Source organism: Saccostrea cucullata, unplaced genomic scaffold (genome assembly GCF_032062105.1).
Source record: "Saccostrea cucullata isolate Sc308-1 unplaced genomic scaffold, CSIRO_AGI_Scuc_v1 ctg76, whole genome shotgun sequence".
Classification (NCBI taxonomy): Eukaryota; Metazoa; Mollusca; class Bivalvia; order Ostreida; family Ostreidae; genus Saccostrea; species Saccostrea cuccullata.
The window spans coordinates 137,700-406,194 of record NW_026930419.1 but is presented as its reverse complement, the minus strand read 5'-3'; the positions used below and the strand labels follow the sequence as shown (position 1 = coordinate 406,194).

The 268,495-nt window shown below is 33.2% G+C and overlaps 7 protein-coding genes across 12 annotated transcripts; 5 read left to right on the top strand and 2 right to left on the bottom strand.

Moving 5' to 3' along the window:
- The first annotated feature begins 27,063 nt into the window (after window positions 1-27,063).
- On the top strand, window positions 27,064-54,039 carry LOC134228508 (kelch-like protein 5). 6 transcript variants are annotated; one of them, XM_062710164.1, is made up of 11 exons: window positions 27,064-27,285; window positions 33,545-33,680; window positions 36,981-37,046; window positions 41,897-41,968; window positions 45,452-45,523; window positions 45,805-46,615; window positions 47,033-47,135; window positions 49,211-49,361; window positions 49,779-49,824; window positions 51,584-51,596; window positions 53,754-53,847. In XM_062710164.1, exons 1-11 carry the CDS (start codon window positions 27,193-27,195, stop codon window positions 53,772-53,774), a joined length of 1,584 nt encoding a protein of 527 aa, XP_062566148.1. In that variant the 5' UTR covers window positions 27,064-27,192; the 3' UTR covers window positions 53,775-53,847. The 6 variants fall into 6 exon arrangements, with proteins under 6 accessions (XP_062566148.1, XP_062566147.1, XP_062566145.1 ...); XM_062710163.1 differs by having other exon boundaries at window positions 49,755-49,824; XM_062710161.1 differs by lacking the exon at window positions 51,584-51,596 and having other exon boundaries at window positions 45,452-45,517; window positions 49,755-49,824; window positions 53,754-54,039.
- An 8,168-nt stretch (window positions 54,040-62,207) lies between these two features.
- Window positions 62,208-121,092, top strand: LOC134228506 (inositol 1,4,5-triphosphate receptor associated 2-like). The gene is made up of 38 exons (XM_062710158.1): window positions 62,208-62,383; window positions 62,703-62,871; window positions 63,588-63,721; window positions 65,728-65,804; window positions 67,447-67,498; window positions 68,266-68,454; window positions 69,513-69,609; window positions 69,841-69,918; window positions 70,512-70,568; window positions 72,474-72,533; window positions 77,381-77,445; window positions 78,274-78,382; window positions 78,876-79,049; window positions 79,348-79,532; window positions 80,351-80,388; window positions 81,194-81,336; window positions 81,942-82,036; window positions 85,468-85,508; window positions 86,187-86,290; window positions 90,836-90,917; window positions 91,980-92,814; window positions 93,391-93,415; window positions 94,012-94,060; window positions 94,197-94,555; window positions 95,034-95,114; window positions 103,031-103,218; window positions 108,302-108,332; window positions 108,765-108,905; window positions 109,104-109,235; window positions 112,402-112,499; window positions 112,920-112,966; window positions 113,317-113,381; window positions 114,550-114,615; window positions 114,923-114,988; window positions 115,754-115,911; window positions 118,442-118,501; window positions 118,862-118,996; window positions 119,328-121,092. The coding sequence occupies exons 2-38, from the start codon at window positions 62,704-62,706 to the stop codon at window positions 119,527-119,529; spliced, it is 4,686 nt and encodes a 1,561-aa protein (XP_062566142.1). The 5' UTR covers window positions 62,208-62,383; window position 62,703; the 3' UTR covers window positions 119,530-121,092.
- Window positions 121,093-125,713: 4,621 nt separating this feature from the next.
- LOC134228502 (myophilin-like) lies at window positions 125,714-132,234 on the bottom strand. The gene is made up of 4 exons (XM_062710153.1): window positions 132,073-132,234; window positions 126,856-126,971; window positions 126,472-126,676; window positions 125,714-126,136 (listed from the first exon to the last, which is right to left on the bottom strand). The coding sequence occupies exons 1-4, from the start codon at window positions 132,082-132,084 to the stop codon at window positions 125,951-125,953; spliced, it is 519 nt and encodes a 172-aa protein (XP_062566137.1). The 5' UTR covers window positions 132,085-132,234; the 3' UTR covers window positions 125,714-125,950.
- Window positions 132,235-133,406: 1,172 nt separating this feature from the next.
- On the bottom strand, window positions 133,407-139,585 carry LOC134228507 (myophilin-like). The gene is made up of 4 exons (XM_062710159.1): window positions 139,427-139,585; window positions 134,997-135,133; window positions 134,604-134,817; window positions 133,407-133,947 (listed from the first exon to the last, which is right to left on the bottom strand). Exons 1-4 carry the CDS (start codon window positions 139,475-139,477, stop codon window positions 133,786-133,788), a joined length of 564 nt encoding a protein of 187 aa, XP_062566143.1. The 5' UTR covers window positions 139,478-139,585; the 3' UTR covers window positions 133,407-133,785.
- A 4,943-nt stretch (window positions 139,586-144,528) lies between these two features.
- Window positions 144,529-149,921, top strand: LOC134228501 (uncharacterized). The gene is made up of 3 exons (XM_062710152.1): window positions 144,529-145,216; window positions 148,973-149,071; window positions 149,329-149,921. Exons 1-3 carry the CDS (start codon window positions 144,682-144,684, stop codon window positions 149,730-149,732), a joined length of 1,038 nt encoding a protein of 345 aa, XP_062566136.1. The 5' UTR covers window positions 144,529-144,681; the 3' UTR covers window positions 149,733-149,921.
- A 14,116-nt stretch (window positions 149,922-164,037) lies between these two features.
- LOC134228505 (uncharacterized) lies at window positions 164,038-178,357 on the top strand. The gene is made up of 5 exons (XM_062710157.1): window positions 164,038-164,256; window positions 169,589-169,663; window positions 170,693-170,927; window positions 175,710-175,826; window positions 178,281-178,357. Exons 2-5 carry the CDS (start codon window positions 169,613-169,615, stop codon window positions 178,355-178,357), a joined length of 480 nt encoding a protein of 159 aa, XP_062566141.1. The 5' UTR covers window positions 164,038-164,256; window positions 169,589-169,612.
- Window positions 178,358-219,274: 40,917 nt separating this feature from the next.
- On the top strand, window positions 219,275-236,427 carry LOC134228504 (ankyrin-3-like). Its single transcript, XM_062710155.1, has 5 exons — window positions 219,275-219,296; window positions 219,429-219,482; window positions 219,782-219,901; window positions 231,923-232,216; window positions 232,730-236,427. Exons 1-5 carry the CDS (start codon window positions 219,275-219,277, stop codon window positions 235,717-235,719), a joined length of 3,480 nt encoding a protein of 1,159 aa, XP_062566139.1. The 3' UTR covers window positions 235,720-236,427.
- Window positions 236,428-268,495: the final 32,068 nt, after the last annotated feature.

Below are 268,495 nucleotides of genomic sequence, written 5' to 3'. Positions count from 1 at the left end.
TAACTCATATTTAATTAAAATTACAGTCATTTGTGCGACAGTACACCTTTGCCAAATATTTTGATTTAAATAGAAAATGAACATACAGGTCTGAAAAGGTGATTTTATGACAATAATTAGGGAAAACGCTTAAATGGCTCTAACGACCTCAACATTTTCCGATATTGTTAGCAATGCATGACGCTGAAGAAATGACGCGTGATTCGCTTGTATGATAATTCAAGACGTCTATGGATATTATACTAAAAACTGATGACAGAACATCCAACGAAACATACTAGCAATCAAAACATTGCTATTTTTTTGACGGAAATATTTCATCTGCACTGACATGTATCTAAACTGCCATATGGCAATTTTAGATGTTTTTTGCTTCGAAAAAATAACTTAGTAATTAATTCCTCGACCAATCTAGATGGTCCATTTTTCACAATTTGGTGACATTTTATTATAACTTTCATCTATTTGAATGAAAAAGAAATCTCAAGGTCAGAAATACAAAAAATATGGGAAAAATGTGATAATTTGGTGCTTTTCACAGAAATTCCCATAGGGTCCAATATTAAAACTTTTGAGATGGCCCCCTTCGAAATTGGGACGGTAAACGTTCAATTTTTATGCGCCCGGATCGATAGATCCAAGGCGTATATTGTTTTTGTCCGGTCTGTCTGTCTGTCTGTTTGTTTGTTTGTTTGTTTGTTTGTTTGTTTGTCACGAACTTTAACCTTCGCCATAACTTTTGAACCATGAAAGGCAGAAACTTCATGTTTGGTATGCATACTTCACTAATGAGGTGCTTTCAATTGACACTAATATTAATGACCTTGTGACCTTGAATGTGACCTATATGCTAAAAATAGCTTTTTTGTCTGCAAACTTTAACCTTTGCCATAACTTTTGAACCATAAAAGATAGAGACTTCATATTTAGTATACATACTACACTATTAAAGTTCTTTCAAATGACACCAAAGTCAATGACCTGGTGACCCTGATTGTGACCTATGTGCTAAAAATAGCTTTTTTGTAACTTTCACCATAACTTTTGAACCATAAAAGATGGAGACATCATATTTGGTGTGCATACACCACTAATCAAGTTCTTTCCAATGACTTCAAGGTCAATGACTTGGTGACCTTGACTGTATACTATGCAAGTATGCTAAAAATAGCTTTTTAGATTTTTGTTGCCGCCGGGCGCATTGTGTTTCACAAACACATCTTGTTTAATCTTAAAACAATAAATATAACAGTAAAAATTAATTATCAAAAAAATTATCAAAATGCTTAAGGTAGACATAATTAGACTTGAATTTTGAATAAAACGGATTTGTTTCAATGAAAATAGTTTGAATATTTTGAAAATATCATCCTATTTGTGAACAAGAAAGAAATTTTCCTGTGGAAAATGTTCACATTTTGGAAAAAAACAAGTTTTAGTTATTTAATTTATAAGCAATTGTATAACTAAAGTACTTGTAAACTAAAAACTGCAGAATGTGAATAGAAATCCTATTTACAAGGTAGCATTCCTTCTTGAAGACTGCCAATTACATGTGCAGGGTAAACCATAGTTTTTTTTTTAATTTGATATTATCACTTGACATCGTGAAATTAATAAAAAACGAAATTATACAACATGTAAGTTTTGAATAAAATGGATTTGTTTCAATGAAAATAGTTTGAATATTTTGAAAATATTATCCTTTTTGTAAATAAGAAAAAAAAATTTCCTGTGGAAAATGTTCACATTTTAGAAAGCAATTTTTAGTTCTTTAATTTATAAACAATTGTATATTAACTTAAGTACTTGTAAACAAAAAAACTGCAAGAATTAGATTAAGATCCTATTTACAAGGTAGCATTCCTTCTTGAAGACTGCCAAATACATGTGCAGGGTAAACCATAGTTTTTTTTTTTAATTTGATATCACCATTTAAATATATATTGTTCATTTTTATCCATTAACTTGCTTTTTCTCGAGACATTTGGATGAGGTATGTATATGTTCTTTTACAATATCACATTGAACTACATGTTTGCATAATTATAATGAAATTTCTAAAAAAAAATTTTTCACACACAGGCTTTTCAGTTATAATAACATGATTTTGTATGTTTGTTTCATCTGTTATGACTATTGTGTAAGAAAAATGCCAAGTTAATGAAAAGTTTTGTTTTTTTTTTAAATTTTTAACATATTAGCACTGCAATAAAGCAGCCCTCATTTTTAAGGGGGGGGGGGGGGTATAAAATTAAAAAAATCAGGGAGGGCTAAATTATTGCATATGTTAAATGATTTTTTATACCATAACTTCAACAATTCACAATTTGACATACTACAGATTCCTTTTTCATTCCAGTATGTGTTCTTTAACACAATTGATACTTTGATCTTTGGAGAGGGCGTTCATAGGCTTGTCGTTCAATTTATCCATATCATTAATATAAGTAACATATATTTTTAAACTTAAATTACATGTAAATTATATTTTAATTGTAGACCTATGAATTCACATTTTTCACTTCATTAATTTCAGCTCTATATAATATCACATATTAAAAATTAGATCAATTTATTGTAATTCTTGGAGGGTTCTGATAACAAAATAATCAATCCCGCCTTTATATTAAGGAATCTACAGTTGTACTTGGGTGTTTTTTTTATTTAATATTACTTACTTCATATTATCCTGTTCTTAAATAAAATGTTAAGATAATTGACAAATTTCTAGGGCCATGGCCTACTTAATTTGCTAGGCATGGTAATTATCTTATCGCGTTAAGGTGGGGGTGTGGATCAGGATCATAAATCACTTGCATGCATTAATTAAATTCAAGTGCTGTTTTTTAGATATAATTTTGTGCATCACTTGCTTATATCAATTTTTTTAACGTAACTATTTAATTATAATATTGTGTTTAAATCACAGCCAACATATTTATAATATCAACATTTAATCAATTTCTGAATCCAAGTAACAAATATATAATATATTGTCATGAAGCGGTCAAATGAATTAGTAAGGTTACTGTATTTTGTCTTATTTATGTTGTCTTTTCAACCCTCTAAATGTAGGTCTCCTATTCTGTTTGCAGGTCACCCAAAAAAAAGGGTAGAAAAATCCCTGAGAACTCTCCCATTTGGCAGCTGCAGTCCATGCGATTCTAAAGGCTGTTCTGATCTTAATGTACCGCACACCATGTTTTTTTCTTAATGTTTGAATGTTTTTTTTTAATCTTTGATATTTTTATGTTTTTTCTAAAATTCTCTTTGGTGTTTTAATGTTTTTTTTCTTCGGTGTTTATTTTTTTTAAATCCAAATTCAATGTTTTCTGTAAACGGTTAAATGCTTTTATTGTAAGTAAGTATAAATGAATGTGTGGTATTATTAAATTTATTGCAAGGAAAATGTGTTTTGGGTTTGTTTGTTTTTTTAATTAATTGTGATAAGTAAATTTGTGTCTTTTAATGTAGGAGGAGGTCAGTGGACCAAAACGCTCTGAGCCCCCCCCCCCCCCTTTCCATTTGTCATTGGATTTATAAAACTAGAAAAATGCCCATACGGTATAAATGATCAGTTCAGGGTTCATTAGTAATGCAACATGAAAGAGGTAGATTCACGTACTCCATAAAATGGCCCTGTCAATATACTAATTAACCGACCAAGTCCTTACGTCCTATTTTGCTCATCAACATAACGTAGAGACTTAGTGCTTTCATTTCCTATAAAAAATTTTCCTCTGAGAATCCAAGTTTGATGAAATTCATGACGTCATAATACATAGACAAGAGAAAAAATTACGTCATTTTTAATTGATATGAAGTCACCAAGGGTCCAAGTGAAATATAACATATTTTCAACTAAAACTGAGTCTTTATTATTTTTCAGAAATTCACAGGGCCAAGAATGGACTAATGTGAACTTTCTTCTTTGATGAAAATAAATATATGTACATGTACCTTGATAAGTTTTTTAACCAAGTTTAAGAAAGCTCTAAACACTAACAAAAAGTGGGGTTTTTTTAAAACTTGGATTGTATCCAGGTTTGCATATTAAAACCATTTAGTTAACATGCAGGATAATTAATGTTAACAAATATGTATTTATGTCAACCTTCGACTTATTTAGCTAAACATGCAACATCATTATATATTTACATTTGTAAATGTTTTCCTTTATATAACACTACTGAAAGGAATGCGTATCTATAACTGTATAAATACAGGTATGGGGTCAAGAGGTCATAGATGTGCGTTTGGATAATCGTTTGACGTAATTTCTCAGTGACGTCATAAAGGGTCGACGCGCGTTCAGTGAATTACATACATGCTGTTGGGTTTGAAAAATAATGCATTTCACACGTTAAAAGTCACAATTATGCAAATATAAAGTATGAATTAGTCACAAATGTAAATATAAGTAATAAGGTATCATTTTAAAACATCTATCGGGCTATAAATACGGGTCGGTACGAGATTAAATTCATCATAAAGCCCTTCGGGCTTTATGGAATTTAATCTCGTGACCGACCCGTATTTATATCCCGATAGATGTTTAAAAATGATACCATATTTCTTAAATAAACATGTTATTGCATGTTAATAAGTTGCATGTTAACATGTAACAATCTTGCATTTTGCATGCCAATATAGTTATGCTCCTTGTTAATATAATTACGCTTGTATCTTGCATTTATGATGTCAGAAACAAGCGTTTATAATGGGATATTTCTACCCCATACCTGAATGATAAATCAAGTCAACCTGCATGAAAACTGTGTCAGCATGCAAGATTTGCAAGAAAATTATTTCAACATGCAAGTTAGCTGCAGAACTGTAGCTCTCCGAAAAAAATTATATTGATAGAACGGAGAGCTACAGTGCCACCCATTGAAAAAACTGTATATTTATTACGCACAAAAAAGAGCGACAGTTTCCGCAGCTACATGCAAGTGCAAGATATTTACTACCAGTATGTCAGCATGCACATTTACAAAGTATATCTTTTAAGAGTATCTATGGTGGCATATATTTCTGTCCCTTACATGCAAGATAAATAATGTTAACATGTCACATGATTATGTAGAAATGCAACATATTTATGTCAACAAGCAAGTTAATTATGTTGACATGCAAGTTACCAATCATATAAGAAAATACAATTTAAATAAGGGTAAATTTACTTAAAGCCATATATGGCATATGTACAATGAAAATTACTAGACTAAAATTATAAGAATTTATTATTTGTATCATTACTTTATATAAAGGTTGAAGTTTTCTGTAAATTACAAAATCTAAGTCAATTGCGTTATAAAGATATCACAATTTAATTTAGATTCTCGGAATTTTCTCCGACTCGGAAGAAAATACAAAAGATTTAAATAACACATTACAGAGAAGATAAAATCGTATTTTTAGATGAAATGAGGTGTTCTCCGTGTTCAGAATTGCATGAAAAGCTTTAATTTAAATGTATTAACTATTTTTCTTAACTTAATTTTGTATTTTTCAAAAACATATTTTTTTGATCAGTTACGCCATATATGGCTTTTATAACGCCTGTATCTGACATTTTAGATGCAATATGTAATATAATTATGTAGACATGTGACTTTTGTATGTCAACATGCAAGATAATAATGCCAACATGCGACATTTTTATGTCAACGTGCAAGATAATTATGTCAACATGTGACTTATTTATGTCAACATGCAAGATAATTATATCAACATGCAAGATAATTATTTCAACATGCAACTTATTAATATCAACAAGGAAGATAATTATGTCAAAATGAAACTTATTATTATGTTAACATGCGAGATAATTATGTCAACATGCAACTTATCTATATCAAGAGGGACATGGAGACAGTGAACATCACTCAGTCTCAAAGTCCATTAAACAATATACAAAATCAGAGCAGAGCAAACACGGACCTCCGAAACAGAGGTGGGATCAGGTGCCATGGAGAAGTGAGCATACCCTGCCGACCGGTCACACCCGCCGTGTGCTCGTTGTCATGATCAGAAAATAACAGAAAAAATCCGTCGTCAATTCAGTGTATAAATAATGGACTAACAATTGGTATGAAAAACGTCATTAAACTTATGACTCAATGATAAATTGTATTTGCTGACAAAGTCATTGTATCGACAATAGAACTTGCGAAATGATGACTTTAAACGAGACTGCTGATATTCTTGTTTCATCAACTTGCTTGTCAATAATTTACGTCATTTAAGAAAATGTTCATACGTAGAGCATGCTCTTGCGTATCGAATCAACTGAGAGATACTTGCTGGTGGTAATGTATCATGTGCTCAAAAACATGTATAAAACTAATTATCAAAACTTGCCTATTAGTACTGTAAACGTATTACATTTGGCGGTGTATTCTTTTTAGCGCTTTTGGCAGAAAGATACCGTACTTCCTCTACTTCAAGTACATCACTAAATTCTTAAATATTGATGCATGAACAAGAACATCAAGAAATGCACAAATCAAATCTACGCTAACTTGTTTAAAAATCATTTTCCGCTAAATATCGTACATGCCAAATATAATACATTTACAGTGTTCAAAAGAAATATTAAAAGTATAATATTAAACTCTCTTATATTTACATAGTTACTTAGTTCAAATATCAGTTATAATTGCTGATCTTTATGAGGGTCACTTAAATAATGTGTACATTCTTTATAATTTCACTCGGATGCCAAAATGCTGGCTACTTTCTCAGACAGATTTGCATCCAACCCAAATTCTGATACAAGATATTCAGAGTTTGTAATAAAATGTGCTTCATTAACTATTTTCTCCAATATAATTATAACAGACTTGTTGATTCAACCAGAAAAAGGACATACTAAAATCATCTAAACTTTCCAAGATTGTTGAATTAGAAATAATGCATTAACATTATTAGTTCTTTATTGTTTGCTTCAACTCTGCTGTTTTAATAGAATTATGCCTTTTTAATTTTCTGTAAATTCTGCTTTATTTTCTCATTTTTATTTGTCAATGTATGATAAGAACAATGCTCCCAGGAATTGAACCTGGATCTCCTCATCCCTTTTTACAGTTTGGATAAGGTGTGTTACCATTACACCAAAACAAAGTTATTTTTCATGCATTGAAAAAAAAAATGATTAGATTTCCTAATTTCCTTACTTACTATGTTGTATCTAAATATTATTTCTAAGGGATATTTTTTACTTTTATATCATGTACTGCAAGCTACAGTGTTACCTAGCATTCTTCATATATTGATAAAGTAAGATCTCCTAGTATACTAGAACAAGAGGCCCATGGGCCACATCGCTCTCCTGAGAATCTTTGACCATTCTGTTTTTTACCAGATTTCCCCCTTGTAAAACATCTTGTGACCCCACCCTACCCCAATGATCATAATTTAAATATTTGAAATCTACACTACGTACCTCATGATGCTTCCACATTAGTTTTAGCTTTTCTGGCCCAGTGGTTCTTGAGATGAAGATTTTCAAAGATTTTTCCTTTATATTTCTATATAAAAATTTGATTCCCTATTGTGACCCCGCCTTACCCCTGGGGGTCATGATTTGAACAATTTACAATCTACACTACCCCTTGATGCTTCCACATAAGTTTAAGCTTTTCTTGCCCTGTGGTTCATGAGAAAAAGATTTTCAAAAGATTTTTCCTATATATTTCTATGTAAAACATTGATTCCCCATTGTGACCCCACCCTATACCTGGGTGTCATGATTTGAACAATTTAGAATCTACACTACCACAGGGTGCTTCCATATGAGTTTTAGCTTTTCTGGCCCACTGGTTCATAAGAAGAAGATTTTCAAAGATTTTTCCTTTATATTTCTTTGTAAAACATTTGATTCCCAATTGTGGCCCCGCCCTACCCCTGGGGGTCATGATTTGAACAATTTAGAATCTACACTACCCCAGGATGCTTCCATATAAGTTTCAGCTTTTCTGGCCCACTGGTTCATATGAGAAGAAGATTTTCAAAGATTTTTCCTTTACATTTCTATGTAAAATTTTGATTCCCCATTGTGGCCCCGCCCAATCCCCAGGGGTCATGGTTTGAACAATTTAGAATCTACACTACCCCAGGATGCTTCCACATAAGTTTCAGCTTTTTTGGCCCAGTGGTTCTTGAGAAGAAGATTTTCAAAGATTTTTCCTATATACTTCTATGTAAAACTTTGATTCCCCATTCCCTGCCCAATCCTCAGGGGTCATGCAGGGGATGACAAATCCCATTGCCCGACGCCCGTGGCTAGTGAATTTTAGGTGTGGGCAAGTGAAATATTATCAACCATTTGCCTGTGGGCAAGTGACTTTTCGAAAATAAAATCAATATGTAACCCACAGATTTAAACCTGGGCATAGAGGCTTTCATGATCTACTCAGTATTTGTCTTCCTCTTGTTTTGAAATAAATATAAATACAGTATTAGTTTATGTCAGGGCAAGCAAAAGTTCAGGTAGGGCAAGTGAATTTTGACTGTGTACTTGCCCTTGGACAAGTGCCTTAAAAATCTATTTGTCAGCCCCTGGGTCATGATTTGAAGAATTTAGAATCTACACTATCCAAGGATGCTTCCACATAAGTTTCAGCTTTATAGTCCTATTGCTCTCTCCGACGTCACGTGTCAAAAAGGTCAATCGGGGATAGATTTTACATCCGGGTGTTTGAGCTATAGTAAACATTGAGTTGTACGGAAAAAACGTGGCAATAAACACTGAAATATAGAGTGAAACTATGATTTTCGGTAAGTTTTGAGTAAACCGATTACGATCAGAACGAAATTTGGTAAAGTTCAATTCCGTTTCATCATGATTATCGAGTAAATTGTTTAAATTTATCGTGTACAAATACCATTGTGTATCTGTATGCATGGTATGACACCGTTTGTTTACACAATAAAGTTATTGGTTTTTAAATTAAAATTCTTTATATTTTCATAGGGAAAACTAAACAAGGCACACTTAATCAGCTGTTAATTGGTTCAAGTAACTCATGCTCAGTAATGTTGTGATGCGAGTGATCAGCTGAAGCCAGTGAACAGCTGGTGAAGGCTGCAGATTTAGACATATGCCTATGGATGTTTACAATGTTTATACTAACCATAGAGCAGTAACAAAGTAAAGGATATTTTTCTTCCAATTTATATATTAAGCTGTTAAGGACTCAATACACAATCATACATATATACATGTAACAGTTACACAAAAATGTCATTTAAGAGTTGCAATGTATAGGTAAATTGATCTGTCATTAGTTCTAATAGAATGAGAACACTATAGTTAAATTTAATATATTTTACTAATTAAAATTTTTAAATACAGTGATTTAGGCACTTCATTTTGTTAGAACACTATTCTTGGGATAGCTATTACAAAAATCTGACGTTTTCTTTGCTTTTTTACGATTTTGATATTTTACATGTAAATGTCAGATTTTTCGGACTACTCTTGGGATAGCTGCAGAACTGTATAGCTCTTTGAAAAAAAAATATATTGTCAGACTGGTCTTTCCGAGAGCTACAGTTCTGCAGCTATTCTTGGGAGTACCTAATCGGATTCAGTGTTAGATAAGCAAAGCATCACTATACAGCAAAATGTTAAATCAGCATCATCCCATCAGGATATGATAACTTTTAATTATTTCAGAGTGCTGGTGTACAGGGGAGAACCAGTGGAGAATACATTACTTTATATCGTAGAGCTTTTTCATGGATAATGGTCAATATAGGTTTTGTTAATTTTTTAACAAAATTTTACCTTTTCTTTGTGCCACTTTTGTGACCCCTCCTGGTTGGCATGGGTTAGTCAGATGTATGCTGATGATGTCAGAATAACTGACTATTTAATTTTGTTGAACAATTAGAAAAAAGGGGAGTATTTTTCTATGTTTGTAATTTTAAATTCTATATTTCTAAAGTATATTACATGTATATGTTATTTACATTACGAAAACATGTAGATTAACTAATATACACAAATTTAAAACATCATTGGCACATTTCATTATGATAAATTAGTTCTATAAAATGTCTACATTGATGTTATATTTACAGTGTATTAAGCTTCCAGTGATCATGACTAATCTTAATCACAGCTAGTTGTACATTAAATTTGTAATTTTTTCCCCTTGAAATTCTCTCTTTGTATGTTAATAGTTATTATGATTATGAAATGAGTGAAAGTTTTGGTATACCTTCAAGCTTTACCATGCTTTGATATTTTAAACTCCATTTGTGAAGGTTGGGTTTTTTTTCTCTGTCAGCATGGTCAGTAAAACCAACATACACATTCCAGAGCTTGAGGCACATGTGACATGATGTTTTTCCCAGTCTGTTTGCAGATTCAACATGAAAAGGCAAACCTGCTCCATGAATACAAGATTGTCCAAGGCTGCAATAGACAATTCAGATCACATAAACCATTGCTACTTAATATTATTTACAGCACCTAGACATGTGTAAATAAAGTGTAAAATATAATATAGATTGTGACATGATTACCTGTTGAATAATATGGATCTCTAAATCTACAGTGTAATGTGCTATGTAGAATTTGATGTTTAATAACAGTCTTTTACAAAGTTAGGGATAATCCAGTCATATTAGTATTTTTTTTTATAATTTCTGGGAGGGGTAGAAATTATTTTCTTGATTATGTTTGCATAAAATTTAATATTAGTCATTTAACTCAAAGTGATTACACCTTTTATAAAATAAATAATCAGCATATGCTGAAATTGTTCTTTTGGTCACTTACCCTGAGTAACAGGAGCAGTACTGGGAACTTGTAACAGTTCCACTTGTTTTCTCAAAACAGACCCAAACGCTGTCAGCTGCGTTTCAAAGTTACATCACCAACTCTGGGCAAACGTTTGTTATTTTACAAGCCTTAATTTCCCAAAGAGAAGAATATTCTAATGCACAACTTTGATCTCCGGGATACATTATGTTTATACTAACACGTATAAAATATACAAGTTATGAAATATGAATCAAAATAAACCGCTGTTTACAACTTCATGAGTTACACAGGCATCCATTGCTGTTTACGATCCCCGATTGACCTTTGACATGCATATATAATTAGCAAAATCAAAATGGCGAACCCGAACGTGCAATAGGACTATTGGCCCAGTGGTTCTTGAGAAGAAGATTTTTCAATGACCCCACCCTATTTTTATCTTTTTTTGATTATCTCCACTTGTGAGGGGACTTGGCCCTTCATTTTGACAATTTAAATTTCCCTTCACCAAAAGATGCTTTGTACCAAGTTTGGTCAAAATTGGCCTAGTGGTTCTTGAGAAGAAGTTGAAAATATGAAAAGTTTACAGACGGACAGACAGACAGACAGCTAGACGGACGGATGGACAAAATGTGATCAGAAAAGCTCACTTGAGCCTTCGGCTCAGGTGAGCTAAAAATCAGAAGCTCAAATAAAAGATGTCACCTATTTAAGGACACTATGATTTAGGACACTCCTCTACACAGATAAATCAGTGCAATTAAATTTCATGCAGATTCAGTCTATTTTTAACTGTAAATAATCAAATAACATATTATGTTCAAAAATCATAATGCATTTTACTTATAAAAGAGGGCCCAAACTATAGAGCTGAAGCTAATCGATGTAAACAAGTAAATAGGTAGGTAGGTGATTTGTGGCCATAATATAATATCATTGAACCAAATTCTAGTCAAATAAATGAAAAAAATCGACATGACGCAGTAATAAATGTTGAATTTGGGTGTATTTTGATACAGATCTATACCAGTCTGATTAAAACTAGCCCCCTTCTCCTTTCACCCGATTGGTCAGTTGTAGAGGTCGTGTGAAGATGACCTCCTATCGATGCCTGTCAGACCCTGACGAGTTAAAGGAGAAGGGGCTGGTTTTAATCAGACTGGATCTATGCCATTTACATGTAAACAGCTGATTGGTGTACATAGGTGGGTTGGCAGGTCAAATCAGGTGATTCATGGCCAATAGGCAGTTTCAATAATATCATTGAACTAAGTTCTAGTCAAATAAATGAAGACAAGAGGCCCACGGGCCTTATCAGTCACCTGAGTATCATGTAACAATTTTCCAGCGATTGTATTTGGTTCGTGTTTTAAGCCAAAAGCCATGAAATTCACAAATTTTGAAAGAGGCACCATTGTTTATCAAAGGGCAGATTTCAAAGCATTAATTTATTTTATTAGTCAAAGTACCCCCCTGGTACCCCTGACCCAGCAGTCCTGAAATTATCTATTTTGAAAGAGGCCCCTTTCTTCATTATAAGGCCAGCATTTTGTTGTACATTCTTTTTTATGCTATCCTAATAGGCTCCTTACCACTGGACACATAATGCTTACAAATAGGAAAGTAGAACATTTAATTGCTTATTTCATCATCTGTCAGTTTGGGCCAGCTATATAAATTTTGTGATGTTGATCAAAATATAATATTTTTAAAAATCAATTCTTTATAAGTCTTTCAATATATCTTCATTTTTTGAATATGTGTTAGGTGAATGTGTAGACATTGTTCTAAAATGTACTTGATGCCTAAAATTATAATTCCTATCATAAAACAGACAGGGATTTTTAAAGATTGCATTAATTTTAGTGGTTTTGGCCCCACCCCTTAGGCCCCAGGGGAGCAGGGATAATGAAATTCACAATTTTTGTTCCCCTTCACCCATAGATACTCTGTGCCAAATTTGGTTGAAATTGGTTCAGTGGTTGCAGAGAAAAAGCTGAAAATGTTCAAATGTTAACGCACGACGAACGAGGCACGACAAACGACGCACGACGGCGGACAAAAACAGATAGCAATAGGTCACCTGAGTTTACTCAGGTGACCTAAAAATGGACATGATGCAGTTAAAAATGCTATTGATCGGGCAAGAATCATTTACTATACAAACTTACAGCATCAGCCACCATCTTGGATGTTACGTAGGATGCTGACATTGCAAAGTGCATGCCAGGCCTTCTGTGCGTGCACATCGGAAGGCCGCGGGAACCAGGCTAACATACATCATGTGACGTCTGGGAAAAGAGTACCAATTCACTTCCCATAGAACTCAATACAAATCTTAGGCCCTCTCAGTACTTACCTATTATAATTTCAGACAAATCCTTGGTATCATTGGAAACTTTGTTCTTTGCACTTACAAAATATACTGAAAGAAATATAGGGTCCCATGGCGTTTATAGGTCAAAACTGCCCTTTTCCGCAACTTATAGAGATCGGCAGTAAATAACATGCTTTGTTATACCTTTAAAAATTTGTTCCTATATAAATCTATACGAAAAAGGTCTAACATTTTTAATGTTTTGCTGATCGGGCATGAAAAAATCGATGCTGGACCGCTGAGTAAGATATTGGACCGCTCGGGAAGATATTGGACCGCTGACGTCACAGAATGGGCGGAGCTTATTTCATTTTCATTGGTCGGTATTAAACAGTGACAGACCTGATGCCACATCATGGAATACAGTACAAAATACATGTATTTCAAAAAATAAAATAAATTGAAAGGTATAACAAAACATTTATTGACAGAGTTCTCGGACAAAATGCGTTATGTCGGACCCTCGAACCAAACTGTCTGCCTTCGGCCTAACGGCCTCAGGCAGACAGTTTGGTTCTTGGGTCCGACAAAACGCATGTTGCCCTCGAACTCAGTCAATAAATGTATAATGTCAAAAATCAACCCCCACTCCTAAAAACTTCCCCTGGCTTTTCTCTACTTTCTTTAATATTTCCTCATTCCATCATTTATTTCAAACATTAATATTTTTACTTTAAAATTAAGATAATTACTTACCTGAATTTATCCAATCAGATAACGCCTACCTATTTAATCCTTGAATCTACATTGTGCCACCAATAAAGCCATGTGCATATCAGGGGCTTTGATACTCTCATTCCTATACTCATATTGCAATTGTTACCTACCTTGGAATTAGTCAATTTAGTAATTTTTAAAGACTTTACATTTACCCGAGTACATGTATGAAATCTGAGTCCTGCAACCTCAGTGTCTTGGATACTGTGACATTCTGAAATGATGACACCCAACTGCGGCCAACCGTGATAGAGTGAGTGAATGACTTTCAGACTTGTGATCATATTTGGATTTATGGATGACTGTAATGAATAAAATGTTGATAAATTGCCATGATTCTGTTGTTTATTGAAATTAAAATGAGACAAGAGATGTTTGTAAAACACTTATGCCCCCCTCCCCCTAAATTGGAATTTTTCCAAGTCCAAAAGGGCATAACTCTGTCAAAAATGGTGCGATTATACCCTAAACAGATCTTGACCTACATATTAATGTGATATATCTGTATACCAAATTTCATTTCGGTATGTGCAACAGTTGCAAAGAAAATAAACCGAAACTGCAAATAATTGAAATTTTTCTAAGTTCAAAGGGCATAACTCTGTCAAAAATGGTCCGATCGTACCCGAAACAGAACTTGACCAACATATTCATTTGATATATCTGTACACAAAATATCATTTCAGTATGTACAACAGTTGCAAAGAAAATGAACAGAAACTGCAAATAATTGAAACTTCTCTAAGATCAAGGGGCATAACTCTGTCAAAAATAGTGCGATCAGATCCAAGACAGAACTTGACCTAGATATTCATGTGATATATTTGTATACCAAATTTCATTTCAGTATGTGCAACGGTTGCGAAGAAAATGAGCTGAAACTAAGTGGACCGACAGACCGACCGACCGACAGGCAGCAGCAAAGCAATATGCCCTCCCTTCTTCGAAGGGGGGCATAAAAATAGCACATATGAGTCATTTTTTTCATAAGGGTGGATTCCACCCAGAATTTGAAAATAGCTGCAGAATTTAATGCAAATCTAGCAAAAAAGGCAAAATTTCACGATTTCAAATAGACTAATTAGCAAACTTTTTGATGATAATGAAGAGTTATTCATTAATGTTTCTAGTATACTACATGATCCTTATCTGGTCCTTCCGGCTGATTAAGTATGTGTGAAAAGTTTTATCCCCCCCTCTCTAATGGAAATTGGAGATACAGTCCCTGAAACGTTCTACTTTCCCATTTTTCCGTTCGCTCACCGTTCGTTCACTGTTCGTTTAGCGTTCGTTCACCGTTCGTTCAGCGTGCGTTCACCGTTCACCGTTCGCTCTCCGTTCACTGTTTTGCATTCACCGTTTACCGTGCGCTCGCGTTCACCGTTCACAAAACGTTCACCGTTCACTTTTCGTTCCGTTTACTCTGCGTTCACCTTGCGTTCACCGTTCACTTAACGTTCAGTCTTTATTGTCATTCGGAACTCCGAAGTGAAAGGACTTATCTTTTTTTATGGTAAGGATTTACACGGTTTTTAATTAAATAACTAAGATATCGTGTTTGAAGAATAATTATTTCAATGCAAAAAGTATCTACGATATTTATATTTCTATTATTTTAACTTAGCTGTTACTTTATTCAAAAAACTTCCCTGGAAAATACATGTAATATATTAAGAACCTACATGTAAGTAGAATAGAACAGAATATTAAATTTAAATAAGGGCAATGTACAAATACTTCAAGCGCGGCATTTGAAATCATTAATGGATGGATAATATTCCAAGTCTTTTACAAGACAAGAATATACAAAAAAATATTTCTAACACGTATTCAAAGAAAAAATGCACGAAAACATGCTAGAACTACATATAGGTCTGAGAATTATGGATAATACTGCAGATATTCAGTAAATTAAATATTTGTAGAGCGAATTAAATTGATAGTGTGATTTTAAATTAAAGAAAAGACCAACTGTTTAAAATGGTATACATGTGAATTTTTGTTCTACTTCACGTATATAAAGTGTATAATTAGAAAGGAAAAAAAACTTCCTTCACCGTAACGAAATAATATGTTTGCCAATCAGTATGATTAAGAGCCCCCCCCCCCCCCCCCCCCCCCCCCCCGTGCCCTTTCTCCCAAAATCAAATTCTTACTTAGTATTTTCAGTATATATTAATTAATATTCAATGTGTATTGTAACACAAAAAAATCATTCTTAAAACAAACATCAAAACAATCATTATATACGTACATGTGCCGACAGTGGTATTTTGATTTGGCAGGGATTATGCTTCAAATTCAATTTCAAACTTAATTCTTCCCGATATATACATTTATTACCATTATTTATTTATTTTTTCCGTAGAAAAGCGAAAATCAAGCGTAGAAATGATGTCAAAAATGTTAAAACGTCTTTGAAATACTAAATGACTCTTTGACTTCGGCATGTTCGGTGAAGCGAGGATTCAACACCTCCATTGTGTCGATTTATTTTGATTGACAGGACAAGCACGTGCACTTCGAGTGAACCTTGTGAACTTAATGAAGGAAAATAAAAGTCGACGCTTAAAGCTTACTGTCAAATGGATTTGTTAATCTTAAAAAGAAATTGGACTATTTTGACTGTCTGGAATATTAGAAAAAAATGACATGATTTTTTTTCGATGCAACAGATATCTGAGAATCGAGAGGTCTTACATCTCTCTATCTCTCTCTCTCTCTCTCTCTCTCTTGCTCTTACATTTGTCCTGTTAAATAAAATCTAAACAAATATATTATTTATTTAGTTCTGAAAATCTAATCTATTAAAAATAATTTGAATGCCTGTCTCCATTATCTTTTCCGAGTATAATCACGGTCTGGAAATGTCTTCAGATATACATATACATGTAAATCTTTGCTAAAAATGATAATAATAAAAAATAAAAATAAAAATACATATATAATTTTATTGCATTAAAATTTTAAATACGGGTGTATTTATGCAATATGTCAACAGATCTTTGTAAATTAATAAGAAATCGTTATTTTACACGGAATCGCCGTGGCATCGAAATATAAAGTATACAGTTTTACAACTGTGATACAATCATACAATGTAATAAATTCATTCTATAAGTAGTAGTTTTCTCTTCTGAAGACCACATTATTTTATTAGTTAAAAGAATTTATTTTTATTTTATTAGTAAATTAATTTTATCTTTTATACTACACGTGTTCGGTAACAATTGCACATGTTTTACGGCAATAAAAATCGTGTTATTAAAATATTGAATTAAAACATCATACGTATGTGCAGAAAAAAATGTTTTAATTATTTATTCACATTATTTATTTATTGTTTATTTATATTTTAGCATCTAACAATAGAATACAACAGAATAGTTTAAATGCAAGGGAAAAATCTGAGGCATTCCGAATAAATCGTTCATCTTGCGTTCACCGTTCACCGTTTGCGCTCCGTTCGCGTTCTGCGTTCACTCACCGTTCTCCGTTCACACATCGTTCACCAAGTTGCGTTCAGCGTTCACACATCGTTCACTCACCGTTCGCTCTGCGTTCGTTCACCGTTCGTTCAGCGTTCGCTTACCGTTCAGGTGGGAAAGTAGAACGTTTCAGGGACTGTATAAGAGGGGCCCCCCATCTTCTTTGTTTATAATTAACATAGGTTAGTCTTAGAGAAAACCCCAATTTTTGATAACATATTACAGTTCAGTCTCTGAAGCCTTAAACAGCACTGACCATTTATAATTTTTGGGGGAATTTGAAGTTTAAACAAGGAGAATTAAAACCATGCCAAAGTTCAAAAAGGGTCATAACTATGGTTTCAAACCTCAAAATGTGCCCCATAATAAGGGAAAGAAAATTAATGATGTGAAAATTTTACCTGCACGGTACAACAGACTGTCCCAACAATTGCATCAGATGGTTTCAGAAACTCCTATAGCTGCAGAGGGGCAGGAAATGCTCGTGTGGCCCATGCGCCACTATCTCCTCAGGCCGAGGAGACTGAAAGTTGAAAGCCCTCCAAAGTGCCTAAATACAAATGAATCAGAACAGTAAGTCAAATTTTGTATAAGACATTTATAATTGAGCAATAGTTCATAAAAATTCTAACAAATCAAGTCTTACTTACCTTTTATATGACTAAATATGGGAAAAATGGTCCTTACTAGGCTGGGATACATATTACATACTATTACATGTAAATACATGTGAATACATGCAAAGTAAAATGTAATACATGCAGTTGAAAGTCATATAGGTACATAAGAAAAGAAATCGGAAGCATTCATTTCAAAGAATTAAAGTAATATGATGTTAAAATTTCCTGTCTTGTTAGATAGTCTAAGGGAAGTAACTCTAATATTTGCTCTCATGCACTGTATACTGTCATTTGTCTCCAGCAAATGTAAAATGGTATATTTACCTAGACTGGCCAATCAAAATTCCCATTGACTGCTACACCTTGGGAAACCAGCCGAGATGTGGAATGAGGTGATCTCTCTCCACCAGCAAGGGAATCTGGGGTGTGATGGACAGCTTGAGTGTGATCTTGCATCAGAAGAGAGGCGTGGTCTGGGAAGCCGGATGGGCCTTTGATGTACTAAGTGTCTATATGTATCAAGGCGGTACTACAATCTGTATAAGGAGGTAGAGACCAAATCCTCGGCTAGGAAAGCTGCCACTGTTAACTATGGACTTCAAGTTGGCCTCAGTCAAACCCCTATAGGCAATGATGGGATGAGGAAAATTCTTCTTTCTACCAATACTCCCCCTCCTACGCGAAAGTCTCTAAAAAAGACATCAAATAAAATTATGCCAATTATTGAAAAAACCTTAATGAGGCAGACATGAGTAACCAGTGTCGCCAGCTGGTGGATGTCAACACTCTAAGGGGAAGCGACTCCCCACATGCCATCCCCGTACAGTGCGATGGCATGTACAATAACCCCCTGTACTCGGGGGTGGGTGAGACACCCTTCCAGCCGGCGACACAGACTGTGTACTCATTCACTGAAAATGTTACATCAAAACATCAGATAATTAAAATGGTTACTAAAATTAAAATTTGTTCAAAGCATGGACACTTACTAAATAAGGGCACTGCTAACCACCACTGCAGTCCTGGGGTGTGTGGGGCAAATCTACGAATGCACCATACCATTGGGGATGAGTTTTGGGCTCGGGAGGGGATGGCGGAACTCCTCTGCAAAGATGGCCTCGAGGTAAGGGAGGTAACCACTGACCCAGACAGCTCTGCCGGTCGAGCTGCAGATTCCCTCTATAAGGACGGTCTGCTGCAAAATATCCCAGTTCACTATATTGACACTCGACACTTGTCCGAGTCAATCAGAAAGGCAATTAAAAAAGATCAGAAAATTTTAGAGGTCATGCCAAAGAGAACTAAAGCAGAAAAAAACAAACTTTTGCATAATCTTGCCCTAGATGCTGTTGACAGATGTACAGCTGAGATTAATCAAGCTCATGCAGTATATGCTGGAGATGCAGATAAATTAAAAAACAAGCTCTCATATGCCAAACATGCAATACTGAAATGTTACATGGGAGATCATGCATCATGCAGAAAACACTCTCTGGTGTGCAAAGGGAAAGTAAAAATTAACTGGGTTAGCAAGAGTTCTTATTTAGGTCAAGGTTTTACAATACCGTCTTCTGCGGAAAATGAGGCAAGGCTCCATGCCTGCATCTCTAAGAGGTTGTTTCCAGCTGTACTGGACAGGACAATCAAAAACACCAACTCGCAAAAGGTCGAAAGCTTCAACAGAACTCTGCAGCGATCCCTGCCTCGAAATGTTACTTTCACAAGAAACTTTGCTGGTCAAATCACGGTCCGGGCAGCTCGCTCCGAAGCCTCTTTGCAGGGGTTGGTGCCCCCATCCCCACTGGTGGCCAAGTGGACCAGACTCTGAATAAAATACAAAATAAGCATGAATTAAATAAATTGTATCAGAAAACTCAATCGTATAAAACAAAAAGGGTAATTAAACGTAAGAAATTATATAAACTTTACGAAAAACATCAGCCTGAGGAAGAAGTAAAATACACGAAAAGCATGATGTTAGCTGAATCTCGAGCCCGAGGTAATAAACGAAAGTCCCCTGAACACAATTATTTGAAAACAGGAAATTAACAAGTTAATATTAAAAAAAATATATATTTTAAATTACTTGAAAAAATGCATTTAGGGTGGTGAGCCCCACAACAAAACCCCTGGTCCTTGCAGTGGATCCTCTCCTGGCTAGTGGCATGCGGCTCCAGAGTAAGGTGCATCAGGTCGATGCATAACTTCTTATGGCAGAGATGACTGACCTCCAGGCCTGCAACTGCAAACTGCGACCTAGTCTGTCTCTTCCCTACCATAAGAGCTACCCGATGCACCCTCTCGACTGTACTGCCCTCCTCCTGCCAATTTACCCTCATCTTCCCATACCCATTTCTATCCCTCCCCCCTGTCCAAAGACTGCAACCCCCCACATTTTCACTTTTTGAGGCTAATTTCTCCCCCAGGGTCTCAGATATATCTGGCATTATTCTTAGCTTACTAAAACTCTTTGACTACAATAGCTAAAGTAACAATTTCCGTCTTTAAAGTCACATGACATTTTAAAACAGGGTTCTCTATCATGTCTATAGGGAAAAGAGTACCAATTCATTTCCCATAGAACTCAATACAAATCTTAGGCCCTCTCAGTACTTACCTGTTGTAATTTCAGACAAATCCTTGGTATCATTGGAAACTTTGTTCTTTGCACTTAGCAGTTATGATAAGGCTGTCCCAATGCTTAAAATGCCCTGAAAATATACATTTTTTCTAGCTATATTTAATTTTAATATGTAACCCTTGTTTGAAATTGCAGTCAACTTGAGATAATAGTTCAATCAGGTTTTATTTTAAAGCATTTTTGTGATGTCATATTACTGCGTTGATCACGTGACGGATATTTTTAATATTCCTAATTATTGCACAAAAATCGCTTCGGCGCAAGTGCAAAACAAAATTATTGTGCAAAGTTAATTTTACATACATTAATTCATCGTGATCTATGGTATATATACAAAGTGCTGGGGGGAGGTTTAATTTTTTAGTCGTTTACAAAATATTTTACTAAAAATTCCACTTACCAACATAAGAAGGGGCATTTTCCAATCTTTATCATGATTTATATACAACAAGAGGCCCATGGGCCACATCGCTCACCTAAGTAACTTGGGTGATGCAGATCTTTACCAGATTCCCCCTCTTGCTATACCTATCATGCCCAACAACTCCCTTCCCTCTTTTATTTTAAAATTTTAGAATCTATACTAACCAAGGATGCTTCCACATAAGTTTCAGCTTTCCTGGCCAAGTGGTTCTTGAGAAGAAGATTTTTAAAAATTTGTTCTATATATTTCTATGTAAAACTTGGATTCCCTATTATGGCCCCGCCCTAACCCCGGGGGTCATGATTTTAACAATTTAATATCTACACTACCCAAGGATGCTCCCACATAAGTTTCAGCTTTCCTGGCCAAGTGGTTCTTGAGAAGAAGATTTTTAAAGATTTGTTCTATATATTTCTATGTAAAACTTGGATTCCCTTTTGTGGCCCCATCCTACCACCGGAGGTCATGATTTCAACAATTTAATATTTACACTACCCAAGGATGCTCCCACATAAGTTTCAGCTTTCCTGACCCAGTGGTTCTTGAGGAGAAGATTTTTAAAGATTTGTTCTATATATTTCTATGTAAAACTTGGATTCCATATTGTGGCCCCGCCCTACCCCAAGGGTCATGATTTTAACAATTTAATATCTACACTACCCAAGGATGCTTCCACATATGTTTCAGCTTTTTTGGCCCAGTGGTTCTTGAGAAGAAGATTTTTAACGATATGTTCTACATATTTCTATGTAAAACTTGGATTCCATATTGTGGCCCCGCCCTACCCCCAGGGGTCATGATTTTAACAATTTAATATCTACACTACCCAAGGATGCTCCCACATAAGTTTCAGCTTTCCTGGCCCAGTGGTTCTTGAAAAGAAGATTTTTAACGATATGTTCTACATATTTCTATGTAAAACTTGGATTCCATATTGTGGCCCCGCCCTACCCCCAGGGGTCATGATTTTAACAATTTAATATCTACACTATCCAAGGATGCTCCCACATAAGTTTCAGCTTTCCTGGCCAAGTGGTTCTTGAGAAGATTTTTAACGATATGTTCTACATATTTCTATGTAAAACTTGGATTCCATATTGTGGCCCCGTCCTACCCCCAGGGGTCATGATTTTAACAATTTAATATCTACGCTACCCAAAGATGCTTCCACATAAGTTTCAGCTTTTCTGGCCCAGTGGTTCTTGAGAAGAAAATTTTTTAGTGACCCCACCCTATTTTTGTCTTTTCTTGATTATCTCCCCTTGTAACAGGACTTGGCCCTTCATTTTAGCAATTGAGACTCCCCTTCACCAAAGGATGCTTTGTACCAATTTTGGTTAAAATTGGCCCATTGGTTCTTGAGAAGAAGTCGAAAATGTGAAAAGTTTACAGACGGACGGACGGACAGACGGACGGACAAAATGTGATCAGAAAAGCTCACTTGAGCCTTCGGCTCAGGTGAGCTAAAAATGGATAAACTACAAACAATCCCCCAGCAAAATTCTGTTAGATGACATTCTTCTCTTGTAGATTAACACAGAATATCTTCAACATGTTCAATATGTCCTTGTTTGTCACTTGTGCCAGTCCAGTATAAACACGATTCATAAATTCTAACTCTGTCTATGGAAGTATAAGGGGAGCGTTTCACACATAATATTTTGCTATTGTTTGAATATGTGCATATCGGACACGCGATAGGAATAAAGATATTTATATTTCAAATGTTTAAACATCACAACAGCACACTCAAGCTTAAGGTAGTTCTATACTCGGCACTAAATGGGCTCAATCTTTAAAAATCTGCTTTTATAAGATAGACATACATCCCAGCAATGGATAGACACAAGAAAAATTATATGTCAACATGTTCACTTTTCCGCTATAGCCTATCGGAGTATATACCCCGAAATGTAAAATACTGAAATTTTACCTATCCTAGATTTTGTTGTATATAAATTAATTTAAGTCTAAATATTCAACTTTAATACCCAAAATAGAGTAGAAACATGTTATTAAACAATAAAATATCATTGTTTTGCATGAATTATTTTAAATAGATGCACTTTGTTAGGCTATTGTATCAAAATTTAATGGGAGAAAATATGCTTCCCAGGACAATCTCGGTCATTTAATCAAAAATTATGGACTCAATCTTCGTAAATTTGCATTATTTTTACTAAATTATATTTAAGAAAAATAATAAGCTTAAAACTAGAAATATGTCCATAGGACATGAATGCCCCGCCGAGGATATATCAGTAAAGCAACATGAAAATTTGTATGTGTATAAAATTTGATCAGAATATCCAGAATAGTGATGCAGCTGAATTGCTTGTTTGGAAAATATAGGTCAGATCCAGCATCCGAAGCAGGTCTGGTAGTGTCCATCCCTAGATGCATCATCCATGAAAGTTTGGTTCAGGTAGGGCTTATAGTTACTTGGGAATGAAAATATAGGTCAGATCCAGCATCCGAAGCAAGTCTGGTAGTGTCTATCCAAAGATGCATCATTCATGTAAGTTTGGTTCAGGTAGGGCTTATAGTTACTTGGGAATGAAAATATAGGTCAGATCCAGCATCCGAAGCAAGTCTGGTAGTGTCCATCCCTAGATGCATCATTCATGTAAGTTTGGTTCAGGTAGGGCTTATAGTTACTTGGGAATAAAAATATAGGTCAGATCCAGCATCCAAAGCAAGTCTGGTAGTGTCCATCCCTAAATGCATCATCCATGCAAGTTTGGATCAGGTAGGACTTATAGTTTCTAAGGAATGAAAATATAGGTCAGATCCAGTATCCGAAGCAAGTCAGGTAGTGTCCATCCCTAGATGCATCATCCATGCAAGTTTGGTTGAGGTAGGACTTATAGTTACTAAGGAATGAAAATATAGGTCAGATCCAGCATACAAAGCAGGTCTAGTAGTGTCCATCCCTAGATGCATCATCCATGTAAGCTTGGTTCAGGTAGGGCTTATAGTTACTTTGAAATGAAAATATAGGTCAGATCCAGCATCCGAAGCAAGTCTGGTAGTGTCCATCCCTAGATGCATCATTCATGTAAGTTTGGTTCAGGTAGGGCTTATAGTTACTTGGGAATGAAAATATAGGTCAGATCCAGCATCCAAAGCAAGTCTGGTAGTGTCCATCCCTAGATGAATCATCCATGCAAGTTTGGTTCAGGTAGGGCTTATAGATACTTGGGAATGAAAATATAGGTCAGATCCAGCATCCGAAGCAAGTCAGGTAGTGTCCATCCCTAGATGCATCATCCATGCAAGTTTGGTTCAGGTAGGACTTATAGTTACTTGGGAACGAAAATATAGGTCAGATTCAGCATCCGAAGCAAGTTTGGTGGTGTCCATCCCTAGTTGCATTATTCATGTAAGTTTGGTTCAGGTAGGGCTTATAGTTACTTGGGAATAAAAATATAGGTCAGATCCAGCATCCGAAGCAAGTCTGGTAGTGTCCATCCCTATAGATGCATCATCCATGTAAGCTTGGTTCAGGTAGGGCTTATAGTTACTTGGAAATGAAAATATAGGTCAGATCCAGCATCCGAAGCAAGTCTGGTAGTGTCCATCCAAAGATGCATCATCCATATAAGTTTGGTTCAGGTAGGGCTTATAGTTACTTAGGAAGGAAAATGTAGGTCAGATTCAGCATCCGAAGCAAGTTTGGTGGTGTCCATCCATAGATGCATCATCCATGCAATTTTGGTTTAGGTAGGGCTTATAGTTACTTGGGAATGAAAATATAGGTCAGATCCAGCATCCGAAGCAAGTCTGGTAGTGTCCATCCCTAGATGCATCATTCATGCAAGTTTGGTTCAGGTAGGGCTTATAGTTACTTGGGAATAAAAATATAGGTCAGATCCAGCATCCGAAGCAAGTCAGGTAGTGTCAATCCCTAGATGCATCATCCATGCAAGTTTGGTTCAGGTAGGGCTTATAGTTACTTGGAAATGAAAATATAGGTCAGATCCAGCATCCGAAGCAAGTCTGGTAGTGTCCATCCAAAGATGCATCTTCAATGTCAGTTTGGTTCAGGTAGGGCTTATAGTTACTTGGGAATGAAAATATAGGTCAGATCCAGTATCCGAAGCAAGTCAGGTTGTGTCCATCCCTAGATGCATCATCCATGCAAGATTGGTTCAGGTAGGGCTTATAGTTACTTGGAAATGAAAATATAGGTCAGATCCAGCATCCGAAGCAAGTCTGGTAGTGTCCATCCCTAGATGCATCATCCATGCAAGTTTAGTCCAAGTAGGGCTTATAGTTCCTTAGGAATGGACCTGCTTTAAAAACTTTAACCTGGTAACTCATCTGGAAAATGTAGGTCAGATCCAGCATCCGAAGCAAGTCTGGTAGTGTCCATCCCTAGATGCATCATCCATGCAAGTTTGGTCAAAGTAGGGCTTATAGTTCCTTAGGAATGGACCTGTTCCTAAAACTTTTACCTGGTCACTCGTCTTGAAAATGTCAGTCAGATCCAGCATCCGAAGCAAGTCTGGTAGTGTTCATCCCTAGAAGAACCATAGCTCTCATCAATATCTATCAGCATATGAAGTTTGATGAAAATATCTTGGATAGTTTCTTTGAAACTTAGCTTTGAACAGAGCTAAACGCAAAGTGTGACGGAAGGACGGAAGGACGGAAGGACAGAAGGACAGAAGGACGGAAGGACGGAAGGACGGAAGACGGACATGACAAACACTATATGCCCCGGCCATATTCATGGCGGGGCATAAAAATTATATGTTGACGCATTACTTTAAGTGGTATGAGCTCTACACTAAAGGGACCCCCCCTATTTTCTTTCTTCCAGAAGTAATATATTGCCATATATTTCTGTAATACATTGTACTGTTAATGTTTGAGTGTATACTTGTATTAACAAGGTTGTACATTATTTAAAACAATAATTATACACACCCAAAACCTATTGTCCCTAATATTTTAGTTTTAAAATTTGATCAATTTCTATATCTTTATATGGAGCTCTCCTTTTAAAGGAGATTGAAATAGTCTAAAAATGGCTGCCACCCCCGAGCCTCGTTAAACTGTAGAATATGTGTTTGTTGACGCGACCGACTTCGAGCAAAATCGTTACCGGATATTTAAAACACTAAGTAAAAGTCAAACCAATATAGTTAAAAACTCTCATCTCGGAAAAAGGAAGCGCGGTTCCGGTTTTACTATTCGTAAATGACGTAGTGCGAGTATAGACCTACTTTAATCTACATGCCATGTTATAATTATGACACTTTCCCGGCGTCATGTCAGCTCAAGTATGCAGTGACTTGACGTCATATTCTATTATGACGTCATATCTAGGTAGTTCAGAGAAGTTACTTACTACAGATTGAACAGTTTGATATTTTACGGGCAGCCTTATCCTAGCTGCGTTACAAAATATACTGAAAGAAATATAGGGTCCAATGGCGTTTATAGGTCAAAATTGCCCTTTTCCACAACTTATAGAGATCGGCAGTAAATAACATGCTATGTCAAAAATCAACCCCCACTCCTAAAACTTCCCCTGGCTTTTCTATACTTTCTATATTTCCTCATTCCATCATAACATCATTTATTTCAAACATTAATATTTTTACTTTAAAATTAAGATAATTACTTACCTGAATTTAGCCAATCAGATAACGCCTACCTATATTTAAGCCTTGAATCTACATTGTGCTAATGTGAATTGCAGGACACATTGAACATCGACATCTTGAACGCACATGGCGGCCTCGGGTAACTCCCGAGGCCACGTCTGTCTGAGGGTCGGTGAAGTGCCACAAATAAAGCCATGTGCACATCCGGGGATTTGGTATTCTCATTCTTCTCCGAGTCTAGACGCACCAAATGTCACGTGCGGTTTGACGAGCCCGATCTAAATTAAAACAATAGAAGAGTTTGTGCTCGCTCTAAAGGTCGCACCGTCAATATAGGATATTAAAATCAATTTAAATATTTATTATATTCTAAGTAACATTGACATGTTTGTATATTTTATGAATGTTTTGGAGTTTTAAAAATCTCTCTCTTACTTCCGGAAACAAAGTGTTCTGAGCGGGAATTTTCAGATTTTACAGGGTCATTTCCTAGTTACAGCCGTTGCTAGGCTCATTCTTTATTCTTAAAAATGGATGAGTGTTTTGAGAGAGGACCGTTAAGTTTCCTCTGTTGGGAGGATGCCTTCCCCCAGCAAGCGTGGGAACGGAGAAGAAAAATGAATGTAAGATTTTTTCTTCCATTTCATAGCGACAATTTTACATATTAGATTCGTGCATTTTCATGATTCTAGGAAAATTAAGGAAGGGTATATATAAGTAATCGTGATGTTTGTCTGTCTGTACGTCCATCTGTTAAGCTTTGGGGTACCTATCCTTTGTGTGAGAGAAGAATAAATTCTCTCATACTGTACCACTGAATGAAATTTGATGAAACTTACACAGAATCTTTATTACACCTTGCCATTTTGCACCTCCTAGTCCTATTTAACTTTCTGATCCAATACATATTTTTGGTTTTTTCCTTTGCAAAACATGGACACTGCCATTATTTTTATGATATGGGAGGAGGGGGTATAATTTAGTGAGCCTCATTGCTCACAGTACCTTTAGTTTCTTATGGTAGTGACTGGCAATTTACCAGTAAAGATTATAATGCACATACACTTATATGTTAGACGGTGTGACCGTTAGTGAGGGCGGAGTCGTGAAGAGAAAATTGCTACATTTTATTGTTTAATGATAAATCAGTTGATCAGTTAAATTCTGAAATTGTCAATGCATAGACTTAAAGCAAAGGGTTTGCTTCATGCAGGTCTATGGTCAGTGTCAGAAAATCATAACAAAGAACTCGGTTCTCTTGAAAAAACTAAAAAAAAAAAAGCCATCTCTTACATGTACTTCATTACTTTTCATTCAAATAATGCAAGATATTTCATCATGAGATGAATGTTTGTCTAGCCAGAGCATGCACTTAAAGTCAAAGAACGTCGTGGGAAAAAAGAGGGGCATGCATTGGACTAGTAATGGATTCAACATACCGGGCCCAAGAAATGTGAGACGCCTCCGTCCAATGACACCTCAAACTTTAATAGTTATACACGTAACAGTAAACTTGTTCCAAAATACTAGTATATCCAACAAATAATAGTAATATAAAAAAATAATCAATTCATTGACTTTTTCTGAGCACCAATTCTTTTTCTTTCACTACTTGATTTATATGCTTATCTAACAACTGTAAACTTATCTAGAAACCTCAAGTCATTTCTCAACTGTTATTACTCCCATTACATGGTAATGTTGTCATCTAAAGTAAGAACAATATTATTATCAAGACCAGATCAGAAGGCGAACTTGGGACCCAAACTACAGACAGATGATCTACTTCCTGGATGAATCTAATCATCAGACCAACATTTGACTGTGTTACTATCACAAGAGTTGAAAATTTAACAGCATCACAACTTTTATTAGAAAAAAATGCAAACTAAAGGATGCATGATCAGGGACATTTAATACTATGTCCCTGTTGTGACATATCTTTTTTCTTTTTATTTATTTCTTTTTATTTTACATTATTGACAACCCATTAATTATAATTATTGTTTTCTTTACTTTAATGAAAAATGTATATTTCACCTTTCATTTTTTTAAAAAAAAAACAAATTTGATTTAAATAGTCTTCAGATTTTCTAACATAATTGTATCGAAAACAGTTATATATCTGGGGAAAAAACTTTAAAATTAAATTTTTTTCTGGTACTCTTGTCATTAATAGTTAATTATATAATTTCAAAACCAACACTTGTGAATAATATAATAATAGGGTACACTTTTGAGAAGTTATGAACGTATAACTTTGTGGATATTTTCATGCATTTACTGAAAGATGTATGTAGACTGAACAATATAACTTTGTGGATATTTTCATGCGTTTACTGAAAGATGTATGTAGACTGAACAATATAACTTTGTGGATATTTTCATGCATTTACCACTGTCGGGTATCCGCGCCGGTTGTGACATGTTTGGATGCAGGGAAAATGGCGGAGTCAATCAACCGCTTCGACTCATCGAAAGGATTTAGTCTTTTTAAATGGAATCTGTAGTATGTAATTTTGCAACTGAGAGACAGCCTCTGTTTAAAAGTAATTATTTATCCTGTAGCTCTGCCATTAATCCATGGATTTAATGCAAAGAAACTGTTCTGATTGTGACATGCTATAGAACAACGTAACATGTTTGGATGCCAGTGTTTACAAAACTGTGTACGGTTTTGATGAAGTTCTGATACGGATTGGATGAGATTCTTTGATATAAATCATACTTAACATTATAGTATATGTCAATTTTAACACTTTTAAAGGAAGGGGAGGGGTTTCGAGATAAATTGTTTGAAAACTTACCTAGAAACGAAATAAATGGTAACAAATCAGGACTTCATAAATCATACTTAGAAAAAAGGGGGGGTCACAAACAAATACTATGAAAGGATAACTTGACAGTACTGCAACCCCGCAAAAAGAGAGTAGGTTTACAGGCCTTTCAATGAACAAGTTCCACAGCAAGAGGCTAATTATGATTAATATTTTGGGGGAAATGGTGTAAGAAGCCGACCCCCCCCCTTTTTTTTAGCCCTTAAAGTCAAAATACTGATTCCTTTTAGGTTTATTTCATTTCATTCTCTTATTATGTCATCAGACATATTCGGTTTATATGTACAATACATACTATTTTCTGAAAATATTGATTCATGAAATAATTATTTACAATAAAATTAATCAATATTATAGTTATATAATACAATGCAAAATAAAAGTTTATAACGAGTACCTGGCATATTGGCGTCGGAAGCAAAATTTGGGGAGGTGGGGGGGGGGGGGGGCTAATTGATGGACCAAAAAAAGAATTGAAATTTTCCAATCCCGAAAATCCTATTTCATGTGTGTGTGTGGGGGGGTGTTAATTACTTCCTCTGCCATTTTTTCAAACACTCTATATAATGCTTACCTTTTTTTGATTATATGCCTGTTGAAAAGGGGGGGGGGGGGGGGGTAACCAACGCCCCAATGTTCAATGCATGCCTATTTAATGATACCCCCACCTCGGATTCAATGCGTATGTAATATAGAGTTCTTTTCTTATTATTCGCATACTTAGAAAATAAATTCATAGTGAGGGAGAATATAACGTATGCAATCAATGTAGTAAAAATCTCTGCAAAGTGGGGTCTGGCATTATACGATCAGTCGCTCAATACAGCTGTGAGCATCATCTACATGCACGTACTGCGACAGGGGACCTCGCCTTATAAGGATCGTTCTCTCCCACAGTTTAATTCGAACCTGCGACGTGAGGATTGACTACTTACTTCGCAACTCGAAAGCAGACGCTCTAACCAGTGCGCCTCGCGGGCGTTGCAAAAGCATCAACGAAAGTTGGAAACGTGGGATGATCTGCCTTACAAATGGGGCAGGACTGTTGACGGAATATGCATTATACGATTTATTTTTTTTTCTTCATTTAATTTAACATTTTTTACATTTATTTTATGTAGTATTTTAAAGAAAAAAGGGGATGTGATCGAAAACTTTCCTTTAAATCGTTTGGAGAAAAAGGGATTCAACATTTTTATATGAAAACAACTGTATGAAGAAGGGAAAGGTGACTTCTTATGTGCCTGTGAAAATTTAATTTTTTATGAATTGATATTAATATATATGTTATCATAAACGCCAATTCCTCCATGTAAGGGTTATTAAACAAGCAAACTGGTTCGCATAGCTCTACAGGATTCAGAAATTTGAAACTATAGACCGTCCAAACCGTAACATGTAGATGCTGAATTTGCATCCAAACCAGAACACTCCCATCATCCAAACCGTACTATATTTGTTATGGGTACATAAAATAAAAAGGTTTTAAAATACATTTCTTGTATGGGACATAAATTACACGTTTAATATCTTAAATGTAAAATGATTTTTCTCTTTCCTTTGGCTGCTTCAGATTTTAAATATAGTTGATATTATTTTAACAATCACGAATTAAAACTTTCTAAAGGGGTATGAATGTCAAGTGTATCGATAAAAAAGTGCATCAACGAGTTATTTAATGAACTCTATAAACAGAATTGAAACACGTCATTCAGATTAACCAGATACCTATAAAATTTCAATAAGAAATTGAGAAAAAAATTAATATTTACCAAAATATAGACTTGGAAAAGGTACACAGTATTCCCCGTTTGTACATTTTACGCCATTTTCACCGCATCCAAACATGTCACAACCGGCGCGGATACCCGACAGTGTGTATGTAGACTGAACAACTACCTCTCCAGACTGTACATTATACATTGTTTAACTTATTTTTTTCCTGCTCTAATTTAGACTTTATATGTAATTCCAATTGTCAAAAAAAATCTTTTTGAATTTTTTAAATGCATACATCGTATTAGATTTTTTCTTTTGATAGTGATCTTTATAAGAAACTGAAATTTTGTCATGTGAAAAACTTTATAAATAAAATAAAATATTAAATTTCAAAAAATCACAACAAAAATGAGATTCAGACTTCCATAGACCTGTTAAATATTTATGTATCCATGTACAAGTAGATATTCATAAATAATTTGGATACCTTAAAAAAAGGGAAAAGAAAAAAAGAAATCCACACACTCTTATTGAGTCTCCTGACAAAAATTATACTGTCAAAAAAAAATCCTATATTTCTAGCTTGGTATGTATTGACAAGTATAATCCTGAAGACATTTATTATTGGCAAATTTTATTTAACAAATAAATAAGAATATTCTTGTGAAAGGGGCCACAGATAGATCCGCTCCTCCATAGTGCAGACGACAGCGCCGCCTTCAGGGAAATTCTGACCAATCAAATGCTGTTTTACTTGTTAGCGCGAACTATAAATAAATCTAAACGTCTAAAACGAAAGTAGGAAGGGTCTGATTACTAATGGATTTGATTTTGAGTAAAAAAGAATAACTACACATTATCCTTGGATTGAATGTTTTTACTTTGATGAAAGTCTCATCAACAACGAGAATCTCAGTTCCATAGGTATTGTAAATGACAAATAGTTTTCAATAGATTTCTTTTATTTTTCATATACATACGTGTTACCTATAGGAAGACGGGCCCGTGAGAGGGCTCCGCCCTCTATTAAAGCATACATCGAAGATTTTTTTCTGAAGGGAAGGGTCTTACCCCTCTCCTACCCCCCCTACTGCCATTATTTTCATGATATGGGAGGTGGGGGTATCATTTAGTGAGCCTCATTGCTCACAGTACCTCTAGTTTCTTATGGTGGTGACAGGCAATTTACCAGTAAATATTATAATGCAATGCACTTATTAAAGCATACATCTAAGAATTTTTTTTTTCTGAAGGGAAGGGTCTTACCCCCACCCCCCCCCCCCCACCCCCACCCCCCAAAAAAAAATTATATTAAAAAATAAAACTCAGTTAATTACGTAAAAGAAACCCAATGAACAAACACTCAAACAGTCTGAAACAGACAAAAGATTACTCCTGACCTACATGAGAAAAACCTATTGAGTGGAAGGGGGGGTGGCTTAGATCTTAAATCTGTCTTGTAAGCACAGATAAGTTTTTTTTTTTTAACTCTACTGGTCAGAGACAAGAGGAGCCTATGCGATAGTAATGCGTCCGTCGTCCGTCCGTCTGTCTGACTGTCTGTCTGTAAACAATTTTTCAAAATGCTTCTCCTCCTACAGCTTTGGTCTGGTATTTTGACTTGGATGTGTTGCCGTGGTTACTAAAAATAGAAACTTCTGGGAAATACTTTGAAAATGCTACTCCAAATACAGTTTAAGTCTGATTGTTATATAATTTGGCATGCATGTAGACTATATTGAGATACATAATTATCGGCTTTGTGATTTTGATTTTGATGATTGATGTTGCCATCGTAACTAAAATTGAAAATTCTGAAAAGTTTAATTAAAAGCTACTCCTACAGTTGTAGTCTTATTGCAATCTTGCCACAGAAAGAGACTTAATCAAGGATCATTATTCTGTTTATTGACTTTATAAAGTTTTTAAGTCCAAACTGCTTCTTTTCTCCTCCTTTAATATAAGTACAAACCAGTAGAGCTACTGTCTCGACAGAGACTTCTAGTTTAAAATATAAATTACATTAGAATTAATCCAGTGCAAATACCCATCATGTTAAAAGCATTGAAGATTCAGATTGATATCAAAATCTCCATCAACTTATGTTATAAACTGAGTGTTTTAAATCTTATTAATAGCCATAAAAGGGATTTCTATATATGCAGAGTGAATAATTTCTAATAATTTTGAAAAAAAAAATTTTTGCTGTAAGAATTGTTTGTGCATTAAACTTTTCCATTGAAAATACTTTGAACATTTGTTCTCATGCTTTATTGTACTTTTCTTAATCAAAGATGATATTTATTATTCAACTTTATTTCAAAAGCTCCAGAAAACAGCTGAATCCAAACCAGCAACCCTGCCTCCTCCGTCTGAGCCGGTGACTAGCAACATCAGGCGAGCAAGCAACCTGGTTGCACAACAATCCCCCCAATTGCCGGAGTTTGGACAAGGTTGCAGTGGTACGTATTATGTGTGTAGTTCAAATTCTTGTACGACAGTATAAGAATTGGAATCCTGTATTTTTGTCAATAACCATCTTGCATGCAATTTAAGACCCTTTTCTTGAATGTTTAAATTTTTTTAACAAAATTGATTTGGGTCAAAATTAAACTAATTTTGTGTAGATGGTGCTCATTATCTTTTCACAAATTTTACATGTTTTTTTTTTTTTCATTACATTAAATAATATGCTGTCTTTTATGAAGAATTTCATTTGTGTTTTATAGAGGAATATTTATAAACTCACTATTTTCAAACCAACTGTAACAATGTTTTTTTTTATGCCTCCTTAAACGAAAATTCGGGGGTATATAGTTTTTGTTGTGTCCGCCTGTCTATCTGCCTGTCTCTCTGTCTGTCTCTCTGTTAGTCTGTTTGTCCGCAAAAACTTTAACCTTGCCCATAACTTTTGATTTAGTGGTGCTATGACATTCATATTTCACCTATGTATTCCATGTGACAAGACCTTTTTTGGGGTACCACCAAATTTGACCTTTTGACCTTGACCTTGGAGTTTGACCCACTTTTACACAAAAAATTGAACTTTTACTTTGACCATATTTTTTGAACAGTATATACCAGGACATTAATAATTAACATATTTATTTTTTGTGGAAAGACCTTTTATTTGATACCAACAACCTTGATCTTTTGACCTTGACCTTGGAGATTTTTGTACTTATTTAAAAAACTTTAACCTTGACTATAACTTTTGAACAGGAAGTGCTATGGCATAAATTCTTCACATATATAATTCTTGTGAAAAGACGCTTCATAAGATTTCAAGAACCTTGATCCTTTGACCTTGACCTTTAAGTTTGAACTACTTTAAAAAAACAACCTTGACCATAATTTATTAAGGGTTAAGACCAGGGCTTTCATCCTTCACATATGTATTCCATGTGACAAGACCTTTTTTGGGTTACCACCAAAGAACTGCGAACGATAGTATTGTTCTCCCGCCTACCTCCAAGTCAATTTTCAAAAGTTAACATATTCGATGAATTTCTTATATTTTTTATAGATAATTATATGGATTTTCATAAAACATTACTTATTTGGGAAAACAACGAGAGATAACTCTAAAATTTTGGTAAAACTTGTGTTTTTCACTATAGAAATCAATGGAAAACGGAAAATATTTTTAAAACATCTTTTCCCCCCGTGTCACAAAAATTCCTTTTTTACAGGTAATATGGAATGGTATTTCACAAATTCATACCAAAGCTTTTTGTGTGACACTGGGGGGAACATATTTTTATTTATTAAAAACGATAAAAATGCTTATTTTCCTCCAATTTCAAAGCGATATACAACTGAAACATTATATTTTATTGAAATATTTATGTCTTATTTATTTGCCTAAAACACAAGAAAAGATATAAGGAACATTTAATCATATCTAAGACTATTTCAAAATACGGTGATGCTTGAAACTCCGATTTCAATGGAAAATATCGTCTACCCCCCTTTTTTCAAGAGCTGGAATTATGGATAATTTACTGTTTAGTGCCGGTATTAGGACATTTTATCAATTACCATTGAACTGTTCTTTGTATTAAACAAAGATTTTCTGGCCAAATTGCTATTCATATTGAATTAAATGGTTCCAAAATGTAGGCGGGAATCGAGAGTTAGCATGCGTGTTTCTTTGACCTTTTGACCTTGACCTTGGAGTTTTACCCACTTTTACAAAAACATTTTGAAGATTTACTTTGGCCATATCTTTTAAACAGTATACACCAGAACATTAATACTTAATATATATATTGTTTGTGGAAAAACCTTTAATTTGATACCAACAAGCTTGATCTTTTGACCTTGACCTTGGAGATTTTTGTACTTATGAAAAAACTTCAACTTTAGCTATAACTTTTAAACCGAAAATGCTAGGGCTTACATACTTAATCCTTGTGAAAATACGCTTCATAGGATACCAAGGACCTTGACCCTTTGACCTTGGCCTTGGAGTTTGACCTACTCTAAAAATACAACCTTGACCATAATTTTTGAAGGGTTAGGACTAGGGCTTTCATACTTCACATATGTATTCCATGTGACAAGACCTTTCATTTTATATCAAGAACCTTGACCTTTTGACCTTGACTTTCAATTTTTACCCACTTTTACACAAGAAATCCAAAATTTTACCCTAATTTTAAAATGGTAGATAACTGACTAGGAATTTCATATTTAAAATATCAATTCTAAATGGCAAGACCTTTCATTTGAAATCAACAATTTTGACCTTTTGACCTTGACCTTGGAGATTTTTGTACTTACGAAAAACTTTAACCTTGGTCATAACTTTTGAATGGTAATGGCTAGGGCTTTAATATTTCAAATGCGTAATACATTTGACAAGATTTCAAGAACCTTTGACCTTGGAGTTTGACCTTCTTTTTACAAACTTTAACCTAGCTTGGTCATAACTTTTGAACGGTGAGGGCCAGCACGTTTATACTTCCCATATGTAATCTGTGAGACAAGGCCTTTCTTTAGAAAGCAACAGCCTTGACCCTTTGACCTTGACCTCAGAGTCTGTCCTACTTTAAAAATGTTAACCATGGTCATAACCCTTGAATAGGTGATGATAGTGTTTTATATTTCACATTTGTATTTCTTGTGAAAAAGGCCTTACTTTAGGTACCAACATATTTGATCTGCATTTGAGAAAGCTTAACCTTCACTATGTTGCCATACAGGGGCATCAGTGTTTCACAAACACATCTTGTTTTCTCCTAGTTTTAAATGCACTATCACTGTAAATAAGAGTCTAAAACATTAATTATGATCAATATATAATATCATTTAATTTATTCTTATCTTCAATATAGACTTTAAATTAGGTGAAAAAAATAATTATGATCAATATTATAGAATATCGTTTAATTTATACTCATCTGCAACATAGACTTTAATTGAAAAAATAAGAAATTAATAATCTTATCAATATATAATATTGTTTAATTTATATTTATCTTCAACAAAGACTTTAAATGAAAAAATAAGAAATCAATAATCAATATATAATATTGTTTAATTTATATTTATCTTCAACAAAGACTTTAGGACATATTCTTCGTGATATTAGGGTCACACTATAATTGTTTAATAATTTCTTGAACTGCATTAAGCATATGATCATCACACATACGTACAAGTGAGATACATGCAATACTCAGCATTGTGAGTATTGGCTCAAAGATTTTCTTTTTAAATTTACAATACACAAAAATTAAACATTTCTATTTATACAGCTTTCAAAAGATACAGCCCCTCGCTTAGTACTGTCAGCAGTGAGGGTAGCTACTCAAATATCAGTGGTAAGTAATTATACCCCAGTCTGAAGGCAAGGGGGGGTATACTGTTTTACCATTGTGTGTCTGTCCGTACCGTACATAACACATTACTCATTGCAATTGCTGGAAATTTTGCTGAGGTTTGCCATATGATGGGATTTTTTTTTATTGATTGGTTGCAATTGATTGAGGAAATGTTGTTAAATGTCCCTCTTGACTCTCGAGAACTTTTCATTCATATGGAGACGCCACCACTTGCGGGTGGAGAGCTACAAATTTTGTCCCATACTCAGCACTCAGGGCCATTAAGGTATCCGATCCATATTAGCCCCAGTTTCAATGGAATTGAATGCATAATAAATATGTATGGGCTGAATACTTAGTGCAGTTAGAATAATTTTTCATCTTTTAGTATAAGAATGTAAGAGTGGGACATGTCCTAATTTATGACCTTTTCCTGTTCTTGAAGAGTTATCTCCCTTTGATTTTATTCAATAAAATTATTTTTTTAAAACATTTGTCTGGTAAAAAAATTATTTCTAATTTTTTTTCCATTCCGAATGATAAACTACATCTTTTCACCACAGCATTTTTTGATATTTGAAGTACTTATTTTTTTAGTTTAAAAAACTTACTTCTTTCCATAGACTTCAATGCAATCTTCAATAATAAATTTCTGCTTAGGCAATAAAATTTTTTAAAATTTCTCTTGGTAAATAACTTTCTACCTTAAAATGCTTTAATATGATATAAGAATATTTTACAAACAATTGATATTTAAGGTTAGAAATTTTGGCCCTTATATGGGTCGTATACCTTAAGCAGGGAGGGGTCCTTTTTCGTGCCAGCACCTACAGCGATACGGGACCTTGGTTTGTCATTTCATCCAATGGACAGATCTCAATACCTAACAGTGGGATTCGAACCCGGGGCATAAGGATCAACTCCTTACTCATTACTTCGCAACTCTATCCACTGCGCCACGCATGCAACAATTTAATTTGGTATTAATCTGATGTCAGTATCTTTTTTTATAACTAGTGAGCTTTAATTGTCTCACAGACTTCTAATGTTTACTTTTATCTAACAAATTATTTGTATTACAGCTATTGAAAAGAATTCTTCCTAAAGATATTTATCTAATGGATATGATTTTAGATTAATAACAGTTTTTGGTTTGTCTTTTTAAAAACCTATGACATCACAGGAGGATAGAAATACCTTAAATGTTCTTTATGACCATCTTGCATTCATTTTAATCTATGAGTATTTCTTTTAATTCTGATATGTATTGTTTCATCATTTTGAATGTACATGTACATTGTTTTTCATGGCCTATATCTTTCTATGCTCTTTATTTTCTTTTTATATCAATTTTTTGTTTTCAATTTTGTTTTAAAAATGACATAAAGGCCCGACAGGCCGAGTGTAATGTAATTTTACTGTAAAAGTATTATATTTGGCGTGTACGATATTTTGCGGAAATTGAATTTTCAACAAGTTAGCGTAGATTTGATTTAGGGCAATCTAAATGTGCTGGATATACCTGTATGATATACAAGGCATTCTCGGCTTACCACCAAAATCGCTAATTAGAATACACCACTAAATGTAATATGTTTACAGTGAGTTAATTTCAAATTTTTCTTGGTATTTTCAGTAATTTAGAATTATATGAAGTTGCCTTGGTTTTTTTTTTATTTTTTAAAATAATTTCTAAGTTATTATGTCATCTTTGAAATCACTGGTAAGTAATTGTATATTTCTTTTTATCACTTATCAGTTATCAGTGGCGTCGGTAGCCTAGTGGTTAAGGTGCCGGACTCCAAACCGAAAGGTTGTGAGTTCGAATCCTGGCCACGGTAAGTCGACGTTGTGTCCTTGGGAAAAGCACTTTACACGAATTTCCTCACTCCACCCAAGTGTAAAAGAGGTACCTGGCTATAGACAGTGAAAGATATTGTCAGAATGTTAGTGTTCTAGCGCTGATTACGGCAGCTTGCACTGAGAAAGATTCTGGATTGTTAAGGTCTGCTGGGGTAATAATGATTGTAAAGCGCTTTGAGTAGCATTTATGCTAGAAAAGCACTATATAAATCCAATCATTAAGGTCTTCCGTCTCCAACGGAAGACCTTTTTGTTTTCGTTCGGTTTCTTTTTCCCTTTTATTATTCCAACCGATTTTGTGCACGCAAGTTCTTAGAACGACTCGTCCAAATTTCACGAAACTTTCAGATCTGGTAGGTATTGATCTGAACCTTATTGGAAATTTTTTTGATTGATGACGTCACTTCTTATCTCGAGATATTTAGGATTTTCTGATTTTCAGAGGGTCGGCTTGTCCAGGAAACTCCTCCGAAACGACTTAAGATATCGACTTAAGATTTTCAGTGAAAATAAAGGAAGGTTTGGTGAGTTGTAATTGGGTCTCCAAATCTTTTTAGCGCGAAAGGCGCCGGAGCTCGGTAGGTCCCGAAAAAATGTCTCAGAAATATCTCACAAAATTTGACACATTTTGGTTCATATCTTCATACCTGTTCATAATTTGTTAAAGCATATTGAAGAAAAAAAGTGCAAAATCACAAGGCCTTCCATTTGATGTCAAAAAATTGGGACTGACCCCTCTTATTAGGGGCTCAGAGGGGCAAGAAGTCTTTTATCTATAACTCTCTAATGATCAATATTTTGTTATACATTACAGAAGCAAAAATGTTCATATTACCGATTTGCAACAATAGATGATAAAATTTTGATCATATGTTACGTAAAAAGGGGTCACAAGGGGCCAGAATGTCAAATCTTTGACGCTTCATATCTCGAAAAGAGTGAATATTTTGATAAGCAATATTGAACAAAAGATGGATAGATTAATGTTCTAAACAATATGTATACTTTGAATTTTTGTAAAACGGCCCCATTAAGGACTTTTCGGGGTGGCCCCTAAATATTTATACTGTATAAAGCACATTTCCTAAACGAAAAGAAATCTCTGAACAGTTTTAAAACAAAAAGTCTTTGAAATCACCAGACCTTTCGTTTGACATCAAGGAAAAGGGGCTGACCCCTCAAATTAGGGGCTCAAAGGGGCCAAAGGTCTTTTATCTATAACTCTCTAATGATCAATATTTTGTTATACATTACAGAAGCGAAGATGTTTATATTAACAATTTGCAATAATATATGAAAAAATTTTGATCACATGTTACGTAATTAGGGGTCACAAGGGGCCAGAATGTCTATTCTATGACGCTTAATATTTCAAAAAGGCGGAATAGTTTGATAAGCAACATTGAACAAAAGATGGACAGAATAATGTTCTAAACAATATGTAGACTTTGAATTTTTGTAAAACGGCCCCATTAAGGACTTGTAGGAGTGGCCCCTAAATATTCATATAAAGCATATCTCCTAAATGAAAAAAAATCTCTGAATAGATGTAGAACAAAAAGTCTTTGAAATCACAAGACCTTTCGTTGATATCAAGAAAAAGGGGCTGAACCCCTCAAATTAAAGGCTCAGAGGGGCCAGAAGTCTTTTATCTATAACTCTCTAATGATCAATATTTTGTTATACATAACAGAAGCAAAGATGTTCATATTACCAATTTGCAACAATATATGATAAAAATTTAATCATATGTTACGTAATTAGGGATCACAAGGGGCCAGAATGTCAAATCTTTAATGCTTCATATCTCAAAAAGGGTGTATATTTTGATAAGCAATATTGAAGAAAAGATGGATAGATTAATGTGTTAAACAATATGCATAGTTTGAATTTTTGTAAAACGGCCCCATTAAGGACTTGTAGGAGTGGCCCCTAAATATTTACATCAAGCATATCTCCTAAACGAAAAGAAATCTCTGTATAGGTGTAGAACAAAATGTCTTTGAAATCACAAGACCTTTCGTTTGATGTCAAGAAAAAGGGTCCGACTCCTCAAATTAGGGGCTCAGAGGGGCCATAAGTCTTTCATCTTTAAATCTTTAATGATCAAAATTTTGTACTAAGTATACATTTTGAGAAGCAAAGATATTAATTTTCACGATATGCAACAATATGTTATAAAATTTTGATCTAATGTTACGTAATAGGGGATCACCAGGGGCCAAAATGCTATATTAATTATGCTTTACGTCTCGAAAAGAGGGAGTATTTTTATAAGCAATATTGAACAAAACATGTTCAGAATATTGGATAAAAAACCAGAAACTTTAGAATTAATGAAGATAAACTTAATGTCATTCTCTTTTAACAAATATCTCAGTCAAAATAACATCTCATCTTATCTAGAAATTCAAAGGAAGACCTACTCGTTGCTCGCAACGAGATCTCATCTAGTTATTATTATTATTATTATTATATAATCCTTGTCATAGCTAGACAGTTTTTATATATTCCTTGTTTTAACTGGTAAGTTATTATATAAATCCATTCATATACTAGTTAATTATTACAATCACTGGTAACATATTTCAAAATTCTTGTATACACAGGTAAGCTATTTCATAATCCCTATTTTTACTGGTATATTTTTACCCTATTTTTACTGGTATATTTTTATAATCCTTGTTAACTGATACATTATTCATTGCTAAATTATCCTTGTAATCATAGGCAAATACTGATAATTGTGATCACTGTTTATATGTTATTATACATAATCCTTGTAATCACTGTTAAGTTATTTTTCAATCTTTGTAAGTACCCTTAAGTAATTATATAATAATCACTGGTATAATTCATGAAATAATTCTAGTAATCACTGGTTATTTATTATATAACCATTGTAATCACTGGTGAGAGTTTACTGATTATCGCCTCATTCCTGCATATTATAAATTTAAACTACATAGACATTTTCCCATTGAAAGGATCCAACACCCTAAGACGGTCACCAAGAAGTGTGACAGGGAAGTCCAGTGAAGGCTCCTTAAATGGCAGTGGTGAGTTATATAATCCTTAATAATTATAAACTCCTTGTAATCACTGTTAAGTTATCATGTAACCCTTTTAATCACTGATAGTTCTTATAACCTCTTGTAATCACTGTTAAGTTATTATATAATCCTTGTGACCACTGTTAAGTTACTATATAATCCTTGTGACCACTGTTAAGTTATTATATAATCCTTGTTACCACTGTTAAGTTACTATATAATCCTTGTTACCACTGTTAAGTTATTATATAATCCTTGTTACCACAGCTAAGTTACTATAAAATCCTTGTTACCACTGTTTAATTACTATATAATCCTTGTTACCACTGTTAAATTACTATATAATCCTTGTTACCACTGTTACGTTTTTATGTAATAATTGGGATCACTGTTAAGTTATTATATAATATTTGTAATTACCCTTAGGTTATTATATAATTCTTGTAATTACTGGTCATTTATCATATAATCCTTGTGATCACTGTTAGGTTTTATATAATCCATGTTATCACTCTAAAGTTATTATATAATATTTGTAATAACCCTTAAGTTTTAATATAATTTTTGTAATCACAGGTACTAAATTATTTAGTTATTTATTATAAAATTCTTGTAATCACTGGTTTTTATATTATATAATTCTTGTAATCAATGATAGTTAATAAATAATCCTTGTAATCAGGATTTCAGGATTTAGTTTGTTGCTTTTTTAAGAATCTATTTTGAATAGAGAATTAATTGATATATATAGCCTCATTCCTGCATATTATAAATTTGAACTACATAGACATTTTCACATTGATAGGATCCAACACCCCTAGATCGTCACCAAGAAGTGTGACAGGGAAGTCCAGCAATGTCTCCCCATAAATGGCACTGGTAAGTTATATAATCCTTGTTATTAAGATGCCTTTATTATATAATCCGTGTAATCACTGGTTATTTATAATATATTATTCTTTTAATTACTGGTTTATTTCACACTGCACATTTTGTTTTACAATTGTATATTAAAAAATATAACTTGAAATATTTTCAATCAGAAATGTTTTTATATACATGTACATGTATGTAATAATTAGAATAGAAAATTAATGCTAAATGGCATTTCTAAGAAAGGTAACTCTTCTTGTTTCTAAAAGATGGGAAATTCAATTCATCGTCAAATTCGTTATACCGTCATGATTTCTAAATAAGAAAAGGTGGCGGTTTAAATATGAGAATTAACTGTTTATTTGAGTCTCAAGTTTATTAGTTTTATGTAGATAATTAATACAATAATTATTTTGTAAGCCATTCTAAATTTACACCTGACTGAAAACTTGGCCAATTACTGATAAGTTTTTATATAATCCTTGTAATCAATGTGAAATTATAACATGTATGTAATCATTTTAATCACTGTTAAGTTATTATATAATCATTGAAATCACTGTGAAATTATTATTATTTTATCTCTCTAATCACTGGTAATTTGTTATAATATATAAGCCTTTTAATCACTAGTAAGTCATTATTTAGTTCGTTATCACGTGTTAAGTAATACATAATTTTGTTATATATTAATTAAAATGGAATCTTTGTCCAAGGGTCCTCAAGGATCAAATTTATTTGCAAATCATAAAGGATAACAAAATTTTTACCTCAGAATTAATTTTTTTAGGTTCTTAAGTACAACAATCAGAAAAGCTGCCTATATATGGATATATTGGGGGCTCAATCAAATATTGACTGGGGAATCAATTTTTCATCATATTTATTCAAAGAATTAAGGCCTTCCTAAATCAGTATATAATTTTGCATGAATTGGCCATATAGTGTTTTTCATGTCATTCTTCCGTGTTCCTTAAGTATATACATAACACTTTGTGTTATATATGTAATTTCAAAGAAATATTCAAGAATTTTTATCAAACTTCATCATGCTATAGATATTATGATTCTTTGCAATGCATCAACATCCAGTTGACCTTGACAAATTTTATTTGACCTTGATTTCATTTTTCTTTAGATCAAAAAGGTTTTTCAGTTTTAAACATACCATTTAAGATTGTTATCAAAATTCAAATATTGGTAATATATTTTTATGGATGAATGCATCTGGGATGGAATATATACATGACTACAAGAATTTTCTAATTTGATTGTATCCTAAATTTTCATTCCCAAAGAATATAAGCCCTTCCTAATTGCAGTGATATTAGGGATGGACATTAAAATGGCTTCGGATTGCTGGATAATGAGTTATTTTTATTCCCAAGTAACTATTGCTTTTATCTTAACCAAAATTGTGTTTATGCATCTGCTTGCCATGAATATAACTAAAACATTTTCAAAGATCTTTTCTCAGATATCTTTCAGTCAAAGTGTCATATTGCTGATAGATTTGTGTTATAGCTTGTTCAAATCATGGCTATGTTTCAACTGCATAAACTATTAGATATTTTCATTTTGAAATGTTGACCTATGATAAAAACTGATTTTATTGATGAGCAAACCATGCTATGCAACTGCATCAACATTTGTTGACCTTGACCTTGCACGGATTGACCTTCCTCACTTTTCAAAATTAGTGTTTAGCTCAGTTTTAAACATACCATTCAAGATGGTGTTATCAAACTTTTACATTTTCCAGAATGGATACCAGACTTGTTAAAGATCTTTGACCTACATTTTCATTCCCAAGTAACTAAAAGCCCTGCCTGAACCAAACTTGCATGGATGATGCATCTAGGGATGGACACTACTAGACTTGCTTCGGATGCTGGATCTGACCTTTTTTTTCAAACAAGCAATTCAGCTGCATCACTATTCAAGATATTCTGATCAAATTTTATACACATACAAATTTTCATGTTGCTTTACTAATATATCCTTGGCGGGGCATTCATGTCCTATGGACATATTTCTAGTTTTTTATACATTCTTTGTTCCTTTTATATAAAGACAAGGGAGAATAAAGATATATAAAGTGTAAATTTTTGTGCAAGAAATTAGAATTTGTAATTAAATTTTATTAATGACCTTCTTCCTTTTTCATTTTAATCCATGAGGGTTTTTTATATTCTGATATGAACTTATTTAAGATCAGAATTGAACTTTTTGGTACTCAATATCCAGTAAAAAATATTTGTAGACTTAACATCAATAAAGCAAATATATTTTTATGCAGAATGACAACTGTTTTGTGAAAGGAATATATACTAGTAAATATATTTTCTAATTTGTAGCAATGTATTTCTATTCAGCTGTAGAGCAACTAAAACAGATTTAATGAGACATTCTTCAGAATAGGGTTATATTATAATTGTATTATACTTATTAAAATGCAAATTTTGTTCATTGGTCAGGTAAAGATAATGTGTGTTTTAATTTCAGGATTTATGCTGTTGCTTCTATAACACTAACCTAAATAGATAATCAAGTGGTGTATTATCGCAATTCTGCTTACTATAAATTTGAACTACACAAACATTTTCACATTTACAGCATCGAGAATCTACAGCCAGTCTCCAAGGAGCAGCATTAGTGAAGGTAGCTCTTGCTCCATAAATGGTACTCGTAAGTTATTCTATAATCCTCAATTTCAATCCGAGTATTTAATATACATAATAAGACTACAGTAAAACTTTAAATTTCTAAATTAGATGTTATGTATTTTGAAATGTTGCCTAATATGATAAAAACTAACAATCCCTTTCATTTTTTTTTCAATGGTTTAAAATGTTTTAATTTGTTTAAAAAATGTTGTTAAATCCAGAATGTTGTGCCCTTTCTAGGAATCAGCGGAGTCAGGATATAAGAAGTGTTTTGTCTATCATCTTATGATTTTGCCATTTCAGATGAGGATCTTAATGAAAATACGAAACGAGAGATCAGTGATCCTGCTATAGAGCAGAGCCTAAATGAAGTCTCCCACTACACACATGTAGGAGAGTATGTTTTTCAGAAATACGAAAAACAACAAATGTGTGACATTTCATTCAAGTTGGGAAATAAATTATATCCAGCGCATAAATTAGTATTGGCTTCACAGAGCCCACTATTCGCTGAAGTTTTCGAAAGGGAGCATTTTTCAAAGGAACAAGTGGCCCCCAAAGTTATAAATATCAGGGGGGTGTCAGAAGAGGCCCTGGTTTCCTTTTTAGCCTACATTTATACTGGAAGGCTTGATTTCAACATGGGCTGTTGGAGGGATGTCATGAAACTTTCTCTCGTTTTTAAAGTCGAGCAAATCAGGAAATTATATTTGAGGAAAATAGAACAGATGAAATGTGAGGACCAGCTTCAACTGTTGCCAAATATGGCACAATTACAAGCAGTGGAAATTAGTGACAAGATTATCAGGAATATATCGACAAACTTTTTGAAAATCAAAGAGTGTCCGGCATTTTTCGACCTGGACGTCGAAACTCTTTGTTTAATTTTGTCTGATGAGAATATTATGGTCAGGTCGGAATTCGAAATATTCTCGGCAGCCATTTCATGGTTCCATCACCATGATTATGAAAAAAGAGTCCAGCACTTAGAGACCATCATGAGATGTGTGAGATTCCCCCTTATGACCAACAAAGAGCTGTTTCTCTGTTTCAAAAAATTTCCAATACTTAGGCAGAACCAGAGTTGCGTCAACATGATAACCATGGCCAATTGGTAATTTTCTTATTGATTTATTTATAACAGAACAATTTTAAATCAGTATTGAAAATGTTCCATAACACAAATGAGTTACGCTCTGTATAAGAAGTTAATTCAACATCCTTTTATAAGAGTTTCTAAATCCTTTTAATTTCACTTAACTTCTTACCTTTAATTATTTCTACGGGATCTCATTTACAAATTATTTAGAATACATGTTTATTCATTGAAATTCAGTACACAACATAACTGTTCCTTACATTAAGGGATAATGGTTTTTTGTTGCTTTTCGTGTTGTAAATCTCCATTAAATTTCCTCACCCCCAATAACATGTAGGATAGGAGCCCCGACCCCCATTATACTTTTTTAATGCCCCCTACTATTACTGAGAATGTTTATGTTGACACAAATATTTTGTTTTACCTAATAAGGGCGAGGACCTCACTGGAGCTCAATGAGGAGGATCCATTAGACGTCCCTGTAAACAAAAGAGACGGGGTCTATAGTCCACAAAGTGTCAGCGATTACTTAAAAGTAGGTCATCTATATTTTACAAAAAATCTTTATATCGTTTTTGTTTAATTCTGTAACTTTACCATAAATTTTAATGGTTTTTAAAGATAATTATTGTCATGAAATGCGGCTTTCTGTCTCATTATTTATAAATATATACTGTATGAAATGTTTAACATGTTAATTTATGTTTGCATAATATTTCCTTCTCTTTTAATGGACTCCGATCCTCAGCCAGGAAGGACAACTCTTTATTTTATAATTTAATTCAAAAAGTCTCAAAATGAAGCTTGAAAATTAAATCTTTTCATGCAATAATTTTAATTATATGCCTCTTAAAGTGCTTCAAGGTTCTTTGAAGTTATCAGAAAGGTCTAATTAAAAGTTGAAATTTTTACCCCGTAAAAGCATTTTAAAAATACATATGTGAAGAAATTGATGTTCATTTTAATCTAACCATAAATACCAATGTTTATTAACATGATGTGAAATTCGAAGTGAGTCATAGAGCTTTGCAATGACAGGAGAATCTTTATACACGTTGCATTGTAAAATGATTGAATTAATTATAAAAGAAAGAAATATACATTATATGGATAAACATAATGGAATTTCTTCAAAAGCCTGGATACCTATGATTTTCATTTCAAAAATGTCTTAATTGATCAAATTTAAATTGGAAAATGCATAACAGGTGTTTTTATTCGCAATTCCTGAAAATATATTTGAGTTTTACTTATTTTCTCTATATAATATTATTAACATGAAATATGAAGTCTGAAGAATTATTATGGGTAAAAAAGCGTTACTTTGAAAATTTAGAGACATTTTTGTGAGCATTTTCAATTAGTCAATGTTTGATTTTAAGAACCTGAGGATCGGATTACCTTAAATCGTTTCGCTATAGTGCACCTTCTGTCTTTATATGAATATTCCTGTGAAAATTTTTTGCATATCAATAACAGTCACAAGATTTTTTGTCCCCCCCCTCCTTTTGCGAAAGCGAGAGGACATTAAATCTCATCCGTCTGTCGGTCAGTCTGTCCGTCTGTGAGTCCATCACAAAAACTTTAACCTTGCCCATAACGTTTGATTACGTGGAGTTATGACTTTTATATTTCACATGTGTATTTCTTGTGACAAGACCTTTCTTTGGGTACCACCAAATTTGACCTTTTGACCTTGACCTTGGAGTTTTGACCCACTTTTACACAAAAATTCTTAATTTTACTTTGGCCATAACTTTTGAATGGTACGTACAAGGACTTTCATATTCACATATATATTCTTTGTAGCAAGGCCTTCATTGGATACCAACAACTTTGACCTTTTGACCTAGACCTTGAAAATTTCCGTACTTATGAAAAAACTTAAACCTTGACCATAACTTTTGAATGGTAAGGGCTAGGGCTTTTGTACTTCACAAATGTAATCCATGTGAAAAGACCTTTCATTGGATACCAAAAATTTTGACCCTTTGACCTTGGAGTTTTAACTACTTTTCAAAAAAATTTTAACCTTGGTCACAACTTTTTAAACGGTAGATACTAGGACTTTCATATTTCACATATGAATTCTTTGTGGCAAGACCTTTCATTGGATACCAACGACTTTGACCTTTTGACCTTGGAGAATTTCATACTTATGTAAAAACTTTAACCTTGGCCATCATTTTTTAACGGTAAGGGCTAGGGCTTTCCTACTTCACATATGTAATCTTTGTCAAAAGACCTTTCATTGGATACAAAGAACTTTAACCCTTTGGGGTCATCAGTGTTTCACAAACACATCTTGTTCTTTATATTGAGAAGAGATAGGGCTTTCATATTTGACATGTGCATTACCTGTGACAAGATAATTCCGAGCATGCTATGATTTTTTACTCCTTGACCTTCACGATTGACTTTATTTTTTAAAAAAAATGAACTTCAATGATAATTTCTAATGACATATGAAAGGGTGTTCATATTAGACACAATATGTCATAAAAAATAACATCTCACCCATAAAGACACAGAAAGCGCGGGTACTACAATTCTTTGAATTTGCTTGTTTTCTTTTCATTCCAATCATTTTCGTCCATTCTATCAAAACAGGCCAAATCCTCCAATAGCATTGAAGACGAGGTGGAAGTAGAAGTCACTCCTATGTCCCAGGAGTTGGCGCAAGACTTCAATTGTCACGCGGGCTCTCCGTGCATGCTGCTGGAGCAGAGTCCTAAGGTTGAGCAGTATAGAACTTCCAAATGTAAGCCTAGTTTATATTTATTGGGAAAGTTAGACGTTGAATCTTAATTTGAAATTAGCATAAAAAAAGTATGATTGATACTCACCAAGAATAGAAAACTCCCCATCCCTAAAATTAACATTTTAAACTTCTCTAGAAATACAGGGCAACTTTTATATTAAATTCCTATCACTTTAAGCATCCTTTTGTGGTCAGTTTTAAGAATATAAAAATTAATTTGGAAACAGCTTTCAGTATTAGAGGAGGCCATCTGGACCAGAAAACATTAATTTGGAGGAAGGTTAATTTTAAAAATAGGAAAATTAAATTGAACAAAGCTCTGATTTAAAAGGCTGTCCAAGGGTCATTTTAAAAAAGTATTACCTCTGAACAAGAGAACATTTATATTTACAGCTATTCTTATCTGTAAATTTGTAGGTGAAGCAACAGAACAGAGGAAGGATTCCAGAAGTGGAAACAAAAGGTATGCTAACTCTTGGGAAGGGGGGATTAAATTTTTCCATTTTTTTTTCCTGTTAAGTGCATGAAACCTTTATCAGAAGGTTGAGGTAGAGGGGAACATTTAACGGACTGTAACAGGAGAAATATATACACAATGAATCAGACAAAGATTCGAAGCCGTGCCCCCTGAATGTCCAGTCATGTCTACTGACTGAGCTTTCTGGCTTCATGGGTCACATCCATCTGCCTGCCAAAGCCCTTCCCCATTCAGGTTTTCAGACCTCATAGACATCAAACCTGGGGTCTTTCCTGACTATTCCAAGGTCTGCTCACAGTACCAAATATAATGGGAGGGGAAGAAAATGAACCAGACTGTGAATTTAAGGCAGTCTTAATTTCCAGTCATTTGCTTTAACCTCTCAGCAATGTGGTTTCTGGCAAACGAACCTGTCTCATTGCCACAAGTTGAAATTTCAGTAACTCATATTTAATTACTCTTAAAATTTAAAATTACATAAAAAAAGGGCACTGTTTTAAACGGCCAGTTTAATTTTTTGTATGTTTTCTATCATTGCACATTATTTGACTCAAACTATACTGAAATAAGCAAGCTAAAACTGCTTTATGTTCCTGAGGTTTCAGAAGAGTATGAAACAAATTGACGAGACCGAGTCTAATTCGAGTATGCATGACTTTGTGCAGCTTTTTAATTTCAAGCAGTCATTTGTGCGACTGTACGCCTTTGCCAAATATTTTGATTTAATACAAAATGAACATACAGGTCTGAAAAGGTGATTTTATGACAATAATTAGAGAAAACGCTAAAATGGCTCTAACGACCTCAATAATTTCCGATATTGTTAGCAATGCATGACGCTGAAGAATGACGCGTGATTCGCTTGTGTGTTCAAGACGTCTATGGATATTATGCTAAAAACTGATGACAGAACATCCAAAGAAACATACTAGCAATCAAAACATAGCTATTTTTTTTTACCGAAAAAATCATATGCGCCGATATTTCATCTGCACTGACATATATCTATACCGCCATATGGCAATTTTAGAGGTATTGTAGTAATTAATTCCTCGACCAATCTAGATGGTCCATTTTTTCACAATTTGGTGACTTTTTTATTATAACTTTCATCTATTTGAATGAAAAAGAAATCTCAAGGTCAGAGATACAAAAAATATGGAGAAAAAAAATGTGATAATTTGGTGCTTTTCCAAGAAATTCCCATAGGGTCCAATATTAAAACTTTTGAGATGGCCCCCTTCGAAATCGGGACAGTAAAAGTTCGATTTTTTAATCTTAAATCAATAAATATAACAGTAAAAATTAATTATGAAAAAAATTATCAAAATGCTTATGGCAGACATACTAGTAATTAGACCTGACCTCGTTAAATTAATAAAAAACGAAATTATACAACATATAAGTTTTGAATAAAACGGATTTGTTTCAATGAAAATAGTTTGAATATTTTGAAAATATTATCCTATTTGTGAACAAGAAAGAAATTTTCCTGTGGAAAATGTTCACATTTTGGAAAAAAAACAAGTTTTAGTTATTTAATTTAATATAAACAATTGTATAACTAAAGTACTTGTAAAGAAAAAACTGCAAGAATGTGATTAAAAATCCTAACAAGGTAGCATTCCTACTTGAAGAATGCAAAATACATGTGCAGGGTAAACTATAGCTCTTTTTTTTAATTTGATATCATCATTTAAATACATATTGTTCATTTTTATCCATAAAATTGCTTTTTCTCGAGACATTGGGATGAGGTATGTATATGTTCTTTTACAATATCACATTGAACTACATGTTTGCATAAAATGAATTTTTCTATTTTTTTTTTCAAACAGAGGCTTTTCAGTTATAATAATGATTTTGTATGTTTGTTTCATCTGTTATGACTATTATGTAAGAAAAATGCCAAGTTAATGAAAAGTTTTTTTTTTTATTTTCAACATATTAGCACCGCTATTGCTGCAATAACGCACAGCCCTCATTTTTAGTTAGTTTAAAATATATTTTATTCATATAAAGAAATGGATTGAACAGCAGGCATAAATGCCTATGATCGTTCTCTCCATAGGTCAAGGTACAATTACAAGTACATGTAAACATTGGAAAATGTATGAAGAGTAGATTATAAATTGGTACATATTTGGAATTTATTCACAGAGAGAGAGAAAGAGAAATGATAAGAAAAAAATATAATTTTAAATATCATTTTATTGGGGGGGGGGGTGTATAAGATAAAAAAAAAATCAGGGAGGGCTAAATTATTGCATATGTTAAATGATTTTTTATACCATAACTTCAACAATTCACAATTTGACATACTATAGATTCCTCTTTCATTCCAGTATGTGTTCTTAAAGTCATGTCACAAAATGGCCTGCATTTAGTACGTTGATCTTTGGAGGGGGCGTTCATAGGCTTGCCGTTCAATTTATCCATATCATTAATATGAATAACATATATTTTAAAATTACATGTAAATTAACTGTAGACCCATGAATTCACATTGTTCACTTCATTAATTTCAGCTTTATATAATATCACATATTAAAAATTTGATCAATTTATTGTAATTCTTGGAGGGTTCTAATAACAAAATAATCAATACTGCCCTTATATTAAGGAATATTTCCATTTCTAATTTTTTTTTCTGTGATAACTCTTTGAAAGTTAGCGGAGTTAATTTCTTGATAATTCTACTGGAATGTAAATTAGGCATAATAGGCACACAAGGAGGCTAATATGCATGCAAATCTCGTGCGCATCTGTCTCTGAGTCTGATGCTAAGGAGGCCAAATATGCATTAAAATCTCGTGCGACTGCCGTTGTGTTTGACGTCAGAGGGCGAGGACTATTGAAATTGGGATGGGAATCTTCATGTAATTTAAATCTATGTCTGCATTTTTAAAGTCTAAATCTACAATTTTATTTTACAATGAAATGGAAATATAAGGAATGTGTATGCCAAATGCAACAAGTTAATGAAAAGTTTTGTTTTCACCCGTTATGCAAATTTTTATGTTTCCCACTATTATGCCCTGCAATAAATACAGCTAGACAGTGATTCCTTTAATAATTCTGCCGGAATGGCTAAGGAGGCCTAATATGCATGCAAATCCTTTTTCGCGCGCAGTATGTCTCTGTTCTGATGCTAACACAATTGCGGCTGCCTATGTGTTTGACGAGAGGGCGAGGACATTGAAATTGGCATGGAAGTCCTCCATGTAATTAATATATATATATATTTTTAAAGTTAAATTACATTAAATTATATTGAAATTGTAATATAATTCAATTTTTCACTGTTAATTTCAGTTTTATATAATATCACATATAATAATTAAACATTAAATCAATTTATTGTAATTCTTGGGCTTCTGATAACAAAATAATCAATGTTTCCCCTTTATATTGATGCCCTGGAATATACTAACTAGACAGTGATTCCTTAAATCTACAGTTGTAGATAGGTATTTTTATTTAATATTACTTACTTCATATTATCCTGTTCTTAAATAAAATGTTAAGATAATTGACAAATTTCTAGGGCCATGGCCTACTTAATTTGCTAGGCATGGCAACATATCTAATCGTGTTAAGGTGGGGGTGTTGATCAGTCCGATAATCACTTGCATGCATTAATTAAATTCAAGTGCTATTTTTTAGATATAATTTTGTGCATCACTTGCTTATATCAATTTCTTTAACGTAACTATTTAATTATTATATTGTGTTTAAATCACAGCCAACATATTTATAATATCAACATTTAATCAATTTCTGAATCCAATTAAGTAACAAAGATATAATATATTGTCATAAAGCCGTCAAATGAATTAATAAGACTACTGTATTTGTCTTATTTATGTTGTCTTTTCAACCCTCTAAATGTAGGTCTCCTATTTTGTTTGCAGGTCACCCAAGAAGAAGGGTAGAAAAATCCCTGAGAACTCCCCCATTTGGCAGCTGCAGTCCATGAGATTCTAAAGGCCGCAGTTTTTTTTAATGTTTGAATGTTTTTTTTTTTAAATCTTTGATATTTTTATGTTTTTTCTAAAATTCTCTTTGGTGTTTTAATGTTTTTTTTCTTCGGTGTTTATTTTTTTTTATCCAAATTCAATGTTTTCTGTAAACGGTTAAATACTTTTATTGTACATTGTTGATAAGTATAAATGAATGTGTGGTATTATTAAAATCATTGCAAGGAAAATGTGTGTTTGGTTTGTTTTTTTTTGATTAATTGTGATTGATAAATTTTTGTCTTTCAATGTAGGAGGAGGTCAGTGGACTAAAACACTCTGAGTCCCCCCCCCCTTTCCTCTTTCCGTTTGTCATTGGATTTATAAAACTAGAAAAATGCCCATACGATATAAATGATCAGTCCAGGGTTCATTAGTAATGCAACATGAAATTTGATGAAAGTAAATATATGTACATGGAAAAGGTTTTTAAACTGAGTTTAAGAAAGCTCTAAACACTAACAAAAAGTGGGGTTTTTTTTAACTTGGATTGTATCGAGGTTTGCATGTACACTAACAAAAAGTGGGGTTTTTTTTAACTTGGATTGTATCGAGGTTTGCATAAAAAACCATTTAGTTAACATGCAGGATAATTAATGTTAACATGCAACAAACATGTATTTATGTAAACCTGCGACTTATTTATCTGAACGTGCAACATCATTATATAAACATGTTATTTCTGTCAAAATGCACGATACATGTAAGAAAGTTAGCACGCAAGATGATTATGTCAGCATATAAGATGTGGACAGGCAACTTATTCTCTTGCATGTTGACAAAAATAAGTCACATATTGACATAACTAACCTGAATTTGAACATAATTATCGAGTATGTTGACATTAATAAATTGCATTGTTACAACGCGAAATGTAATAACAACGCGAAATGTAATAAACCTGAATTATAACATTTTGCGTGATTACATTTTGCGTCGAGATCAACGCAAAATGTAATAACCGTAAACGCAAAATGTAATAGCACGATTTTTAGATTATTACATTTTGCGTTATTACATTTTGCGCCGAGATCAACGCAAAATGTAATAACGTCCTTTTTCGTTGTTTCATTTTGCATTATTTTATTTTTGCACTGAAGACAACGCAAAATGTAATAAACAATATGTAATAAAACAAAACATAATTAATTTTTTTGACTGCGTTTAACAAAAAAGATCATAGAATTGATCCCAATATATACATGTAACCAACATGGGAAACAGGCTGTTAAAATATTTAGAACTAAAACAATGAGACCAACGTTAGAGCTTTTACGGACATAAATACATCTAAATGTATCGTTTTCTGACTCTGATTTTAGCATATTGAATACACTGTACTTAATCATGCTGAATTAATTTTACTTTAACATATTTTTGATAGTCTTAATAAATTTCTAACCAAGAACACAGACTTACATGTAGATACCGAAGATTGACCATAGGTTCATTAAAAGCCATTTTATTATAGGATGGAAAGAAAGAAAGAGATAAAATTTTGTGTTTGCTTGTCTGCAATGCTGGAGATTTGCATGGAACAGTATGGTATCATTATTGTCAATAAACCCCTTCCCACTATACATTTACACCTGCCAGTACAAATGAATAGTTTTTTTTAGATTCATTGCATTTGTCTAAAAAGAAAAAGCAAAAGCACACTTGTCAAGACCACACTTGTCAATACCCCCCAACAACCCTGCCCACAGATGAACATTTCTAATTTGCAACACCTATAATTTTAATACATTTATTAAACTGATTTAAATACAAGTAGCTAATTAAATCAATATATCATAAAATTTATTAATTGTAAGAAATTGCGTATATCTATTTTTTCCCCTTTGTTTTATTTTCTTTTCATCGGCCACTAAACTATTGAAAATTGTACTCAATTTGGCTGACGAAAAAAAAATGTGTTATTACATTTTGTGTTTCTGCGTTTTGCTTAATCTCGACGTAAAATGTAACAACGCAAAATGTAATAATTCAAAAATCGTGTTATTGCATTTTGCGTTATTACATTTTGCGTTGATCTCGACGCAAAATGTAATAACGCGAAATGTATTAATCCTCAAAAGTGTGTTGTTACTTTTTGCGTTATTTCATTCTGCGTTGATTTCAACGCAAAATGTAATAACGCAAAATTTTTTTCAGTTGTCTGCATTCAAATTTAGTCCAGGTTTATTACATTTCCTGCGTTGTTATTACATTTCGCGTTGTTATTACATTTCGCGTTGTAACATTGCATGTTAATAAGTTGCATGTTAACATGTAACAATCATGCATTTTGCATGCCAACATAGTACGTTATGCTCCTTGTTATGGTATAATTACGCTGTATCTTAAAATTTGCATTTATGATGTCAGAAACAAGCGTTTATAATGGGATATTTCTACCCCATACCTGAATGATAAATTACGTCAACCTGCAAGAAAATTGTGTCAGCATGCAAGATTTGCAAGAAAATTGTCAACATGCAAGCTTAAGGTAGGACACAAGAGATAGGCCAAATTTTTTTCTTAAATTCAATTTTCCTGAAACTTTAATATTTTGTTCTAGGATACAAAATCTCTATGTATGATATGAAAGAAATTTAATCACACATCATTGTTTTGCCCACATAGTCTGAAATACGGCCTATCAGACCCCTCTAAGAAGACTGAAATTAGACATTAGGCTTGAGAATGAGCCTTATTTTAGAATGATCAATTGATCTTTTGCAAATTTGTGTAATACTTTTAATAAAGATAACCCGTTTGTTGCTTTAAGTTAGTAAGTCAACTTGATATTGGAAAATTTGAGTAAAATATTAAGTAAAAATAGGACATACGTAGCGTCGGAATTGAAAATTTACATGTAAATATCCGACAGTTTAAGTTTTCTTAAGAGAAAATGTTTAATTCAATTTTTACAAAAAATCAGCAGAATGAATCAAATGGGTCCTAGAATAAAATGTGTAAAAAAATAAAGAAAATTGAACCGGTGGTTTCAGATATTTTTGCAATCAAAAAAATTTCAACGGCAAAAAATGAAAGATTCAGGAGATGACGTCACAATATTTGACCTTTGACCTCTTGATATGACCTTGACCTTAGTAGTACATAGAGAATGGAGATTCCTTATATATATGTGTCCAAATATCATTCCTCTACTATGTATGGAACAAAAATTATAGCTTTGCATAGCGAACACATAAGTAGAGGGCATTTTTTAAAATAAAAAATGTAAAATACCAATGACTACTCCACGTTAGTTATTTGTGCTTGGTAAAGCTTTCTCACACTTAATATATTATATAATAAGGATGCCATGCCAGAAAAAAAAATAACAAAATTCGCGACTACAGGTATGAAAATACTAAAAGAGGAAGTTAAAAAAAGGAAATTAATTGAAATATCACGCATACATGTAGCTATAAATTGTATTAAGCAAAGAGGAAAACCGGTTGTAATCTCATGGCTGTAGGAGGAGCACAGGAGGGGAGGGGGTAATAATAATTTTACCGATGTATTGAATACTGTAGAAAACAAAACTGCGTTATGCTTGTGTCCCCTCAATAATAACGTCCTAAAGGAGATTAGATGCAACCATTCTTGGGAGAAACATCTACTGATATATATCTGGAGCTTGGTTGGAGGTTCTTCAAGAATCACGTACTTCTCGAAAGTAAAAAAATGTTTCCATTAATCTAAAATTTCATTTTTCAAATTCTAATTTAATATCGATTTAATAACTAGTAATAGATATATAAAAAATTTCATTCAGTTGTATGAGAGGAGTTGCGGATAAGAGATGGGTACCCCAAAGTGTAACAGACGGACGGACGTACCGATTACTATACCCTTCCGCTTGAAATACCCACCCGCTTTTCAAGCGGGAGTATTATAAACATATACCTGTAGATATTAACATAATGTATGCATGCTTGTATAATAATGGGTCAAGTCATATGCATGCGCTTTTTTTTTTGTTTGTTTACAAAGGCTTGCTCTTCAAATGATGGGGAATTATTCCAGCATGTATGCCATTTAATTCGCCAGCTCCAGTGCTCCCAAAATGAACGGACATTTTTATATACATTGGACGAATTTTGACACATAAAAAAATTATTATTGAAACCCCAGTAATTCCATGGAAAGTAAAGCAGTTTTAACCTAGAGAGAATATACAATCATTCATATACCAGTAGCCCATTAGATTAAATTTTCTCTCCCAAAACACATTCTCTCTCTCCATAAGAAACCTAAGATATGCAGCCACAATATTTAGTTTCTTCCTAAGCCATCGATTTACCTGTCCTTAGCTAGTTACGACAAAACTTAGGAATATCCAAAGATAAGACGAAGTAAAGTGAAACGGATAAGTAATGAACTAAGAAAAAATTTCTTTCCTAAGATTTAACTTAGTCCTAAGCATAGGCTTTGTGAAACGGGCCCCTGTTCTATAAACAGAGACGCAGATAAGGTAAACGCCATCAATGTGTAATTAAACGTACATGATGTATAGGAATGAAGTGCCTTTGCATAGTGACAAAAAATTAACTTTTGTTTTCCTTAAGTAATACCCATGCTTTCTGAAAAAAAAATTGTAAGCAATAGCATTCTAATCGCTCCTAGTGGGAAATTCTCAAAATGAAGTTGAAAGAGTGTTCGTATGGAAAGATGCCTTCTATAAAGGCTCTACATGTACAAACGTCTTACTGGCTCTGTGGAATGGAAGACCAAGGGTTGGTATGTTACCCCAGGATCGAAAATTCCTGGTACAAAGTCGAGATTCTAAATTGATCACATCACTTTATTAAGACAGTCTAAACTTATTTCGTAGATCTTGACAATAACACTATTACTTCTTAGTTAGCTGTAAAATAAAGTTAATGTCATACCGTTACTAAGGACCTTTTAACTGTGACCAGAATAATCCATTTAGATTCCAAAAAATAATGTATCTTTTTTGCACAATACTTTCCAGCGTATACAAACATTTGTTTTGAGGGTACGTTTGCATTGCAGGCTCCTGCAAAGTACATGACTGTATAATTGGTTGTATTTACGGACTTGCTCTGAAACGTAATGACAAGAACATTGTTAACAATCAATATTTAAAACATCATAGTTTATGAAAAAAATCTGAATTAAACTCTCTCTCTCTCTCTCTCTCTCTCTCTCTCTCTCTCTCTCTCTCTCTCTCAGACAATATATGGCGGACTGATAAAGAATTTAAAAACTCTGTGATTTAACTTTTTACTGTGATTTTTACTTTTGCTGATTATATCGAAATTCTAAACAAGAAAAAATGACCTTAAGTTTTCTGCTATAGAACGTTATTACAGAACGTAAAAAAATATTGTTAATGGTTTCATTATTACATGTACAAGTTAATCCATTTTATTTTAATTTTATAATTGGAGTGCAATGATGACTGACGTTTTCCATACTAATTGTTAGTCCATACATTGAATTAACGACAGATTTTTTTCCCGTTATTTCCCGATCAAGACAAGCTAGGAGCACACGGCGGGTGGAACCAGTCGTCAGGGAATGCTCACTCCTCCATAGCACCTGATCCCACCTCTGATGTTTCGGAGGTCCGTGTTTGCTCTGCCCTTGTTTAGTATTGTTTTATGAACTTTTGATCTTGATTATTGTTCCTTACCTCCAAATGTTTCATAACAAAATATTCTTATTTGTATCTAGCAAATATATTTGACCTTATTTTGAACTTTGAATACGAGTGAGTTTCTTTAAAAGTTTTTGCAAGTGTGAAAATCAAGTAAAAAATTTCCATAATTAGTTCACAAAAAGGAAGTGATAACTGATGATATATGTATACTCTCTGTTGTAAAAAAAAAATGTTTAGGTCGGGTCAATTTAACTTGTTTTCATTTCGTGTGTTAATCATTCTCAATTTCTCAGTCACTGTATCATTACATATTCAATTTTGTATGCATACATGTATTGTAATAAACAAAACAAAAATCTATTCATTGATTTTTTTTTTAATTTTTCGTTACAATGCATTTTGGCACGTAGCACTGCCAATCCTCCCAGATTCTTATTTCTAGAATATTGTCCTATCTTTAACAGGTGTTTAATACGAACTGAGACACGTGTGTTTATTTCAGAGATGGTGTTTATTTGATCTTTATAAAAAGAGGAGTATGTAGAGCGATCTTCATTACTTTGAAGCTTAAAAGAAAAATGTTATTCTGTTTAAAATAATGCTGATCAATATATAAAGATTTTCCCTGTTGCTTGATATAAAACTTGCTATTTATAGAGTTATAACGTTAATGAAAATTACTCTGTTTGCAATCAAAACAATTTAAACCCATTGTAGTATTTCAATTTGAGATCCACTGACTCACTTAAGATTCATAAACCCTCTGCTAACTGATATAAAATGTTTCTTGAACCTACATCATTGTCCAAAAGAAATGTTTTTTGAAAGTAATTAAAATCAGACAATTATAGCATATGATAGGTTGCGGGGCAAAAGTAGGCAAAAAAAAGACGCTTCCGCTCGGAAAATCTATAAAGGATTAATATAGAAATTTATGGCATTAGGAGTTATCTCTCTTATCAGAGTATCAATGAACCTTAATTGATTTCCGTAATTTACCATGTTTATACTAACAAAAGACAAATGCGTTCTTGGAAGCGGTGAGTATGATTGAATACTCTGAGGTCCACCAGTATTTTTCCTATCATAAAAAATGTTTGATTAATTAAAAAAGTGCATTAATTTATCCATCAATATTTGTGAAGCAAGTACATGCAGGGGTACTTCATGTTTTTCATTGTCCTGGTGCATGCGGTGCAAATGATTGTATTTACAAGTGCCATGGCATCTGTATTTTATTGAAAGTTTGAGGACGGGATTGGAAAATAAGTGACCGCCTCTCCAGCTAAAAAAGGAGAATAAACTCTAATCCCGACTTCCACTTAAAGGGGGGGGGGGCATTTTCGAATTATTTTTTTTAGTTCATAAACATGGGAGGATTTATGTGTATTGCAGCATAAAAAAAGAAGGGGGCTATTGGTCTTACAATGAGCATTTGTTGAGAAAAAAGTGCCCCCCCCACCTCACAGAGAGAGTACCTAATATAACAGTGATGTAGGCGCTATGGATCGATCATCGTCATAAAATTCGATTATATTTTCATAAACAATTAAGTTTATAAAAGCACTTGCATGCAAGTGGTATACACGTGTATGGAACCATTTTGCCATTTCCCTATACCTTTTCTTTTGCGGTGACACGCACGATAAGGGCGAGTGAATGCGGTTTTTTCTTACCAGTGTTTGTACTTCATCGGAAAGAACGTGGGGGGGGGGGTATACATGTTTGAAGATGTTAATTACAGTTCTGTATCTAGAATATGTATACATACTCGTATATCATATCAACATTATAAACTCTTATAGACAGTATAAGCTTTATAACATTACAACACAATTGATCTCTTCATATTAAATACATGTTATACAGAAATCCAGTCTTTTTTTTAAATCTCAGAATCAATAAATATATTCATTGGGAAACTTAAAAAAAACACACTTCAGGTAACGATCTCAATGTACTGAGTATTATCGTCCGTAAATCGAAAAGCTATCGATCAGGACTTGTTTCTATCTCTCTCGTCAAAACTCATATCACAATAGCTGACACTTAAATCAAATACATTTAAAATGATGTCCAGGGAATGAAGATTATTGTTACATCAATGATTTGTTAGATGTACAAGAAGAACAATTAACAGATCAGAAGAACGGAGCAGATGCTATAAATGAATGATAATGGTAAGTCTCTCTCTCTCTCTCTTCAATATAGAGTGAAATAAATTTCAATAAATTTCGTTTCTATTTTCGAGAATTCCTATAATAAAAATATAAATTATTGTACTCAATTACTAGCCATAGAAAAAGAAGGGTTGATGTTGAGTACCAATGAATCTTCAAAAATTTCAATGAGAATTCTAATGTGTATCACATTAAAAAAAATAATTCTATACGACTTAATTTTTAAAGATTGGGGTAGGTTTCTGGCAAAACACCATTTTCTGATTGGTGGGGAATAGTTGAACTTTTAAAAAGAACAAATATACAAATGTTAAGTACAAAAAAATCTTTTAAAAACTAAATCACAATCAAATTAAAAAAATAAATGTGATTTAATTTTTAAAGATTTTTGTTAGGGGGGGGGGGGGTATCGGGTTTATGGCAAAACATCATTTTCAGGTTGGAGGGGGGTACTTGAACTTTTTAAAAGGAACCATATGCAAGTATTTTTCTTTTAAAATCCTCAATAATGGAAAAAATTGAATCGGGATCGGCCTTCATGAGGTCGCTGACACGGAGCGCGAAATACGAGGTCGTCTGCGTTGAACATCAAAGTTGATTCCTTTTTTCATTGAATTTAATGTTTAAAGCAGCACTCATATTCATTCCTAGTATGGAGGTTTAGCAACTTAAGTATAATTCAAAGAGAATGTAGATGTTTCAGTATTCTACCCATCAACCCGAAGGTAAAGTACACAAATCTGTAAAGATGTAAACACGATCTCAGTCCTCTGTACTGATCTATCGTAAAACTCAAATTCATTCTCTAATTTGAAGGCATTTGCACATAAGGAAAATTATTCAATTATTCTAAAGAAAGGTATGTGTTTTTATCATTCCTATTGCAGCTTTATTTGCTTTATAGAAAAAAACCCTGGAAATCTAAAAAATTAAATAAAAACAAAAAACATGTTATAAACTCATCATAAGCCTTATAAAAATTTGATCAATGTAAACTTAATCTATAGATTGTAAATTTTGATATAAGCTGTTGCTATTCCTTAGAATGGATGTAGATGATGAGCTATTTTCGTCGGATGAATCAGGATTTACGGAGCAGGACATTAGAGACCACGTGGATATTCTGTTCCGGACCAGTGACGTGGAGGAGTCCGGATTAGTCCCAGTGTCAAGCATCATCGAGTATCTGAGAATCCATACCAGCTTTGGTGAAGTAGGTTGAAAAATATTTAAGGAAAGCAGGTGCGGATCCAGGATTTGGAGTTGGGGGGGGGGCAGCAAGTAAACATATTTGATTTACGCTAACTTTGACAATTTTAGGGGGGCGCGCGCCAGGTGCGCCCCCCTTAAATCCGCCACTGGAAAGATAGCAATTTCTTTAGATAGAGTACTAGTTACTTCTTTGACATTTGTAAAACAGTGTGCATAAAAAAAATTTTCTTTCAGCGCTTTTTGTAATGTCTCTGAAAAATGTTGATTGCAGGACGAATTAAACTGCATTTTCTATTAGAGTACTACTTCCTTGGCATATATAAAACAGTGTGTGCCCCCCCCCCCCAAAAAAAAACAAAAAAACACACATACAGAAAAAAACTAGCTTCTACAAGTTTATGTGTCTCCTGTCAACAACTTTTAAGTTAGGAGGCAAAAGGTTTCTTTATTTGTAAATGTTAATTTTTATTTTATTTTTTGTAGCACTGCATAATTCCAGCTTACATTAAAATCCCCCTGGATTAAGCATGCAAGAGGGATGCATTTTATTTACATATAGAATCCTTTGTTTGAATAAATTACATTAGCCAAGGGTCAAAGAACAACAACCTGTTCACTACACTTAAAAAAAGAAAGTTTATCAGACCCCTTCGTAGTTTGAATTTACACAATCATAAAAATTTCACAAGGCAGTTTAATTTTTGCTCTTGTTGATAGAATGAAGAAGATTTATCAATCCTCGTGAGGCTGGCGGACCCAGGGGGAAATAACCCCCGCCTGACCCTGGAGCAGTACAGACAGATCATGTGGCAGTGGATCAGACAGCTACAGAACGGATCACGGGAGTCAAGGTCAAACAGGGTTGAGGTCTCTCTCTCTTTCTCTCTCTCTCTCTCTCATTCTGATCAAGTTGCTATTGCAACTGTATGTTTTAAAATATTTCTGATGAAATTTATGCTACAGCCAAACTTCTAAAACTAAAAAGTAATCATATGAATGTTTGACCGAAAATGCGAAGTGCTCAGGGAATATGATTTTTCCTGGCTGAATAAGTCTTTATATTTCCCTCACTATTATGCTATAAATGTATAATATATACTGGCCTTTTGTAATATTACAAGACAACTATTAACACCTTTACATTACACTTCTTGTGAAAGCCTGCATTTTGACAACTTTGGACAACTTAACTGGATGTTTAAGTCTTAGAAAAAAGAATTGGGTTAATGAAAATTTGGCATTTTAAGGAAAATATAGCAGATCAACTTGATCCATGTTAGATTTGGAAAGTTTTTTTATTTTTTAAAAATTATGCAGTTAACATCCCAATTAGTTGTCTGTACCTTGGATTTGGCATTTCAGGACTATTTTGCACATTTAATAATTGAAGACTAGCTGGCATTGCACAAGATCTCAAGTCCTCTTTAAAACTAAAAGCCTCCTTATATGTATGCTATCAAATTTTTATATTCATGAGATAAAGTTAATTTTACAGTGACATAAAAATATTTGATTATTGTAATCTTTAATATGAAGAGAGAGAGAGTAAAAGATGTTTTCCATTAAAAAATACAGGTGTACAAGTTAACCTAAGAATTGATAACTGTAAGGTCTGAAAACTGAGCAAGATAAACAACGACAGGTTGTAAGTTTTGATCTAGTCTTCTAGTTAAGCTAATAAACACACACATTTTATTGATGAAATTGATAGTGTGTATTAATTATTCAAGCCACTTGTCTAAGCTTCCGTTTATAACAGGTCTACATCAATGTGCATGTTTCAGTAGTCATAGAAATATGGAATGTACAAACATTGACATTATTAAAAGGAGATGGAGTTGTGTGCAATTTAACAATAACACTTATTTTTGTGAAAAAAGAACTGTGAAACTCTGAAACCGTAACCAATAATTGTGTATAATGCCTACCTTTAGAGCATCATAATCAAGGAAAATTAATTTGGAAAATTTAATAATTTGTTGGTAGACATATATATATATATATATATATAAGCAGAGTGTGTGAGATTCATTAACACTTTCTGAATAACTGTGATGAAAATGTGACCTTTTTAAAGTAATATAAATTATCACATGCCATAGTATTTATTTTGAAAGTGTGATGATGATTCAATTTTTTGCTTGTATACTTTAAAAACAAAATCGAAGAGACATGTCTCAAGATTTTATTATTTACCAGTGCCTTTAAGATGTTCATAGATCTATAATTACTGTGGCTGAACACTTAACAGTGGAGTGAATAAAAAGGTTATTTTGCGTTTGAAATTGGTGAAATCTCTACCCCGGAATATCTGTATTACTTTTTCAACGTTGAATTTGAATGTGATAATTCTGTGCATCGATTCAATTAACAATGGATGCTAATCAGAGAAGACAGAAATTTCGTTTGTTTTCACTACAGAGTCGTAAGAAGAGTCAGTTTCAATCCAGTCTGACTGACTCGTTTGTAGTACGACTACCGTCAATGATGAGTAGCACTAGTACTGTTAGTACCACTAGTACTACCACTACGTCCAGTAAATCCAGCAAGTCGATCAGGTGATCCGTCCTTAAATCTTTGTTTTTGTGGGTGGGATTTTCTTAGAAGTCCATCTTTCAGGCACCCTAGGCTTGTATTAAAGATTGAGGTTATGTGATATAGTTAGGATAATGTAGTAGTCTGTTGCAATACCTTGTGTGATTCTTGATTTGTTCTCACCAAAACTTGTTTTCTTCCATTAAAGGACAGACAGACGGCTTATTGCTTTATAAAAATTATAAACATTTGCAGAACCAGGTTTACAGAATGTATTATGTAGATCTATTGATAGTTAATTGTAAATGTACATTTATTGTAGTGATGGAGGCTCTGAGTATGAAGATTTCCTCTCAGACTCATCTAATCGAGTGTCCTCACAATCAAGCTCAGTCAAAGGTGAGTATTATCACTGTCTTCCCTATCCAAGAAGTACAGTACCGTATATACTCGCCTATAAGTCGGTCCGTCTATAAGTCGGTTTATTTTATAAGCTTATATAACATTCATTTCATAGCTCGCCTATAAGTCGAACATAGAGATTTGGACCAGAAATTAACTCCCAAAAATCCGACTTATGGGCGAGTATATACGGTAATTCATTTCTAAATAAGCAGGATCAAACAACTGATTGGCTACTTAGTTTATCAGTCAAAAAGTATTCAGTAATCATATTTATTATATACCTAACATGTATCTGACACTCAATTTTACTGTTGTTTTTACGCTATCACTTGAAGTCATAATCCGACTTTCCTGATAACCATACTGTGGTTTTCTGAATCAATATCGCCACCGTCTTTAAAACTGTGACGTAGTATGCAGAAACATGACGTTATTAGCTCTACTGGTCAGAGACCAGAAGAGCTTATGCGATAGTAATGCGTCCGTCGTCCGTCCATCTGTCTGTCTGTCTGTCCGTCTGTCTGTCTGTAAACAATTTTTCAAAATGCTACTCCTCCTACAGTTTTGGTCTGATTTCAATATAACTTGACACACAAGGAGACTACACTAAGATACACAATTCTGTGTATCAGTTTTTGATTTCGATGAACGGTGTTGCCGTGATTACTAAAAATAGAAATTTCTATGAATTCTTTCAAAATGCTATTCTTCCTACAGTTTTGGTCTGATTTCAATATAACTTGGCAAACAAGTAGTCTACACTAAGATACATAATTCTGTGTATCGGTTTTTGATTTTGATGAATGGTGTTGCCGTGGTTACTAAAAATAGAAATTTCTGTGAAATTCTTCAAAATGCTACTCCTTCTACAGTTTTGGTCTGATTTCAATATAACTTGGCACACAAGTAGACTACAATAAGATACATAATTCTGTGTATCGTTTTTTGATTTCGATGAACGGTGTTGCCATGGTTACTAAAAATAGAAATTTCTGTGAAATTCTTTCAAAATGCTACTCCAAAGACAATTTTAGACTGATTATAATATAAATGTGGCATGCAAGTAGACTGCACTAAGAACATAAAGAGACTTAATTAAGGATCATTATTCTATTTATTGCTGTTGAAAAGTTTCTACTTTTCTCTTCCTTTGCTATAAGTACAAACCAGTAGAGCTTCAGTCTCGACAGAGACTTCTGGTTTTTCTTGGGGATTAAAACGTCCCTTGTTATTATGCTTTGTTTTATGGATATATATACAATTGATCTCTTAAGTTTTATTTTGCTAGTTATAAGGGGGTATATAATAAATTTATCATTATAACGGTAACTTGATCCAAAGAGCCGCATCACGACTCGTTGACAGGCTAGGATCATCAGATCAAACTCAACGCTTCGTGTCTCGTTAGATCTGATGATATGTGCCTGTCAACTCGACGTGATACGACCCTTCGGATCAAGTTACTGTTATAATAATATATATTTCTCAAAGGCTTGTATGGGGATCTTTAATGTCCTACTCATACCAAGTTTAGTGCCATCATCTTTGTTTTTTTTTTTCCACATGTAGTCATTAGTCAAGTTATGAATCTGTACATGCACTGTGTAAGATAAACATTTGAATTCTCTTTTGGCAGATCCAGCAGGAAGTTCAGACCTAGGATCATATTCCAGACAGGATGAGAAATTGTGAGCTTCTAACTTAGGCCACCCTTAAAATAATGTTTGTTTGGAATTGCAGCCCGAAGGGTGTCAGACATAGGAGGGAGGGAAATTATTATTTTTTTATAATTGAAGATAAATATTATATTTTATGATAAAAATCTCAGTAAACAGTAAATATATTTTCTGACATTCAAAAAAAGTATCTACAATCAACAAAAGAAAACTAATTTTACATAGATCTGACACTATATTTCAGTGTTTTGTATGGTGCATGTGATACATGTAATCAGCAAATAAATTCATTAAATAAAAAAAATTCTTCCTACTTTTGGTCAATAAAATTTTTTCAGGAGGAGGCATTTCAATGAGGCTGGAGGCAAGTCCAAACAAACTATAATTTTTTTTTGGCCTTAAATTTAAGTCTTTGATTGGTTTTGATTTCATTGTTGTTTGAAAAAGGATAGTTATTATGTTGAATAAGTACATGTACATTTATTTGACTGTATTAATTGACAAACACGCTTTCTCACGGAGAACTTGGATGTCATTTGGCAGGAGAAAGCTCTAAGAGTATCAGGAGTCTTTATTGTATGCTTTTTCTCTTGAATGTATTCAAAAGATTGATCACAAGTTGAAACTGTAATCTTCTTCACTTTTGTTTTAACTGTACAGTGTATACTTAACTGTGTTTACTGTACCATATTAACTGTACTGTGATTACTGTACTGTTTTTAGTTTGTTTACTTTGTTAACTTCATTTGAACTGTACTGTCTTTACTGTACTGTTGTAGTGGAGTTCACCAGATGAGTGCCCCTCCTGAGGAGGTACAACAATACCTGGACAAGATCCACGAGCTTCAGTTCCAGAACAGTAAATTAACAGAGGAGAACACCACACTTCAGCAACAGATCTACAGTCAGGAGGAAAACCTGACCCAGAGTAACGCCACTAATGACAGCCTGGTCAGGAAAGTCAATTTGTAATTAACCCCCCCCCCCCACACACACACACCTCAACCTACCCCCCCCCCCCCCCCCAACACCACACTACAGCAGCAGATCTACAGTCTGTCAGTAATGACAGCCTAGTCAGGAAGGTAAAGTAGTAAGTAACCTTCCCCCCACACACACACCTCACCCCCCACCCCCCTCCCAAACACCACACTACAGCAGCAGATCTACAGTCAAGAGGAGACTTAACAGAGAGTAATGACAGCCTGGTCAAGAAAGTCAAGTAGTAAACAGGGATATTTTCTTGCTCTGTCTCTCATTTCCTGTTCCTACTTCTATTTTCTTCCTCCAAAGTTCCTAATTCCATTCTTCCCTTTCTTTATCATCCATGCCCCCCCCCCCCCCCCCCTCCCCCAAACAGACACATAGACCCACACATCGTTTTTCACCAATATTGAATCGCCACCACTTGGGGGTAGAAGGCGTTGAGAAAACAGTGTTTTTCATGCTGGTATACCTACTGCGATATGGGACCTTGGTTTAAATGGTTTCATCCTAAATATCAATTCTGTTTTGAACAAAATGAATTACAATTGAATTGTTCTAAATGGTCAGCCATTCAATAATTTTATTAAAGAATCAGAATTGGTTTAAAATCAGTTTTAAAATCCGGCCTTTACAATCATTTGATTAGCCTGAAGGATGAATGGTATTAAATCTTTTTCGCCACATATTTACACAATATAGTATTAAATGAATTTAATTATCACTCTTTTACTAATATTTACACAGTGTTTAGAACTCTTTCTTTCCAATCATCAACTGATACATGAACAATGTAAAATGTGCTTTAGTTAAGAAAAATATCAATCGATTTTCTTTTCATTATTTTACAAAGTCTTTTCATTTTTTTTTACAAAGTCTGTCATTACTGGTCATTGTATAGGATAATAATGTGTTATTTGTAAAATATACATTTATCTCTGTAATGATTTCAAGATACAGGTAAACTAATAGGTAAAAACAAATACTTAATAAGCAGATTTTATAAACAATGCCTTGTCACTGATGAATTCTCTGTCTGTAGTTTACAGGAAGCCATACAGTTGAAACAACAGCAGGACAACGAAAACGAGGAGCTTATTTTGAGACTTCAGGACCAAAAACAGGAACTTCACTTCCAGGTCAGTTGAGAATTAATGTACATGTATGAGATTTGTATAAATTAATATTAGCACTCGTGAAACATAATCTGTTTCTTGTCTTAAACTGGAAAAACAAATATGACCAAATAAAAAGATATTTCAAGCTTACTTTTAAACAGAATGGTAAAAAATCAGAACATTGGAATAAGTTTTTTTTGTTTAGTTGTGTGTGTGGATTTAGATCTCTGAATATTATTTTTTTTTAAACAGATAGCTGGTCTTACAGGTGATTTAGATCGTTTAAAGACGAGCAACAAAGAGCAGGAGGCAAATATCATTGAATATGAGGTATAAGGCTAAATAAGTAAAATTATGGTTCTCTGGCTGGCACACATCCATTTAAAGGTAGCCTGAAATCCACATTTTATAGTATTTTAAAAAAAAAAATAAAATGTTGGTAATGTGGAGACCAATCCTGAAAAAAAATTCACCCTCATTTTCTCTTCAGTGGTCAATCATATTTATATGTAGTGAAGTTTCAGGCGAAGCCTTTGGGGAATATGATTTTTCTTGGCTGCCTAACTCTACATATTTCCCTAATTATCATGCAATGAATGTATATAATAATTGTATATTAGGAATAAGTGTAAAACACATAAGGGGAAAAGTCTGCCAAGGGAAAACATCTGCCTTGGCAAAATGACTCAGGTGAGAATTGTGGCCCATTGGTCTCTCTTTTCAGTAGGAAAAACCAACAATTTAATGGGTATTAAGTAAGCATGTGTTGGCAGAATTTCAGCAATCGACTGAAATGTCACACAAATAAATTTAAATTAAAGATGGTAATATTAATTTTGTTTACAGCTGAAATTGTCTGGGGTAGATGTTATATAATATGATGAATGAAAATATAATTATTAATGTTTTTTTTTAATGTTTAGCACAAGATAGAGCAGATGACAGAGGTAAAAAGAGCACAAGAAATTCAACTCTCTGAGGTAATGTATAAAAAAATGTAAAATTGTAAAATTATGAAGAACTGTTTAATGTAATGAGTTGTATGCTACAACTGTAATGTTTAGTCTTTATGGTGAAATTGACAAACCAGAGTGTAATAGCACTGACAAGAGCAGGCAAGTCAATTGAGCTGCTTTCTGATTGTGACTGAAGTGCATAAAAATATTTTGTTCATAAATCCTTGACCATCATATTTTGTTTGCTTGGAGCAACATATATATATATATTATTATAACAGTAACTTGATCCGAAGGGTCGTATCACGTCAAGTTGACAGGCGTGGATCATCAGATCTAACGAGACGCGAAGCGTCGAGTTTGATCTGATGATCCGCACCTGTCAACTGTAAAATTACTGTTATAATGATAAATTTATTATATACCCCCTCATGTCACAAAATATAGCAAAAGAAAACTATATATAACATTTATTCATAAAACAAAGCATAATTACAAGGGACTTTTTAACGCGCAAGAAAATAACGTCATATTTCTGCGTACTACGTCATCAGTTTCAGAATGTGGTGATATGGATTAAAAAAAAACAACATGTTGATGATCCGGAAAGTCGGATCACGACGTCACGTGATAGTGTAAATTCAACTGTAAAATTGGGTGATACACATTAGGTATATAATAAATTTAAGGAATAACTGTCTAGTCAAGTATTATAAGTATGCTAGGGCATCAACGATACTGGGAAATGTGGGATAATTTGCATAATGGGCAAGCCCTTAATGCATAAATTATCCCGTGTTTCCCACTGCCGTTGATGTCCCTAGCATGCTATACTAACTAGACAGTGATTACTTATATTTCCATTTCATTTTGAAAATTGTAGATTTAGATTTTAAAAATGTAGAGTAATAGATTTTAATTACATGGGAACATACACCTATGCCAATTTCAATAGTCCCCACCCACTGACATCAAACACAAAGATGGCTGCTCGAGATTTTCATGCATATTTGGCTTCCTTAGCCCCTATCGATTTGCTTAATTTACATTCTGGTAGAAATATCAAGAAACAATCTCCACTAATTTTTAAGGAGTTATCACAGAGAAAAAAAATTAGAAATGGAAATACTCATTAATGAATTTAATTTTGTTAATTTTACACATGTATGAGTTCTGAATAGTGTTTTGTTTTGCTTCTAAGGGTGACTAAGGTTTTTGGGCCTTTTAAGTTAATTATAGAGTTAACCTTCTTTCACTGTATGCATGCTTTCTGAAGAAAAACTTGGAAACTCAGTAGATTTATTTTGAAGTATATTGTAGTTATATAGTCATACACAGTTATTGAGTTAACGATTATAAGAGGTACACATATGTATTCATTACTTGATAATAATTAATGATTAAAGAAGTTTTCTTCCCCAACCAAGGAAGTCAACTTTGTTATCTTGTACCGTATATAGAAACATTATTACTCTACATTGGAAAACTTGACTAAAAAATTTAATTATTGCTTTGATTTTAATTAAATTGTTAATATAGTTTTATTATATGTTGAATTTCTTCTATTTTACTTTGAAAGAGAATTACAGTCACCAGCTTTTGTGATCTTGCTGAGACAAAGATGATACATTATAGGCAATAACTCTTCCCTTAAAAAAAATGATATACTGTATGCTACATAATTTAGCGGTTTCAAAATGTAGCACGGTCAGTGGATTTGGAGTTGTTGGCATAATCATAAATTAGCGCCAGACAAGTTTGTGCCATATTTTCTACTTATAATTTATCTCTTGGCGGTATTCATGAATTAGATGTCTGCAGTGCATTGATGTCTGCGTTAAAGGTGCTAAAATATGAAGCCCGCTATTTTAAATACACATACAGTATTATGTTTAAAAATATGAAATCACTGTTTTTTAATTTTTTTAGAGGTTTGAGGAGCTGAAGAATCAACAGAACCAGCTGCTGTATTTGTCAAACACTGTTCAGGTAATTGGGATTTTATCTTATTTGGGGTTAATAAAAAGTATATTCTGACAAAAAGTGGTCGATGCTAATATAATGAAATACAAGTGGAAATAAAATATACTGTATACAGGGAATTTTTCGCCTCCATTTTATTTTTGCCCCTTTCGCCCTACTCTCATTTGGGCGAATTTAAAATGGGGCGAATTCAAAGAATACGGTATAATTTCTAAAACAAAACTATGACTGGGCGAATTTAAAACAGGGCAAAATTGTTTGCAAGTGTGAAAGGGCGAAAATAAGACGGGGTGAAAATAACCCTGTATACAGTATTTAATTTGGAATTGATAGTTTTGATTTTTTCATTTTTAAAAGGGAATAAAGACTTCAAAATATAGGTAATGCTTACTTTTATGAAAAGCAAACATATTTTCAGCTCACCTGAGCCGAAGGCTCAAGTGAGCTTTTCTAAACAAAATTTGTCCGTTGTCTGTCGTTGTTGTCGTAGTCGTTGTCGTAAACTTTTTAGCTCACCTGAGCTGAAAGCTCAAGTGAGCTTTTCTGATCACATTTTGTCCGTCGTCTGTCTGTGTAGCTGTCTGTCTGTCCGTCTGTAAACTTTTCACATTTTCGACTTCTTCTCAAGAACCGCTGGGCCAATTTTAACCAAACTTGCCTCAAAGCATCCTTGGGTGAAGGGGATTCAAGTTTGTTCAAATGAAGGGCCACACACTCATTCAAGGGGAGATAATTGGGAATTAATAAAAATTTGGTGGTATGTTTTAAAAATCTTCTTCTCAAGAACCACTTTGCCACGAAAGATAAAACTTGTGTGGAAACATCCTTAGGTAGTGTAGATTCAAGTTTTTTCAAATCATGACCCATGGGGGTAGGGCGGGGCGAAAATGGCCGACCACAGTTTTACAAAGAAATATATAGGAAAATTCTTTAAAAATCTTCTTCTCAAGAATAGCAAAGGCATGAATGGTCATATTTATATGGAAGCATCCCCAGGCAGTGTAAATTCAAGTTTGTTCAAATCATGACCCATGGAGGTAGGGCGGGGCCAAAATGGCCGACCACAGTTTTACATAGAAATATATAGGAAAATTCTTTAAAAATCTTCTCAAGAATAGCAAAGGCATTAATAGTCATATTTATATCAAAGCAACCTCAGGTAGTGTAGATTCAAATTTGTTCAAATCATGACTCCCGGGGGTAGGGCGGGGCCAAAATGGCCGACCAAAGTTTTACATAGAAATATATAGGAAAATTCTTTAAAAATCTTCTCCTCAAGAATAGAAAAGCCATGATTGAACATATTTATAGATTGAAGTATCCTCAGCTAGTGTAGATTCAAATTTGTTCAAATCATGACCCCCGGGGGTAGGGCAGGGCCACAATGGCAGACCACAGTTTTACATAAAAATATACAGGAAAATTCTTTACAAATCTTCTTCTCAAGAATAGCAAAGCCATAACTGATCATATTTATATGGAAGCATCCTCAGCTAGTGTAGATTCAAGTTTGTTCAAATCAAGACCCCCTGGGGTAGGGCGGGGCCAAAATGGTCGACCAAAGTTTTACATAGAAATATATGGGAAAAATCTTTAAAAATCATCTTCTCAAGAATAGCAAAGCCATGTTTGGTCATGGGACTATTTTTGGATTTAAACTTTTCAATAATAAACCAATTGCTACTTTTTCCTAGCCTAGCCACAGTGCTCAGGTGAGCGATGTGGCCCATGGGCCTCTTGTTTACATTTTCATCTTCTCAAGAACCACTGGGCCAATTTCAACCAAACTTGGCACAAAGTATTCTTGGGTGAAGGGGATTCAAATTTGTTCAAATGAAGGGCCAGGCCCTTTTCCAAGGGGAGATAATTATGAATTAGAGAAAAATTAATGGCATTTTAAAAAAATCTTCTTCTCAAGAACCACTGTGCCAGGAAACATGAAACTCAAGTGGAATCATCCTCAGGTAGTGTAGATTTATGTTTGTTCAAATCATGACCCAGGGGGTAGGTAGGGGCGAAAAAAGCTGATCAAAATTTTACTTTGGAATATATAGGAAAAACCTTTAAAAATCTTCTTCTGAAGAACCACTGGGCCAGGAAAGATTAAACTCATGTGGAATCATCCTCAGGTAGTGTAGATTCAAGTTTGTTCAAATCATGACCCCCAGGGGTAGGGTGGGGCCAAAATGGCCGATCAAAATTTTGCATAGGAAGATATAGGGAAAATCTTTACAAATCTTCTTCTCAAGATTTATTGAGACAGGAAAGATAAAACTCATGTGAAATCATCCTTAAGTAGTATAGATTTAATTTTTTTAAATCATGACCCGTGGGGGAAGGTAGGGGCCAAAATGGCCGATCAAAGTTTTACATAGGAATATATAGGAAAAATCTTTAAAAATCTTCTTCTCAAGAACCACTGGGCCAGGAAAGATGAAACTCATGTGGAATCATCCTCACGTAGTGTAGATTCAAGTTTGTTCAAATCATGACCCCCGGGAGTAGGATGAGGCCAAAATGGCCGATCAAAGTTTTACATACTAGGAATATATAGGAAAATTCTTCAAAAATCTTCTTCTCATGGACCACTGTGCCAGAAAACATGAAACTCAAGTGGAATCATCCTCAGGTAATGTAGATTCAAGTTTGTTCAAATCATGACCCAGGGGGTAGGTAGGGGCGAAAATAGCTGATCAAAATTTTACATAGGAATATATAGGAAAAAACCTTTAAAAATCTTCTTCTAAAGAACCACTGGGCCAGGAAAGATGAAACTCATGTGGAATCATCCTCAGGTAGTGTAGATTCAAGTTTGTTCAAATCATGACCCCCAGGGGTAGGGTGGGGCAAAAATGGCCAATCAAAATTTTGCATAGGAATATATAGGGAAAATCTTTACAAATCTTCTCAAGATTCATTGAGACAAGAAAGATGAAACTCAAGTGAAATCATCCTCAAGTAGTATAGATTTAATTTTTTTAAATCATGACCCCCGGGGGAAGGTAGGGGCCAAAATGGCCGATCAAAGTTTTACATAGGAATATATAGGAAAAATCTTTAAAAATCTTCTTCTCAAGAACCATTGAGACAGGAAAGATAAAAACTCATGTGAAATCATCCTTAGATAGTGTAGATTCAAGTTTATTCAAATCATGACCCCTTGGGGTAGGGTGGGGCCAAAATGGCCGATCAAAGTTTTACATAGGAATATATAGGAAAAATCTTCTTCTCAAGGACCACTGTGCCAGGAAAGATGAAACTCAAGTGGAATCATCTTCAGGTAGTGTAGGTTTATGTTTGTTCAAATTATGACCCCCGGGGGTAGGGTGGGGCCAAAATGGTCGATCAAAGTTTTGCATAGGAATATATAGGAAAAATCTTTAAAAATCTTTTTCTCAAGAACCACTGGGTCAGGAAAGGTAGAAACTCATGTGGAATCAGCCTCACGTTGTGTAGATTCAAGTTTGTTCAAATCATGACCTCCGGGGCTAGGGTGGGGCCGAAATGGCCGATCAAAGTTTTACATAGGAATATATAGGAAAAATCTTTAAAAATCTTCTTCTCAAGAACCATTGAGACAGGAAAGATAAAAACTCATGTGAAATCATCCTTAGATAGTGTAGATTCAAGTTTATTCAAATCATGACCCCTTGGGGTAGGTAGGGGCCAAAATGGCCAATCAAAGTTTTACATAGGAATATATAGGAAAAATCTTCTTCTCAAGGACCACTGTGCCAGGAAAGATGAAACTCAAGTGGAATCATCTTCAGGTAGTGTAGATTTATGTTTGTTCAAATTATGACCACCGGGGGTAGGGTGGGGCCAAAATGGTCGATCAAAGTTTTACATAGGAATATATAGGAAAAATCTTTAAAAATCTTTTTCTCAAGAACCACTGGGCCAGGAAAGGTAGAAACTCATGTGGAATCATCCTCACGTTGTGTAGATTCAAGTTTGTTCAAATCATGACCTCCGGGGCTAGGGTGGGGCCGAAATGGCCGATCAAAGTTTTACATAGGAATATATAGGAAAAATCTTTAAAAATCTTCTTCTCAAGAACCATTGAGACAGGAAAGATAAAAACTCATGTGAAATCATCCTTAGATAGTGTAGATTCAAGTTTATTCAAGTCATGACCCCTTGGGGTAGGTAGGGGCCAAAATGGCCAATCAAAGTTTTACATAGGAATATATAGGAAAAATCTTCTTCTCAAGGACCACTGTGCCAGGAAAGATGAAACTCAAGTGGAATCATCTTCAGGTAGTGTAGATTTATGTTTGTTCAAATTATGACCCCCGGGGGTAGGGTGGGGCCAAAATGGTCGATCAAAGTTTTACGTAGGAAAATATAGGAAAAATCTTTAAAAATCTTCTTCTCAAGAACCATTAGGACAGGAAAGATAAAAGTAATGTGGAATCATCTCAGGTAGTGTAGATTCAAGTTAGTTCAAATCATGACCCAGACCCCAGGGGGAAGGTAGGGGCCAAAATGGCCGATCAAAGTTTTTCATAAGAATATATAGGGAAATCTTTTAAAATCTCCTTCTCAAGTACTTCAAAGCCATAATTAGTGATATTTATATTAAATCATCCTCAGGTAGTGTAGATTCTAGTTTATTCAAATCATGGGGAGTTAAGATTAAGAGTTAAGATTTAAGCCCCCCCCCCCCCCTCAAAACTCAGTTAACTTTCATTTCTGATCTGAGAATAATTGCTTTTTCCTAACCTGTGTGCTCAGGTGAGCGCTGTGGCCCCTGGGCCTCTTGTTAAAGATGGCCTAATTTATATTCAAGTAAGTATTGAGATAAATTTAAAGAAAAAAAGTATTGAGAAACCATTTTACTTATTTTCTAGGAACTGAAAATGGAGAACACTGACCTTCAATCTAAGCTGACCCAGTCTAAAGAAGCCTTTATAAGGTAAAATTGTACAAGTTTCTTTAACCAGTCTGAGTATTACAGTATTACAAGTCATGTCATTTTATTGAAAAAAAAAGAAGTGATTTTCTTGAAACTTTATTCATTTAGAACTTTGTTTTGATTTTTGCTCATCTGTAAATATCTTTTAATCAAATGTTTTGATTTTTAATACTTGATATCGCAATTACTTAACTTAGTGGAACTCTTTCGCGAAGGAGGTAGGAATCGTCTGTTGGGTGGGGGCAATGTGCTATTCAATACAATGCAAGATCGATCATTGTAGCATTTATAAGGACAGATAAGTAAAATATCCTGGTGGAATACCTCGCTAAACAATCGCTGAACCAGCCTAATATATTTTTTAGAGGAGCCAGTTCTAAATTGTCACATTTTTAACGACATTTTTAATTAAGCGGACCCCTCTCGTTAAATTTTCATTGAAAATTGTCACATTTTTAAGCAGATAAAATATTCTAAACCTTCCTTATTTGACGATCTACTATTGGAAGTTCAATATCTGGCAAATCATCGTGATTTTGGCATTAAATTGTTCGAATCATTCGATTGTCACTACTGTAAACAATGTCATTTGCCCCCAGAAATGTAGACTTTTCTTGACTCCCCCGCAAAAGAGCGGTAGTAAGTTAGATAACTGCGAGGTACTCATTGGTCGCGAAATTACGTATTGGTCCTCTTGCAGTTTGTCAAGAGTTTTTCCCTCTTTATTTGAGTTTTTTAATTATCTATTTTGACAGTAGTGACATTGTTGATTATTGATCTTATCAAGACTTCTGTCTTAATTGCTCCTGAATTTACTTGGTTTTTCAGCCTGAAACAGACAGCTGAGGACAGAGAGAAGGAGGACACCTTTACAAGATTTCCCTGTAGTACTCCAATAAAGAAGAACAGCTCCATCTGTATGGAACTCAAGGGAATGGTATGTCACAGTCAAATTGTATAGTGTGTTCCAAGTGTAGATTGTATTGTATATTATTGGAACAAGGTCAAGATTATAATTTATTATTTGCTCCATAAGAGCATGTTGGAGACTTGAAGTTTATAGTTCTCACAGTTAAAGTATTTCACAGGGATATAAAAACCCCTTGGGTCAATCAAAATCCCACTGCTGGAACAGTGACTTGTTTAGATAAAGATATTTTTTAACTATTAGTTGAACATCTCAGTGACAGAAATATCACTATTCTATGATTTAGAAACAGGTTATTTGTTTTATGCATTTTCAATATTGAATCTAATCTGTAACTAGAAAGGAGAATATGTACATGGCTGGACAAGGAATCGAACCCGGGACCCCTGCATCTTCAGTCAGGTGCTCTACCAACTGAGCAATTTAGGCCACTATCCATGGCCCAAACCATTACATAATTATGTAAGAATTATAGAATTTAATTTTTAAAAAATTCTTATAGTTGGAGAGTGGGGATCATATGCCGTCTCCCTTGTGTGAGAAGGAAATCGATGAAATGGACCACATCTTCCCTGCATTTTCCTCGGATGTCGAAGACCTGGAGGGGAGTGATCCTAACATTAGTATTTACTCTGTGTCACTGAAAGATGACCTCACTATGGATGTATCCAAATTTGTAGGTGTAACACAAGAGAGGTTATAAAGTCAGAGAAAAGTTTCTGTTGTTAATACATGCTGAGTTTTAATTTCTCTGCAGTTCAGAGGCCAGAGCAATTTATTTGAGATAAAGAAATTGTTATCAGTAATGTTTTCTTGATGTGAAATATTAAGTGTTCAAAGTTATCTGTACAAAAAATTTGAAGTGCATTAAATGTTTGTGGCTTTAAATAGTGGCAAATTGTCCAACTGCCTCACTTTTTGAACAGGTATGCAATATGTTCTTTTGTTTCTTTGAATTTATGTTCTGTACACAGATGGAGAAATACCAGAATAAACAGGAGACCTTGTTGGAGGAGATCCGGGAATTTCTGGGGGCAGGGGGAGGATCAGGGGACGGATCATTTACCTCCGAGTTTGTCAGGAAAGTGGAGGATCAAATGTCTAAACTGTCACAAAGGGTGACCACTCTAGCTCAGGCCAAAACAGATGTAGATAAAAGGTAAAACTGTCACAAAGGGTGACAACTTCTCTTCAGACTAAAACAAGCATTACAAAGAGTGAGCACTCTAGGTCAGCAGATGCAGATAAAAGGTAAACTTGGACAGAGGGTGACCACTGCAATTGTAGCTTAAGTAAAAACCAAATTGAAAGTGCATTAGTTAAATAACTTATTTTACCCCCCGCAAACGAAGTTTGGGGGGGGTATATAGGAATCACCTTCTCTGTCTGTCTAGCTGTCCGTTTGTCTGTGCAAACGTGTCCAGTCCATATCTTTCTTACGGAGGGACATTAGAATCTACTATTCCACACAAAGATTGCCCATGACCTAAGGGTGTGTCATGATTTTGACCCAAGGTCATTTGGGGAAGTTCAAGGTCACTAGAAGAAAAATTTCATAATTCGTGTCCGGTCCACATCTTTTTTATGGATAAACTTGGTAGGTTTTCATTTCATGCAAAGAATGCCCATGACCCATTTGGTCATTTGGGGAACTTGAAGGTCACTAGAAGAAAAATTTTATAATTCGTGTCCGATCCATATCTTTCTTATGGATAAACTTGATAGGTTCTCATTTACACAAAGATTGCCCATGACCCAAGGGTGTGTCATGACCTTGACCCAAGGTCATTTGGGGAACTTCAAGGTCACTGGAAGAAAAATTTCATAATTCATGTGTGATACATATATTTATTATGTAAAAACTTATTTCTGAAAAACCCAGCGGGGGTATTTTGTCCGGTTTGGACAGTTCTAGTTTGAGTAAATGTCTAATTCCACAAAATTAGTGAGTTCATTGTTTTCTGTTCATTTTGACAGGTTGAGTAGCCAGAAGAAGAAAGTTAAGAAGCTTAAAGGTAAATTCAGTTTTCAGACATCATGGAAAATGGCATTAGGACATGTCAAAAATCCAAAGAAATAGTATTGATCAATAGATCTTGTCTATTACACATGCTTGTTAATTATGCCCTCCTTCGAAAAAGGGAGGGCTTTAGTTATTGCTTTGCTGCTGTCTGTCGGTCCACTTACTTTCCGTTCATTTTCTTCACAACCGTTGCACATACTGAAATGAAATTTGGTATACAGATTTATCGGATAAATATCTAGGTCAAGTTTTGTTTTGGTTATGATGGTGCCATTTTTGACAGAGTTATGCACCTTGGACTTAGAATTTTTTTTAATTATTTGCAGTTTCCATTCATTTTCTTCAGAGGTTGCACATACTGAAATGATAATCGAAATGTAATATACAGAATTATAAGATGAATATCGAGGTCAGGTTCTGTTTTGGGTTCGATTTTTGACAGATTTATGCCCCTTGGACTTGGAAAAATTTACAAACATTGCTTGTCCGTGTAATATTTTTTAATCCATGTGTCTTTGCTTAAATCATATTGGGGTTTTCTTGACAACAGGAAATCAAAGTTTTAAAAAGACATAAACTGACTGCTATTATAAAAAGCTAAAATTTATCAGTTTATAATTGACATCAGTAGCTTTAAAGTTAATTATAAAGGCTACAATAGGTTTATTTACAGTGTATATGTGCATATTAATTTCTCATTAAGAGGAAGTCTGACTCAGGTGAGCATTGTAACCCATGGGCTTCTTGTTATCCTTGTCCTGTTATTAGATGTTTAATACGTTTTGTTTGATAAACAGAGGAGAACGCGGTTCTGAAGGACGCGGCTGACGATGTGATGGAGAATGGAATCTCGTGGGACTCGGTGACAGACAAACGACTCCTGATTCTGAAGGAGCAGATTGACCAGGAGAGAGCCCACATCAAGTCCCTGGAGAGAAAGGTCTGGTCCTCTTCACTAACAGTGTAATGTATAATGAGAGAGCCCACATCAGGTCTCTGGAGAGAAAGGTCTGGTCTTACTAGCAATTTGTGTCACGTAATGAGTTCTTAACCCCATGCATAGATAGATGTTCTGGGGATTTTTGCTTTCACATTCTTTTTACATTCATATTTCAAATTTAAAAATAACCTAGAAGTCAGAAATTCCTTATTTACAACAAGGTTAACTAAATTTTTATATTTTCCTTGGCCAATGAATACTCAGATCAGTAGGCAAAGAAGATGTTAAAGTCAACCAGTAAATTTAGATCAAATGTAGATAGATTGACTAAAAGTAAAATATTTAGGGATTACTGTGTAAATCAATTATTTTATTTTTAAATTGTATTTATAAACAGGACCAGAATCAGAGCTGTATAACTTAAAAAATTATTTTGCAAGTCAGATTGGATGCATTGATTAATTTGTACAAATTTAGAAACAGTGATTGAAATAGCAATGTTGTCTGATTCATAACTCAGATGCTATAAAGTTTGTTTTAAGTAACTATTGATGGTTATGGTATGATACAGGAAAATTTATATGTTGTATGTTTTCATAATGTAGTTGAGAGGAAAGGAGAGAACTGCTGTCATTGTGGACAAGAACAAAAAATCCGGAGCTGAGAAAGTGTTAAAGCTGGAAATCTATAAACTACAAAGGTAATGTTTCAAATGTGTATAAATGCAATACAGCAGGGATTGTTCAAATTTGCACAAGACAGTCCATTTTTTTTTCCATCAACATTTATATTCCAAATCCCAATCTTAAGAAGGCTAGACTTTGATTATGTATCATAGTATTAAAAAAAATTACATACATTCACCACCAAATATCGGGTTACCCCCAAATATCTAACGCAATGCCAAATATATCCGTGTAAATTAATCCCTGTTTTGGAATGAGGTTTCATTCTTTGCTCAGATAGATATTCAAATACAGTACTGAATAGATGATTATATAAATGCAAAAAGGCTGTCATTTATGCTACACAGATAAGATTTTGTATATGAAGTTCAACATCAGTTTTTGGTCAATGCTAAAATGATGCATTTTGTGTGAAAAGCTTGGCCTCCTTTGATTGACATACTATCTAGTTCTGTGAGAATTATAGATTTGTTCTGAAGTTTTTGCCAGACTTGTGAAACGTTCTATAACGTAACTAATTGAAGAAATCATAGAAGAATGTCTTTAAGATAATATTTGATGCAACTCACTGTTGAACACTTAATTACACTTAAAAAAGACAAAAGCCAGAAATGGATTGTTTGTGTTGGAATTGTAAGTCTTAATTGTCACAGCACGGCATCTATAAGTCCCTATTTTCTCTTCCAACATGGACAATAATTTCCCTAAATTACATTAATTTTTGTCTTTATTGGATTTGGTATCATTTCTTCTGTGCGTCACGGGGGGCCTCCATTGAGCTGTTGCGGCTTGTCCCTCGTTTAACAATAAATAAACAGAACAGGGATTCAGATCTTTGTGATACATGACAGTTGGTCCATCTTTAACGAGATGGTCCAATCAATACTGAGAGGGAGAGAGGAAGCTCGGAGTTGTTAAGAGGAGGTCTCTACGTAACTTCTTACTGTCAGGGATGTGGAACTTAAGGGAATAGCAATTTACGACTTCGGAGAAACTTTCCTCTTTATTGTGTGACATGTAGAATATGGAGCTAGGATTTTAAGGCCTTTGTTGTGCAAACTTTTTTTTGACATGGAGGTGTGATTGGGGAGTTGGAATAATTGTAATCTGTGGGAGGATTAATTTTTTTTCCCTTAATTTGTCAACTTTAAAATTTAATTAATATTTTTTTTGCTTGGATTTCAACACATTGAGCCAAGACTTACTGTACTTAAAAAAAGAATTACACCTGACATCCTACATCTTGATGTTTTCCTCTCCTTGCTTCATAGAATGGAACTTGATTTAATTTAAAAGTGAACTTTTATGGACATTTATTAAAATCTTGATACATTTCAAGGATTTTCACATCAGATCTAGATTGTATGCTTTATATATACTCACAGTGAATGGATAAAGAGATGTCAAATGAACAAAACCAGAAGCTGATCATGCCATGCTTAATTCTTGAGTCAGACACCCTGTGCATTGTGATTTATGATGTGTAAGATATATTGCTTAATTTTCCTAGTTTATGGAAATTCTCAAGCAGTACTTATCATCTGACCATCATGTGGTATCATCTGATATTAGTTGTGTTTAGACTTAATATGACTGCAATTTTAATTTTTTAGCACCTGTATCAATAGATCAGGGCATATTTTGTTTTTGTCCTGTCTGTCTGTTTGTCTATTTGTCTGTCTCTTGTCAACTTTAACCTTTGCCTTACCTTTTGAACCATGAGAGGTAGAAACTTTATATTTGGTATTCGCTCACTAATTAAGCTCTTTCAAATGACACCAAGGTCAGTGACCTTTTGACCTTGACTTTGACCTATATGCTAAAAATAGCTTTTTCAAACTTTGTTGCCGCCTGGTGCATAGTGTTTCACAAACACGTTTTACTCATTATTTAACAGTAGATATACACAATGAATTTTTATGAAGCACAATTTTTTCATATAAATGAGTCCAGGCCTTCATACATACATACAACAGCATTTGTTCATAAGATTTAGGTTTCTCATACAACTACGCTCATGGGGCTTGCATTTGTACAGTAGTGTATTTTTTTCTGCATTGACACACATAAATTTTCATATTAGCAAAGAACTTCAAACTGTTTTATAGTTTAAATACAGAGGGGTTTTGTCACTCGTAAGGCATCCAAATCAAATTTTTGGTAGTACATAAATTTGCCTATTCAAAATTTAGCACAATATCTGGGTAAGGAGTTGTGGGCGTAATCATGAATTTTGGCAACACAAGCAGGGATTAATCTAGGGCACATTTACAGGGCTTGCAATGCACTCGCTCACATAGTCCCCAGACCGTAGCTGATTTTCCAAATTTCTTCAGAAAGGATAGTTTCCCCCAAAACCTAGATTAATTCTTGATAAGTATGTGCCATACAGTGAATATTTAAATGGTTTCTTAACAGGAGAGTGATGTGGCCCATGGGCCTCTTGTTGAAGAAAATACAATGTATATGATATGATTTTGCATTTTCCTTACAATTTGCTTAGCCATCTTTCTTGCCTGATCATTGCAATGCCATGATTTTAAGCAGTAAAATTGTCTTTCATTTCTGAAGAGTTTCACCAATGGGAATATACTTCAACTATCATGGCCTGCTGCTGAAGATAACTCTATAAGCATGAGAAACTTTTGCATATTTGCTAAACAGAATTCCTGTTCATACGTTGAAATGTCATCAGAACTTTTGAATGTAACATATTTTACATAACGTTATATGTCATTGATACAGTTCCAGAGCTGCAAATTAACCCCAATGGTTTTGCTTTAAGGGTTAAGGATTGAGCTTCATAGATAAACCTAAGGCTTATGATATCTTAATGAATTTTTTTAAATTCTATTTTTCTTGGATAAAAATAAAAAAAATAATCCTTTATTTTCCATTGCTGTCCTGCAACAGCTCAGCTCATTTCGAGACAAACCCTGAACAAACAATGATCAAAAGCTGATCAGATGAAACGTCAGAGATTTATATATGACTGGCATTACTTGTTTTGCAATGTTTGAATTTTCCCATATAAAAAAATGAAGGAAAGGAAAGAATACAAAAAAGGGTAGTAGATTGATTTAGGGCCAGTAGGAATTTATTTTGGGATTTATGTTGTTAAACATGTTAAAAGTGCTTAAGCAGGAAGTTAGAACAGATTTTAAACTTGATTGACTTTGTTTGTTGAAAGAAAATCAATATTTGAAGTCATTTTTCATTCCCAGTGTGTAGTAAAAAAAAAAAAAAAAAAGATCTTTCTATAAAATATCTATAAGAATAAGTTAAACAAAGATTGCTGGCAGGAAAGTTCTTTAAGTCAAGTTTTTTTTTAATGTTTTTGAATTAGATTCTCAAAACACATGGCTTTATTTTTCAAATTTATTAATTGAACTAATAAAGAATGTGAAATCTATGTAGATAATGAGATGTTTTTCTTTTTTTTCAGTTTGAATAAAGATCTAACAGAGAAAAACAAAAAGTTGCAAGGTTGGTTTATTATGACCTTTTTACGACCTACAGAAATTGAAATCAAGGGGCATTCTGTAATGATTTGTTTGTTTTCAATCAACAATTTAGACATCAGACTATCAAAAAAGTAGTCTTTCAGGATATCTCTCTTAATTACTTAAAAAAAAAGTTCCACTTTTACAATGCTAAAATTAATTTTAGAAAAGCCAATTTCCTGCTCTGATTTAAAAAATTAATGAAATGTAGAGGAAATGATTACATTAGGCCAAAACAAATAATAGTATTGTTTCCTGCTACCAGCTTAAAAAAATAGAATAGGTAGGTCGGAAAATTATTTTATTTTATTATTTTATTTGTTTTCCAATGGTATTTGTTGGATATGAACTATTACAAAACCAAATTAAACATGTCATTGGTCAATATTATTGTTTAAAATAAGTAGTCTTTCACGCAAGTCCATATTTAAAACATATTTCATGAAATACCACTTGAATGTATATTTTTTTCACTTTTGGGGTCATGATATTTTCGATTTTTCCTCAAAAACTAAATAAAAACTTTAGGGCTGGGTGCAAAAAAATAGGGTAGGTCGGGTAGCAGGAAACAAGACTTTTTATTTTTGGACTTATTGGTCCTAAGTTTTTGAACTACTTAAACTTATTTGAAAGCTTCATAAGAATATTTTCTGATGTGTAGGTAAAGTCAATGGATTGGTGGATGAGGTAGAGAAGGCACACAGAGATATTAAGAACCAGCAAACTAAAGTGAAAGACCTAGAGGCAGAGAAAGCAGTACTGGAGGTAAGTCAAGCTAACAGAGAAAATCAAAGAATTTTTTTCTAATAATATGATTTGACAAAAGGGTCCTTATGGCATTTTTGCTAAAACAGAGAAATTCATAAAGATGTGACGTTGCAAAACTTCGACGCAGTTTTTTTTTTAACAACGTGTTTTGATGTTTGACGCATCCAGAGTTTTTATCGCTGTTTCCAACATGTGGAATTTATTTTCATTTATGAATTAATTTAATCAATATCTGAATCTCCTAATCCACTGATTTTAATAGATATAAATATTAAATAAAAACATTTAGAACTGGTTTCTTAACAAACATTATTAAATACGTCTCTATAACACCAATAGTTTTCCTATACATGCGTTTTTATAGAAGTTTTTTTTCATATTGAACCTTCATACTCTAGATAAATTTTATTTACATATTTATACCATTTTCAGAATACATCTTAGACAGGGTATATCGTAAAAAATTGCAAAGGAAAATTGTCTGCACCACTCTCAAATATACATCGCGATCGCGTCGATCACTTGTAAACATTGATTCATCGGTGCATACTGCTTAAACTGTTGTTAAATTGTTTGTACAAATGTTGAAACTAAACATACATCTTCCAAGCTTTTTTTTTTTACAAATCTAGCAAGAATGTCAAGATTATATCATCATTATTTGTATTTTCTATAAATAAAAATAGGAGAGATAACTCCAACGTCAACAATCGATGTAATACCAGATTCATTATTTTAATTGTACTTTTTCACATTTCAGCTGCATTTCATTGTAAAGGACATATTTAATAACCAAATAAAAAAACTTTTAATCGTCATCATAATTATGAATTTTTAAATAAAAAAATATTGTTCTACTTTGGGAATAAGGTTAATGTAGAAAAAGGAAAAATAAAGAAAAAAAAAAAAAAAAGAAAACTGCAAAATTGAACAGACAGAATTTTTTTTTCAAATCTCTTATCTATGGCTTTTTTTTTGGCATGAAATAATTTCGTGACGAATTGCATTTTAAAAAAAAAAGAATAAACATGTAAAGCTGTCCTTATAATCATAATTAAATAAATTAAAATTTAAAAATGTTGTTTTATCTTATATTCTTGTTGCACAAAGACACTTCAATTAGAAATTAAAACAAGCATAAAATTAATTTTTAATGTTCTTAATGTTCTAACTTTAATAGAGCTGGTCAAGCAAATCTGATGAGAGAGAGAGAGAGAGAGAGAGAGAGAGAGAGAGAGAATTTAAAAATATTTATATTGAATCTATTTAACTAATATTAAACAAATGAAATAATAAATGAAAGAATTATCATTTTTGTTCGCTAAACTATATATACATGTATAGCTATTTATTTTCAAGATCTCCAAGTTTAATATACATGTAACTCTTTGGTACTTACAATTTTTTTTATACGGAGTTCAAATGTTTTAAGCATTAAAATGATTCTTTAAGCCATGCCGAAGTTTGTCTTTCATAAAAGCTCGATCAGCATTGAATGTCTCTTAACAGATCAATTATCATGCTAAAAACTCAATCATCACTGAACTTATAATCTCAATTGTGGAATAATATATTGTTTAACCTGCCATCAAATTATGGATAAATATTATTAAATATCCTCAATAATTGTTTATTTGTTTTGGTTGATAAAAAAATCTTTATAAGTTCTGGGTCGGGTTTTATTTCTACATGTAAATGCTAACAGAAAATAAAATTCAATGCTGAAATACATGACATAAAACCGCAACAATATGCTTGCATTTTGTTTTATTTTGGCTGCAGTGCAGGGGATGGGGTTGGGGTGTCCTTATATATTTCCGTAACATGTATAGGCTTTACAAGGCTTAGCATATCCAAGATTGTTTTTGAAAGTGGGGGGGGGGGAGGCACAGAGAATTTTTTTTTAATTCCCCGAAAAAGTTGACAAGCAAAAAAAAAGGTTAATGTTGCACAAAGTCGAAAATCCTATTTCGTGGGGGGGGGGGGGGGGGGGGGGTAAACTTTTCAGTACCAATATTTATACTATGTTTTCAGATCACTAATAGTGCAGTAATTATCAATTCCTATATTACAAGTAAGGTTGGGGAAAGGCCAGCCCCCCCCCCCCCCCCCCCTCCCCCTGTTGCTATGTCCCTGGGCACAGGACCAGAATGGAATTCATACTCTTTAAAACTCACATTATGGAATAAAATTAGAAAACAACATTAGAATGACATTTCAAAGCTCAGCCAGTTCACAGACAATTGTCAGAGACAAAACAGTCATATTCAACTAACTGTATATTTAGATAAACAATTACATGTTATCTTTAACCCACCCCTGCTATACAAATAAACCGTAAATGGCATCTTTAATTTAATTCTATGGGTGTGCTTCTAAAACCCTCCGTTTCATAAAATAAAACCAGATTTTTTAATTTTAGGTATCATTATATACATGATAACAATAAATTCATAGCAATTCAGTTCCAGGCTCATGTGTTTACCATTGTGATTTTGAAATGGCAATTAAAGTACAAATATAAAATGAAGAATTTTGTTTTAAATAAAAAAGTGAATCTGCAAGTTGGAATGTCAGCATGCACCTAAAACATCTGATGTATTTATTTAAAATTTATTTTAACTCGTGTTCACAAGAATTGTTTTCTGCCATTTAGATTTTTTACCCCCCCCCCCCCCTCCTTCACCAACGCACACATAATCCTACAAATGTTAATTCTGGGTTTATCTATTGTGTAAATGATTGTTAAAGTTTCATTTGTTTGTAAAATTATCTTTTGATCGGTTAATATAAAACATTTTTACATTATATTTTCAAAAAAAAAAGCGTATATACTTACCATAATTTAAATTAACTGTCTATTGTGTATTAATTACATGTCACATGTACCAAACTTCACAATTAATCTTTCTTTATATAAAATTTAGTAAAAAATTTTCACTTCGCAGTAGCATTTAGGTAGCGTAATGTTAATTTAAAAAAAAAAACTAATTTTCACGTATATGGCCAAAGATATATCGTTTATGGGCTATCAGGCAACGTTTAAATTAAAATAATTTTCAAATGAATTCTACAGGCTTATCAAATGACTCTTGCATGGATTACCAGTAAATATTTTGTTTGAGAAAATAATTGTTTGAAAAAAAAAGAATGGATGTCGCCCGCTGTTCAGGTTTCCCCCCTGGTGTAATAGAAAAAAGAAATGTAAAACAAACACTCACTCATAATACTAAACACAACTGATGAATCCATAATGTATATAACTATTAGATAATTATTAATAATTAAAAGAGACAATTAGACAAAAATAATGTGCATGGGAAAATAAAAAATATTATACAACTATTAATCACCGTAGTAAAATTACAGAAGAAAATCATTTAACGTTCACTCTGAAAACGTTTGACGTTGTTGAAAAAAATGACGTCATTATTAACCTGTTAAAGTATATTTGATAAAAATGAAGAAAAAACCTACTTAGAGTAGACGTAGGACCGTAAAAATTCATATTTGACAACTTCTAACCTTACTCTATCAGAATCCGTGAAAAACACAAAATGCATAAAAATTGCCATAAGGACCCTTTTCACATGGACGCAATCATATAGGATTGTGACCATTGTGAAAATTTAACCTAGAGGTATTGTTTTCAGGAAATATCACTCTCATCATGTTCAGTCAAGGTCATACTTATGCAAGGTGAAAGTTCACATTTCTAAATAATTTTATATACATATACAGTGGAGCCTCATTCATCCGGACACTTTGGTTCCTAGTCAAGAAGTCCGGATATGTGAAGCGTACGGATACCTGAATCACCAGTTAAACAAGGCATTAGAACATTTAAAAATTTCGTCCCGATAGAAAATCGTCCAGACACTGAAACATCGGGATATCTGGCGTCCGGATATCTGCTGTATATTAAACTTATAATTGCCTGTTTTGTCTGTGTAAAATCCTTGTCTAGAGCTTGTTTTTCTTTCCTCTTGGGCCAATTGGGCTCAGCAGGCAAATATCCACAAAGTGCCTGTGGGTTGAGGGTTGCAGTGACCTTCAACCAACTTTCTAGATCGAAGGCCAAGGTCAGAAAACCTGTTTGCATGACATTCATTTCTTTTCTCCCCTTGGCCCTTATCTGACTCAAACTTTACTTCCAAGGTATAGGATGTGTTGGTTTTTTTTACCCAGATTTCTAGGTTAATGGTCAAGGTCATAGCTAATCACTGTAAAATTCTCCTATTCTTTAATCACAACCGTTCAGATCTACCTTTCATCTGAAGAAAAAAAATTGTTTTTGTTAAGAACTTAAGATAAAATTACAGTCTTGTATAACTTAATTTTTTCTTTTCTTCAAAAGGACATTGTCATAATAACAGACTTTACATCTTACTGAACAGAAAGTTATCCCTATAATGAAAATTCTCAGCCAAGAAGTAGTTACTGCAGTGAAAAGAGGCTGTCAGATAATGTGACAGTGTCATGAAGTTTAATTAAAGCAAAGGGTTAACGAAGATAGTAAAACAAAATAGATATTGATTTCAGATGAGGAGCCATCAGTCACTTTCATTCCTCCACTCCAGAAAAGGAGAGTGTAGGGATCCAAGGAAAAGCTCGGACATGAGTGGTAAGTTACCAAAAAAATTGTTTCTAGGATCATGTTCTAAATAATGAAAAGTTTTCTTTTGTTTATTTTTCTCTTTTTGAAAATAAACATACTTTCTATAAGCCATTTGAGTGATCACATAATAAAATTGAAAAGTTCTTAGCTCTGTTGTAAAGAAAGTCTCTAAAGTAAATTATCAAGCTTCAATCTTGGTAAAATTTCATCTGAGTCATTGTATTCTGATCTTGACATTTCAAATGACCATGACCTTAATTCCTTCCCTTATAAGTTTCTGATATTCAAAGAAATAAAATATTTTCATCAAACATGATCCACCTATTCATATTATAAATGAGAGCAGTTTACTGCTTTAAGGATATTTGTCTTTTTCTTTAATCTTGTGCCAACTTTATTTTTTTTATTTAATTTAGTTTATTTTGTCAATTTCAAGGTCACTAGCCAAAAAATTCTTGTTCAGACTTTTTAACAAAGAATTAGTTTATCATACTTTATATAAAGATTATGAATGGCCTAATTGTATGTCCTGATCTTGAACTAAGGTCATTTGACAAGGTCTAAAGGAAAACAGTATATAAATTTATTTCTGGGTTATAGCCTTGTAATGGAATATCATTGATATAATGTAGATTGCTCATGACTTGAGAAGGACACAAGATCAGAGCATGGCAGTTCTAAATATTATTTTGTAACTTTTCTGGGTTGTAAGTTTGTATTAAATAATCATTTGAAGCTCATTGCTGGTACAATGTTTGTTTATGACACAAGGTCATTCTGACAAGTTCAAGGTCAATGGCAGAAAACTTGTTAAAATTCTTTAGAGATAGATAGTTTCCCGTTGGAGATCATTAAATTCAGTATACAGTATTTTGCAAAAAAGATTACTTATGACCAGAGGATGTGTTATATTTTTTAAGAAAGGTCATTTGGACAAATTCAATTAAGGTCACAATTGAAAAAAGTCTCTGTAAAGAAATTGGGAGGTATTAAATTCTTTATCACTGTACCTCTAGATTAAAATTTACCATGTGAAGAATGGATTTTAACAGGTCACTTACATTGTAGGTGTTTTGCCCTTTGACCTTGTAGTCACACAGACCCAAGCTGTCAAGGAGGAACATCAGTCAAAGTTACCTTCTGTACAGAACATCACACGTACAGATGGAACGAACATGAAGCAACCTCTGGAACATTTACTGTTAGATGAGGAGGGGGATAATGAGGGGGATTTAGACGATGGTGGGGGTCAAGTGGAGGGGTATTTGTGTGACAGGTACAGTGGAGGGGGACAGAGGAGACACAGTTATCAGGCAGCCATTGACAATCACAACTGTCCCCCTGGGGAACAGCACTACCCTCGATGTCGCAGTGGCAGCTTCCAGGCGGCCATCGAGGGGGGTCAGAGAGAGGACCGGGAGGGGGAGGTCACCGAGAACTCAACTCAAATTTTACCTCCTAGTATGACAAAGGAGAGTGGGGAGTGTTATCAGTCTTATGTTTCTTCATATGATTACGTGGAGGGATGTTCCACATCCATGTCAAAGTCTCATGGTATCTCGTCATATTCCCAGAATTCCACCCCGTTGTGTTACTCGGTCTGTGATAGTGTACAAGGTCCCGGTATTGTGGGGTGTGGTGGTGATTTTACTGTGAATTCTAGTTACCTGACTTGTACGGATACTTCTCATAACCACTGTGATGTCATGATTAAACACTTGTGTGGAAGTGGTGGTGATAACACTGACAGACAGACAGGCAACAAATACAGAGAGGTGTGTGGCCAGGACCCTGATTTTCCTGATGGACGGATGGGGGATGAAAGCAGAGAGTTTGGGACTCAGTGGAGGGACAATGCAGATGACAGTGCAGATACACTGGAGGACACCAGTCTTAAACAGAGGTACATGTATGTCTTGTAAATCTCTTAGATTCTTTTGAAAAATGGTTCAAGTAAAGCGATTCATGTATTTACAACTTGCCGTTGTGTTCAAGTCTAAAGGATAAATAAAAATAATCAAAATTTTAAAATATAAGGTGGATGTTTGTTAATCACAAACAAAAAAAAAAAAATTGAGGACACTTGTGCAAAAAGCTCAGGTGAGCTTATCTGATCAAGAAGTGTATGACACATCATTTGTTATCTCTTAATAATCAACTTAACTCCTTCAATGATTAAAAAGAAGTCTTTCAAAACCCTGGGATTGTGTATATTGGTATATATATTGCATACTTTAGTCATCTATCATTAAATATTTTATTGTTTAACAATTTGTATTATAATAAGCACATTTCTATATTTATTTTGAATCTTTGAATTATATGTCACTCTCAGACAAAAAAATTTTAAGTTTATTAACGAAGAAAAAATTATTTTATTTTATCTTTTAGGGACATTATTTCATATATGTATTTATGTATGCTACCTTTACTTGTATCACAAGTCACTATTCATCACACCTTTTCTTGTAATTTGTAGATCTGGTGACTTAAATGACACTCCTGTAAGTACATTGTGCATGCACTAAATCAACAAAAGTTAAAGGGAAATAACTCCAAAGTGCATCTCTTGCAAAATGTAAAAATAATAAATTTTATACAGTTGCTCAGTAAATTTTCTTTACCAAAATTTGTACTCAGAGGCAGTTTTTGTAATGACATGTGGAAAGTGGAATCTATGTTGTGAAGATTCTGTATACATAATAAATATATGATTTATTCCAATAAAAATATATTTGCACTTAATTTACTAGAAATGTGAATTAATGTAAAATTGAAAGTTCTCAGTATTAAATAAGATATAATCATGTACAATTTTGCAGGTGGAAACTATTACGTTCTAAAGGTTGAATGTCCTATAGAAAATTTCCTTATTTTATTATTGCACAGTCATGAAATCTTCTGATCTGATTTATTATGAAGAAAAGTGCAACGAAACGTAATGACCCTCAATGAACTGATAAGGACATTTTATATTGAATCAAAGCTGAATTATTCAATGACATCTGTTAACTTATCTTTATTGGTAATTTTGTCTAAAACATGTATCTAGATACAAATTCATTTTTTTTTCACTTTCCATGAAATAAAATTTTTATAGGAAGAACCAGATGTTATCCAGGTAACAAGATCTGGAAGGAATAATACAGGTATGTTATAAACTTCTCTGAAACATTTCTGTGTATAAAATTCTGTCAAATTTCATTTTTATTGAAATTGGTTAATCATGAAGTGTTTACTTTTCAAATGCACATCTTGTAATTTTTATCGTTTATGTTGCTTCAGTTGACAACAAAACCTTAGCAGTGCCCTCTGCTATAAGCGTCAATCCATCAATATCAGCCTCTACCACCTTAAACTCCTCTGATGATGGAGCAGTCATAGAGCACATCAAAACAACATCTCCACCCACCATCCCTGACGTCAACAGCCAAAACAGAAGTACCGCTGACATGTCAAAGGTCAAAGAGGAAGAAATGGAGGTCTTAGGTTCAAAGGTCAAAAAGGACGAGTTGAATGAGGTCAAAGTTGGGAAGTCAAAAGGTCAAGATAAAGGAAAAGATACGACAGAAGAAGAGGAGGGGGAGAAGGATGAGGACAGCATTACTGGGACCAGTAACTTGATCAGGCAGCTAGAGAAACTGGTAGGAATCATAAAATAGGGAATTATTATCCTCTTGATTTCTAGTATGAATTTCAAAGTATACATATGAGGCACAGTCCAAAAAACAGATTATTGATTAATGTTTTCTTAAGTAAGTTAACAAATTTCTTTCATAATGACATAAATATTGATTGTTTGAGACTCAACAAACAAAATTAATTAATGCAAAGATAATATTCCAGTTCGAGAACGTACGTAATATATCTAGTACGGTAGTTATATGTACTAGTAAACTGGTATAGCGAAGATTCGGAAGAAAACGAGAAGGCACTACTTACGTTTACTAAAAATGATTGTCAATGAGAATGTTGAGGGAGGGTGTTATATGACTTAAAAGTTCTAAGTCATTGTTTGGTTGCTGATTTTAACTGCAATTAAGCCTTTTTGTCACTTAAAATCTACTACTCACAAAATGATGGCAAAAACTGTTGGAATCATAAGAACTTTACTGTTTTTAGAATCTGAGTGACAGTTCAGGATCCAGTGAGTTATCTGGAGGTGGATTCAAGTCTTCACCATATCTCAAGAAAATCCGACAGGTGAGAGAGAGGGAGAGAGAGAAAGATAGCGAGAGAGACACACACAGAAAGAGGGAGAAAGACCAACAGTGAGAGAGAGAGGGAGAGAGAGTAAAGGGAGGAAACTTCTGTATCATTAAGAGGTTGAAAGTGTTAGAAATCTAATGAATCTTGACAAATAACATCTTTATTTGTGGCATCTTTCCAAGATTAGGAAGAAAAAAAATGTGTTGCAGCAGGTAACTTATCTTTCTGATAACTATTAGTTTTTTTTTCTTTTTCTATGTAATTTTACGTAATGTACAAAAGTGTGGCATATGTTTTCAAGATATTTTTCTAAGTATAATTGTAGGATTTTCCTGATAATCATTTTCAGAATGCATGATCCAATCTTGTGTGCATTATTATGTCCTGTTCATTGATAGAGTCCAGCTCTCATTCCTAAGTTCAGTACATTGATTTTGGAATATATGGAGAATTTGAGCTGATGATTTATTGATAGTTTAACTTCATGATAGCTTGTGCTTTGTAAGATATATGGGGGTTTCGGGGAGGGGATAAAGTATGCATAAATCTCTGTCTGCATGCACTTACGTAGGACAAGTTTTTTGCATTTTCTGCACTTATAGGTACACATAACACCCACAGCAGGTAAGGCACAAATTATGGTTAAATATAATGTTCAAGGGTTAAATAATTTATATACAATTATTTTCTAGATTTTTAATATGACTGAATCACAGTACAAATGCCACTAGAATTTAACTTTCTTAACGGAAATAGCTGTAAAATATTCATTAAGGTCTTAATTTATAAGCACCTTCTTGTGAAAATGGTTAGATAAATTTGTAATTGTAAAATTTTAATTGCAGAATTGGGAAAGCATCCAGTGTTTTCCTACCTCTTTGTTTAAATGATTTGTTATTTTTTAATGACAGTGTTTTTATCTGTTGAATTTGCAAACAATTGACAAATGATAGCTTAAATGTGCCTGGGGATTTTTCCTGACAAAAAACATGACTTCTCTAAAACAAAACTCTGTAAACACACCCCCACAGTTTGGTTAATTTGTTTTAATGTATAAAAACTAAATTTAGAGATGACATATTGAAAGGAAAATTCCTACAAAAAAAAAAATGCTTTCTCTCATGATAAATATGCCTTGAGTGTGTTCACGTCTTGCTCAGTTCCAGATCCTGCATCTTTGGAGCGCCACACAAAACACATGTCAGTGCCATCTACAATTATAAAGCTCAGTACGTAGATTTGTTCTTTACCTCCAGATGTATACAGTGTTACAGGTAGAGAGATCATACTCGGTGGGCCCGCAGTGAGGGGTGATCTCTCCGTATTACAATGCTATATCAGTGAGGGGGTGATCTCTCCGTATTATTGTGGCTATATCAGTGAGTGGAGTAAAATAATCATTGGGGAAGCTTTATCTTTTTAAGTCCAGGTGGAGCTAATTTCGTGTGAAGTGTCAAAGGAGGGTCGTTCAGTGAAAAAATAGGAAGGAAGTGTTTTTCTTTCTGTGTTTCCGTTTTAATAAGGAGTTTACTACCTTGTAATGGTGTAGTGGCTGTTGCTGATCTTAAGATTTTATAACTACTTAAGTGTCAGATTATCTCCAATGTATATCTTCTCAGGTAGGATTTTTTAAGTCAGTCATGAATTTAGATTTTTGGATGGTTTTTAAAAATAATTTTGAGAGAAATTGATGGATGGGATATGATTTACTTGTTTTATTTGTGAAATTCAACTTCCTGTAGGTATCTCAATATCAGGTGTTAACTTTGTGTAATTAAGTCAGTGAGTACACATCTTAAAACTGCTAGATTTTTAAAAAATACATCAACTTACAATAATTTAATCTTAATAATTAAAAAATTTATTGCATCTATATAAATGCTATTAGAAAAATAGTTTTGGATGTTAAACTATTTGAACTCTGCATTCTATAATGTTTAAATGTCTGATTTTACAGAATTCATAATGAATCAGTATATTTATTTGAGCTGCTTCTAAGCCCTCCAGTAAATTTAACTCTACATCTGTTGTTTTGATGTTGGGTGGTGTTTTTAAAACCTACATTGATTTATTACGACTTTCTATACTCATTAATTTTCTTTTATTAATGCTCTCTCTCTCCTCTGAATGCTTAAAGGGAGTTAACTCTTTAAAACTTCAACAGTTGGAAGTCTCTTTGCCTGTTGGGTGCACTTAATGTATTTAATGGAAAGTTCAAAGCAGTTGCCAACCTCTTAATGTGAATTAGTTTAGGTTTCATTGTGTAAATATGATTTTGCACACAGCCAATTACAAATTAGTATTGATGTCACATTAAATATTGGCATTTAAAAAGAGTTTGAGGCGATGTAATTATCATGATCAGACTGAGATGAACATAGGATAGAAGTGGCAAAGCATTTTGAGGATGTCATTTCATTACGACTGCTGTCAGAAACATGCATACAGTTCAGATACAAGAGAGCACAGCAATCATTTACATGATCACTTAGTTTTGGTCATTTAATACTTGGGAGATACCTATCTCTTATCTGCACCATAGAAAATGGTTACTGATGGTCCATGACAAAAGGCTAGCCCTTTTAAATTGCTAATCACAGTTGTGGAGAATAATAACAATTTGGAAGGTTGTTTACAGGTAGGGTATATTGGCATTGTGATTTTGTTTTAAACATATGTATAGACTTGGATTTCGAAACAAATATACAGGTACATTTTCTTTTTTCTGTTCACCATGAAAGGTACTTTTATAGAACAGTATTTGGTTGAACAGGATTTGGTTGATCTTAGATTGGAGAAGAATTTATTTTAAGTGGATTTATAATGATGTAAGCAGTTTTATATTGCTAAATTTCATAATGCACTCATATGCAATCAGCTGAAGTTTTTAAAGGTAAGCTCTTAAATATAAACATTAAAAGTTTTGACTTGATTATTTCCAAACAGATTTTTAAATGAGTTCAATTAGTTCAGTCACTGGGCAATTTTTAAAATTGTAAAAGAGTTTATAGCATCATTCGGGATTACATAAATTCATAATCAGTACAATCTGACTATAGAAAGAGGTATGTCTAGTGATATTTAGAAATAAATATTTAGATGTAATACTTCTTTAGAAATAAATGAAAATATATTACATGATATATAATAGAGGAACATGAAGTGTTTGATGACAGAATCTTATCTAAGGTGATGTGTATGAATCAAACATGGCTCTAAGGATCTGGGGCGTATATTGTTTTTGTCCTGTCTGTCTGTCTGTCTACCGGATTGTTTGTTTGTCTGTCTGTTATCAACATTGACCTTTGTCAGAACTTTTGAGAGATAGGGCTTCATATTTGGTGTGCATATATATACTCCTATAATAAAGCTCTTTCAAATGACATCAAGGTCAATGACCTCGTGACCTTGACTGTGACCTATATGCTAAAAAACATTTTTCAAACTTTCACCATAATCTTTGAACCACAGGAGATAGAGACTTTATATTTGGTATGCATAGACCACTAATTGTGTTTTTTCAAATGACACCAAGGTCAAAATGACCTTGTGACCTTGACTGTGACCTACATGCTAAGAAATTTTTTTTTAACTTTTTTTCCATCAGGCGCATAATCGTGATAATATTTCACACACATATCTTGTTTTAAAATATGATGTATTGTAATTATTCTTGTACTAAATGTACATGTCTTCATTGAAAAGCAGGAAAGGGGCATAATGCCCTATTATTTTTTCTAGCTCTAAATGCAGGTGTTATAAATTTGATCTGTATAAAGAACAAATACTCTATTCATGTTACAGCTAGAGTACAAAAATTAAAATGTGCAATAGTATCAGATGAGTTCTAGTTGCTTTACAGAAACTGATCTTCAGTTGTGGTGTATGTCCTTGGAAATTTTATATAATTGCTGAAGTTGATCTGCCATCTGCATGGTTTATGCATAAATTTGTCAGATATCAGATGTCATGATTATATGACTTTATTCAACTTCAAAAAAATTTTAAACACTAAAATAGATGAGCAATTTGGGTAACTTTATTTCAATTTTAATGCTTCATACTGGTGTTTACTTTCTTAATTTTTTTGTCAGTTAGATTGAAACTACCTTTGATTAAGTACAACATTAAGTTGAGAAATGATAAGACTAATTTGTAATAAATGCTGTTTAGATGTATATTTTAGCTGGCTGGTGTGTAGAAAAGGCTTTTCTGTATTGACTTAGTAGGACATTTTTATTTGTTACTGGGGTGTTGTCATTCAGACATAATGTGAAACTGTTGACAAAGAAGGAAACTCCCCCCCCCCGGTGTATATGTATAGCTTAGGTGCACATGTCATGCTTAAAATCACCTGTTAAAGTTCAACAAAAAGTATTACTGTAAGTTGTACTTTATAAACTAATAGGGCTATATAAATTTTAAGTTAAACCAAATTTGAGTATATTTTTGCATATATTTTTGCATAATGGCAACATGTACACTGTGCTCTTTGTTAAAAATGGACCTGTATTCTCACCATATATGCATGTTACTATCCAGTCAAGACAACCTCCCGAGACATCAGAGTTATGTACCTTTGATGTAGACAGCAGTTGTGGTCCTTTGAGGTGAACAGCAGAGTTCTCCTAAGACAGAGTCAGCAGAAGCAAGAAATTAAGACTTAAAAAAATTCCAAAAGTAGAGTCCATACATGCTCACAGACATGAAACAAGTTTAAAATTTTGGGTACAGTAAGACTTGATTATAACAAAGTCAGTGGGACCAATGAAATTACTTGGAATGTTTTTAAGTTTTATATGCAAAAATGGTAATCAAATCAATTTCACTGTTAGCTTACTAGAAAAACACAGCAAATGTAAATATTTTGCTATATCCATAATTCGTTATATTCCTGTTAGGAATTTGTTAAATTAATATAGCTGGGGGTTCAAGATAACTTCACTATATCCATGAATTTGTTAATACATGTACTAAACAAGTTTTACTGTATACAAAAACTACTCCTGCAAAAGTGTTGGAAATTCTGGCAATCGATCATGTTAGTTCTCTTAAAAAGTTACATAAAAGTCTCCTGAAAAAATATTTGTCATATTTTAGATTTTATTTGCAAAAAAATATTGTTTACTTTCAGAGTTGAGGTTTCACAGGCAGATAGATTGCAGATAGTTGTAAGAAATTTTCATACATTTAAGTGTCACTATTTGGCTGATCAGAGGGGAAATACAGAAAAAATCAAGCATATTAATATTTCTTATGTGTATCCTTTGCATTGTTTGCAGTGCCTGAACAAAATAAAGTGTGAATGATTTTGCAAATGAACCTGTTTATATGAAAGAGGCTTATGCAGGTGAATGAATTATGAGCTATTAAACTTGGGTAGGTTTGATTTAATTAAGTCCTAACATGCATTTTAGTGTTGGTATTCAAAGAAGGTCTTATCACATGGAATACACTTGAAATATGAAAGCTCAAGCTCTAACTGGTCAAAAGTTATATGGTCAAGGTTAAAATTTTTAAAAAGTGGGCTAAACTTTAAACTTAAAGCCAAGGTCAAGAGTTAAAAATTTTAAACAACAAATGAAAGGTTTTGTCACAGTGAATACACATGTGAAGTCCAAAAGCCCTAGCACCAACTATTCAAAAGTTTTGGACTGCATATTTAATGTTTCAAAATTTTTGGTAAAAGTGGGTCAAGGTCAGGAGGTCAATTTCGGTTGTTCCAAAGAAAGGTCTTGTTAAAAGGAATATGAAAGTCATAGCCACACATTTAAAAGTTACGGACAAAGTTAAGTTTTGCTGACAGACAGACGAATGAAAAGGGCAAAAACTGTATTATATATAAATAACCCCCCAAGCAAGAATCCTCAATTTCAGGGGCATAAAAAGACAAACAGATGAGTGATAAATGATCCATACTTGTAAAATCTAGTGTTTGATGAAACTCATATGCAGCAAAAACTTTGAAATTAATGATGTATCATATGCAATTACAATATCATGTCTAAAATCAATACTTTGAAAAAGTCAGCTAGCTTACATTGCAGCATGTGCAAATTATCACAATGATTGATTGACATCTACCTGTTTCTTGTACTGGTAACAATCAGCAGATAAGGATTATATCTAGATTGATTTAGATTGATCTTGATTGGCTGTAGTCTTAAATTATCTTGTAGTCATTTAATTTGCTTATCATTAGGAGAATAGAATGTATACAATTTGTGATAGATAACACTCCATGCTAGGCATACGCTCTATAGAATAAATGCCAAGATACCTAGTAGTTGTCTTAATCAAGTAATATAAGAACAAACAGTCTGAAATAATTCATATATATGTCTTTAGAAAGCGATATGAAATAATAACTTGTCCCTTAAAACTCATCTTTTTTTGTCCAGGTGACCCTATTTGATGTTAGTTACTATAAACCATATACACTCATGGTGTGCTATATGACTTAAATGTTATTTATAAGATGAGATGAAAGTTAATGAAAACTCATCCATTTAATGATCCCTTCCCGCTCTTCCTAGGTGTGGCTGCTCAATGGCCATGCGTGCGAAGTATAGGACAAAATTAATATTAAAGGTCTCCACCAGCAAGTGATGATGTCTCCATAAGAGTGAGAAAATTTATAAGAGGGAATTGAACAGACAAACAAACACACCCCCACTCCCCCTAAAAAGAGGTTCTGGACACTAGTGCTGACAGAGCTATTATTAAACATGAACTGTATTTTCAGATGTCATGTCAATATCAGACTGTAAATGCTGCACTGATGGTTATGTCATTCAATTCATATCTAAGTGCATGATGAATTTAATTTTATTTTTATTTTGCCATAGAAAACGGAAAGGTTTAAAACTGCATGCAGATCTCCAGTATTGATGGCAATTACATGTAAAGTACTACAGGAGTTATATAACATTTTTTCTCAACCTTTATATTTTTTTCATGTAGAAATTTAGAATATTGAGAATACAATTAACACATTTGACACAATGTTTTCATGTTTTCTGCAAGTGTCCAATATATCTAGACTGAGTTGGTGTGTGATAAATTATTTCGATGGTTTAAAAAATATTGTTGTTGGCTGTGCACACAAGTATAGAGAATAATGGCAACCAGGAAAAGGTTTTTGTTTCGTTACTCGGGAAAGTTTAGATACCCAGATAGTCAACTTGTACAGGTATAAATTATGTCACAATTTTGTAACTTATGTAAACTATGTACATCAAGTTTTTTTTTTATCTTTTAACTGTTACCAATATGTCATGTACAAACCTGTGGGTGGTGGTAGTTCAAAATTTTTTGACAATTCTGAAAATGGATTGATTTTGGAATGGTCTTTGTATTTAATAGCAATTTAAGAATTTCTGGATAATTATATCATGATTATGCTTCAAAAGATCAAGTTTTTTTAGGTTGCCTTTTTTGGTCCTGTGAATTTCTGAAAAATCAAAAATACTATGTTTTTATTTAATAGTTGACAGTGCATTAGATGGAAAATAAACTCTTGAGTCTCTAGCTATCTCTGTGTGGTAGTGTTCTATTATACACTGCATCCATTCCTACAAGCCTGGACTAGTGGGTTAACCTTTTAGCTCAATATTGGTAGAACAGAGGTTTGGCAAGCCAAAGGCCCTGGGTTTAATCCCCAGCAGATGCATACAAATGTATTCAATGCTACAATAAGAGGAACATATGTTGATATATACTGAAATCATGTCTTAGAGATCTAGAAATAAAACAAAACCTTGTGCATATATAGGTTGTTACAAACCTTACACAATCTTTTATCATGGAAGATTAAAATACTCGAGATCTGTAGATAAATCTTAAATCTTTTTATGTTTGATAAAATGATCTATATTTGAGCACAATAATATCTAGGATAAATTTTCCAGGGAAACCTTGCCAAGCGTCGGGAGCAGATGAAGTTCCTGAGAATGCCAGATCTGAATGAGATGCAGGAATCAGGACAACCGATGACCAACGGGGACGGGGGGACCGACAGTCAGGTGATGCCCAGTATACCAGAGACACTACTGCAGGACCTGGGGGTGGACCAGGACAAAACAGAACGTGAGGAGAGGTGGGTAGGGGTGTTATGATAGGGGGGACCAACAGTCAGGTGATGCCCAGTATGCCCGAGACGCTACTGCAGGACCTGGGGGTGGACCAGGATAAAACAGAACAGGTTGAGAGGTGGGTAAAGGTGGTATGATGGGGGGGACCAACAGTCAGGTTATGCCCAGCATACCAGAGACACCACTGCAGGACCTGGGGGTCGACCAGGACAAAACAGAACAGGAGGAGAGGTGGGTAGGGGTCTTATAAGGGGGATATTGGTGAGGGGGGGTCTCTTAAAAAAAAAGATCAGGAGGAAAGGTGGGCGGGGATCACAGTAGGGGGAGGGGTAAACTAGGATGAAACAGAACAGAAAGAGAGGTGGGTGGGGGTATTATGATGGGAGGTATAGGGGAGGGGGAGACCAGGACAAAACAGAAAAGGAGGAGAGGTGGGAGGGATAGAACGGGACAAAACAAAGCAAGAAGAGAGGTTGGTGGGGGTCTTACAATAGGGGGAGAGGGAGGGTTGAGGGGGTAAACCAGGAAAAAATGGAGCAAGGTCAGAGAGGTGGGTGGGTTTTATATGTGTGGCGGCCAGACGGATTTGATCGCTGGTGGCCAGATAGCCCAGTTGGTAGAGCACCTGACTGAAGTTTCTGGGGGCCCAGGTTCACATCCTAGTCTTGTCCGCTGTATTTTCTCCTCTCCCGTTACATTTGGTGACGTGGCATGCCCTGGAACTGACAGCCTGGGTTGGGGTCTGTGGGGGGGGGCCAAAGACCTTTAAGGAGGGAGGAATATGGCTAGTCAGCTGGGTGTGTTGGCTGGTGGCCAGATAGCTCGGTAGGTAGAGCACCTGACCAGAGTTTCAGGGGGCCCGGGTTCGAATCCTGGTCTGGTCCACTGCATTTTCTCCTCTCCCGTTACATATAAAGGAGGGGGAGGTAAGTATCCTCCATATCCTGCTTTAGATAGTATTATTCAATGACCAGGATATACCTGAACAAGAAGAGAGGTGGGGTCTTTGTGTGGGGGAACATCAAGTTAGCATCCCAGACAAAGTCAAACAGGAAGGATAGGTGGCTTAACAGCACAGAAAACTGATAATGCAACAGTCCTTATGTTAAACCATGACAAAACAGCAGTTTTTCAGGGCATTTACCAAGTCAGTACATATGCACATGTACAAGGTTCATAGGGTATAAAAGCTTCTTGAATAAGTAGAGTGTGAGGGGGTATTGTGTTGGGATAATATTTTGTACATAGATAGTTATATACATAATTGTTAAGGTTCTACCACCTCAGTACATCGTATTTGAGTCTGAGAAGCAATAAGTAATCCCAAAGAATCCTCTTACGTGAAATCTGTATCAGAGCCGTGACAAAAGTAAAGGGGATTAGATAACATGCAGGACATGCATTCTATACAAAAAAATCAAGGTCACATTTAGGACACCTGTTTTATGTTAATTTTATATTTTTTTTTTGTAGTCATTGAATTGTCGATTCAGATACTGGTTAAAATCAGTGTATCCTATAAATTGCTTTTGTTACAGTTTAATAATAACAGGTGATTTTTTTATTGATTAAAACTGATCGAGATATATATCTGAATGTCAACAATTTAAAATATTAGGAAGAAAAAAAAAAGTGTTATCAGTTTTACCATGCAAAGCTGTATGGGGGCTTTACTATCAGGCTGATTGAATATTGAACCTTCGTAATGCATACACGTAGGCATATATAGGTGTTAAAGATAGCAGATAGTCTTCTAGATACTTCCTTATGATCAAGGACATTTATTCACCAAACTGTACAATGGAAGAATTGATTGGTACTTAGGTAATCTTTTAGAACAAAGAAGAAAAAAAAAACACAAAATGCAATGAAGCTATAGTTAAGAGTTCTTGGTGACTTAGTGCACGTGCAGAAATCAGTTGAGTACTTAGAAGAATGGTCGGCGTTTCCATGGAGGAATTTCGTAAAATCGTGGACGAGATTTATCAGGAGTTGAATGTGTTTAACGGAGAGGACTTAAGGTGCAGTGTCGTTTTGTTGTTGTCAAATTTTTTACTTTGTGTTTTTAATGAATGTGTATCGGGCAGGTAATGATTAATGTGTGTTCAGATGTTTGCCATAGCAGGGTTACATAATCAGTTATAAATTAGTATTTCACCTTACTTATGAATATTGCTTATTAAAATGCCTTACTTTGAAATGACCTTGACAACCAAAATGCTCAACAGATTGAACCTCCTCTACCTATTTCTGTGTATTTTTAAAAATTCATTGTGAATATGAATAAAAGAACAACTTCCCATTTCATTTTGTTTGAACATTTCAACTTTCTTTTAAGTAATACATGTATTTGCCTTGACCCCAGAAAAAATAAGTAAATGCCAAATGTCATTTCACAGATAGCTTTATTAGTAAAGAAAAGTTTTTAGCTCACCTGAGCCGAAGGCTCAAGTGAGCTTTTCTGATCAAAATTTGTCCGTTGTCTGTCGTCGTCGTCGTCGTAAACTTTTCACATTTTCATCTTCTTCTCAAGAACCACTGGGCCAATATATCAACCAAACTTGGCACAAAGTATCCTTGGGTGAAGGGGAATCAAGTTTGTTCAAATGAAGGGCCACGCCCCCTTCCAAGGGGAGATAATTATGAATTTGTGAAAAATTTATGGCATTTTTAAAAAATCTTCTTCTCATGAACCACTGGGTCAGGATAGATGAAACTCATGTGGAATCATCCTCAGGTAGTGTAGATTCAAGTTTGTTCAAATCATGACCCCCGGGGCTAGGGTGGGGCCAAAATGGCCGACCCAAGTTTTACATAGGAATATATAGGAAAAATCTTTAAAAATCTTCTTCTCAAGAACCACTAGGAAAGGAAAGATGAAACTCATGTGGAATCATCCTCAGGTAGTGTAGATTCAAGTTTGTTCAAATCATGACCCCTGAGGCAAGGGTGGGGCCAAAATGGCCGACCCAAGTTTTACATAGGAATATATAGGAAAAATCTTTAAAAATCTTCTCCAGTACCACTGGGCCAGGAAAGATGAAACTCATGTGGAATCATCCTCAGGTAGTGTGGATTCAAGTTTGTTCAAATCATGACCCCCGGGGCTAGGGTGGGGCAAAAATGGTTGACCCAAGTTTTACATAGGAATATATAGGAAAAATCTTTAAAAATCTTTTTCTCCAGAACCATTGGGCCAGGAAAGATGAAACTCATGTGGAATTATCCTCAGGTAGTGTGGATTCAAGTTTGTTCAAATCATGACCCCCGGGGCTAGGGTGGGGCAAAAATGGCCGACCCAAGTTTTACATAGGAATATATAAGAAAAATCTTTAAAAATCTTCTTCTCAAGAACCACTGGGCCAGGAGAGATGAAACTCATGTGGAATCATCCTCAGGTAGTGTAGATTCAAGTTTGTTCAAATAATGACCCCCGGGGCTAGGGTGGGGCCAAAATGGCCGACCCAAGTTTTACATAGGGAAACCTTTTAAAATCTTCTTTTCAAGTACTTCAAAGCTATGATTTGTGATATTTATATGGGATCATCCTCAGGTAGTGTAGATTCTAGTTTGTTCAAATGATGAATGCCTGGAGGGGGGTGGTGGAGTAAATTCAAGCCTGATGTGCTCAGATGAGCGCTGTGGCCCCTGGGCCTCTTGTTTCAAAATCAACTGTTGCTTGACCGATACACAATTCCCTTAATTTACCCTACATGCCTTGATTTCAAATTCAGATCAGAATGAAATTGATCTTTAATTTGTAAAGATATATGAAGCTGATTTGGTATTTCAATCCGTTGTCTGTCATTTCAGTATCAAATGGCTTTTACATGTACATATTAAGCTTTACCCATAAAAATCTTGAGTCTGGTCTCAAGATCGTTGTAGTTAAGTTAGGAATGAAACACTTTGTCTGAATTAATGCTACTGTTAGATATCATTCTCAAGCATCTAGGCCAGCTATATCATTAAAGATTAAACCCCTTCATAGAAACCTTTACACCTTCATAAGCTTAATACCTGGTGCCTGAATTCCAGTTGATATAAATTCTTAAATTTGGAGAAATATTGTTATTTCTTTTGCTTACTTGAGGTGATCAGAAAAATTCCTCATGCCTTTATGATGTAAGATTTGGTGGCATATAATTTTTGGTGTGTCTGTCAGCCTTTCTCATAGCTCTCCATCATTGTTCAAGAAAACTTTAGAGCTGCTAAACAAAGGAATCAGTCTATTTCATAAAGGCATCTTTTAATAATTTTTTTACTAATCAAAGACTGTTGAGAAAACAATCAAATTCCTCTGCTACAAGAACAGATTGATGTGTAATTAGGCCCTACAAAGCATTAAAAAATGCATACCTGGGTGTGTGTTATAGAAAAGATTATACATCAAAACACACTCTTCATTAATGCATCTGAAGTTGCTTTCATGAGTATTTTTGGTTTCGGTTAATTGCATGTCTTTGAGTAAGCTATTTAGTGTTTCTGAAGAGTTGTCACCCTTTTTAATGCATTCACATGAGAATACCTGAATGCAGTCTGTACCCCACCTATGATTTACAGAGCTGACAAATAGCTTTCTAATTACTTATAGTTGCATTAAATCAGAAAAGGGGGATTTATTTTTGCCTGCACAAGAAAAAATGATAAGAAATTGCCTTTTTGAAGGCTGTCATATGAAGACTTTCACTTACTTGCATGATGTGCAACTGAACACATGACATAGAAAAAAAAAATGGCAGATTCATTTTATCGGGTTGTTCTAAAATTATTTGGGAGAACTATAAGGTAAAGTTTTCATATTATTTTTTTTTTTATCTCTAGACACTTTTTTTTTAATATGAAAAGGATTTTTTAGATTGACTGTTTTTTTTTTAAAATTTTAAACAACTCTAAATTTTGTTGTATATCCTATGTACAATTTATAAAAATGTTAGTTTTGAATTGCCATGTTTATAATCTTATAATACATGAATGCCATATTGAAAGACTTCATTGTTGTAAAAATATTAAAGAGGAAGCTTTTAATTAACAGGAAGTAATCTTCATTATCTTTATGCTAATATATTTGATATTCTTTCTTTGCAGTCCTGATCAGTTGTCAGAACAAGAAATTGAAGTAAGTCTTAGGAAGAATTTAATTCTATAATTAGCACTTAATTTTCCTTATGTAGTTAAAATTCAGTACCGGTATTTCAAACACCAATGAATATCACAAACCCAATAGATATATATGCCTTATTAATTTGGAAGCCCAAATCCCACATTCTTTAAGTATTTTACACGTCTGGGTATTTCAAACCTCCAGATCTCTTCAAGTTTTTTTTCTCAGTCACATTGAGTTTGAGATAACATGGTTTGACTGTATTTTAATGTGACATGTCCTTCTTTATCTCGCAGCATTGAAGAGTTTAATGAATGCATTCTTTAATATTTTCTTGAGACCTAGCTACAAAAATATTTGACTCATGAAAATGCTTTGAACAAGTTAATTAGATTACAAAATCTAGTCATATGTGATTTTTATTAAAAGAACAACTTTCTCTTTTAGAATAAGTTCACAAGTCTTTCGCTGGCATTCAAGACAGACAAGATAACATTGGAGAAGAGACTAGAGATACAGGAGAGATCTCGAGACATAGCCGAGGAGAACGTAGCCAAGGAAATCAAAGGACTCAGAGAGGCACTCGAGGTCAGGAAAAAAATAGACATTTGTCTTGGTTCAAATTTGATTTATATGAAGGAGAATATGACTTAGATCTAATATTCTTGGTCCACAGTTCTTGTTAGTCCTGTATATAAATTTTATAATTGAAAAAGAAAGGGAGTAACTGTGCCCCCCCCCCCTCCATTGCTTCAACTTTTCATCTTTTGACTGATTTGATTACAGCAACTGAATCAGATCTGTGTGGACACTCAAGTCCGAGACCTCCTTCTGAAGATACAGAAACATGTGACTGTGTTAGAGCAGGCCAGTGCCAGGGTGTCCTCACGGGCTGAGGTGTTTGGGGCAGTGCAACAGGTGAGAGACAGGGTCAGAACATCTCCTATAGTGTTCAATGCATTGTGATATTTGACAGGTTGAGTTTTAGTGAGTGTGAGCTAGCCAGTGCTCAAGTATACTTGTGGTATTGCAGGTACATGTAAAAAATGTACCATTACTTGCTCTGTACTTCTATTTTGGCCAACTTATTTCTATTTACTAGTGTATTTGTTAGGGATGTCAACGAATATTCGAGTACTCGACTATCATTCGATCATACCGACTATCGACTAAAATTTCTTCAGTCGGTTATACGTTAAAAATGTGTTTCATCAAAGTAATTTTGAATTCAATTAAGGCAATAAATGTTTATTTGCCCATTTCATTTATTTTCAGATCAATATTTTTATATGTAAAATTAAGGGTATGGTATAATGTTCAAAGGAAATTATTTGTACGTCGATGCATGTTCTGCAAACATCAAAATCAACAGTTTTTTTGTTGCGTCAGCTGCAGTAATTAGTGATAGTATATTCTCAACTTGTATTTTGCAGTGTAACATCAAACATGATGTATCATGTACCGAATCAGTAAAACATATATACAGTCTTCAAGTGAAACTTTCCTATAGTAAGTTCTCTGCAAAAATGTCAAAAAAATCAGAATGGGAAAGAAGATAAAACATATTTATTAAGGAATAATTTAATTTTGCTTGTATTCTTGCCTCTCATTGGTTGATTTCCAAAAAGGAACGCATAACATTTTGTATAATCTGGTTTGGTATGGGGACACACCCCCTTGACAACTAGCATAATCATCTGTATCCATCAATCCCCTCATTTCCAGTCCTTGGGATTCATGGAAAATTCCAGATTTAATAAATTTACCTTTAATTTCAAACAGTTGCTCGATCTTACCTCATGTAAACAAGCATCATGGCTGCTAGATCTATGTATCAGTTTTTACCTCCCCTTGCTTCCCATCACTTCCATTACTACGGTTGTATTATTGCGCGGTAAAGAAGAAGGTATGGTTTCCATACAAAGAACTATATGCGGTATTAACCAACATTTGCCCCCCAAAATCAAACTTTGATGGAGTAATATTTAATTAAGTCCTTAAACAGGGGAGTATATGCTGACTTCAAAGCACTGAATAATTTCATAAGTAATGACGTCATATGTACGTAATGACGTCACAAATATGACGTAAATTTCAGTTTTTTATGAATTTTGCAGAAAAATGTACATATTTCGTCGATATTTTAAATAAAAGTCATCGAGCGCATGTGTGTTCAGGGTTATTATTTTGATATAATGTGTAGAATGATAATATCAATGAAATATGTCAATATTGTTCCTGAACACACATGCGCTCTATAGATTTTAAAGCTTAAATTGTTGAAATTTTGTCCATTTTGTCCTCTTTCTGAAAAAGGATATAAAATCAGACTAGTTTGTGACGTCATAAAAACAGAAATTGTGAATACACTGCTCTGGAACTATAATATTTTCTGTTAACTTATATTTCTCGTACAATTTATTGAATTCAGCACATTTCAGGAAGTTTTCAAAATTTGACTTTTGTGGGGGCAAACATATGCAATATACCTCATATAGTTCTTTTGCCCTGTGATTTTCTAAAAAATAAAGCTGGTGTGAAAGTTGACAACACATGCTTTTTAAATAATTGAAATTCAATGCAGAAAAATCATACAAGTCATTTTTTTCATATGTGTTTTTAAATGCTTATTATGACATCATAAACATGTGCATTTTCCCGTATTTTCTTAAAAAGTTGCAGAAGACACCTATTTTCAATGAAATTTTCTTTCAGATAACATTGTCCACAGGCATCGCCCACAAAGATCTTGAGATATGTGATTTGTTATTGAATTTTGCACAAAATATCAAAAAATTAACGTGGGCGACGGCTGTGGACACTGTTTTCTAAAGGAAAATCACCCTTAAAATGTGCCATTTTGAGGCTTTTTCTGTTGAAAATAGAGAAATGCTTCACATTAATGACGTCATGTTTGCAGAATGGTAAACCTTCATGCCATATTCTTTCCTGATTTATCAGAGTCATTTATTTGACTAATATTTAAGCCAGTTTCAAAACTTTTTGATGTCATTACATTTTTAGGGCGCAATAAAGCTAAAACCATACCTTCTTCTTTGAACTCATAAAAACAACACAATTTTACATCCCCAGTTGAATAATTATTTTAAAATTAAATTATAAGAAATGACTCTAATTCTTGGCCAAATTATCGAGTATAATATGGTTTGGGTCAGTTTACGCTTTATAATCCGCGAAGCGAATTATAAAGCAATTAGAGTTATTCCTTAATTGTTTACCTCTTACTGTTTTAAATGAAGAGGGCATTTGTTTAGTTTGTAGATTTAAACTGATCTGACGTGATACAACTATTCAGAAAGAATATTGATTAAACAGCTAATACAAAATTGTAAATACTTGTAAATCGGGGTCAGTTACAAGAATAATTAAACCATGTTTTCTTTTTTTTTGATAATAATTTCATGCAATCATTGATTGTTTGCACAAATTTCATAATTTAAATCTATCCCAAGCTCTCGGGGTCTCGCTGTCTCTGTTTTTATAAGAGACACGCTTTAATTGTTTACCTGTCAAAGGTCATTGACGGACACGTACAAAATGGCTTCAATTATGGGGTACATGTTTATGTACTACCGTTATGTATAGAAAGGACACTTACTAGTGTTTGATTTCTTGCATTTAGATAAAATATGCAGCTTATATATTAATTTTGAAATTAAATACATTGTATACATATTGATGTAACAGTTTTATTGCACTACGTACATGTTTACAATTCAGAAATCTATTGTATATTAGTAATAGTGAAAGCGTAGATTAACTATTGTAAACTAGTCTGTAAAAGAGTAATAAACTTGAGCTCAGCTCAGCACTCTACATATCATTTATATATATTTGTGTATATTCAATCCATGAATAGAAAATTATGGGAATTTTTTAGATTGCCTCTTAATGCCTTACATTGTAAATGCATGTACTTAAGTGTGCTGAAGCAAATTTTTGCTGAAAATTTGTGACTGTGTACATTAGCATTAATAACTAGTTCCAGGCAGGAAACACTGTACTTCTACAGTATTTGAATATAAGAATAAATGTCTTAATAAACTGATGTTTTTATATGCAGGAGAAGAGGATGAGTAAGGCAATAGAGATCATGTTGACTCATGTAGATAACCTGAGATTATCTCACGAGAGACAGACAGCAGAACTAGAGGAGGCCAGGTAATGTGGATCAGTCAGATTACTTTATACAGGGAAATTTTTGCCCCCATTTTACTTTCGCCCCTTTCGTCCTGATCACAATTGTGCGAATTTAAAATGGGGTGAATTCAAAGAAAACAGTATAATTTCTTAAACAGAACTGAATTTTTGGCGAATTTAAAAAGGGACAGAATTGTTTTTCAAGTGTAAAAGGGCAAAAATAACCATAATACAGTACTTAAGGGAAGTTAAATTAATACAGTTGAATTTTTGTATATTAATAGTGAACAATTTACTATGAAATATAAACGTTAATTAAAAGTTAAGTTGAAGAAATTGATATATTGCATTGTTTTCATGATAGTGATATTGAGTGCTTGTATTCAAAGTCTCTTATAAATACTGTATCAGTGATAAAGATTTTGTATTTTTCTGCTGTAGAAAATTGATTCAGGACAACAGACCATTTGGTGGTAGCTCAGAAATAGGTAAGAGTTTCTTATCATATTTAATTGCTGGTTATTCAATGCCTTCTAAAATGGTTTAATTATACCAACCACTTGATAATTACTTTATATCAGATTGATTATTTAAATAATAAAGTTAATGTGAAGCAATGTGATGCCTCATCTCAAAATACTTCTCTAAAAACCAAAGATAATTCATGGATATGACTCTTAAATTATTGCTTAATTGGTAAGGGGACAGTTGATGTGAGATTGATAAAGATGATTTCTACTAATGTAGATAGAGAGAAATAAGAAAATCAGTTTGATTAAATTTCTAGCTGATGAATTGTGGATCTTGAATGATTTGTTGTTAATTATATTCTTTCCAGGAGAATTTACTGGACTTTCGAGAAGATCAGCTTCTGTGTGCCAGAGCAATCCCTTTCTACCAAAAGTAAATTAGCTAGAATTCTATGATTATAATATCTATTCTCTGCAAGACAAAATTATGTCACATCCCATTACAATATCAGTCGTCACTGCAGCTTGGTTAAAGAAAAAAAATTTATTTAACTGCAGGTATTCTTCATAGGTCTTAATGATCAAGTCCAATTCCAATCACTGATTGCAACACTTGTCATGTTAATGGAAGACTCAGCATGTTATCTTGTTTTATATATTATATAGTGTACCTTTGTGGCCCATGAACATGTAGATCAACAATACATGCTTTTCATGCAAGGCTTCTTCTGTACTGTAAATATTAGTTGTAATTAATTAAAGTTTTGATGTTCTGCAACTTTTGGTTTCTGATGTTTAGTTTATCTTGCATGGCAAGTTTTGCAGTTAATTTAGATATAGAGTTATCTTTCACTTTATGATTCTTTAATTTTCTGTTTTGTGGATCTTGCTCGTCTGTCTTAGATGCCTCTGATATTATATGTAATCTATTGTCTAACAAAAAAGTCTTATTTTATCTAACATTGTATATAGGCATAGATCCATTCTCTTATAATAGAAGATAGATATGATTTTTCAGTAAAAACCCTTGCTTCCTCCCTGGGTAGAATTATAAGTCACTGTGGGGAAATGGTGGTATATTACAACTGTTGGGTATACCAACATACTGGGATAAAAAACTATTAGGCTTTCTTGAAATGAAGATTAAATACAGTTGAAGTTCGGTATCTCAAACTCTGATACCTCGAATACCATGGATATGTCAAAGCGATATGAAAGTCCCAACTTCATATTCTTTTTAAGTATTTTACCCTAAATATCTTGAATCCTTGGATATTTCGAAGATTTTTTTGCAGCCCAATCAGGTTTGAAATAACAAAGTTTGTTTGTACATTATAAAAAGGGAAGTCTTTAATGTTCAATATGAAAAATCTTTTCAGTGCTTGATTTTATGATACTTAGGAATTCATGACTGCAATAAATGGAGAAGATAACTTGAAACATTATTGTTAAAGTGAATACTCAGTTTGAAAATAAAATTGATGGTAGAGTGCAGGTTATATTCACTTAAAAAGTCATTTTGAAATAATAGTTGTTATCACATTTTTAAACATAGGACCTCTGCATGCATGTAACAAACAATTTTATATGAACTTAAACAGGGTGCTCGTCGCCGTGTTAGTGATGCGACCTTGAATCGAAGTGGGCTTCCCCACTCTGTATCCATGGTAAGTCACCTTTTGAACCCTGTGTGTGAGATCCTTCAAAACCGAACTTTAATTTACATCATGTAAGCTCCTATATATTATCAACTGCCTAATATAACGTACATGTACACATCATTATATTGTAAATGCTACATAATATTATAAAGATCTTTTTTTATACCATACATATTTTATCTAACTTCAATTATATCAGCATTATAAGCATCATAGCATAAAGCATATTTTATGATAATCTACGAAAATAGCATCAATATCACTGGAATGCATTTACTAGGCGGGAATGTGCATGCATTTTATTTTACCATAGGACAGCTTTTCTGAGGCCATGCATGTTACACCAACCCTACGACGAGAATTGTCTGTCACAGAAGAGGTGAGAATGATACAGCCATGTGCTTCCTACTGCTTGTAAACAAAGTGTAACAATTTATTGTACTATGTACTTCAATGAGGGAAAAAAATCTTAATTATATTTACATTTAAAAACTCTCAAAGATTTTTTTTTTAATTTCCATCAAGACAAAAAATTATGATTGAGACACATTTAAACATATATTTATTTGCTCTCTTCTGACCCTTGAAGTTTTGTAAATGAAGGGGAAAATTTATTTGTTGTTGTACAGGAGATGAATTTCCTTGGAAAATACACGTGCAAATATGATAATGCAGCATAAGGATTTGTTTTCTTAATTTAAGTTTTAGTGCTAATAAAAAACTTGAATTTAAAGATTTCCTCCACCTCCCCTCTCCTCCTCCTCCCCCCCCCCCCCCCCCCACCCCACCCCCCTTACCTGACTCAAAAAAAAAAAGGAAAAACAAGGGGACATATTAAATTTTTTTAGTTTAATTTAATCAGGTGAGGCAAATAAACATTCCTTATATATATGATGCATCATTCCTTGCATGTTCATGCATGAATATATGTATATTTCAATATATCTATCCATTCTTTTGTGTCTGCTAATTTCTTTTTTATTTTTTAGTCTTTTTTAGGTAAAAAAAAGTTTATAAATTGCACTGAGCTTGAGTTTGTTGAATATCTTAATGTTTTCTATGTTCAGTGAAAGAGTAAACAACATAAAACATTTGTTTTAGGCTGTGAAGATTTTTTAGCTTAACAGTTGTACCTTGCTTTTAGGATGCCCGCTCCAAGTTTCAGCAGCTAGCGTCAGTAGCCGCCCTAAAGAATTCTACCACCTCAGCCTTTAGGAGAGCCTCCATGAGTAAACAGACCAGTACCTCCTCACTATTAGGGCAGAACCTCAGACTGTCACAGGACAGTACCCAGTCTGACGGGTAGGTAGTAAACAGACCAGTACCTCCTCACTATTAGGGCAGAACCTCAGACTGTCACAGGACAGTACCCAGTCTGACAGGTAGGTAGTAAACAGACCAGCACCTCTTCACTGCTAGGACAGAACCTCAGACTGTCACAGGACAGTACCCAGTCTGACGGGTAGGTAGTAAACAGACCAGCACCTCCTCACTGTTAGGACAGAACCTCAGATTGTCACAGGACAGTACCCAGTCAGACGGGTAGGTAGTAAACAGACCAGTACCTCCTCACTGTTAGGACAGAACCTCAGATTGTCATAGGACAGTACCCAGTCTCACGGGTAGGTAGTAAACAGACCAGTACCTCCTCACTGTTAGGACAGAACCTCAGATTGTCACAGGACAGTACCCAGTCTGAAGGGTAGGTAGTAAACAGACCAGCACCCCCTCACTGTTAGGACAGAACCTCGGATTGTCACAGGACAGTACCCAGTCTGACGGGTAGGTACCATAGTCAACTCTTCTGTAGAGAATAATTTATACAATATCCAAAATTTTATTTCATAATTGATGGAATTTTTTTGAACCGCAATCATTTCTTAAATTTTTTATTCAACTTTTTGAGAAAATTTTATGTATTTGGTATAAGGGAATAATTAATTGCCATTCTCTGTAACCACTTAAACTTCGTTGCCACGCATGGTCACCGATTTTGATGAAACTTCACCCATGCTTAGTACTTGACACCAGAAACAAATATAACAAAATTTCGTTGCTAAATGGCAACAGCCGGAAAAGTTTGAAAAATCGAGATTTTCAGCCAATTTAAATCCTGACTGTGGCTTAATAAACACTAGAAAAAGCAATGAAACCACCCTGACAAAAACATGACACCTTGATGTCACTTAAACTGTAAACAAACTGTTTAGAATATATCTCTAAGTAAGTGGTAACCAAGGGTACATTTGGAATACATTTAAAATGCTGAAATATGCTGAAAAACACTCCATATTCACTAATGGTAGGTGTTACATGCTAAATCTCAATCATCGACTTAAGAAAAACAATGAAAATGTTTGACCTTAAGTATATAAGTATAAGAAATATTATTCTATGAATAAATTTTATGGTTGCCATGGTAACACAGTGTAACTATGCAAAACCAGTAAGTAAGATTGGGTTAATGCTACTGTCTTGAGGAAAAACATGAAAATTCAAGACTGGCAAATATACATCCTTAGGACCTTGCAACACCAAAACCATAAGAAAAATTGGGTAAAATTGCTACTTTGCAGTGTTGCCATGGAAACAAAGTACCAGTGCTTAAAAGTGAATTATTTTTCACTGCTTTAAGAATTAAATTGCCATATAATCAAGAAACAAATTAAAGGACTCAGCTTGAATAGTACTTATCTGTTAGAACTAAAGTTGAATATCATATATTGATAAAAGTTGATGAAGAAAACAACACTGTTGCTATGGTAACCAAGAAGGGAAAATGTTCGATTTTGTGAACTTTATATCAATATCAAACCCTTTGTGCCAACTTCTTGCATCCACTTAGAGATTGGATGATAGTCAAAATTAAAAGTCAGGTTAGCTGTTAATAAATATCAATCATAAAAATTTTGGGAATCTACATTTAAGGGTACGTATCCAAGGAAAAAAAAATAGTTTTCAGGTTTTTAAGCATATATTTTCTGCTTATCTCCATAGCAACGCTCTATTTAAAGAATCTAATCTGAATTTTTTCAAATGGGAAAACTAAGAGCATACCAACATCTTTAAAAATTGATCATTAGTTATGAGGAAATGTGCTTTTTTAAAAGATAGGATCAGATTTAAACAAACAGAGTGTTACTTTGATGGCTCTCTGTGGTGTAAAAACCTTGGCAACCATTGCCAACCAAAATGAAATATCATATTTTGTTCATGGTATATGTTTCAAAACTCTTTTTTCTATTATTTGGTCATATTTCATCCTATAATTGCTTTTTATTTTTATGTGACACTGTATGACTTTATATAATTCAATGTATATTTTTTTTTACTTTTGAATACTTTGTTACCATAGTAACGTATGTAATAGTTGATTTACCAAACATGTTTATCATGCATTTGAGACATCTGACCTTCAACTTTTGGAAACAGTCATTGCCAATTGTTTGCTTTGCCGCAAATGTTAACTATGGGGCTCTAAACATGTTAAAAAATGCCATTTTTCGAAATTTAAGACATGTTGCCATGGTAACTATAAAACATAGCAACCAATTTTTGCCTGATTTTTGTTTAGGGTATCAATGACTTTTATCATAGAGAGTTTGGAGAAATTCTGAGACTATGCGTGCCACAGCTCCTACATAAAATTTCAAATCATTACAGAGAATGGCTCTTAAATTGTCCATCGAAGTCAATTTTCTAATGCTATACTAAGAAATGTTTAAAGTGCTTAAAATACATTTAGATGAATTATGTATTCATACATGTATTACATTTTGATAAAATTCAACATTTGAATATGTAATCATAAGGAAAAAATCTCATTTTGCAGCAAGTCTTCCGGATCTGGCTCCAAGCAACATTCTGTGGAGGAGGAAGCATTTCAGAAAGGGTAGGTAACTCCAGATTTTGCCATAGCTTTTTCATCACGAAAGTATATATATGCTTATAGAAAATAACATCAATTATAGAAGCCATTAATCTACATTAATTCTAAGAAGAAAGTAAGTTTTACTGGTTAAAAAATTTCAGTTTTCATTTACCAAAGTTATTCCAGAAAATGTCATGTGCAGAGGTTTAAGAATTCACAAATTGCATAACCTTGATGTCACAATAGCTCCTTTGGAAACCACATCTAGAGAAATTTTATAAACCTTTACTCATCATAGGTCTTGCAAATATTTTCCCAAATCAAACATTTCTGTATTTAAAATATTAGTTGTACACTTAATGATGCCTGATTTCTGTGTAGGTTTGAGCAGGGCTACAAGGCTCAGATAACAGGACAGCTCAAACAGTTACGAGATCAGCAGAACTCTATCACCGACTCACTGGAGGAGCTACGAGACAAGTGTGAGGAGGGAGAGGAGGAAGTCACAGAGGAAGTGTCAGTAACAAGGCATTCTGGAAAATGAGCCTTTATCAAATGATTTAATCCAAAAGAGTTTTACATCCTGGCATTAAGAAAGTTCAATGTGTGAATAATAATAAATGTTTAAATTTGTTTTTGAAACTATAAGTCATTTATGAAAAGTTATAAAAAATTACATACAGTATAAAATTCTTTGTTTTACTGCAGTTGTATTTTTGGATTTGATAAAGACATTCAAATAGGAATTTTAAAGATTTCCTATTAAACATTACTTGCATTTGCTATCAGTATACTAAATGTGAAATGTTTCCAATCTAATATATTTAGTTTTTTTTTTTTGGTACAGAAGCCTGCGAGACACAGTGATGACCAAGGTTTGGGAGCACGTCCCTGAGTGGGAGACAGCCAGTAAGAAGCTCCGCTTGGCCACTGTCATCTTCTTCCTGTTCCTGGCCGCCGTCAGCGTCATCATGTCCTTCTTTCCCGTGGGGTACGCGGCAGTCCAGGTGTACCCAGAATACCACCATGTCAACCCCCCACCGGTCTGACCTTAGTGCTATTTTTAGTAAAAGCAATTGCGGTCCAGGTGTACCCAGAGTATGGCCAAGTCAAACCCCCCACCAGTCTGACCTTGTGCTATTTATAGTAACAGCAATAGTGGACCGCCATCTTTTAGTGCATTTTTATACTACAAGCAATATATTGATGTTTTATTCTCCCATTTGTGTAAGGTTTGGCTATACAACCATAACGTTTTATTTTTTCTTTTTTTTAAAATGTACTATAAGCTAATTTTACTGATGTCTTTGTGTGAACCAGATATCGGATTTTACGAATCAAATTTACATTGATGGCAATTGTTTTAACTGTACATGTATCTCATAATATGTGTCACTTATATCTTGCCATACAAGTTTCTTCTTGTTTCAATTACTAATTGAAAATGTTTAAAATTTAGTTATTTTAATAATACTTCTGACGAATTTTTGTTTTTATTTTAATTTTTAAAATTAAGATTATTTATTTTTTGTTTTATTTTTAATTAAGATTTTTTTTGTTTTACTATAATTAATCTTACTTTTGAAATAATTAATCTTACTTTTAAATGAAGATTATGTATACAAAATATTTTGTCACCATGTGTGATATCAGAGTCCCAGATAAGCCCCATTCTATTTACTCTAACATACTGAAATCCACCAATAGTATTACATGTAAACTATAGTCCAAATTATTGATTTTTTTTATGTCGATTGACAATAAGAAAGGTGTGGAATAATTTTATAATAATGAATTGTGCCAAAAAAGTATAGTTCCTAATATAAATTATCTTTGTTTCCTTAAAACTTTGGCTAGAGTCAGGAGCAATTGTAATGAATTAGACTGTAGGCTTCAAGTTTGCTGGATCAAGGGGGACACTGCATACATGTACATGTCTCACAAGCTTTCCACCTATAAGTTATTTAGGACATGAAGAAGAAAAAAATACAATCTTGATTCAAATATTTTATGAACTGTTCAAACGTACACATACATGTACATTTTCATTCTACTTGTATGTTATAAACTGTTCACATATAGTTCATGTATTTGTATAGCAAATGGGTGCCTATAGGCATGGGGAATGTAGCTGTATTCTGTATTTAAAGATTTGAATACTTGCCTACTAATGAGTAATGATGGATTTCAAATTCCTAGTCTGATTGTTAAACCTCTTGCATTTAATATTTTATTCCGTAAAATTTTTCATTTAATTCCTCAAACAACTTGTTCCTATATTGTTAAAAATTAAAGAATGTGTGTGTGTAATATGTTTAATAAATGGGCCTATGGGATTAACTATTACATAAATACAAGTGTGCGATTTTAAAGTGTGCATTATTTTAGGATATATGTGGCATTATATGCAGAGAATTCTTGGAAAGAATGCACATGATAAGATTTGTGTGTGATTTAACATTGCTGGCATTGTTTTAAGTGTTACAATGTTTTACATTATAGATGATTGTGTATATGGATCTATGTGTTATCTGTTGTTCATTGAGTTAAAGTTTTGGCTGTGATCATAAATTATCGATTAAACAATTTGTTGAATAAAATTTTAAAATTAATCACCTAGCTAAGTTATTTGTTAATGTAGAATTTTTGTGCATTTGAATTTGAGGGTGTGATACTTCAGTGAATACATGAAGATAAGAGCAATAGGAGATCAATGTGCACCACTTGTTTTCTTGTACAGGTACATATTTATTAGTTTAATGATTAATATCCATATTGCTTAACCTCATAGATATTTGATTCAAAAGTAGGCCTAGATGTTAAAGTAAGTCATGCATTGGCTCAGTAGATTCACTGAAGACCATTAGTACCTTAACATACATTCCTGACCTAAGTCATACATGTATAAAAACACGGTTTTATTTTGTGAAGATGTTATTTCATCTGAAAATTGCAACAAAGTAGAGTTAACATAGAAAGGCCTTTGATTCATGAGATATATGTAAATGAGTCCACCACAGGGTCAACAATAACATAAAAGTATCAGGTATAAGTACAATTTATAGGTCACCTCGAGAGTACAGGAGTCTAATATAAGATTTTTGTAGCGACTCATCCAAAGCTTTGGTGATGGTATTCGAGCTCTGATGCTGTTTAAGTGGTTAGAGTAGCTGTGAAGCTCACTACTGAATTACACAAATGTCCAATTTTAATTCATTGCTTGGTTTTATTTCATAAAATTTTAAAATTTGATTCATTTCTAAAACATTTTAAATTTATATCGTCATGCAAACTATACATTGTTCTTCTCATTATTGAAAATTTGCAAGAAAAAATCCCCATTTCTGAAATTTATTTATGATGTATTTTAGAATCTCTTGGAGTTCGTCTATTTACCTGCTTCCCTTTCTTTCGTGGAGTACGCAGATGAGGAAATCTTAATTTTGGAATTATGATCCGATAATCGGACTTACAAACAGAAAGGTTTTTACGTAAGAAAGGGTCTTCCATTATCATTTTAATATCCTCTTCTAACAAACGTTTTTGCTTGGAAACTCTTCGTCTTTTCCGCGGCTGGTTAACGATGAGTTTGAGGAAGTCACACTTGCATTTCCTAGATTTTATTTCACTTTTCTCCTTTTTGTCATCCATGTTCCTCTCTTTGATGAAAGATCTAGATTTTGAAGGTTTTGTGGATTTTTCAGTTCCCACTAGCGACGGAACTTGATATTTTTTTCTGATATTGTTTGGTTTCTGACGTTCGGATTTCTTCAATTTGTCACCTTTTTCTCTGTTTTTGTCACTTTTTAACTTTTTGTTCAAAACGTCGATCGAAATTGGTTTTAAATTTTGTATTTGAGGACTCTAAGTTTTGAACTGGTAAGGTCACCTGCTTTTTCTGGGGTTGGCTGATTTGGTTGTTTTCCAGTCCGATTATTTTCTTGTCAACTTCTGGTGCGGTCTCTGTCTTGTACCAAAGACCACCCACAACTTTGACTGCTGCAACAGTTGCATGATCTGTACTACTTGTAGTTTTTGGGGTACTTTCAGAAGCACACATTTGTTTCTCTAACTTTAAGGTGGTCTTATTTTCTTGCTGATAAAATGGTGCGCCGGAAGTAACAACGACATCAATCTCTCCCTCGGAAGTACTCGTTGATTGACTGGAGGTGTCATCACTTGAGCTGCTTCCGGAACTTCGTAACTTCCGGTCATCCTGAGAAAGTTGTGACTTACTGTCAGTGTTTGAAGTGTTTTTCGTGTCTCTGTCGGAAATACTGAGTATGATTTCCTTGTGGTGTATCTTCTACAAGTATTCGAATAACGAGTGAAATTATTAATCACCCAATGTCTCAAATGTAAATAAAAAATCAAATTGAAATAAAGTGGTATTTAGAAAGAATTTTCTGTGCACACTCAATTTTACAAAAAAAAAAGTTGACTGTGATTTGTGTTTTAATGTTAAAAAAAATGTTTTTACAAGAGACATGTATTGGTTAAAAAATATTTTGCCAGGAATTTGATTACAATATAAAGAATTTATGTACTAATCATATGTTTATTCATATATTAAATTACATTTTGCAATGTTTTCTTCCTTCCACATTTTATTTCGTCAATGAAGAAGTGCAACATTGTGCCAGAAAAATAAATTCACCACCTGTTAAAAATGTGGAAAATGCATGTAAGTCTACACGTAATAGGTGTGTGAAATATATAAATGCTGTACGTAACTAGAGGTGACAATATGACCTATACACAATGTCAATGCCCCATTCTCTTTTTCTTACCTTTTTCTTTCTGTTGTATATCAGAATGGCGATGATTGTTATGATGATAATAACGACGATTCCACTGACAACAGACGCAACAACAATATCTGACGATTGAAAACAAACGATTTTACAGTGTATATTTCAGAAAATTTGCAGCAAATTATACGATTTTTGACCCTTTAAGACCTTTTGTATGTATGTTAATCATTATATGGATACAGATTTTACAGAAAATATGAATCTAATATCCGTTTGTTACATATATTGGTACTTACATTGATTGTCCATTAGCTTAATTAATTAGCTGACATTATTAACAAATAAACAACACGTCAACACAAGTTAATGATTTAATTCTTTTCAAAAGACTCTCATTTACGCGGAACGATGGTTTCTAGTGGGTATACAAATGAAATTGTTTTAATTTTCTTTTGCGACCAAAGACTTGCAGCGGGAATATTTGCTTTGATTTTGAATCGCTTAAATTCGCTCTGTACAGATAAAAATTAGAACTGTATTTGTTATTTTATTGATGACCCATGGCAATTAAATGATATTTAAGAAGAAGCTTAAGGAAACAGTTGCATGTAGAAGACATTTTTATTTAAAATTTTATAATTCGCCTCTCTCTTTCACTTCCAGACTACGTATAACGCAGTTTGTGTATAAAATTTTTTCGCATAATTTTAATGCCGCCGTAATTGAAAGTTTTTGCCATGTCAATGAGTTTGTTATGCCCCCGTAACGAAGTTTCGGGGGAATATAGTTTTTGTCGTGTCCGTCTGTCTGTCTGTCTCTCTGTTTGTCCGCAAAAACTTTAACCTTGCCCATAGCTTTTGATTTAGTGGAGCTATGACTTTCATATTTCATATGTATATTTCTTATGACAAGACCTTTCTTTGGTACCACCACATTTGACATTTTGACCTTGACCTTGGAGTTTGACCCATTTTTACATGAAAATTTTAAAATTTTATTTTGGCCATATCTTTTGAACAGGCTTATAACATATGTAATGTTTGTGCGTATTGGATCTTGACCCTTTGACCTTGACCTTGTAGATTTCCGTACTTGTGAAAAAAATTAACCTTGACCATAACTTTTAAACGGTAAGTAAAAGGGCTTTCATGCTTAATATATATAATTCTTGTGAGAAGACCCTTCATTGGATACCAAGAACTTTAACCCCCTGACCTTGACCTTTGAGATTGACATACTTTAAAAAAGCAAACCTTGACCATACCTTTTAAAGAGTTAGGACTAGTGCTTTCATACTTTACACATTTGATTCTTAAATTTTTTGATAACAAGAACTTTGACCTTGACATGTGACCTACTTTAAAAAAAAAAATGAACGTTGGCCATAACTTCTGAATGGTTAGGGCTAGGGCTTTCATGCTCAACATAAGTATTCTATGTGGCAGGACCTTTCATTCGATACTTATTACATTGACATTTTGACCTTGACCTTGGAGATTTTTGTACTTATTTAAAAAAAAAATTAACATTTGGTTACTTTTAACTTTCACAATTGTTTTCCAGTGAGAATACCCTACTTTTGGTACTATTTAATTAAATTTGCAATTATGAAAAGCTTCATCTTTGTTATGTTGCCATACGGGGGCATCAGTGTTTCACAAACACATCTTGTTATATAGTATTTTTGATCTTGACCTTTTTAGAGTCTAAACTACTTTTGATAACTTTGACCTTTACTAATATTTTTAACAGATACAAGTCATGTAGTATTAAGGCTTTCATATTTCACAGGTGCATTCCTTATATACACGACTTTCCTTAATTTGAATACTAACAATTTTGACATCCACCTTCTAGTTTGACCCATGCACTTTTAGATTGATTGTTTGCTGTTGAACCTCGTTCTCGACAATTTTCACTCATATGGAGAGGCCACCATTTGCTGGCGGAAAATTTGTCCTATACTCGAGATCGGCACTTGGGGACATTTGCAAGAAGGGATCTTTTTCATGCTAGCATGCACCTGCTGCGACGCAGCTGCAGAAACCCTGGTTTATACGGTCTCATCCGAAGGACCGGTTTCCACCTCCCCCAGTGGGATTCGAGCCCGCGACATAGGGATCAACTCCTTGCGATTTATTTATAGCAGACGCTCTATAGTCCACATGGCAGGCAGGCGTTTTAAAACACTTTGATCATAATTTTCATTTTCTTTTCATATACTCCATGTATAGAGTGTATTTATTGGCCCAAGTCCTATAGCTTCATCTGTTGACCATAAAGTGTCACATGCATTAATTTGAGAAACTTTAACCCTCGCCATAGGCGCATCAGTGTTTCAAAAAAGAACTCGCTGAAAAAAGCTGGTATACACAAAAAACTTCCTGGAGTTGTCTATCTTTGACCTTGATAATCTTTTTCGAAATTTCGAATTTGATGTAACAATGTACACCAACTTGATGTAAAGAATGAGATGGCAGACTTTGTTTGATAGTGTTTAATACACTTCAAAATATAATAAATTTCCACATATAGTTACATATTCTCTATGAATACACGCGACAGAATGCAGATTATAAATTGTCTACACATAAATTTGAAAAAAAATCTGATATGTAAAGAATAAATAACTTAACTAATGAAAAAAATTAAGAAATAAAAAAAAATAATGTCATTTTTCATAATTTTAGTCACTTTAAAATTTTGGGCATGCGCATCAATCATTGATCATTCTCTGTTTGCCCATGTTAAGCCCCGCCTGACTTGCGCCCTTGTTACTTCCGTATTGTAAGGAAATGACGTTTCTCCCTTCCCTGAGTTGGTCTTCCGAGAACTCCCGAGTTTGTTTTTCTGCCATCTTTGGACCTAACACTGGACCCGTATAATCCGATCGTGTCTGCGCCTGAAAAATTATATACACATATCTCAGAATGAGAAGGGATAGGGCTTTTTATATTTTACATGTACATTACATATGACATGACCTTAATTTCCATTTTCCAAAAACACTACGATTTTTAACCCCTTAACCTTGACCTTGAAGTTCGACTTTCTTTTCATAAACTTTAACATTGCCTTCAAATTGGTAAGAACTTTAAAATAAGAAGAGATAGGTCTTTCATATTTTGTATGTACTGGGACAAATTAACTGTGACAAGACCTTTCCAAATATATTATGATTCATGACCTTGTAACCTTGAAATTTGACCTTTTTAAAAAAACCTTAAAGGTACGTACCACCCGTCCCAGGGCGTGGATACAGAGGGTAACCTGGGGGATGTTTTTCCTCTCCCACAGGTCCACGGTTTGGAAAACCTCATTGACGGGGACACCGTATTTTTTGGCTGCCTCCTGGAAACGCTCAATGTTCTGCATGAGAGCGAAACCACCCCCTTTCGTATCGATCTTCTTTATGCATCCAGGCATAAGTTTGTTCATCAACCTTAAAAAAGAGTAGAAAAATCAATTGGGTGGCTTTCAAAAATATATATTCAGAGAGAGAGAGAGAGAGAGAGAGAGAGAGAGAAAGGTCTCCTTGTGGACTCTAAATTCATTATCTACAGGCGAGATAACTCTTGTCAGCTTATTTATAATAAACCTCACTTGTTGTAATGGACTTACTTGCACAAGATGATTCCGTCCCTTAGAACATCTTCATACGGGGTTTTCCTGTCTACTGGTTCCCCTAAATTGGCTTCCACCCAGTCCAGGGCCTGAGCCTCTAGCTCCTTGTCTCTCTAAAATTAAAACAAAAAATATTTTAAAAAATTAATTGAATGAAAGTGGAAAATTTAGCTTCTCTCTCTCTCTCTCTCTCTCGCTCTCTCTCTCTCTCTCTCTCGATAGACCGTCTCTGGTCTATCCACCCCTCTGCCAATTTTCTGACAGTCATAAATTTTACATGAATATACTGTAAATAAATTGGTTTAATCTTTCAGTTAAAAAAAAAAAAAAAAAAAAGTGGGTATGAATCATAAATTAATGTGCTTAGCCCTCCATTCCCCACCCCTCTCTGGTGTTCAATATATATATCAAGGGATAGATAGATTCCTGTTCTCAAGTATACAAGATCTTCCGTTGACCTTTGCAGATTCAAGTATTTTTAATCTTAAAATTTATGTAGAGGGTGGTCCGGGATATTGTTTTCTCGATCTACACTTGAGGTAGCCGTGTTTTGTATCGTTAAGCCTTATATTGCGGTTTTATCTATTTATATTTGTGTAACTTTACTGATGGGTGTAAATACGTATATGAAATCATGACGGTGCTGACCCAGCACTTTATGTAATAAAACGCTTGCTCGTCAAAATCTCTCTACGATTTTTCGTGAACAATTTTTTTGTCTGATCTCAAGTAATCTCGTCTGGTTTCTTTTATCTGTATATGAGGACAAATTGCTCGCGCGAATTATAGTCATAAAATGGTATGCTATATGCAGGAACTTTCAACTTTTTAAATTGTTTTAGAGGGAGGGGCTGTACCATGTTAATGTTTAATTGCCTTTCACTCACAAACGCGAGCCACAAGCGTCCCATAAGTAAATATCCAACACTTCAAAATGTACTTCAAACACTCCATTCGAGTTTTTTTAGATCTCACCAAATCAATTTTTTGAAGAGTTTTGTGCAAAGTGTAAAAGTCCATGCAAGTATTTTTTCCAACGTACATGTATCTGTGATAGAACGTGCCTATAAGCAATTTGCTAAATTTAACTCAAGCATTATGTTATACATGATTTTCATTTTTGCAGTGAAGTGACCATGAATCTATAAATTAATATCCTCGCTTTGATGTAGTCAGACATGCTGACTATATAATATATACATGTAGACAGAATAACAACAGCATTGTTGTCAATTTACTCATCAGCGGAGGGATTTCTCTTCACGTAATCCCCATGGCCACTGACCCCCCTAAGTAACATATAATATTTTCCTCTAAATGTGAACGGCCAGTGCCCTCGATAATGTGCCCTCACAAAATATTTTTCCAGCTGAGTCTTGGCATATGCATTGTTTTGACAAGATATATCAGATAAAAGATACCTAATATATTTAGGATAATATTGGCACCATACAAACTATGTATGTGACTGACCAAAGGAGTAAGGACAGAGGCGGATCTATAATGTTAAAGTAAACTGTACGGCCCATATATAGTATGGTTGTGACTATATTCCAGTCATGCAAAATGTGGTGGATAAAGCTCCAGTTTTGTCCAAGGTCTTTTCAGAAGGAAAAAAAAGTTTGGATCAACAATTATAATCATTGTGTTAATTAATTAAACAGTCCGTATCTGCTACATATATTAACTAGTGAGGATTTGTATAATCCATAGAAAATGTAATATTTTTCCTTCAAAGTGATTCCACATCAACGTGCTTTTTATACAATGTCCTTCAAATGCAGTAATCCATTGTGGAATTCCCATTCAGTACGCCGGGCCGCTCGAGGACATGACCCTAATTAGCCTTTGTATGTCTGTGTTTGAGAAAATGTTTTTTTTTAATATTTAAGAAGTTAGTCAGATATTTTTGCATGTCTAGGGCAAAATTAGGAAGTTAAAGACCCTGCGGTACACAGATTACAGAAGTGGGGCATATGCGATGAGGTGCACAACTGTTTCACTGCGCATGCGTTATCAGTGCGTTCTATCTGTTTTTCTAGGGAGAGAGTTTGTAAAACTTAAAATTCTACAGACATCATGACGCCCAAATGAAGCAATATTTTTTGTTTAAAGTTTTTATTTACATGTCTTTTAAAATTATTTTGATTTTTGATTCAATAATAAGATTGGTATGATTTGATCTTCAGATATCGCTGTAATGGGTACAAACTGTATATACAATGCTTTCTTCTGAGTTCGATTACAGGGGGTACACAGTGCATTGTCCGGGCTTTGCGTATCTGCCAATGAGAAACAAACCTATATATAGCCATTGTTTATTCAACCTATTAATTTAGGATCCATTATAACAGCCAACTTTCTAGAAATCACCCCCCCCCCCCCCCCCCCCCACACACACACACACCCAAAGTCTGAGTATGTTCTCTGTACAAAAATTCCGCCCTGCAAAATCAAAATCTTGAGCTCTGCAGGAGAGCTCAATTTTTTGACACATCTCAGCAACACTATCGCTCACATGGATAAATATCCTAACACAAAGTAATTAACCCCACATCTTCTGAATGGAAACAGAAACAAACGCGGCCCGGGTTACGGTGAGTATCATTCAACAAACACCGACCTGTTTACACTGAGCGAACGAGCGGTTTGGTTGTCTGGGCCTATCACCAGGGGTTGTTTATTTCAGATATATGCCTCTGACTGTGTTCGATATGAAACTGTTAATTTTTGTAATTAATCATATATCTATACAACATTTTTGACGTATTTATCTTGTATTATTTTGAACTTTTGCATGACTAGCAACGAAATTCTCAAGTTCTCTCTATCTTCTTTCAATTCAGGGCTTTGTATGCCAACATAAGTAGAATATTTAGCTTTCTATCTAAATCTTCATGAATCTATGCATTTACTGACACCTGTTTTACTAATCAAGAATTATCACCCGAACACGGGATAGAAACATTTGCACTCTATCTTATTCAGCACGCGCTTATCACTTCAAACACAGACACGCCAAATCTAAAGTGACATTCACTGCAAGCTTTCACCAGAATCTGAGATAATCACGTGTCCTGGGGTCAAGATAAGCATTTCAGGGTCTCATTTTACTGCAGTTTAATTAATACAAGTATTGTCAAAATGTGCTCACCATTTTCTTCCTTCGTTTTTCATGTCTAGCCAAATCATTATTCCATATACATGTATATAGTTCAGAATGAATGAATACGACTTATTGTGAATCGTTTTCAATATCTCTGATTCTTGCTAAATAATCATCTTGGTCAAACTATCACATGTTTAGTTGCGATGCATGTGAAGGGCATTTAAAGGCCGGTATACACGGTAAGATTTGTATTATAAGATTTGTATTATAATGCAAAATCTTACTGTGTATACACTCTTAATACAGTGTATCATAAGATTTTCACAATCTTATAAGATTGTATTGAATAAGCAATGTTCTATTTCCTAATACAAGTCTTAACTCACCTTTCACTTTCAACCAATCAAATGTACTCACTATATATATCATTACTAAATAAAGCACATGTATATATGGATTAATAAATTTTTATGGGAAGTGGAAGAGGACTTGTGGAATATATCAAGCTGTAACTACCACAAAAGAGATGCTAGAAGCAGAGATTATTATTATCATTTTATTATTTTGACAGAGAGAGAAATATGACAGGTGAAAACACGTGGGAATAATAGTTTATTTACAATCTTATACGTGTGTACATAATATAATACAAAAGTATTATAATACTTGTATTATACTACAAATCTCATCGTGTATACCGGCCTCAAGATTAACACATTGTCTCGACATGGAACGACGTCATGAAACTTCTGTTGAGAGAAATAAAGAAGCCAAGAGTTAATACTTTTTTCAAGCACGAATTTCCCCTTTTACTTTCCACTTTCCCCTTTTACTTGCCAAATGAGCAACAAAAATGGTTTACAGGTGATATCTGTTGCCTTTATGTTTTAAGGCTCAGTTTTCGTCTCCCACATGCATCCCAAAATATCTTTTTTTGAAATGTGTACCTTTTGGCTTTTGCCAGATTCTTTGCAATGCTTTAAAAATAGCCCCATATTTCAGGAATTCTCTGGCAGATGATTGAGCATGCATTTGGCAGGTTAAATTTAATTTGCAAAAAAGACTGCATGAAAAGATTATTTCAAGTTAATGTTGAATGTATAAACCCCATGTGTGTTTAATTAATTCAGTCTTTTGGGAGTTTGTTCTTTGCTCTTTGGAATGCTTAAACAAATTAAGAGTAATGAAAATGCCAAGATAACTGCCTATAGAATCTCAAATTAAAAGAATCTTCATTATACGTTTTGTTATATCTTGCCTCAATACAATTTTATTGCCTTTGAAAACGGAGATAAGCCAGAAAAAAGCACGCATGGAAACCATTTTTTATGACGTATACACAGTGTTTGGCGCAGAATGATCGTGTTTACATCAGAAATGAATGCCAAAGCAGCTTAAAAAACATGAAGTCCAAGTCATCTACTGATGCTATCTTATAATGACTCCATTCTTTCACCCCCTCCTCTAAGAGTGCAAGATAAGTATGGTATATATTCGTACGACTAATAACATTGTAATGATGTATATTTTATGTTTCAGTTAAATTCTTCCGGATATCAATATTGAAAAACAAACGGGAAAAAGCATTCCATCTAAATGTACTGCATGTAAACAGAATGATATGCATGTACATGTTTCGCTCTTTTGAAATTTTTGTGCTTAGAAAAATTCACACAAGCGCAACATTTGATTTAAAAAAAAACTTACCAAAGAATTTCTCTAATTATCAAAGATCATTTGACTTCAAGCTTTTTTTTTTACCACCAAACTTATCTAAGTATTTTAAAAAAAATGATGCTGAAAAACGCATTTTTGCCTGCTTTAATTGTAACACATGCTTGCAAAGTTCATTCATAACTTTCAGCAAGAAAACAACTTGAGGGACTTTAGAGTAGATTCTTAAAACAAATTGATTTTTTTCAGAACCATACATACAAAGATCATTCGTTTTCAAACAAACCAATGATCACCAATTTTTGATTTTTTTGATTTTTTTGATTTTTTTTCGGAGTTTCTAATCGACAGTCAAGTCATGCTATTTAGAATTTTTTGAGAATGATAGAAAACTTGCTTTAATTTTTGTCATTGAAATGAAATCTACTCACCTTTGCAGGCATTTTGTCGGATATCCTCAAAGTAACAAATTACGTCTGAAGAACTAATATTTCTTGGAGAAGTTATTGACGAGGACGGTTCTAAATTACATCGAGGGGGAAAAGAATCTTGGAAAAGATGAACCCTAGCAATCCTAAACACCTAATAACTTTATTTTGGTGATGTTTTGTATTTTCTGGTAAATATATATAAAAACAATGGTTGTTGATGATTTATATATATTTTTTATGCAGGTAAAGAATATTTCATTGGAAGACTGTGACGTCATAGAACCTACCCCTCCCCCAGACTGCGATGGAACATTCGTGCACGTCCTGATCGGCTTTTACTCCTATCTTCTTGTATCTCAGAAAAACATCATTACTGTGCACGCTGAGCTGGTAATCTCCAATATTCGCCCCTGCATTGCTAGAAAATATTTTTGTCGATCTTTGCGCAGTATACATGTGTGTAATTTGACTTTTGTAGCATTGTGGGGGAGTAAAGGGTGTGTTAATCAAGCAAGTTAACGTAATGACGTTATAATCGTACATTTTTTTTGTGCTGGCTTCTCATATGGTTGCTGTTTCATTGAAGCCCCTTTTAAAATCTTTAATAAAACATACGGATCTCTTCTTTCCCCCCCCCCCCCCCCCCCCCCCCCCCCCCCCCCCCCCCCCCCCCCCCTATTTTTTTGTATTGGAACTAAAGTATCGCCATATGAAGATTCTCAATTCAAGTTCAAGAGTTTTCTATATGGAAAATTTTGTAACATTTTTCTGAGAATTTATAAGAACAGCAGAAGATTCATTGCGAAGATATAAAAGGAAGCCAAGGAACCTTGAAGGTCACCTGATTATCTCCCTTGACTAGGGCTACTTTGGTGCCACCTGGAACTGCAGGGACTCTAATTTTATTTAAAAAAGATAATTTGTAAGGCATCTTTATTATTCTTGTATCTAGTCTCAATCCTAGAAAGTGTTGTTTGTGGCATGAAGAAACCCACAATTATCTCCCTCTCCCTATGAAATTTATAAAATATCCAATATTATAACTGGTGTTCATATATACATGTATCAAATGGTAAGCTCAAAGAGACTCAACGAAATGAAGGATTTTACAGTATATAAATAATACAGATTTTCTAAGGTGGGATTCCTTGCTGTAGTTTATTCAAGGCATTGTCTTTTTTTCTGATGGACATTGCCATGATATTCATACATGTTTGGCAGTCGGGGGTGGGGGTGGTGGTATCATTTAGTGAGCTCATTGCTCACAATACCTCGAGTTTTCTGATGATATTATGGAATGAAAAACCTTGATAAATATAATCCATATAAAACTGTTTCAATGTATAAAAAAGTTTATTATATAAACCATGTAAACAAAAAATGTAAATTAATATAGCTAAATAACAATAAAATGGTTTATGACATAAAGTGAATGACGTCATCATCATTGGTCCCGTTCCTTGCCCTAATCATTATTGCAAATAAAAACAAATAGCCTGCTTTCATGACAGAAATTGGTCGAATTGCCTGAAAAATGTTGCTGAGCTGTAGCAAATACAATTATTAAAATCTACCATCGCCCGTTGTTACATTTAGCATTGATTTTTAAAGAAGCCAACCTCTGCAAAATACTCAGTACAGTATAAATGCTGAAGAGAAACTTAACCTTAACTTGAGTGGCGAATATCTTGAACAAAAAATTGATTGGATGATTTAGTCGACTATATGCCGGGTATTTCCAATATTCATTCCGGATTGGTTAGCACCTTTGTTAGTTCCCATCTGTAGACCAATGATATTCTGTCCTGCTTTGAGTTGTTCTTCCGTGAAATCACGCTTGTTAGCTTCTGCCTCTTTAGGTCCATATGCACCAATCTGAAAACCAGACACAAAGACTTCTTACATTTTTATTATACATTCACTTCGTAGTATTAGGAAATAACAATAAGGAGGAAATAAGGTTACATATATGCGTCTCCTGCTTCAATCAAAATGCATATATTGCCGGCTTACACCGGTCTTAGCTGCACTACAGGGAAGTGATTTTCATTATAAATCAGTTAATTGTGTGATTCTTACAATATTCCGGGAAATGTCACAACTTCAAACCATCCTCCCAACTTCAAGCCACCCTCTCAATTCTCACTATTTCAAGCCTACCTCCCAAATATCATTAATTCAAGTCACGTACCTCCCAAATCTCACACTATTTCCAGCCACCCTCTCAAATATCATTATTTCAAGTCACCCTCCAAAATATCACTATTTCATCCTCCCCTAATATCACTTTTTCAAGCCAACCTCCCAAATATCACTATTTCAAGCACACTCCCAAATATCACTTTTCAACCCACCTTCCCAAATATCACTATTTCAAGCCATGCCACCCTCCAAAATATCACTATTTCAACCCATCCTCCCAAATATCACTACTTCAAGCCATCCTCCCAAATATCACTACTTCAAGCCACTCCCCCCCCCACGACAAAATATCTTTACTTCACTCCACTCTCCCACAACAATGTTTGTACCTTTCTGGCCAGGGCACTAATTCCAATAACACACTGATGGAGATTCTGGGCCTCGTGTAAATCTACTGTGGCGAACATTTCATGATCTGGGACTCCCAATGCCTTCATTTGATCAATGGCAAGACCAATAAGTTCCATTTGTTTGAACGGTAAAGTTGGGCTTTTTTCATATTTCTTCGCTGAAACGGACCCTGGTTTAATTGCATTTACTAATCTGAAAAGAAATATAGTATGGATTAAAAGTTGGCACTTATTGCACATTTCAAGTAATACACAACAAGGCGAGAATTAACTATTCCTTCCTTCTGATATTTATAGGTTATTTTACAATATGTTAAAACTATATCTTAATAACCGATATTCAAATTCGACTTATAAGAAAGGTCGACTTACTTGCAGAGTTTGACACCGTCCTTGAGCTGACTCTGGAAATTGTCCATGTCTCCCGCTGTGTTAAAACTTTCTCCGATCTTTTGGCTAATGAATGTGAGGGCTCTTTGTGCTTCACCCTGGTCATATTTGCCCTTGATCTGAAAGAATAAATTATCAAATTATAATTCAATTGTAGCCCTTATTGATGCAATTTTATTCTCAAAGTTATACATAGTAATTCATTGTGAGCATTTTCTGAGATATTGATGTATTGCTCTTGTTATTTTCTTTTGCGGATGCATCTACTGACATTCGGTCGCATAAAATATTAAAATTCTGAGATTGGATGCCTGCTAGATGACCATCGAGCTCTACTCGACATCTTAAAAATGGAATCCGAAGTTCAAATTCTTTCAGCACACTTAACATGCATTAAAATCATAATAAAGATATCTCATAACACTGTAATAATAGTTTTATCACAATGAATTTCACGCATTCAGAGCGATAAACGATGTAGCAAATTGCTTTTCCCTTTATCGTGTTAATAAGAAATTTGAACGTGTTTTAAAAGTTTATTTTTACGACCGTTTTATTGCTGTACAAAGGCTTCTTACTCTGTCAGTTTCATTCCACTACCCACGAAAATTTATAACAAGTATTTTTTAAAATATCTGCAGATACACATGTTTTATGCATGACAATGCATGACTCATTCAATACGTCAATCGCTTGATAACATGTGCTTTCTGCTGATTAATATGTTTTTAAGTTTTTGAAAATGGATTTGCGTACATTTATATAAATTAAAGAGGCTAACCGATGCAGAAAAAATATAAGCCCTTCCTGTGTTGAGAAATGTACTTTAAAAGTCAATGGTATTTAAAAACAGCTTATGGTGCCCAATAAACAAGCATAGGAAACAGAAAATAAATATCTTATTGAACACAGGATGAATCCACTTTTCGTTGGTATAAATGTTCTAAATCCATTTATTCCAGTTGAGGGAACGTAGCCATTTGACATGAAAAACGATATCCTACATTTGTAGCTTAACAGAATAAAGCACCTATAGTTCAATTCATGTTTTTATTTCTTGGTTGATATGAATAAACATGTTATTCAAGTGTTCCTAAACACATAGACCTTGTCATGTTGTGAAAACAAAATACATACATCTAAAATGTGACACATAACTTGAGACTCAAGATGCTTGGAACATATTCTAAATTCCATCAGTTCATCCGTTCGTCAATTATCGTAGTAAATCATATTTGAAATATTCTGAATATTTTTTTCAAGCGCCCCATGATCCGCTCCCGTCGATTAACATTAATGCAACAACGACTAAATATATCACATTTCGATTTTTTGCTACCTTTATATTAAGTTTATTCGTTCGTTGCCCTGGGGGCAATGTTTTATAACAAACGTATTCCTATTGACTTTCTAAACAGTGTCGGTGACACTTCGATCAAATTGAACTGAGGGCTTTTATATAAAGTCGACAATGTGCAAATAGGATACTAAAATGAACTTAATTGAAATTCTCTCCATTAAATCTATATTGTGCTTTAAAATTTTCTTTGATTTATCAGTAGCTAAGATATTTTCCCCAGTAAACAAATTTGCATCTTTCATGTCCCTTGCAAAAATAGAAAAATAAGTGGTTGCTGTGTAAAGGAGAAATGACATTGCTTTTCACGAGAAATTACATTGTAATGGCCAAACCCCCCATATCCTTCCGAGATATTCTGAACGGAATATTACCGTACGTCCGGTGTGTCATACTTATCTAGAATGGTTTTGAATAAGATGGGCAGTGGTCGAAAAAATGGGTCAATTCATTTACTGTGAAATTTTCTTTAGAGAGTGGATTGGCGCTAATTCATCGAATTTAGAACCAAGCTTGCGGGCACTATGATTCACGAAAGAATTTACGAATGTTCATCAATGAACAACGCCTTGAATGATACACTGAATAATATCTCTAACAGAAATTTAACGAGACAATCTGTACTATAGACAGAATTATATGTTCCACTGTATCAGCAACCTGTAACCCCCCCCCCCCTTCCTTTACATTGACATAATAGCAAAAATTTTAGCATTAAAGTGTAACATGTAAATGAAATTTAGGAATCATGGCCATTAAAACATTTGGAATCCATCCTATCTACAGTATTTTTCTTTCGCGCCTGGCCAGTGACACCCCTGGATCCACCACGGGTTTCAGTTCGCCAACTAATTGACAGTCCTTTGGATCAACTGCTATAATTGCCAGGTTAGTGGACCCCCACCCCACTAAATCTATCCCCTACATAGGCCAGTAGCCAGTGACTGACCAGTACCCCTTTAGATCCACCCTTATATTTCATTCTCCTGTTCAGTGACGGCCACACATTTGATATGGCCGTGGCCTGTCACTGAAATGTAAACATTCTCGAGATATTTTCCGCCGACAAACAAATCGCTCCTTGTCTCGGCTGTGCGGATAAAAACCTGTTGCAGATTTTGATAAACTTGCTTTCCCCCCATCAAAACCTGTTTCGGGGGTTTGATTAAAAGAGAAATGGGGGAAGCTTTTTAAGAGGGCAGACTGCTTCAAGAGGCAATAAAACTTGTGTATAAAGTATAATTTGGGCGTGGTGGAAAATTGCACACTTGTGATTTTTTTTTTTTTATAAAAATCATAAATTATATACTCTTTTGATATGTTCTGTTAGAGCAACCATTTATTTCCGTTCTGCACTTTAAGCCGACTTATTTAGGCCACACATATACAGATACACATGTAGCTCTCTACATGTAAATTAACTCAGCGGGGAGACGCAATCATTCGACAATACACTATATCATTATAGTTACAAACACTCATCATTCTCATCTGATGTATTTCCGTCTCTTTTATACACTAAATTAACATTCCTGTGTATGAGTTATAATTGACTTTATCATTAGCCGCTTGAGAATCGTCAATTCATATTGAATTATTTACGTATTTTGCTAGAGGAAGGTTATTTTTTCAAATATTTCCTGCTTTGTAAAATCCCATTATAGATCAAAACATTAAAAAGAGAGAAAAAAACATATACAATTTAACAAAGGGCGTGTGATTTTTACACGAGGAAATTGCTAAGACCGTGTTTTTTTCCTTATCCTGCAACGCAACTGCAGGCGTCTTTGTTTTTTTTTTTTAAGTCGTGAACTCTAAAGGGATGTAGATTGTATAAAATAAGGACATTATTATATAGTCTTGTTTTTTTCTCTGTATTATATGAGCTTAAGTGATAGCTTAACAGATTTACACACATATATTGAGTGACCTATTCCGTCTCTATCACCCTTGCAAAACTTTGGACGTATAGGCCTATACCCCCCCCCCCTGCCCCACACACACCCTGTCCAGTCCCCAACAAATAAAAAGATGTTTTTTCTATGCTCTCACATATATATATCACCTACTTCCCAAAATATACACGTTATCCATAGCGCAAACCATCCTCATCTCCTGCAACTCCCCACCTTATAAATGGTGGTTTTCAACTACGTACTTTACAATTTTAACCGATGGATACAACTATTCTAAGCATGTGAAAAATTCATTAGTTCTAACCATTTTATGAAAGCTAGGTTATCAGACTTTAACAAAATGTGACACATTTACACAAAGGTAGTCTGAACTTTAAAGAGCGTGTAAGAGAAAATCTTGACAACTATCAGAAATGTAATCAGTAAATCGGTCCCCCCTTTTACCCTCCCCGTCACCCCTTGGCAGGAAGACTATGTACTTATCTAACATCCCCTAAGTCAATCTTTTTCCGGCGTATTGTTAATTCCCCATGTCAACCTCGACAAAATAACGTTCTCTCTGGGCATTGCTATATGCCAGACTGTTGCTTAATAGAAAGGGCATTTTGATGTAAAGCAGATCACGTTGAATACACGATAATGTTTGACTAGAGACCAGGGTGGGTTCTTAATTAAAATTTTCTTAAGTGCTGTGTCAAAAGGGGTCTCGTCTCCATAGCATGGGATTCATCTTGAATAAACAGTAAAAGTCCCTGAAAAGATTATCCCTCTCGCCCTGAATAATTGAATCTGTCGGTCTAGACAGATCGAAGGTAAACTTGAAGCGATTTAAAGAATATTTCACATGAAAAGTCAATCCTCTTTTTTCATTAATCCCGATCTCTATAACTGTATAATCCAAAGATAATTTGAAGAATCCAATTATATAATATGAGAAAAAATATCATATATATAAATGATACAAATTATAAAACTGTATGTAGTAAAACACTAGATCCGCGCCATCGGTATTACTAGACATAATTAATCCACGTGTCTCACACTAATTTATAATCCATCACTGTCTGGGCTGTGGTCGATAACCACTGCATTATCCCGGCCGTGACAGCTGGACACCTGCTCCCCTCCGACACCCTTACCTTTCCTTGGGCCTCCGCGGCCAGGCCAGACTTTGTTGCTCTGTATGCCATTTTTTTGAGATGAGGATTCTATCTGGACCAGATCTGCTTTAAATATCCCACAGAGTTCACGTCGCCGGCTTCCGACTGAGAAAGTAAACAATATTTTGAGGCCACTTCGTGTGATTCACATGTACACGTGATACTGGAAAGTCGCGCGCTGATTGGTCAGTTTTTATTTATAGGAGGGACTTTTCTAAAGAATAAAATTCCGCGATAAGGTGTTAATTTTACGTCAAACAAAAAATGCCTTTGATGGAAAGTGCATATTTTAATTTTTTTGTCCTTATATGGATTTCACTAGTTCGTAGGCGGTGAATTCTAGCCCCTTGAATGCATTAAAGAATTAAAGGACTAAATGCCTCGTAGCGACTCATTGAGAAACAATGTTAGTTGAGGTAAACAGTTATTATATAGGTAAAATATTCCATACATCTCACAGCAATTGTATTGTTTAAAAGTCTCTGACACATGGTAATCTTTGGAACAGAATGTCTTAAATTTATACAGACTTCGTAAACACAACGCGATTATCTCATTTTTCAGATTAACTGAGTGCATAAATATTACGTGTACCATAATCTAACTTATCCACCCATGTAGTTTTAATAACTTTTAAATACCTTAATGAAAACACATACTCGTAAACGTGGGAAAAGTATGAAATTCTATATCTTTTATGTTTAAATAGTTTGTTTAATTTAACATTTATGTACATGCAGGTGTGGAAAGGATAATCCTTACACATAATTTTAGTTCCGTTGTCCATGTTTTTTGAATTTTTAAATTCTGTATGACGAAGTTTAATCTGCTCCAGCTTGTAGTGAACTTTGTCTTTAAAGGTCCATTCATTTATTCTGTAAAGATCAGACATGTTTTACAAGTAATTTAAAATTCAGTTACAAATTTATTCTGTTTTATACGAGTCTTTATTATTGTCTATGGAATGGGTGACCTTAATTCACAGAGAGAGAGAGAGAGAGAGAGAGAGAGAGAGAGAGAGAGAGAATCTACATGTATATCCGAAGCTACTGCTGTAAGGAAGATAACTCGTACAGGATTGACTAAACATGCCTGAGTACAAAAATAAATGAATTTAAAAATAAGAGAATTTTTAAATTTGCTCTTCAAAATTTGAAATTAGAACTACTTGATTTCGTTCTGAAAATTGCTATTGATTGAAGCAAAGAAAACATATAATTTAAAAGATAGGTATCTTTTATTTTAGCAGAATTTGAAATAAAATAAAGACGATGAGTCTATTTTTATCCTTTGGCTGTAGTTCACTGGGTCACCTTCAATCTCAAAATAAAAAAAATGTATCAGAGGTTTTTCCTTTAGACCCAGTTCGCTTTCGCAATGACTAAGTTATTTCATAAAAAATACCACTGTCAACCTCTCCTTAATTTAGACAACCCTTTTCATTGAATTACGCTTAGACAAACATTTACTCGAATATCAGTCGCGTGTGTTCACTGGAAAGAAATTGTATGCTGACCGTTTTGCTTATTCAATTCATTTTATTTTTTACATGTTTCACATTAAGTTTGATGTTACTAAATAACACTAGCTAAATGGAATAATGGCACCTCTTGTAACACGACCAATGTTTTCAAACTGTATATGTATATATGTTTATTCACCAATCAAGGGCCCACAGGGGGCATGAACAATTATTACAAAATGATAACATTGATTACAATTCTATATTAAGGATAATGTAACATGACTTGTGATTAAGTTTGACATTGAGAAGTGCATCTACACACTGGATCAAAAGCATAGAAACCATAGAATGATAAAAGAAAACACAATTAAATTAAGTATATCAGATTCAGTATATAATATCATTAAATAGTACAGATTTTCATCTGATAAACTAAATTAAAATGAAAATATCACTTCTTACATGGGGTAAAATATTACATCTTTAAAAATAGCGTATATAATGGAATGTCTATATGATAGTTATTATACATATACAGTCATGTAAATATTCACGATGTAAAGAAAATCTCACTCTCCGGTTGATTTCGATTTTATGTAAAGTGATGAAAAATATTTTATATAAAACGCTCTCCGAAATCTTTTGTACACTAGTCTTCTAGAGTTGTTCTTATTTAGTAAACTTCCCTTGGTTTTTAGCTGTTTGCACCTTAATGCAATGTTTTAATTTAAAATTCAAGACTTTAAAATATTCAATTAAGTCGAAGATGCTTAATCAATCACTAGATTCAAACAAGATGTTGATGCCCCGTAATGGCAACTCAACACTTAAAGTTTTTCAAATATGGCTAAAAATCCAAGGTCAAGGGTCAATATTCTCCATGGTAGACTCAAATGTTCATGTACATTTTTAACGCGCTGTCTCGATGACAGCACAAAATTGCACATATAGATAAGTGCATTAGTGCATTAGCCACACATTTTCATGGTACAACAAAAAGGATCCAAATGGGATTTCAAGCTGATACCTTGTAAATGGGATGATAATTATGTATATGCCCAATATGTTCTAATATGGTAATAAATTCTATTCTATTCTAGTCTGTATATCAGTGGCGGATACAGGATTCTTGTAAAGGCGATTGAGTTCGGAGGAGGGGCGCAAAGCCAATTGGGGGGCTTGGTCCCCGTCTAAATCCGCCATTGATATGAGCTGAATCACAGTTCAATACACATTCCTGTATTGCCCTATTCTGTTCTGCTATTGAATGATCATTACAATCGGTTATAATGCCTATGGCTATTTTACCTAATTGGCCAAAACGGGAGAGAGAGGTAGTGGGAAGAGAGAGAGTGAGGGAGTGAGTTGGGAGAAAATTGGGAGAGTGAGAGGGAGTGGGGGAGGGAGCTGGGTGGGGAGAGAGAGAGAGAGAGAGAGAGAGAGAGAGAGAGAGAGAGAGAGAGAGAGAGAGAGAGAGAGAGAGAGAGAGAGAGAGAGAGAGAGAGAGAGAGAGAGAGAGAGAGAGAGAGAGAGAGAGAGAGAGAGAGAGAGAGAGAGAGAGAGAGAGAGAGAGAGAGAGAGAGAGAGAGAGAGAGAGAGAGAGAGAGAGAGAGAGAGAGAGAGAGAGAGAGAGAGAGAGAGAGAGAGAGAGAGAGTGTGAGAGAGAGAGAGAGAGTGGTGAGAGAGAGAGAGAGAGAGAGAGAGAGAGAGAGAGAAGAGAGAGAGAGAGAGGAGAGAGAGAGAGAGAGAGAAGAGAGGGAGCGGAGAGGTAGTGTGGAGAGAGAAAAAGAGGGAGTGGGGAGTGGGAGGTGAGAGAGGAGAGAGAGAGAGAGAGAGAGAGAGAGAGAGATGTCAAGAGAGAGAGAGAGAGAGAGAGAGAGAGAGAGAGAGAGAGAGAGAGAGAGAGAGAGAGAGAGAGAGAGAGAGAGAGAGAGAGAGAGAGAGAGAGAGAGAGAGAGAGAGAGAGAGAGAGAGAGAGAGAGAGAGAGAGAGAATGGAGATGAGGGGGAGTTGGTGAGAGGGAGTGGGGTGAGAGAGAGAGAGAGAGAGAGAGAGAGAGAGGAAGTAGGGAGAGAGTAGGGAGAGAGAGGGACTGCGGAGTTGTGGTGAGAGAGGGAGTGGGGAGTAAGAGAGACAAAGAGAGGGAGTGGGAGAGAGAGGGCTTTGAGAGAGAAAGAGAGAGTGGGAAGAGTAAGAGAGAGTAGTGAATTAGTTTGGAGATAGTGAGAGAGGGAGTGGGGAGAGAGATGGAGTGAGGAGTGGGGGTTAGAAAGGGAGTGTGGGAGAGAAAGGAGCGGTTGGGGGAGAGAGGGAGTGGAGAGAGAAAGAGGTAGTGTGGAGAGTTGGAGATAGAAATGGGGAGAATAGGAGAGGGAAAGGGATTGGGGAGAGTTGAAGAGAGAGTTGGAGAGTGGGGTGAGATAAGGAGTGGGGGAATGAGCAGATAGAGGGAAGAAGTGAGGGAGAGAGAGAGAGAGGGAATGGGAGACAGAGAGGGGAATGAGGATGAGAGAGGCAGTGGAGATCGTGGGGAAAAGAGGGAGAGTGGGGGAAAGAGAGGACATGTGGAGTTGGGAGAGGGGTAGAGTGAGATGGGGAGTGGGTAGAGTTTGAGAGAGAAGGGGAGAGAGAGAGAGAGTGTGGATAGTTGGCGAGAGAGTTAGGGAGAGGGAAGGTAGTGTGGAGAGTGAGAGAGAGAAGGAGTGGGAGAGAGGGAGTGGGGAAAGAGAGGAGAGTGGGAGAGAGAGAGGGAATATGGAGAGTGGGAGAAAGTGAACAATAGTTGTCAACCTCTCCTTAATGTAAACAACCCTTCATTGAATCACGTTTAGACATTTACTCGAATATCAGTAGCGTTTGTTCCCCGGAAAGAAATTGTATGCTGACCGTTTGGCATATTTAAAAATGTTTTTTCTTGTACATGTAACACTTAAATTTGATATTACTAAATAAGTAAAAAGAATAATGGTGCCTCTTGTAGCACGACCAATGTTTTTAAACTGTACCTGATTCTGATATAGCTTAATATCCAAGGTCAAGGTCTACTTTTTAAAGTAGGAAATCCAAAGAAAGATCTTGCTGCAGGAAAATTCACATTTAAATATGCAAACCGTGGCCACTATGGCTGAGGTTAATGTTTTTCAAAAGGGAAGCATACTCCTAGGTCCCTGTTCAAGGAGAACCATTTTTATCATGAAGTGAGAATTTTTCTATTATTTATATACCCTTCTCCTCGATTAACCTGGTTAAAGTATTCATGGAATTTATTTAAAAATTACAATTTTTGGGCGAGAAATATTATGAATCAATACAATTTTATATAGATGTTTAAGGTAAACACGATTTTACGTATATACAGAGAAATTTTTGTGTTATTGTGCAGATGCATATAAATTCCATATACTGTATTGAAAACAAAGATAAAATTTTGCTCAGATAAAGCAGTATGTCTTACCGTAAAATTCCTCGTCGTATAGATACAGTGCAACGTAAAAAGTTTTAACTACCTTTAAGTGTCACTTAACTATATATGTCACATTTTCTGTTTTCTTCCTAAAGTAAGAATTATAAGAAAAAATACAGAATGTACGCCTCTTTAATATTTCGGCTAATTTGTTGTCTAGAGGCGAGTGATGCATTGCTTTTTCAACAGCAAAAGCCACGTAGCACGCCCGTTCCACCAAATGGCACAGTTTCCAAATCTGAAGGAGAGACACTACATAATCTATTACAAGATGTCGTTTTCCTGAAACAAGGACTTGCGTCGACAATGAGCCAAGTTACCTTTCTTCAGAGTGAGCTGAGAGAGCAAAGAAAAGTACACAAAAGTGAAATAGAAAATCTACGACACCAGATGGAAACGTTACAGCAGTTTACCATTTTGTGCAATCGGACCAATCATGAAGGAATGCAACAAACAAGAGAGAACATTTCCAGTCTCGCAGATAATATTAGCCATTTGAAGAAGTCTCTTGAACTCAATGGAATGAATATTTACTTCTTGAACAAGTCACTGAAAAATTTTGAACACGACCTCTCAAATAGTGTTCAAAGCATGAACACGATGAAACAGTCCATAAGTTTTGAAATTCAGCAAGAGTTTCGCCAAAACAGACGTGACATAGTTAACAACATAACGACGCTTGGAAATTCTGTTGACATTGCTACGAAACAGAATCACTATATTTCTCTCTCTTTGAATGACGTCAGAAGGGATTTGCGACATCTTGAACAACATCAGGAAAACAATTCTTTGTTACTTGATGAACTGCAGAAGAACATCACTGAATCAAATGAAATGATAGGTTTGTGCCTCTTTATTTAATAATTGTTAAACTATGTTAAAATATTTACATTTTTTATTGTTTTTTTCTGTGATAAAACGGTGAAAGTTGTGTCACTTGATTTAAGGTAAGTCACTCCTCAAATTTCTTATATCAAGGATTTTTTGAGAAGTATATTTTGGATAAGTACTCATAAAGTGTGACTCAAAATCGCAGAGAAAATAGGGGGTCAGTGTGCATCGCACTGATGTATGGTACATTTAAGATGACCTATTTGCACTTAAATTTTAACCCTTTAGTCTGTTACTTTTATACAATTATCTCTTATTATATTTTTTCAGCTGTAACCATGGCAACAAATTTATTCTTACTTTACGTAAAATAGTTTGAATAATATTTATCATTGATCAAATCTTGCAAATTAATGCGCGTAATTAATTATTTGACCTTTTTGCACTAAAATATAACATATTTTTGGTATTAGAAAAATAAATAGGCAATATAATATTTTCTTATATCAAGCTTTGTATGACTTAAGTGCTGATCAGTCATAAGTATCGAGAAGTTTAAAATAATGGAAGAAAAAGTTTGGGTCAGTGATGTTAATTTTGAAATATTGGACAAAATATGTGATTTTCAGGCAAAATTTGGTGTAAAATTTATCTTGACTTCTTTGATATATCTCCAGTTTTTGGCAGAGTTTGTTGAAGGAAGATCTAAAACTTATTCTAAAAAATTAAATTAAGACCTATATCAAATATTCCTATCAATATCATAACCGAAAATATTCTCCGAGTAAAAGTATGTGAGGCTAAAGTTTCAAGACGTTAAATTTAATAAATGTGCAGATTTTCAGAAATTTCTGCTAAATATCCTTCCACCACGAAAAATAGTCCCTAATAAATCTTGCTTCTTTGAAGATTTTTGAGCAGTTTTTTTCTTTGATTGTTAAAAAATATACATTGTTGAATATAATTATTTTATAAAAATTGAATTTTAATAAATATTTTTGAAGTTAGAGGTTCTGCGTGAAGTTTTCTAAAAAGCTGACGAGTGACTTACCTTAAGGATCGATGTCTAGTTTGTTGGATATGCCAAAGCATCAACAATAGTTTGAAATGTGGTATAAAAATTGCTTGCTTGTCATGTATTCATTATCTCATAATTCTAACTGTCGTTGATGTTGGCATTAAAAACAACCTTCTAGGCATTGATGTGTGATATTTTAAGATTGTAAATATAAATTTAAAGAAGAGGCCCATGGGCCTTATAGGTCACCTGAGCATCATGGAACAACTTTCAAATGATTGAATATGGTTCATGTTTTAAGCTAGATGCTATGGTATTCACAATTTTGAAAAGATGCACAATTGCTATTCATACATGTATCTATACAATTGCTTAGTTTGGTTACTTAATACCCATAGGCAGGGTAGGGGAACAAAAATGCATTTCAACTAATCAGTAATATTCAGAAATAACCAGAAATGTCCCTACCTCACATGAACCCCTGACCCTAGGTCCACACATTGCAGAATTTGGAAAAGGCACACTTGCTTATCAAAAATGTTTGATTAATACCAAGGAGCAGATTTCAAACATTTCATTTTCAGTATTTAAGTAGAGCCCATCCCCCTCCCCCCTGTATAGTACCCCTGACCCTCGGGCCATGAAATTCACAATTCTGAAAGAAAAACCCTTGCTTATTAAAACTATAAAGGTATTTCATCTCTTTATTGCCCAAGGGCAGAGAAGATTTTCAAAGATGTAATGTATTTTCACTAAATAATCATTATAGAGCCCCACCATAACAACAAAATTCCTGATCCTTGGGCCATGAAATTCACAATTTTGATAGAGACATTCTTACTCATCATAACTATTTCATAGGAATAATTCATTCTAACTATATAATCATTAGAGCCCCCCTCTTACAACAGAACCCCTGACCCTGGGGCCATAAAATTCACAATTTTGGTAGAAGCACTCTTACTCATCATAACTATGGACTTAGTTACTTAGCAGCAAAGAAGAAGATTTTCAAAGAAATAATGCATTTTCACTATATAATCAACCCTAGCAGTAGAACCCCTGGCCCTGGGGCCATGAATTTCTCAATTCTGGTAGAAATCTCAATGCTCATTTTATTCATGCCAACAGTTAGACTGCTTGATGTCCAGAAGTAAAGAAGATATTTTAAAATTTTATTAATTTTAGTGGTTTTGGCCCCAACCCTCAAGCCCCAAGGGGGAGACTATAAAATTCAAAATTGTTGTTCTCCTTCACGCATTGATGCTGTATACGAAAAATTTGGTTGAAATTGGTTCAGTGGTTTCAGAGAAGAAGCTGAAAATGTTCAAATGATAACACACGACGGACGAAAACGGATAGCAATAGGTCACCTGAAAGACTCAGAATGCTGTCGAATACACGAGGCCTCCCTTTTCAAATTCAACAGTTAACGCCAACTGACTTCAGACACAAAGACAGCCACACGAAATTGACATGCATATCGGGCACTTGACCTTTCACAGGTCGAAATTTACATTCAGGTTTAATTATCAAGAAATCAAATCACTAAACATTCATGGAGTCAGTTATTGAAATGTAAATATTTCGTGATATTTACACCTGAATATAGAAATTTCGCGAAGTGAAAAGACAGGAGCCTAATGACTAATACATGTATGCATATCAGTCTCTTGCAGCTGTGTTTGTAACTGCATGAAGTCAATGGGCACCGACAAATGAAATTATTTAGTGTAGCCTCATTTTTCATTTATATTAGACACAGTACTTTTAAATTGATATTTACAAATTTTCAATCACAAATAAATAAAGGTAAATATAATTTAAGGATTTGCTGTCTATAGTTGGTTTGGTATGTCAGAGTTTGAAATAAGCCAGGATAACTGATGCATAGCAAGTGTCGACCATTATGCAAATCATCCCATGTTTCCAAACTTCCATGATGCTCAGGCATACCTTACAAACTAGATAACCGATTTTTTAACCGCTTGAACAATGTATAAGTACTGTGTTTCTGTTCAAAAGTTTAAGAAGTCAGCAGGGGTGGATAATAGAATTTTGCAATTGCATTTTATAATGTTGTTGTTACAGTAGTGATGTAAACGAGCAATAAGGCAGATGTTATGTTATCATCATTTATTCAGGAAATAAAGGCATTGATAAAAAATAAACAAAGTATATAATAAGTCAAAATTAAAGAAATTGTGAAAAAATGTGCACTGTAAACGATTCAAATTGAAATCTTACAGACTCATTACTATTTCAGTGACAACTTTGAATGTAAAAATACAATGCAATCGAAATAATTACGAAAATCGAATCTTTAAATGGTAAGGAAACACATAATCAAATATATGTTACATACCATAAGATGCATATGATGGAATCTGGATTATAAATACAACTTCTTTCTTGAAAACGTTATACTGCTCTGACATACACAGGTAAAGCACTGAAATTTATACTTGTAATGAAAAATGCATTTAATATTGGAGGAAAAAATAGAAAATAACCAAAGAAATTAAAGAGCCAATGAACTCATAGAATAAAACTTTACTCAGGCAAATTAATCAAGATGCTCAATAGAACTTTTGGTTAATGAAACTTTAATGTTATATTTCTCAAACGATATGAAAAATAATTAAAAACGAATAAATTCACGCATAAAGAAATAGATTTGATAATATCACATTACTTTCAAATATATCAACAAAATGCATTTTGATGTTTTTTTTTCTTTTTTTGCAGTCAATATAGATCGTAAAACAAACGACTCCAGGAATAGAGAAATGACAACAAACCTCGCCATATCTGAAATGCAGACAAAGATCCAATACTTAGAAACAGGTAATAATAGTGTCGTTCCCCCCACCCTTTCAAAAAATTATGAATTGAACAATTTCTAAATAACTCAGAGCCGATAATTAGATGCATAAAATCCCAATTTGAAATCATGGTGCTTGGGTAATATTTCACATTTTAATATCGCTTGACAAAACTTCTTATCGGGTAGCAATGTTTTAACCTTCATTTTAAAAAGAGCTTGACCTTGAGCTGTTATTCGGAGCATCAGTGTTTCAGAAACACATCTTGTTTAATTTTAGATGTAAATGCCAGAATTAGCTTCACGGCTGGGAGAACGCAAACCAAACAGAACTGGACCATTGGAGAAAAAATTGTATTCACAGACGTGATTGACAGTCAGGGTGGTGGATACAATGCAAGAACTGGAATATTCACAGTCCCCCAAAACGGGACGTATCTCTTCTTTTGTAATATTTTGACGTATGCTAACCACACCTTTAATGCCGATATCTTTGTCAATGGACAATCTAAGGAGAGGATTGTGACCAACGCCTATGGTGTACCCAAAGCCATAGCGTCATCAAATCTTCTCATTATTCGCCTAAAACCAGGGGATCAAGTCGATATTAGGCTTGCTTTAGGAAGCCATTTGCTTTCAGATTGGGCCCATGAAGTAGTATTTTCTGGCATTAAAGTAAAATAAGTGAGTTTTAAATGTTTGGTGGCGATGAAGAGAGGGTCCTGACAGGTGACTTATCATTCATATACAAGTACTTTTTTTCATTCTGGAAAAAAGAGCAATGGAGCCAAGCTTAAAAAAATCTTTGTTTGCTCCACTGTTAGTATAAACTACTGATTGATAAAGACAAAAATTGAAAATAAAAAAATTTCAATATCCTGATTTTTTTTTTGGGGGGGGGGATGAAATAAATATTATAAAATGGCTAAAAGGTTTGGGTTGGGTGCATTTTCATTGGGTCGGTAGGCAACTGCAAACAAACAATATTTTATTTTACGCCTTGTATGTAGCCTATTTTTTTTTTAAATTGGTCACTAGGATTCCTTATGACAGTAAATGATAAGAAACAATAACGTGTAATTTGCTTGATTATAAAGATTTAAACTGAGTCGATCCAATTTCAAGTTTGTTTATAAATTTTCAACATTATCGTAACAAAACATATATAAAAGTAAAACATTTTATGATATTTATAAACTGGAAGCATCTGTGCTTATCAATGCTTAAAAAACAGGTAGGTTATTATTATTGTGAAGAAATGATATCTAGCTCGGGATATAAGGAAAGGTTAATCTAAAAGGAACATTCTATTGGTAAATGTTACATTAAAAGTTTAGACTTTATCAAGTTAAACTTATCTATAACAGTTGTTATAACTTCAAGTTAAACTTATCTATAACAGTGTTATAGATAAGTTTAACTTGATAAAGTCTTAACTTTTAATGTAACAAAAATATTACTCAGTAATTAAAATGAACTCTTTGCAAGGAATCCGTTTTACAACGAATTTAAGTACTTATCTATATTGATTTTATTGTGAATTTTATACATGTAATAACTGAAATGAAAAACAACAAATTCTGTGTAAGAAACTTAGAATGTTAAAAATTACATGTAGGCCCTACATTGTAAGAAAAAACCATTGAAAACAAGAAAAAACTGTTTTCATCCTAAGATGTCACGCTATGCGGGAGACCCGGAGGTCAACATTACCGCTACATCGCTAAAAATTTCAACTCATTTTTTCAAAATTTCGACCGATCACTACCAATACAATATTTTGGCTGAAAACAACTCATTACCGCTACAAGTATGGTACGGAATATGAGTTCCAAATCAATGGAATTCACCCACTACGTAGTGATGTACAATTCTAAATTTAATTCTAGTCAGAATGTAAGGACTGTAGGTTCGATCCAGGAACGAAGCTTTGATTTTATTTTTTGATTTTTTAAAGTGTTTTACAAGATAACATACTGTAGATTTTATATTTAAAAAAAAACCATCCAGCTCAAAGTCCTACGGTGAATATGGGAAACAGGACTTGTGCTTGTATATGTTGTACTTTTAATCCATTTGTACACACATAAATGGCTTTATCCTGCCTCTGATAAAAATCGTGAAATTTCATTGGCCGATAGCAATACTGCATGAACCGATGTTATGCTGCCTACCCACCTCACATTGCTAATGCGCCCCCTCCACGTGACCTACCCACCATATATTAAAAATTTACCAACCACACATCATCAATATACTGCTTTCACGTGACCCGCATGGAGCTTCATAACTGACGTCACAATGCGTCTGACGACAATGTACAATGGATGTAGAACGTCTTGGTTGCACGTTCAGTGAAAGCAGTTTATTGATACTATCAATATCTAATCCTTTAGTGAATCATCGGCAGGATAAATTCGTTATGTAGACACTTAGAGGGGTAATACGGAAATATGTGGGGTCCTTGAAAAAATGCATATTGGGCTCGGCTTACGCCTCGCCCAATATGGATTTTTTCAAGGACCCCACATATTTCCATATTACCCCTCTAAGTGTCTACATAACTAATAATAGTTAACGAAAGAGGCAAGTAGCGGTAATGTATACTTTTATATGTAGCGGTAATGTAATGTTTTTTGTAGCGGTTGTATAAAAGGTAAGAGAACTAGTCGGGACTATCGAAATAAGAACGCTAACTTAAATGCAGATAAATCTAAAATCTTTTCATAAGTGCCTATAGTTTGTAGATTATTTATGTACATATAAGTACGGAGTTATGTCTTAAATTCTGATGTAAGGAATTAGTGTGATCCAGGAACTTAATATAAAACAATGTTCAAAGAATTCCTTAAAATTCCTAGAGTTTAGACATTTTATCTGATCATTTATCTAAGGTGAAATCAAAAATAAATTGCTTTTGAATGCCAGGTGTATTTTTTTTGTCTTTTGGGTTACATTGTACTATATGAAAAGTTGAAATAAAAGTGCCCAATAAGTTATATAAATGACAAATGTCCTAAAAAAATAACAACCACAGGTACCTATGTTAGCGGTAGAATATAACAGAGAATTGCACATCAAGTACAATAGTCAACAAACTCCTATGTTAGTGTGCGAGTAATGTTTTTATGGAGGAAAAATAACTCTTGCATACTTGAAGGGTAAAGGCGATGTTCAGTTGTTTCCACTTTAATGTATTTAGAAAATGCATTTTTTATTTTTCTTCATGAAATATACAAAAGGAAGGACCGGTATTGTAGAGTAAAATTCTCTATAGTCAAACCCCACTCCATCCCCTTAAAGTCTGGCTCTAAATTGAAACCATCTTTGTGGACTTCTGACTCCATAGCAAAAGGAATTCTAGATCTACACTTTCCTGCAGGAAGACCCTTATTACTTGCAAAGTCATGCATATTTCCCCATAGCAGGTCTCCTCTCTTTAGACTAACTTTATTATTATATTACCGCAGTTTATGTATATAGAGATACATGTAGTTTAGGTACCAAAACGTCACATTTCCACTGTTTCACTGAGAATGGACGATGTTAGTTTTGGTCTGACTGTTCATGTCTGTCCGTTCGACAGGCTATTTGTTTTTCCCTCAATTAACAAACTATTAATGAGTTTGATAAAAAGACTCGGACTCTACATGTATCGTATTCATTAAACACGTATTGCAACAAAACCCAATAACAACACACTATCATTGCCTTAACAGACATAGTGTTTACTGTGTGCCGAATTTTCATTGCATTATTCAAATTATTCAAACAAAAAGAAATGCCCTTGAGAACAATTTTGTTAATGTTGAATGATCTCCTAATTTAAGTTTCAGTTATTTCCAGATTTTCAGTTCAAGTTTATCCTTTTTATAAAAAATATGGAGATAACGAACATTCTTCAAGATCAAAAATCCATAAAACAATACAATTTAAACAGGAACACAGCAAACAGACCCCAGAAACATCAGAGATGGGGTCAGGTGCCATGGAGAAACCAATTACATGTGCTGTTGAAATGTTAAATCCTCAATTTTTGTATTACATACATCTTTTACATAATTTAACATCATTTTTATTATTCTCTATATCCTATTTTTTTTTAATTTCTTTATTAATCACAATTTTTCAAGGCTTTACGAATCCGCTATTTTGTACATTTTCAAAAAAAACAACAAAAAAAACACACAACAAAAAAAAAAAACAAAAAAAAACAAAGAAACAAAAAACACACCAACCCCCAAACTTTGCTATAATCAATATTTAATGAAAACCATGCACTATCAGTTGATTCAGAAATATGCTGACCTAGACCTTGTAAAGCTCTTATAATGTTTTACTGTATTTTATCGCTTGACCTACTTAAATTTTACTTGGCGTCAAAACAACCTGTCATACTATGGAATTCGATATGAGGCAGATAAGGGTATTTAAATTTTGGGTCCCTGGGTACACTGAAATATTGAGCATTACTTGTGTACGCCCAAGAAAAAGTAACTCTTGCAAGCTTTAAGTATAATGTCGATGATCAGTTATTTCCACTTTATCTAACATTACGTTTCCAAATATTAATCATAAAAAGTTGAATAAAATGCACACTTGCTTATTATTATAAATGGAAAGATACAACGTGTTCAATTTTGTGAGCAATAGAAGTTTTTTACATTAATTAGTTTGTATGCATCATCACTGTAGATAAAGATGTTTACATCAAATGTTTATATGGCTTGCTGTAAAATGCAAAAGATTGAGTCTGCAAAATGGAGAGTCACAGATTACAAGGGATGGCGCCTACTATGTCAATTATTATAAACCTTGCTTTTTTATCTTTCATTCAGTAGTTTAAGACCCTAAACCTAATTTACCCTGTCAAGACTCTATGAATAACTGGACAATATACGTGGTTTAGCAGTGCAGGACATAAATATAACTAACGTTAAATATTTCCTTTGCAGACAACATCTGATATCTAACAGAATGTAAATCAAAAGCACAGGTTGTATGTCCTTATTTAAATATCTCTCTTGATCGTATCTTATCTTGATGTTTCTCATTTAAGGCGCCCGGATCAATAGATTAAGGGTGCATATCGTTTTGTCCTGTCTGTCTGTCTGTCTGTTTATCTGTCTGGTTGTTGTTAACTCTAGCCTTCGCCAAAGCTTTTGAAGAGTGGGACTTCATAATTGATATACATACTCCATTAATTAAACTATTTCAAATGACACTCTTTCAATTACCCTGACTGTGATCTTCATGCTAAAGAAAGCTTTTTTGGACCTTCGCCATAACTTTTAAACCATAGGAGTGATAGAGATAGAAACTTTATGTTTGGTATGAGTACTCCACTAATTAAGTGTTATCACAAGGCACCAAGGTAAATGACTTTGTGACTTTGAATTTGACATTGACCTATGTGCTAAAAATCGCCTTTTGAACTTTAGCTATAACTTATGAACCATAGGAGATACAGATTTCATTTTTGGTATCCATACTCTAGTAATCAAATCTTTCAAATGACCTTGTGACCTTGACTGTGACCTATATGCTAAAAACAGCTTTCTCCAACTCTGTTGCCTCAGGGTGCATAGTGTTTTACAAACACATTTTGTTTAGAGAAAAGAAAATAACAACAATAAATTCAATATGAAGAATGATAATGATGTTGTTTCTATGTCATTCAGTCTCTGCTATCTTAAATATAAATCAAGAGAAGACCTATTTCCTTGTTGACATGTGAAGTTCATGATTTCTTTTCTCTGTTTCGTAGCTACTTCTTTTAAGATAAAGTGATACCCCGAAAGATATTGCCAAATGGTCAATACAACTTTTGATTGTTCAAATAATAAGACATTTTTACTTACAAGTTCTCATGGAAAATCCAAAATTGCCTTTACAGATTTAATAAGCAAGAGCTAAAACAAAATTAGAACAAATTTTTAACAAAATTGTCCATCCCTTGTGACACATATCTCAAGATGCTCCAGCCTGGCACTTTGTGACACTCCATTTTCGACACTCCATTTTCAACATTTTACACCAAGCCATGTTACAGCTGTTCAAGTCACAGACACTTATTTCGATAATCAATTTTTAACTCATAGTACATGTGTAATGAGTTACAAATTCATTACCGAAACAAGTGCCTGTGGTTCAAGTGTAGTGATTTGTTGTCATATACACAATAGTATATTAGATTACTAGTGTAAATTCTTAAAAGCTTAATGAATAAAGTGAACATCTATATAAGTTTATTTCGTGAACAACTTGTGTTGGAATTTACCCTATTTTGCAAAAGTTCATTCCCTACAAGGCCCTTTTGCACTCTACAATGAATTTAAAATTTCAAGTTATATTTTATCTTTTAAAACATAATAAATCATTAGACTGATAATCCAATTTCATGATTAAAATGCGGCATTAAGGAAGAAATGTATTTAAAAAAATAAGCGGTGTATGTGTATTTAATGAAAAAACAATTTTTAGAGGTAGAGATTTTAAATCGGAGGATGTATGGTCTGCGAAGAGAACAGATTATAGTTAAACATCTTGTCAAAAGATTAAGTAACGTCATGACATTTAGTAGATGTACTCTCTTATGTTGCGGAACGTATTTAATTCAATGCAAAATTACGCAGTAATAAAACCCAAATTGTCATAAAAGTGTACCTAATTCATTCACTTTTTACTTTTTTTCAGACCCTCCCCTGGCGCTGTTTATTTGTTATGGTAATATATATATATATATATATATATATATATATATATATATATATATATATATATATATATATATATATATATATATATATATATATATATATAAAATTTATAAAAAGAAGCCACAATCTCTGATTTGCATTTCTCACCCTTGGTATGTCTTATATTTTTTGTTCAGTCAGTAACCCGTATGTAGTCTCTCAACTTTGTTGCAAAGATCATTTTGAACACGATCTTCTCAACTGTGGATGATTGACTAATCATGCTTCACTAAACATGTTTTACAAGTGTTTTGGCAAACAGTAGTAAATATAGAGTTTGTGTTATGTCATTTTTATACATGTATGTAAGAAATCTTTCAAGGTGTAAAGAACAACTGTCCATTTTGTTGGTAACCTTTGATGCTTATATTAACCACAATTTTTGTTTATTGATCAAAACCTTTATTTTGATCAATAAAATTCAACTTCAATATGTATTTGTCTTTTGTCCTTTTTCATGGCATTTGGGAAAAGAGGAGGAATAAAACTTTTATAAAAGTATGTTGTTTGCATTTCATTGTATATTTCTTAGAAACACTGAAATTAAAGCAATATGAGCTGCATATTTGAGAATATTATTTTGCTGTTAAATGTGTTATTATGATTAATTTGAATGTAACTTGAACCCTTCTGATCAATTAGACTAAGTTAAACAGTTACTATAGTTTGTTTCAGAAGAAAGACTTCTGTACTATCAAATATATAAAGTATTTTGTAAGAAAACCATTATGTACAGGTCGACAAAAATGTATAATTCTGCTTTAATTAAATCTTATAAATAATGCTTTCATCGCAAAGATTGACAAAATAGGTTTTTTCTGTCATTTTAATGGTTTATTTCAATTTTGCAACATAAATATCCGACATAAAAATACAGCTCATATTGCTTTAAATAAATTGTTAAAAATAAGTCACTTTCCGATGAAAGGAAGAGCAAAGGTTCGAAGTGTACAATCTTTAAGTTTATGCCAAATAGTCAAATATGATTAATAATAACTTTGGTATAAATTTCCGCATTCAATGTTTAAACGTTGATGTAAAAATGATTTATTTTTCTGAGTCTGCAGTATTTTAGTCATATTTCACTGGTGGATGAATTTATGTGAACTCTCAGAGAATCAACAAAACTAATTTTCCTGCTAATTGTCGAGAAAAGTGGCAATTGCGGTTCTATTTTTAACGCCACGAATTTTGAAAAATATGTCCGTATAGTCTTAGCATAAGTCATTGTCAGTTTAAAATCCATTTTAGATAATCCATATTGCTTATGTAGAAGGTACCGCAAAAACTTGTTTGTTGTTTGCTGCCAACCAAATGATCATAATTTCATCCCACATGATAACAAAACAGCATTTAGTCGACAGAATTGTAATTGAATGACCACTGAACGATAACTGAAAGTCACCGAAAAGAGTCTGTAAATATTTTTGCTGTGACATTTCAGTTTTAACTCTGTTAACTGAATAGCAGATATATTTCATTGGTCCTTCAATCTGCTTTTTAAAAAAACTTAATTATTTATTAATTTTTTTCCAATGTGGTATTAAATTTACTGATTAATTTTTGTCAATAATTAAAAAATAATGATTAAGGTCAAGATCTAGTAAATAACTTGAGACTAATTTTTTGGTGCTAGATCCATTATGACGTCATAATCAATTTCAACTTTCTTTTTCCCGTACTTTACGGCTTTAGCAGAATTATGTAGAAAATAGGGTATTTTCAGGCCATTCAATTTGAAATCATATAAAAAGTAAATCGAATACCTATATTCAATTTGATATTGATTTAAAGAAGAGGCCATGAACATACTAATTACCGTTTTCTGAGAGACTGTAGGCAATCTGGATACATTTTCTTTGCCGAATATGAAAAAAACTCCCATATTCATTACTGGTTTTCTTATTTTTTCATTGAAAATGACAGTTTAAAATACAGTTTTTCATCTTGTTTACCTACAAATTATGCCCCGAAACACCTTATTTGACCAAGCTAAAGCTGTAAAGCATCAATAAAGGAATTAATTTCTCAAGTTTGATAAATCTGTAGGCACCTTTCATTTACTAGATCTTGACCTTAAGTTGAAAGAATTCTCATCAATGCTGGGTATAAGCTTGGGTCGTCCAATTTTGTAGTTCGTGAATTTTCTCCATCGTTTTTATTTTTCATCAACAAATGGTATTAAGTATAATAAATTAAATTTATCAGGAATTATAGGCGACAATATTTACTCACCGACGTGTTTGTACCGTTGGAAAGTTATTGAATAGAACTATTTTCCCGAGTATCATCGTCTACGTTTTATATTACGCCGTGGTAAAAGACATTTTAATAGCTTTGTATTTATCCCATTGCACTTAATATACGTGTTAATTACTGAAGCAAATAAGAAAAGATTATGCATAAAATCATATGTAGTTTATTTATGTATACTGCACACAAATAATTTTAAATATGACAGAGGTAAAAGATGCTGTTTCTAGGCATGATGTCCCGAGGGATTGCTAGACCTCATATGAGGTAAACTTGGTGCTTTGTAAATAAAAAATTATTGACTAAAGGTAACTGACTTGTGTAATTTTCCATTTTTGAAAGAGGTTAATGTACAATTGCACAGAATGATGTAATAAAAACGAAGATGCTAACAGTGATTGATCTTATAAAGCTTACAAAATAATTAAAATCTGAGAACAGGGCATAAAACTAGGTCAAAGTTCTGAAAAGAGTTAGACGTACGTTTTTTCTTAGGAATTCTTACGTTATTATATCAAGACATGATAAAATTAAACCAAACCAGATCTTAAACAGTCTTTATCCAATAACTTCAACATAGTCATGACGATCAAACATTGGTGTCAGATAAGTTTCCTTTTCCATTTGATTTGATATTTCTTTATTCCCTGAACATCCACTTGTACTTACAAAATTCTCCAACTGAAAGCAATCAGGAGAAAGATCGTATTCGTCAATTTTCTCGTAATGAGGATCTGTGGTATATGTTGGGGATAAATACATTGAATTCTCGCTAGAATTACCCCTTATTAGTTGAACCTGTACCTGCTGTTCCTGACTTGCTCTGTTAATTTGAAAATAGTTGAGATCTTCTTTCGGATATTTTTGATCCGACGACTGATCGATAAGCACTCTCTTCATAAAACAGTTTCTATACACTGTTATCACAACATAGACACCAAAGAAGACGACAAACACTGCTACTGAACAACTTATAATATATAAAATGTGAGTAGGAAATATATTTTCCTGTTGACTTGAAGTCTTGGTGTTTTCAATTGAAGCATTAAAAACTGTGGTTGTTTCAGATTTACTGTAGATTTTCTTTGTAATAAGATTATTTTGGATTGTAGACAAGTTTACCTCATGGTGAAGTGTGTGCTCGGAATTTTTCTTTAATGGTTGTGTTACCACGGTTTGAATGTGTGTTTGATCTAAAAAGAAAAATAAATGGGTTAAAGAATACAAATCAGCAACTCATATACAGGCAACTTAGCCACATATGATCCACATATGAGTATCATATGATTCTCATATGATTGGTTTCATATGAGAATCATAAAAATGGCATCATGTGTGAATCATATGAAGCAAATCATATGATTTACATATGACCCACATATGTGAATCATATGAAATTAACTTCATATGATTTGCATATGAATGGTTTATGTGTTTCAAGCCATTTACATATGAGAATCATATGAAAAGGGTATCATATGTTAATCATATGAAACAGTTATGAGTCTTCTTTTTCAATATTTTTCATTTTCTTGTACACATTTAAAAATCAGATATTTCTGCTTTAGATGAAAATTCATTACATCACAATGATCTATTTTTAGTCATTTTTTTGGCTTTTATTATATTTGTTTTATCTTAATTCAGAATATGTTTAAATATTGTCATTTCTAATTTTTGTCTTTATTTGGTAATGTTTGTTTGGCATACACATAAATGCTCATTTACAACAACTGAAAGCTTCATGTTATATTTGGCAAAGAAACAGAGCAGAGTAGACTTATGTATTGAGATTTTGGTTTGCAGTTAGAAAAACAAGAATTGGTATAATTGTATTAATCTGCAACATAAAATAATTTAAGATATTTTTTTTATATCAATGAGTGTTCATTATCTTAAACTTGTCATTGATAAAGAACGATATTTTGAGGGTTATAGAGGTATTCTAAATAAATTAAAGCAAATGGATAAAGGTGTATAGTTATAATTTTATGACCTATATAAAAGGATATATGTGCTTATTTGGACTGTTTGTAAATTTATGTTGATTTACTGCACTAAGTCATATTTTCAATATACTCACACGTAGAATCTATGCACCCAAAAGAAAAACTGCATACACTCTTATTACAGGTACATTGTTTCTGACAATCTCTGCCATATGTCGGATATGAACATTTTTCTGCACAATTCCAATTAAAATATCCGGGTGGACACTCTGAAATACAGAATTTACTTAAGTTGATATAAACAATTATAAACTATGACCCACATTAAAATTAATAACCTTGAAATTAATATTATTACTTCAATGGTACATTTATGTTTTAAATAAGAGTCTTTATTATTAACGCAAAACAATGACTGTTGATTTCAAGCTACCTTCACATTTTTCAGTACTATTGTTGAAACGAAATCCAGCACAACAAATATAGTTTCCGGACCTGTGAAAAAAAAAATCATAAATAGATACTGCAACAGAGGACTAGAAACAAAATTCAAACAATCTAAACACAAAACCACAGAAAAAATCAACTGGTGTTTATAATAATTTACCCCTTGCATCGTCGACTCTCAACACACTTTGTGGGTATAAAAAACAAAAATATAAAAATTTGCCATACCATCATTTAATGAAAAAAGATAACAATTGGCATTCAACTTCCTTGTATGAGTTTGTGAATAATTTCCTAAATGAATTAGTTCTAGACACATTTCAAAGCGATTTCATAATGAGATGTTAATCATTTTATTTATAACTGTAATATTAACTTCCTGCAATAATTTTCCTATATGTGATGTATCAGTTTTGAAAATCTTTTAGAAAAAAAATCTACGGTTGTTTTTGGTTTTTACAGTTCTCGCGATATTCATTTCAGAACATCCATAATATCAGCAATGATTATAATTAACCCAAATCAACTCCGGTGAACCACTTTAAAGATCATTAGATATTTCCTTTGTGATAAGAGTATTAGTGCCCATGAATACAAACAAAATCAATCGATTGATAATTTCCCCTCCCATTTACATTGACACAAATTGCTTTGTAATGTACATGTAACTCTCTAAATAAAATCATTATTTGCTGATTCAAACTTATTTTTGTGCGCACTGGGCTCAGAAAATAAGGGAAAAATTGTTGATGTTGATGTATGTTGTTTAACGTCCCTCTCGAGAATTTTTCACTCATATGGAGACGCCTATAAGGGAAAAAAGGGAAAATTTTCTATTTGTCTACATTGAATTTAAATTATAAGGAATGAAGCTTATTTCAACTTATGTTATACCTTTCGCTTCGCGGTTTATTAAGTGTAAACTGCTCTAAGTTATGTTAAATGCGAATAACATAATATGAAATAAGCTTCATTCCTTAAAGAGAAAATTAAGCAACGAAATTTCGCGCTACGCATCGTCTTCATTGTCCTCGTATATTTAAAATAAATTTCATCTTAATTTTTCTTTACATCAAATTATACAAAGAACATAATTTCAGTGGAAATGTTTCATCAGTATTTGCTTTCAATATAGCGAATTATAAATTATTATTTTTATCAGTATTTTATTATGAATTGCTATAAGATAACTTTGTCTACTTCAGTTGTACTAAAAAATCTTTATAGAGTAAGTAACACTATTTCATGAAGAGGAATTTTAGTTTGTACAGTGTAACGACAATGTTTGGTTTTGACGCCTCCTATTATCATATGTTATCTACCAGTATCCATATCCTTAAAATTGAAAGAAAAAATGTTTGAAAATTTATCTTATATTCACTAATTACTTAATTTTGTCTTTGCGAAATTTTGTTCAATAAATTAAGAATCACGTTGTCATGGATAAATTTATGAATGATATACAAGGTAAGACGATATTTACATCTATATAGTTATTGTAGTTATCATAGCTATAGCCAATAATTCGAATTACTTATAATTTGTTTTGTTTTTGTTTTTATTTTAGACTTATTCGATACCTGGTTTTTAACTGATTTTTGTTAGAAACTCATTCATATTCTAGTTTTTTTTAATGCGAACATCTTTGAAAGGGAATATTGCATTAAGATTCATATACATGGCTTGCATAGAATATCAAACACCATGCTCATGTTGCACACCATGTCAGTTACATGTAACGGGGGAAAGATGAATTTTTTTCTCTTAGACTATATGTATACCAAGAAACTAGTTATTAAATTTGTAATTTGCTCCTTTTACATGTATTTGTAAAATTGACAAGGAGAAAAAAATATTATTATGCTAACTAGAGATTTATTGTCAGGCAGTCCCTTATATGGTGGCATATATCTGTCCCCTACATGGAAGATAAATTACGTTAACATAAAACATAATTATGTAGACATGCAACATAATTATGTAGACATGCAACATATGCATGACTTTATGTCAACATGCAAGTAAACTATGTTGAGATGCAAGTGACAAATTTAGCAAGAAAATATTATTTAAGTATACTTAATTTCACTTACTAACGCCCGTATCTGACATCGCAGATGTAAGATGCAACATGATTATGTATACATGTGACTTTTACATATATTTGTCATTATGCAACGTATTTATCTTAACATGCAAAATACTTTTGTTTAATTTTACATGCGACTTATTTATGTCAACATGCAAGATATCTATGTCAACATGTGGGTTAGTTATGTAAACATGCAATTTGTTATGTTAACATGCAAGATATTTATATTAATTAACATGCATTTATTTATGTCAACATGCGACTTGTTTATGTCAACATGCAAAATGATAAGTTGCATCTCAACATATATTTTGCATGTTGATATTATTATATTACATGCTGACATAATAATGTTGCATCGTGCAGCTACGATGTCAGATACCTACAGTATGTAAGTAAGTAAATTTAAGCTAATTACACGACTCCGATCCTCAGCCAGGTAGGACAACTTATTAATTTATAATTTAATTCAAAAAGTCTCAAAATCAAGCGTAAAAATGAAATTATGTCATGAAACAATTTTAATGATATACCTTTCAATGTGCTTCAAGTTTCTTTAAAGTTCTCAGAAACGTCTAATAAAAAGTCAAACTTTTTACCCCGTGAAAGCATTCTAAAATTACACATATCAAGAAACTGATGTTCATTATAATCTAAACATAGATACTAGTGCTTTTTAACATGATATGAAATTAAAAGTGAATTATGGTGCTTCATAATTACAGGAGAATCTTAATACACTTTGCATTGTAAAATGATCGAAGAAAATAAAAGAAATTAAAGTATGTCTATGTTTAAAAATTTTTGAAGTTCTTCAAAAGCCTGGATACCTATGATTTTTATTTTAAAAATGTGTTAATTGATCAAATTTAAATTGGGAAATGCATAACAAATGTTTTTATTCGCAATTCATGAAAATATATTTGAGATTTACTAATTTTCTGTATTTAATATGACTAACTTGAAAGATGAAGTTTAATGAATTATTGTGGGTTACTTTGAACCTGTTGTGATTTTCACATAATCATACTGCATGATAACATACAATATCTTCCATGTAGGGGGCAGAAACATGCCACAATTCTCTTAAACACTTAACACTGATATGAAATGTCCTTTTTCGGAGTTTGTCGAGATAACAGATCAGATTTATTGCAGAAATAGATAGAGCGTATTAGCTAAATTTGTAACTAATTCCAAAGTATTTGCTAAGCGTAGAGACATTATGGACGTAGGTGTGCATTTATTGCATTGATGTATAATATAAAATTCGTATAACTACGAAATTCATTTTTACTCAGGTGAGGGTTTCAGGCTACTATTCTTAGAAACTATTCTAAACAAAATTGCTTTATGAAGAATATATGTTCATTGCATTTGACATATTTAGGTCAGTTTGTAAAGCTACTGTTTACGGATTGAGTCACCTCGACCTATGTGGGACTTTGCGCCTGCGCACTTTGATCTTCCGTATTTCTATAGGAATTACTGGCTTCCTAAACACCTAGAAGAGTTTCAATTTTGTTTTTCTGTATATTGTTTATAAGAAGGAAAGTTAAATACGAGGCAGGTTTTGCACAACTTTTTGACCTTTTTTGTGCAATGAATGTTTATTCAAGCTGACCTTTTCTACTTTCGTTTTGACTAAAAACATGGATAAACAGTAAAAAAAAAAAAAAACAGAGACGCTCAATAACTTGATTTCATGCGTGAGTATAGCATTTCTGAATGTGTTGTCAGACTGTTAGTATTTGGGAACAGAACCATGATTGCAATTAAATCTGTACTTTACAATTTGAAACTTTTTTCTCGTGCAAAATGAAACATAATTTTTTTTATAATTGTACAGTTGTATTGTACAGCCATAAACAACAATTTCACGAGCCGGAATTACGTAAACTTAAAGTTAAGTAACCTTCTACAATGCTACAGATCCTGCCTTTTGCTAATAGGTTTTTATAAAGTATATCAAATATAAGTACTCAGTCTTTGTGTTAATGAGTTTGGCCCTACAATGGATCTGGTAAATTACATATTTTTCACATTGCAATTGCAGGCCTGAGAAACGAAAGTTAATACTTTTTCTTCTTCGTATAGACTTTTCCTGTAGTTTAGTCATTACCTCTAGATATATATAAATTTTCGTTTATAGATACTCCCCCCCCCCCCCCCCCCCCCCCCCCCCCCCCCCCCCCCCCCCCCCCTGTTAGAAAAAGAGACAGTATATATCATAGAGTATACATAGAGATTATGATCCCCCCATGCACGGTTGAGGTTAAAGTTGAGATTTTCAGGGTTTATTTTTAAAGACAAAATGAAAAGATTGTTTTAATTGCACATAATAAGGTCCTTTAGAGTATAAAGTTTGTCGTTAAGGTCAAGATCTAGTGAATGACTTTAGACTAATTTTTTGGCGTGATTCCAAGTTTTTCTTCTTATTCACCTACAAATTATGAACTTTTTTGACCAATGTAAAGTTGTGAAGCATAAAGGAATTTATTTCTCAAATTCGACAAATCTTTAATCATCTTTCATATACTAGATCTTAACCTTAAGAAAAACATCATTTAAATCTAATAAAACAGGTCAACAAAAGTTCGTTAAGTTTTTTGTATTTTATTTTAAAAAATGTAGTTTTGAAAAATATATACCAATGGATAAAATAATAATTTAATTTTCCTCCTTCAATAAACATAAGTTAATTCATACAGGCTTGTATATTTTATCGTTACATGTACCCATAATAGGGCTACGTAGTTGAATGTGATAATGAAATTTTTGTTTTGTTCAGTTACTGAAGACGTTCAGGAAATTCTCTCTCAGAGAATGCAGATGATATTTTTTTTATTGTTCTGTAAGTTAGAAATAGTAGAAATAGATTTTCAATTGATGTTTGTAATACAAATGACAAGATAGGGTCAAACCCCTATTTGGCCGTTGGTTTGGTATGTATTTAAGAATGATGCAAGAGTTATTAAATTAAAAACCACTTACACTCACAAATTATCATTACCAGTAGAGACTGGAAGGTGCCATGGCATACCAATGTGTGATAGAATATGAAACCTCTAGATCTGTTACTGTACTCAAACTGCTAATGAATTTCATTATTTATTAGAAGGTAAAATGTTAGCTAATATTAGGAAAATTGACCTAGTTATTATTATTCACACAGACCACATGTTATCAAATTTATGGAAGTAATGTCAACCAAAAGAGAAAAAATGTTGAAACAGTTATGCACGTTTATTTTTAAAATTTAGGATCATGATGTCTCTCTTCCTTGATATATTTTCCCTCTCATTTTCAAGAACTTCACGTGCAGGTCAATACAATGTAGTATTTTTCTAACATAGTTGGATCTCAGCCAATCAGGGAGAAGAAAATTATTCGATCATATAATAAAAAGATTTATTAAAAAAATCTGAATAATTTAGCTTGAATAGATTGAGTTTTTAGGTCACCTGCTATCCATTTTCGTGCGTCGTCGTGTGTCGTGCATTGACATTTGAACATTTTCAGCTTCTTCTCTGAAACAACCAATTTCTACAAATTTTGTAAACGGCATCTATGGGTGAAGGGAACAAATTTTGAATGTTTAGGTCCCTGCTCTCCTGGGGCCTGAGGGATGGGGCCAAAACCACCAAAATTATTGCAATCTTTAAAAATCTTCTTTATTCCTGGACATCAAGCAGGCAAATTGTTGGCATGAATGTAATAAGCATTGAGTCCTCTACAAATTTTTTAAAATTTATGGTCCCAGGTTCAGGGGTTCATGTGCTAGGGCGCAGTTACTAGTATTTAGATAATATAGTGAAACTGCATTATATCTTTAAAAATCTTCTTCTCTGCTCTTGGATATTAAGCTTAGTAAACTAAGTACATAGTTATGTTGAGCAAGATTGTCTGTTCTCATATAGAGAAATATTCTTTGAAAATTTTCTTCTTTGCTTCTGGGTATTAATTAAACTCACTAAGCATATGATTATGAAGAAGAGTGCCTCTTCCAAAGTTGTGAGTTTTTTGGCCCCTGGGTCAGGGGTTCTGGTGTTAGGGCGGGGCTCTATTGATTAAATTGTGAAAATGCATTAAGTCTTTGAAAATCTTTTCCTTTGCTTCTGGGTTTTATGCCAAAGATATATATATATATATATATATATATATATATATATATATATATATATATATATATATATATATATATAGAGCACAGAGAAATTCACTTTTGACATTGAGACACACTACCCCCCCAGCCCGGGGTTGAACTCGCGAGCAACGGAATCTGTCTCCTAGCAGCATAGGAACAGCGCGTTAGACCGCTCGGCTATCTAGGCAAGTTAAAAAACTTGCTTTTGATGCCGATGGAATTCTCACAACGCTGCCCTAGGATCAGTGGTTTCTTTAGGGTGAGGTGCACAACTGGTTATAAAGTGGAAGTGCATTTTCTCTGTGTAACTCTGATCTACCTCTGAGTATTTGGTAAACAGAGTAAGCATGCTAAGTTTATAATTATAGTAAGCAATGGTACCTCTCTCAAAACTGTGGATTGTGAAATTCATGGCCTCTGATTTAAAACACAAACCAAATCTAATTGTTTGAAAGTTGTTACACGATACTCAGGTGACATATAAGGCCCGTGGGCCTCTTGTTTGAAAAGAAAATAATAATAACTGGATTCAGGAAAATAATTAAAAAAACATATATACTTATAATTCACTTAAAGAAGAAGGTATGGTTTGTCTGCCTTTGAATGCGTAAACCTTATCATAAAAGTAGTATTGATAAAATGTTTTGTCTTTTAAAAAGGGTATTCCACATATAGATTTTGCCTTAGTTTGAAGATCAATGACAATCTTATGTAAAATTATCTAGTAATTAAGTATTTGCTCAATAATAAAATTTAAATTTATCTATTTATATTTGTTGAAATATCTTATTACTCTTTCAAATATAAAAAACATGTCAGATTTTAAAATAAAAACAGCCAGTTTACTGTCCTCTATTCCAACAACGGTTAATTAATAACTGTTTTTACTGTAATGATATGTTTATACAAATATTTTGTTTTCACATAAATTACACTTATTCCCACATTACCTTTTCCAACCAAATATTCAAAAAATTGGTATGAACCGAAAGTAATAGGATACAAAAAGTTAGAGGAAGGTAAGAAAATATAGGTCAATATCCGAATTTTCTCATTTTTATGCAAATCGTAGTCAATTTAACAGCACGTTTTCTTTCAAAAATATAAATCACAACAGCCTTTATACCAAATTTATATATTTCGTACATAATAGTATTAGATGCATTTTGTGTGTAAAAATCTCAAATAATATTAGTTACACAGTCAGTTACTGACCTAATACGGATTTATACAAAGTGTGAAATGGAAGTCCGTATTGGGCGAGAGCGAATCCAACTCCCAATACGGATTTCCATTTCACACCCTGTATGAATCCGTATTGGGTCACTTACTGACTGTGTTACGAGTTTATTCCGCTGAAGACATTTTTCAATATAAAATATATTTGTGCATATTATGAAAATATTAGGTTTTAATCTAGTAACAATCAACATGAAATATTGTTACGTTAACAAGAGGTTTAACTAAACTACCTACGTAAACCGTTTCTTAGCCGCCAATTTTATTTACAATAATAACGCTTCGAACGGAACCGCGTGCCCGATTTTCATATTACGCCTCGACGGAGACATCGTCTCAAGCCACGGTCCGGAGTCCGGATATAGCTCTCTCCAACCCGTGGCTGCTTGATCACAAAAAAAAATCGTTCATGTAATCTTGAATATTTACGCCTCCCTATTGTGACGTCATATTCAGTCAGTGGCAAGTTTTGTTTCCATCGCAATTGAAATCAAAAATTGACGTCAACAGTATACAAGAAATATTTCCTATACTGCGATTGGATATTGAAAAGTCGCGATAAAGTTCATCATCCGACTATGCTTTACTCGAATTGGTCAATATTTTAATGAGGTACGAAGAATTCTCTCCTCGTTCAACTACGGCCAGGATGGGAGAGGATCGTACATTTTGTACAGAGGCTTAATACAGAAAAATCCAGGGCGTAATGTGATTAGTTTTTATCCAATTAGTAATCGTGAAATTTGTTTGAAGCGGGATATGGTAGCTTGTGCTCTATATTTTTCCAAGTGAAAACTATTTAAAATTTAAGGAACACCAGAATTTGGAGAAAGTGGTAAGATATTCTATTTTTGAACCCTCTTGTGGCCTCCGTGTATGCTTTGAATCAAAATCAGAAGTGGTTCGTCACTACAAACTACCTCAGTTTAAACTGTGTTCTAGAAACCGTTTTACAAAACAACTTACGAAAAAGATCAAAATGTTTAGGTGATTGAAAACTTTAGCAAAGTTAATAATTCTGTTTCAGACCGATAATTTTAAATTATCCCTCTACGTTCCATTTAAAAATGTGGAAACCATTTTCTATTTTATGTAAATTAGAAATTTAGAAGCAGAATTCATATTTGATTTTAGTCGTATGTTCTTTTGTAAAACATCAAATACCATACCTTGTCCTTTACAAAATCACTCAGCAGACTTTAACAAGAAAAAATAAAATGTTAATGAAGTCAAGATAAAATCAAAATTAAAATATGTCTGAGATTCACATATATTTTTCCTTTAATTATTTAAAACTACTCACTATTCGATGCTTTCAATCGGTGAGCACTAAGGTCGTAAAACACTGGTTTAAGAGATATTTATTGCCTATTTTTTATTTTTGATACTTCAAATATTTTTTGGTGCAAAAATTGCACAATATTATTTCTGCACATAAATTTGTAGCATTCTTAAGAAATATCCTTCAAACTATCTTATATAAAATAATACTTTATTGATATTCATGGTCACCACTAGTAAATATTGATACATTATCAAAGTGTAAGTAGTAATAATGGTAGTTTTAGGCTAGCCTGGAAATTGAAACTCTACACTTGTCTATGACGCAAGCCAATATGAAAAAAGAATGATATATTTATTTTTTGTTTTAACAGATTTAAAAATATGCTTGCTTGAAGATGGGAAAATGGTTTTTTCAAACAGTACTTATTCTAACTATATTTGAAGAGGTCAGTCTCTTATATGCATAGTTTCATAGAATTGTAAAACCTAAATGCAGTGAATCGATTCATTAAAAAAACGTGCAGGTAAAATAACATTCGGGATTTAAAAAAAAAAGGATAATTAGTTCAAATTTTATTTTCTCTAAAAAACTGCTTGGTTAGTTAAATGTATGGTAATATGGCAGCATTCAAAGATGTTACATATTCATCTTTCATTGATCTAAACATTGCTCCTGATATCAGGTGGTGTTCAAATTGGAATTAGAAAAGATTATTTAGATGTAAATCATCAAGTTTAAACTTAACACTGTTTATTCAGAATATCGACCTCTTGCTGGGAAGGAGGTTGAATCCAAAATTGAATGATTGATTGTGTATATTGATTAACATCCCTCTCGAAAATTTTTCATTCATATGGAGACGCCACAACTTGCTGGTGGAGAGCTGCATATTTTGTCTTATACTCGACAATCAGGGCAATTGAGCAGGAAGGGATCTTTTTCGTTCCAGTATCTACTGCGATACAAGAACTCTTTTCATTCGGTCTCATCCGAAGAAACGGTCTTCGCGTCCCACTTTGAGATTCAAAACCGGGATGTGAAGATTAAATCAATCCTTCGCAACTCTAGAGCACTGCACCATGCAAGCGACTCAATGCATCACAAGTAATTTATTCCTTAAAAATCATTTTTTCCAGATTACCAGACTTGATTAATATATTCGAATATTATATGGATTTCAAAATTCAAAGTGATCACCCCTTTTGGTATTTGGAAATTTTACCTCTATAAGTAAAAATTGCTTAACTTTCAATAATCTGCTGAAAAGCACCTCAGCGTTTTACCTGTGTTATAATATCTGATTTCATTGACTCTTTAATATGCTCTTTTATACTCATGGGACTGTTAAGTCCCCTAGGAGGACTTTTGAAATGGTCTAGAACTTAACATCTATTCGTTTGTAAATGAATTGATGATGTGTGAACAGAATAATAAGAAATATGGAAGTGGTAATTAGAATGTTTTTGTTTTTCAGAATTGCATCATGTGTCAGTTAGGTCCTTGTGAATATTCCTTAGTAACCGTAGAATATGTAAGCTCCTGTCCCTCCAACAAAGTTGAAGCAGCGCAGTCAGCCTCTCGTAAAAATTGTGAGCATCATGCAAAATTACAGACATGCACAAACCCAAACAATTTCAAATACCACTGTCTAATAAATGCAGAAGGAAACAAAAATATTGAAGTATGTGCACCTGGAAAGAAAGTTAACGGTAAGTATTATTAGAAATTCAAGAAAATATTCAGACAGGCCTCTAAGAAAACCCTATTTAAAAACCTAAAAATAAAATTGAATTAAGGGCAGACGAGACAAATCTGAAATTTATGGGCGAATTCCTCTGCAATCCTGGTGCTTAAGGTTTGGGACAAAACCCTTTAAAGGACAAGATAGGGTAACGGCCGAATATGGCCCTTATTTGGTGTAAAAATCAAAACACTGGTAAAGATGTGATAGTTTGTAGTAAAGAAGTTAAAATGATGCTTACTTTAAAACAAATACTAAAATAGATTAAAAGCTTACATGGAAGCCACTAGAGGGTGCAGAGGTAGGATATTTTTTTTTCAGAATTTACTCAATTCTGTTGGAATTTCGTCAAATTTGAGATACTTTTCTCTTTGGAAAACATAGAGCAAAAGCTTGCTTATCTGAGATTTTTACACAAAAAACTGCATCTGATAATAGTGTATAAAGTATATAGATATGGTTAGGCAAGCGTGTGCTCTGAAAAAAATGTGCTGTAAAATCGATAAAAATTTGCAGTAAAATGAGAAAGAGCAAGAGGCACTTTGAGCCTTATTTGGCCCTGAGAATTTCTGAAAAATCAAAACTACTCAGTCTAGGTTGCAAATGCGGAATTTATCACTTGGAGTGTTGGTAGCCAAGTATATATTAATCGCAAGCCACAAACTCGTGCATTTGAACAACCAAATCGTGCCAATATTCACCGATATAAGTTCAATAACCCTATAGCTATATTATTGGATTTTCCCCTGCATTTCAAATGTGTTTTTCACCTTTGTTTTTAAGTCATTATAAGTCTATGTAGATCTGATACATGGAATCTAAAACGGTACATCTGTACAGAAATATGATCTACAGCTAAAATACTCTAAAAAGCTGAAAAAAAATCAAGTTTGAAAAAAGTAGCGTTCTGTCACAAAGATGGATGATTTTACTCATTCTTATACTTGTATTTCCTCCCATGCAAGTTGAATTTTATAACTTAAACAGACCATTTGTAAGAAATGGCAAAATACATATTGACAATATTATCGGTGGATAAGAATATACTTTCCCAGAATGAGCATTACAATCATTAAAACCCAAGACTAGCTCTGTCTCGGGAGAGCCGATTATTCAACGTTGAAAAAGTATGGGCGTTTCTCTTCTTTATCAAAGAAGATAGGTGCATTTGGCATGTGATCTTCAGGAATCATTTGTACGAAACATTTATGGTTAAATGTCCATGATTTCGTTGGCTGAACATTTCAGGTCAGATTTTACAAACACGTCCATAGTTTTTTTAAAATATAGTTTGAAGGACTTTGTGAGATTGTAACATTTATGTCCGATTTTCCTAGGTGGTACTCTAACATACGTGTAGTAATTGTTCACACAAAAACCCCTAAATATTTAATACGTTCATATGTACATTATAGAATAAAAGATTGGAATTTATTTCGCTTGAGAATCAAACTGAACCACAATTAAATCAAACTTTTAATACCTCATGACATAAAACCAAACTGACAAAATAAATGGTTGTTTGCATGAAAAAAAATGTCGCCCCATACAAGGCTCGAAACAAAAACTTTTCGCTACGAGTGCGCTGAACAGGTAGCACACCATAGAACATTGTGCTACGACAGCTATACAGCTGAATTTAAAAGGGTAGAGAAGCACCACATTCACACATTTGTTTCTTTTTTTTTTTGGGGGGGGGGGGGGTTGTGGTCTCTCGGTTTTCTCTCCATTTTTAAGTCACCTGAGTAAACTCAGGTGGCTTATTGCTATCCGTTTCCGTCCGTCGTCGTCCGTCGGCGTTCACATATGAACATTTTCAGCTTTTTCTCTGCAACCACTAAACCAATTTCAACCGAATTTATCACAAAACATCTATAGGTGAAGGAAAACAAGAATTGTGAATTTCATTATCCCTGCCCCCCTGGGGCCTGAGGGGTGGGGTCAAAACCACTAAAATTAATGCAATCTTAAAAAATCTTCTTCTTTACTACTGGACATCAAGCAGTCAAACTGTTTGCATGATTCTGGTGCTACATGTAGGGAGGGGCTATATAGATTAAATATGGAACATGCATTATTTCTTTGAAAATCGTCTTATCTGCTCCTGTGTATTAAATAAACAAGCTGCGTAGTTATTAAATAAACTAACTAAGTGTGTAGTTATGATGAGCAAGAGTGCCTCTATACCTAAATTGTGAAATTCATGGCCCGAGAGTCAGGGGTTCTGGTGTTAGGGCGAGACTCTATTGATTATACAGTAAAAATACACCAATTCCTTAAAAATCTTCTTCTCTGCTCCTAGGTATTAAATAAACCAACTAAGTGTATAGTTATGATGAGCAAGAGTGCCTCTATTCTATTGATTCTATAGTGAAAATACATGAATTCTCGAAAAAAATTGCCTCTGCTCCTGGATAGTTATGATGAGCAAAAATGCTTTTTCCAAAATTGTTAATTTAATGGCCCCGGGGTCAGGTGTTCTGGTGTTAGGGCAGGGTTTTATTGATTATACAGTGAAAATACATTACATCTATGAAAATCTTCTGTCTCTGGGTATGTAGCAGATCAACTACCTATATAGTTATGATGAGCAAGGGTCCTTATCTTGCAGAATTGTGAATTTCAAGGCTTCAGGGTTAGGGGGGGGGGTGTACTCATATACTGAAAATGAATGAATTGTTTGAAATCTGCTCCTTAGTATAAATAAAATAATTTTGAAAAGCAAGGAGGCCTTTTCAAAAAATTGCCGTTTGTGGATCTAGGCCTTAGGGTCAGGGGTTTATGTGTGGTAAGGACACTACTGATTATCGCTTAATATGACTGATTAGTTGAAATGTATTTCTGGTCCTCTACCCCACCTATGAGTATTAAGTAACCAAGTTTAACGACTGCGAAGTGTATTGTTATGATGATCAATGGTGCCTCTTTCAAAATAATAATATTGTGAATGCCATAGCATCTGGCTTAAAACATGTTTCAAATTCAATAACTGGAAACGTGTTGCAGAATGCTCAGGTGATCTATAAGGCCCATCAACCTCTTGTTTTAAAAATGTTTATTCGTTTTTTTTAATTAACATGTACACAATTAACGTTTAAAAAATCATGGAGAGAAGACCCAGAGCAAGAGAGAGATTGTAGGAAAACTTGTTTAAAAATGTACTATTTTGTACCACATGTATGATCTGGCCAATTTTCAAATTATTTTTAAGCAAATCAAAGCTCAATTTCGGGAAAATATTTTCATTTCCTATTGATATATAGGAAACCGATTAATAGATAAGATATTAAAATTTCATGTGACATGTAGATGAAATGTTCACTTTTCAGTTATGCCCGAATTGCTTTCACCTGTCACCAAAGCAAATATCATTTTAACCATCCCCTTCCTTCACTAGATCAATCCAATACAATCATTGACTGTAGATCTGTAAGTCTTTTGTCTTTAAAAATATACACTTCTGCAAAGAAATTTTCAAGATAAAGCTAAATACTAGTAAGATATATTTATTGCAATCTCGTTATTATTTGAAATATAAATTTTAGTGTTTTCTTGTTTCAAAAGCAAAATTATTCGTAATATTAAAAATCGCTGAAAATCAAATATCTATTCAATATTAAACAAAATATTATATAAATATAGTCCTTTCATGAGGTCGATCCATATAAATTGACTTCATAAAAAAGCGTATCGACCGTGCACGAATTAAAGGGCTACATTTGTTATATTATTTTTTTACATAGATTGACAAAACAAATTATGAAAATAATTGGAAAAGTTTTCTCCCTTTAACAATTAGAGACTAGAGATCAAAATAAATTACACCGTTTAATGTAAATGCGTTTCCTTTATATTGATGGAGTGATTTAGACGATTTACTTATTCAGAATTCTTCATTTATTTGATTAAGTTTTGTATCAATGTTTGACAAACATATTGAATATGTTTTAATAAATATGAAGTAATCCTAATCCTTCTTTTGTCTCATCAAATACAAAACATTGAAAAAAAGTTAGTAAAAGTTGAAATAAATATTTTTTTTCTAGAAACATCAAATTTTACACTGTACTAGCTTTGATTGAATACAGTACTATTTTGTTTCACGGAAATTATCTCCATTTTAAGAAACCTCAAGTCGATATGCATTTCAGATTCTATAAATAGTAACTCACGTCTTAATGCTGTTATATACTAAATCATGTGATCAAGTTTGAGCCAATCAGAGAGCTGGGAATAAATGATAAAAATAATATATGTATTTATATGAGATGACTACCTGATTGAAATCTTTAATTTTCTGTGCACTTAAGCGTATGCTATCGTTACATTTTTTTTGTCTTCCTAAAACTACACTTATAGGAATTTATATTCTGGAAAGGTTAAACGTTACCTGTATGTTACCAACTAGCATCAATGTGTCATGTTGAATCCGTAGTTTCTTTGACATAGGGGGAAAGTGTCTCATATATCAAGTTACACAATGCATATTCAGCGATGGGATTGACCGGCTGTCAAAGGTTTGCATATGTATATGCCAATATACACCTGTGAAACTAAATCAGTTGTTTCGTATTTGAAGTTTGTTCTCTCAACGATTGATTGGAAAACCAATTTGTTTACTCTACAACTGACGAGGAGGTGTAATATAACTTTTTGTTATATACGTTTCGGATAGTTTATATCCATTAAGTTTTAATATGAAATAATATGCACAAACACATTATTATTTTAATGTTTATTGTTTTTGAAGGTTTTTGTACGGAGTTTGATACCGACACAGCAATACTTCAAGACAACTACAACTTTGATTGCTCAAAATATGATCCACCTTGTCCGAAACAGTACAACTCAACAGAGGCATATTTATGTAAATTTATTTTATTACCTTAGTCTTTCAGGCGACCTACTGATATATGTTTTTATTCGTCGTTGTCACAGAAGAAAACTAATCTAAGATACATAATTCTTTGTATAATTTTTTTATTTAGATTAATAGCTTTGCCATGGTTACTGAAAATAGAAATTTCTTTGAAATACTTTTAAAATGCTTCTCCTGCAGTTTTGGTCTGATATCAATATGACTCGGTACACAAGTAGTGTATACTAAGATACACAATTTTGTGTATCGATTTTTGCAATCGATAAACGGTGTTTCCATCTTTACATGTACTAAAAATAGAAATTTATGTAAAATGAAATTACCCTAAAAGTGTAATTTTAGTTTGTTTATAGTAAATTGTGGCAAGCAAGTAGTCTACAATGAGATAAAAAAATGTCTGCAAATGAAGTTTAGGGGAGGTTTATTGGAATCAGCTTTCCATCTGTCTGTGGACGAAATTTTGTCCGGACTGTTTCTCAGAAACAATTGGAAGGATTTGTCTGAAAATTTGTTTACTTATTATTCACTATTTAGGAGCTTTGTCTGGCAAATAGTGAAATTAAATTATTATTTCTTTACCTTTATCAAGCAAACATAGAACCGAACATTGATGAGTAAATATGTCTCCTAAAAAATGGTCCATTTGTGTAAACTTAAAGAGATGTTTCTGAATATGACCTGAATCAGACGGATCTCGATCCAAATTTAAAAACTGATACATAATTATATTAGAAATTGAAATATGATTACTTATCTTCCTCTATGCATGGCTTATCAAACTAGTAGTTAAAAGTGATGGTGCCTTCCTCTCCCAATATATATCTTTGAAGTAACATGTCAACGACATAAATCGTACACATGTGGATTTTTTGTTCGTATACTACACGTAACAATGGCGAAAAAAAGAATTTATGAAGTAAGCCAGTTTGATTTATTTTTCTGGGGAGGAGATGTGTGTGTTAAAAATGCCTACAGTAAACCAGGAATTGTGTTAAGGGTGGGTATAGGGACATACCTAAAAAATTCCAAAGGTGAGATAATCATTCAGCCAAGCCTAGCCTCTAGCACGGGATGGATAAAAATCTGTCAAGCAAAACAAAAAAATTCCTCAACTGTCCAAATATCTGCCATACAGCAAGAAAAGTGGGTTTGAAAGTGGGGATTAATCTAGAAAATTACTTTACTCAGAAAAAGTGGGAGTGCCCCAAACGTTTAACGGGTTTGTCAGCTATTTACTTTACTCCATAAAAAATTAAGCTATACAAAGCTTACATGTTCCCTGTTTGAATGAACAATAAGTGTTTGTTTTTTTAAAATTCATTCGGTTTCTAGACGATATCCTAAAAAGCTACAGTACCGACCAGACACAACCTAACAAAAAGCGAACCCGGAGCGCACCCCTGGTTCGCGCTCTCTGACATATTCTTGTATATTTAAAAAAACTGCATCAGGCGTATATAGAACAATTCGAGTACAGAATTGGGAGGACGACTCATAAAAATTTAAGAAAAAGTAATCAGGCTATATTAGCAAATTCTAGTCTAATGATGAGATTTTACGTGTACTGTTATAGTCTCTCTCTATCTCTCTTTGCTCTTGATGTTTCTTGTATTTGTTTATATTTGTTTATATTTAAATATTTAGTGATATTTTTTAAGGATATTTTTTTTAATTTCATTAGTTTACTCTTACTAATACAGTTTTAAGCCCGAAATTAATAAGGCTTTGAAGATAGGCAAGTCCACAGGTCAATATCAATATATTATATTGCATCAATTCTTTTTCCTTCCTAGTCTATAATTTATGAATTGTAACAAACTAACTCTTTCACAGATAAATATGAAATAAACTATATAAAATACGAAAGCTCGACTCGGGCAGAGATGCTAAACTTGCTTGATTGAATTCTCTGCAATCCAACAGAAAATTCAAATCAAGCGAGTTTATCACCTGTAGAAACGAATATCAAGGGCTAGAAGGTGGATAAAAGAATACGGATTGGTTAAGAAATGTGTTTAGAATTAGGGATAGGCCAATTCTTCCCAAAAGTGCGTTCAAATCTTGCACCGTAGATTGCAAATTATTTTCATTTAATAAATGATCAAAGACTATTATGCAAAATCATATAGCTACAGTTCTGCAGTTTTGTTCTAAATATCTCGTTCATACGACATATTGTTATGTCGAACGTACGACTTATTATCTCATTTGTACCACTTAGTATCTTGTACGTACGACTTAATATCTCGTACGTATACGACTTACACTATTTCAAGTGGCAGCAATATGCTTCCGTAGATATTTGATCGTCAATGAAATAAATCTATAATTGTTGTATTATTCAAAAGGTTAATATTAAAGTATTTGGTGTGGAGATCAAAGTTCTTTTAAGGATAACATAACAGTCGAAAATTCATTTTATAATTATATCTTTCGATCTAGATAGAGAATGTTATGAATGTAACTGGGAAGCCAGACCTACTTTATCTAAGACGTACTTAACCGAGAAAAATCCGTAAGTACTAAATAAATTTTTCTCTTTCTCTCTCTCTCTCTCTCTCTCTCTCTCTATCTCAATATTCATGTAGCTATCTTGTCTCTAAGAACTGGCATTTGTTTACAAGGCATCAAAGGTCAGATAAGAATTTGAAGCTTATTGATATGGAATTATGATTAGTAACAATAGCATGTCAAACATTAGACAACTTTTTAAAAATTTAAAATTATATTTTTATCTGACTCGTTATTTGGCAAATTGTTAAGTTATTTAAGTATGCATTGCCAGTTATTAAACAAATGACCAATCAAATTTCACTGATCAAAATTTTCAGATCAAATTTTCTTTTTGGACACCGTGTTTAAAGATTATTGTACATTTTAACTTTGTGTTTACAAGTATTTTGCTGGGTAAATGATCACTTAATCTTATGAAGGAATCCACTATGAATATCAAAATATTTTTTTCATGTTTGATTACAAAAAATTATGAATTACTGTGACTGTATTTGATCTTTTTGGCTTACCTTAATCAGATGAGCTGATCAAAATTTATACGTTGTCTGTCATCGTTGTGATCGTTAACTGTTTACATTTTCATCTTCCCCAAAGCTTCTTCGCCAATTTCAACCAAACTTGACAAAGAGTATCTCTTAATAAAAAGAATTCAGGTTTCTTTACATGAAGGACCAAGTCTTCTTCCAAGGGAGAATAATTACAAAAAAGTGAAAAAAATGTCATCTTTTAAAAATCTCCTTATCAAGAAACACTTTGCTAGAAAATATAAAACGTAAGAGGGAGCATCCCAAGGTTGTGTAGATTCAATTTTTAAAGGGTATAACCACAGTGGGCGATCAAAATGCTACACAGAAATTCGTGATAAAATCTTCAAAAAATTATTTCTCAAGAACAGCCAAGTAAATAATTGGTCATATTTAATGTGACATAGAAATATATAGGAAGTATGAACAATCTTCTTCTAACTAAGGAGAGCAAAACCATGGTTGGTCATTTTCAAATGGTAGCTTCCTCAGATAGTGGTGATTCAAGTTTGTTCAAATCATGACCCCCCGGTGAGGGTGGGGCCATAGTGAAAATTAAAACGTAGGAAAGGGGTCACATTAAAAAAAGATATTAATTTGTGTATATTCGATTTTGTTTAAATCATACAACCCTGTTCCCTTTTGAGGGTAGTTCGAGACGACCAATGGATCAGCTTTTCGATGCAAAACTGATAATTGCTTTTTATCTTAGCCATAGTGCTCAGATGAGCGATGTGACTCCAAGGCCTCTATTCTATTAGTTTACTTAATACACAGAAGCAGAGAAGAAGATTTTCAAAGAAAAAAATGCATTTTCACTATTATAATTAATAGAACCCCGCCCTAACAGAACCTCTGACCTTGGGGCCATAAAATTCACAGTTTTGGAAGTGGCACTCTGGCTCATCATAAATATGTGCTTATTAGTTTATCTAATACTGTAAACCAACTTTTATTCGCGTGCGAGAAAATTTCGGGAAGTTCACGAGAGCCCCATCATCAAGAATAATTCTCGTCGCGAACTGGTCCTTAGAGTGTTATATGTCTATAAATAATAGATCCAAACAGGCTTGATCACGAAAATTAATCGTCGCAAACTAGTTTACCCTTGCTAAATCGCGAAATGAAGTTGTCGTGAACAAAATTTGGTCTACAGTACCTAGAAGAAGAGAAGATTTTAAAAGAAATAATACATTTTCACTATATAATCTATATAGCCCCAACCTAGCACTAGAACCCCTGACCCTTGATCCGGGAATTTCACAATTTTGGTAGAGAACTCATTGTTCATTACATTCATGCCAACAGTTTGCCTGCTTGATGTCCAGGAGTAAAGAAGACGATTTTTAAAGATTTCAATAATTTAAGTGATTTTGGTCCCACCCCTCAGGCTCCTGGGGGCTGGGATTATGAAATTCACAAATTTTGATCCCCTTCACCAACATATGCTGTAAACCAAATTTTGTTGAAATTGGTTCAGTGGTTTCAGAGCAGAAGCTAAAAATGTTCAAATGTTAACACACGACGCACGACGGACGACGTGCGACGACGGACAAAAACGGATAGCAATAGGTCATCGGAGTAACTCAGGTGACCTAAAAACGGAGTTTACACATAATTCCCAGGCATGTTGAAGTTCCTTTCAACAGTTTCGAGTGAAGGAGTTTGTCTTTAAGAAAATACATTTATTTCATGATGAAATAATGATCTTTGTAGCCGTGCATATTTTTTATCATTTTAAGGAGGCTGGCGGGTAAACAATTTAATCCCAAATTAACCACCAGATTTAACTTATTTTTTTAGATACGGTATCTTTTGCTGTCAACTATCATTTGGCTAAGAAAAAAATCATATATTTTAGTTTTAAAATTTGATCATTTTGTATATCTTTATATGGAGCTCTCCTTTTAAGGGAGAATGAAATAGTCTAAAAATGGCTGCCACCCCCTAGCCTCGTTAAATTTGTTACGTGACAAACAGCTATGATAAGTGAAGTCGCCTTGTCCGAAGTCCGAAGTCGACTAAGACCCCCTCAACATACATGTACATATCACTGCTGGTAAAGTGCGAATCGAGAAAATCTTGGTTTCGGACACCAGCTACTATTGGTTTACATGAATGAGGCAGTTTATGTCACCTAAACGATCAGAAATGATTGAACATTTGATTAGGACGTAATTATTAATGTTCGGTATGGTTTCATGCGGTAGAATTGCTTGTTGGTTGAATACATATAAGGAACAATCCAGTAACTGCTTTAGATTACACCCGTTCAATGTATTTTACTAGATTATTCATATTTGCTTTGAACGTGTTAAACTCGATTAATGCTACATTATTTGTGTTATATGTGATATGGGTATATATTATAGGACTCATTTATAATTTCCAATTTCTTTAATGTTTCACAAGATTAAAACTTTTGATGTAATATAAAGTTTTCTGATAACATTGCGAATATGGTTGCTGTATGTGCGACTCTTGACACGTGTAATTGCTACGACTGGCTTCTATTCTGTTTCATAAGGTGCGACGTTTTACTGCTATATCATAAATGTATTGTTTTCCGAGAAATACATTTAAATTTAATATCGACACATCAGGTAATGCATTTTTCTTGAATAAACCCCCAAAACATATACCTCAAATTCGAGGATTGGTTGCTTCTATCAAATATTTAAAATGTATTGCATATATAACCCCCCCCCCCCCCCCAGAAAAAAAATTAAATAAATAAATAAATTGTTCTTTTATCTGAAAAAATAAAGGATTAAGAAATGCAAAAATCACTGGTTAGTTTATATTGGATAACATTATTAAAAATCATGAACTTGTTTTACTAAAATATGTTACTGGAGTATATGTTCATTAAGGCTCTCTTCCAAAGTTCAATTTTTAATAATTCCAGATCCATGTTGTAAGTCATCTTTTATTGACTATCTAGTACTTTAAAGTTACAAACATTCTATGCATACAGAAGAAACAAAAAAGACCTTTGAATACCCCCCTCCTCCTCCCCTAAGGAAATAAGATTGACCTCTCTTTAATAAGAATGAGAGTCATAACCCTACATGTTTTGAAGGGAATAGACGTTGATGCATGTAAGAGTGTTTTCCTTTTATATCCCCTCCATGAATAGTTTTAACCATTGACTTGGAGAGATGGCATAGACAGGCTTTAAGTATTTCCGATAAATAACTTGTATGGAATAGTTTAATATCTCAACAAAATATTATTATATTTGAATGACATAAAGACACCGGTCTGTTTAGTATATTAAACCTGCAGACCCGTGACATTATTTTTCAATGTATATGTAGGAAGGATGAGAGCCGCAGGTGATTGACAATCCGACAAAAAAAATGTCCAATCGAAAAAACACAGCTCCAGAACTGTTGTGTTAACTTATGGTTTCATGTTTTGATCTTTGACTATAAAGACTTAAATATAAAACCATAATGCTTCCGTACTGCAGCTAGGAAGAACAGTCCTATTTTATCATGTGTTGGGGACCTTTCCCTAACTATTCCATTTTCCACAACGGCCATCTTTGCTATCCAAGGGTTTTTCAAATGCTACTTTCCTCTAGAAACCCTTGGCCAGCGAAGATGACAACGGCTGGATTTGCGAACCTTACGGTTAGGTGCAGAACTGTATCTGTTCGAAGACGGGAGAGCTGGAAAAAATGTATACCGGTATTTATTGTGCACAAAAGTACGCTGTTTCTCGGTTTCAAACTGTCATACTCTAATTATATTAATTTTCTAACTGGGTGTTCCAAATAAATTTCTTTACAATTTCCACTTACTATTTCGGCAACAAACAACTGTTGTAAATAACCCTCCATGAAATTGAGACCATCCAATTTCGCATTTTTACTGTCTTTTTTAAGATGACAAGAGACAGATCGTTTCAATTGCAACACGCTTCGTGAGGAAGTCTAGAGGTCAAGATTTTTTTTTAGCTTTTGTGCAGTTGAGATAAGATTTTGGAGGAAATAATCCAGTACCAATTAGTCGCAGCTTTTATGTGCAATATTTTAACAGATTTTTGTTCGGGTGGCACTGTTACGATGGCCGATATCAGCCTGTACATATTCCGACTGCTTTTGAAATTTGTACATCTAAAATGTACATTGACATGTACATTTTTCAATGACAGTGCACACATTGTGCTCTTAACTTTTGTTTGTACATGTACATTTTGCAATGTCAGTGCACACTTTGTGCTCTTAATTTTTGTCTGTACATGTACAAAATGGCAAAAAGGCAAATGTCAAAACGTGAGCGGTTGAAACGCATATGCTCTTAATTACAATTCCTGGTCGGTGGTAACCATTAAATATGAATAAAACTGTACAACGGGGAAGATTTGAACAATTATTATTAAAACAAGATTTGTTTTGTAAAACACAGTTACAGTTTTTCAAATGATGGTCAAAGTTTACAGTTGAGGTCACAATTATTTAATCTTATATCATGGTTAGGCTCTTACTCATATAATGGCCTTTGTAATATTACTTTATTTTTGATTTTCTGGGTTCGATGGGGGCAATTTCTTGTGCACAAAATGTTTGTTGAAGGTGATTTTCATCTATGGAAATTTCATTTTTTTTCCGTAAAAGAAGACAAATTTTAACTTTAGATCTAATGTCCACAGGAATTTTTACATTTTCTTTTAATATTTTTCATCCTTTTTATTGCAAAACTCTTCTTCTCAGTGCCTTGTCCAATTTTATACATATTAAATGGTTTTTCGCCGACCAGAAATTGTAATTAGAAGCATATGTGTTTCAAACGTATATGTTTTGACATTTGCCTTTTTGTCATTTTGTACATGTACAGACAAAAGTTAAGAACACGAAGAGTGCACTGTCATTGCAAAATGTACATGTCAATGTACATTTTAGGTGTACAAATTTTAAAAGCAGTCAGAATTTGTACAGGCTGATATCGGCCATCGTACACTGTAGCACTTCGGTCATCTATCTCTTTTTTTTTCAGACCAGCGAGTTACAGAAATTCAGCTACCTTATGATTACAAAAAAGTTCGAGGGGGAACATATCTACATAAAAAATTATAAACATGAATCAAAACTTAAGCAAATGACTATTTTCAGAAAATAAAGTACACCCCAACTTGCATACTACGTGCCTGAGATGTTACTGGATAAATGTAGACTACACGCAACACAATTCTAAGGATGCTAACATGAAATATAAATTGCAAGGAAAAATATTTCCATTATGCATTCGTTTACTGTTTTAAAGAGTTTGATCGCTTGATCACGACATTCGTATATGTATACCTGGTGCAGTTTTCAATTATTTGGTGTCATCATCTTGCTCATTTATACCATATCACTCTATTTAAGAGTAACAAAAGAAAATAACCAAAAACACAATATCCGTAAGAAGAATTGATGGAACATTTCGTATTGCTTCAACAAATGGTCAGAAATGACTATAAACTACAAAAACTATTATTCTTTTCATGCAATTTTGAATAATTTCATAATATTCACGTAAAGTAACAGAAACCAACAGTCTCAGAGACGTAAACCAGTTGTCGCATTTACACAAATAAAAAGTCGCCTATGTCAAAATTTCACAGAAACCATTTGTAGCACCTACAAAATGAATTTGCTAGTTTTTGACTACTTCCATGGAAATAATTCATGTAAAGCACATTGTTTGTGTCCAGTGCATTAAATAACGTTGAATTAAAGTTAAATTTACCCACTTAGCTGTCCTATCTGTCCTATAGCACTTAATGCATCATTCGAATGCGAGTACATGAAAAACACGATGTAAACAGCCATTTACATGTAATGTTTCGATATTGAGCACTTTTTGGGTATAAAAGCAATCCAATCGCTTCACTTTTTAATAAATTTGCTTTCTAGAAAGTAATTCTTATTATTTTATATAAAAAAATATGTATTTAACGAGATAATTCACAGGTGCCAATAGTAGCTGGTGTCCGAAACCAAGATTTTCTCGATTCGCACTTTACCAGTAGTGCATATGCAGAAGTAGAATTTCGATTAAGTTAAATCTTATGCTTTGCAGGTTATTTAAGGCTACATATGGACGTTCGATGCAAAATATCTAATTAAATTCCATTATTTCTTTACTAACCGCACAGAAAATGTTAAAAATTATTTTTTAATACATCCTTGGTACCCACGACATAGCCAGCATACATTATATCGTCCTCTTCTACACTTCGGCGCAAGGGCATACCTCACTTTGTTTTACAGAAACAACGTATAAAAAGACGCAGGATATTACAAGGATTTAAGACATTTCTGCACAAATTTCGGCACAGCAACTATTCTAGTGTTACTATTCGTACAGTTTTCAGTTTAAACAGGGTGAAAAAATCACGTTTCCAAAATTTTTTATCGATTGATAAAGTGCATATGATTTGTACAGTAGTTTTATTAATCTTAAGAATATTCTCCTTAATATTGTACATAATTTATTTTAAATTGAATAGGATAATTAGGCCCTTACTCCGACGTTGTGTTGTTGATGTGTTTTATTACCTTGAATGGGAGAGAACGTTAACAGTGACGTCAGGATGTGAGTCATAATGTGCACTTGCATACACTGTGGTTACTAAGTATGTTCATTATATAAAAATCAATTTGAACTTTTTCTGTACATAAAGAATACAACTAATGGATTTTTATTAACTCATTTGCATAGAAACGTCCATATTTAGCTTTAACTCACTTGCGAATTATAAAAATTAAATCTCAAAATATTTTAAGGCGTATTTCCCATAGGCGTCCTAATTATAAATTGGAAATGCATTCCATTGCTTTCTCTTCTCCGTCTCTGGATATTATGTAATCTAAGTAAGCTTGCTAAGTGTATGTACATATTACGATCAAAGGAGTATTCTTCGTAATTGTGAATGTCATGATCTTTATTTTAAAACACGAAACAAATTCATTATTTTTAATATGACCTTTAAGGCTCGTTGGCTCTTTATTCTTATTTCCTGATTTTTTGCTTCGCATGTAAGGTCCCAAATATTCATATTGGTAACATCTGTTTTTTGAAAAATATTAAAACGCTACAAGGTCCAGTCTCTGATGTTTAAGAGATCCACGTCTGCTCTGTTCCATTAAACGTTTAAAGTCAACTGACTTTTGAGTGCATTTATCTTTTGTTACCTTAAGTTTATATACATGTGTTTTTTTCAATAAAAAAGTAGAGATTCGTGCACGAATATCTGATCTTAACCATTTTTATCTGTTTGGAATCTTTTACAGAATATGGTCACTGGCAATAGCTATCACATCAAGTTGCTGTATTATCGGTGTTGTCATATTGATGATAGTTTATTTCTGTTTAAAAAATAAATCAAGGTGAGTTGCATATTAGAAATTTAAAAGCAACCTAAATTATACAGTTGTACTTTAGTAGACGCAGCTTATAAAACTCCAAAAAGCATATTCTGTTCATATTCTGTTCTAACCAATGTTAACAAAAAAAAGAAGGAAAAGGCATTTTTTTTTTAGGACAGTTTGAAATGAAAAACAGCTCCTCATATTATACAATTAATATATTTCTAGATTTAGACATGTAGAACACCTTATTTACTAAAATAACTGCCTTATCTCACTGTCCTTCCTATATTAGACCTATCTAAAAATATGATAGCACCAATATGCCGTGATTATTTATTAGTTTTCTTGATCGAATTACACAAAACAGAAACTTCAGCATCTTCGCTAGCCAAGAATTTCTGATACGCTACCCTCTTCATAAGGAGAGGAGCCTATCTGAAACCATTGGCCAGCGAAGATGAAACTTCAGATCTAGAACAGTTATATATTTTAAGAGTTCCTTAAACATGTTGAAAAGTCATAATCAAACGTCAAGGGACAGATGGGGGTGTTTTACGCCAGTAATATTGAGGTACATGTAGGCAACACAACTTATACGATATAAACGAAAATTTCTATTCACTTTAATTTCCTTTTACAATTTGAATTAAATTATGTACTGTTGAACTGAAGATACGTAGTTATTATTCTAATGACCCTGATTTGCTAATAGAGGCTTATTACAACTGATTTCTTTTATTACAAATGATGTCAAGTCAATTTTGTGTGAAATTAGATACACTTTGCCTAGTTGCCTTTATCCATCATGCAGCTTTGCTATTTTTTTTTTAGATGTACTACTTATGCAAAGAAAAAAAGAATTGCATTAAAAAGAAACAGCACAAATGGAGAAGTATTATTGAGAGAAACTACAGTGTAACAAAATACAATGATATCATATAAATACACATTTATTGTAACATATTTTATATGAATAAAAAAATTAATTCCTTGCAAATTTTTTTTATTGTTGGCGCATCAGTGTTTTGATAATTAAAAAAAACAATCTATGAATGTTAAACTTTTTCATTAACGTACAGAATATGAAATTAAACTGAAAAATCATTAATCATAAAAAAAATGATAATATACATATAAAACTTACTTGTATAAAAAACATGTTCAATTATGTCCTTGTTTGGCCCTGTGAATTTCTGAAAAACAGAATTTGCTTAATTTTAGTTAGGAATGCAATGAATTTTATTTTAACTTTTGATGATTGTAAGAGGGGATATCAAAAAGTTCGTGGACTGTGGCTATAAATTTAGTACTTTGTAATCTGAGCTTACAAAGATTTTATGTATGTAGAATTTAAAAAAAAAACAAAAAATAAAGATATGTTTTAAATTTTAGCTTGATACTTTCATTATTTCCCAAATTATTATAAAATAAAAAAAGACATTATATCATCCCCCGGCTCCGTCACCGTTTAATTTTATGACGTCTGACATCGTCATCGTTTATATCTTTTTTCCTCATACACTTATTTTGTTGAAATTGTGCTGAGTAAGGATTTAATCCGTCTTGTTTATATTATCTTACAATGTCATGAATAGAGGCTTTTAATTCATATAATATTGCAAATGGATTTATATTATGAGAATGATCCTTGCTTGATGGTGCCAGCATATTTCGCTTTTTGGAGTTCAATATCTACGACACATTTTCAACGTCATTTTTTGACTTGATTAATATTTCACACCTTGGCTACAAAAGGACATATTAACTGTGCATTCCTTTTTTGTCTGGATCTATTTGGCATTTAAAAAAAAACAAGTACTCTGAATGCATATTATTTCTCTGTAGACAGTTTTCTATTTTCTATTCAATTTTCTAGGTGTTTACCATTTTTTCAAGGACAAAACTTGTTGGAATGTTGGATAAGGATACCCTCCCCCTTTTTTACGTCATTTTTAAGCAATATTTGTTTGGATACTCCATGTAAAATTTACGATAAAATTTCATGAAACTTCCAGAGTGAGAAAAAAATCATGTTTTATGGAATAATAGTGTCCCAACACATACCTGGATTAACGGGATTTTTGGATGTCAAATGTTCATATCAAAATAGTTTTTAGCTCTACTGGTCAGAGAACAGAAGAGCTTATGCGATAGTTATGCGTCCGTCGTCCGTCCGTCCGTCCGTCTGTCTGTCTGTAAACAATTTTTCAAAATGCTAGATTTGGATCGAATTCAATATAACTTGGCACACAAGTAGACTACACTAAGATACATAATTCTTTGCATTGGTTTTTGATTTCGATGAATGGTGTTGCCGAAGTTACTAATCAAAGTACTCAGAAGTACAGAGAGCCGGGCTCATTTACAGAGTAGAATGGATTTCGTACATGAATCATGTTTATATTCTGATGAAAAAATGATTTTAAAACTATCAATATACTAGTAAATGATAAGACACTAACAGTGAATTTTTCAATCCTAATACAACGGTCCGATTTTTCAGAATCAGAATTAATCTGGTACCGCAGCTGAATGTAAACAAACAGGCCAGTCTGGTTCCCTCTCCTGCTTTACCTCGTATGTGTAGAGAACTACGGTAACACTGATTGTGAAAAATCCTTACTCTAATGAACTATGTTCTTTGACTTATGAAGTTTTCAAAGTCATTACTACTAATGTTCATTTTATAAGATAAAACTTTTATTTTTGTTGCTTTATTTAGCGTTTGTATAATCTCAAAAGCCGTTGAAAGTAAGAACTATATTTTTGAACGTAACTTTAAAATGGCGACTATATGGTGTCAACATCCTGCCTTGAACAGGATCACATAAGCCTGCAATTGCTCTTTGAGCAATAAGCCCGGCTAAAAATGGAAATTTCTTTGAAATTCTTTCAAAATGCTACTCCTCCTACAGATTTGGTTCGATTTCATTATAACTTGGCACACAAGTAGACTACACTAAGAAACATAATTCTCTGCATCGGTTTTTGATTTCGATGAACAGTGTTGCCACGGTAACTAAAAATAGAATTTTTTTTTGAAATTCTTTCAAAATGCTACTCCGCCTACAGTTTTGGTCTGATGTCAATATTACTTGGCGCACAAGTAGACTATACTTAGATACATAATTCTTTGCATCGGTTTTTGCTTAGATGAGTTGCAAGGATAAATATTTTTATTTACTGCTGTTTTAAAGTTTCAAGTCGCAACTGTTACTTTTATCTTCCTTTGTTTTAAGTATAAACCAGTAGAGCTACAGACAGAGACCTCTGGTTTCTCCGTTACACTAGGGTCGAAAAACCGTAGTTTTTGAGGTTGCGCCGCCTGGACATAACATTGCTTAAAAAACATAACTAATTTATCAAAAAATAAAATGTTCGATTTGTGGTTTATTCTATAGATAGGAAAGATGATACTAACTGGATATTTTCAAAATTCATTGATCTACCCAAAGCTTTTTTAATTTGATGGCGCTAGTCCACGAACTTTTTGATACCCCCTCGCATATCTATCAAAATGACTTAATTTTCTGACTAGTCAATGCATTTTGACGTAAAAAAAATACGAAAGTTTCCTCATCTTCTAAAAAGGTCTAAAGAAACAGCCAATTTTTAAAATTATATTTTAGTATTCATTAAAGAGCGCAATCTCTGATCTAAAATTAGCAACTAGTAAATGATACAACTGTTACTAAGTTTACAAGACATGTTTATTTGTTTACTGTGGTTTCATTAATATTCCTTGAGCACCAATTTTCGTGGATTTCGTTGTCCAGCAGATCCACGAATTCAAATGTTCATTGAATTACAAAATATTCATTTGTAAAGGCAATGCTTTTGTCCACGAAATTACGTATCCTCGAAAACGTCTGTTTTACAAAATCCACGAAAATTGATGCCAACGAAAATTGATGAAACCACAGTACATTAGGCTGGTGCGCTCATATTGTGTTTCTTCTTTGAAAGTACTCAAAAATTCTTGTTGAAATTCAGAACGTTGCATTTCCAGAAAGCCTGTGTTCCAAGACCTGGCCACCAAGTTACAAAAATATCAGCTCAAATGCCAGCCTCAAATTTCAAAAATCTGTCTCAACTGAGATTTTCCTACAACATAATGCCACCAACATTTTTTGAGATTGGCCTCATCTGAGCTGAGATTTGAGAAAAATCTTAATAGATATTTCTTCGTTTAAATATGCGACCTTTTTCGAATATTTCTAGGATTTGTTGAATCAAGGCCAGATTTTACCTTTTGTTTAGTTGTTTATGCAATATTTATTAAAAATTGCAAAAAATTGGATAGAATTGGCAGTAAACAGAAAATTGCTATAGTCTGTTTCTTCTGAAAACATGTCTTGTGAAAAATGTGTTTCCACACCTTTCTGAAAGATTTTCATGATTTTCAACAGAAATGGATGGCTTAAAGGCCGAGGTTTTCAACCGTACGGTTTTCCTCAGGTAAGTTTGGTGTGGGGTGAAGCTTAATCGAAGCGGCTGAGAAGCCCCAAGGGAACGACGCTGGCTTGTGTATACTACCTATATACACAGGATGTTACCTGAGACCCTGAGTATATTACCTGTATGCTTTTCCTACGACTTTGTAAACCGAGGCCGATTTTTCATGTTTAGCTCATGAACTGAAATGCGAAATAAAGCATTTTTTGTTGCAGACAGAATCCTTCTCAATTTCTTTCTTTTAAAATAATTGATATTTTTAATAATTCGACATTTTTTATATACAGTGTGTTTCTTAATGAAGTGATGTAAAGAAAATACATTTATCCCCAAAATCTGTCGTTGTAATCTGGCGACAAAAAGAGAAGTAATTGAAATTACACGTAGTCTAAGCAAAACGAAAGAGAAAGTGAATAATAAAACAGTCTCTCGGTAAAAAACAATGAAACTAAGAAACGATGTTTTGAGAATAAAATTTTGAAGTAGAAATATTATAATCTAAATAGATATCTTTTTAAAATAAACCCTACTTGATTTCTCCATAACGCATGTAAAAATGACAAGGGCTTCGGACCGAGGTTGATTCCCCGACAGCTATGAAACGGGAAATGAATCATCTGAATCGTTTCTTTTTTTTCTTTCGGTAGTTTCGGGATTCATTATTAATTTCAAACATTAAATACAAAGCAAGAAGTTATATTCCGAGTAATTTCTCTTCTAAAACTTATTATTTTACCGTAACTTCGTCACCATAATATTAATGCAGGTTTCGAAGAAAAGCAACACTCACAGGTTTGTCTTATGAATATAAATTCGCTTGACTCATGAACAATGTTGTCATACTTGTTTTAAAAAATAAATTTATTTAATTCCATGATACTGGCTTCAAACGTAGGTCGGTTTATTTTGTTAATTAATGGAGGAATAAATGTACGTTAACGCATGTTTTGACACGGAAATTAAAATTATCAATTATAATCGTGATATAAAATCCCCAATATATTATATAGCCATGATTTTCTTGTCATTTACTTAATTATTTGATAGATTGATTATGTTTAGGGCTTATTCTTATGAATTAAAAAAAAGAAAAACACGATTTGATTGCTTCTTTATCACGTTGGCATAAGCGGTAGGTATCAAAAGACTGAAAGTTAATCCGATGGTCGGTACGATCTCCAGACAAGGTACACAAGATATACACAACAGCAGTCAACTAAATGTCAATCAAATCAAAGTATCCAATCCCAGGTTTAATTTCAGATGATTGACAGAGGTTCTAAGACCAGGTAATTTGAAGGAGGTGCTTATTTCCTCCCCCTTTAAGGAAGGGGGGGTTAAATAACAATTAATACATCCTATCATAGATTACTGCCAAAATTACAGCTCACTAGCGACCGATACGCTGGTAAAAAAGTGTAATATCATCTACACCGACAAGCCTTTGTTTTCCTTATATGGCTATTGCTATTAATGTGCATAGAGGATCTTACCACAAGCAGCTATCCAATTGTTTACGCCAAATTCATGTTTACATGTCACTCTTCGGATGACGCCTTAAAAACCGACGTCCCGTGTCAGCGACAGGCGTTGGCACGATAAAAATCCCTCAGTGATCAATGGCCCTGAGTTCCGAGTACAGGTCAAAATTTGAAGCCCTTTACTGGCATACGGTGACGTCTCCATATGAGTGAAAAATTCTCGAGAGGGACGTTAAACAATAAATAATCATTCAATCAATAGAACACATGGTTCAGGTCAATATATGATCATGTCAATGGAGTGCAAAATAGAAAAAAATGTTCTTATGAACAAAATGCAAACATTAGAAACTATGAAAAAAATGTCACAGACGTTTTCAATTTGTTGTTAACTAGAGAAAATATGTTAAATAGAATGTATACATAGTTAGGGTCAAGTTCAGAAAATCAGCACTTCAAGGCTAAGATAAACGAGCAGCTTCTCGTATGCATTTAAATGGACAAAACATTTTTTACATATAACATATTTAGAATTATCACATTTTGAGTTTGGACCAACACCGAAAGTAAAATAAACAAGTATCTTAGATAATACACAATTTTTAAACTTTTTAAACTTGATTATCTGTTGTCGTCCATCGTCCGTCGTGTGTTAAAATTTGAAAATTTTCAGCTCTTTCTCTAGAAACGCTCATCAAATTCCAACCAGTTTTGGCATGAATCATCTACATATACATGTATAGGTGCAGGGGATCAGCATTTCAGGGTCACTGACCCCGGGGGGGAGGGGGAGTGGGGGGTATGGCCAAAACCATTTGATCATGGATTCTTGTGTTACACGCACATGTAGGCGGGGCTCTATAGATCATATAGTGAAAATCTTTTCTCGTCCTTGTGCATTTAAGAAACAAAGTTTCAATCATACTAGTTTATTTGAAAATCTATTAATTCTCTGTTATTGCACTATACGGGGATGACCGTTAAGAACATTGGGCCTCTAATTGGATTTTGAAATTTTGTGTTACATATTGTTTGACATTTTGTGTCGAGGTCGAAGCAAATGTAAAACTGCAAAATAAAATAATTTTTTAATTATGTGTTTTCTAAGCTAGTGTGTGATACATTTTGCTTCAAGATACACGCAATGACACTCCACAAATTTATTACCTAAATTAGGAATTCATTACAAATCTACTTTTAATCAAATTAACTGGCGTTATACAAATTTGTAACACAAGGTGAAAGACCACCTTTAAGCAATCGCTTAATGGTAGCTTAATGGTAATTTATTGGTCCTTAAAGAAGTTAATTCCTTTAAGCCACCATTAAGCTGCAACTTATAGGTGTTTAATGCCCAGACTTCATTAAGCTACCATTAAGCCACCTTTAAGCTGAGCTTGATGGTAACTTAATGGTCAAACCTCATAAAACGACTTTTACGCATCTTATATCAAATCTTCGAATTAACTTGTTATAAGTTATTTCAATATCATTTATGCAAAAAATTCAATTCATAATTATGTCTCTATCGTCATTTCAATATAATATTCTTGTCAACATGCATACACTCGGGCACTGCTCAAGAACATATATAAATAGCTATACAGGTGCCTGCTCCCGGTGTCTAATAACTTTGTTTATTTTTTTCACTACCAAAAATCAAAATGTTTAAAAACCTGTTCTTAAAATTAGCTTTATTCATTAACACAAAATATATATTATTTTATATTTAGAAAGGTGGAATTTTTATTTCATAAGTTAAAGCAACATTCCGCTACGGAATTAACAGGGATATAAAGTCATTTTCTAACAAAAAAAAAATCTTTGTTTTTTTGGTTGGGGGGGGGGGGGGTAACCAGTATAAACATTTTTAGTTTTCAAATATTGACTTTTACATTATTAATAATTTGAATTAATTCGTGTTAAATTATCAGTTTTTTTTATCTAAATAGAGTTTCTCAGTATTAAACTATTGTCGGTCTTCAATGATTGTTATTTCAAAATCGATTTTCAGAAGAAAAGCCGATCAGATTAAACATGACATCCGACCAGATTTATACACATTGGTTTATGCACATCAATGTGCATGCATCAGACTGAAATAAAGAATGAAATATAGAAAATTAAATCAATAAAGTCATGACTTTAATGAACCAATTCATAAATATTTATTTGTTTACACAACTGCAAAAGGAAATGAGAGCTACAGGTATTGACAAAAATAATCTAATGAACTTGATGTTACGTTTGATGTTACGTTTTTGGAAATTAGGGTTGAAAATCTTCAGTACGTATATATAGCTAGTAAAGATAAAGATATGTTTCCTGGTAAAAATGATTGTACACACGTCATATATTTACTACATTTACTTTGACTGCAACCTTCTCGTGTGAAAAATGAAATGAAAACTTCACATGAGTACAAGGAACAATTTCCAGTTAAGAGATATAATTTAAATGTCTTCTCAATTACTTTTATATCCATAAAATGATAATGGTTAGTCATAACAAAATAAAACTGTTATTGTATATCAACCCCTATGACCTTTACCTTTAAAAAGTGTCATGGAAGATCTGCGCACTTCTGAAAACTTAGCCAGGTTTGTTTTTTTTCCTTGTAAATACTACAATACTGTATTTAAAAGTATGTCTTCCTTTAAAATTGCAATTTTAGGATATTTATATATATTTAAATTCTTTTTCTCTTCAAAGTTTGCTTTTGAAAGGTACTTTCGTTTTCACAAATAGAGCGAATTCATTATTCAGAATTCTCGAGAAATAGCTTTGATTTTTCTCCAAAAGAAATTTGTGTTCATATTCAAGGTATCATAAATTAAAAACATATTGAACAATTTTGAATTATTTCATACTAGTTTAATATGTATAATTATTGCTAGATAACATTGCAAGTCTCAAATGAATGATTTCCAAAAAAGGAAGACGGCCATTTTGAATTTTTTGAAGAGTTATTCTTTAAAGAAATAAATAACTGTATTAAGGACAGACAGTACAAACATTTTACTTCTTTGGAGGAGAACTTATCTCATGTCACAGGTTTGGAAAAGTTCATGATTTTGCATAATGTTTCTTTTTTGGCTAAGAAAAAGAAATTGAATTGAGATTCTATTGATCTTCACCATTTTGTGTCCCTCATAAAATTTATATTTTGTTCAGTTTATATTGAAATATTTTTATGCCCCGTAATCGAAGATATATTTTTAAAAATATTTTTTGTCGTGTCCGTCTGTCTGTTTGTCTAGCTTATATTCTGTCCGTCTGTCTGTTTTCTGTTTGTCCGCAAAATACTTTACCTTACCCATAACTTTTTATTTTGCAAAGCTTTGATTTTCATATTGCATAGGGGTATTCCTTGTGGCAAAACCATTCCTTGGGTACCTCAAAATAAGACCTCTTGTTCTTGGATATTGACCCACTTGAACACAGAATTCCAAACTTACTTTGGCCCTAACGTTTTAGAGGTAAATACTAGGACTTTTATATTTCACAGATGCCTTTTTGTGTAAAGACCGGAAATCAACAACTTTGATCCCTGCCTTACAAAAAAAAATACTATAGTTAACAATAGTTAACTATAAAATATTATAATTTTGACACTTTGAAAACTTTGGTTTACCATAGTGATCACTTTGACACTTTGAAAAACTTTATAAAAACTTTGATACTTAAGGTGCGGCCACACAATACGACTTTTTATCCGATTTTCATTCGACTTGCTCAGGTAAGTCGATTGAGTCGATTGGTTGGGTGGTCACTCGATCCGATTTCACGTTCGATTTACCAACGATTTTCAGCAAGAACAGGTACTTGTTATTACCTTTTAGATAGAAGTGGGTATATTTCTTTTTAGAGAAATGTCTCTGTTCTGTTTGGATAAAAAGAATGAGGAAAAATCCCCTCAATTTAATATAACGTCATTTTACCCCATTATGACGTTGATATTGACGTAGTGTACACGGTAATCATGTCAATGACCACTCAAAAGGAGATGATAAATCGAAGTTTATTACTTTCTACTTATTTTGGTCTATAAACAAAGGTGAAACAAAATGCATCACAAAATTAAACTTTGTTTGATTGATAGGTCAGCCGTTGAAGAAAAAAGTATATGAATAGGCGAGAAACAGTTTATAAGACGCTCTTCAAGAGTTGATAAACTCGGAAAAAAATTAATATTTTGTAGTTACTTAAAAGATAGACTATTTTCTTTATTATATAATTAAGAATAAGATTTTAAAAAGTATAAAATTAGGTAAGAGGTAGGCCTAGTGTTTTTTTAAAATGGATATGAAAGAAGTTCGACCCCCCCCCTCCTCCAAGAAATATGGTTTACGTATTTGACCAGTGGACACTTTTTTGGCTTGTCAAGTTTTGCTTGTAAGTTTGTTTTTTATTCTCTTGCACTTAGTACGGCCCCTTTCAATTTGCTTCCGATGTCAATGATTTGGGAGGGGAAGGGGAACTCCTATTTCTCTAACACAATTTTTTCCTACAATAATCAGCAGTAATTTCCTTAAAACATTTCAAAAATCAGTTAATTTACATACTCTCAGTAGAATTTATTCTTTGAAAAGATTTATTATTTTTAATTATATTATAAATAAAATAGTCTATTCTTTATGTAACTACACAATATTAATTTTGTTCCGCCTTTATCAACTCTTGAAGAACGTTTTATAAACTGTGTCTCGCCTATTCATTTTTTTTGCCGAAGTAGAAAGTAATTAACTTCGATTGATCATCTACTTTTGAGTGGTCATTGACACGTGTACCGTGTACACTACGTCAACATCAACGTCATAATGGGGGTAAAACGACGTAATATTAAATTGATGGAATTTTTGTTCCCATTCTTTTTGTCCCGACAGAACAGTGACATATTTATACAGAAATACATGTATATGTACTTCTATCTAAAAGGTAATAACAAGTACCTGTTCATTTCTTGCTGAAAATCGTTTGTAAATCGAACGTAAAATCGGATCGTGTGACCACCCGATCAATCGACTCCATTCGACTTATCTGAGCAAGTCGAATGAAAATCGGATGAAAAATCGCATCGTGTGACCGCACCTTCAGAAAAACTTTGGCAAAAATTTTGAAACTAAGAAAAAAAAATTGGGCGAAAACTTTGACACTTTGAAAAACTAAGGGGAAATCTTTGAACACTTTGCAAAAAACTTTGGTGAAAACTTTGACACTTTGAAAAACTTAATCTAAAACTTTGACACTTTGAAAAACTTTATCTTAAACTTTGACAATTGAAATATTTTATCGAAAACATTGAAATATTGATAAATTTTTGCGAAAACTTTGACATTTTGAAAAAAATTATCGTAAACTTTGACACTTTGAAAAACTTTATTGAAACTTTCACACTTTGAAAACTTTGGCTAAAACTTTCACACTTTGAAAACTTTGGCTAAAGCTTTGACACTTGTGGTGGAGGCATATAAAGCAGAAAATTCTGCAAAATTATATAACATCACATACTTTCACTTGTAGAATATTTTCTGATATCACTGCTACGAATACTTAATAAAGGTCTCAATTTATATCTTTAGAACAAATTTAACACATTCCCTAAACAAACTTTGCCGAGAAATGAAGATGTGTTAAAGAAGTCAATATAAAATTTTCACCGCTTTTTGCCCGAAAATCACGTTTTGATCAATATTTCAAAATTAACATCACTTACCTCAACTTTTTCTTTTGTTATTTTAAACTACTCGATACTTCCGACTAATCAGCATCTAAGTCGTTAAAAGTTTGATTCAAGAAAAAATTTAATTGCCTGTTTAGATTTTTAAGGTAAGTCACTCCTGAAATTTGTTATATCAAAGATTTTTTGAGAAGTATATTTTGGATAAGTACACATAAAGTGTAACTCAAAATCGCAAAGAAAATAGGAGGTCAGTGTGCATCCAATTGATCTACGGTACATTTAAGTTGACCTTTTTGCACTTAAATTTCATCTCTTTGGTTAAGTACTTTAACCCTTATAATATTTGATTAGATGTAAGCATGGCAATAAATATAATCTTATTTAACGTAAACAAGTTTGGATAATATTCATCATTAAACAAATCTTGCAAATTAATGCGCGTAAACTATTGTGTGACCTTTTTGCACTAAAAAATAACATATTTGGGGTATTAAAAAACTTAAAAGGCTATAAAAAATTTTCTTATATCAAACTTTTTACGACTTGAGTGCTGATCAGTCACAAGTATCAAGTAGTTTAAAATAATGAAAGAAAAAGGTGGGGTCAGTGATGTTAATTTTGAAATATTTGTCAAAATATGTGTTTTTCAGGCAAAAAATGGTGTAAATTTGACCATGACTTGTTCAATATATTTTCATTTTTTTGGAAAAGTTTGTTGAGGCAAGGTGTAAAACTTAGTCTAAAACTATAAATAAAGACCTATTTTAAATATATTTAGCAATATCAAAACGGAAAATATTCTCCGAGTAATAGTATGTGAGACTAAATTTCCATTACATTAAATTTTATAAATGTGCAGATTTGCAGAATTTTCTGCTAAATATCCTTCCACCAAAAGAAATAGTCCCTCATAAATCTTGCTTCTTTGTAAATTTTTGAGCAGTTTTTTCATTGAATGTTAAAAAATTCATATTGTTGAATTTTAATATGTTATAAAAATTGAATTTAAATAAGTAGTTTTGAAGTAAAAGCTTCTGCGTGAACTTTTCTTAAAAGCTGAGGAGTGACGTACCTTAATACCCAAAATATATTATTTTTTAGTGCAAAAAGGTCTCACTATAATGTACGCGTATTGATTTGGAAGATTTGTTCAATTATAAATATTATTCATAGTATTTGACGTAAAATGAGACTGTTTTTTTTGCCATCGATGCTTCTGATTAAATATGATACAGATTACAGTAATTAATCGACGAGATAAAATTTAAGCGCAAATAGATAAACTTAATTGTACCGTAGCCCAAAAATATGCACACTGATCCCCTATTTTCTCTGCGATTTTGAGTCATACTATATAATTCTTATCCAAAATATATTTATACACAAACATCCTTGATTTAACAAATTTAATGAGTGACATACCTTAAAGTAAGTCGCAGGTTTGCTTTTTTTCGTCAATTTTTGTACACATTTTCGACGATTCGAGCGGTTGTTTTGTGCACATTAAAAAAAATTGATTATGACACAAGTTACGTCACAAAAGCAACCTTACGTTGTTTATCGTTTAATTCTCTGCAAATGCCTTCAAGTCTGTACGCATCAAGAAGATTAATACAAAGTGCATGCTACTGTACATAAATCTCGTAAATATGTTTTATAATTAAATTTAAGTCTGAATTGTGATGTTAAAGATTTTATGTAATGCATTAGGACAAATTAAATATAATCAAATGAAAAGAATATTCTATTTAGTGTAAATGCTACCAAACTGCTAAAAGTCAATAAGAATGAGTTTGAAGAGAAGATATGGTATTCAGAAAGAAAGTTATCATAAATAAAATTGCTTATCGGAAACCTGAGTGGTTGTATGTGTTGTGGAATCAATCATCAAGACTAGAAAGGAGTTAAATTAAATTAAATCTTTTTTTCCTGTTTTTCTAAATTATCACCATCATTATCATTTATATTTTATTATGTATTTATTAATCTCGAGTAGTCAGTCGCATTGTTATAAAAGCCCAATAGTTCAAACCAAAAATAAATAAAGAAAAACGAAATTAATAATAAAGAAAAACGAAATAATTAAGGTAGGATTCTTTTCACACAAAACTGTATTTCTTGTATTTAAAAATTAATGAAATTTTCACAGAAACAAGAAGACAATATTACTAACTCATGGTATCATTTAAGATAAGTTATGATCGTTTTATATTAGAGCCAAGATCAGGTCAAGATCATTACTTTTTCCCTGGACATTAAGAATAAAAATTACTGCAACTGCATCCAATCATGAAATAGGGTCTTCTATTACAAAAAAATTAAATATTTTTCTTTTTGCATAAAAAAGATATTACCATATATGTAATATAAGATGATATTACCAAATTGACACAAATAGTTTAACAAAAATAGGTTTCAGCTAATTTAAATATTTTTCTTTTTTTCTTAAATTTTCAGGATATATAATTATTTTTATATGTACCCTATATTTGATTTTTTCTTATTTTCATGTATGGTAATGAAGACATATAAAGATACAAAATGATACAAAAACGAAAACATTTGACCGCGTTTAGTAAGAGAGTACCGGGTAACACTTTCTACGTATTTTTGGCTTATATCTGTACTTAGATTTGAAGCTTTTAAAAGCTAATTTAATTGAAGTTTATTTAGAAAATCATGTAATTATTGATATATTTGAGAAAAATTAGTCCCTTATCATTAATTTAGCTTAAATTTGAAAAATTCTTCAAGTCTTTGATTGTGTAATAATTATCACTAAATTCGTTGTTCAATAATAATTTAGAGAGGCAGAAAAGAAAATATTTTCATACACCACCATTCTGCTAAAAATAAAGTAGTCCCTGCTTGTTTTCGAAAACAATTTTCCATTTCTTTATAAAGTTGTGCATTTAAGATGAGAAAAGAAAAATAAGGTCTTTTAAATCTCTTTCTCCTAAATATATAAGACATATACATGTAAGCCAATATATATTGAATATTTCATCAACTCAGAAACCAGTCTGAGAGAAGAATCCTACCTTTAATTAAGAAAACGAAATGATTAAATAAAAAACAAAATTATTTAAAAATATGACACTGTCAACAATTTACAACTATCATTTTTTCTATATGTTTTACATTTTCCGTATGGAAGTTTAGAAAGTTTGAAATTAACAAATGTTTAAGAGTTAGGGCGATATACTAGATAGCGACTAATTTAAAAAGAACAGTGCAGGTACATGTAACACCCCTCGCTAATTCCTTTAGTATTCTGGAATTTTTTTCTTTGCCTATTTGAAATAAAGTGATGGAATTTATGTGTAATTTCTAAAAGCTTATTGACCTAAAAATACAGGAACTAACAATTCATCACCTGCGTTGTTGTCGCTGCATGGTACATTTCATGCACGAGAAATGTTTGTACCATTCTTTCACACTTTGTGCGCAGATTATGAATTTCACAATGCTAGTCAAAATAAGTTGCTGGTCATCCTAACATGTCTCCGCAATAAGTTAAATGATGAATAAAAGCAAATTTTGCATCTATGTCACCCCTTAGTTTTTGCATATTCCAAATGATATTTATACTCGTACTGTAAACGCGTATACGTTCAACAAATGACGTTGTAGACATAAATAACGCCATAAATAACGCCAAAAAAGGCAACAAAAACAAACTTTGAAATTATTTAGCAAAAAATCTATCGAGAGGACATATTTTATATTTTTCTTCATCTTGAAATTTTGAAATTCCTGACTAATTCTTTTACTTTTTTTAAAGTTATCCAAACTTTTTAAAAGAAACTATTTTCACTAAACTAACTTTATCCGTCATTTTCCTATATACACTGTATTTCAATAGTAAAGCGTAAGAAAAGTACATATACTAATAAAAATTGCAGATAATACGCAGTAAATTTTAATTCAGGAAGATTAGATCACATTTTCAGGATATGTTTTCTCGTAAGAATTTTTATGCAGTAAACCCGCGACCTACCTTAAGCAAGCAATATAACTTTATGATTTTAATATTATTTCTGCATTATTATGATTACAAGACAAAATATATTCTTAAATAGTTCACTGATTCCTTACACCAGAGTTTACTCGTGCAATCATCATGATACAGAAATAATATCAAAATATGCCGGATTTAAAAAATAGTCGCACATTATGCATTTGATTCATGATTGAAGGATATTTGAAGATTTATTCAGTCAAGACAAAGCATTTACCCGAGGGTTTCACTCTAGGTGAAAATGGTTTGTCTTGCTTGAATTAATTTTCATGATTCCCGAACATTCATGGAATTTTTTAAAATACCAAATCCAGCAAAATTTTTAAATTTAAACATAAATTTTCAAATTCGGGATTACTCTCAAATTTAATTTTGATCTTAATGTAAATTTCTTGGCGGAGAAAAACCTTCATATTTCCCTTACGATCAGGAAATAAATATAAAATATTTTATTTTTTGAGAATAAGAAATTCACGGAAGCCCATTTAGGACCTATCGCAAAATATTTTTGAATCCGATATAACGAATTGTCGAATTTGTTATAATGATCTTAATTCAATATAGCAAATTCTATTAATTTATTATAACGATTTTAATCTGTTATAATGAATTTGCTGAATTCATTATAACGAATTCTTTAATTTGTTAAATTCGTTAAAAAAGAATTCAAAAATTTGTTAAAATTCGTTTAATCAAATTCAATAATCAGGGTCTATAGTAAAATATATATGAATTCGATATTACAATTTGTCGAATTAGTTTTAACAAATTATTGAATTCGTTTAATTGAATTCAATTCGTTATAACAAGTTTTAGTATCTATTAAAACGAGTTTAATTCGTATTAACAAATTTTATAACGAAATCAACTAATTTGTTATAACAGATTAAATTCATTAAAACGAATTGAAAGAAATTGCTATAACGAATTAAATTAGTTAAAACAAATTCGACAGTTTGTTATATCGGATTCAAAAATATTTTTCGATAGGTCCTAAATGGATATCCGTAGAAATTAGTGCTATATTTTTTGTCCATATTTTACGAAACAATTTACGAAGTAGGTAGACGTTCATGTATCTGTTTATCAAATATGTATTAACTTACTCATTCGTCTATTTATTCAACTAAGGGTATCAACTTTATAAATTCACAAACATATATAACCGTGTATTTCGTTATATTACTTAGACCACCGTAACTTATAGATGTGCGCTTTGGGTAATTATGTATACAGTATAAAAAAATTAATATTGTAATGCATTATTTCTTTTTAAATTAGGTACTCCTAGACTGTGTATTCAGAGAAATAAACAAACCATGAGTGCGGGCAGAAGTATTTATAGGTTTCTCTATATCGTTATCATGGTAAGTGTATGTAGTTTGCGCATGAGTTAGGACCCCATTGGAAATAAACTCTCGAGCTTTAACGGGTTATCCTGATTACCAACTTCCATCTTTTATAAGATCATGTATGATTATGTGTATTTGTTTTATGTATGATGACATGATACCAAATAAATACTACTACTACTACTACTAGGGAAATATGGATATTTTTCTCTGTACAATAAAAAAATATAAGTAATATTTTTTCATAAGTTTAATAATAAAGATGTGTAAAATCAGATTTTTATTACCGTTAAATTCTGAACCAAACATCTTCACAAAATTGAATGTTAATGCATAATTGTAGATAACTGTATCCTCAACTCAGCATTGCTCATTGTCAACAAGGACGGTTGAACCAGTAAGTTCTTGTCCTAAAACAGCAGACGAAACTACGCAGTCAGCAAACAGAAAGAAGTGTCATGCTTTAGCAAATGTGCAGAATTGTACAGAACCATCTAAATTTAAATACCATTGTCTTCCGGATCATGAGCAAAGTACATTGTTGGAAGTGTGTGCTCCTGAAAGAATTGTATTGGGTAAGATTAATAAAAATATATGAATAGATATGGAAAGAAATATTAATTTGGCTTTTGTACAGAAAGTAACACACAATTTTGTTCTAGGCACATGTGTGGTTTATAACACAAATATGGGTGAACTTCAGAACAATGACAATACGACCTGCAGTAGCAGTACGAAAGCGTGTCCTTTATTTTTTCTTTCAACATCCTCACATTTCTGTAAGTATTTGTATATTACTTTTGCTAGAGATTAATCAGTCATCATCCACTGCCCAAAGACCAAAGTTATAAGTTGGGCAAATGGAGCTTACCTATCTTTAAGAAGTGCGTGTGCCTGGAAAACAAGTAAAACATTGTTTGCGCAATTAAACCGGATATTTGCTACAAATTATTTTCTGTTATTAAAGAGAGATGATACAAACAATTTTTTTCTTTGGAGGATACTTAATATCATGCCACAAGTTCAGAAAAGAGGATATTTCTTCGAATTTTGTCTTCAAAGAACTGTATACCAAGCCAGGTTAACTTTATCAGGAAAAGCAAAATGGGAAAAATTAGCACTTTTAGCGCCAAAAAACATATTTTAAAATTTGTTTTCATCTGTTAACCTTTACTGAATAAGATTTGTCTATACTTGTTTTTATTGAAATATTACTATCATTTTCAAAATCTATTTCATTTTCCAGTTCTTTGGAGAAAAAAATTCTAAGAATATCCACTTTTTGAACGTGTGACATGACATTAAGTATACTTCAAAGAAAAAAAAAAAGTTTGTATCATCTGTCCTTAAATATCAAATTATTTCATCAGGTTTGTATCGTGGATTAAAATGAATATGCATATAAATGCATGCATAAATGGAAATGGAAATTTAAAGTAATTGTAACGTTTCCGGGTTCATTTATTGGATTTGGTTATTCTCTTTGAATAAGCGGCTCATGGTCCTTATAGGTCAACTGAACATCAAAATTTAAAGTTCTTCTAGCATATGATATAAAGTGTTCTTGGGCATCTATTATCTGAGATAGCACAGCGCCTACTGACGTTCCACTTGCATCAGTATTAATGATGAACGACTTGCTTACATCAGATACATGTAAGGGTAATATCGGCGCACTGATTAATCAATTTTGCAGTATCTAAAAAGCCTCTTGCGTTTCATTTGTATTTTGGAACTTCCTACCCTGTTTTCTTAGCCTATACAAACGTTTAGCTATTAAGGCAAAGTCTCGAAGAAAACGTTTATGGTATCTGCAAAGTCTAAAGGTAGATCGAACTTCTGAGAATTTTCTTGGAACCAGCCGTTCCGCAACTGCACTTATTATCTAAGGATGAGTAAAAAGACCCTCTTTTGATATGATATGCCCAAATAATTACACCTTCTCAGCAAAAAGGTTCCACGTTTTAGCCTTTAGTTTCAGATCTTCCTAATGTAATAGCCTAAACACTTATCTTGTTTTTTTAACGTGTCCTCGAACGACTTTCCAACGATAATTTTATCGTCAAGATACACCAAACATGTGTCTCATTGAAGTCCTGCAAGTTCTGTGTCCATGAGACGTTCAAAGGTTGCAGGTGTGCAATACAGGCCAAAAGCATGAACTAATTTAATTCTATTCGCGTTGCAAAAACAATTTTCTCCTTGTCAGATTTTTCCATGGCAACTTGCCAATATATACTGGTGAGATCAAGTATGGAGAACATTGCATGTCTTAAGAGATGGTCGAATGCTTCCTCTAGTTTTTGGAGCGGATACACATCTTTCACCGTAACTTCGTTTAGACAATAATAGTCAAGGTAATGGCACATTACCTCGTCCTTCTTGCGAACCGAGACAACTAAAGAAGCCCATGGGCTCAAAAAAGATTCAATGTTAGCCTTTTCTCGCATTTCGTCGAATTGTGTATTTTCCGCTTTAAATACATGGAGAGATATACGTTTAGCTGCTTGCTTAATAGGACGTCTTGTGTGCTTTGTAAATATCGTATTAGTACTCTTCAAATCATAATTTGGGGTTGCAAACAAATCTTGATGCTCACATAGAAATCTATCTACTTTAGATATCTGCACAGAGAAGACATTTATTTTGCATCTGTCGATCAATTCTTCAAATTACTTCGTAGTCCTAACGTATTCTTATTCACCTCCGTAGCAAGAGGATTTTTTGCTTCCACTGCAGTCATTTTTGCAATAGAAAAACCGTTACAAATTTGTTGAATATTGTCTGTGACATTCAGGAGGCAAACAGACAGAGAATATTTTCCCTAGTCAACTAACTAGAGCACACCCACTCTCTAGGATTTTTTTCTCTGCCTCTAACAAGAAGTCTGCACTTACGAAATGAAATATTTTTTCTCTTGAACTCTTGCTTGATACATCTTTCACTTCTTGATAGGAAACTTACATCAAAACTTCTTGTAACTCTGTAGCAGCCTAGCGTGCCTCCCCATGAAAACAGACATTCTTCTTAACTTATTTTCAAAGGAACTGTTTGAAGGGCGAGTGCTCCCGTTAACAAGCCTTTTTTTAAAAAAAATAATCAAGTCCAAGTATTCCATCGACGGTGATATGGACCACAATTACTTCGTGATTCACTAGCATTCATAATTATTTGTCCTTTTTAATAAAGGGTAATTGTAAACGAAAATTCAGACCTTTAATTTGTAAAGGCAATCTGTAAATCTGTAGAATATAAATTTGTAGATCCAAACTTGAAGTAAAATCATTCTTATAGTATACATACGTAAGTATATAATTCAGACATACAAGCATGCAGTTCCAAAATACAACCATGTTGACTGAAGTTTATATTATGAATGTGTGTATCTTTGATTTTGTAAACTCTGTTTTCCGATATTGATATTTCTGCACTTTGTATAAAACACAAAGACAGCTCAAAACTCTACACGATTGTCAAAAAAAAAAACCCAGGGACAATGCACATTTTTAATGATTAAATTAGTGGGTGACGCAGGAATCTTGAAAAAGGGGTCAGGAGTGACCAGTCTTGGGAAAAAATTCAAAGGTCCTTGTGTCTTGGCTTGTCAATATGGATGTATGTTATTGATAGTAAAAGTGAACTTTACTTTTTTTTTTACATATTGATAAAGTACATACATGTTCAAATTTATAAACCAAGACCCAATTACTTGTGTAAAAAATTTACATCCTATGAATTGACCGAGTATTTGATACAGAAGACTTTTAAGAAAAAAAAATGAAATTTATTGAATTTGCACATTTCCCTAATTAATCGGTTATCACAACTTATTTCTTTTATATAATATCAATCAAATTAGATTGAATAAGTCAGTGATAACATTTCATAAAATAATCAAATGTCTGCTTGTTTTCAGTTATATTAAAGTTGCCAGTACCTTAGCTCTGCCAACCGGAAACTCCACCATACTCATGGCTTTGCTTATTCATGGTTGTATATAGAAAATTAAAGTTAACTTATGATTTAATACGCTTTAGTTACTATAAAATTCAGATATAGTTCACAGACATCATGTTTATTGTGCATTGTTAAAGGTGTAAGTAAGAGCTCTGGTACAACAAAGCAACAAAATTAAATAGAAGGTTTCTCTAAACAATTAAACATTGGTTGCAATGCCTTTGAAAACTTCAGTCTTAGGTCAAACAACTTAGTTTCCGCAAGGTGTTTGTTATCGTCATTGTAGCTTAGTTCCCTAAAAGACAAAGAAAACAGGAGAAGTAACCAGCCTGGACAGTTTGTTTACATTCGGAGTTCCAGGATAACTTTGAACCTGATAAATTCTGCCCGTAGTATTGGGTCCAATAAACGTATTTCTTATCGTTTTTATTGATGTTTAAGAATTTTTTTTCCATAAGAATATATATTTGTTATCGAATAAGATAAATGCCATTAAACATTTTTTGTAGCATAAGTAGGTTTTCGATTTTCGATTTTTTGTGTTAAATATTTTTTAAGTCTGAAAAAAACTTATTATTAAGCTGTTAATACAATGTAAATGTTTCATTTATTTACAATATTCTACTCTGTAAATGACCCGGCTCCCTATGATTTTGAGTTTTTATTTATGTGTTGGAGACAGAACGTGGTTTCATAGTAAACCTTCGTCCTGTTTATATTAGGGGGATTTCATTTCTCATTGTCGTGTTGACAGCGACAAGGACATTCGAACCAAGTAGTCAAGGTAAAGAAATTCCGAGCAAATGATACATAATAGGGACAATTAATTTTAATAAATTTAAATAGTTATACTTACGGTCAAACACATTATGGCCGGCAATTTCCCGCCAAAACATTGTGTCGTGGAAGCAAAACCTACAGTATATACTCTCTTGCAATCGATCCTAACATCGCAATCATTTTAGTGGAAAGAGCAACATGGCAAACGAAAACCCCAGCAAATCCTAGACGTGGCTTCTTACTCGACGACTTTAGAGCAGCATTAAGCTCTATCCATTGTGCCACTTGGGCGACAGAACACAATTGTAAAAAATACTACATCTATTATTTATATGGGAAGATATTTTTTTTTATACATTTTGGGTACCAGGGAACAGTTGCCCATTTCTTAAGCTTGGACTTTGAAAACATTCGCATGGAACCAAGGGAACCATTCGAAAATTTGTTTCAGAAGTTTACTGGCTTGATTGAATGTAATCTATCTGTATTCTAACGCGGAGGAAGCATAAGCCACCTTAGCGATCCTCCTGAGGTTGATTAGTTACACCGCCCTTCGTGAATCTCATTACATTCACGTGGCTTTGTTTACTATACAAGAATCTTCTAGGCTTGGTTAAACAGTTAAAAAATCCGTCACCGAACCTTTCAAAGCTATAACCCGGCAACTTCCACAATGCAACGTTCTAAGCATATACAATTCGCACGAAGACCAACAAGGTACATTGTATGTTCATTCTTTAAACAAGACAAAAGGCCTCTCTTTGATCATTTTCTAGGCATCTGCAAATTTTTGCCTCAAGATGACAAAAAATATGAGTCGCGTCATACACAAATGTTCAAGCTATAGTTTCACAGACGATGCTTAAGAGGAAATTAGTGTAAGTTACCCGCTCCAGGACGATCACAATTTTCACTTGTATCGGTTCCCTCCTTCAAGAGGAGACAGCACCAAACAGTCTTCACAAATGAAAGCTTACTATAAGCAACTTGTCATTAACATAACATTAGATAGTGTCCGCAATCATTATGATTAAATCGTACGTCGCTGAGCTCCTAGGGATCGAATTCACAAAGTCCACACATAATACATGCATGCCGAAAGAGAAAAGGATTTTCGTAGTATGAAAAGCTCCTTGTTTCATAAGACAAAAGGTCATCTTTTTTAGTCGATCACATTAAGCCCACTACATCTACTGCACAATTTAAGACTAGAAAAATATATGAAAAATATATGTAACAAAAGAAAGGAATTCATATTATAAGATAATCATTTCGAAGAGATTTATTTCCATTTTTGACATGAACAAGGACCTAAAACATTTAGAACATCTATATCACAGGCCCTAAAGTTTGCTCATCACCGAAAACCAGATAACATAACTAACCCTATAGAATTTTTTCAAAGTGTTTAATATGTTTGATATTTACGTTCTTTGAAAAGAAATTCTTTTTCTTTCGAAATGCATTAACCTGAAATTAAATCAAATTAAACGCACTTTGAATTTTTTTCTCAAGGTGCTTTGTAACAATGCATGATCAGTTCATAGAAAGATTAGCTTTAATTTTATTCTGCAAATTCCTTTTATAATCAATTATTATACCTCTACTGATTTTTCCCTATATAAATTAAAGGATTAGATATGAACAATTCCCTAGAAATCGCTGAAAATCGCCTAATCGCCGTGCATTAGGTTTTTGAGCTAGTCCCTCGGTTGAAAGCTAGTCATGCTAATTCGTGGTTTTATAGCTTTTAATTGTGACGTCATAATAGACCAACGCAAAAAGCAATGATTCATGACGTATTTCGTATATCAAAATAGGACGTAAAGAACAGAATGCAGTAATTGCATCAGAATAAGGGAATAACTGTCTTCTAATTTGGTATTTACGACGAATAATAATTAGTTAATCTGTAATTTTTTTTAAAAGGTGATTTTTACAATTTAAATTTGTATCGGTATAATAAAACAGTTATAGTATATCATTAAGGGATTTAGCAAGATTCCAGTTTCCCTCGACCAATACTATTTCCCACGGCGCTCTGCGCCTCGGGAAATAGTCCTGGTCTTTACTCCCTCAATAATATACTTTAACTGTATAATGTATATCTTGTATCAGATAATGTGAAGTCACATTTTTAGACCTAAGCAGGCTATAATTATAGTAAGACATTGACACAATTTCCTTTTAAAATTTAAAGTAATTTTAAAGTACATGTATATTAATGATATGATACATGTAATTAAAAAAATAATGATGAAGTTATGACTGAAAAAAGCCACCTTACCAAGAAGTAAACCACCATGGGCATTGGTTTATTGAAATAAAAGAAATAGTAACACCTATTCAATCCCTCGAATACAGGGTGTTTCAGCAAAAATGTCCCGACTTTGCGGTTTCAATATAAAGTTAGAAAGTATTAAGGACAGATTTTTTTGCAAAAATGTAAACCGCATAACCAAACAATTTTATCAATATCAAAGTTGATGTAATTCTGTATTAATTTTCTTTTAAGACAGCCATTTTCAAATTAAGAACATCAGGCAGCAGTTTTGAATTTAACGTTATTTTTATGTGTTCAAGAAAGTCTCAGTATTTTCAGTTACCATCCTCATGTTGGCTCTGAAGTTTTTAATGACAAATATATGGACATTCTTAATGAAAAGTCTGTTTCCTAGAAAGATGGTGTTCATATAAATACTTTTTAAAAAATCTTTTGCAATTATATTCAAATGACGCTAATTCGGTATAAGCATATGTCAAAGTTTGATATTGCTAAATTATCCTCAGGGCAAAAATAATCAAAAAGACGATAATTTTATTACTATTACCTTGTGATACAATTAAAATATTTTACAGTCTTCGGACTATGTACTTCTTTTTTGTGATAAGTAAAAAAATATTTTATTGGTTGAAAGACACCAGAGATAAATTTCAAGCGATTTAATGTTCGTACTACTGAGCGATATATCCAAAAAAAAAAAAAAAAAAAAAAGAAAGAAAAGAGAATTGAATTGACAAAAGGAACTGTATGAATTAATTAATCTAAATTACACATAAATTGTTTTTAGAAATAATAATTATTTAAATACCTTTTTACATTTTCGTTGTACATAGACATGCCACAGCATAGTTGTAATATTCGAGTATACTGTTGAATTTATTTGAATGATCAACCAGAATCTGACAGCCGCCCCGAGTAACCGAACGTTTCAAAATTTGCCAGTCCATATTTAAAGTAAAAATGCTGATCTGAGTTTGTCTTACATGTATATCTGTTTTGAAGAATCATGGCTACACATAAAAAGGATTTCAATCGTGGCTGACAGGACCCGTGAGCAGCCTCCTCAGGGAATTCAAAGAGATGTTCTTTAAGTTAGCATATGACGTTCATACTTTCTTATTTTAGCACGCCCGCAGTGTCGATCGGGCGAAAATTAAATAAGTATGTTAATTACTTGTCACTTACAAATTTAAATTTTTAAAAAATCTGAATGTTCGAAAAGGGCATTGACAAATAACCCACCTGTGAATGAAGTTGGATCACCCATGTATACTTGAAAATCAAAAGAATCTTAGTTTGAAAAACGAATGTTCTTACCGTATACATAGTGTAGATTTAAAATACTACAACAGTCTACATAAGACGGCTGGCACCATATCTGGTCATAGATTCAAAGAATTTTTTTGGAAAAATATCGAGTTTACGAGGGGTTATCAAAAAGTTCGTGGAATGAGGCTATAAAATTAGTACTATGCAGTCTGTGCTTTCAAAATTTATATGGAACATAAAACAACAACAAAAAAAAAGAAATGTTGAAAATTTTAGCTTGATACGTTAATTATTTGCCAAATTATTATAAAATAAAAACGACATTATATGATCACCCGGCGCTACCGTCGTTTATTTTCATGACGTTCGACAACGTCATTGTTTTTTCAATGTCCTCTTCTACCTCATGTACTTTTTTTGGATGAGATTCCCTGGAGCTGAGTAAGGACTTAATCCCGCCTTGTTTATATGACTTTACAATGTCATGAACAGCGGCTTTCAATGAATATAATATTCCAAATGGATTTATACATTGGGAGAGATTCTCGTTTGATTATGTCAGTATACTTTGCTTTTGGGAGTTCAATACCTACAACATATGATCAACGTCATTTTTGACGCGATTGATTTTTCACACTTTGACTACAAATTGACATTTACTGTGTATCCCTTTTCTCTCTGAATCTATTTTGACATTAAAAGACAAGTATTCTGGATGCATATTATTTCTCTGTAGCCAGTTTAAACATTTCTTAGGTCTATACAATTTTTTTAAGGGCAAAACTTGATAGAATGTTGAAAAAAGAAACCCCTCCCCCTTATGACGTCATTTCAAGGCCTCATTTAGTTGGACATTCCACGTAAAATTTCATATTTTATGGAACAATTGTGTTCCGACACATACCTGAATTAACAAGAATATTGGATGTCAAATGTTCATATTAAAAGAGTTTTTCTCAGTTACACATAGGTCGCAAAAACGTCGTGTTTGAGGTTGCGCCGCCTGGACATACCATTGCTTAAAAAAAACAATTATTGAAAAAATAAAATTTATGATTTATGGTTTATTCTTTGGATAGATAAGATGATGCTAACTATATATTTTAAATTCATTAATGTTCTTAAAGCGGTTTTAATTTAATGGCGCTAGTCCACGAACTTTTTGATAGCCCCTCTTACATGTACATGTAAAATCACGTGTATTAAATATCCTACGCATTTTTGTCTTGTATATTTTTTGTTATATGAAATATGCAAAATCTAAAAGATGACAAGAATGCACCCTGTAAGTTATATTTTCATCATTTCACTTAGAATTGAAACATTTGAGGAGGGCCATCACCTTTTCTTACAGGCACGTAGCATCGTTTTTGATGGTGGGGGGCCAACCTGAGAAAATTTTTTTTTACTTACCTAAAAAAAGTTGACAAGCAAAAAAAAAAAAAAAAAAAACAAAAAAACAAAAAAAAAAAAACGAAAATTGAAAGGTTACCTAAACTCGAAAATCCTACTTCGTAGGGGGGGGGGGGGGGTAGTGACCAACTTTTTTCAAGGAAAAGTTCCTTTCACTTTCAATTTTTTCCTATATTTTCTTGCTATGTATATACTGTGGTATAAAGTGTGGGGGGGGGGGGGCAACCATATTTTCAATAAACATTTTCTATAGTAATAATAATGTTGGGAAAAAAGTGGGGGGGGGGCGGGCCCCCCCCCCGGCCCCCCGGATACTTCGTGCCTGTTTTACTAGTATTTGGAAAGTCCGCGGAGCATTTCATAAAAAAGTTGTTAACTTGTCTAACCCAAGTTATGCCCGGTGAATATTAGACTTTTAGAAACAAAACAGGTAAACCTTATACATCAACCGAATTATGGCACCGGTAATGGATACATGTATTTAGCCGATATTTTCACTATTTCTCCAGGTCCACGCAACTTCCAGGCTTGTGTTAATGCTCTACTACAACAAAAACTGCAGGCCATCACCTGTAAAAACCATTGAACAGCAAGATATATTAACTCAACCACCTACTTCTCAAACAACAATTCATCAAGTCTATCTATGTTCCATTTTTTCCCACAATTGGTTAACAATATGAAAGGTTTATCCGCTGTGCATAATATTTCAGGAATTTTTACATGGAAATTACTCCAAGTAGCATATAATTCCTTTCATTGAATTTTTATTCAGATAAACAGTGTCGCACTTGTAACTAAGAAATGATTTTGAAGGAATTCCTTCAAAACGGTACTTTTTCATTTTCTTTGCAACAAAGGTACAAAAGTAATTTAAACCAAACAACATCTACGCTTTACGTGTATTACGGTTGCCAAAGCTGTCTAAAAGTCATGTTGCTGGTTTGTGAACAAAAATGATGTCAATTACAAAAACAAAACTATAAATATCTTTAAGATAGAAAATTCTAATTTATTTTAAGCAAAACGCCACTTGTTATATTTGCTAGCATCTTCTGATGGGTTGTCATTTAAATGTCATAATTTTTTTTATGTTTGCTTTTCAGATATCTTGTGCCATGAAGGGATAAAAGGGGTGTTGAACAATTCAAGAATATCTGAAGCTACAAGTCCTCTACCAGATGATACTCATAAAGAGTAATAGTAACTTTACTTATACATTTTAATACAGTGTAACTCAAGCATTATTTGTAAAAAAAATCTATTCTTCTTATTTTTGTTATTGGTGACCTGATTTTTTTTATCCCATGTAACCCCTTTTTTCCGTGGATATAGCTCATGTGATATCGTTTTCATATCCCACAGTTAAGTGAATTGATGACATTACAATGATTGTTGCATTAGTGTGATGAAGTAAGATAACGTGGAGACCTAAAAAAATAGTGTTGAACATCAATTGTGAAGTATTAACCACAGAATAAAAAATCTCCCATGATTTATGTTGGATATAATTTTTATCCAATTCGTTGTGTGTTATTATCCCCGAGCCTCGTCACACAACTCGTTTGATAAAAATCATACCAACTACAAATCATGGGAGATTCGATATATATACCATAATAATTATTTTATTACTATAATATGTTATAACGCATAAAAGTATGTTTATTCTGTTTTTTTTTTATATAAATGGTCAACTTTTTATTTTTATATCTTTGCAGAGAACTAATTATCATTAGTACCCTACCAGCATTTTTGATAATTTGCATGACTGTAATAGCAGTTTTTGTTTGGAAACGAAGACAAAAATTCAAAGTACAGAAAGGTATGTATTACTTTTCAAAATTATTTTTATAGTGTACTGGTTCATGTAAATACAATGATTTTTGTCTCTTTCTTTGTGTTTCTCATGCATCAAATCTATCAAAATTAGTAACGATTTTTATTATACTGTTATATTCATTTCCAGCAGCACTAATAAAGCACTAAAACAACATTTTTCGTCTCTGTGAAAAAAGAGAGAAAAATTCAAAAACAAATCAAAAAGTCCTCCATGATTGTGAGAGGTTCCTTTGAACACTCGACATTGACCCAACAAGAAATTGCTCTTCTGAGTGTTGAATAGGGAATAAAAATTAATAATCTTTAAGACTAACTGATACAGTTTTATGTACTATATATGTTAGTCAAGATATTGAAAAAAAATCTTCGTATCGCCGTCCTTTAGTCTACAAAAATTAAATCTCATCTCAATAACTCTGTGAATGTGTAGGAAATCAAAACTGAATAGTTTTAGTCGGCAAGGCAAATAATAACACTTTTACACTTGGTGAATTAATACTTAAATAAACTGTGAATGACATGAGGTAATTACATTATAACGACATGAACTGCGTCATCATTCACATATCCAGATATTTCTTCAAAAAGGGTGGAAAATCTGTTATTTTTCAATATATCATACTAGATTTTTGAATATACTTTGTTGAAAGAATTAAATGGATTCGAAACAAGTTCTTACAACTTTCTGTTTCCTCTCCATACATATAACAATAGGTCATGTAAATGATACATAAAAATATAATATCTATGACATTTTCAAGTGATATAAACTAATAGCAAGTCAATTTAAAGTCTGCATATTTCAGTAATAAATCTATGGACAGTAGAAAAAATATAATTAGTTGATACAGTCAAATCTATATCACCTCATAGTAACAAGATTGTGTCAATTGTAACAAATTCTTGAATCGTGTACAGGTGATTGAAGAGAAACTAGCTTTTGCATACTTTCTACAAGCAAAAAAACTTGGTGACAAACATTCTTTCCACACGAACATGGAGATAACAGAACAATCAGCGATCAAGAAAACTTTAACATTCCGTAAAAGGGGAAATTTTAACGAGACGCAAATTTAGCGATTTGTCCTTAAAAAAGTAGTAATTTATTTTTAGCGAGATGTTATTTTAGCGATCTTAAAATGTACATTAAAGAAGCTTATACAAATAAAACGCAATTAATGTTTAGCAATATTCCATTTTATCGATCTCAGCCCCCTCGCAAATAATGTCAAAATTAAATTCTAGAAATTCTACTTATACGGTAATATATCTACATGTATAATAGAATATGTTTTAAGGATGCTCTAAACACTAGCAGAAACTGCTTCTTGGGTTTGGGAAAAAGTATTTTCTTCGAAAAAAGGTTAGAAATAATTCGATTATGCTGTCAAAAGCTCTCTTAAATCACTTTTAATACCCGGTCGAGAAAAAAATTCATTCGATTTATAGAGAAAAATATTTCTAACGGCAAATCATAATTATTTCAGCATAGTTTCATAACCTACATGTACTTCAAGTATGCTTAGACCGAAAAAAAACATGCTGGCCTTTACGAAAATGGTGTTAAAAAGGCCAAAATTGCGATTCAAAATGGCAGACATCCATTTTTTTTTCTAATTTTTTCTTTTCGTCGTTTAGAAGGGAGAAAAAAATGTTTGAATGTTTTACTGAGTGTTGTATATGCAACTATAAGAATTATAATAGAATGCTGATATTATTACTTTAATTCAGAAAATTTATCGGCTCTACACTTAACTCGATTTTTTTCAGATTGATCTTCATTCTTTCTTTATTCTGCCTTGTTTAGGATTATACATTTGCAAATATCCATACACTGCTGATTTGTATTTCATTCTCCGCTCTCAATATTATACAATTGAATGACGATACAGCGTTTAGTCATGATTTAATTTTCTGAAAATCTCTGCTATTGCCCATTTACAATTTTGTAGCAAACAACCAAGAACACCAATCTTATCTCATCACTCATTAATATGATGCAACATGTACCACCATATCTTTATTACACGTTCTGCCTAGAATTGTGACTGCTTTGCCTGTATTTAAATCGGATAGAAAGCGTAAATTCTAAATACACTGTAATTTACAATGCACATAATTGGAAACTGTGTATATGTTACGCAACTAAAAGACGTTTATTTTTGATAAGTATTTTTTTTCTTTTCCTCAATATTCTATTGATATAAACTACAATGAGTAAACTGTTACAGTATTTACTTTTTTCTCTGAAGCTATGGCTAAAACAATTCAACGGGAATAGTTGCAGACTTCATAAACTCGCATTCAACTCACATTTTACTGTTATCTATTTCTGGAAAGAATGAAAAATAACACATAGATATTCTATTATGAGAACAGCAAGAGGTGCAAGAGTGCACTCAAAAACAGTACTATAGCACTGCTTTTAGAACTACAGACGGCTTCTTCACTTAGCGAAGAATGCTTAAACCAAGCTAATATTCTTGCATTTCACTGAATCTTCAACCATCCGCTAACCCCTTCGCACTTCCTCCTATCACAAACATAGCGAGCAGTAATAATGTTTTTCATAATGGTCGATAATTTTAAAACACCCTCCCACGCGACACGAAAATTCCTTGTAACAGGTCATATGGACTGTTATTTCACAAATTCAAAGCTTTTAGTGATTCACGGGAGAAGATACACATGTATGTTTTTTGAAAAAAAAAGACAAAAATGTTAATTTTCCACCAATTTCAAAGCGATTTTCAACTGAAATATTATATTGTTTTTAAAAATTCCTATATTTATATTTTATTGCCTAAAACATTAGAAAAGATACATGAAACATTTAATCATATTCAAGACTATTTCAAAATACGGTATTATTATGCTTGAAAGTCCTAGATGAATTTCACTGGAAAATATTTCTACCCCCCCCCCCTTTTGAGAGCTGGAATCATGGCTAGTTTACTAATTAGCGCTGCTATTAAGACAATTCATCAATTACTATTGGGCTTTTCTTGTATTAAACAAATATTTCATGGCTAGAATGTCATTTATATTGAATAAAATGCGTGTAAAATATAGACAGGAATCGAGAGTTAGAGAGCGCAATTCTTTCTTATTGTGTCCGTTTATTCTGAGTAATGCTGATTATATTAACTAGTCCAAATGATACTTGAAAAGTTTCATTTTTTCTGGAAATTGTTAAAGCAAACTCAATTCAAGAATTTCCACATTCCCCCCTCAAACTTGACCGTGTTCACTTTTAACCCCCGTGCCACCTTAATTCAATAGTAAATCAAGAAATCATTAAAAAGGAATCTAGAAATTCTCGTCGGACTTCATCAAGCCATCTGTACTTGTTTTGAAAATTAACACTTTTTCGAGCTAACAATTCCCCTCCAACATACTTTGTTCCAGAAAGGGGTAGATATGTCATGCTATTAGCAAGAAAATCCTCCTACCTAACCATCTGGAATCATATTGTGTGCATTGTGTGGTGAGAAAGGTTGTACAATTGTGCGATAAAAGAGCTTCTTTAGTTTCCTCTTGTTTCTTTAATCACGTACCATATTTCTAACAAAAATCCTAGGCTATTCCTGATTTCCGATTTTTTGAAATTTGAAAATATAAATCTAACAATACAACCAGTTTGTTTTTGTAAACTGTAAATACGAAAGTACGAATACAGAAAAACAAGAGCTGGACAACTAAGATCATTTAAGACTTGCTATTTTTTCATTCTCAATAACTTATAATTTCATTGATTATGGAAATAATTAAACGAATTTTTAGTTTATTAATTAGGTTAAGGTTGATTTAAAAAAAAAAACATAGTAGAGCATATTATGCGTTCAGTTCCATTTTTACCGGGTACTTTAAAATATTTTAATTCTTTTATAAAGCTAAAAAAGGGTCGGGTAATTTTTCTTCTTTTTAAAGCAATTTCTTACACATATTTCTGGGAAGTGAAGTATGTAAATGATACATGGAATTATATGTCGATTAGAAACCGAGAGAAACCAAAACCTTAACAAAATTTATAATTAGAACTTGAGAAGGAAAAAAGGCCAAAATCAGAGTTGGTTTTCTCATGATTCTCATAATTAAAATGAATGTAACATTAAATGATGTAACATTTACTAACGTCTCGCAAAAAATTTGCTTGAACACAGTACATATACAGAGTTCTAGTCCTTGTGCTTCGTATTTTTCTAGGATTACCGATGCAAACATATATGTGAATAAACTTGAAACTATTACAATTTTTTTTTCATTTTGTAATGCTGATTTATTCATCAAATAGCAATGTTATTTGCATTCCCGATAGTCCGATTCATTCGTAAAATTTGACAATTAACGTTTATGGGTACATGTACATTTATTCTACTTTTTTATGTGAAGGGAAAAAGTATGTGTACTTTTAACAAACTTGTAAATTCTTAACAGAAGGGTTAAGATTATAGTTTACATTTTAGCTCACAGTCCATGGAATCTAAGGCATAAAAACATGGAAATAGAAGACAATACTAGTAGGTTTCTTTCAAAGTTTTACTCTGTTCATATGTTTAATGTTGATTGAATCCTATATAGCAATTTTTTTGTGATTAAAAATAAAGTTTTCAATTAGAATTATTAATAAATCAAATATTTAAAAAAATCAGATTTTGAAGAAGAATGTAAAGAGTTCCTACCATTACATCCGGGAAACATTCAAGGTAATTTCAAAAACTGTTAAAAGAAAACAACAATTTAATATTCTTTTTCAAAAATTTATTATGAAGTGTTACAAACTTTGGATAAATCAAAAGAAATTTAGTACATTTTCATTACAATGTTAAAAAATCAAAGGTATTAATTGATAAAAGTTTTTAATTTTGTGCATTACAAAATACTTTGCAAATTATACATATGTGCTTTTTTGGCACAGTGGTTGACCTTCAGTGATTGACATGCAATTACAATTATAACAGATGGAATCTTAATAAAAAGACTACATAATTGTTCTTTAATTTAGGGACAATAAATGAAAAAGAAACCAATTTCAATACTAAACAAATTGATGCTCAGTATAGCGTCAGAGAGGTTGGCGTAAGTAGTGAACCAGAGAAGAGAGAACACGATATCCAAAAAACAGGTGAGAGAATAATAATGTGTTAATTTGATTCAGAACAAATTGATCATATTGTATATGAACATGAAAATGAATATGAAAAGAACCGGAATCTTATGGACCTAAATCCCGATCTGAAAACAGAGAAAATGATGAGATAAGAACATTTCTAAATAAAACAAATCAAAATGGTAAAAATTTTATATTATCGATATTTTTCTGGTGTTTTTCTTGGTATGGTGACACGAACTTTGCGGATTTTGAATTTGGAAAGAGTATGAACCTCACTCCAGCTGCCCTATGAATCTATACGTTGTATAATCCATAATCAATTATTTAAAATACAAGAATTTAGGCTCAAAAAGTAAGTCCAATAAGAAAAAAGAACAATGAATCTTTTTTTTTGATTTTTGTCATTTAACTGAAGGCTCTATGTGGCAGAAAAAGTGAAATTCTATAGAATTAATGTACCCATTCAATTCAAACTCAAATTGTACGTAGAGGAACTCTTGGGAAAATTTTGAGAAAATGAAAGCTCATTTTAAAATGTTCGTGACGTCGAAGGAAGATTTTTGCTGTTCCGTGACTTAAAGATATGTCCTAATAAATCACCCAAAATTGATATCACTTTACAATAGTTTGATTTGAAATTTTGAAGTTCATATAAGTAAAAATTCTCTAATATTATGCATGACATTTGTCCAAATATGTTGTCAATTCTTTTTCGGTGCAACAAGTCTACGTAATTTTTAAACGGCCCTCGTAGATGGTTACTTTTTGCTAACGCATATTTAAAACTTATAATGCATTTATTTATATTGTTCCCACAGGCCCCTGACGTTACTTATTTTTCTTTTAATAAAAAAATACCTCTACCTAATACATTATTAGTTAGGCCGGGGTATACAAGTAATTTTATTATCTAAAGAAAAATAAGTAACGTAAGCTGCCTGGGATTGTTCCCTATTGTACTTAATTATACTTTGGCCACTTAAAGATATCGTAGAAGTTTAAAAAGACTTTATAAATCATATTCCAACTTGAATATTAAATAAAGACAAAATTATTTTCTTATAATGCATTTATTTATATTGTTCCCACAGGCACCTGACGTTACTTATTTTTCTTTTAATAAAAAAATACCTCTACCTAATACATTATTAGTTAGGCCGGGGTATACTAGTAATTTTATTATCTAAAGAAAAATAAGTAACGTAAGGTGCCTGGGATTGTTCCCTATTGTAGAATCTATATATAGTTACATTAAATAAGATGTATCATCACAGTAGCGAGAAGATGTATCATCACAGAAGCAATTTTTTAAAACTTGAGGTAGATGTTTATCAAAAGCTTCTCAGGCGTTCCCTCACTATCCAGTGGGCATAAATACCAAGTAAAATATTGTGTTTGAAAGTCCTCAATAAGTGAAATAATTCTTCAAGGAATGTAAAATTTCATGTAGTGAAACACTCCTTCAAGACACCGTAAAGTCTCAATAAATGAAATGATCCTCCAGGCAATGTAAAATCTCATTGAGAGAAATATTCTTTCAAGCAACTTTACACAAAAGGTATTATACAAATAATTTTGTATTTATGATATAAAACAACATGTAATCATTCGCTTTCCACATTGAAGCATGCCATGGATAAACTGAAGGCAGTACCATCCTTTTTAAATCCAAGGCAAATGCCTGTGATGGTTTGTAACCTTTATTTGTTCTTGCCAAAAGATACAATGAGAATGACTGAAGATTTATGGTGAAGATAGGTTTGTTGTTAATATGTTTGATGGGTTGCATGTTGAAATGGTAGCTATCAAACTGCTTGGTAATTTGTTGAAAGGAAGTGGTTGGATGACAATATCAAGCAGACACAAATTGCATATTCGGGAACTGCTGAGTCTTTCCTAACAATTTTTAAACTTGCTAAAGCAAGGCAAGATCATCAGATTAGTGCCTGCTGTCTGTATAACTTGATAAAAAGGCATACCGAAATGCAAAGGAACTGGATAATTGCAATTGAAAAAGATGAGATATTTTTCTTTGAGTGCAGAACAAGATAAAAAGATTTCAAAATTAAAATTTTGGTCAAGAATTCCTTTGGAACTCTCTGTCCTCTATTTTGTAAGGTCTTGCAAAGAATCAGATTCCATGTTTTACAAAGAATCTTAACTATTATCATATATGATTCCATATGTTTGGCTCTTGGTCACATCAATGATTCTCGTTAGCTACCATTTCACCTTCGGATGAAAACAAAGCACCCGGACATATACTAAGAATTTGAAAAAGTAATCTTTACCTTTAGAAAGAATAAAGTTAGTTTTCAAACATTGCCATTGTCAAGCCCATGAGCAGAACAATGCTAATGTAAAAGGTGCTGGTTAACTGAAGATCCAACTTCATTAAGGGCGACTTCGATTCGTACCCGAGTACGTACTCGAGTTACTTGAGTTTCAATCGAACGACCATAGTTACTACTCAAAATACGTCATATGACCTTATGAACTCTACCCAAGCTAACCCAGCCATACAGTAGGATTACTAGAGTTTCGATATGGCGGCGTCGAAAGAAAAACCCGAACGCAGGAATTATTTTTTACTAAATATTATGTTTAGCATCGCTTATCCTTAAAAGCAAACTTCGAAACACACTTTCTACATGAACGCTTTATAATTTATATGAATATATATTTATTTGATTAGATTTTTCAGGCTTACTGCCCGATAACAGCAGAGACATAAATTCAAATTCGAAACCAAAAAAGTTCAGAGCTGAAAAAGAAAAACATTTCGACTGCAACAAAAGCTACAGAAAATATTAACTCAACAGATGATGTCAAAATGGACCTATTCGACCGCCTTTTAAAACTCATAGAGGAAATTTATTTTATTTTCGCTACCCTTCAAACTCATATGAGTTCGCTTGGAAAGCACATGTTTATGTAAACATCCGGTCATGTGACGTCAACCAAGAGTTAATACTCGGGTATGAATCGAAGTCGCCCTTAGGTGCTGGGTGGTAGGTGGGTCAGAAATCATCAGACTTACTGAAAAGGCACACGAATATGTGAAAATGTTCACGAGAAAAAGGAAAAACATCACAAGAAACCCTTGCTGCTCAGAGAGTTTTTTTAAAATAAATTGGACTCTGTCTATGTTTTTGGAAATGGGAAACCCATTTGAAGAAGAGTCGCTGGATCTTTATAGTTGTTGTCGAAACTGAAACTGCAGATGAAATATTGAAAATAGGAGACATTCATTGGGAAAGAACAATACATGGAAGTCCTTTTAAGAATATGTGAAGGTGATAATCCGGGTTTGATGAACCTGATCATAAGAATATATTTCGCTTATTTTATCCCAAACCAAAATCTGATTTTTCAAAGTCAAGTTTGGCAAATTTTATTGACTAGCCGTTTTTCCTATTTTTTTTTAACTTTCTGCCAGAGTAGCCAATGCATTCTACAATATTGTTTTCCAACATGAAAACAAGCACCCCCTCTTTTTCACTAAATTGTTTGTTAAATACGGTTGTTAAGTCTCAATTGATATCCATTTTGGAAGCAGGTCAAATGTTGCCACATAATGTACCAACAGTTGATACACTGGGAATTGGCAGTGCGTTTTAAGTCAATTCAAAAACAACCTGGACAAAGTCGAAATTTTAACTAATATATCAATGTCATTATCATTCCGCACATTAATTCTCTTGTAAAAGGTACTTTGAGGGTAGACACTGTCTTCGGTGTTTAGAAAAGACGATAGTTTCAAGGCAGAAACTGAACGGAAGTGTGGCATGGGGTCAAGACGAAAAGTAACTGGAAACACTAGACCACCAAAGTCATGGAACACTTTCCTTCAATGTGACGAGAACAAAAATAAACTATTTGGGTTTTAGCAGACACAGTTATATTTTCTATTACAGAGGCAACTGCCAGTGTAGCAAAGGAGGAAAATGTTGTCAGTAAAGCAATAGATACTGACTTTATACCACTTTGCAACCATAAAGAAGCTGACAACCGCATGTTCCTTTATACAAAACATGCAGCACTGGATTGTGGCTAATATACAAACGTTGTTGTCATTAGTGTTTATCTTTTTGATGAATTAAATATGAATCAGTTATGGATGACACTTTGAAGGGGCAAAGGTTTGGGATGGATACCAATTTATGATGTTGTTAGATCACTGCGACCCAGATCAATGCATATTGATATTCTTTCATGCATTCACGGGTTGTGATACAGTATCGGTCTTTGTTGGGAAAGGTATAAACACAGCATGACAGACTATGAATATGTTTGATAACGCAACAGAAATATTCCAATTGTGAAGCACTCCTTGTGGCAATTTGACAGAACCTATAATCAATGTACTAGGAGACAAAATTGTTATCATTATGTTTGATCAGTAATGCTAATAACGTAAATGACACGCGCCTTGATCCCCTCACTCAAGAGTTGCTCTTGTAGAGCATATTACGAGAATTTAATTGCAGGATGGACATTTATTAGGTCAGTCCTTATGCAAGTTGCTAACTTTACAATCACCTTCCAGGTAGGATTGGGAAAAAGAATGCGGATTTTGGGTCTTACACTGGACAACTTCTTGCAACTAGAATAGGTGATATCACCTTTTCAAAATCTGAATAGGTTACATCACCTATTGGGATAGGTGATATCACTTTTTGGCAGTAAATACTAAAACGGCACTCACTGATGCATTATTCAAGAACTACTAGATTGTGAGGTGTAAAATAACTTCAACTACTTCATATCCAAATAACCTTGCACTGCTTTATGCAGCTGTACACTGTTCAGAAGATGGAGTCAGTTATGTCATTAAAACAGCTTTTGTTTGTATTTAAGCGCATGCCCAGTGCATGTATGTATAAAATAGAGCTCAATTTATATCATATACAAAGTTCCCTTTTATTATTCCAGAAGAAATAAAAGTATTACCAAGAAAACTTTCAAAATATCAGGAAAAAATTATTAAAACAGACGCCGTTTTGAATTAAGTGGCGGCCATCTTGAAAATGGCGAAAACTTGAATGGCTACGATATTTCTTATTCCAGTAATAGTCAAAGAACCTTCATGCAAAATTTGGTGCTTGTATCCGCAAGTGAAATATTTTCCCCACTATCCGCTCCGCTAATGAGTGTACTCATACATGTATCATGATTGGGAAATAACGAAAAATCCGTCGACAATTCCGTGTGTAAAGATTGGCGTAAGAATGAGTATGAAAATTGTCAGTCAGCATTAGATTTGATGATAAATTGTCTTTGCTGACAAGGTCAATGTTCCGACCATAAAACTAACAAAATGTTCGTACGTAGAACACAGACCCGAGAACCGAATCACCTGAGTGATATGATAAATTATGCAAAATAGGTATTTGACATAGGAAAAAAAATCACGTTTATCCCAAAGCCTGGATGTAAGATTACTATTAACGTTGTTTTTTCAAGTAAAATGTCTAAGTTATATAAATTATACTCTAAAATTTTTAAAAACAAAACAAGAGTATCATGGTGAATTAGATTTTTGCTACCAATGCAAACATCATATTCACGACACAACTCCCGCTGATTAATATTCATGAAAAAAGTATTTTGAAAAATACGCAAAACAGTTATGGTTAAAGAAAGAAAACATGGACTAATTTAAACAGAACGTGATTATTATGACATTACGAAAAACCGTCAGGTCTTCAGAGTACCACAAAACGAAATTATTCCCAATATTAAAACTGTTGGATAGCTCTAGAATATATTTATGTTTCTTACACCTTGGGCTCGTTTCTCAAAAAGTTGTAGATTTGGGCCTAAGTTAGTCCGATTAAAAAAGTTAGACGGGCCTAACTCGCGTTTCAGAAAGCAGCGTAAGACTGGGCCTAAGACTAAGACCATTCCGCTAGGTACTAAGCATGCGCAGATCGCATTTTATTTGGTTTCGAGACTACAATGACATGTGTGGCGGATCAAATTAATAGCACACTTGAACCTAAATAGAGAATATAAAGCACAGAAAGCACGAATACTTGCATGTTTTCCTTTTTTCACCGTCTTTCAAACAGATTTAAATGGTACATAGTAGCGGATTCAGAAATCTTGAAAAAGGTGACAGATTAAGGTTAGGCGCCCACAGCCACACTAAACAAAAGTGATTGAGTAAATTTTACATTATAATTTTGGACACAGCCTCCCTCTCTACATCCACAAGTGTAATATTATATATAAAAAACCAAATGATGGACATACATGATTATACATACATGTACTTGCAAAAATTTGGAATAAAAGTAATTTTCCTGTGGGTAAAAGCCATACATCATATGGCTAGGGGCTGGAACAGGCTCGTAGCCAAAGTTTTGAAAGTCGGGGAAAGGGGGGTGCAACCAGTTTCTAAGGGAATTTTTTTCTGTATTTAAAATACGTTACGCAGATAGAAAGTGAAGGGACAGAGCCCCCGACCAACAGACGTACTGTCAAAAATTTATCAGTTATGAAAAACTTAATTACTTATCATAAATTTAAAACATGGATAAGCGATTTTAAAAAAGTGATTAATTGTCTTAAAGACATATATATGATTTTCATTGGCTCCCGTTTATTGTTGAATTTAGACATCAATGAAACTCAATAAAATTTATATTGTTGAAAGGATAAAATTTATATATTTCTTTTACCTATATATTAATATATTGATTTAAGTAATATGCAGAGAATTAAAGGTTTTAAGTGCCTTAGTTTTAAACAAAACTTCAAAAAAATGACAATTTTGGCACAGTAAGCAACGATTTTATATACGTGCGACGCCTTGAACAAGAAAGACATTTGCAAATATAAAACATTATTTGAACGGGGGCCTAAAATGGCCCATACCATACATAATTCTTTATAATTTCAATAATTTTTTTCAATATGAATTAGACATATACTGGCAATCAAGGTGATACATGTACCTGCATTTATGATACATGTAATCCATTTTGGACATAGTTTAACATTGATATCGTCTTGATAATTTACATAGGCCATGTAAAAATACATATGCATATACACTATTTGCATTATAAAACACACATTCTCAATTTTAATGGAAACATTTTAGAAATCTATAATAATTATTAGATTTATTGCATGTAATTTGGTTCACAAGAATTCGATTTAAAACTATTAAGCTTTTGCAAGCCATTAAAAAAAAAAAAAAGATTAAACCATCTACACTTCTCACCTCTCGACAATGAGTGAACAGTCTTTTGAACAGAATACTTGAAATATAATACTTGAACATTTTACAAATTCAAATTTTTATGTTTTAATAATATCATATTTAAAGACTTGAAATTAAAGGGGAAAATTAAAGAAGCATTGATTTTGTTGATGCATGGAAAGTAACCGAATGTTTATTATTATTTAAAATATATTTTTTAAAATGAATATTGTTTGAAGATTAATTGAAACATTATCCATTTAAAAACAAAAAAAATATTAGGAACCTGGCATCGTTATTAAACAGTAAATGGGGATGGGGTGGTGGTGGTTAGTAATTGAGTGACCAAAATATTCAGCCGAAAAGAGAAATGCTAAAAAAGTGGGAATCAGCCCAAAAATTATTCACCTTTTTAAAACAGAAAACGCATTATTGTATTAAAAAAAAAACAGAAGGGTTGCAGCCCCCCCCCCCCCCCCCCCCGACAACGCGTGCCTACATTTCTAAAAAATAAAATCTGGCACTTATTAAATTCCTACCCAACTAGAAAACAAAATTCTTAATTACAAGTTTCTAGTTCATCCCAACTCTTGCGAAAAATAATCGATGGATTTTACTACCTGTCTACATATTATCATATGTTGTTTATTAATTTTCATGATTTTTGAAATTCATATAATTATGTGCATGTATATAAATAGGTATTATATCAGTTTTTGATTAAAACACTTGCCCTTTTTTCCAAATTGTGTACAGACTAAGAACTTACGCCTACTCAGTAGCAGGCCTAGATTTAAACCAAAATTTAGTCTCGACTAAGTCTCCGCCTTTTTGTGAAACGCAACTTAGTCCGACTTTCGGGTTTATTCACTGATTTTGTCCGGACTAAGCTAACGCCTGGACGTAGGGCTTTTTGAGAAACTAGGCCCTGCAGTTTTGTTGTTAGTTAAATTCCGCACAACAAAGTATAAGCGGTTAATCGGCCGCACTATAATTCTCAATATGACGTCATAACGTCAGCTTGAACACAGAGTGAGGCTTAACAAGTAACATTATGTTCATTGAAAAATGCATATAGTTAGCGAATAAAATACAATCCAAAGCACTTTTTAATCTCACATGGTTTTTCGCACAAATTAAGGTCACTTGTTGTAATAAAAGTTACCATTTTTGAACTGCAGTGCAATGACATAACCCTTCTTTATATTACATATATAATGTCAAGCATAAAAGTCTTTTAAAATTATAAGTTTCCAAACGGGATGTTTTAAAGGGAAATTTATAAATAAATGGTCGGATGTTTCGACTATACGATTCTACCATATGTTTTACAAATTGTATAAAAGGAGCTTCCCTTGATACAATGTAGATGAAAATTTTTAATTTTCTTTTTCAAACGTGAGCATTAAAAAAAATCTTTGCTCATTAACCATACTCCTCTTGGTTTTGTCGAAATGTAGCACCGAAAAGGAAAAAAAAAATACAGAAGGAAACCACACTAAAGGATAGGATATTGAAGTATTGTTTATTTTATTTCAATAGTAAATTCATTCTATGAAGAGGGAAATTCTTCTGCATTTACCTTTTGAAACATTAAAATTTTGCAATGGGATGAATCTCTAATGATTCTAAATTCTGGAAGTTGACCCTGAAAATTCCCGCCTTACTTACATAGAAAGCACTCAAACAGATAAAAAAAATACTATTACCACCCCGAGTTAAAGAGTCAAAACAGTAGCTGTACTGTTCCCATGTCTACGTTTCTGCAAAGAGCTATTGCTTTCAAAAGCACGGATATAAGACGGATAAAAAGCTGAAGACGTTTACAATTGGCAAGAAACCACATAAATTCAAATGAGAATAGTTGTTATTTTTCAGCCATGAATATATCAAAGTTCTACCAAGTGATTTGTGTGAATTATGTTTCAGTAAATGAAACAAAGCTCAGATTATGAACACAGATACTTTTAAAATGTATTTTGTTGTCTCGATACACAATATGACATCATAACAATGTGATCCTAATTGGTGTGAAAAACCATGTGACTTTAAAAAGTGCGCTGATATGTATTTTGCAGATATGAATAGAGACATTAGATAAGATGCGATGTCTATTTTTATAGTCATAAATTGTCCATATAAAGGTTTGCTCTTGTATATTTGTATGCAAATTCATTTAAATGAAATAAGGGGGTCAAGGTTTTATGCACATAAACATAAGACTTATTAAAGTATTTGAAAAGTGCTTCGACTGAAAGAAATCCTGTAAATAAAAATATATCATTCTATATTTATGTAGTTGACCAGAAAAACAATTGAAATGTAATTTTGCAGTTTTAAAGTGGAATCTTTTTTAGGATCGCATCACTTTTCCCGTAGAAAATACAGTAGGGAGGTTGAGATTTTAAACTTGTACGCGTATGTGTACTTGTAAATATTTTGACGTACACGTTTTTTTTAATCTGTCTGTTGAGATTTTTTTTGACGTGTAGCATGTACGTGTACACCGCAATCGGCGTCCCTGTTTCGACTATATAGAAGTTTTATGTCGCAAGTTTAATTATGATTAGTAAACAAAACTTTATTCAAATAAGTGCTCGTGAATCTTTACATCCTATTAAATGTATAACAATCACATTTTCACGCATAAATTGGCTAATTTTTATCATTTAAGCAACACGTTTTTACTTACGTGTAGATTCCATTCGACAAGTTTTACAAAAGTGTAGAAAACTTTTCATCACTAGAATTGATGAGGTAGTACGCAAGTAATTTAAGTAATTCTTCTATTAGACGTACCCGTACCCGTACTCGTTTGAAATCTCAACCTATCTAGTGTTGAAAAGAATTATTAACTAAACTTAGATTTTTTAATGAGCCATAACCTTTTATATTGAAATTTATAGATAACCCAAATACTGCATGTAAATTTGGTAAAATCGTGTGACTCCGACATAGTGTATATTGTTAGAATGAAAAAAAAGACCAAGATTTAAAAAAAATGTCGAAGTGTCCAATATTTAAAAAGACAAAATTAACTATATTTTCAAGTCTTTCGTTCAAAATTAAATAACGTCATTATTTCTTTTTCAATCAAAAAAATTATTATTTAAATCTGATTTATTGATTCAAATGGAATATAAAACACCGAAACAAGCTGTGTTGCGTTTTTCCTTAAAAATCGGGAAATCGCCAGTAGAGACAGTTACGATGATAAATTAATCTGATTCACAGAGGAAAAAAAATGTAAGCAAGAGACATGTTTCTAAATGGTTTCAGTGATTTTATGCGGGTAATATGTTGTTGAATAAGCAAAAGAGGACAACAAGCCCAAAAGATAGGAAGATGGGCAGAAACATTCAATGAAGTCTGATGTTGTCAAAAAAGAGAATTAAGCAATAAAAATATGAGAAACTTTAAGTTTGTCTCAATATAATGATAATGTTTGAAAAATTTTGTTAGAGGACTAAATATTAGATAGAGTGCGTGTATACAATTGGTGCAAAAAATACATAAAAGAACGTTTAATATGTGAATGTGTTTGTGAATCTCATTTTTTAACGAAACCAAGGGGGGGGGGGGGGGCGTTTATTAAGTGTATAGCTGGGCATATCCATCATATGACGTTACGTTGGTGTGGCGATTTTGGTAGTTGTTCAAAAAATGAGATTCACAAACACATTCACATATTAAACGTTCTTTTATGTAATTTTATTTTTAGAGGAAATAAATAAATTGAAGATTGGTACAAATCCTACCATAGCCGTGAAATTTTGAAACTTTTATAGTATTACATACGAGGGATATATTTTAATATTTTGAAAAGTAAAAGTCATTTTAATTTGAATTTTTCAGGACTGATTTGAAATAAATGTAGCTTCCATCATTTGTAATTTTGTTAATTTGTGTCGTCTAGTGTCCTCTATAGCTAGTAGCAATTTAATCGAAGTTGCGGCATTAATTTTTTATCATCCCTCGTATGTAAGATTAATAGTTTTCATAGTCCAGTATAGCGCAGCATTAGTTTCTACAAGTACAAAAAGGTCAGTTGTAATTTGAAATAATAGTAAACGTGTGTTATTTCTATGCTTCCATTTGTACAATGTAGAAATTATTGATATACTGTAATTGTGTTTGAGCTCTTATTCGTCTGAGGACGAGAATTAAAGCTTTATCAATTTTGAGAGGATAATTTCTTTATCACCTCCTAATCCTGCAATTTATTAAATATTCGATTGTCGTTTTATTATTCAATCGTCGGTCAATTCGACTGATAGTCGAATTTTTCGTTGACATCCATAAAAAATCGTGAAGCTACGTTTTGAGTAGTGCTTATTTATGTGAGTTCTAAACCCTGTATTAACTTCTCGTTCATATTATTAACGTATAAATAATATAGCATGACATTGTGAGAAGATATAAATGTAAACAAATATAACATACTTTTAATGAAAACCAACCATATCGCCGATACAGAAGGCGTTTATAGAAAGAAAAACAGGCTATTATATGGTCAACAAGTATGCCGCAGATATTCAGGGAATTTGTGCTAAAAAGCTTATTTTTGCAAAATATTTATTCATAGAGAATTTCTTTAAAAACTAATTGTTTATTTAAGTCAAGCGTAATTCTAAATTTGTTACTTGCAAAAAATGTTAATTGATCACTGAAATATGTCACACTTTACTGTGTATGTATTGTTAAAAAAGTTTTATTTTCGTAAGTTCATCAATGATTTTTGATGGACCATACGTAATTTACGAGTATTGTCTGTATAACTATTTTGTTTTTGAATGATAAAAGAGTTCTGGTTATTGTAGAATCAACACTATATGAAGACATCCTAAAGACTTGGCGAGAAGAAGACAGTCACTTTATTCCAACAGCAGCATGTAAATTTGTTGAAGTAAAAATTAGAAGTCAAAACTTTGTAACGGTGGTTGGAAATTCTGGATGCGGAAAAACGGCAATTATGCAACACATTGCACTCAAATTTAAAGAAGAAGGCGAATGGTATGTCAAACCTGTCGATGACGTTAGAGAAATAAAAGAAATATGTTCTACAGGAATCAATTCAGATGATAAGATTTTGTTCATTTTAAATGATCCGATTGGTAAGGAGACGTTGGATGAAATTTCATATAATTTATGGAAAATGTATGAGAAAACGCTTACAGTTTGCTTGAAGAAGGTTAAGTTGTTAGTGTCTTGCAGAAGATGTGTCATATACGACAGGCGCGTAGTTGGGATACTCAAGAAGAAATCAAGCATAGTAGAAATAGACTCTGGCAATTTGAAACTTACAGAGGTTGAAAAGAAGAAGATCTTAAATATATATTGTCAACATATGAAGCTTTCGGAAGATGATGTTAGGGAAATTGTTAAAAGAGAGGCTTATTTCCCATTGCTTTGTAAATGCTTGTCATATGAATCAAGTAATAAGAAAAAAGGAATCAATTTCTTTAAATATCCTTTCAGTTTTATAAAAAATGACATCGAACAGTTCAAGTATACTGACAAAAAGAAATACTGTGCTATTATTTTGATCATAGTTTTTAGAAATAATTTACAAATCAATACTATCAGAACAAAAAGTTGTTCTTTACAGAAATATAAAAATGTTTTAGAGATATGTGATTTACCGGAACATACAAGTCTTTCAGTCATTCGAAATACCCTCTGCGAATTAGAAGGATCCTATGTAAAGCGTGTTGGACACGTTTTCCATTTCCTTCATGACTTTATCATGGAAATATCAACATTTGTGTTTGGCGTTGATTATCCATTAGAGACAATACAGTACGCAGAAAGTGGTTTCATGCGACGAAGAATGAGAATAGAGGACGACACTGAGGGGGAAGATCGCGATCCATTTACCATTTATCTGCCTGAAGAGTATATATGTGATCTTGTGAGGAGGTTCATCGATGATATTCAGACAGAAAATGTTACTGATGTCGTTATAAACCCAAATCTACGTAATCAAAAGGTGATTAAAGTGTTTAAAGAAAGCATGAATTCGACAGAGGTACAGAAGTTTTCTAAGAACTATATTCAGACGCCCAGGTCTAATGAAATGGAACAAAGTTATAATGCTAGTTTCTCGCGTATTGCTCTTCTTAATTCAAACGACAATCTATGTCCTTTGGACGTATTGATAACATTTTGTCATGATGAAATTTCCCTTTCTTGCTTGTCCATTCTCAAAAAATGTGACATTGAAATACCTTCTACTTTCTGTTCAATGTGTGCTAATGGTAATCCGAAGTTTTTAGATTGGCTGAGTTTGGAATATAAAGAGAAATCCTTGTCAAAGACATGGGGTATATTTTTACCAATTCATATTGCTTCTATGTTCCATAACTTTTTAATAATTGAAAAATTAATAGGACTCGATGGTGACGTAAATAAGTTAACTGCGAATAATACGGGTACCCCGTTAACACTGGCAGCAGGAAACAACGAAGAACATCTTAAAGAGGCTGGGATGGACACATACGGAGGGGTAAGACGTAATATAACAATCCTTTGTTTATTACAAAATGGTGCCAAAATAAATTTTTGCATCAAGAATGGATCTAGCCCCCTCTGGATAGCTTGTCAAAATGGACATAGCAGCACTGCACAACTTTTACTGGAGAACGGCGCCGACATAAATCTATGTGACAAGGATGGAGCTAGTCCCCTTTGGATTGCTTGTCAAAATGGGCATGATAGCACAGCGAAACTTTTACTGAACAATGGTGCCGACATCAATCTATGTAACAAGGATGGAGGGAGTCCCCTTCGGATTGCTTGTCAAAATGGGCATGAACGCACAACACAACTTTTACTGAAGAATGGCGCCGACATCAATCTACGTTACAAGGATGGAGCGAGTCCCCTTTGGCTAGCTTGTCAAAATGGGCATGACAGCACAGCGCAACTTTTACTGAACAATGGTGCCGACATTAATCTATGTTACAAGGATGGCACGAGTTCTCTTTTTATAGCTTGCAAAAATGGACATGATAGCACAGCACAGCTTTTACTGAACAATGGTGCCGACCTAAATCTTTGTGACAATGATGGAGCGAGTCCGCTTTTCTTAGCTTGTAAAAATGGACATGATAGCACAGCACAGCTTTTACTGAACAATGGTGCCAACATAAATCTTTGTGACAATGATGGTGCGAGTCCACTTTTCTTAGCTTGTAAAAATGGACATGATAGCACAGCACAGCTTTTACTGAACAATGGTGCCGACCTAAATCTTTGTGACAATGATGGAGCGAGTCCGCTTTTCTTATCTTGTAAAAATGGACATGATAGCACAGCACAGCTTTTACTGAACAATGGTGCCGACCTAAATCTTTGTGACAAGGATGGAGTGACTCCGCTTTTTTTAGCTTGTAAAAATGGACATGATAGCACAGCACAGCTTTTACTGAACAATGGTGCCGACCTTCATCTTTGTGACAATGATGGAGTGACTCCGCTTTTCTTAGCTTGTAAAAATGGACATGATAGCACAGCACAGCTTTTACTGGACAATGGTGCCGACCTAAATCTTTGTGACAATGATGGAGTGACTCCGCTTTTCTTAGCTTGTAAAAATGGACATGATAGCACAGCACAGCTTTTACTGGGCAATGGTGCCGACATAAATCTTTGTGACAAGGATGGAGCGAGTCCGCTTTTCTTAGCTTGTAAAAATGGACATGATAGCACAGCACAGCTTTTACTGGACAATGGTGCCGACCTAAATCTTTGTGACAATGATGGAGTGAGTCCGCTTTTTTTAGCTTGTAAAAATGGACATGATAGCACAGCACAGCTTTTACTGAACAATGGTGCCAACATTAATCTATGTTACAAGGATGGCACGAGTTCGCTTTTTATAGCTTGCAAAAATGGACATGATAACACAGCACAGCTTTTACTGTACAATGGTGCCGACATAAATCTTTGTGAAAATAATGGAGCGAGTCCGCTTTTCTTAGCTTGTAAAAATGGACATGATAGCACAGCACAGCTTTTACTGAACAATGGTGCCGACCTAAATCTTTGTGACAATGATGGAGTGAGTCCGCTTTTTTTAGCTTGTAAAAATGGACATGATAGCACAGCACAGCTTTTACTGTACAATGGTGCCGACATTAATCTTTGTGACAAGGATGGAGCGAGTCCACTTTTCTTAGCTTGTAAAAATGGACATGATAGCACAGCACAGCTTTTACTGGACAATGGTGCCGACATAAATCTTTGTGACAAGGATGGAGCGAGTCCGCTTTGGATAGTTTGTAAAAATGGACATCGAAGCACAGCAAAAAAATTACTGAACACTGGTTCCGAAATAAATCTTTCTGACAATGATGGAGCGAGTCCGCTTTTTTTAGCTTGTAAAAATGGGTATTACAGAACAGCACAACTATTACTGGACAATGGCGCCGACATTAATCTATGTGACAAGGATGGAGCGAGTCCACTTCAGATAGCTTGTAAAAATGGGCATGACAGAACAGCACAACTATTACTGAACAATTGTACCAAAATCGATTTTTGTGACAATGATGGAGTGAGTTCACTTTTGATAGCTCGTAAAAATAAACATGCAAGCATAGTAGAGCTTTTTTAAACAACTCTGCCGACATCAATGCATATTAATTTACATTGCTTGTCTAAATGAAGAAAAAGTAGCTATTTATTTACTGAACAAGCGTACCGACAGCAATCTGTTTGATAAATTCACTTGGCATGGCGTTTCAAAATAGGCATGACAACACAAAACCAATTTTACTTAATAAAGCCGCGGAAATCGATTGATGTGACAAGGATGGAGCTAAACTTCTTTGGATGACTTGTCCAAATGTATGCTACATAATAGCAACTATTTTACTGAACAATGGTGGTGACAATTACCTATTTAACAAACATGGAGGCAGTCTGTCTAGCATAGTTTCTCAAAATGGAAATATCATCACAGTGACTATTTTGATGAGCAATAGTGTTTAAGGGGGAGATTTGGGTTTTATTGTGTAAAAACTACAATAGCGAAACTCTTCAATTTATATACATTGTACCATATATAACTTCCTATAACTTTAGTGTATATGCAAAGTTTGGGCGAAATCTAAAGTCCATGAATTTCAATGGGTCGTCTCAAAATATAGGTACATTTACTATGGATTACATAGGAAAGTTACAAATTTTAGCACTTTTAGGCAAATTATACAAAAAATAGGCTTTTTGTTCAATTCATAATATATGATGAATAATACTATATTGTACATTATGTAAAGGAAACACGAAATTCTACCGTCTTCTTACGAGAGGGGGCATCTCAAAAGGCCGAAAATGAAAAAAAAATCCTGTTTTTAGCTCACCTGAGCCAAAGGCTCAAGTTAGCTTTTCTGATTACATTTTGTCCGTCGTCTGTCCGTCCGTCTGTAAACTTTTCAAATTTTTGACTTCTCAAGAACCACTAGGGCAATTTTAACCAAACTTGGTACAAAGCTTGCTTGGGTGAAGGGGAATTTAAATTTCTTAAAATGAAGGGCCAAGTCCCCTCACAATGACGAAAAAACAAAAATAGGGTGGGGTCATTAAAATATCTTCTTCTCAAGAACCATTGAGCCAGAAAAGCTGAAACTTATGTGGAAGCACCCTGGGGTAGTGCAGATTCTAAATTGTATTCTAAATCATGACCCCCGGGGGTTTGGGCGGGGCCACAATGGGGAATCAAAGTTTAATGTAGAAATATATAGGAAAAATCTTTAAAAATCTTTTCTCAAGAACCACTGGGCCAATAAAGCTGAAACGTATGTGGAAGCACCTTGGGGAAGTGTTGATTCTAAATTGTTCAAATCATGACCCCCGGGGGAAGGGTGGTGTCAAAATGGGGAATCAAATTTTAACATAGAAATATATAGGAAAAATCTTTGAAAATATTCCTCTCAATAAACACTGGGCAAGAAAACTGAAACTTATGTGAAGGCATCCTGTGGTAGTGTAGATTTCAAATTGTTTAAACTATGATCATTAGAGTAGGGTGGGGTCACAATATGTATTACAAGGGGGAAATCTGGTATAAAACAAAATGGTCAAGGATTTTCAGGTGAGCAATGTGGCCTATGGGCCTGTTGTTTAGAGTACTACTAAATATGAATGGCACAAAGACATTATATGAAAAAAATGATAAGTATAAAGAAGACATTATCATTTTATTTGATACGCAAGAGCTTACTCTACGTATGAACAATTCTAAAACAAGTAAAATAATTGACAAGCAAGTTGATGAAGAAAGTTATAGAGATAACGAACAATATTCAATCTCAAAGTCACCGTTCACGGTAGCCTAGTGGTAGAGCGTTCGCTTCGTGATCGGGAGGCCCGGGTTCGATTCTCGTTCCCGGCGCCGCGTCAAACCTAAGACGTAAAAATAGGTAGCGACTGTTCCTTCGCCAAGCGCTCGGCATCAGAAGTGAAAGTCACGGGTCTTTCGGATATGACCTCAAATACGTAGGTCCCGTGTCACGGTAGGCGCTGGCACGATAAAGAACCCTCACTGCTCAATGGCCCTGAGCGCCGATTATAGGTCTAAATTTGAAGCCCTTCACTGGCATACGGTGACGTCTCCATATGAGTGAAAAATTCTCAAGAGGGACGTTAAACAATATACAATCAATCAATCAATCTCAAAGTCCATTAAACAAGACAAAACAAAAGCAGAGCAAACACGGACCCCCGTAACATCAGAGGTGGGATTAATGCCATGGAGAGGTGAGCATCCCCCGCCGACCGGTCACACCCGCCGTGTGCTCCTTGTCATGATCAGGAAATAACGTGAAAAATCCGTCGTCAACTCAGTGTATAAACAATGAACTAACCATTGGTATGAAAAACGTCAGTTAGCATTTGACTCAATGATAACCTGTATTTACTGACAAGGTCATTGTATTGACCATAGAACTTAGAACTTATGAAATGATGAAACAAGAATATCAGCCGTCTAGTTTAAAGTCATCATTTCGTAAGGTATTAGAATATTATTAAAATTGCATAAAAATACATACATTTATCGCGCTAATCCATGTGCTACAATCCTCGCTCTTTGTCTTTATTTGTCAAACGTGATTCTTTTTTAACTGCGCTCATCGATTAATTAGTACATTTATGTAGAAAAAAAATGTACATTTATTAAATATTTTGACTTTTTTCTTGTACAAAGACATTAGAAAAGTAAATATTTAAAAATTAAGGATATATCAATAATTAACATTATTAATATAACAGTTTTATTTATGATGTCAATCCTTTTGTAATAATAAAAATATCCTTTAGATGAATGAATCACAGGCATATTTCTAGTTGAGAAAGATCGCTTTTGAGGAGTTAAAAGAGATAATCTTTGTCCTTATCAATTTAAGAGATGAAATTCCACTACGTGCTAGAATGTGCCTTCAAGAGAGAACAACCACAAATGTCAAGGCATTTTCTTGCTTATCCTATCTTATCTAATCTCATTACTTGTTAAAGCGGCACTGTGACACACAAATGGGAAAATTGACAATTGTAGAAGTTTTGCATGGTCCTTGTTAATTTTTTTCAATTCTTAAAAGTATTAATTTTCAGAAAATTACAGGTTTCAGAACTCAAAAAATTATTTTTTTGAGAAAAATAAAAGTAAAATAATTTTTGTATGCCACAGACAGAAAATATTGCTCAATACGTCTTCCACTCCATTGTATGTGTGCGCTGAAAAGCTGAATAAGTTTTCATAATTTCCATGGTCTGAAATACCCAGGAATACATGTAGGGTGAATTCACCATGCATCGGACTACCTTGTACTTCAACAAGTTCTAGCGATATTGCTACCGACGGAAAATTATCAAAATGGAGTTTGACATTTAGTTTGTAATTAAAATATCAATTTAGAACACAATTATATGCCGTTTATTGAGAAAATATCCCCAAAAATCGAGTTTTTAGGAAAAACTGGGAATTCACCATGGATCGGACATTGTTCACCATGCATCGGACAGACGGTATGGAGACCGGAAAAATATCATACCTTTATCACAGTGCTTTAAAATCATTGATATGGAAATATTTTCATCTTTTATCTAAGAAATAACCCTCAACTTTAATTTAATCGACGATATTATTGCACAAATGTAGAACGATTCTAGAGACCTCACTCTGCCTTAGAAATGCTTTAAAATGCTTATAATACCGTAATTCGCGCCTTTTTTTCATGGTTTATCATACTCTGGTTTGTAGAAATAAATTAACTAAAATTCCAGACGTCACATATCGATAACTTGTATTTTTTCTGAAAATATAGTTTTCATTTTCTTTTTCTGCAAAAAAACAGCTGTCAGCTGGGTTCTGTATGAATATGGTAGTGCTTACCTTTGCATCGAAAAGGGTCCGATGCATGGTTAATTTGTGTCCGATGTACGGTGAAATTAGCATACTAGCATACTAGTAAAAACCCGATCTAATGAGAATTAAACAAACAGTGAAGTGAAATTTCTTTATAATTTATGTAAAATTACAAATCCCTGACAAAATTCACCAAAGTCCGACTCGTTCCGTGGAAGTCGAATTTAAAAGAACGATAACTCTAAAAATAGCAAAATCATAAATTTCGGGTTATTTCCCTTTGATCATGTAAAATATGACGTAACTTCAAGGCCATTTGCGGGGTATATTTATCACAGCATGATAAACACAATCGGTATCATTAAAAAATTTAAATCTTCATCTTTATGACAGAAAAAAATAAATACACAGAACTCTTAAGATGAAAGAGAGTTTATTGCCTAAAGTTGTCCGAAGCAAGGTATGTGTCCGATGCATGGTGAACTCACCCTAAGTGGACCAAAAATTTAGAGGCAATCTTTTAAAAACATATTGTTCACCTTTAAATATACCAGTTGAATGTTGTTTACAAATTTGTTTAAAAAAAAAAGTAGCATGACCTTGACAACTAGAAAACAACGAGACGGGAGATACAACCTTTGTTTTCCGCACTTACATCGTGGAATTGTTTTTGCAGTTTAATTGTCATATTTTAGCTTTATACGAGTACTCATAATTTTCATAAGTCGTTCTCTATATGCTACAGATATCTTTAGAGAAAGACATGATTTTGACTCATTGTGTCTTTTAAGTTTTAAAGTCTCTTTTGACCTGCCAAATGTGTAAGATGTGTTGTTATATATATTATACAGATTTATTTTACACTAGTAGATACCTTAAATATATTTCATGTTTTGAACTTTAAATGGCAGTTAAGTATTTTAAAAATTAACAATCATGTCATTCATTCATGCTTATTATTCTGTTATATCATTTGTCTTTTGTAAATATCAAAACTTTTTATCCATTCCCTGGAGTTAAATTACATCACTAAATGCCTATAATATGAAAAACTGTGTTCTTTAGCTGACATCATTGCTTTATATGATGTCATAACCTTTCATTGATGTCATTTTAAATTAAAGATCTGAATGTTTCTTATACGCATCTGCGTAACTTTTTGCTCATTCCTGTTTTGTTTAATGCAGACAGAAATATTGTTTTCAATTTCTAAATGATTTTTAATTAAATGGAACAATTCTAAATGAAACGTTTTCACTTTTGATTGTATACGTATGCGCGGGTTTTGTAAAGCAGCTCTCGAATCAGAATTCGGCGAATTAACACTTTTTAAAAAAAAATCTGTGACAGTAATATAAATCTGGAAAAGTCATGGATATAACTTTTGCTATCAATATGCATTCTATAGACTTCAATGAGACTTATACTACAGGAAGCACTACACCATGGCGTCACCACGTAACGTCTAAAATTAGATAAAATATGCCTATATGAAAATTGAAAAATTCAGCACTTCCCCGGCGATAGTTAATTTCATTTCTTAATAATAGTTTTGTAAAAACATCTTTGAACCATAAACGTGTTGCTAGAATCAAGCTGTCCTATCATAGAAATGATTATTCAACACTTTCGGACGAAACCTTTACATGTTTTTGAATTTGTTCACTAGATCGAAAAAAATACATCACTTTCCGGTTACCATACGATTATGCATGTAGCAGCACTTTCTAAAACAATAGAATAAGAACTTTAGATAGAAACAAAAATTAGGTTTCAAAATATGTTGCGTAGTGTTGTGCCTTTGCATCTTTTTTGTTACGAACGACAGAGGAAAGGCTGACCGACAAGTAAACACACTTTTTTTATTGTATAAAGAAATTGTAGAATTATATTAGTATACCTTATTCATAAGTTTTATTCCCACATGTATCACCAATAATATTCATTGTAAATGTGTTTAATCTCCGATTTCTTGTTGTCATCTCCACATTAAGATTGTATGCCGGAAGTGAAGTCCTAGTGTAAGCCTCCATTAATTCTTCGGGAATCCTCGATGTTTTACGATATCTCAAGTGAGAATCTATACAAGGAGTTCCAAGTAGCCTGTAAAGTGGTTTTCTTTTAGAAGAACTAGCTTAGAAGTGTGATATCTACTTTAGGTTTAGGCCTATTTGAAAGCCAAGGAAAATTTAGAAAAGCAGTACGATGCGTATTGTCATCTTTCACGAGAGATGACACATTAAAGTTTGATTTCCTGATGTGAAGTCCCAGTGTAAGCAGCTATTTTTCAGTCTGCAATCCTCGGCTGACTCCACTACACGCTACATTCAAAAAGTGCGAGGCCACCCGAAAATCACCGACTGCTCAGTTTGACGCGATGATGCGATTGATGTAAACAACGAGCGATCTGCCTTATTATTGATAAAGAAAACAAGCTGCAAAGAAATCATACAGAGACCAACACACACATTCGCCTGAAGAATGGGGTTTTCCAAAATATAAACTGTATGTTAAGTCTTCTTGGCTATTACGTAAATGATGGCCAGAACTCGATAGAATCTTCTAACTAGGTCAGCGCGTGTGTAAAGATCCTCTGCAGCCGAGGCGTGGATCCAAGAATTCACAGAAAAAAAACAACATCAAATATAAACATTCACATAAGTAATCGCATTACTGACTAATAGGAATTGATGGTGAAAACTTCAATTTTTTGGTACATCAGTCATTCTATAACGCGGTGTCATTTTTAAAAAAAAATATTACAAGTCTGATTATGACAATAAAATCAAATGCACTGAGAAATTAAAAGCACAACTTATAAGCGGAAACATTAATGTCTATAAAAAAAAACTACAGACATTGAATAAAAGATCACAAAGAATGATTATGAGTATTTTCTTGCATGTATTATCTATTCTTTTTAAGGATTTATCATGATTAAAGAACTTGCAATCATTTTCTTTATGCAGTTTTAATTGCATAAATGTCAAAAAAATCTTTAATTCACTCCTCCTATATTATTGAAATGAAGACCAAACTATAATACATTATAATAGGTTATATGTTTAGTATGCAGATAATGTTTACTAAAACACAAAAAAATATACGCACTGCACGGCCACTGATGGCACAATACTGTATATTCCGAAAACAGCCGTAAGTTCAGGGTTGGCAAATGAGAACTTTTCTCTGATAATTTGTAAATGCTTGATTTTAGCTGATAGCATTTAAATGTTATTACTTACTTATGCTTAAAAGCATGTGAACGTTGGGTAGGGGCCCAAAAAATGATTTAATTAAATATTTATGTATATTTTGGAGAAAAAAACTGTGAGTCTGGGCACCCTCTAAATCCACCAGTGCTGTTAAAAGTCGATTTTGAATAGTTAACTTTTTGATGTAAGTTTAGTTCATCTCCCCCTTTAAAACCAAAGGGGTTTGACGACCATATCACTTTAAGGAATGGGAATTTAGTTAACGTGAAATCTTTGGAAAGGTTTGGAGCTGATTAAGTTAGCGCTTCTGTCCGCTGTCAGAGTACATAGAGTAAGAAGCTGCGAAATACATGTAATATGTAACGTCAAAAGGAAGGCTAAGATTTTACCCGAGTAATTCTTGTGATTTTTTTATGCAAATTTTACAAATACTGCGTAGTGGGACATAAACATTTTTTTACATTGAAAATAATCTTATGATTATTAAAAGGAAATGGAAATGCGATGTAAAATTCAATTATAGCATGGCTTACTGGGCAAAATTGCACAAAAAACTCTTCCATTTGACAAATTTATAAAGGGATACATGTAATGGGCACTTTTGTCATAAAGAGTTATCCCATGATCATGGATTAAGCTTACTTTGTGAAAGTGCTAGGATATATGTCAATGAAACTTGTCTCAAAGTTTGTAGTTTTGATAATTTACAGATAATTAAAAGAGACTTTGAAACATTATTTTAGTATATTTCATGCAGTGTAAAATGCTATAGCAACATAAAGATTGTGATAAAATTTAAACAATTTTAGAAAATCAGATCTACAAATTAATCTGTGTACCAGCTCTTTTAACTTTTTACTGCTGTAATTGTTCAATGCCAGTCCCTCCCTTATCCACACTTTTTGTTCGAGTATAGTCATGTACTTAACAAAATGAATTTGTTGTTCGAAAAAAAAAAATCAAAATATTCCCTTCTCATCCACAGCATAAGATTTTGATCACTGTCCTTTTTCCTAATCTAAAATTGTTCAGGTAAGCTGCCACTCCCCTTCCCCAGAAGAATAGAAAAATCTGTAATAGTTGAGAAAAAAAATTACACTTTAATGTTTATTCTTTGACATTAATGAAGCCAAAGAGATGACATTTCAGGCTTTCTGGAAAGCCAAACTTGTGTTCTTTTACGTTTCACTTTCACTCTGCTAATACTGATCAACAGTTATGACGTCAAGGTTTTGTATTTAACCCCTGTGATAAATATATAGACTCAGTAGAACCAGAAATGACAAGATTCTGTATCATATTTTGCCTCTTGATATTTTTTTTATTTTTACGACCAAAAATCAATCTTAGATATCGATTTTAAGTTCATATGTAATTGTTATTTATAATAAGGGAATATACTTCAGCTGGATATTTTTTACCTAATTGTATATTTTTACCTTATTGGACCTATTGATTACGTATTTACTTATTTCAGCTACATGTAATACATTTAAGTTAGGCATATAAGCTTTAACAATTTCAACGAAGAAACATATTTGTTTAAGTAAAAATGCAAAATTTTCAATACTTGAATCTGTAGGCTTACTATGGCAGAAATGGACGGGATTTTATGTCTTGAAGAAGGAGAACTTTAAAAGATGTATGAATTTATCAGTTAAAGCCTTATAAATTGTGGACATGGGCCTAGGTAGCTCAATGAATAGAGGTTTACTAAGATTGATTCACATTAACACGTTGGCTGACGTCATGAGTCTAAACAGCCACAGCTAACGCGTGGTAATCATATAACAGCTTACTGGTATATGATTACCACGCGTTAGCTGTCGCTCTTTAGATTCATGATGTCCGCCATCGTTTTTTTTTCTATAATGCCCGCTCTTTCTACCTCTAAACGGATCTTGATGAGATTACCTGGAGTGTAAGTAAGGACCAGTTTGCTTAATATGTTCTAAGGTCATGTGAATCAATCTTAGTAGATCTATATCCATTGAGCCCGTCTCAATCCAATTTTAAATGTTAAGTGTATTTGTCTTTCTAACTAAATAATAGAGGAAAGAAAAGGCATGTGTAAAAGAGCGAAAACAAAGGAGCACACTAAGAACTATAACTTTTCAATGGTGTAAATAGAACATATTGAGTGGCGCATAATGATTACTTAATCTGTAAATGATTATTTTTAAGAGGATCTTTACAATTAAAATTTGTATCGGTATTATAAAACATCGGCTAATGGTACTTTGCGGAACGAAACGGAACGGAACCAGTTGTGGGGCACCCTAGGGGGGCGGGGGAATAAAAATGAATATTTTATATATAATAAAAATGAATATAATACGTTACTTTATTACAAATTATTCTGCCATTCTATATCTTAATAAACCAACCCAAAAAAGTGTCAGGTGTCTGAAGTAGAGGACCATAAAATAAGATGTCTATAATTCATGAATGAGTTATTCTGTTGTTGAGTTTTTGATCTGCTGTGTCATCTGTAGTGACTATGTGAATTCTATTGAATGAGAGACGTACATGTACTTCGCAATATCTGAGGAACGATATTCACAGATAAAGGAAGCTACAGAAAGGGATGACTCTCTACAGTTATTGAAGAAGATCATACTTGTATGTGTATCATCTTATTCCAACTTAACTGACGTGTTTCGTTCCGTTTCGCCAAATACTAATACCCACACAGATACATGCATTGGTATTTAGCGGAACGAAACGGAACCAGAGAATGACCATACTGATTGGAAAAAAAAAACCATTTATAATTTTTACTTCAATGATAGTTGTATGTCTCTCATTCAATACAATTCACATAGTCACTACAGATGACACAGCAGATCAAAAGCTGAACGACAGAATAATTCATGACTTATAGACATCTTATTTTATGGTCCTCTACTTCAGACACTTGACACTTTTTTGGGTTGGTTTTCTAAGATATAGAATGGCAGAATTACTTGTAATAAAGTAACGTATTATATTCATTTTATTATATATAATATATTCATTTTTATACCCTCGCCCCCCATAGTCTGCCCAACAACTGGTTCCGTTCCATTCCATTTCGTTCCGCAAAGTACCATAAGCCAAAACATCAACAGTATTTCATTGAGGAAGTTAGCAAGATATTGGTTCCCGAAGACCAGGACTCGGAAAATATTCCTGGTATTGAGGAATTGGAATCTTGCTTACTCCCTCCATGATATAATTAAACTTATAATAATAATTAGTAAAGCATATACAAGTATTCGTTTTGGGAAAATTCTGTGGTTAATTTTTACTGTCTAGACGTTCAAAACTACTTTTGAGGTGAAGATATAACTGCAAATTTACAAGTAATACTCCTATAAAATGGTGGCATTATTATATCTATCAATAGTTTACAATACAATTTTAATTAATACATGTTTAGGGCACTTTCAGTTATATCTGGAGGAATTTATTAATTTTATCTCAATTTTGATGCGTGTATAGCATTTGAAGAAAAAGCGCATTATAAATATAAGGAAAAAAGATGTTTACCATGGCAACGATAAATTACCTGTAACCCCGATGACCATGTTTGATACTTTCATATAATAGCATCGTTGACATAAGGTTAATCGTAAGTAAAATGAGAAAATTCATTGGTGGACTTTTTTCATGGATCCCTGCAATCTTTTCACAAACACAAATACCATTTTTTAAAGTTAAACAGGGACTTGATATTATTAGTTATGTAAACACTTAGAGGGGCAATGCAAAAATATGTGGGATCCTTAACAAAATTGCATATTGAACGATGGGTATAAGTCCCGTAGATCCATATGTGTCCTCAAGATATGGATATTATGACGTCAGGAATATCGCATTTGCAAAAACCCAATATTTGTTTCATTTTATTTTATTCCCTTTTCCTTCCCTGTCACTTTATATTTTTGTTTAAAAGAACGTATGCCTGTACGTATGTTTATTATATTATTATTATGTTCCAAAAACGGCGTTTCGAAACAAATTTGTTTTACTCAGTTTCTTATTTATAGGGTCTTCCGTCTCCAATGGAAGACTAGGGTCTTCCGTCTCCAATGGAAGACCCTACTATTATTCTATTGTTTCTTTTTCACTTTCATAATTATGATTCTTTTTTTTCTTTACAATATTTGTGCAGAAGATTACTCGGAGATGGCTCGATAAATTTACTTGAAAATTTCGGAGAAAGTGCATCTTTATCTAAACCTTATATGTTTTTTTTTTATTTTTTTAAAATTCTCTTCCGGTCTGAAGTTATTGATCTTTGATCGAAATTTTGATGGCCTTCATGTCTGTGATGGAACTCAAAAACGGCTCAAGCTAGACTGCTTACTTTTTCAGGGATGATAAAGGATATGTTGCCATATTGCAACATGCACAAGTATGTTAAGTTTACAACCAAGAATTCTATTTGCCTCTATGATATGACTTCATAGTAAGCTACTGTGGTTTCATCAATTTTCGTTGGCATCAATTTTCGTGGATTTTGTAAAACAGAAGTTTTCGAGGATACGTAATTTCGTGGACAAAAGCATAGCCTGTACAAATGAATGTCATATTTCGTAATTCAATGAACATTTGAATTCGTGGATCTGCTCAACAACGAAATCCACGAAAATTGGTGCTCAACGAATATTGATGAAACCACAGTATATGACGTGAAATTTTAGAGATAACAATTTCTTAAAATCGATGTCTTAAATCGATTTGAGGCCGTAAATTGGATCAAAATATGCAGAGTCATAATATAAACCGAATTTTGTCCTTTGTGGGTCTCTGTATTTATCACAGGGGTTAAATACCAAACCCGTGACGTCATAACTGTTGATCATGCAGTAGCAGAGTGAAAGTGAAACGTAGCAAGAATTCATGTAAACAAACACAAGAATCGGAGTTTAAAACCATTTAGAATGAATATCATGTGTGATTCATGTGGGAATAAAGTTTATGAATAAGGTATGCTAATATAAATCTACATTTTTTTCGTAAAATAAAAGCAGAAAGGATATTTTTTTGCCAATCAGCCTTTCTTCTGTCGTTCGTAGCAATAAAGATGCAAAAGTTCAACACTACGCCGCATATTTTGAAACTTAATTTTTGTTTCTTTCTAAAGTTCTTTTCCTATTAGTTTTGGAAAGTGTTGCTAGAATCGTATGGTTTACGGGAATTGATGCATTTTTAGGAAATTTTAGGATAGTTTCATCCGAAAGTGTTGAATAATTATTTCTGTAATAGGACAGTGGGATTCTAGCGGCACTTTTCATGGTTCAGAGATGTTTTTACATAGCTATGACTACAAATTGAAATTAATTATCCCCGGGGTAGTGTTGAACTTTTCACTTTTTCATTAAGGCATTTTTTATTAATCATAGACGTCACGCTCAGACGTCGTGGTGTAGTGCCTCTTATAGTTTATGTCTCATTGACGTCTATAGAATGCATTATGATAGCAAAAGATTTATCTATGACTTTTCCGATTCATTAGTGTTACATGTTATAAAAAAGTGATAATTCGCCGAATTTTGATCCATGTGCTGCCTTAACATACCCGCGTGGTCAGGATATTTTCCGGAAGAGCCTAGTATTGAAGCTCGGTAGGGGTCGAAATTTAGGCCACGAATCATGAGTTTTTGAGACATTTTGCATCAAAACTTTTTAAGTATAATTATTTTGTAAGAACATACTCAGCAATATTTGTGCAGAATGACAAGATCTTTTTTCACATTAAGAACCAAGAGGGGCTAGAAGTATTTATTCGATAACTCTGTAACAGTCAATATTTTGTTTTGTTATACCCTTATAAATATTCTTCTATATATTTGTTACTAATAAAAAGTCCAACAAAAGAAATGTTTATTACATCGGTCTAACAATTTCACTGTTGATCGGTCTTTCATAAGAATTGTTAGACCGCGATGTCACTGTTACGTCACAAGTAATTTATCAACGTTCAGTATCGGCGACGCGGAAATAGCCGAAGTTAAGAGCTACAAGACTTGTTGCGACACATGTAACAGCAAGGTAAGGAAAAAGGAAAGAGTATTTTTGAGATAAATGATTTTTGCGATACAATAAATATATGATTGATTTTGTTCTTTCTTATCGTGATTATTTATTTACTGATTAAGCCATAATTTTCCATTATACAGTAATTGATAATATAGCGTTTATTGATTAAATTGATCAATCTTAAGTGCGCAGTGAAGGGTATAACAAAACACTGGGATTCGGGCAACATATGATTTGTTGGGCCTGAAGGTTAAAATGTTGCCCTTGGCCTGTGGCCTCGGGCAACATTTTCACCTTTAGGTCCAACAAATCATATGTTGCCCTCATACCCAGTCATTAACTGGATAATACATTACTGAAGCAAAATTGTTTATCTCAACAATGTACAACAGTATATTATAATTCTAATGACGTATGGTACATAATAAGAGGACACAAAGATCAAGAGCCAGAATGCTAAATTTTTGAAGCTTTATATCTCAAAAGATGGAAATATGTTGATAAGTAATATTGAACAAAAGATATTCAAGATAATGTTCTAAACAATGTGCCACCTTTATTTTTTCGCTCAAAGTCCCCATTAAAAAGTTGGAGGATTTGCCTCTAAATATTTCTTTTACAAATAACTCGAAAACGAAAGTGAAGCTGTGAATAGTTGTTAAACAAAGTGTTAAAAATCCTAAGAGGTTTAAGATAAAACATAGAAAAAAGGGTGGACACTCAAATTAAGGACCGAAAGGGACAAAAGTCTTCAATCGATACCTCTTTATCAGTTGATATTTTGTAATACATTACTGTAGCAAAAATGTTTATGTCAACCATCTACAACTACATATTATGAATTTTATGTCGTATGGTACATGATTAGGGGCCACATGGGGCCAAAATGCTAAATCTTTGAAGCTTTATATATCGAATCGGAGAAATATTTTAATTTGTAAAATTGAATAAAAGATGTTCAATATAATGTTCTGAACAATATTCAACCTTTCATTTTTTGCTACAACGTCCACTTTAAGGAGTTGAAGGGATTGCCCTTAAATAATTCTTTTGTTGTGAACTCGAAAACGAAAATGTATCTCTGTATAGTTGTTGAACAAAAAATGTTCAAAATCCTGTAAAAAATCCAACAACAAACCTATTGTTGTCCTAAAGTACATCATCTTAATGTACAATTGCCTATCATTACAGGGGCGGATCCAGCAATTTCTGAAAGGAGGGGGGGGGGGGTTCCAGGGCTGTGTCCCTCTTACCCCCCCCCCCACCCCTATACACACTTCTCAAGCAAAGATTCACACACACACACACGTGTTAAAAGATTTTATGTTGTGGTAAATAATATCTTTGTTTACATCCCTTTTTCTTTGAAAGGGTACCCCAAGTCCGAGTAAAAAAAAACAAACTCATTTCAAAAACTAATGAAGCCTTATAAAATTGAATGGATCTGCAGCATATCCGAATTAGAGTAAAAAGAATTTTCTTTTATAATTTGAAAAACTTTGGGGGTAAGATGCGGATGGGGTTTAAAACAAAGAGTTGCAGGTTAGTTCCTTCAAAAGATATGATAACAAAGGGTACATACATGTATATAGCCAAAGATCGCGGGGATCTCTTATCAAATTAAACCTCGCATGTTACATATCATATATAAGATACATAAAAAAGTAGAATATTTTCTACCATTCTCTCATAAAAATACGTAAAAGTGAAGGTGAATGGAGGGAACTAAATGTGTGGAATCTATCTATTCAATACATAAGACGTACAATATTCCCAGATAGCGTCTTCTCTCTCTCTCCACTTGGCAAAAATAAAGGGGGGGGGGGGGTTCCAACCCCCGGAACCCCCCCTCTTGATCAGCCAATGCATTACGCAGTATGCATATGTTCATTTACTTATTTTGGAGCAAAAACAAACAGGATTACCTGACATTAATATTTGTTTGAAACATTATCTAATTTAAAAACTCACCAATTCAATGTTTTATGCAAGAGAGAGAGAGAGAGAGAGAGAGAGAGAGAGAGAGAGAGAGAAAGAGAAAGAGAGAGAAACGATGTAGACCCTCACTTCTCAATTGTCTTATGTGGCGACCGCGAGTAAAGGTCTTTTGAAGCTCTTCACCAGTAAATGCTTACGTTTCTATGAGTAAAGGCGACGCCAAGCAACATACAATTATTAACTTAAAGGACTTGATACTGGGAATTTTATAATTTTATATACCCGGGTATTCCAATATAGACTTTAGGTTTATCCGTATCTAAGTCTTTGGATAAAAAAGGCATTTGTTGTTTAAAGTTTCTCAAAGTAGATAAGCATGGACATGGATTGATTGTTTGATTGTTTGTTGCTTAACGTACCATTCGAGAATGTCTAACTTATATAGAGACGTCACAATATACTGATCAAGGGCTTCAAACTTTGACCTTTACTCGGTCATTGAGCAATGAGGGATCTACATCGTACCAACGCAAAGGCACGAATCCCGATTTTAAGGTCTCATCTGAAGGACCCGCAAATGTCCTCCTGATCATGGAAATTGGTTGGGGTTAAACAAAAAAAGCCCAATTTCTCCATGCCTATAATATGCCATACTTTGGGAAAAAGTGTGTGTGTGGGGTGGGGGGGGGGTGGGGGGTGTTGGGGGGTTGAGTTAAGGCATCCATTCACTTTCTACAGATCCGGCGACCATCGTATAAATACAGGCATATTTTTGCTCCCGTTTGATTTTCAACTTTTCGTCCAACCTTCATTTGGCCGAATCTAAAACCGAGCGAATTTTAGAATACTGTGTACTTTATTCAAATAAATCTATGAATTTGAACGCGGCAAAATTGTCTACAAGTGTGAAAGTGTGTAAATAACTCTGCATAAAGAATGTTAAAATCTATATTCAAATATAGAGTAAGTAAAAATTTCATTAATGTAACATACATGTGCATATTCTTCTAATAACTAAAATATACGTCCTGCCCGCTGAACCTATACCTCATTGTTATACATTATAAATTTGTTCTATACAAATTTATGCGAAAAAAGTCGCAAGTTAACCATATGGCGGCTGCCATATCTATTCATCTGGCGGCCGCAAAAAACTTTAAAGCGGCCACCATATATTTTTTCTTAAAACCACCTACCTGAAGATTATTTGGCTGCTACTATTATATGTTTCTTGCGGTCGCCATTTATTTGTGTGGTGGTCGCCAGACACTCCCATGCATATGGCGGCCGCCAGACGAAAAACTTTTCCAATGTGTTAATAAAGTGCGATTTGTACAAACACTGGAATTTGCTTTCTAATACTGATGGAGGGAATATTAAGTTAATCACAAATCTGAAAGTTAAACATATGTTTAAAACCCCTTAAAATTAATGGAGTTTGGGATGTTTTGTCATGGCATGAATTTAATGCGAAATCAAAAATTGATTTTTGAATGCCACATATATCAATTTTCTTTCGTCCTTTCTGTAAACTTAAACTACCTGATGTGTTGAAAAATACATATTTTTTGTTATATTTTAATGTACATGGACGTGGAATTCAACATTAGAAATTACAAAAAAAAACAAGATGTGTTTGTGAAACACTATGCGCCATAAAGCTATTTTTAGCATGTAGGTCACATTCAATGTCACAATGTCATTGACCTTAGTGGCATTTGAAAGAACTTAGTTATTTGAGTATGCATACTAAATATGAGTTCTCTATCTCCTATAGGTTCAAACTTTATTGCAAAAAGTTTTTTTAGCATATAGGTCACAGTCAAGGTCACAATGTCCTTGACATTAGGATCATTTGTAAGAATTTGTGGGGTATGCATACTAAATATGATGTCTCTATCTCTCACAGTTTAAAAGTTATGGAAATCTTTTATGAAGGAAATGTAACTCTTGCGTACTTGAAGGTAAACGCAATGTTCAGTTTTCCACACTTTTATTCATAAGCTTTATTTTTCATCATCAACTGATAGAAATTTTCTAAATCAAAATGAACAATCGGTGATGAAACTTAACCGAATATTCAGTGTTTCTTTGCTCTCAGACCGAAAATCTGGATTTAAAGTCCCCCCTCAGGGAGGGTTGATTCCAGAGCAGAGGGATCCCCGGGGAGGTTGTACTCAAGAGCCACAGTTACCTGTAAAAAGAGCTACCCCCCTTCCCCTTAGAAGGACTTCCCCTTTGTTAAGACTTGCTGTTACTAGTACTACATGTAGTTACTAGTACTGATCATAACTGATTTAGTAACCAAACAATGATATTGTCCCCACTTTCATTGAGTATATATGAATTTAGTTCTGAGTGTCATAGCTGTCCGTCCGTATGATGTTTAATACCAACAAGACAAAATGTATGCTCATGGGAACTCAACAAAGTAAATCAAGAATAAATTCTACTGAACTAAATTTATACGCTTCAAACAAATTGATTGAAAATGTTGAATCTGAAAAGCTTTTGGGAGTACATATTGACCATTCATTGTGCTATAATTATCATATTGACTCAGTTTGTAAATTTTTGACTTATAAATTGTATACTTTACGCAGAATTAAAAAAATTCTTCCATTACACACGAGAAAAACTATTTTATAATGCATACATTCTGCCTTCTTTGAATTATTGTCTTACTGTATGGGGTATTGCGCCAGATGCTGGCATTGATAGAGTTTTTAAATTGCAAAAAAGGGCAGCCCGGATTATTTTAGATGTGGCTTATGATGCCCCCTCACTACCATTATTTGAAAAACCTGGATGGCTGACCATATATGAGTTAATTGATTTTCATAAATATATATTACTGTACAAAACACTTCATGGTATGGCAGCAACTTATTTAAGAGATTCCTTTGATTTTATTTCTTTTAATAGTTATGTTCTTAGATCTGAAACAAACTATGACCTTCATCTACCGAAATATCGAACAAATCAATTTAAGAAGTCTTTTCATTATTCCGGTGTTCATTTATGGAACAAATTACCCTTGCATATCCGTTTTTCACCAACTCTACAAACTTTTCGTAAAAATGTAGAAAAATTCATTATAACATGTCGCAACTAAAAGTTATATAATTCCATGTTCTTGAATCGATCTGTATATGTCCTTGTATTTTCACTTCATGTTGTATTATTATTTATTATAATATTGTACAATGTTTTTATAATTGTATTATTGTGAATGTGTTTAGAGGGCCCCGAGGAAGATTAGTGCATTGCACAAATCGGGTTACCCTCTTTAAATATAGTATTTTTATTATTATTATATTATTATTATTATCTACAATTGATAATCTAATTAGTTAAAACTTGAAGTCTCAAAGACTCTCCAATTACCACAGAACAATATGACGACAAATAATAGACAATTACAGTACATTGACATTACATTAACATACAGGCATAGTTTAAACTGTTTCCAAACTTTCTAATTGTCAGAAATTATTCTAGCATAAAGGAATGATTATAAGTACAATATGTCAATATAAAAAATCTCCCAAGTGAAAGAAATATATGGGAAAGAGTAAACACAAGAAATTTCAGCAATATGCACGGCTGAAAATGGATTTCAGACGTTAAATAGGCCTTTCAACTACCGCTAGGTGTCGGTGTTATGAACGAAAACTCACTGCTGAAACTTGTTTAGAGCAGGCTCGGGGTATCTAACTGTTTACACGCAAGGAAGTTTTTAGCATTTCCCAAGTGTTTCTTTGCTCTCAGTAGAAAGCAGTTGTTTTAAAATTCAGCACCAATGTTAAACTTATTTACTGTATAGTTGCAGACACCGGTTTACTGCATATAATTGAATTTTTTAATTAAAATAAAAAGTGAAATCTACCATCCTTCTCAGTTCTAACCTATTTAAATTTTTTTACTCAGTCGTTCCCCTTCGTGCTTACATTAGTAACACAAATGATTGCGCCCATGTGAAAAGGGTCCTTATGGCAATTTTTATGCATTTTGAGTTTTTCATGGATTCTGATAGAGTAAGGTTAGAAGTTGTCAAATATGAATTTTTATGGTCCTACGTCTACTCGAAGTAGGTTTTTTCTTCATTTTTATCAAATATACTTTAACAGGTTAATAATGACGTCATGTTTTTCAACAACGTCAAACGTTTTCAGAGTGAACGTTAAATGATTTCTTCTGTAATTTTACTACGGTGATTAATAGTTGTATAATATTATTTTTCCATGCACATTATTTTTATTTCATTTTCTCTTTTAATTATTAATAATCATTTAATAGTTATATATATTATGGATTCATCAGTGGTGTATAGTATTATGAGTGAGTGTTTGTTTTACATTTCACTTTACTATGACACCAGGGGGAGACCTGAACAGCGGGCAACATCTATTCATATTTTTTTGAAACAATTATTTTCTCAAACAAAATATTTACTGGTAATCCATGCAAGAGTCATTTGATAAGCCTGTAGAATTCATTTGAAAATCATTTTAATTTAAACATTGCTCTCGATAGGTCAAGATCTCAGCATAAACGATATATCCTTAGTTACCATATATGTGAAAATTATTTTTTTTTTAAATTACAACATTACGCACCTAAATGCTACTGCAAAGTGAAAATTTATTTGATTGTTCTTTCTTTCCAAATTTTATATAAAGACAGAAAAATTGTGAAGTGTGGTAGCATGTAACATGTAATTACGATACACAATAGACAGTAAATAAAAAGGAAATTCGGTTGATTCCCTGCATCTATAAGGTTGTCTGTCTGCATTGGGTCAATAATGACACTGCTTTTTTGAAAATATAAAGGATATACGAAATATTTTTCAGTCTAGCAGTAAAAATATTTTAATATTAACCAATCAAAAGGTGGAAATTTTACAAACAAATGAATGAGTTATAATCCGCAATCATTTACACAATAGATAAACCCAGGATTAATATTTGTAGGATTATGTGTATGTTGGTGAAAGGTGGGGGGGGGGGTTAAAAATCTAAATGGCAGAAGCTTACAATATCTTGTGAACACGAGTTAAAATAAATATTTTTTTTTACTTCAAAAGTTTTAGGTGCACCCAGTACCATTAACCCTACAACTTGCAGATTCACTTTTTTATTTAGGTTTGAAATAATACTGCCTTTTATTCTTCATTTTATATTTGTACCTTTAATTCTGAGCATTTCCATTTTCAAAATCGCTTAGTGATCATAAACACTATGAGCCTGGAACTGAATTGCTATGAATACAGTATTGTTAATCATGTATATAATGATACCCTAAAATTAAAAAAATCTGGTTTTATTTCATGAAATGGATGGTTTTAGAAGCACACCCATAGAATTAAATTAAAGATGCCATTTACGGTTTATATGTATAGCTTTTGTTGGGGTAGGGGTGGGTTATAGATTAATAACATGTAATTGTTTATGTCTAAATATACAGTCAGTTGAATATGGCTGTTTTGTATAATATATTTCCTGACAATTGTCTGTGAACTTGCTGAGCTTTGAAATGTCAGATTTTTGTAGGGATGTAAACATCTTAGAAAATCATCGTATTACTTATGACCTAATTTTTAAAAAAAAATCCCCTTCATTCTAATGTTGTTTTCTAATTTTATTCTATAAAGTGAGTTTTAAAGAGTATGAATTCCATTCTGGTCCCGTGCCCAGGGACGTAGCAACAGGGGGGTCATTTTTCCCCCAACCTTACTTATACTATAGGAATTGATAATTGAAAGTCTGGTTCTCCCCCCCCCCCACTATTAATGATGTACGGAAAACGTAGTATAAAAATTGGTACTGAAAAAAGTTGGCCTCTAACCCCCCTCCCCACGAAATAGGATTTTCGACTTTGCGCAACACTAACCTTTTTTTTGCTTTTCAACTTTTTCAGGGAAGTACAAAAAAAATTCTCTGGCTGCCCCCCCCCCTTTCAAAAACGATGCTACGTGCCTGGTACCAGAAGCTTGGATAGGCTAAGCCTTGTAAAGCCTACATGTTACGGAAATATATAAGGACACCCCCACCCCCATCCCCTGCACTGCGGCCAAAATAAAACAAAATGCAAGCGTATTGTTGCGGGTTTTTTTTCATGTATTTTTAGCACTGAATTTTATTTTCTGTTAGCATTTACATGTAGAAATAAAACCCGACCCTGAACTTATAAGGATTCTTTTATCAACCAAAACAAATAAAATCACGTTTGAGCATATTTCATAATATTTATCCATTTGATGGCAGGTTAAACAATACATTTATATTATTCCACACTGATAACTGCAGTGAGATTATAAGTTCAGTGATGATTGAGTTTTTAGCAAGATAATTGATCTGTTAAGAGACATTCAATGCAGATTGAGCTTTTATGAAAGAGAAAGTTCGTCATGGCTTAAAGAATTAATTTGCAGGTAATGCTTAAAACATTTGAACTCCGTATGAAAAAACAATAACAACACGTAAGTACCAAAGAGTTACATGTATATATTAAACTTGGAAATCTTGAAAATAAATAGCTATACATGTATATATAGTTTAGAGAACAAAAATGATATTTTCTTTCATTTATTATTTCATTTGTTTTGAAAACTCATCTTTTTCAATAGAGTTTCACATTTCTCAATATTAGATAAATAGATTCAATATAAATATTCTTATCTTCCCTTCATCCTCTCTCTCTCTCTCTCTCTCATCAGATTTACTTGACCAGCTCTATTAAAGTTAGAACATTAAGAACATTTTTTTTATTCGTATGTTTTTTGCTTGTTTTAATTTCTCTAAATTGAAGTGTCTTTGTACAACAAGAATATAAGACAAAACAACATTTTTAAATTATAATTTATTTAATTATGATTATAAGGTAGACGCTTTACATGTTTAATATTTTTTTTTAAAATGAATTCGTCATGAAATTATTTCATGCAAAAAAAGCTATAGATAAGAGACTTGAAAAAAATTTAAGTCTGTTCAATTTTGCAGTTTTCTTTTTTTTTTTCTTCTTTGTTTTTCCGTTTTCTACATTAACCTTATTCCCAAAGTACAACAATATTTTTTTATTTAAAAATTCATAATTATGATGACGATTAAAAGTTTTTTATTTGGTAATAAAAGATCTCTTTTATAATCCGGGAGAAAATTCATGCGAACATGCAGCTGAATGCCCCTGTCTGGTACCCCTGTTACATCGATTGTTGATATCACAGTTATCTTTCCTATTTTTATTTATAGAAAATACAAATCTGGACAATCGTTCTTACACATTCTTGCTAGATTTGTAAAAAACATGGAAGATGTATGTTTAGTTTCAACATTTGTACAAACAATTTAACAACAGTTTAAGCAGTATGCACCGATGAATCAATGTTTACATGTGATCGACGCGATCGCGATATATATTTCGAGAGTAGTGGAGCGGATCTCAAAGAAGTAGGAAGACATTTTTCCTTTGCAATATTTTTTACAATATACCCTGTCTAAGATGTATTCTAAAATGGTATGAATATGTAAATAAAATTTATCTAGAGTATAAAGGTTCAATATGCTATCAGAAAACACCTTGTCTACAGCTTCTATATATTTATACGCATGTAGAAAAACTATTGGTATTATAGAGACGTATTTAATAATGTTTGTTAAGAAACCAGTTCTAAATGTTTTTATTTATATCTATTAAAATCAGTGGATTAGGAGATTCAGATATTGATTAAATTAATTCATAAATGAAAATAAATTCCACATGTTGGAAACAGCGATAAAAACTCTGGATGCGTCAAACGTCAAAACACGTGGTTAAAAAAAATCTGCGTCGAAGTTCACCGTCAGTCTGCAACGTCACATCTTTATGACGTTATTTCTCTGTTTTAGCAAAAATGCCATAAGGACCCTTTTGTCATGGGCGCAATCAAATAAGATGATCAATTGTTACATTTACTTGTAAAAATATATATACACTGTACTTACACAGGAAGCGAAAAAGCGCGAACACAAAAACATGAAATTTAATTTTCTTCTTCATAATATTCGTGAAAGAGAGTTTAAACTATTGATTCTAATGCAATTGTTTTGTAAAACACTTATTCATTGGCTAATGCACTGATGTTTGAAGCAGTAAAATGAGCATTAACGAGCGTGAAAGCTTTTTCATTGTGACGTCATAATAGAGCGACGCAAAAACACAATGCTCCGTGACGTATTTCATGTAACAAAATTCATCAAAATAAGACATAAACAACAAACAAAATGCATGGATTGCATTAGAATGGGAATAACTGATCTTCTAATTTGGTATTTGCGACCGTTAATGCTGATTTAACGGTCGCAAACATCCGTTTTACCGGCTCCGCTTGCGCGTCGCCGGTTAAACTCAGTTTGCGACCGTTAAATCAGCATTAACGGTCGCAAATACCAAATTAGGAGATAGTTATTCCCTAAATATAGTCTGTTCCCCATTCATTTGACTCTGTTATTTCAGGTAGAGTGAAGGCATTCTCTTTCTCTTGGTCAAAACTTTTAGTATACAAAACAATGTAAGGAACCCTTTTGTGTATATAACAATGCTGAAGCAGCCTATATGTCATTCCCATAAACGATAACTCATAAATCTGCACTAAGTTTGCCATTTTTCACATCTGAGTTACCTGTCCTTAAACACAACATCGGAAAAGTCAATAATAAATGATTAAATAAAATTTTGAATGAGGTAATTAAAAGTATGCATAAGTTATTATCTTTTTTGATAATTTCATGTACCTATAAATCTATCTATGCAATGTTTTTTTTTCCATATGTGCAACTTGAAAAATTAGTTTAAAGGCCTACGTTAAACATACGATTAAGATACTTTAGGATTATGTTCAGGTAAATGACTTCTAAAATTTTACTCATCTACAATGAATATTTTTTTCTTTAACACGATCTTTTTTATCCTCTAAAGGAGGCTAGAATGCGTCTATCAGTCTATCAACACTAGGGCTTATTATTGTCACAGAATCCGGCTTATGAAAAAGCTTAATTTTAAATTGAAAACAATAACCTTTCAAAATTGTACACTGACACACAAAAGAAATGCAACACCCTACTTTGGGGGGGGGGGGGATAATTAAATAAAGTAAGAATTTTGTATCTTTAAATTATGGGTATCTTCAATTTAGTAAACATCAGTAATTTAACGGTTGAACGATTTTCATAACATAACCGGAAGTCAAGTCAGAGTCTGCTTAACAGAAATAAAAAAAAATGGCATACTTATCAAAACATATGGCGATATTATGGAGTTTTAAGGGGTTTTACTGTTCATCATAAATAATGCAACAATATTTAAAAGAATAAAGTCTTCTTTCGTTTCCCCTAACGATCCTGAGGCTTCTTGAAAACGGCTAAAGTACCCATTTCCATAGCTCTGGCTGGGAAAATTTCAATGTAAAGGCGAGGGAGGATTGCTGATGCAGAAATGCCAGAAGTCCAAAGATGGCCACACTGCACTAAGTTAGAGAAAATTCGACCAAATCATCTGAAATACGGGCGATTGAAAATGACAAAGATTAATACTTTTGCTCGATATTGATAAACCTATATGGTATCGTAGAAATTAAATTGCAATTGTTGTTTAGGGCAGCCCAGCTCGTTGAACTTGAATGGCTGGGAGGGGGTGTTTTAACAAGCATATGTTTACTTAGTAAAGTAAAAAGATAAACATTTCATATTTTTATCAAATCTCTGATGTTCTGAAAAGTGAGTGTAGCCTAACTGTTATCATTTTTGAAAATAATTAGATAAAAAATAAAGATTTGCAGATTATTGCATGTTGCATTTCTTTTGCGTTTCAGTATATATTAATTTTATAAGACCGATGCATGAAAACTCTTCTATTGTATGGACTGTTCTGAACATGAATATGTCAAAATTAGCTGCGGTTGGAATTGTCAAAGAAATTCCTATTTTTGCATCTACAGAAACACTTTATTTGGAAACTGGTTCATTAATTGATGTAGGGAAACACAATATTGTGAACTTTACAGTCTTCCTTTTTTCACGTTGAAAGCATGAAGGTGTTTACCATTATTTTTCTTTATTGTAGAAAATACAAAAATGCTAGGAGCAACCCTTTCAGCCATCTGTTTATTCTTAAAGAATTTGTTACCTTTGACACAAGCTTGTTTATGGGTGTGACAAAGATTTGCCTGTACAAACTAATAACAATATTTTTAATATGATATACACTTATATCACTCAAAAATATTATATTTTAATGTATTATTCGCATGACATATTGTCACATAAGGAGATACCAGTTGTTAGAAATATTTTCCAATCCATCTGATTCATTCAATAAAATTTGTTCCAAACACAACAAAGGTTAATCTTGTCATCCAATGCCTGATATGTACCGTTAAAATGTTCATAGTGTCAGTTATATATCACATAAAAATTATTTAACAAAAAATTTATTATCTTCAGTATAATGCTTTTTGTTCTTTGTAATTATAGATGTGTTTATGAATTAGTTTTGCAAATCATAATAATGCTATAATTTTGTAAATTCTCCAATATTTAATGGAAATCGAGCAAAATAGTTCGATTCAGAAATATGTTAACCTTGACCGTGCAATCTTTTAACGTGTTTACAGTATTTTATCGGTTGACCTACTTCAAATTCAAAACATATTATTACACTCAATGGAATTAGATACTAATATAAGACAAATAAGGGTATTTAAATTTTTGGGGTCGATTGGTACATGTTAAATATGTGTGTACGTCCAAGAAAAAGTAACCCTTGCAAGCTTTAAGTACTGTATAATGTCGCTGATTAGGTGCTTCTTTTTTTCCTCACATTTTTGTTTTAAATTCCTTATCTGATAAAAATATAGTAATCATAAAAAATTAATAAAATCAAGCACATATGCTAATCTTGTATCGAAAATAGGTAGGGTTAGCTTGTACATTTTTGTGTACACTTGAGTTTGCACATTTAGTTTGTAGAAAGTGTACGTAGCATTAGATATACCAAAATTAAGTATTTCTCTATTTTACTGTATTGATTTATGTTCACTTACAAAATTGAATATTACATTTCTTCAGTATTCTAAAGTCTTAATAGCTTAATTTGTGAAAAAAGTGTATATCTAAACAAGTTTAAAACGTAAGCAACTGATGCTAGAATTTACATTTTTTTGAAAGGTTCATTTTCTAAGAGCATAATAAGGCCTGCTTGCAGCTTACAATTAATTAAAAAATTCAAGGTTATGCGCGGATCCAGAATTTTTTTTCCAGGGGGGACGGGGGGCATTCCAGTCCAAAAAAAATCCAATCCCAGAAATATCTTGAGAAGCCAAAAAAAAAAAAAAAAAACTAAACTCGCCCAGGCATCATAAACCTATTTTGTGGGGCGGGGGGGGGGGGGTGGGTGGGTGGGTGGGGGGTAGTGGTGACATCTATTGTAGTGGTGACTTCTATTGGGGGTAGTGGTGACTTCTATTGGGGTTGGGGGGGTAGTGGTGACTTCTATTGGGGGGGGGGGTAGTGGTGACTTCTATTGTAGTGGTGACGTCTATTGCCTCAAATTTTTCAGTTTCCATACCCATTTCACACATATTCGCGTTTACCAGGAGGTCATCGTTTTCCAGGGGGGTCTATGGTAATTTTTTTCTTGTTTTAGTATGTACATTTTTTAACCCGACCCCCCCTCTAGATCCGCGCATGTTTTATCTTTTAAACTTCAGAAATCATGTTGTAGTATAGTCAAATATGGGTAAGTTGTACTGTTTGCTATATAATTTCCTTTCTAAAAGAATATCGTAGGTTCAATCCAACTTCCTCCTAATTTTTTTTTTTTGGGGGGGGGGGTGTTGTCAGGGTTTTAAGGTTTGAATGGGTTTTTTTGTTTGTTTTGCTTCCATTTACCTTTCATCATCGATGCCTCGTCCCTGTTACTGTCATAAAAATCAATATTTTAGACTGAGATTGTTGCTTTGACATTTCAGAGGGACACTCTTATTGTGTGTTACGTACTTTGGATGTGAGGTGATTCAATCTGTAATAGGAAATAACTACATATCTCTATAAATTTCCGAAAATAGCAGATATATGTACATGTATGTCTAAAAAAATCAAATACTGCTTGGGTGTCTAAAAACGCGTAATTGATGGATTTGTTGCTTGTCCTCATATCAGGGATTATTTGAATGAAAAAAAAAATCTTAATTACATTTTCAAAGTTTGACATTTTCAGGATTTGATAATAAACATTTCAGATTACAGGTAGAAATTGCCTAAACTCTACCATCTTATTTTGGGTGGGAGTTTTTGCAATGCCAACTTGTTTCAGTACCGTTTTCGTTAACCTCGAATTCTATATTTTCCTTTTATCACAAAAAGTTGGGGGGGGGGGGGCAACCGGCTTTTCAATAAACATTGTCTATCGTATAAGTAATGTTTAGTAAAAAATGGGGGGGGGGGGGAGGAGAGGACAGCACCGCCCCCCGGTCCGCCCTGTTGCTATGTGCCTGTGTAGAGCTTCTGACCGATATACTATATATATATATATATATATATATATATATATATATATATATATATATATATATATATATATATATATATATATATATATATATAACTTTTGGTAACGAATCCAGATGTATAAGCTTTTGATACATAATGATAATGATTCTTTCCCTATGAATGTGTGGTGATTAATGATTGTTGATTAGATAAAAAGAGGAAAGACGGAAACAAGCAGAGCGTCACAAAAATATCTTTTATAAACATCAAAATAAGGGTAGTTAAAGAATCTAACCGTGATTAAAAACAAAATACATGAATTATCAATTTAAAATCTTTACTACCACACGTATGTTAACTGACTTTATTTTTATGTTTTATCAAAAACACTGAAAATTTGAAATAGATTTGATTTTAAAAAAAGTTGGTCACATCCGGATGATGGGAAGAGAACAGTTAATTACCAAATGTGCATCAAACGTGCAATCTTGATATTTATACAAAATCTACTAATTTGTCATAAATTTCCGCATTCAATGGTTAATTTTTAATTAAAAAGTTAAACTCCGAGTCTGCAGCATTTCCGGCATAATTGATTGGTGGATGAATTTGTCTAAGCTCTTGAAGAGTAAAAAAAAACCCAAATATTTTTTCCTCTTATTGTCGAGATTTAGGTTTTATTTATAAGGCCACATATTACTGGAAAATATCGCACGTATGTCCTTTGTCTTAGCATAAGGGATTGGCATTTTTGAATCCATTTTAGCTAATCCATAGTGCTGATTTGAAGGGTACAGCAAAACAGTTATGTTTTATCTTGCTGCTTACCCAATGATCTTAATCTTACATGTTTGGTCGACAGAATGGTACACGTAATTTGATGGGGTCAGTATGTGACCTTTTCATGAGCTTTCAGTTACTGTTCTGTCAACTGAATGGCTGATAAATTCAGTGTTTTTTTTTTTTTTAATTTTGTATCAATTCATCTGTCTTTTAGTAATTTTCTTATATCTAAACTTAAAAAAAAAAACTTTCTAATACATGTGTGATTATATTAAATCTATTTAATATTGCTATTTAAAAAAAAGGCGAACCTGCATTTAAAAAAAGGCGAACCTGCAAATATTCTCGTCTTAGATAGGAAAAACATTGTTCTTTCCGCTATGTTTCTGTCATTTTTTTTCATATTTTATTTATAATTAACATATGAAATTCAGTTTCATGAATTCTACTATCAAAAACTTTACATTAATGACATTAACTTTACGTAATGATCCCATCCTAAAATTTAAAAACAGTATACAGTACCTTTAGTTTCTTAGAATAATGGATTTTGAAAAAAAATATTTTTATAAAGCAATTATTCGTTGGTTCCTGTAAAATATGGATGGATAAACTATAAAAAGTATAATTCTTGAAGCGTACCTCAAGATTTAAAACTTTAGAGTTGGGATCAGATGCCATTGGGAAAGGAGCATCACGTGCTGAGCGATCACATCAGCCGTGCGTTCCTTGTCATATTCGGAAACTTCCGGAAAATTTGTTTTCAGTTCAAAGTTATGCTCTTGCGTATAAAATGAACTGAGAGATGCAGGTGGTAAAAGTACATGCATACTGCTGCATAAGTAAAGGAGGTCGAAAGTTGAAAGTTAGAGTTATCACGTTAATCATTGAGCTTGGTTGTTAGATAACCATGAACGTCTTTTACAAGTGAAAAATTTAAAAATATCCAAATATGAAACACTTGTGTCCTACTCCGTGGTATCTTTCATCTCAAGCTCACCAAGATATACGTATTCTTATTGTATCCCACATAAGAATGGAAATAGTCATTGTTAATTGGCAATACATCATTGATATATCTAAATGTTGAGGTGGGGGCCAAAACAAGTGCTTTGCTCTTTAAACAAAAAACGTTTTTTAACTAATTTTGCTGCATTTGAATAGGAACAAGGTCTGATAACTTTCTGCATTTTTACTATTTTTTTCAAGGATGGTACATGTATACTGATATTCCAGTTCATTTATTTTCACTTAAACCAGGTGTACATGAGTTAGAGTTACATGTATGAAAAATAATATATGAAACAATAGCACAAATGTGAAGCATATACATACCTCGTGTACAAAGTATAATAATATTCAAACAGAGAGAAAGAAAGAAAGAAAGAAAGAATGGCATGATTGCATCAAATGATGAAGGACATACATTGTCTGTTACATGTTTTCTATATATGAAGAGCAAGAGTGACTTAGGGCCATTTTTAGGCCTGAGAATTTTGGTTTATGTTGAAAATGCAGTTTTTAACATTTGGAGATTCGGTGACCATGTATCAATTGAACATGACGTATTATTCACTCTAGTCAATGCATAATGACATCATAAAACGCGTCATTTTCCCCATATTCTGTATATTCCTTTTTTTCAAAATTCTTATTGAGCACTACCTCTTGTTCAAAATATGCAATTGCATAATGACAGATCTGTTTCTAAAGCTGAAAAAAAACAATTTTTTTTTCATAGAGGGATGTGTCATATTTTATTTCTTTGCTGAGGGTATTCAAATACGCCTGTTTTTTTGCAAGATGCAAAGGCATTTTATTTTAATCTCGAAGCCTGTTTTCCAATACCTAGATTTTCACAAAAAAGTTTTATTATATGCATGTATGAAATGAAAGCACAGAATTTGTACTTTATTTTGATATATGAAATGGAAAGAAGGGTGATACACTGTAGTTAATTCATTGATATCAGGAGAGGGTCATTTTATACATAACTTAAAAGTAAACCTAATTCTTAAAAGAGGTTTTTTGAAAGATCTTGAATTTGTAGTCGACATAATTTCAGATAATTTCAGCATACTTTTAGGTATCTGGAGTGTAAAAGATATTTTCTAATGCTAAATAAAATTTGTCCGCTATTTTTCTTGAAAAATAATGTTCAAACTCTTCGATTCAACTGGATATTTGGCCATCTACCAGCACCAATCAGGAGGTTTTGGAGTTCTAAATGTTATTAGAATAGTATTTTTTAAGTTTACTAGTTAAAATACTCCAGCGTTAAATATTAATCTTAAAAAAATAAGTTTGGCCTTTTGATGAGTAGTTATAACACTGCGCTGTTTATGAATAAATTGGTCGCACACTAGGCGACTTATTGTGCATAAAATCATTTTGTGAAAAAAACATGTTTTCTAAATATTCAAAAATGCAAAATCTATAAATAAATTGAAGAACTTAACTATCATTCAAAATAAGCAGGTATGTTAAGGTTTCAACCAAATTTTGAAAAAAACTTGCTTTTATGATATGACGTCATAGTAAGCTATATGACATGTAGTTAAGAGATAACAATTTCTTAAAATCTATATCTAAGATTGATTTGAAGTTGATATTTTGAATCAAAATATGCAGAGGCATAATATAAATGGAATTTTGTCATTTTTTTGGGTATCTGTAGATATTATAGGGGTATACTAAACCCGTGACGTCATAACTGTTGAACATGAAGTAGCAGAGTGAAAAAGTGAAACGTAACAAGAATTTATGTAAACAAACACAAGAAATCGTAGTTTCAAAGCATTTGGAATGAATATCATTTGTTATTCATGTGGGAATAATAAAGCTTACGAATAAGGTATACTCATATAATTCAACAGTTTCCTCGTAAAATTAAAGCAGGCATGGTGTTTACTAGCCGATCACCCTTTTTTAGTTCGTTCGTAACAAAAAAAGATACAAAAGTTCACCTCTACGCCGCAAACTTTGAAACTTATTTTTTGCTTCTATCTAAAGTTCTTATTATATTGTTTTTGGAAAGTACTGCTAGAATCGTATGGTTTACGGGAATTGATGCATTTTTTCCGATGTTATGAACAAAGTCTACAGAATGCATAATGATAGGAAACGTTTTATCCGTGGCTTTTTCCATTGATAAGTGTTACCTATTATAAAAGAAGTGTTAATTCGCCGAATTCTAATCCATGGGCTGCCTTTACAAACCCGTGTTGAAAGATCAGCGAATTTTTTTTTCTAACACAAGTTAGATTTACATGTAGATCATATCAAAATCTCTCTCTCTCTCTCTCTCTCTCTCTCTCTCTCTCTCTTAAGTATCTGAAGAACGTATCCTTGTAGTTTTGTTAATTAATGGTTATCATGTAAATATCTTGCCATGTTGAAAACACCTGTGAAATATAAAAACGTAAGGCCTTGCCATATCTACACATGGTTGGCAAAAAGCTTAATGGCCAAGGCTGTTATTGTTGGAACCCTTTTGAAGGTTTAACAACACATATAAATCTCGTTAATCCTATTGATCTCTGAGATCAAGGTCAAAACATCAAAATATTCATACCCATGTTAAGTAAAGTTCTTGTAAACATAAACTTACGAAGTATGAAAGTCTACAAACCAAGAGTGGAAAAATATGAACAAGGTTAGAATTAAATTTTTTTAGCATTAGAGGATCAAACTCCAAGAAGTCAAATACATGTATCGTGGTAACCACATATTAATGCATAACACACAAGGTGTATATGTTTATACGTGTTGAAATTTCCTTACAAAACGTGAAATTTCTACACCCTGTGATCATCGTAAAATTTTACGATCTTTATGCAAAAAAAGCAAGACTAATATTGAGAAAACTAGAGCAAAGCTCGTTGCAAAGCAACAAGTAGGTCTTCCGTCCTGTTTGACGGGAAGTAACTTTCACTTTTAACAAAAATGAGAAATAACGCTCAAAAATGCTTTGAATCCTCTAAAGATATGTTAATTAATTCAAACATAAGCCATTTTTGCTACTTCCGGTTTGACCGGAAGTGATGACGACGCACAGAAAATTAATTCTTAAGATCCCAGAGACATATGTTACCCAAAAACTTGTCAAAAACGGCAAAAATACGCGTTTTCCGATCACTTCCGATTTGGCCGGAAGTGACGACGCTGGACGTATTTTGACGACTTTTTTAGATTAAGCTTGAGATTTTCAACAAATTTGCTTCTTTGATGTATAACAAATTCTCAATACTTTTTTAGATATCTGGAAAAAACTTTTGGCCCCTCTAGATCCCTTAATTTAGGGGTCAACTCTTTGACCAACATATCATTTGAAAAATCTTCTAATTCTTCACAAAATGTGTTCTATATATTTTACAAAATATTTTTAGTTTGGAAGATAAAAAGCAAAATATGAGGAATTTTTTGGTTCTTTAAAGCGTTCTAATTTTTTACCCCTATATAGCGTCTTTTTAGTAGAGAAATCGAAAAACAAAAACCGATGTGCACAACTTTAATCCTTTTATTATCTAAAATCAG

What these genes read in the sequence shown, in the direction of transcription:
- LOC134228508 (XM_062710160.1), top strand. Translation starts at nt 27,193, where the DNA reads ATGGATGAGTGTTTTGAGAGAGGACCGTTAAGTTTCCTCTGTTGGGAG. An exon ending in GTGTCAGCGATTACTTAAAA is followed by an intron (nt 47,136 to 49,210) that starts GTAGGTCATCTA and finishes CTATCAAAACAG; the next exon opens with GCCAAATCCTCCAATAGCAT. An exon ending in GCAGTATAGAACTTCCAAAT is followed by an intron (nt 49,362 to 49,754) that starts GTAAGCCTAGTT and finishes TTATATTTACAG; the next exon opens with CTATTCTTATCTGTAAATTT.
- LOC134228506 (XM_062710158.1), top strand. Translation starts at nt 62,704, where the DNA reads ATGGATGTAGATGATGAGCTATTTTCGTCGGATGAATCAGGATTTACG. An exon ending in CTATGGATGTATCCAAATTT is followed by an intron (nt 79,050 to 79,347) that starts GTAGGTGTAACA and finishes TTCTGTACACAG; the next exon opens with ATGGAGAAATACCAGAATAA. An exon ending in TCAAGTCCCTGGAGAGAAAG is followed by an intron (nt 81,337 to 81,941) that starts GTCTGGTCCTCT and finishes TTCATAATGTAG; the next exon opens with TTGAGAGGAAAGGAGAGAAC.
- LOC134228502 (XM_062710153.1), bottom strand. An exon ending in GACGGAATCATCTTGTGCAA is followed by an intron (nt 126,677 to 126,855) that starts GTAAGTCCATTA and finishes CTCTTTTTTAAG; the next exon opens with GTTGATGAACAAACTTATGC. An exon ending in TCCACGCCCTGGGACGGGTG is followed by an intron (nt 126,137 to 126,471) that starts GTACGTACCTTT and finishes ATAATTTTTCAG; the next exon opens with GCGCAGACACGATCGGATTA.
- LOC134228507 (XM_062710159.1), bottom strand. Translation starts at nt 139,477, where the DNA reads ATGGCATACAGAGCAACAAAGTCTGGCCTGGCCGCGGAGGCCCAAGGA. An exon ending in CCGCGGAGGCCCAAGGAAAG is followed by an intron (nt 135,134 to 139,426) that starts GTAAGGGTGTCG and finishes TTATTCTTTCAG; the next exon opens with ATCAAGGGCAAATATGACCA. An exon ending in GACGGTGTCAAACTCTGCAA is followed by an intron (nt 134,818 to 134,996) that starts GTAAGTCGACCT and finishes ATTTCTTTTCAG; the next exon opens with ATTAGTAAATGCAATTAAAC.
- LOC134228501 (XM_062710152.1), top strand. Translation starts at nt 144,682, where the DNA reads ATGAGCCAAGTTACCTTTCTTCAGAGTGAGCTGAGAGAGCAAAGAAAA. An exon ending in TGAATCAAATGAAATGATAG is followed by an intron (nt 145,217 to 148,972) that starts GTTTGTGCCTCT and finishes CTTTTTTTGCAG; the next exon opens with TCAATATAGATCGTAAAACA. An exon ending in GATCCAATACTTAGAAACAG is followed by an intron (nt 149,072 to 149,328) that starts GTAATAATAGTG and finishes GTTTAATTTTAG; the next exon opens with ATGTAAATGCCAGAATTAGC.
- LOC134228505 (XM_062710157.1), top strand. Translation starts at nt 169,613, where the DNA reads ATGGGAAAATGGTTTTTTCAAACAGTACTTATTCTAACTATATTTGAA. An exon ending in TTCTAACTATATTTGAAGAG is followed by an intron (nt 169,664 to 170,692) that starts GTCAGTCTCTTA and finishes TTTGTTTTTCAG; the next exon opens with AATTGCATCATGTGTCAGTT. An exon ending in CTCAACAGAGGCATATTTAT is followed by an intron (nt 175,827 to 178,280) that starts GTAAATTTATTT and finishes CTTTCGATCTAG; the next exon opens with ATAGAGAATGTTATGAATGT.
- LOC134228504 (XM_062710155.1), top strand. Translation starts at nt 219,275, where the DNA reads ATGGAAATAGAAGACAATACTA. An exon ending in ACACGATATCCAAAAAACAG is followed by an intron (nt 219,902 to 231,922) that starts GTGAGAGAATAA and finishes TGGTTATTGTAG; the next exon opens with AATCAACACTATATGAAGAC. An exon ending in CATTTTAAATGATCCGATTG is followed by an intron (nt 232,217 to 232,729) that starts GTAAGGAGACGT and finishes AAAATGTTTTAG; the next exon opens with AGATATGTGATTTACCGGAA.